Source organism: Heterocephalus glaber, unplaced genomic scaffold (genome assembly GCF_053883595.1).
Source record: "Heterocephalus glaber isolate CG9 unplaced genomic scaffold, H.glaber_assembly_v1.0 deba00001538, whole genome shotgun sequence".
In the NCBI taxonomy this organism is placed as follows: Eukaryota; Metazoa; Chordata; class Mammalia; order Rodentia; family Bathyergidae; genus Heterocephalus; species Heterocephalus glaber.
The window spans coordinates 35,138,377-35,382,169 of record NW_028258333.1 but is presented as its reverse complement, the minus strand read 5'-3'; the positions used below and the strand labels follow the sequence as shown (position 1 = coordinate 35,382,169).

Below are 243,793 nucleotides of genomic sequence, written 5' to 3'. Positions count from 1 at the left end.
GACTGTTTTTGATCTGCAAAAGTTGCAGTTTTGTGTGGTTCAACCCAATAATGTTGCCACTATTGAAAAGGTGATAGATACTTCTGAGGGACTGGAGCCATCTGTCCACTCACCCATCGATATTTGCTAAGGGTTAACTGTGCCAAACATTAGGTCAGTCCTAGAGGCACAAGCCATACACACCTGGATTTTGCTCCCAAGAAATTCTGTCTTCAGCTGGAAATAGGCAAGTATACAAATAATTACAATTAAAATAAAGTGAATGCAGTCCTGAACTTCAGTATAAAATGTCTTGGGATGTTGAGAAAAGGATATGCACATCAGCCTAGAGAGGGCAGGGGGTCTTCAAACAGAAAAGGAACACATGGCTGAGCTGGAGTGGGTGAGCTGAAGTCTGCCACTGAAAATGATATGAAACATATCCAATGGACACGGCTTTCAAAAGTGAAGAAGGACACTCTTTTAGTGTCAAAAGGTTTCCTCGAGGCAGTAGAGTAGATCAGGCAGATCTATAGACATATGTTGCTTAATGACAGGGATGATGAAAAACATGTCATTAGGCAGTTTTGTCGTTGTTGGAGTATCACAGAGTGCACTTACCTGATCAAGAGATGTCTGAGGCTGCTGCCAGTGTGTCATAACAGAGCAGTACAACCTTTTGCATAAGTAGAAGGAGTACACTCTAAAGTAACAATAAAAATATAGTACAGCAAAGACATAAATGAGTAACAGTTATTTATTATCAAGTATTACATGTTGTACATAACTGTGTGCTATACTTTTATACAATTGGCAGCACAGGTTTGTTTACATCAGTGTCACCACAAATGTGAGTTAACACATTGTACTATGACTTTGGGATGGCTGTGAAATTAGTGGGCAATAGGAATTTTTTAGTTCCACTTTAATTTTACATAGTATACGTGGTTTATCATTGACTGAAATGTTATTAGGTTGTGGAACTTGATTATATCACCTTTTGAATCTGGGCACACCTTATGTTGGTTTAGTGGCAGAGCACTTACCTAACATGTGCAAGTTCCTGGGCACAATCCTTAGTACAAAAAAAATTTTTTTAAATAAAAATAAATTTTAAAAGCTTATGTTTTGGGCTGGGGATTTAGCTCAGGGGTTTCGCAGCCTGCTGCACAAGCGCAAGGACCCGAGTTCGATCCCCGGTACCAAAAAAAAAGGCTTATGTTTTGAGACAAGTTATTTCTTTCAATGCTATCAACATTAATTTTCTATACATGTATAAGATGGAGATATTAATTACTAACTCATAGAATTATCATAAAGATCAATTACATCATGTGTACTAAAAGCTCAGCCAAGTACTTAATAAATGGGGGTTCTTTTATAATCATTGCTTTTTTTATTTATTTGTTAACCAGCACATCACTAGACCATTGTCAGGAAAGTGTCAGCTTTATTTCTCATGAAAGCCATTGTCCATATGGTTGGGGATGGGTGCAGGCTTTGCTTGGTAGAGGATACATAATCTTCAAGAACTTGTAGCTTCCCCTCAGCCATGATGTGGTACTAAGTCTGTGGTATCTGCTTTGCACCTTACAGGTGAGTGTGTGAGCTTCAAGAGCAAACTGATCAGCACACAAAAGTTTTCAGATGGTTTTTCAAGGACTTTTAAACTCTGAAGTCCTTGATTTAAATGTTCCCAAGAGATCTAAGAGCAGATTTCATCATGGCTGTGCCCATTTTGGTTAACTGTAGAGGGATTCATAGTAGGAATAACAACTTCACACCTGATATCATCGACTAAGCCATGATCAAGTGGCCTTAAATTCTGTGCAAACTGCTCAGGAGAGTCCTGGGAGAAAGTAGCCAGGTGTTGATCTGTGGTCAGCTCGAATAAAAGTTCTAATTCCAGAATCTTGCTGTGAAATGGCTGCCAGATCTTGTCTTGCTGCAATCATTGTTTTGATCCTGAGTAGTTTTATTAGCTTTACTCACAAGCTATAATGGATTTGAGATGGCACTTTAGGAGCTGCAAATACTGAAGTCCTGGGACACATGCTCACAGTGTGGTCAGCCAAAGTAAAACAAGGCTCCATGCAACATATCTCCCCAGGCTGGCTTCCTCCAGAGAACAGAGGCCAAAAGGAAGAGTATCTGCACCTCTACAGGGTGGGCCCTTAGGCTTGGGAAGGAAAGAAGGCACTGAGTCTTAAGTCCTGGGCACAACAAAAGTAGGCCTTAGCTACCAGAGACCCTTGTAAAAACAGCAGAGCCAAAAGCCTTAGTGTAGCCTCAGTTGGGGCATAAAACTGCTTTTGTTAATCTCATTTCAGCATTTTAAAAACACTCTGCAAGAGTCACATTACTTACATTGTTAAGAGTTAACTGCAGATTTGCTTTGCGTGTATGTAGGGTGTGTTTTAGTTGTTCCAAAGCCTCTTCCCCTTGTGGCTGGGTTCTGATATAACCTTAGTGCCATCCAAGGCAATAAATAGCAAAAAAGTTGGGGTAAATCCAGTGATTTTTTCCACAGCACCTTTCGTTGTAAGTATGTCAGATTTTTAAAAATGAGACTCCATAAACCACATCATCACAGAGTCCTGTTGCTGTCTCTGGGGGTTTTAGAGTTCCAAATGCTTGCCTTTTTGGATGTTGCATTGATGTGGCCCGGGGGAATGGGTTAGAGTGACTAAAAACACTCCTGGCACTGGATCACCTTGTGGCTGAGGTGAAATGGGGATCTTGTTTTGAAGAGGCTGGGGGAGAGGAACTCAGGGCAGAGGATGCAAGCAGGGGACACTCTCTGTCAGGACCTTGGGACAGATTGGCCCTTGACCTTCCCAGTCTGGGACTGCAGAAGCTCCTTGTTGGTCACACACATTCATATCCGTCTTGGCAGCCTGAATCCCCCATGTCCTTGGAAATTCCTAGAAGTGTAAAGACAAAATCAGTCCCAGGATGTTGGCAGGATTTAGTGTGTTACTAAAAATGGGGCTGAATTTTAAGTGAAAAGAGAAAAGAAAATTTATGTAATTATCAGTGACTCCAGTAACTTCAGTTGTTCTGAAATGGTTCATTACCCAAGATTGAAATAGGGTCACAGAAGTGCTACTTCGCAGTGAGGGAGAAGCTATCTCTCTGCAGCCCCTACTCCTCCCCTCCACCTTAGCCAAGAGTGGCACTTGGGAATATGTCAGGAAACTATTTGTGGGGATTTGGATGTACAAACTTCATAATGTTTTTCTTAATGCCACAACCCACCTTCACAACGATTCCAAGCTCCCTGTCTCCTAGCTAACTTTGAGTCCTTTCCCAAACACTAAATAATGGAACCAGAATAGAAGATAGTTTCTTTTCCAAAGTGCAGAGGCGGGAGGCTTGGATGACTGTGTTCCCTGAGCCTGGTCTGACTCCAGCCCCCTGGCTGATACCTATTGTGGGTCCGCGTGCGAAGGCAAAGGTCTGGATTGAACCAGGGCTGCAGGGAGCGGTTTTCGGTGACAGCTTCCTTTATTCATGGCTATCTTTCCCTTAGCCAAAACTGTATTTCCTGGTACCTCTCTTGGGTTGCAAATGAGGAGTGGTTGGATCATTTGATTAGCTTTTTCCCAGAACAGGGAGCCTCCCATCTCTGTTTACTTCCCAGTGATTGAAGGAGGCGGCTCAAATATGGGGCGCCTTCTGGGGCTGCTCCTGAAACACAAACTGTCCCAGAGTCAGCCTGGTTTTGCTAAGTGTGTCAATTTCCCCACATCAGTAGAGACCTGCTGACCCCCTGTGCCCTTTCTACTTCTGGAGAACATGACTTCCAGGTGGTCCTGCTCCAGCTCTTCCCACCAAAAAAAGGAAACTACTTGTTCCTTATAGATCACCTGTCTGGATTTTTGTTGTTGTTGTTGTTAAAAAATACATAACATAAAATTTACCATCTGAACCATTTTTAAGTGCATAGTTCAGTGGTGTCAACTGTGTTCACATTGCTGCACAATAGACCTCTAGATATTGCCATATTGCAAAACTGAATCCCTCTAGTGCTGGAGCCCAAGGTCTCACACATTCTGGGCAGGTGCTCTACCACTGAGCTATATCCCCACCAAGAACTGAAATTCTATGCATATTGAATAAAAACTGCCCATTTCCTCCATCTCCAGCCCCTGGAAGCCATCATTCTATTTTTATTTCTGTGAATTTGACTACTTTAGACACCTCATATAAATGAAACTGTGAGGTATTTATCCTTTTATGACTGGTTTATTTTGCTTAGTGTAATGTCCTCAATTTTATCCATACTGTAACATACAACAGGATTTCTTCTTTTTATGGCTGAATAATATTCCATTGGGTGTATGTAGCACATTTGATTCATTCCCCTTTTGATGGAGATTTGGATTGTTTCCACCTTTTAGATATTATGAACAATGCTGCAATGAACATGAATGTGCATCCTGCTTGTGATTATACAAGTGGAATTGCTGGATCATATGGCAATTCTACACTAAATTTTGGAAGAAACTTCATATTGTTTTGCACAATTTTACAATGTCTGGCGTATATTTGAAGTGCCATGGACATAGACTTTAGGCCTTGGATTCCTATCATTGAATTAACTCCCTATATTCTCTCTATCGAATGTAACTTTCCTTCAGGGTCAGTCTCACTGTACAAGGAACAAATAGAAGGTCTTTCCCTGGTGCAAAGTGAAAGTAAAACATGTACTCTGCATTTCTGTTCTCTGAAGCTACACTGATTCCTTGCTACCATCAGGCAAATGCAAGCACTCAGTTCAATCTCAGGTCCATCTCTCTGGACCTTTCTGGTGTCTGTAGCGCCTCCTCTCCTGTGAGATGAGGAACTGCTGGTCTCCAGTCAGTGCCATTCTCCTGGAACTGAGCACTTTGTGCCTAAGTTAAAAGAGGGCAGGCATCTCTGGGTCTCTTCCCTTCAGGGATGATGGTTTATAGAGTGCACTTTGGTCACCCTGGTAGATATTCTGGCAGTGAAGGAAAGACAAAGGTCTACTGGTCACCCACCAAGGCTAACAGTTCTGATCTTTTGCAAGAGGAACTTGTCTCTTATGCCACAGAAGAGGGAATTGAGACTTGCAGGGCAGTTGTAGGGCTGGCTCATTTTCCTGACTAGAAAACCTAGGAGATTATACTTTGTGAAGGTGTGTGTCTTCTCCTCCACCCCAACTTAGATACCCTTTTAGCCAGTCCTAATACAAACACACACACACACACACAGGGACCTCAAGAGTTCTCATCTACTTGAGCCTATGATTTGCTTTCCAATCATATCATTCTGGTTCCATTCCCAGTTGCTGACTTGAATTTGGGCCTTCAAAAAGAAAGTAAAAGGTAAAATTCCTTAAGATTGACTACTTTTTTAAAAAGTACTCTGAGGGCCGGGGATTTAGCTCAGCGGTTCTGGCGCCAGCCTCACAAGTGTACAGTTTCAAGTTCAATCCCCAGTACCAAAAAAAAGTACTCTGAATTTTGTCACCCTATTCTGTATTTACCTTATTTATCAAGTTGTTTTTTGTTTTTGTTTTTTTTGAGACAGGGTCTTGCTATGTAATCTGGACTAGACTTGAACTCGCTATGCAGCACAGATTGGCCTAAAACTTACAATCCTCATGTCTCAGCCTCCCAAGTATTGGAATTAAAGACATGCACCACCACAGCCAGCTTTACCTCAGACTTTATATGTAAGTAGAAAAGTTTTAAGAGCAATCAGACGCCCTCTAAACTGCTCTTTTGCCAATGTGCTCTGGAGCAAAAATTTCTTTGGTTTTTATTACCCTCTATAGACTTTAAACATGCAGATACACCTAATCGGAGTAAGAAATTTGTCACTAACACTTCACTGGATTGTTTATCAGGCTCTTTTCTCTTGGAGAAGAGGGTAAGTGAATGATAGAGGCCCAGATGGGAGAAATACACAGAAAGAAGAGTTGAGAAAACATTAACAAATTCCATTCATTTCCCAGCTTTTTTGAGGGTCAGCTCTGTATAAGTTTCAGCTAGAATTTCATGAATCTTTGTATTTCAGCGCTTGTCTACCTTAGGAAAAATTGAGTGAGCAAGTAGTCAAATTAGTCTTGACATCCCAATTTTACATGCTTGGTACCATGTTATGAAATATTATATGCGAAAGAGGTTTATCTGTTTGTCTCTTGTCCTAATTAAGTCCATGTGGATGCCATGTGACTTCTGGGTGTAAGAGCCATTTTTCCCCTTTTTAAGGGCATATTCCTTTAACGTGCTGCTTCAATTGGAAAAAGAACACATCAGTATTTGGACTTGTACATAAGATACAGTGAGAGAATTGTTTGGCCCATAAATTGTTGAGGGAATATCTGAGCTCTAAAATCATCAAAAAGATATTTCCTGGTATTATTGCAGACACTTTTGGATGAAAGATACAGAAATCAGTTTGAGCTAGCTCAAGCAAAATGTGGGAGTGTATAAGCATAGGGGTGTCTCATGGAGCCCAAGAGTGGGAATACTGTCCAACCTGAGGATCTAAGGCCTTGGGAGCTTGACAGGAAACCAGAAACAAATTCTGCCTTTGTTTCCATTGCTCTCAGCATATCTACTTCTCTTTTTCTCTCTCACTGAACTTTCTCTGTATCTCTAGTCACATTGCAGAATGTGCCCTAAGGTTCCTTCATCAAAATATATCTTCCCACCAACCTGAAGATAAACTTGCTATTAACTAGTCTGAATTTTTAGGAAGGAGTACCTGAGTGATCTACTTGGATGAAGGTTTGTAGGGTCCTTATGAGCTAAGGACAAGTGGCCAATGTGCCATTCTACAAGAGTGGCTGCTAGGGATTCACTATAGGCATCCAAGATACTTCCCCAGAGAAAGGAGTATGGTCCACACCATGAGCAGTGATCAGTGTCTGTTTCAGAAGAAAGCCAGAGTTTTCTGTTTTTTACTTTGTAATCTGTACATCCCTACGTCTCACCAGCTAGGAAAACAAATAAAGTCATGCCCACCGCACCAGAATGGTACAGGACCTCAAACTTTGCACAGGTGCCATCAAGGTTTTCCTGGAGTCTTCAGCTGATGGATGAATACTCCAGTCCAGCTGAGTCTATCACCCCTGGCCAGATGCTTAGTTCCTCACCAGGTTTTATGGCCTTGGTTGGTGTTCTGTTTGGCACACATCGTACACACCACATTAGGTCCTTCGCTAGAGAGGCTTGTTAATAGCACCCCCCTTTTATTCTCAGTAGTGTCCTGGTTATTATAAATTATGTGTTCTACCTATCCCTAAAGCACAAGTTTTACAGTGGTCCAAGGCAAAGAGATTTTTGTGACTCTGGTTAGAGAAGTTTCCAAATAGTGCAGTTTGTGTACCCACCTCAACATTTTATAGTGACATAGAAACCCACTTTTTAATTTGGAAACCTAAATTAACCAAAGGGAAGGGTATTGTTTATTGCGTGATATAAGGAAATAAGGGAAAGGACAGAAGGCAGAGCTTGCTTCAGCAGTCACTTGATCAGAATCTCAAACATTAGGGGGCTTACTCCTTCTCTGTGTTTTGTCTATTTTTTTCTCTGATATAACTTTATTCCCTTAGACTTGTTCCCATGAAGCTGGAAACTTGGACACTATCAGCAGTCTTGTGCCTAAGTCTTCAAAGCTGCACAACTAAAGAATTCAGAACTCTTGTTGGGAAGATGCTTGGGGAGAGCCTGTTGATTATTTTGGGGCAAATGCCCATCACTGGACCAATTACTGTGGACAGAGGATGAGTAATTTGGGTTAGCAGCCCCACCAGAATCCTGCTTTGACAGGTGAAAGGTGCTCTTCTATCAGGGACAAAATGGAAGACATGGATCATACAGAATGCTCCCAGTGTTTACTACCAGTCTATTTTCTCCAGAGCTGAGAAGTGAGGGCAGAGATAAAATAAATGTAAACATCCTAACATCCTTCCTTTTCTACAATTGAGATTTTCTGACTGAGGTAAACTCCTCCAAGTCTTTGTTCTCTTCACTCACCCTAGAGGGTCCAAAGTCCTTATGAGCATGAGTTTGGTCAAGCCACTAATGTTCACTGGGGAGCAGTGAACGTAACTTAGACATAAGACTGAGCGTATCATTACATATATTAGCAAAAACAAACAAAACTAGGAAAACATGTACATTGCATACCAGCTCAACCCTTACTAAATTCTACAAGTTTTATCAACCTCATAAACCTACAACTAGCATTCTGAAGATAACTCAGTGGGATTCATGGGAAAGAAGCCTCCCACCTATCTCTCTGTTTCTGTCTCTGTCTCTGTACCTTCCCTAATGTTTGAGATTCTGTCTGTCTATCTATCTATCTATCTATCTATCTATCTATCTATCTATCTAATCTATCATCTATCTATCTATATCTATATCTCTGTACATGTATGTCTGTTTCAGATATATCGAAGTGTTTATAAAACAGGACTTGAATTTACTGGCTTTGGGTCCAAATGTTATCTGCAGAAGAGAATAGCTGATTTCTGTCCTAGTAGAAACTTGAATGTTAATGGAAAATCCTACCTTTCTTTAGTATTGCTAGTTAATCTAGAGATGTTTTGTTTATTAATTTGTGGCAGTGCTTTGATTCTCAGTGAAGCCAGGCAGTTTCAGATCTGCTACAGAATTGGCTGTTGCCCATGTGGCTTTCCATATCTCTAATGGATCTACAACCAGTGTGTGGCACTGGCTGATCTTTAGGGTCCTTTTGGCCTTCTAGTTCTAACTTTAATGAGCACAGAATTGAAGCCAAATTATTTTGCCTGTGAGGTCTACCTAGTTTAAAATTCCTTTCATGTCCTTCTCAAGCACATTTGAGAAGATTAAAAAATGCACTTTAAGATAAAAAAAGATTCAGTTTTTGACAACTAAGCCATGAGATGGACTGCTGCGTGCCCAGACATTTTAGAGGCAACAGCGTCATAGGTCCATTATGTTTGGAAACTAGTGGCCTGCTTATGGCAGTAGCAAGCACCTACTCTTGAAGAGATTTGCATGTTCTTTACCTTTTTGAACCCTGGTCCTGGTTACCAATGCCAAGTCCAAAATGAGTCAGCAGACTGACCTGGTGCACCAGATGGCAAATCTGAGAACCACCCCTCTACTGAAAGATGTACACTAGGGCATGACTTGTCTAAGACTACACAACTTCTGCCAAAAAAAGCCACACAAAACAAAACAAAAGCCTATTTTGCCACAGCTTTTAAACATATGATACTGTGAAAAGTCCCTACTTAAAAGTTAAGTATTTTTGTTTAGAGGATAAAAGAAAAGAAAACAAAAACATAAGCTCTAAGGCAGGGCCTATGTATTACAATAGATCAGGAAGGTCCCGCTCCCCTCACTACATCACTGACCATTTATAACTGCATTAGTTAGCATAAAGGGGCTCCAGCGTGACTTACTAATGAAGACTCTACTTTTCTTGATGAATTATATAGAATAGCTTCGCAGCCTCCACTTTTCATCACCACTCATGGTACCAGCTTTCTACTTTCTTTTAGTTTTCATTTTTAGAGAGCCAAATTTTTGTGAAATTTATACCTATTGACTTTGAGGATACTTCTAGGAAATCATTTGAATATTTTAAAAACCCTATGCCTTGCTAATTTTCCAAAGAGAAGCCCAAGCCTGAGACAGAAACTCAACTCTAATTATATCTGTGGTGCCTGGGAGACATCCCCAGCTTAGATGAGTAAATGTGAAAAGAGAAAACAATCACAAGCAATTAGCTGGTTCTTGGCTAAACATCAGCAATGTATCCACTGTGAACCCCAAGCTCTCCCTGCTGTGGGTACCACTCTCCCTCCTCCTTTTTCTCCCCTCAGCCACATTTCCAGTCAGAAAAGCAGAGAGGGCCTCTGATTGGTATTGTTTCTCTGGAATTAGTCTCCACAGTCTTTTCCAGTGACTTATTAAAAGTCTGTCTCTTCTTCTGGTCATCATTGTATTTTCTCCCCACCCTCCCCCTTTTAAAACCATTTTACTGGAAAACTACTTGGCACCAGGCTTCTCTTCTTTCAGTTATAGCAGCTTCAAGTTCATATTAGCCCACACATAATGCTGCAGGCCTAGCACAAGTGAGTGCAAGGGGAAATGTATTTCTTTCTAAACATTCCACTGCATATAGGATCCAAAAGAACCCCCTCCTCCCATCACATCTGGTGGAATCACTGTGAGACTGGAGGGTGACCAATGGTGTTGGCCAGAGATCTCACAAGACCTCTAGCTTTGAAAAGAGTCCCATGTGGTGGTGAGAGCCTGATTGGGCAGTTGTTTCAGGCTGTTTCACTGCTGAATCTTGGAGGACCAATAAGAATGGGCAGACCTGACTCCTGCCTTCTAAGCATTCTGAGCAAGATCAACATCAGAGTCTTGTTTCTGCCATTCCCACCTTGGCCCTGCAGCAGGACATTTATTGGCCACATTGAGAAGATGACTTCCTGTTTCCTAGTCCTGCTTCTCTGGTGTGTTTGGGACAAAAAACTGGACAGGTGTGTCAAACCCCTTCCACTGCCCAAGAAGCCTCTTTGAGATGAGTTTTTTCTATTTTCCCAAACCTTCCAGGAACTGGACTGTGCCTTGGCAGAGGTGAGGCCTGCAGTGGGTGGGAAACACCAACTAGGTTTGTAAGTGTTCTTACCAGCCAACTAGGGTATCCACCTAGTTGTGCTGTCCAGCCCAGCTTTATCAGCAATGGAATGCACAATCTTGTCTCCAGTTCTGGACCTCCTTGTCTAGTCTCAGTTTCTCTCAGCTTAGGGCAGAAAAGAAGGATACCAGAGAACCCTTATGGGAATTTCCAGAGAAAACCACAAGGACATAAACAGATAATCAAGTAATAGGGGAAGGAAATTGATAAATAGCATGAAGACTGAGAAAAAGACTCAGAAGTATATAGGAATCTTACTGATCCTTGTATTTTTCTCCTAGGGTATTCCATCCAATGTACGAAGCAGGAAGACCTCGAAAATGTTTCTGTAGTACCAGGACCCCCTTCTGGAAGTTTTTAAGAATAGAATTTTTCCAGAATCAGTTTCATGTCAAAGATTGTGAAGGGGAATTATTTCTTGGTGCACTATGAAGTCAGTATTAGCGTTTCCTTAGAATATCTACCCAAGGGCTGCTAGAATTTCATTTACACAAGTGTTCTTGTGATCACTGAAGGAAGGTAGGCCCTTGAAGGAGAATTAGGAATTTAACTAAAGTCTTCCAGATGCAAAAGATTAGACCTGCAGGAAAGATAAGAAATTTTGGTAGGAGGAGGCACGGGGCACTTAGTGATTTTTTAAGATCTCATCTTATAGGCCAGTAGTTCTCTATATTAGAATCACCTAAGGATTTACCACATAATTCCAATACTGGAGTTCTTTCCAAATCATTCAAACCAGACACTATGGGAATGGGCCAGGGGCTTAGTATTGTCAGAATTGCCCAGGTGATCCTGGTGTGCAGCTGGGACTGAGAAACAGAGTCTTAAACTAAGAACCCATCAGTCATCTGTGCCTTGCCTTTGTGAGTAGCCACAGGTGGTGAGTGGGGGTTTACACACTCCTTTTTCCCTAATGAATCTAAAGCTTTGCTACTTAAAGGGTGGTTCCTGGACCAGCTGCATCAATGTCTCCTGGGATCTCATTCAAAAATGCACAATTTTGGGCACCCCCCAAAACCTATTGAATCAGAACTGTAGTGGGGAAATGTTTCTTAAATTTTAAAGTACATAGGAAGCACCTGGGATCTTGTTAAAATGCAGATTCTGTTTCAGTAGGTCTGGGGTGTAGTCCAAGATCCTGCATTTCTAACAAGCTCCCAAATGATTTCAGTGCTGCAAATCCATGGACTACACTTTGAGCAGCAGAAGACTTGGAGCAGCAACAAATAGAAAGCAGTGCTCCAGTTTTGAACTGCTCTGTCGGAACAGTGCTGAAAAAGTTGCATGGAATATCTTTAGGGGCATAAAGGACAAATGAAGATTTTACAGGAATGGCTGCTATTTCCAGAGCATCCAATAATAAGTATATAATCAGGAGATGCTGTTATTGGGAACTTCCAGGAACTTCCAATTGGACCTGGCACCAAACAAAACTACAAGGGGGTAATCAAGTTAACAAAGCTACTTAGTAAGTTGGAACCCTCTTTGCATCCCAGCCCAAGTCACACTTGAGAATAAAGAAATTAACCATTTTTATCACTTAGTATCCGGAAGAGAGGACCAGTCTCTCTAAGTACTTCATATTGAAATTTAAAAGCAATAATTTCTCATGTTCCTTTATGGGCTTATCTTTCCCTTTACTCTACAAATGATAATTGAGTGTTACTCTGCACTTTGCTAGGACTTAGATGTGAATGACTAGAAACTGAATAGGGCTCCAGCCAGCAGTAGAGTCCTAGAATTGCAACCCGATCCTCATTGGAGAGGATACTGTGACTTGAGAGAAGCTAGTTATACTGGCATGGTGCTCATAAACATCTTAGCTATTACATAAATCCCATGCCTAACATCAATTGATGTCAATTTCAAAAATAAGACTATATATGATTTATTTGGAATCAGGCACTGGAAAAGTCAATGCTATTACTGGAAGGAATTTGACACCACTGAGCTTCTCTAGGATAAAGGCTGAGTACACAATATTTTGGAATGAAATGGTAGCCATAGAGGATATTGTATGACTGGGGCTGTAACACCATAACCAATTTGAGAGTTTGGGAAAGGTTTGGTTGTGGGCAGGGAATGTAAGCAGGAGCTTGAGCCCTGGGTTGCAGCTTTGCCTGTGGCATTTGAAAGGTTCTTTTCAATTCCTCCCTTTGAATCAGTGTGTTCAGAAGAGTTAATGCTGGCCTCCAGAACTCTCAGACACCTTAAAAACAATGCTCCTTGCGACTTGTGTCAGGCTAGGGGGTTCCTATTTGAAGAGCTGTGCTCACCTGCTGTCAGGGAGAAAGACAACTCAGTCCACATACTCAGATGGCCCAGGTGCAGGAAAATGTGGAACAAACAAACAAATTCACCAATGAGGAGCTCTGAAACCTCAGCAGAGTTAGGAGCACAATATGAGCTTATTATTAGCAGTAGCAATCAAGAACTCTATGGGGGAAGCCATTATAATTTTCCCCTTGCAAAGATGTGTTAGAGTCCACAGCTCACTGACGTTAAATGACTTGTGTAAAGTTATAGGGTTGTAGATAGAAGTAGAGAACAGAAGTTTTCTGGCTTTGTGTACCAAAACTCTATCCAAAACCTTGTAGAATTGAAGTTAATGGGGAGGGAAATGAGAAGTGATTAAGAAACAGAGAAACTAGAGGGGGAAAAAAACCCTGTCATTATAGTTGGGGGTGTATGTGCAAAAGGAAACATGTAATCATCTCAATTTGAGGGGCCTCAATGTGTGGGCACACAAAACACACTGGGAGAATGGAAATGGAAGAGTGGGTTCCTCTGGTCAAAGAGTGTGCAGTGGAACTGTGGGAATAGGACATATATAATGGATGTACATAATAACACAAGTAACATAAGTACAAAATATATACCTAAGTGATGACAGCTGTATGAGCAGCCAGAAGGTATACAGGAGAGAAGAAGGGGGGTAATTGGAAAAGTGTGTGTGGGTAGAAAGACGATTAATAGAAAGCAGCAGTATTTGCGTGTACCTGGGAAAGGCAGTGGCTGCTGAGGCAGATTTAAGGCAGCTCCCTGGGGCCAGCATAGAAGCCTCCACAGGACTCCAAGTCTCTAGGACTGGAGAAAGTGGAGCATGAAATTCCCCCCCAGGCAGTCTGCTTGGAATGGGAAGTGGTGAAATAAGAGAAAACTCCTTTGTAATATATGAAAAGAAAAGACAGGCAAAAGGATGGTCTGAAACCACATGTACATTAGAGCACAGTTGTGAGAACATTGTAAAAAGAGTTCATTTCCTTAGTTCCACTTGTTGCCATTTTCCAAAGCATATTGTCCCATGTTGGACTGTACAGATGAAAGTTCAATTCCTACTAAATGTGCCGTCTAGCTAGTAACAACCAGTGGCATCTCTTTTAGCTTCCAACTTGAGAAAAATGTTTGTGAAGCTCCAAAAATTGTAAATGCACAGAAAAGATTCTTATTCAACAAACAAAACCCTACTGCTGGAAGCTGAGAGAGATTTTTTAATACAGTTGATGGATACAAATTAATGGGGAAAACAATCCAACAACATATCCACACTAGCTGTACTTCCTGTAACACGGGCCGTTCTACTTGCACCTGAGAGAGGGAGGAAGATCTTACACACTCTGCTCTACTTTCTTTTTCCTTTATGTTCTGTTACAAAGTGTATATGCCCTGCTAGGCATGGAACCTCTGTTCCTTCTATACACATGGCCCATCACATCAACACATGTTCATTCAGGTTAGGCCCTGCTAGGCAGACACTGATTTGGCATGGCTGATTGAAGTCCATGTGAGACATGGTAGACAGGGACAGAGACTAAAAGCTCTGGTAGCATGTTTGCAGCAGATCAGAATTTTAATATATTCAGTTGGTTTGGCATGTTAGAGATCAATGCCTTGGAAGGAGGGCAAAAAATTTACACCTGTCTCCAGCAGAGGCAATGTAATGGATGCCACGAGTGACAAGGAACTGAATTGTGTGCTATGCATATCCTCCTCACTCCTGGTCATAGACCTGAGGTGACAGAGCCTTACTCATATGGACCATGACCTGCTTGAATTCTGGAGCTTAACAGCATAGCCTGATGAAGTGGTACCAGGATGGACCAGAAATTGACCCCACACATTCCCAGATAATTCTGATCCCTTTAGAACTAATGACTTAGAGCAACTGCATAGGGATAGAGATAACTTACTGTAGGAATACATTTTTATAAAATCGTTAGCATCCTCAATAATATATACCTTAATGAAATAGGAACAAAAAGCCATAGACAGGAACATTCTGAAATGAAGGACTAACAATACAACCATGATATCCCATGTATCCTATGATACAACGTAAAATGGAAATGTTGAGAGGAAAAGACAGCTGGGAGCAATAAAATAGGACTGCAAGGAAATAATACTAGCGATGGCACAATTAAAATCTGCATGGGGCGTAAACAGTGGAACTGAGAGGGTAGAATTTAAATCAGTAACATAGAGAATAAGCCTAGAAATTCTCCCAGAAGATAGAGAAAAGGAGGGTGGGGGAAAAGATGTTTTAAAATGAGAGAAAAGATGGTGGATAAGAAAATATTGTTCAGAGAATAGAAAAAGAGCAACTGGGAACCACAGATTTCCTGTAAGAAAAAAAAACCATAATAGTTATTTATAATATAATAGTGATAATCCAAATCAAAATGAAAAAATTTTTTTGAAAGAAGAAAAATAATTACTGAATTTGCAGATGTAAAAGACTCTTGTTCAGGCAAAACATTCTAAAAACAATTCTAGCAAAATTTCAAATTACAAGGATAAGTGAATAAATTGGCATGTATCTGGCCAGAGAAAATATATCCACAAATGAGCAAAATCAGACAAGATTTCAACTTTTTTCCACAACTGTACATGCCAAAATATAACGATGCTGTGATTACAAGATTTTGAAGGGAAAATCTATAAACCAAGAATATTGTACTCATTGCTTTTCATCTGTTAAAGCAATAGAAGCACATTTTTACACAAAGTCAGCTTCCAAAAATGTACTTCCGATGCACAGAAATTCTCCTGAGGTATCACTTTCCATGGTACTTACCTAATGCCAGCACTTGGGAGGCTGAGGCAGGAGGATTAATAAGTTCAGGTCCTGCCTGAGCATAAGACCTTGTTCCAAAAAAAAGAGAATAAAATAAAAAAATTACGGGCTAGGGATGTAGTGTAAAGACCCTGAGTTCAAACTCTAGCATCAATAAACAAACAAAAAAGTAAACACAATTTTGTGTTTTTATCTTAGTTTTAATTTAAGAAAAACACCAGATTTTTCTAAAGTCACATTTTATCTTAGCTGCTTGTCTCCAATGAGTATGTGCCCCCAGGTAGATGAACAGGTTACCTGAGAACAAAACGTGGTTTCTATTACTTTATGTGCAGTTACTCTGTGAATAGGTTCTTCTGAATTCTCTGAGGAACAGGTACCAAGTTGGAATTTGGCAGCAAGGGATGAACTGAGGAAAGGACCATGAAAGGTAAAGGGGGACGGGACAACCGAAGGCAGAGAGAACCTGCAGACCGCACTGCAGTCTGACATCTGCGACGGGAGGGTAGGAAGGAAGGAGAGCTGAGGAGGAAGAATTCAAGACGACAGTGCCGTTCTGGGAAAGCCTTGGCTGGGCACACAGGGCTTCCCTGAACAGAGCTATAGAGGTTTCCCCTGGGGCAGGAAACAAACACTTCCACTCCAGTACCTCTGTTCTAGGTGCCGGTTGTCAGCAGCCCAGCAAGTCCACAGCTTCAGCACCAATGCCACGGCTGTGGCAGCTGCCATGAATTCAAGGCCAACCTGAACTACATAGCAGAAGCCTGGATCAAAAAACAAAAGCAAACAAACAAAAAGTCTAATTAATTGTTGTAAATATAAATGTATGTGTCAGCAATAATTCTTAACAATTCTAAAACCTTTAAAATGAACGCAGATACTACAATGGAGATAGATGGGAAATGTCAAAGAAACTCAACGTAAAACTCCAGGGGGCAGAAGCAAATGAAAATATAAGTTTTTAAGTGCTATGATTAATTTTCACAGAGAAATAATAGGAAATACTGTGTCTGTAATAGGGTATAATTTTAAAAAGAATAGGGAAAGCTCTTTGAAATTAAAAAAATAAAAAAAGAATTAAAAAGTCAATAGAAGGGTTGAATAGAGTTAATGAAATCTCCCAAAAAGTAGATTCAAAAGAAAAGATGGAAAGTAGTAGACATATGCATGTATTGAAAAGCTACAATGGGGTAGGGGATCTAGCTCAGTGGTTTCGCCACCTGCTGCACAAACGCAAGGACCGGAGTTCGATCCCCGGTACAAAAACAACAACAAAAAAAGCTACAATGAAGGCCAATATTCTGTATAATTGAAATACCCTAATAAAAATATATTTAGAGTAAAAAAGATAAAATAAAAAATAAAGATAATTGAGAAAATTCAATGTGTGACTAATAGGAATTCTAAAGCTAGAGAACGTAGAAAACATAGGGTTGAAATAGCCAAAGATGTAAGAAAAAAAAACCATTTCCAGAACTGCCAGATACCAATCTCTAGATTAAATTGCCCATGAAGGAAATGCAGAAAATATGGACACTCAGGCTATCACAGTGAAATTTCAGAACAGCAGAATGGAAGATATCCTGAGATCTTCCAAAAAGCAAAACCAGGCCACCTGGTAAGCTAAGATATCAGAACTAGAGTAAGAGTGGTATCAGAGTGTGCCAGAAAGAGTAACACTGGAGAAGGGGAAAAAATGAAACAAGTTCCTTTTAATGTGAAAAAAGCATAATTTTTACCCTATAATTCTCTGCCCAGTTCTTGTTTCCTTTCATTTCCTTCTTTGTCATTTTCTGTCCCTGGCTGTTGTACTGTGTTTCCGTCTAAGGGTTTAAGAAGTGTTAAGGGTTATTGCTGAAGTTTATGTCTTGATATACATTTAAAGCAATTATATACTTTACTCCATTTCACCATTTTCAATTCCGCTGCCACTCCTTTAGCTATGATTTACTTCTTTGTTGGTAGGATGAAAATAGACTAATGATATTTTCAAAGATGCCAAAACTCAAAAAATTTAGCCTCCTGCATCCTTTCTCAGGAAGCTTTCATAAGAGAATATGCTCTACTACAACAAAGAAATAAATTTGCATTTAATAGTGCTCCTAAAAACAAAACAAAACCCCAAACTGATCACCCAGTGACCTATGACTACGAATGATTGAAGCCAAACTTGGAAAATAGACCTTATTATTCCTAGCCTATTGCTGTTCCAGCTATTTTTGAGATAATAGAAATTGGTACCAGCATTAGTCCCTGCCTCCACCATCTGGCCATCCAGGCATCACTCTTGACTACAGAGGTAGTCATGGAATTCTTGGTCCAGTGCTCTGCTCTCCCCAGATTGCCACCCACCTATGAGTTGACATCTATTGGTCAGCTCCATTCACACAGTGCTGCTGCTGCCTTTCTGTGAATAGGTTGTGCTATACCTGTGGTATACTGAAGCATGCAAAATAGTCCTCCCTAATGTTTGTTTGTTGGTTGGTTGGTGCTGTTGGGGATTGAATGCAGGGCCTCACTCATGCTAGTCAAGCAATCTACCACTGAGCAACATCACCACCCCCAATCCCTAATTAATTTGACCTGTGAACTGGGAGAGACCAAGGGCCATGGCATGTTACTAGCCACCTTATCTCCAGGCTGCTGTCCTAGTTTGTGGTGACACTTAGTAAACATTTACTAGACATTTAAATTGTGGACATTCTTTTGATCACATACATTTATTTACTCATTATGTTTCCATTCACTTAAATTGTTTTTTAGCATGTAGGCTTATGAATTCTAATATTCTGACTAGAAGATGGAAGGTTTTGGTCAAGAAAATGAATGTAGATAATATTATAGAACTTTTAGTGGATGAGAGCAAACTCCTCAACTGAGCCATGTATTCGTGCCTTCTTTGTTTCCCCAAAGGACAGAGCCTGTCTTTCAAAGTACAAAAAGAAGAAATAGCAGGTTCTAGTTTCATTCCTATGAGGGTGGAGCTATGATGGGGAAGATGACCTGTCTCTAAACAGGGTAACTATCAAGCCTCTGGCTGCTTTGTAGCTTCTGAAGGGGTTTGGGGGATGGGCATACAGGGAGTGGATTCTGAGCTAGAATGGCCTAGAAGGTGGGATATTTCTCCCTTGTAGACTTTTTTTAAGTCTTCCTCAAACCACTTGTCCACAGACTTATATTCTTGGCAGTTTCCTTTAACTGTTTTGGGAAAATATCTAGAAAGGGAATAGCTGGGTTGATTGGAATTTCTATTTTTAGTTTTTTGAAAACCGATATTGATTTCTATAGTGGTTGTACTAGTTTATAATCCCACCAACATTGTAGAAGGGTTCCTTTTCCCCTGCAGCCTCACCAGCATTTGTGTTGTTCAGTTTATGGTGATAGCTATTCTTTCTAGAGTAATATGGAATCTCAGTGTTGTTTTAATTTCTTTAATGGCCACCAAAGTTAAACATTTTTGCATCTATTTATTGGCTATTTGTACTTCCCAGAAGAGTCTATTGATTTCTGTTGCCCTTATTTTCATTGGGTCTTTCAGAGGCATCTGATTTTTTTAGTTCTTTATGTATTCTAGATATTAGTCCTCTGTCCAAGGAGTAGGTAGCAAAATTTTACTCCCATTTTGTACGTTGTCTCTTCACTCTGTTGGCTGTTGCCTTTGCTGTGCAGAAGCTTTTAAATATGATAGTACCCCATTTGTTGATTCTTGATATTATTTCTTGTGCAATTGGGGTTTGTCCAGAAAATCCTTGCCTATATCTGTATCTTCAAAAGTTTTACCTATTTTATCTTCCAGCAGATTGTTTTCGTTTTATTATTTAGATCTTTGATCCATTAATTTGATTTTATTTTACTCCATGTGAGAGATAGGAGTCTAGATTCAATCTCCTGCATGTGTATAGCCAGTTTTTCTAGCACTATTGTTACAGAGGCTATCTTTTCTCTCATGTATGTTTTTTGCCCCCTTGTCAAAGATCAGATGGTTGAATATGCCTGGGATTGGGAAAGCACCACAAATTTAATATCTTCTCAATAGAGCTAAAATTCAACCTAGATACTGAAGTTTGGTACTGAGGATTAATACCACTTAGCCCAGTGTTCTCAGCCCTGGAGGCACATTAGAATAATCTGAGATTTAAACAAAATAAAACAAAAAACAATGCCTGGGCCCACCCCAAACCAATTAAATCAGAAGAATCTTGAAGCTAAAGTTTGATACTGAGGATTAATGTCACTTTGCACAATATTCTCAACCCTGGAGGCATATTACAATAATCTGGGACTTTGAAAAAAAAAAAAAAAAAAAGCTGAGCCCAGCCCAAACCAATTATATCAGAATCTTCAGGTCTGCAGACTGGGTATTGGAACACTCTCCAGCTGATTCTACTCTCCATTAATCTAATAGAGAGGAATGTGGAGTTACGTAGGGGATCTTGCTATAAAAGTGTGGTCCACAGATCAGCATCACCTGGAAGCTTGGTAGAACTATAGCTTCTGAAGCTCCACCGTAGACACACTGGATTAGAATCTGCTCTTTAGCAAGACACTCAGAGCATTTGAAGGCACTTTAAATTTTGAGGATCACTGATAAAAGGAAAAATTGTGCAAAATGTATCAGCTGTGACCTGCTAAAATGCCCCATGATAGTTGACTGTTGTGTCAATTTAAGAAATGCCTGACTGATTAGATTTGCATAGTTCTGGGTGTGGCTGAATGGATTTACTGGAGAGAAGATCTACCCTTGGTGTGAGTGCCACCAACCAATAGGGGTGTAGCCTGAAAGGAATAAAAAGGGGGAAGGACAAAGGAACTTTCTCTTTTGTTTCTTTGGAGGAGCTCCAGTTTTCATCTTCACCTTGGACATCTGTCTCCTGGCTTCCAGAACAGACTCTTCAGCTTCCTGATACAGACCTGCATGGGCCTCTATTGTGAGCTCCAGGCCTTCAACTTTTGACTGGATCCTTGGATCTCCAGTAGGCTGTCTGACCCTTTGCACTCTTCCACACCTGACTCTGCAAATGGCCATTGTAAGCCTACCATATGTATGAGAAAATCAGAAAACTAGAAGAGATCTTAGTTGCTTCATTCAGAGATACAAATCTCCCTACAAGAATCAGGTAGTACAGAGAAAGAGTCAGGCAGGCTTACCAGCCCAACAGATAACAAGGGCCTTAGACTCTAAAAGACATAGGAAAAAGCAAGGACTAGGAGGACTGAGGGAAGAGCACATAGACCCACTCTAGAGGGAATCTGAATTGGCTCCAGCTGCAATTCTGCTGTAGCTATGAATTGGCCCTGCCTGCTTTTGAAATTTCCTGTTTTTTAAACGCTGGCAACCAATACATGGTTGTCAATTTTTTCTATAGGTATGATGGCTGATCATCACCTTAACTGGTTTAAAGGATACCTAGATAACTGGTGAAGCATTATTTTTAGGTATGTCTGTGGAGGTGTTTTTAGAGGAGGTTCATTTGAATAAGTGGCCTCAGTAAGAACATCTGCTCTCGCTCAATATGAGCAGGCAACAGTCCATCTGTTGAGGACCTAGATAGAACAAAAAGGCAGTGACAAGGTGAATTTCCTCTCTCTGTGGGAGCTAGCACATCCATTTTCTCCTGTGCTTCATGCCGTTCAGACTGAGACTTGCATCCACAGTCCCATAGGGTCCCAGGCCTTCTGCCTCAGACTGAGGCTTACTTACACTGTTAGCTTTCTTCACTTTCAGGTCTTTGGACTCTGACTGAGTTATATCACCAACTTCTCTGTTTCTGCATCTCACAGATGGACTATGATGGGACTTTTCAGCCTCTACAAGCAGGTGAGTCGATTTACATGCCTTTTAGTTATCTATATGTATCCCGTTGGTTCTGTTTCTCTGGAAAACTTTGACTAATAGGCAAAACAACACAGTATAGAGCAGATTTTAGCTGCAAAAGACCACTCATCTGAAACAACCTTCATACTACCGAAAAAGATTTTGGTTTTCTTGACCTTGAGTCACAGGATAGAGTGCCTCCAGTTTAAGTAGCATTTTAATTTCCCGCTTTTACCTTAGGTAACAGGGCTTTGCTGTCAGAGAACTCTGGAGCTACCACAGGTGGAAGTGGCTGGGGGTTAGTGGCAGCTCAGGAAGTATTTCTCTGGAAATTGTTGGATTTGATGTCCAGATATGTTAAGTGTTTTGTAAGCCCTGTGTAATTTAACAGAAGGGAAAGCCAAACTCTTTCACTGGATATTTCCTTCAACAGAAGATTTGTTTTGGGAGTCCGGGCCAGGTGACAATGATGGCACTAAGCTTGTTTTCCCAATTGAAGTCAAAACATTTGCTGAGGAATCCCATAAATTGGCCAGATGAAAGTAACTAGGAAAGAGACATGAGAAAGGTGAGGTGACCATACAATTCTGAGAGATGGAGAAAAGCACACTGTAAAGGTGGGGGAGGCAGACAGGGTGCAGGAATGTTTTGGCCAGTCAGCATTCGGCACCCATTTGTTTTTCAGAGGAGACTTATTAGTCGCCTGCTATGTGGGAGGCGTAGTTCATAGTTCATAGTTCAGTACTGAGGATAAAAGAGTGAACAAGACTGGCCAAATTCCTGCCCTCATGGAGCTCACACCATTTTTCAAGTCACATATCCCACATCCCTTCTTCTTAATGTCACTTAGTGTCCCATCTTTATAACACAGCCAACATTCCTATTTTTGATCCATGTTTACATTTTCACATTAGCTATGGTGGGACTCTAGATTTTGGTCTCTTCAAAAGCCTGAAAAATTCAGAGACCCTAATATGATCATTATCATCACCAAGGTTCACAAGGTCTGTATGGTAGGGAGTATACTCTTCCATGAGCAATAGTATTTTAGGTTCTGTATACAGGAAAGTTAGAATGTATCAAGAAATTCATTGTCTTCCTTCACTATGAGTGGCGTTGTCAGGTGCTTCACACTAAATCTTCACACACTATGATTGCTAAATTTAACTAAGAAATCTTCTTGGAGTAGTAATCCTTTCCAGTCTTTGAGCTATGTCTGTACTGGAGGTCTTGTTTCATAGTATCCCAGTGAGGCCACATTCATATGGTAGGTGATAAGTTCATCTTAAATGCAGAAGCACTTTTGCCTGTTAGAAAGAACAATAGAATTTCCCTCAAGAATGGGTGTAATTATTAGTTTGTGTGATAGAATCTTTGTTCAGTTCATTTTCTTTATCAAGGAAGAACATGAACAGAAATGATAGTCTGTGACTGCTGAGAAGCTTCTGTAAATTTCCATTGTTTACATCTGTAGAGGTGAATTTCTCCAGACAGTGCTATTAATTATCATTTCATGGGTAAGTATCTGCAACCATAGGGGCGATAGTAAATTACTTAAATAATTCACCCACTGGGCAATAATAATAGATGTGGTTATTTTTTTCTGGGAATTCATTTTATTTTTCCCTTTAGTATTTCTACCTTATTCAAATTACTTTAAACTAGAGTGCCAATAACAAAATTCTACCCTGTCTGCTTAATCTAATATACCCACAAGGCCAAAATGTCAGCTAAATGAGGGCTCATGGTGTTGGCACATTTCTTTTTATAGGGGTTGAGGTCTTGAGGTTGTTTGGAATTCATTCTTTATGCATTGCCATTGCCTTACAAGAGAAACCAGTGCCAGCCTTTGCATTGCATGCCCCATTCCTGATCCTGGGCTTTCTCATACACAGCATTGCTCATTTCCTCCTGGAACTGTGCCCACTCCCCTCCAGCCCTGTACCCAGATTCTTTCTTGCCCTCCTTTAAGGGTTTCTTTTATAGATATTTTTCCAAAGAAATGCTACCAGTGCTTTACTGGAGAGCAGAGATTTGGGCCCAACTCATAGAAAAGAGCAGACAGTGATGGTTTACCAGTGCTGACAAGAAGAACCACAGACCCAGAGCCCTCTGGGCCCTGTTGACTAAGCAGGGGCAGGAAATTAAGGTACTATTTTTTGGCTTTATCTCTTTGCTAGTGATAGACTAGTCCTACTCATTGACTGGGCAGAGGGAAGCTCAAAATTTCTGGATAGTGTTGGATTCCTGGACTGGTTGGGTATAGCTCCCACAACAGATTCCCAAGCAAAGTCATGTGGTGGGATGAAGGCATAGTCTCTGCCTCTGTCTCCTTGCTATCCTGCTTGGCATAGTGTCTGCACATGGAGAGCCCTCACTGAGTATTTCCAAACCTTTTACTAGTTAAGGTTTTTTCCATGTCTCTTTTCTACCCCACACAGTCCTTGGGATTGCCAGAATCTGTCCATCCATTCAGTAAGAACACACATCTGTTAAGTCACCAACACTTTGATGTTTAAGAGGTTCTCTCTTCCTTTCTGGACCTTTTATTTTGTTGTGGTTTCAAAGAGAAAATAAAATTTTAAGCATACAAGAATGTCTGTTCTAAAAACAATGATCAAATAACTTTTACAGGGGCCAAACTCTTGAATTCTCTATCAATGCATCTTTCTTTGCAGGAAACATTGGTGGTATGGCACATATTTTTCATTATGTTGGGTACACAACAGCTATTTCCCCAGGTTTCTCTTTTTAATAGAATTCTCATACTTCCACATGTGACCCTGTATTTTAGGCAAGCTGGAGCCATACTCATGACCAAAAGGTGATTAGTCTTGAATAACTTAAATTGATCATGATGATTGTATTACCCTTACCAGTGATTAGCTTAAAAAAGGATATGGGAGAACAATTATGATCAATAGATATACATGAAATTTTTCTGAGAAGGGAGAGGCCTGGTTTACAAAGAAATGGCAATTTCATTATGGCATTCATATTTTGGTGTGTGAAGGTCTTATGGTTTGGGCTGTTGGTACCATCTTTTGACAATAAAGAGACAAACTGGGGGACAAAAGCCAACACTTTAAGAATAGCAAGGGCAGAACTATGAAAAGAATATTGTCCTTGATGATTTTCACCTCTAAATTAACTGACCCTGGACCTGCCCAATACCTCAGACTCCTCCTCCTTTGAGACATTATGCCCTTTATCTTAGCTTGAGTTAAGACTTTTGTTAAAGTAAAACAAACAAAAACAGACATTATAAAGCCAGCACTGACCAGAGATTACTGTGCAAAGTCTCAAAATGAGGCAAGGGTGTGTCAATTTAAAGTTTAAAATGGCAAACAGCCCACAGATGTCTGATGCATTCATTTTCCTGTAGAGACCAGATCAAGTCTTTCAGTGAGTTGCCCTTTTCCCTGAATTCTGTGAGGGTGAGTACTTCCAAATTTGAACTCTCTTTGGAAATTTAAGATTGTGTGCATGTGAAAATTTAAGCCCTGAGAACCAAGAGATTTCTCCCAGACTTCTAAAGTCACAATCTGTTGAGGATCTCTCTCCTCTGCCATGTCTGTACTGCCAAGAGGAGGGAGACATGGAAAGCTGAGGGAGAAGTTGCCATTTCTCTCTATCCCTCATCCCAATGGCCACCAAGGTGTCATCAGCCCTAGACTGTCAGCTTGTAGCCTTACTTGTTTTTTTGTTTTGTTTTGTTTTTGTTTTTGTTTTTTTGGTACCGGGGATTGAACTCAGGACCTTCAGCTTGCGAGGCAGGCGGCGGAACCACTGAGCTAAATCCTTGGCTGTGGCCTTACTTGTATGTCAACATGCAAGCCTTTCTTTGGGGAGAAATATTGTTCTCTTTGACAAATTTCCTCTAAAATGGTCTCACTGTGTTTGCAATTTTTATCACAACTGGAAAGAAAACTGATGGTTTCACACACTATTTGGACTTTACTATGTACCTTCTCCATATAAATTCTTTTCAGTGTCATTCATTAGTTGTAAGTGGGATAAGAGTAACTGTCCTTTCCTTCCCAGGTAAACCTTTGTTAAACACAAGAAAACCAGGACCTCAGGTGAAAGAGTAGGTTTATGAGCCTCCAGGTGGACTTGCCCTCCTGGAGCTGGAGAATGAAATCAGTGTATCTGGTATCAAATATCTGTAAAGGCATTCTAAAGAAAACAATCTCTAGTTAAGCAATCTGATGGGCTTTACCAAAGGGGATATTAGTTCTGGAAGAGGGTAATTCTGTAGTTCTAAGGAGCTATGCTGAGACACTGAGAAGTCATGGTTTTCTGAGCACTAATGATACCTTTTGATTTGTCCCTTACATAAATACAGTCCAGACCAAGAAACAATTGTTCAGCTCTGAGTTTCAAAATGGAGTTCTTAAGTTTGTAGAAGTACTGTAATCTAAAAGCCAAAGTGTTTTTCATTTTTTATTTACCAGAGTTGGGCTTTGTTGGAAGAGAATTACTGCTGGAATTCCAAAATCTATCCTTTTCTGTCAAGAGAACTTATTACACAGAGTTGTCACACTAAAGTCAAAGTTTAATGTGACCCAAGCATGAGAAAGCATGTTGACCTAAGTGCAGGTCTTTGGTTTATCTAAATATATAAAACCCTTCTCTGGGCAGATGAAGGAGTAGAAGTGGATGGGAAGAAGAATGAAAATTGAGGTGCTGCTGTTAAGCCTTGCTTCCTATCAACCACATAATCTAGCACACCCAGTGTGAAACTCTTAATGGTGAAACTAAAAACCATGTTAAATGGTCAATGCTAGATTCAGATGTTTAACAAATATTTATTGAGTGCCTTTGAAGTGACTGGCACTGTTCTAGGGATGTATCTGTGCTTGAGATGTATCAGTGAACAAAACAGAGATGCTGTTCTGCGGAGGAGCTTACAATCTAACTTGGGAGTACATAAGTAACCAATAAAGATAATAAAGTAGTCATTGGTGTGACCTGGTGAGAAAAAGTAAAAGTAGGAGGAAGTAAGGATGAGAAGCCAGATTAGAATTCAAATCCTGCACCCTTCACCACTTCACTGTTTGCTACTAGAGAGTTTTGTCCATGGGAAACCTACAACAAAGCTGTTTTCATTATAATAGGCAACTCAGGGCCTTCCTGAGTTGAGGGAGACTCACATGTGTGAAATGTCTTGATTGTAATGAGAATCACCCATGAAAATACTTAAAGATAGTAAATAGGCCTCAGTGGAGGCCACAACTCAGCAGTGTGTTCTGGAGCCTTAAGCTTCTGTTTTAAACTCTGCTTTTGGAAAAGGAAAAGACACTCACAAATTAAATCCAAAGCCCAACAAAATGGCCTGAAGGATGAGCAATGGCATGCATCTGATTTACATTCATGTCAGCTCCTCAAGGGGCTGACCCTCAGCTAAACCAGAGCACCAATCTGTGAGGTTTGGCCCCTTCCCATCAGTCTCTGCCTACCACTGCAGGGGTTTCCCAAAACATTCATTTGTGTTTTCTTGTTCTCTTTTCTAAACTCATGACGAGGAAAATATTCAGTAAGTAAAATTAGCCATGACATATAATTTTATCCACATTTCTCACAAAGGTTGTCTCCTCCAGACTTCAGCACTAGTCAAAGCCATTGGGAAGGGATTACTATTGTTATGAAATGTGTATAATTGATTATACAAGATTCTTATTACTGTTGGTATCTGGTAGGCTCCCTGTGTGTCTGAGGGTTTGTGCACACACACAAAGTGAGAGATAGGTGCCTCCCACAGAGCAGGTCACCAGCAAACACAAAATTGAATTGTAAAATACCTTTGCCTCATCATTCAGCCTGAAAAGCTAGCTCACCCTGGGAAAAAGAACAAATATGTGTAAATGTGCAACAAAGGTATTACTGGCTTGTGGATGGGTAGGTGCATGGGGAAGGGGTGGTCTCTCTTCTACTCACAGACAGGGCACATAGTTGAAGCCTCACCCATTGTTGTAATTCAGTGCCCCTGGCCATAGTGATTAGCTCAGAATGGACACAGGATCCTTTTTTTTATTTTATTGGTACATTTTAGGTATACATTTAGGTATACATTTTAGGTATACATTTTATTTTATTGGTACATTTTAGGTATATAATATGATACATTTATCATCCGGTGCTTGTACCTGTACATGGTGTATATTAGTTCTTATTTTTTTCCCCATTACCCGTGTGCCCTTCACCCCCTCCACCCTTCCCTATTTACATAGATTTTGTTTCCATTTTTTTCTCATAATTTTTCCTTTCCTTTCTTCCCTTTCCCCCTCCCTTCCCACCACCCCTACACCTTATGAATTATTCATTTTAATCCTTATTTACACTTTCAGTTTCTCACACTAGAGAAACTATTCGGTACTTACACATGTGTTGGACACAGGGTCTTAACAGGGCTAATGAGAATCTTCCCTGAAATTTTTGTTTGGAAAGAGATTTCCTCTCTTCTTGGGCTGTTACACTGGTGGAGTGTGAGCTTTGAGCTTTGACAATTTTGCCTCTTCATTCAGAAAGTCAGCCTGAGGATGAAGTCAGAAAAAGAATAAAACACAGTGCCTTGAGAGATCACCTATAGCTGCTCTTGAAGCTTGACAGTCCTAATAGTGATGTAAAGTAATACATTTCCTTCTTTACTTCAACTAGATTAACCTGAGATTCTGTTAATTGAAATGAAATCATTGCAAATACACATATGATCATAAAGACATATTACCATTTGTTGAGCATCTACCATATGCCAGGCATAGAGTTAGGTCCTCGCATACAGTATCTCACTGGCTCCTGAGAATAGTACTCTTAGTTGGGTATTGTTCTATTTCAGAACACAAAGTAAAATCAGAACAGTAAGATTAAGCACATGTAAAAAGTCTTGTAGTCGACAAGTAATCAAGCTGTCCAGTCTGGTTTTTCCCTCCTTGTCCTGTCACTATGCACAAGTTGTGGCATGGTGGCAATTGAACTTGGCTTCATAAGACTGAGGACCACTTGGTAGTAACTCTTTGAAATTCATTCACTTATGTGTAAGTGGGGATTAAGAATATTTCATGATACAAGAATATGAACAAGATTGACAGTCTATAAATCTATAACAATGATTCTTTTAAAAATAGTTTTATAAAGATATGATTCACATACAATACATCTACTTAAAGTGTATAAACTTCCATGTTCTCTTAGCATGCTTATGATGTGTGCAATCACAATTTCAGAACATGTTTATTGGCTCAAAATCTGTACCCTTTAGCCCTCATTATACACTTTTCTTATCCTCCCACCCCCAGCCTTTCCCTAAGCAACCACTAATCTACTTTCTGACTGTAGACTTCCCCATTCTGGATATGCATATGAATGGAAACATATATTATGTGATCTTTGTGACTAAGTTCTTTCACTCAGAATGATACTTTTAAGGTTCATCCTGTCACAGCACATATCAGTACTACCCTCTTTGTTGTTATTCCAATGTTCTTGGCCTCTTTAGGATTAAAGGGTTTTTTGAGAATCTGCTGAAAGCTAAGCATCTCACCTCCCTGAAAGTATACACATGTAGCAGTTTCCAAGTCTTTAGAACTCTTGAATCCCATCCACAGAAGTCAGTATAAATATAAGTCATTATCTCTAAAACTCAAATGTGACTTTGAATGGCAGTTCTTTTCCATGGGCTGTTCTCCCTGTGAATGTGTAACTCTCACCAAAAAGGACCTCACTAAGGCAGTGTCTGTAAGGAGACTGCTTGCTTGGGAACCTGCTCCAAGCTGGACCCTTGGGTACACACACCATCACTAACAACAGCTGCAAAGATTCTTTCAGGACTTTATGAAGATATAGAAGGATTAAAAGTGAATGGTGAAACATAGTGTGAAACCAGAACTGGCTATTGTTTACTATATAGTAAACTTAAACATGTACAGCATGTTTATGCAATAGGCTATAAATGATACACAGTGTGTTCTGGTAAGAGTTTCCAATTCCTCCTCACTAGTTGCTGGTGAAATCTTATCAGGTGTGAGTGAGAAAATAATCTCTTTTCTAGATCAGTTGAGAGTTCTGATGATCTTCAGTTTCCCCGCATTGTCCTTGGAAACCAATAGTCTGCGCTTGCAGTGTGGCTTCATCACATCAGAGTACCATGGCAAAGCATTCTTTTTTGATAGGATAAGGGCTATTCAGATCCTGAAAAACATTAAGAGGGGAATTACGTAAGGAAAAGATAGATAAACATACATATATACACACTTAATATTTAATTTTTACTTAGAACATACATAAGGTTCATGTAAGCATATGAATGTGCAAGTATTCAACTATTTCTGATATTTCAAATAGTGCTTATATGGGGTACAATATAAAATGTCTATTTATTTAATACAAGTCTCCTGATCAAGTACGCAAACCATTTTTCCTACATTGGCTATACCCACAATGTATCACAGCTTTTGTTTCATTGAAATGAACAAAAACCTAAGGCATTTGCTATAAAATACAAGTATAGCATATATTTCCAGGTATTTTTTCCTTCAATGCTGTATAATTGTCTTGGCCAGACCTAGTTTGACAGCAACTTTTTCTTTAGAGGCTTAACATTTTTAAGTCCTTGCAAGATTCCAATGTAAGTGCCATGGAAATGATTCTCATTTTGCTCTCATTTCACTTGTGTAATATCCAAGTAAGTTACATTATTTCAATAACAAGAACAACACAGCAACTTAATCTAAAATAAAAAAGACTCATAGTCTATAGCTCAAATGTTACACCCAGAGGGGTATTATAGAAAGAAGTCTACTAGCTGCTGATGTTAAGGCAAAGCATGCAATACATACACAATATGTAATACTATATATAATACTGTCATATTTAGGTCTCTGACTTTTATGCATATGTGTAGTTGCTCTATGGAGCTATGAAATGAATAGGTTTCTGAATGTAAATTAAAATTCACAAGTCATTTAGTATTTGGAACATATACAAGATCTCCCTTTAAAAGAAGCCTTTACAGAACTTTTTTCTACTCCTAGCATAACTGTTAAAAATCATGAAGTTAACAGGTTGTCTTCAGAGCATTTCTTCCTGACCACCCTCCTTACCTTCCTCTCCACTTCTAGTTGGCTGGATGTGCCAAGACTCACCTTCAAAAGATAGGTGCCACACTGATCTTGATTACCTCTACCCTATCTCTGGGTGCTGAGGGGTCTTTCCTGTAAATGTGCCTAGTGTCAGATCTATCTGCTTTTCTCTAATCTCACTGCCACTGCCATGGTCCAATCAACTATGCTTTCATACTCAGACTTCTGCAGTGCTTTCTTACCTGTTTCCTGGAATCCTTTCTGAGCCAATCCAACACAGCAGTCACAGTGGGTTTTTCTAAAGTACAGACCTGATCGTGTCACTCCTTTTAAAGTGGTGCCTTTCAGTGGCTTCCTATTTTCTCAAAATATAAGCTAAACTTCTTGACAGTACCTTCAAGGTCCTTTATGACACAGTCTTGCCCACCCTCTGCCTCCTTTAGACTACAATACTCTTTCTTTGCTCTCACCACTTTGCTTTCTCTCACTTCCCTGGGTGCTCTTGCTACAAATCTTCCCTCCCTCCCGGTCTCTGTTCCCTTCTGGAATATCATTAACAGTCGCACTCAGCTTTTATCAGGGTCCCTTTTCTGATCCCTAGCCTGAACTGCCACATTCTTTCCAAATATTCCTCAGACTTTCAGTTCCTAATCCAACATTTGACTCCAATAGACTAAGATCCGTGAGAAGAATCATGTTTATTGAGACCATTGGCATATCTGCATGTAGTATCTGCCATTCAGATGTGAGTAATTAATAAATGCATCCTTCTCAGATTCTTTTTCTTTGAATGGAGACTCAGTAAAACCCAGGACCCTAACCCTGAAAGTGCCAAAGTAGGTCAACTGGTGCAGGGGAGCCTTTTCATGTGCCTACTAGATTATGTCTCATTGAGGAACTGAGACCCTTACAGGCCATCAAGAACTCAGTTTTAATTCATTTCTTCCCAGTTCCATCTTTTATCACATTTTTGCCTCAGCATCACCAAACTCTCTTAAGTGTCTTGGATCCAGTCCCTTGAGGTCCTGGAGGATCCCATAATTTAATTTACTATTGTATTTGCTACCTGCAGAACACATCGAAAATAAAATGTCAGTGGCAAAAACATGGATATGGGGAAACCTCTTGAAGTTGGCCAGCAATTACAGCTGTAGAGTGACTTCAGTGTTTTCTTGTTTGGATCTCTGGGCTGTTCATGGTGTGAAAAGGTGTCTTAGAGAGAAGTTGAGGTTCAGAGACTCTAGTCAAGAACTTGAGACATAGAACTTGGATTTGTTGTCCATAGCTGCCTAAATTTTTCCTTCTCTCTTTTTTTAAACCTTAAAGAATGGAGGCATTATTTCATACCTCACATAGAAGTTTGAAAAGTGTCCACAGCCAAAAATGCCCAGGCAAGATGACCATTTCTGTCTGACAGTCTCTTCCATTTCAGCTGGTATATGAATTTCCTTCCTTTCCTTTACTTCTGGACATTGATAAAACCTGCACCAAATACCCTTCTGTACTTTGGCTAGCTATTGGCCCAGGCCCTGGGAACACTGGCACACTTGGGAAGAACATAGGCCTTCACCTTCTCTCTCCTCCCCCACCATGCAGACAGCCTTTGGTCTCCTACACCAGTCAGTTAGGTCTTATGCTTTGACACAATGTGAAGCTGTGTCTTTAGAAAAGAAACTCACAAAATAAGGTCTAATCTAGTTTTTGAGGTGACTATTGAAATGAGGTGGCCTTGGTATACTCATTTTCCCTTCCTTTTCCATTTTAGGGCCCATCAGTAACTACCTGTATCATCTTGTAAGCAGACATCTCCTTTCCAGAGAGGAGAAACTGGTAATTTAAAAATAGCCAGGTATCTGGTGATATTTCAAAGGCATAATAGAGACCTGTGACACACTGCTGTGATGTTGGGCTCTGTTTATGTCTTCTGTCTTCCTTCGGCAGACAGAAGAATTAGTCTGGTTTATGATGAGTTTTCTGTATGTTTACTGGAAAATGTTCTGCTTTAAAGAGAACTTTCACCTTAACCAAATGCACACTGCAGGAAGATGCTCAGTGTCGACCTGTGTATGCTTGTAACGCAGCAAGTTGCAAACATGGGAGGACATGGCTTTCTCCCATGTTTGAAAATACAGAGTTTCATCTGTTCCCAGATGCCAGGTGAAGGACAATTAATACATAGTCTGTTGGCTTCAGTCAACCCCAGCTATTCATCACCTGATGATGTTCTCAACTATGATTCTGGGTTTAAAGAATCACACAGTGGTGAAAGGGTTAGGGCAAATGATCTGAAATATACCAGTGGAAGCCTGATTCCAACTGGAACTACTATTTAGGTTTATGACAGGTTCCTCATAAACTGTTATATTTAGAGTTTAGTGAATATAAGGCCCAGCAGAGGCTTCTTGCCTATGAACAAACCAGACCATCAAACACACAGTTATCTCATTTTGGAACCACACACACAAAAAATCTCTATCTTTAAAATATAAGAACCCAACCTACTGTAAGATCCTCTGCAAATACTGTTGTTTTATTTATGCATTCTTTTTTGATGCTTAATATTTAACCTGAATGTCTTCTTTTATGTGTTCAATTTGATAAAACAGGATGTAGAAAGCACCAAGTGATTATAAATCTGTTTCTGGGTAGATATTTTGGGTATAAAACAATAGCTCAACCTTATTTGTTTGGGGAATGTATGCAGGTAAATTGGTGCATTGGGGGATTTTTCTCCTCCTCCTATAAGCACCATATCTGTGCTTATAGATCAGTGATGGTGAACCTTTTAGAGCTTTCAATGATGAAAACAACCCACTGTGGCTCACATGCCATTGGTTCGCCACTACTGTTATAGGTCTATATCTCAGCCATCAGATCACGTGGGCACCCATGAATTATAAAGAGTAGCGAGGCGGCCGTGTATTTCAAAAACAAAAAAATTGGTAAGCAAAGGAGAGTATAGATGGCAAGAGTTTGTACTGAGGGCATCAGGAGCAGCTTGGCCAGGGCAAGGCAGCAGCAGCATGGGCATGGTGAGAGCATACAGCATAGGATGGTTGTGTCTGCTGGGGGCACTCATTGTTTTGCTGTCAGAAAGTCCCTGGTGAAAGGCTTAAAGGAGAAATTCAATGCAGTTTCCTTTTATCTGCCTCTCCAATTGATGTCTGTACAGAGCAAGTAGGCCTCCCCAACCACGCCAGTCTGTTTCAGATACACAAGATTAAGTAGCTAGTGACATTCAAGACCAATTGGCCCACCCAGGAGGACTGAAACCAGCGGAAAAGCTGTCAGATTTCGCCTTTTCTCCATTAATCTTCAAGCTTTTCAGTGGTGCCAGGTCGCATCTCCATCAGAGTTGAGAAGAGTGTCCAGCCACTTTCCACACCCCCAGCCCCTACGCCCTAGAGTAACCCCTTCCGTGCTGAACTGGCCCCTTGGGATTTAGGGGTTTCTTTCAGGACCAGAAACAGATCCTCACTCACTCTGTCATCTTACAGCACGGGGAAACTGAAATTGGATGGCAGAGTCCTTCCCAAGCGCGTGGCCAGCCCACTCCCTGAGGCTGTGCTGCACACGTCAGAGACCAGCTACCTTCTAGAGGACGGAACTTTGGGGTGATGGAGGTCTAAGGAAACAGTGTTTCCTCAGTTGTCCAGGAGATTCCCTGACCAGACATAAAATGTATATTAGATAGAAATGGGAACCCAGAAGGAAAGATGAGACAAAGAAAGGAGAAGAGGTACCATTGAAGGGAAAGGAATCCTGGATTTATAACACTCCTTTTCCCCACACATCATTCTAAATCCCTTTGGAAGCAGGTGATGACCTGGGCAAGACCAGTATGGAGCAAAGGGACCTGTTTGCCATGCTTAAGCAGAAATGCCTGCTGAATCAGAATTTCCAAGAGGTCCTGCCTGAGGGTTCATGTGCAGAAGCCATGAGACAGGCAAGACTGAGAACTCAGGTAGGAAGTTGAGAAATTGGTCAGGAGTGGGAGATGCCTCTGGCTTCTGGAGACCCAGCTTTGTCTTTGAAGATGAAACTTGGAGAACTGCTGGCTAGAGAGGGCCAGGGTCTTTACCTTCTTTCTGTTTCTGCAGGGAGCCTTTTCTGTGGTGTTTATCTCACTGGCACCCTGCATCATCCCCTAGCAATAGGTATCTGAGAAAGCAGTAGAACCTTGTTTCTTCTGCTGGGGGTCATTTGTGCCAGCAGGTGTAGACTGATCCTCCTCAGAAATGAAACTCTGGTCTCCACTGAAATCTTCCAGAGCTCATAACACACACACAGTCTTAGTCACAATAAAACCATTTTTGAGAGGTGTGACTCACTCTCTGGGTGGGTTATCTTCTTCCCATCAGTAGGTGTGTGCCTCCCTCAGCACCAGGTCCACCCACAGGGCTGCTGGCACCCAGGGTGAGCCTTTTCCTGCATGCAGTGATTAGAACAGAGACCTCTGGATGACTTGCTTTTAGGGCCACTTTCTATGCAGTCCTTGACTTTATTTAGACAACTTTTTGTGACATCAAAGAAGTCACCCTCCACACCAGTCCTGGTGAACTAGGCCATCTCCCCGAGTTAAAAGCATCATTTAATTAGGTTAAAATATTAATGAGCATAGGGGCTGGTGATTTAGCTCAGTGGTTCCACCACTTGCCTTGAAAGCTCAAGGTCCTGAGTTCGATCCCCGGTCCCAAAATAATAATAATAATAATAATAAGCATAGAACTATGCAAATGTGGACTTCCGTTGTTACAAGTCACACCTAACCTGTAGAACAGATGTGCCCCTGTTGTGTGTATCATTATCCTCTCTCAAATCAATATGAACCTCCAAGGAAACAAATCATAGGCACGATTACATAAATACTGACTACTACCTTTGTCCATATCATACAAATATACTTCTTATAATTGGCCATTAATATTTACTTTGATAAAGAAATGCCCACTACAAAGAGGGTGCCTGGCATAGGAGAATGTGTGGAACTGATGCTCAACACTTTTTAACTTTAGTATGTGCATTTCTGACTAATGCATTCAGTATACAAAACACTGAGTTATTTGTATGGAATGCCAATTTCTAGCATCAGCATGACCCAACCTCTAATATTACATTTAAGAAAAGATAAGGAGTCCCACAAAGGGAACCTAAATCCCCGAGACCAGGTGTTTTGTCTAGGAATTTAACAAACAGGCTTTGTGTAATCAGGAAGGGCCGGCACTGAAGATTACAATCACCTTGGATGCTGGGGTCCAGCCTGGGTGGCTGGGCCAGCAAACCATGCTGTTTGACACCTTCCCCTTAGCACTTGCCAAACTCTGAGGACAGGGCATGTCCTGGATAGGTGGCTGGTAAAGAAATTGAATGAAATTCTGGTGAGGCAGCAGGTGGTCTGCAGCGTCAGTCCATTGGAGCAGTCTCCATTGCTTTTGGCTTCCTTAAAAGTGTCAGCACACCTGGAGAAGCTCAGCATTGGGCAAGTACCACCTCCTGTTAGGAGAAGAAAAGAATTACTCCTTGGTCTCTGGTATCTGGGGAAGATGAAGGGCCTGAAATTCGCCAAGCACAGACTGGCATAGCCCTTCCCTCTGCTGTTAAAAAAATTGTCTGCTAACTCTAGCGAGGGAAGAGAGAAAATGGGTAACTTTCTTCTTTAGTCTCCATGCCATCACAGGGCCAGCTGAAAGGTTTGGTTGCCAAGATACAGTAGCCCACTGTGAAGAGGTCAGTGTTCTCCTCTTCCAGGGTACAAAACTAGTTACCTGCCCCCTGCCACTGGCTCTGTGGACATTATCTACTAAGAATAAAACATTTTACTATGGAGTTTTACTGTCATGTGCTAAATAGCATTTTCTTTTTCTCCTCTGTCTTCTATTCAGGCTAATTAGGTCTAGGTAAAAATATACTGTGTTCATTTCACCAAAGGCAGATTTTCTTCTGCTATTGACAGATGGAAGCAATTCTAAATGCTGGACTCCAGCACCTCTTCCCTTCCTTTTCCCCAGAGTCTTCTGGAGCAAAACCACAAATGAGCATAAAAAGTGTGGTAAAGATTGGAAAATAAAGCCAGCATTGTGGCACATACTTGTACTCCCAGAACTTGGAAGACTTACACAGGAAGATCACATGAGTTCGAGGCCAGCTTGAACCATACAGTGAGACCCTGTCTCAAAAAACAAAAAATGATTGGAAAACAAATACTCCATAAAAGATATGCTATTTTATTTTTCCTTGATAACTTGGTGTAGAATTTTTATATTGTACAGAGACATGAATTTAAAATCAGTAAGACAGTGTTATAATTTTCTCAGTGAATCCCAATTACTTCATATTGTATCACATCCAAGCCAGGAGTTTTAACCGATGGCCAGGCTTCCAGAAAAAAGACTTGGCCAGCCTGGAGACCAGGGCCTGGGGTCCCTCTGTGAGGTGCTAATGTGTCACAGTAAACACAGCCTTTATAGTCCACACATCTGATATATACACCAACAGGTCTACAATAAACTCTAGTGTGGCCAGATATTTGTAAGATGCCTCAAATTTACGTTGTCTGCCAAAATGGCTTCTGTCGAAAGTTGGGATGAGACAAGGATATTCTTGAGGAATAGTTTAATGCAATGGAGGTTATTTTTAACATTTCAAAACGTATATTGGAAAATGAAACACTTGTTCATAATGAGGCACAAATAGTAAAATGCTTTAAAGTACATTTGTTGAAAAAAACCTTTCAAAATAATTGACTCAGTTTGATCTGGAGAAGTTAGTAAAAGGGGTCTTAAGTGGTGAGCATATCAAGAGGCCCAGTCTGAAGCACAGAGTAACTTCATGAGCCTACAAATACTATCCTTGCATTAAGAACATAGATCACCAAAAAACTTCATTTTTTAATTGTATTTCTCTGAACTCCCAGAGAATCACCGTTACAGAATCAGGCTTTAAAAGAACTTCAGATAATCTTTGAGGGAGAGGGAATGTGATAGAAGAAAGCCATCCCTCTATGTTTAGAATTGTACTATCTCATACATAGGTACAAGCTCAGGAACAAAAATTTTAATTTCTTAGTGGACAGCAAGAATTATATAACCCACTGAATTTCCTCCTAAATTAGAGCTGGCTAATATTCAAGGCCAGGGTCTGGGGCTGCATTTTTCTTATCTCTCTCCTGTTTTTTGTTTTTTTTTCTTTTGGAACTGGGAATTGAATTCAGGTTCTTGTGCTTGCCAGGCAGGCAAGCACCACTGAGCTACATCCCCAGCCTTCTTTATCTCTCGTCTGCCAGGGCTTCTTGATATGATTCTCCTCTCCCCTTTGTTCTTTGTCTTTTTGCTGTGTTTATTATTTTTGGTTTTATTGCACCTAAGTTTTATTTTAAGAATTCTCAAATCCTATTAAGAAGTAAGCAGTTAGAACCTCATATCACTTTAGTCCTGGGCTCCAAAGTCATGCAAAGATACTAGTGTGTCTGCTCCAATATGGTGCCCTTTCCATGAAGACTGCATGCTGTCTGTGGTACACACAGGATAAATGTGCTGGGGAGTGCTCGAATGTTATCGGGAATATTTTGCAGCTACTTCTTTTGCTTGAACCGCCCAAAAAGCATCTAAAGCCATGTGACCTCTCTCAGGTACTCCTGGGTGTGCTGGAGAACCTGAAGAATCTCCACAGGGGCCATACAGAGAAGCAGGCCTTTGCTGCTGTCAGTATATAACAGGCCTCAGCTTCTTTCCCAACTATATATTTGACTCACTGCCTAACCCAGACTTCCTTTCAGGAAGGAATCCTCTATTGCTAGTTGCTTCTCAACAGGCTGCTCTGCCTATTTGGCTGTTTAAAGATGTGGCACATTGTGATTTGTTGCATCTCAGGGCATTTTTGAGGCATATCTCCTGACCACCCTGCTTGCAGTTGCCTGCTTCCTCTCCCCTACAGCAGCTGTTCTGGTGTCATGCTGTTATCCACTCAGTGCCCAGCAGACAAGCAGTTTCTTCGCAGCTAGCATCCATCCTTTCAGTGTTGGTTTGGCTGGCTGCATTCCAGGACCTGCATAGACAGATACCAGCAAACAGGCTTGGAAACCAAATGTGGGGGGGGGGGGGGCTGCACAAATATAAAGCCCTTTGCTCATGATCATCAGTGAGTGGAAATAGAAGCATCTTCCCCCTCATATCATGATCTTGTAATTCTTGGTCTGCTTTGACATTCAGGGAACATCTGTGTGACAGTATGCTCTAAAGCTGCGTTCAAGGGCCTATTGTTTTCAGACAAATGTTTCTGCTATCCCTACTAAGCCTGTGGCTCTTGGCATCCTTTACCTGGGGGCTGTACTCTGTGAAAACAGACTTCAGAACCCAGTAAGCAAGGAAAATGATCTGATAACCACCAATTTCTAAGTTTGTATTAAACTTCAGAGTAGGGAATGTGGAAAGCTGAGAAGAAAGATGACAGCCTATGTCTTCTTAGATTCCTTGTCAGGATGACTTGAGAGAAATGTCATGTCTATCTTTTTAAAACTAGAACAAGAAAAGATTTGGAGCAGAAACTGGAAGCTGTGTCATAGGCCCTGGGCTGGGGAGCCATGCACCATGGCTGAAGAAGAAACTCAGAGCTTGGATTCCCAGGACATTATGCAGTGGGACTGGAGAGAGTATTGTGACAGTGCTTGTTTTCTGGGGACATAGATGAGCAGAACTGATATTTGTCTTTTTCTAGCTAGTACATGAACTACTTTTCTGTGTCTATGGAATTCACTTCCTTAACCACTCCCACACCTCCTTGTTGCTAGAGCTTGGCCATGTGACCGAAGTGGAGCCCTCAGATGTATCTTCCCAACCTTTGAGTAGGGAGCCTGAGGCACAAAGGAGAGAATAAGGACAGAAACCCTTCTCTGAGGGTAGTGGAGATAGCACCAACATCTAGGTCCCCGTATCTGTGGGGACTGGGGACTCTCTGGACTGGATCTGTGCTCTTGCCTGCTGTCTGTGCCCAGTGATCTTGAAGAGTTGGCGAGCTACCTCATGCACTGGAAGCAGTTCCTTTTCTACTTAAGACAAGCATAGTTGCTGTTGCTCACAAAGTGAGATGGAATTAGATGACACCGAAGGCCTCTCCCCCTTCTTACACCTTACATTCACCAATTTGAATCAAATCCAGATTCCCTGACGCAATGGACTCTGAGGGCTGGAGCTCTATACTGAGGATTGGGGGCTGCAGTCTGCTCTGTGTATAAAGGGGGACCAAATGAAGGTGGAAAGGGGTGAGGGAAAAGTGTGAGCAGCAGGGACATATGGTCCAGGTGGGGAATTACAGCAATTGGAAGCACTGCAGCAGAGACTTGAGAAGAGTCGGGGAGTAGGCAGGGAGGTGGGCATGGTTTACAATTGTCTGTCTGGTGTTGGGGGCCAGGGTTTTACCCTAGTTCTGCTTGTACAGGAAGACTGGACTGGCCAAGCAGGCCAACTTTAGGGTTACTAGAGATAAGCCTGCTGCTTTTCTAGATGAGGAAAACCATGTTGAAATTTCTCACATTGGCCATCCTAGTGGAGAAAGGCAGTATACTGTGAAAGACTATGTTCTCTTCTTCCTTACACTTTGGGACTAAGGGTGATATCCAGGGCCCAGTACATTAAAGTAGAAGTCATACAAACCCTTCCCTGCAATCTGTAGAATTCACCCAACTTCCCTGCAGTCCACAGCCACCTGTGCACATGCATACCTTGGGATCTAAACAATGTAATAGTGCCAGATGGATCCCCAGGAGGCAAATACTTAGACAGTTTCCCAAAAGTATTCCTATTAAAAGTTGAAAAAGCTCTTTATAGTAGTGAGGACAAAGGAAGCAACGTGTTGCTTGAATTAGAAATTGGCTGAAATTAAAGCACAGCCTACAGGCCAGGCAACATTCTGGAATTTCATTTTGGCCTAAGGGTAGGTGCTTGGCTGCCCCATAGCTGGAATCAATACACCAGTTACCTATTCTGCCCTTCATTATTTGGAATTGTGGCTTTGGCATTTGGGGAAACCATAGAGCGGATTTATGGCTTTTCTAGAAGTAGAGGAATCAATTCATTTCTTCATTCATCCATAAATTTATTCATTTAACAAGTATTCTGCAAATTGGTGGCAGTAGCACAAATATCCAGGTCCCTGGGTTTATGCATCAGGCACTGTTGCCAGGGTCTTTCTCACTGTGGTAATTGAGATAATTCTCTTTCCGCACAACCATGAGATAGGTCCATTTACTACCCATATTGTACAGATGGGAAAATAAAAGCAACTTGTCCAAATAGAGGCTATTAAGAGGCCCAGATGTGGCTAGTGCTCTCAGAGCACCTTTGTGGGGGATCTCAGTCCCACAGCAGGGAGAAGGACCAGTGGAAAAATAGACTTGCTGGCACACTTCCTCAGCAGTCAATGAGAGTCAGTCTTTTTCTTTTTCTTTTTTTTTTTGTGCTCCTGAAATCTCCCATAAAGTTCCAAAGGTGCAGTCTAACAAGTAAAGCAGTACATAGGGACTATATGGTGTGTATTTTATTTTTTTGGTACCGGGGATTGAACTTGGGTCCTTGAGCTTGCGAGGCAGACAGTAGAACCACTGAGCTAAATCCCCAGCCCTGGTGTTTATTTTTGAGTAGTGTTTGTCAAACAGTGGTAATATACCAGCTCATAGGATTTGCCCACTTAGTTCCAAATCTCTCTGAAAGCTCATCCCTCTCTTTCATCCATATAAATGGATGAAAACACACCAATGGATGGAACTCTTTTGATGTTCTTAAGTAAAATAAATAATCATATGGAACAGGAGATTAATGTACACTTTCTTATCCAGTGAAGAGTTCCAGAAATATTTTGCCTTCATTTAAAACAGTTATCTAAATGTGTGCTGGTGAAATTTTTTTCTAAACCAAATACCCTGCAGGATTTGAGTTGTCCCTCTCAACTTTCTTGCTCCTGGAAAATGGTGACTTCTGGATTGCTTTGATTCTCTGTTTGCTTGAGATTTTGCTTTTGCAGTAGCTTTTATTATGGTTCTGCTGGATTGTGTGGTCAGTGATAAGTGATGTTTTTATTAGGAGTAATATAAATTATGTCCCTAGAAGCAACAAAATCTACTCTTGTGTTTTCTCATGTACTTCTTCCTGTAGGAGAGAAAAGAATAGGAACCCCATATAGCCTGGAAATATAAGAGTTTCCTGATGTGGGAGCCAGCATGGAATCTGGGTCTGCAAGGGCCAGCCTAGAGCCTGAGATCATTGGTGGTGGCCTGGTGTGAGGGCTGGCTTGGAGCTTGAGGCCACAGGGGCTGGATTGAAGCCTGGCTCTACAGTGTGGGTGCTAGTCTGGAGACCAGGTCTATGAGGTTGCTCCGGGGCCATGAGGGCTAGCCTAAACCTATATTTACAAAGAACCTATATCTTGGGCCTGGATCTGTGAACACTGAGGCCTATGAGATAGGCTTAGAACCTGGGTCTCCTAGAAGTTGGGGCTGCTGGGGTCTAGAGGGTACTTCTCTGAGGATAGCATGATACATGGGCTGACAGCCTCTGTCCATAGGGCCTAGACTGTGCGCTAAGTCTGCAGGGGCCAGACTGATGTCTAAGACTATGAGGTCCAGTCTGGTACAGGCATGCTCATGAAGCCTGGGTCCATGAGGGACCTCCTGGTGGTGGGGCTGTCCAGAGTCTGGAACCAAAAGGGCAGGCTTGGCCCTGAGTTTGTGGGGGTTGATCTGGCACTAGGACAGGCTCAAGGTCACTCAGCCAGCTCATTCCTGTCTGGAGCCTGAAGCTGCTGGGGTGGGACTACAGGCTCAATCCATGGGTGCTGTCTTAGTTACTTTCTCATCTCTGAGACATGATACCTGATACCTACAACTCTAAAGAGGAAAAGTTTATTTTGGCTCAGTTTGTAGAGGTTTCAACCTATACAGTTAGCTGGATCCAAGACAGGGCTGTATGGCAGAAGAGAAACAGCTCATGGCATGGTGAAGAAAGCAGAGAGAGATCACGGGAAGATGAAGGAAGACAGACCCTTCCAGGCCACGCCTGCAGTGACACACCTCCTCCAACCCAGCTTTACCTCTCAACATTACATTTAGTTATAAACTCATCAGTGGACTAATCTACTGATGAGTATCATGTCTGAATGATTCAATCACCTCCCCAGTGCCCCACCTATGAGCACATGAGGCTTTGGGGGGACATCTAAATATAATCTATAATAAATATCAACCTGCAGTCTGAGGGGAAGGGTCTGAGTTTTACTGGCATGGTTTTCTAGCTCTGGGTTTTATTAAGATAGGCTGGGTGCTGGAATCTAAGGCAAACCCCGGTGCTCACTTGCTTCTCCCCAACGTGATGGGTTTCTCTTTCCACACTGTGACACTAAGGGTTAGGGAAAAGAACATGAGTAATTTATGGCTGTCCTTCTTACATTCTTCAATACTTCTTATTTCTGTACTGTATCTAAGTGCTATAATCTCTCACTTGTTTTCCTTAGCTCTTATGGAGGTATTTTCATGCATGGATAGTTGTTCAAATTGATGTTTCTATAAAGAACAAGTGTGAGGCCAGGGATTTAGCCCAGTGGCACCATGCCTGCCTGACATGGTGCCACTGGGCTAAAGTTTGATTTGCCTGAGTTTGATTCCTGGTACCAAAAACAAAAACAACTCCCCCGCAAAGAAAACCACCCCCCAAAACAAAACCCAAGTGTGAAGGGTCCTATTTTCTGGTGTCCGAACTCCTATTCTGTATAGTTTTTTAAAGTATTAATGTAGTTCAACTACTTTTTAACTTTTATTTGGGAGAATAAATATATATACACATATACATGTATAATGGATTGATTAATGAATTCATTAAGCTTTTCTTATTCTACCTTTTCTCTGTCTATTGGCTTATAAATTATTTTTATTCTTATAACTGGTCAATTTTTGAAATGCATATTTTTCTTAAAGGCTAAATTTAATCAGTATTTCTACCCACTTACTGAGAGTGAAATTCTCTTTACCAATCCCTATCTGCAAATTAACCAGAGCTCTCTGGTTGTTTGTTATTCTTTGTTGTTTCACAGGTTTAAATTTAAATTTATTTTTATTTATTCCATTCAAGACTTATGCTTCTTCAAATAAAGGATAAGTCTCTTTAATCATTCTGGAAAATTCTCAAACATAACCTTTTCAAATAATCATTCTTTTTACTCTTCAACTCTTATTACATAAATTCTGAGAATTTGAAGTCCATCTTCCATTTCTTTGAATATCATTTGCTATTTTTAATTCATCACTCTTCTTCATTTTGGGTAATTTTATCAGATTTATCAGCCAAGTCACCAATTCTCTCTTCAGTTTTTCTAATCTGCTATTTAATCTTTCTATAAATTTTGTTTTGAAGAGTTTTGCATTTATAGAAGTTACATTTGGTTCTTTTTCACGTCTTTCTATTCTCCTTCAGAGTTTCTCTTCCTTGTTTTTGTTTTAAATAAGCTTAATTTTAAACAAATGTATTTTATGTTTTCTATTCAGGAATTTTAAGGCTAATCCTTGTCTTTGTTACGTGTGCTTACACTTATGTGCCTCACAGTGAACCTGATGCTCATCTAGTTTAGTTTCTTTTCATAATCATCACATCTTTATCAGTGATCTGTGGGGTACATGTAGAAATTCAACATGCCTAAGTTACAGAAATATTTCTACAAAAAGAGTTCTAGTTGCGCAGGCTTTCTGTAAACCACAGTTTCTCATGGAAGTTCTCCCCAGAGCTTAGGCAGGTTTACCCAAGTGGAGTCCTTTTGGTTATTTTTTGAAGGAGGAGTTGATCTTTCCAGGGTTAAATGGTTTCAGTTTTAGATTTCCATAATCTACTGACCCATGGCTCCATTTATCCCTATGGGCATTAACACTCAGTCCCTTCTAGCCCTCTGTGTGAGCCTCTCAGCCACTGATGACAGATTGGACTGTAAGTTACTCCTGATTCCAGCTGGACACTTTCCTTTCTCTTTCAGGTTTGTAGTTAATATAGTTTGTAGAGCTTTTTTTTTTCAAATTTGTTTACACATTTGTAGATGAAGAGGGATCTCTATTACCTTAATTTATATTAAAAATAAAGTGGAAACTCCACAACTGCATTTGTATAAGTCTTACCTCTTCCTCATACTCATTATTCAAATGATTCCTGAAATGTGTACACTTCTGTGGTGCTTTCTAGATTGTTCAAATGAGAGACTGATAAATAGGTAACATTTAGTGAGCCCCATGTACTAACCTCTAGTCTAAGCATGCTGTATGCTGTGTAATGCTTACAGAATTGTGAGTTAATAATACTATCAACCTGTTTTTCGTATGAAGACACTGGGGCTCTGAGAGGACAAACTTTTTCAGGGCTGTGTGGCTATTGAGTGATGGGCTCTGGGGTTCAGATCCAGGTCTGTCTGAAGTCAGAGTCTCTGACCATAATCTTGGGACCATATTGCCTGGTAGCCTACTCATGCCTTACTAGATTGGCTGTAACTCCCCCACCCCTCTTTCTGCTGAGTCATCCTTGCTGTACCCCAAAAGTGACTCCATGATCTCTAAAGAGAAGAATACCAGAGAAAGATTCCTGTCTCAAGGATCACTGCCTCAGTGCCTCTCCCATTGGATTCAAGATCATCTTTAAGATTCTTTTTTTTTTCTTAAATTATTTTATTGGTACATTTTAGGTATACAATATGTTCACATTTATCATTGGGTGTTTGTACCTGTACATGATGTATCTTGGTTCTTATTTTTTCCCCATTCCTGTGCTCCCTTCAACCCCTCCACCCTTCCCTATTTACAAAGGTTTTGTTTCCCTTTTTTCCTTTTTCATAATTTTTCCTTCCCTTCTTTCTTTTCCCTTTCCCCTCCCACTTGCCCTACCCCTTTAGACCTTTTCATCCTATTTCAAATTATCAATTATTCATTTTAATCATTTTAATCCTTATTTACACTTTCAGTTTCTCACACTAGAGAAACTCTTCAGTCTTTACACATGTGTGTCCTATTTATTTCACTTAACAGACATTTCTCAGACAAAGAAGTAAAAGCAGTAAATAAACATATAAAAAAATGTTCAATATCACTGGTCATTTGAGAGGTGCAGATGAAAACAACACTGAGATTCCATCTCACTCCACAAAGAATGGCTGCTATCAAGAAATCAACCAATAACAAATGCTGGCAGGGGTGTGGGGAGAAAGGAACCCTTCTCCATTGTTGGTGGGAGTGCAGACTGGTGCAATCACTGTGGAAATCAGTATGGAAATACCTCAAAGAACTAGGACTAGAGGTCCTATTTGACCCAGCTAGTCCCCTGCTGGGTATCTTCCCAAAAGAATTAAAAGAATCATACCAAAGCAATATATGTGCACCCATGTTTATAGTGGCACAGTTTGTAATAGCTAAAGTTTGGAAACAGCCCAAGTGCCCATCAACTGGAAACTGGATAAAGAAAATGTGGTATTTTTTATAAAATGGAGTACTACTCAGCCATAAAGAATGAGAAACTAGAGACATTTATAGCTAAATGGTTGCATATTGAGGCCATACTCTTAAGTGAAATCGTTAAGATTCTTTCCAACTCCACTACTCTGTATTGTAATTTATTAGCCATCTAGTTCTCACTTAAAATTTTACCCACTATATCCTTATTACAATTAATCCTTTTTTTCTTTTTGAATTAGAATCTTTTAGAGTGCTGGAATAATGGCAGGAGAAATCATTGAGAAAGCACCCCGCATTCTTCAGAGCAGGATAACTGGGGCATTGCTGGGGAAAATACGGACTTCAACTTCTGTTTCATCTAATCTGTTATTAGCTCCTAAAGTTTCAAGCAAATTTGGATAATCTTTATGGATGGAGTTGGAGGTGTCAGTAGAAGAAATCTCAGAGAGCTAATGGCATTTTCTAAGCACTTATTCCCAGTAAGTGTTCAGCCACAATAGAGAGGCAGCTTAGAAACTCTTGGGACTTAATGGGTTTATGAGAAAAATAATTTGGAAATTTGTTTTTATGCGTTAACAATAATCATTGTACCCATCAGCTGGACCTAAATTCAAGTAAATCCTAATTTGGGCTTCATACGGGATATTTTAGGGAAATAAATGAAATATGTATAGCTAGCCACTTTGTGAGATCTAGTCAAATTAGCAGAGGGCACAGACAATAGAGAACAAGAAAACTTTATATGTCTATCAGTCTGCAGTCATGAGAACATAAAACAAATTAAATACTACAAAAAATGTTAGTATGGTATAGAGGGAATTAACATTATTCATTGTTTTCAACACCGTGGTTATTGTCCTTTTCTGCCACTAAGGAACTTTTTGTTTTCTTTTCCCTAGATACTATGCATAATTCTTCTTTACTTTAATCTATTTCTAAGACATTACAATTAAGATCAAGATTTAGTTTCATAAACGCATAATAGGCAAGACATTAAGCATAGACTAACTTCTGCTTTATGTTCTACAACTCAAACATTCTTTGATTACTATAGCTCTGTTAAGAACTGAATTGTGCCCCCCACACCCTTTATATGTCGAAGCGAAGCCCTAACTCCCAAAATGATGTGACTATATATGGATATAGGGCCTTTAAGCAGGTAATTAAGGTTAACTGAATTAATAAAGGTGAGATATTAGTGCAATCTTATAAGAAAAAAATAGAGGCATCACGAGTTTGTAGGGAGGGAAAAATGAAGGGAGAGAGAGACAGACACAGACAGACTGAGACCATACAATTCTATCTGCAAGCCAAGGAGAGAGACTTGACCAGAAACCAACCCTGTTGGCATGTTTGTTCATGGATTTCCAACATCCAGAACTAAAGGAAAATAAATTTCTATTGTAAAATTTTGTCTATGGTGTTTTGTTATGGTAGCTCTAGGGAACAAATGTAAGCTTCTTTCTTTTCCATCACAAATTTATTTGATCAATTATTGTGTGATATTTGATCTAAATAAGCAAAATGCAATTCAATCAAGTAAGCACTGAAAACAAACCCAGGCATCAATCAGCTTGAGCTATGCATACTGTGAAGAAATTTATTTTAATGGGATATTTACACAATTTTTTAAATTTATTATAGTAAAAGACAGATTGCCATTAAGTCGTCTCAAGATACTCCCCCCTTGCTTTAAACTCACTTATTCCAGTGTTCCTGCCACTTTCTGAAAAAGTCTTGGAAGTGCTTGGAATCTGACTTCTGGGCCGGGGGTTTAGGTCAGTGGCACCTCACCTGCCTTGAAAACACAAGGTCCTGAGTTCAATCCCCGGTACCAAAAAAAAGAATCTGACTTCTAACCAGCTGTAGTCTTAGTCATAAGGCTTAACATGGGTATAGACATTCATCTCACCACCCCCCCATGAGAATCATGGGATTCTGTCAATTCAATTTACCATTAAAGAATGTTTTTCATCATAGATCAACATTTGCATGTTCTCTGGAACAATGAGCCATTTCCCCATCCACCTCTAGTGTGATTTTGCTCTTCAACAAATATATCTAGGAGAGCCAGGTGTGGTGGCACTCTCCTGTAATCCCAGCACTCGGGAGGGTGAAACAGGGGGATCATTGCAAGTTTGAGGCCAACCTGGGCTATATAGTGAGTTCAAGGCCAGCCTGAACTACATAATGAGACCCTGCCTCAAAAGAAAAAAAAAAAATGGCTGGGGATTTAGCTCAGTGGTTTCACTGCCTGCTGCGCAAGCGCAAGGACCCAAGTTCGATCCCCAATACCAAAAAAAAAAAAAAGTATATCTTGGAGAATAGAAACTCTAGTTTCTTGGTTCTAGCACCAGAAGGGAGTTTGGATAGGATTTGAAGGCTGGTGATATTAATTGGAATGGAATACATGCCAATAGGTTGCATCATTACATTTTCTTGCTCCCACTCTTCTATGTTAGAAAATCTTTTTTACATAGCAAAATATTTTTCTTTTTGTCAATAAAGGGAAGATTCTGTCTTATTCAGGCATTATCTCAAGCATGAGCTTGAGTTTTCCCATTTGTTCTTTGGGCTGCCTGGTGTCCAGGTGCACAAACCTTGAGCCAACTCTAGCCAGGAGTGGCTGACTTTTGATTTCAGAAAATCCCTGTATTTGGCCTTGTGGTATATTTCCTATGAAGAAGAGAGCTTTGAACACAAGTCCTAAATAAACATACACAACTAATCCTATACAATAAGTAGAAACTGGATTTTTCATCAATACTTGTGAATGAGGTAGATATATTTAATGAATTAAAAAACCTACCGAAACAAATAATCCCTAAACACGCTGGCCCACCTTGCCCCAGTGCCTGAATTTCCATGCACTGTTACATTAGAGAATGGTTTGGTTGACCAGAAGCCAGGGTAGCTGGGGTGTTTTGGACAGTTAGATCTGGTCAGATGGTAGCTGGGCAGATGAATTTTTGCCCTCCTACTTCAGAAGGCGGGTTGGAGAGGAGTTGGTTTGGAGAGTAAGTTGGTAGGTAGGAAAGTGGTAAAAAGTAAAGGAAGACTAAAAAAGAGAAGATGAAAGGATGTTGAAGGGCTAAATAAAGATTTTTCAAAGGCTTAAAATAAGCACTGGAAATAGAAGTAAAAATATTTAACTGTAAAACACATAACATATGTATACTGAAATTAATATAGCTGTTTTCTACGTAACCTGATTGCAACATTCTGGATAAATTCATCAGAACTGAATGGTCTTTCCTTATTGTTGCTGTCTCTCCCTTGCTGACGTCTTAACCCCAAACTAGGTCAGCTTAGTGGCCACTCACAACTAGAACTGTGTTTGGGGGAGGACAGGGGTTGCTGAGGGCTACACAAGGCCTGCTCTGCACATCTCCAGAGGACCCTGTTGGAAAGAGGCTCTGATATGAATGGTTACCCTGAGTCACACAGCCTGGAGGCCCTGAGAGGTAGCTCAGATTGAGAATGATTGTGCTAAACAAAGGGGACTAGTTTCACTGCTGACTGAGATGTCTCTAAAACTCTACAGCCTTGGGGTATAGTAGTCAAGCTCAGTAGTCAAGTACTTGCTTAGTAGGCTCTCAGTTTGATCCCTATCACCACAGAAAAAGGAGAAAACAAAATTCAAACTTACAGATTTCAGAACTTTTTGAATTTTGGCATAGGATAAAGGATTCTCCTTAAGATAAAAAATTATGAATTGGTCTAGGTAACAGAGACATGGCAGGGGGTATCACAATCCCCAACCTGCAACTCTACTACAAAGCTACTGTGATTAAAAAAAAAAAAAGCATGGTACTGGCAAAGAAACAGACTTGAGGACCAGTGGAACAGATTAGAAGATGCAGAAACAACGCCAGACACACTCAGCCATCTCATCTTCGACAAAGGAGCCAAACACCCTCACTGGAGGAAAGATAGCCTCTTTAATAAATGGTGCTGGAAAAATTGGGCTTCAACTTGCCAAAGATTAAAACTAGACCTATATCTCTCACCATGCACTCAACTAAAATCAAAATGGATTAAAGATCTAAATATTAAAATAGAAACTCTGAACCAGTTGGAACAGAGGTTAGGTAGAACTCTTGAAGATATCGGTGTAGGAAAAGATTTTATGAACAAAACCTCAGTTGCCCGTGAACTAGCACAAACAATCAACAAGTGGGATCTCTTCTTATTAAAAAGCTTGTGCACAGCAAGAGAAACCACCAGCAGTGTGAAGAGACAACCCACAATGTGGGAAAAAATCTTCACCTGCTCTTCCTCAGACAAATGTCTACTATCTCAAATCTATAAAGAACTTAAAAAGATCAGACCTCCCAAATTTAAAGACCCAATCGAAAAATGGGCATCTGAAATGAACAGACATTTCAGATAAAGAAGTACAAATAACAAATAAATACATGAAAAAATGTTCAACATCACTGGTCATTAGAGATGCAAATGAAAACAACGCTGAGATTCCACTTCACTCCAGAAAGAATGGCTGCTATCATGAAATCAACTATTAACAAATGCTGGCAGGGCTGTGGGGAAAGAGGAACCCTGCTCCACTGCTGGTGGGAGTGTAGACTGGTGCAAGCACTGTGGAAATCAGTATGGAGATACCTCAAAAAACTAGGACTGGAAGTCCCATTTGACCCCACTATTCCACTGCTGAGAATCTTCCCCAAAGAATTAAAAGAATCATACCACAGTGATATATGTGCACCCATGTTCATAGCAGCGCAGTTTGTAATAGCTAAAACTTGGAAACTGCCCAAATGCCCATCAACTGGAGACTGGATAAAGAAAATGTGTTTTTTTTATAAAATGGAGTACTACTCAGCCATAAAGAATGAGAAACTAGAGACATTTATAGCTAAGTGGATGCACATCGAGGCAATACTCTTAAGTGAAATAAATAGGACACACATGTAAATATCGAATAGTTTCTCTGGTGTGAGAAACTGAAAGTGTAAATAAGGACTAAATGTATAATAGGTAATGTGAAATAAGAAGAAAAGGGGCAAAGGGGAAGGAAATGGGAGGGCTAGGGGAAAGAATAGAAGGGAATGGAATTAATATGAGAAAATGGAAAAATAGGAACAAAATCCTTGTAAATAGGGAGGAATGGAGGGGTTGAAGGGAGGGCTGGGCAAGGGTGAAAAATAAGAACCAAGAGAGACTATGTAAAGGTGCAAATTTCCAATGATGACTGTCATTATATTGTATATCTAAAATGTACCAATGATTAGAATGAATAATCGATAATGTAAAATAGGAAGAAAAGGTCCAAAGGGGTAGGGGTAGTGGGAGGGGCAGGGGAAAGGAAAGAAAGGAAAGGAAAAAATGCTGAGAAATGGAAAAAATGGAAATAAAGTCTTTGTAAATAGGGAAGGGTGGAGGGCATGAAGGGAGGGCTAGGAATGGGGAAAAAATAAGAACCAAGATGCATTATATAAAGGTACAATTCCCAATGAGAAATGTAATTGTGTTGTATACCTACAATGTACCAATAAAAGAATTTAATACAAAAAGAAAAATTATGAATTGGTATTGATGCCAACTCTTGTATCTTAGCTAAAATTCATTCTTTTGACCTAATATACATTTGTTAGAGAAGGAACTGCTAAATAATACAGGTAATAAGTGGGCTACAACATTGTGGTTAAGAGATCAGTACTTCACAAGCTACACCTTGCTGCTAATGAACTGGGACCTTGGTCAAATTAATGAACCACCCTGTGTCTCTCACTTCTCCCTTCGGGTTGCTGTGAAGATGAAATAATTTATTACATTTTAAGTACTTAGAACTCTCTTGGCGCATAGTGCTGAATGAGTGTAAGTTTTGATATTAGGAATCGTATTCACTTAAACATTTTATTTGCTTTTTTGTATGTTGGTGTAGGGCTGGTGAAAAGGAGAAGTCCTTTGACAGAGGTCACTGGTCAAACTTCTCATCCCAGGGTGTGTCCTTCAGTCTCACTTCAGGTGTAGTGTTTGGTAACTGCTCTTCCTTCCTGTCTCTGTACTTGAACTGCTCCACTGATAGAACTGAGAATGTCATCCTACTTACTGATATGATTATATACAGAAAAGCAGGCTGGATTTTCCAGAAAGAGTGGTCCTATTTTCCTGAAGGGTAAGCTATATTTCTGCCACTAATTTTACTAGGAAAAAATAAGCACAGTAGGGGCCTAGAGGACCTGCCTTGCAATTAAACCTCACGTCTATTCATTCATCTTCCTCAGGGGCTCAGTAAATTCTGGGTAGGATTTTGGAAGATGGCAAGCCAGATATTTGCTGTCCTCTTGATCCTAGAGTTTTTGTCTGATCTGTGGTCAATGAGGCAAATTACTGGTTCCAGAATCAGAACTCTGCAGAAGCAGAAAAACCCAGGTCTAAACTGGGACCTCTGGCTGGAGGCTGCAAGCTAAGTGAGTAATATATGTGGTTCATATACACCTCCTATACCTAGTCTGAAGGTAAGGTTATATGCTACTTTTAATGATTTTGTGCATGAAACAAAGTTTCATGGTATAGAATTTTCCACTTGTGCTACCATATCAGTGCTCACAAGGTTTCAGATTTTATGGTATTTTGGATTTTCAGATTAGGGATGCTTAGCCAGTATAGAAAAAGACCAAAACAAGAGTTTTTAGTAATTTATTTGCTTTCTCACCACTGCTAGACATGAGGAGACTTTCAAAATGGAAAAAATTCTTTCTGTGGTTTCAGATCAGCCATTTTTAACCCCCCTTTACTCTCTAGCTTAATTGGATTTTCCATGCAAAGAATGGCTCTAGGCAAAATATTTGCATGCCAAGTGTCAAGCTTGAGCATATTTTTACAGTGAAATGATTAACCTCTGAGAAATCTAATAAAATCTTAATTATATTGATGCTACTGGGAACTTCTACCATATAGTAGTCTGGTCTCTTTTTCTGTTTACCTCTGTGGTTGTGATTTACATTAACAAAGTCGTTAATTCAGAAACCAACCCACATGAAACTATGGTCAAGACATAGGTGAATCTCTTGCTCAAGGATTCTAAAACATTTTATAAATAAATAATGAACTGTTAACCTACAGCATTTCCTCAATTTACTCATCTATGGAAGATATTTCCTAACCAAAAAAGAAATCACCAAATCATCATTTTTAAATGGCAGGATAATGATGAAAGGCAATAGTAACTTTGATGTAAAAAACAATACTTACTTTTAAAAGTATTTTTTTAAGGACCACAGCTAAACAAACCTGCTGACAAAAATTCCTCTAAACAATTGCATGCCCCTAGTTAAGTCAATTAGCTTAGATCTTTATCAAGAGAGGAACTTCCAGTTCTATTCAATGACACTGGCACAATTGTTTTCTGTGTTTCCAACTCTAAGATTGGGCTGTACAGATCCTACAGAAGAAAAAAAGCAAGGCTGTATAAACCTATTTGTAATTAGAACTGTCACTAAATCTTTCAAGGAAGCTGGGCCTTTGGCCTTGTTTTATGCCTTTGTGATTACAGTACAACCATGATGTATTCTTACTAAAACTGTAGAGCCTGAATCTTATCAAACCCTAAAATACAACTTTCAACTTGTGGAAATAATAAGGATATGAGGAAGGAGGTAACACCATTTGAAAACAAGTAGAGAAATCTAGAATGTGTGACAATCTATTTGAAAACTGACTGGTCTCTTTGATAGTTCGTAATAGCTAAATTAACATACAAACTTTTTTGGATTCAAATTAAAAAAATAATTGTAGAAAAGCATTTGATGGTGGTGGTGAGAGCCATTGGGGAAATTTGAATATAAACTAGGTGTTAGAGTACTATAGAATAAAATGCTATGATTTTTAGAATTTGCTTTAAATAAGCAAAATGCCAGCAAATAAGACAAGATAGTAATACCAGTTAATAAAGCAAATGAGGGTTCACAATACTATACTTTTATGACTTTACAGTAAAAACAAAAATAGAAGTAAGGGATTTGGCTTAATGGTAGAGAAATTATCTCAACATATGCAAGGCCCTGGGTTCCATTTCCAGTATCATAAAATTTCTGTATGAAAGAAAATGCTACAACCTTCAAAGACATGTTTTAATTTCTTTATACTGCTTATAGTGAATGTATGCTTATATAAATAACCTAAAGCTCATGTTGAGTCTTACAAACAGTATTATAATTTGTATTCTTGAAACAAGTGAACCATGGATACCTGGGTTTCCCTGAAACCCTTTCAGAAAATCTATGAGGCTTGATTTCTTTTCTTTTTTTTTTTTTTGGTACTGGGGGATCGAACTCAGGACCTTATGCTTGCAATTGAACTCTTTTCTTTTCTTTTTTTTTTTTTGTTCTTTTATTGGTATATTTCAGGTATACAATTCATTTACATTTATCGTTGGGTGTTTGTACCTGTACATGATATATCTTGGTTCTTATATTTTTCCCCATTACTTATGCACACTTCACCCCCTCCACCCTTCCCTATTTACACAGATTTCATTTCCATTTTTTTTTTCTTTTCTCATAGTTTTTCCTTTCCCTCTTTTCCTTTAGCCTTCCCCTCCCACCATCCCTATACCTTTGGACCTTTTCTTCCTATTTCAAATTATCAATTATTCATTTTAATCAGTTTAACCTTTGTTTACAATATCAGTTTCTCACACTAGAGAAACTATTCGGTATTTACACATGTGTGTCCTATTTATTTCACCTAAGAGTATGGCCTCTATATACATCCATTTAGCTATAAATGACTAGTTTTTTGTTCTTTATGGCTGAGTAGTACTCCATTTTATTAAAAAAACCACATCTTCCTTATCCAGTTTCCAGTTGATGGGCACTTGGGCTGCTTCCAAGCTTTAGCTATTACAAACTGTACCACTATGAACATGGGTGCACATACATCACTGTGGTATGATACTTTTAATTCTTTTGGGAAGATACCCAGCAGGGGACTAGCTGGGTCAAATGGGACCTCTAGTCCTAGTTCTTTGAGGTATCTCCATACTGACTTCCACAGTGATTGCACCAGTCTACACTCCCACCAGCAATGGAGAAGGGTTCCTTTCTCCCCACACCCCTGCCAGCATTTGTTATTTGTTGATTGCTTGCTAGCACCCATTCTTTCTGGGGTGAAGTGGAATCTCAGTGTTGTTTTCATCTGCATCTCTCGAATGATGAATGATGTTGAACATTGTTTCATATATTTGTTTGCTGCTTTTACTTCCTTGTCTGAGAAATGTCTGTTCATTTCAGATGCCCATTTTTGAGTTGGGTCTTTGAATTTAGGGGGTCTGATTTTTTTCAATTCTTCCTGTCTGCAGCAGGCTCTCTAGATAGTAGTCCTTTGTCTGAGGTACAGCTGCTAAAATTTTTTTCCCATATTGTAGGTTGTCTGCTAGGTCTGTTGGTGGTTTCTTTTGCAGTGCAGAAGCTTTTTAATAAGATGATATCCCAGTTGTTGATTCTTTCTGCTAGTTCCCTTGCTGCTGAGGTTTTGTTCATGAAGTCTTTTCCTATGCCAGTGTCTTCAAGAGTTCTACCTAACTTATCTTCCAGCAAGTTTAGTGTTTCTGTCTTAATATTTATATCTTTAATCCACTTCGATCTTAGTTCAATGCATGGTGATAGGTATGGGTCTAGTTTTAATCTTTGGCAGGTTGAAATCCAGTTTTTCCAACACCATTTATTAAACAGGCTATCTTTCCTTCAATGATGGTCATTGGCTTCTTTGTCAAAGATGAGGTGGCTGAGCATGTCTGGAGTTGTTTCTGCATCTTCTAATCTATTCCACTGATCCTCAGGTCTGTTCCTTTGCCAGTACCATGCTGATTTTATCACAGTAGCTTTGTAGTATAATTTCAAGTTGGGGATTGTGATACCCCCAGCCATGTCTCTGTTGCCTAGAATTGCTTTAGCTATTCTAGGTCTCTTCTGGTTCCAAATGAATTTTTGGATTGTTTTCTCTAATTCTGTGAAGTATATTGTTGGAATTTCAAATGGCATTGCATTGAATCTATATAGTAGTTTTGGAAGTATGGCCATTTTCACTATATTGGTTCTTCCTACCCAGGAGCAAGGGATGTCTCTCCATTTTCTTGTATCCACTTCAATCTCTTTTTTTAGAGTGCTGCAGTTTTCAGTGTAGAGGTCTTTTGCTTCCTTTGTTAGATTGATTCCTAGATCTTTCATTTTTTTGGATGCTATTGTAAAAGGAATTGTTTCCCTCATTTCTCTCTCAGTGAGTCTGTTATTTATGTACAAGAAGGCTATTGTTTTTTGAGTGTTGACCTTGTATCCAGCTACTCTACTGAATCTGTCAATTAAGCCTAGAAGTCTTTTGGCTGAGTTTTTTGGGTCTTCTATGTAAAATATCATATTGTCAGCAAATAATGACAGTTTAACTTCTTCTTTTCCTATCTTTATTCCTTTTATTTCTCTTTTCTAATTGCTGTGCCTAATGTTTCCAGAACTATATTGAACAGGAGTGGTGATAGTGGGCATTCTTGTCTTGTTCCTGATTTTAGTGTGAAAGTTTTCAGGTTTTGATCATGTAGTATGATGTTGGCTGTTGGTTTTTCATAGATAGCCTTAATCAGGTTAAGATAAAGACCTTCTATTCCAATTTTCTGTAGGGTTTTTATCATGAATGGGTGCTGGATTTTGTCAAATGCTTTTTCTGCATCTATTGAGATGATCATATGGTTTTTGTCCTTGGCTCTCTTAATATGGTGTATTACGTTTATTGATTTACGTGTGTTGAACCATCCTTGCATCCCTGGGATAAATCTGACTTGGTCAGGGTGTATGATCTTCTTGATGACCCTTTGTAATCTGTTTGCCAGTATCTTGTTGAGGATTTTTGCATCTATGTTCATGAGGGAGATTGGCCTGTAGTTCTCTTTTTGGGTTGGGTCTTTCCCTGGTTTTGGAATCAAAGAAACACTTGCTTCCAGGAATGAATTTGGAAGTATTGCTTCCCTTTCAATTTCCTTGATGAGTTTAAAGAGTAATGGCATTAGTTCTTCTTTAAATGTCTTGTAAAATTCATCAGTGAAGCCATCCTGACCTGGGCCTTTCTTTGTTGGTAAATATTTTATTACATTTTCAATGTCACTCATTGTAATTGGGGTGTTTAGAATTTCTATATCTTCTTCATTTAACTTTGGCAATTCTTATGTATCTAGGAATCTGGCCATTTCTTCTGTGTTTTCCATTTTATTGGAGTAGAGGTTCTCGAAGTAGGTATTGATGATACTCTGGATTTCTGTTGGATCTGTTGTGACTTCACCTTTTTCATTCTTAATTGCATGTATTTGTGCCTTTTCTTTCCTTTTTTTGATAAGGTTGGCTAAAGGTTTATCTATTTTATTTATTCTTTCAGAAAACCAACTCTTGGCTTCATTGATTTTTTTGTATTGTTCTCTTAGTCTCCATTGCATTGATTTCTGCCCTTATCTTTATAATTTCCTCTCTTGTACAAGCTTTGTGATCATTATACTCTTCTTTTTCTAAGAGCTTGAGGTTCTGCATTAGGTTATTTATCTGCGTTTTCTCTGTTTTCCTAATATGGGCATTCACTGCTATGAATTCCCCACATAGAACTTGCTCTACTTGACTTGAGAGTTTGTGTTGAAAAGTCTGCTGTGATTCTGATGGACTTTCCTTTGTATGTGATTTGTTTCTCTTCTCTAACTGCTTGTAGGATTTTGTTCTGTTGGGTTTCTGGGATCTTGACTATTACATGTCTAGGTGTAGATTTTTTTGATCATGGGTAGTTGGAGTCCTATATGTCTCACTTATGTGTATTTCAAATTCTTTTCCTCTGGTTGGGAAGTTTTCTGCCATTCTGTGAACAGTTTTTTAAATGTCATTTGTACTTTCTCCTGAATTTTTGTGGACCCCTATCAGTCTTATGTTATTCTTTGCATCATCTAGCAGCTGCTGGGTTGATTTCTCATGGTCCCTTACTATTTTTAAGGAATCTGTCTCTTCATAGTCACTAATCAAAATCCTGTCTTCTATATCTGAAATTCTGTCCTCACATTGGCTCATTCTGCTGGGAATACTTTCAATGGAGCTTCTAATCTCCTGGATATCTGTTTGAATTATTTTATGGTTTCCATTTTTTCCTATGCTGGAGAAATATGGCTTCCATCATGGTCCTGAGCTCATCTCTTTTTTTTTTCATCTGTTTCTGTTCTAGAGTCTCTAATTATGTCTTTCATTCTGCTTACCATCTCTTTAGTTATCTGGGAAATGATTTCTGTTTTGAATTTTTCTAGAGCCTGGTTCATCTCTTTTGTTACTTCCTGTGCTATCAGTTCAGGGTTTCCAGGTGGTTGATTATCACATTTTTCCACTTTGTTGTCCCCAGAATTTGCCTGTGGTGAGCTGGAAGTCTGGGTTTGTGCCTTGCTTAGGTGTCTTCTCATTTCTACTTTTGTTGTTGGTGCTGTTTTTGGTTTAATTCCTGGGCTGATACTTCAGTATTGCATATTGTATCTTTATTGCCTGTATTTAGAACCCTTATGGCATGATTGCTTCTCAGAGGTGTCTTCCAGCTATAACTGGTCTTTAGGCTTTGAATTCCTAATGACTCTTAGGCAATCTCATTTTCAGTATACCAGGGAGGACAACTGATTAGATCAATCACAACACCTTAGCCAATCAGCATCAACAGTAACATCAAACACAGCTTAGAAAATGACAATTTGTGGTAGCTATTAATCTGTCACCTTTAACTGCATGAGCTAGATCAAAATTGCGGACCAGCCCAAAATATGTTTGTAGTAAATAAACCCTTCAATATAGCAAACTTACCCTTCAGGATGAGGACTTAGGATTTGGGGAGGGAGGGATAGAGAGATAAAAGGAGAGGAAAAGGTTAGAAGTGAGGCTAGAGGACACAAGGTGATCATGCAAATTTTGGGAAACTGTTGATGACAAGAGGAAAAGACAGAGTGAAGGAACAAAGAAAAGAACAGAACAAACTAACAGCAATAGGGAAGCTAGAAACTGTATTCACCTTCCTAGAAGAACAATGACAATTGAGAGAAGAAAGAAAAACAAATCTGAAATGGAACAGCAACAACGAGGGAGAGAAATGCAGAACAAGAAAGGAGAGAGAGAAAAAGAGAAAATATATATATATAAATTTAAGAAAAAGAAAAAAAAGGGCTGCCTTCAGGGTATGTCTCTGCTGACACTGTAGACAATGTGGCAGTAGTATACAGATCTAAGTTGATTCGTATCAGCAAGCCAGCTGTAGACCACTGAGATTCAGGCTGATTTCTGGCTGCAAGGCCCAAGCTGAGGTCCCTGACCTCCTATAGTATCGAAGGTTGCAAGATTCTACTGCAGGTTTCAGCTGCCCTTCCCCCGAAGCATGTCCCTGTGGGAGGTGCTAATCCCACCAATTTACCAACCATGGTGGTCCAATGTGCCTTTATTGCAGAGATTTTCTTCACTTTCCCAGTGGGCTTCAATTTTCATTGAGGAGCCTCAGAGAGGCCCTCTCTCTGTTGTTCACTTCTGCTCTATCTTCTGGAGCTCATAACCATGGCCTTTATTCCCACCCATGGCCTCCCCCTCCCCCTGCCTCTGCATGTGGATTCAGATACTATGATGCTCATGCTGCATGGTCTGGGGGTGGTACTGGCCTCTCCAAAAGACTGTTCTGGGGTGGTGGTGGGGTGTCTCTCATTGTGATTTTAATTTGGAATGCAGATGATTAATGGTGTTAAGTACCTTTCAAATGCTAGGTGGCCATTTGTGTATTTTCTTTGGAAAAATGCCTGTTCAGATTTTTTATGAATGTTTAAATCAGATTACTGGTTCTTTTGGTATTGAGTTGTACATTTTGGATATGAACTCCTTATGAGATATATAGTTTTCAAGTATTTTCTAGCATTCCACAGATCACTTTTTCATTTTCATTTGCTATACAGAAGCCTTTTAGTTGTATCAGTCCTACTTGTTTACTTTTGCTTTGGTTGCCTGTGCTTTTTATGTCTTATCCAAAAAATAATTGCCAAGACCAATATCAAAAAGCTTTTCCTCTGTTGTAGTCTGGCTCTGTGGTTTCAATTTTATATTCACATGTTTATTCCACTTTGAATTTACTTTGTGCATGGTACAGTGTCCAGTTTCATTCTGAATGTTGCCCTTCATTTTTCCCAACATCTATTTTTATTCTTTTTTTTTTTTGGTACCGGGGATCGAACTCGGGTCCTTGCGCTTGCGCAGCAGGCAGCGAAACCACTGAGCTAAATCCCCGGCCCTCCCAACATCTATTTTAAAGACTATTCTTCCTTTATTTGTATCTTTGGCACCCTAGTCAAAGATTAATTGGTTGTAAATGTATAGGTTTATTTTTGTGAGTTTATTCTGTTCCATTATTTATACATTTTTATACCCGTATATATTGTTTTTTTGGTTTTTTTGTTTTGTTTTTTTTGTTTTGTTTTTGGTACCCGGGCTCGAACTTGGGACCTTGTGCTTGCAAGGCAGGCGGTGGAACTACTGAGCTAAATCCCAGGCACTAGTATATATTGTTTTGATTACTATAGCTTTGTAATAAAGTTTGAAATCAGGAACTGTGATGCCGCTGAAATTGTTTTTCTTGCTTACGATTGTCTTGGCTGTAGATCTTTTGTGTTTGGCTCCATGTGAATTTTAGCATGTTCTTTCTAATGGTATGAGAAATGTCACAGAAATTTTGATAAAAATTACATGGACTCTATGGGTCACTTGGGTGGTAAGAATATTTTAATACTTATACCGTATTCTTTCAGTGGATGAATGTGGAATACATTTTCATTTATTTATGTTGCCTCCTTCTTCCTTTTCCCCTTATTCTTCTTCTCCTTTGTCCCTTTTTCTCCTTCCTTCCCTTTGTCCTCCCCTTCCTTTTCTCTTTTCTCTACTTCCTCCCTTTCTTTTTCCTTTTCCTCTTCCATTTCTTTCTCCTCTTCCTTTATTTATTGATCTTTTTCTCATTTTCACTCCCTCTTGTCTCTCTTATTTTCCTCCTTCTTAGCTGAACCTGCATCCTTCACACTGAACTACATCTCCAGCCATTTTTTTTAAGATGCTCACTGCCCACACTGGAGTCAGTGATACTCCTGCCTCAACTTCCCAGAGTATTGGGGTTACAGGTGTGCACCAGGATATGCAGCCATTTGTGTCTTTTAAAATTTATTTTGTCAGTGTTTTACAGTTATCAGTGGACAGAATTTTTACTCTCATGAAATTTTTTCCTTAGAATTATTTTAGATTATTGATGTTGCTATATGTGATATTATTTTCTTGATTTCTTTTTGGGTAGTCACTGCTAGTCTATAGAAATGCAACTAATTTCTGTATATTGATTTTGTGTCCTGCAACTTTACTGAATTTGTTGAGCAGTTTTTTTGGTGGAGTCTTTAGGATTCTTTATATTACATTATGTTATCTGCAAGAAAAACAATTATACTTCTTTTCTTAATTGGATGATTTTTCATTTTACAGTGGTACCTCGGTTCACAAATGCTTTTGTTTGTGAACAATTTGGGTTGCAAACAGAAGTGTATGGCAAAATTTTGTTTTTGTTTGTGAACTCTGCCTTGGGTAATGAACACAACTGTGGCCATCTTTGCTGCAGGAATACGAAGGTGTCCATCTTTTCCAGAACTGTGGAATGAATTAAGTTCATGAACCAAAGTGCCACTGTATTTTTATTAGTACATGTTTGCAGTAGAAGAATGATTATGTTCATCATGGGGATTGGTACATGCACAAAACACTTCTTATTCTTTTAAATCACATTTCCCTTTCCTCTCTTGCCCCTCCCTCTGTCTCTTAATCTACTTCCTATTTGCCAAAGATTTACTGTTTACTATTATCTATTTTTTATGTTGCTCTTTGTTTATACTTTGGGTTTCTCATATAAGAGAAACCATGTAATATTTAAGCTTCTGTGTCTGATATATTTTACTTAATATTATGGTTTCAAGGTGCATCAATTTTCCTACAAATGACACAAAAGTATCCTTCTTTATAGTAGAGTAGTAGAATTCTACATTTTCTTTATTCATTCATCTATTGATGGGTGTATGGGCCACTTCCACGATTTAGTTATTATTAGTTATGTTGCTATAAACATAGATATGCACTCTAATATAATATCTTTAACTCTTTTGGGAAGATACCTAGAAGGGGAATTGCTGGCTCAAATGGAGTTTCTAGTTTTCGTTTTTTGAGGACTCTCTATATTGAATTCTATTGTTGTTATTAGTTTATATTCTCACAATGTAGATGGGTTCCTTTTCCCCCTGAAGCCTTGTCAGCATTTGTTATTACTGGATTTCTTGATGGTATCTGGAGTAAGATCAAATCTGAGCATTTTAATTTTCATTTACCTTATGCCTAGAGATGTTGAACATTTTCTCATACATTTATTAGCTTTTTGTACTTCTTCATCTGAGGAGTGTCTGTTCATTTCAGCTGCCCAGTTTTTGATTGGGTCTTTTATTTGGGGGCATCTAATATTTTGAGTTCTTTATATATTCTAGATATTAGTCTGTGGCCAAGGAGTAGCTGGCAAAATTTTTTCCTCATTCTGTACATTGTCTCTTCACTCTGTTGGTTGTTTTCTTTGATGTACAGCTTTTTAATTTGATATCTCATTTGTTGATTCTTAGTGTTATTTCTTGTGTAACTGGGGTTCTGTTCAGAAGGTCATTGTCTATGTCTTCAAGAGTTTTACCTATTTTATCTTTCAGCAGGTTAAATATTTCTGATTTAATATCAAGGTCTTTGATCCACTTTGATTTTACTTTAGTACATGATGAGGGATATGGGTCTAGATTCAGTCTTCTGTATGCAGATAACCAGTTTCCCAGCACCATTTGTTAAAGAGGCTATCTTTTCTCCAGTGTATATTTTTGACCCCTTTGTCAAAGGTCAGATGGCTGAATGTGCTTAGGGTTGTTTGTATATCCTTTATTCTGTTCCACTGATCCACATGCCTGCTTTAGTAGCAAGGTCATGCTGTTTTGTGTTTATCTCACTGTTGCCTTGTAATATAACTTAAAGTTCAGCATAGTGATGTTTTCTGCCTTGCTCTTATTGCCCAGCATTGCTGTTGCTATTCTGGATCTCTTCTGATTCCATATGAATTGTAGGATTGTATCTTCTAATTCTGTGAAGAATGTTGTTGGTAACTGGATTGGGATTGCCTTAAATTTATATAGCAGTTTTTGTAACATGGCCATTTGACAATGTTTTTTCTACCAATCCAGAAACATGGACATCTTCCCATTTTCTGATGTCCTCTTTGATCTCCTTTTTTTTTTTTTTTGATACCGGGGATGGAACTCGGGACCTTGCACTTGGGAGGTAGGCACCTGAACCACTGAGCTAAATCTCCGGCCCCTCGATCTCCTTTTTTCAGAGTACTATCATTTTCACTGGAGAGGTCTTTTACTTCCTTCATAAGATTAATTCCTAAGTATTTAATGCGTCTTTAAGCTATTGTGAATGGTATTATTTTCCTAATCTTTTTCTCTATGGGTTCATTATTTTTGTACAGGAATACCATTGATTTTTTATGGCTTGCTTTGTAATCCTCCTACCTTGCTGAATTTGTTTATTCTAGGAGTCTTTTTGTGGAATTTTTTCTTCTAAGAAATGGATCTTGTCTATGAAAAGCATAGTAAGACTTCTTCCTTACTATACATATCCTTCTTATTGCATCTTTTGCCTGATTTCTCTGGCTAAATTTTTGAATAGTATATTGAACAGGAGTGGTGATGGTAGAGCAGAAAGGGAAGGAAGGAAAAGAAAGAAAGAAAGAAAGAAAGAAAGAAAGAAAGAAAGAAAGAAAGAAAGAAAGAAAGAAAGAAAGAAAGAAAGACAGACTCAAATCCCCCCAAACTAATGAGGAAAAAGTCCAACAAAACTCCTCCTTTTTTTGAATAAGTGGTTTTTTGTTTGTTTGGTTTTTTTGGTACCAGGGATCAGACTCGCATCCTTGTGCTTGCGGAGCAGCCAGCAGAACTACTGAGCTAAATCCCCAGCCCTGAATAAGGGGTTTCTTGCCAGGGTCTGCAGTATTAGAGTTCACCAGATATGAGGGAGACTTACTGTGTCACTCCTAAAACCTGCTTTCTTTGAATACTCATGCTTTTGTGTTTGCTAAAATCCTGCCTTTTCTACAGGGTATGGTTGCTCAGTGATTTACACTGTAGAGCTGTCTCACTCCAGCCACTCTGTTTTTGTGTTCCTCTGCATATCCCAGGTATGAATTTCTCTGCCTATCTATATGGCCTGTAGATTTGTGAAGTGTCCCCTACTCCTGCTCCACAGGCTTCTCTGTCCATATACCCTTTGCTGTGGCAATCATCTAAGCCAAGGCATATTCCTGGTAACTTTGCAAGATGAGGAAAGAAAGACCATAGAGCTCTATGTTAGATATAGTCAGTGAGGCAAGGCTTCAAGCAGTCTGCTGGACTTAATGCCAGCACTTTCAGATCCAGGCCCATAAGAAAACCACTCATGACTGGCCTGGCTTCTCAATTCAGAGTTGGAACCCTGTGTCCTTCCTGGTCTTAGCTTAACCTTCTCAGGGTGTCTGTGTCTAGGCTGCACCCTCTCTGTGACTCTCATGTGGCCATCTCTCCACCCACTCTCCACATTATGCTTGGTTTCTCCAGAATGCTGTGGTTTCTAGTTTTTCTGTGATTTCCCTCCTGATTCTTGGAAATCTACTTTTTTCCCACCAAGTTATTGTTTTTTAGGTGTCTTAATTCCACATCCCAGAAAGGCTGTATTTTACTACCAGTCTTATTCTACCTTTTGTTTGCTTCTCTTTGATGATTTTTGTTTCTTTATCTTGCCTAATTTCTCAAATTAGAACTTCCAGTACTATATTGAATAGAAGAAGCTAAGGTGAGCTTCCTTCTCATGTTCTTGGTAATAAAAGAGACTTTCAGCATTTCACTTTTGAGTATGTTAGCTGTGGTTTTGTCATATAGGGTCTTTACTATGTTGATGTACATTCCTTGTATTTGTCTAATTTGTTGAGAGCTTTTATTTTGAACAAATATTGAATCTTGTCAAGTGCCATTTGTCTCTATAAACATGATCATTTGATTTTTATCCTTTGTTCTGATAAAGTAGTATCTTATTTATATGTTCACAAATGTTGAGCCATCATTATATTCACAGAATAAATCCCCCTTGATTACAATTTATGATTATTTAATGTCCTGTTGAATTTAGTTTGCCAGTATTTTGTTGAGTATTTTTAAAAATTAATTTTATTGGTATATTTTAGGTATACAATTTAATGACATTCATCATTGGAAATTTGCACCTTTACCTAATCTCTCTTGGTTCTTATTTTTTTCCCCATTCCCCTGCCCTCCCTTCAACCCTTCCATCCCTCCCTATTTACAAAAACTTTGTTTCCATTTTTTCATTTTCCCATATTAATTCCATTCTTTTCTTTCCTTTCCCCTACCCCTCCTACTTCTCCTTCCCTGTTGATTATTTTGCATCGACATTCATTAGATATATTGGTCTTTAATTTTCTCATAGTGTCCTTGTCTTTCTTTGATATCAGAATAATGGTGGTATATGAAATGAGTTTAGAAATGTTTTCTTCTCAAGTTTGTGGGAAGAGTTTGTCTTAGTAATTTTTTTCTGATTGCTGAGACAAAATATCCAACACTCAAAGTTAAAGGAGGAAAGGTGTATTAAGCTCACACTTTGTAGAGGTTTCAGTTCACAACTGGCTGGCTTCAAGGTGGAGTGGCATTGCAAACAGATATTGTAGAAGAGAAACAGTTCATGGTGGGCAGAAGCAAGCATGAGCAAGCATAGCAAAGCAAGCAAGCAAGGGACCCAGACACAAGTAACTAGCAACAAACCTCTATCTATCTCTTAAATTGTATCCAGGCTAACCATCCCCCAGGATGGCTAGCACCCATACCCTTAGTCCTAGCCCCTTAATCCTAAAATTGTACCATGAATCAGTCACACACATTAGATCCAGCCACCTCAGAAAAAGCTTCACCTATTATTGCATGAGGCTTTGAGGGGACATTAAACACAAGCCATAAGAGAGTTTGAGGAAAAAAAATGGCATTTTTCTTTAAATGTTTGGTAGAATTCACCAGTAAAGCCATCTTTTTTTTTTTCTTTTTGGTCTTTGACTACTGATTGAATAACCTTTCTCATTATTGGTCTGTGCAGATTTATTGCTTTTTTAGGAATTTATCCTTTTCATCTATGTTGTCCAATCTGTTGACATTGAATTGTTCAAAATAGATTCTTATGATCCTCTATATTCCTATGAAATCAGTTGTAATGTTTCCTATTTGACTTATAATTTCATTTATTTATTTTGTTTTTGTTTTGAGACACAGTCTCCCTGTGTAGTTCAGGCTGGCATTGAACTCACTATGTAGCCCAGGCTGGCCGCAAACTCATGGTAATCCTCCTGCCTCAGCCTCCCAAGTCCTGGGATTATAGGTGTGCACCACCATTCCTGGCATGTAGTTTCATTTATTTAAGTCTTTTTCTGTCTATGTTTTTAGTGTAGCTGAGTGTTTGCTAGTTTTATCTTTTAAAAAAAAATTCTTTTGATTTTTAAAACTTCATTCCTAACACTCCTCATGTGTTTCCTTTTTTCCTTTCTTCCTGTTTGTCTGTCCATTAGTCTGTCCATGCATTCATACTAAGGATTGAGCCCAGGGAGCACTGAGATACATTCCTTGTTCTTTTAAATTTTTGAGACTCTCCCTAAGTTGTCCAGACTGAACTTGTGATTCTCCTGCCTCAGCTTCCTGAGGAGCTGAGATTACAGGTGTGTGCCACTGTGCCTGCCTTTTATTTCCTTTCTGTGGCTAACTTTGGGTTTTGTTTGTTCTTTCTTAGTTTCTTGAGATGTAAATTTAGATATATGGGGTCTTCCTTTTTTCTTAATGTAGGTACTTATCACTATATACTTTTCCTCTTTGTTTTTATTGGACCCCATCAATTTTGGTATGTTGTGCTTCTGTTCTTATTTATTTAAAGATGTATTTTTTATTTCCCTTTTGACTGATCAGTTTTCACATATTTGTGAATTTTATTCCTATCTTTTCTCTCCTTTATTTGCTGTCAATAACTTCTAGGTAAGCTTTGCTGTAAACTGTTCTTGGTTGGCACTTTTTAATATTTTGTATATATTATCCCACTCAGCTGGCCTGCAAGATTTCTGTTGAGAAAAACACTGCTACTACAATAGAGGATTTCCCTTAAATGTGATGAGTTAACTTTTTTTGGTACTGGGGATCAAACTTGGGACCTTGCACTTGCGAGGCAGGCACCAGAACCACTAAGCTAAATCCCTGGCCCTGTCATGGACTTTTGACAGTTGCTCTAAGTATGTCTTTGTGAAAACTTTTTTCAGTCTACTTGGAGTTCTTTGGGCTTTGTGGATCTAAATATTAATTTTCCTCCACATATGTGAGGATATTTTTGATCATTTTTTTTATATAATCTCTACCCTTTCCTCTTTCTCTGTTCCTTTTAAGAATATCATAATACATATATTGGTTCAATAAATGATGGTGTAAAATTCCCATAGGTTTTCTGCACTGTTTTTCATTCTTTTTTCTTTGGTTCCTCTGATTGGATAATTTCAAATCATCTATAGTTGAATTTGTTGATTCTTCTGCTTGACTGAGTTTGCTATTGGTACTCTACTGTAGTTTTTACTTCAGTCACTGTATCCTTTAACTCCAAAATTTGTTTGTTTGTTTTGTACTGGGGATTGAACTCAGGACCTTGCATTTGCGGGGCAGGTGGTGGCACCACTGAGCTAAATCTTCAGCCCCTTGTTTGGTTATTTTTAAGTTTCTTTCTCTGTTGAATTAATTCTTTTGTGCATGTATCGTTTTCCTAATTTAATTTAGTTGTGTGTCTACATTCTCTGGTAGCTCACTGAACTTCAAGACTGGCATTTTGAATTTCTTGTCAAGTAATTCACAGATTGTCATTTCTTTGGGGTAAATCACTGGAACTTTATTTGGTTATTTTGATGGTACCATGTTTATTCTTGTTTTTGGTGTTTCCTAAAGGTGACTTTATTGTGTTTGCATTTGAAGATATAGTCGTCTCTTCCAGTGTTTATACACTGGCTTTATAGAAAAAATGTTTCTTTTCACCAATCAGCCTATGTAGAGTTCCTACAAAGCTCTCAGACCTTTTATATGGATATGCTCACTTCACTCCTCTTTTGGAAATCTTTGAATTGTATGACTTTTCTCAATTCCACAAATTTAGTCTAGTGTGCTGAGAGCCTTTATTTCCCATAGTATAAAGTGCTAGGGTACTTAAGGTTTTCTGCCATCTTCTGACTCAGCTGATTTAGTTTGGCTGCTGTTACCCCTGTGCAGCGCACACTGGCTAAAGGGAGGGGAAAGGGTGCATAGTGTGGAAGGCATGTTGGCTAGTTGGAGGGGTTGTGGTTGCACAGTTAAAGCATCTAATGGCTTATAGGAAGAGCACTTAGTAGAGCCTATAAGCATGAACTTCAGTCTACATTGGTTGTTGAGATATGTATACTGTTTGGTGTGAACCCCTGCCCTTTATCCCTGCTCTTAACTATCTTCAAATTATTCTGTGTTTATTCCTTTTTTTTTTTTTTTTTTTTTTGTGGTACTAGGGATAGAACTTCGGACCTTGCATTTGTGAGGCAGGGATGGTGCCACTGAGCTAAATCCCTGGCCCTCTTCCCCTCTTTGTTCTTGGTGGGGCTGAGACAGAAGTAGGCCTCTTGCACAGTGTTCTATAAGGTTAGAGATGCTGAGGAAGTCACTCTTATGTTCACCCAAGGGAGAAATTGTGGGCCAAAGGGGCTTTCCTTGGAATTTTGGAATGACACCTGGAAGGTAGGGTGATGCAGGTAAAGTGACACTATTTTTATCCTCTTCAGTGCATATATTCTTAGATTTTTTTTTTCTCTATTGGACATAGAACCTCTCAGCCAGGAAGCACATTATGGAAGAGAGCACAGCTGCTCACTTCATGATGTGCATGTGGAAGAGTAAGGAGAGACGGGGGTCCCACAATCCCCTTAAAGACATGCTGCCAATGACCTCCCATTTCTCTACCTCTAAGGTACTACCACTTGCCAGTTACACTATTCTGAAAGACAAACTTTCAACATGTGGGCTTTTGAAGGACATCCCAGATCCAAACTCTCAAGCATTCCCACCACGTCAATAAAGGCTCATATATATCTCACAATGAAGAATGCATTTAGTCCTTCTAAGAGTTTCCAAAGTCTTAACTGCTAAAGAATTACTCAAAAGTCCAAGTCCAAACTCTCCTCTGACACTCAGGGCAAACTCAATTCTGAGTCTCTATTAAACAGTAAAAAAAAAGTAACTTTCACGATATAATGGTACAGGGTAAATATTTCCATTGCAAAAAGAATGAACAGGCAAATATCAAGGAGAAATCAGACCAAAACAAGACCAAAACCTAGTAGAGAAAACATTAAGTCCTAAGTTTCCATGTACCGTATCTGGAACACACTGTGGTAGAATGTGGGCTCCTAAGGGCTTAGGTGTCTCCCTCTTTGATTTTGTTGGCTGTAGCCCACACTGCCACTCTTTTGGACTGGCTTTGCACACTGCCTTCACCTTCCCTCAATAGGCCTACATTCTTAGCATATCTATCCTTGAGATCTCCACTACAGCTTTGGCTTCACACAGCACAGCACGGTGCATTGCCCTGTCAGGGACAAAGCAAGAATTTCAATCCTTCCATTTACTGCCTGGCCTCCTAGACTTTTCTTTGAAATCTTGGAGGAAGCTTCTATGACCCCATAACTCTTATATTCTGCATTCCTGCATAACTAACATGATGTGGACAACACTAAGGTCTGCCACTGGCATGAGCTATATTTGGAATTGCTTGAACCATGACTATAGTGGCCTTAGTACCTTGCTGGCTGAAACAGATCCCAGGGCCATGATTATCTAGGGGCTTTGGGATGCACTGGGAAGAGGGTTCACTTTTCAAAACATTTTGAGCTTAAAAGTATTTAAAACAAATTTGCATTTCTTTATCTCTGAGCCCAGGATGGCTATAGTCTGGCCAATTCCTAAGATTCTCTCTAGACATCTTTCTTGTTCTCCCAATGCAAATCACCTGGCTTCTTTTTAATGGTGCTAATCTCTGAAGCAACTTCATCTTCCTTGGCTGTACCACTGGATATGATCCCTTTCTAGCCCAACTGTAAGTTTCCCAAATCTTTCGGCTCTGTTTTTGTTTCCATTTTTCACTGTAAATTTTGCTAAAAGCAGCCAGTAATACCCACTCTTCTGCCTGAATGCTGAGCAATCTTGAAATTTCTTCTGCCAGAGGATTTCCTCTAGTCCATCGTATTTAAGCTCAACCTCCCACAAAATATTTAGGCATGGAAAAAATGCAAATAAACTCTTTACCATGATGTAACATGAAAAATCTCTAGTTTCCAACAAAGCCCTCATTTCCATTCATCAGCACAATCTTTACTATTCATATTTCTATAAGCATTTTTTTACATGTGGAGGAATGAACTCAGAGCACTCTACTGCTGAGCTATATCCCTGGCCCTTTTAATTTTTAAATTTTGAGATATGGTCTCACTAATTGCCCAAGCTAGGTTTGAACTTGCCATCTTCCTGCTTTATCCTCCTGAGTAGCTAGAATTATAGACATGTACCACTGTGCCTGGCTCAGTATTCTGGTCTTTGATCTTTCATTAGGACCACTCATTAAATTCTTAATTACAGCATTCTAAGTTTCCTTTATTTCTCATAATTTTTTCCAAATCTTTTCCATACATCACTTACAAAGTTTTCTCCTCATTGTTATAGTAACAGCAATGACCCTGGTTCTTGGTATTAGCTTTGTATTAGTATAACAAAATACCCAAGATAATCAACTTAAAAAGAGGAAGGATTTATTTTGGCTCAGTTTTGGAGGTTTCAGTCCATAGTCTGTTGGCTCTGTTGCTTTTTGGCCTGTGGTAAGGTAACATGTCTTAGCAAGCACATAATACACCAAAAAGCCACCTGCTTCATGGTAGGAAAAAGAAAGGAAAAGGAGGTTTCAGGGTTCTGATAACCCCTTCAAAGGTATATCCTGAATGACTAGAAGACCTGTTATTCTCCATGTCTTAAAGTTTCCACTACTCAGTAGCCCCAGGCTAGGGATTAAGACTTTTTTTCTTTTTTGGGGGGGGGGGTATCTGGGATTGAACTTAATACCTTGTGCTTGTGAGGCAGGCAGGGTGCCACTGAGCTAAATCTCCAGCCCGGGGTTAAGACTTTTAATGCATGAGCTGCTGGTGGACATTTATGACCTAAGCATAGACCAAGAGCTCACAGCAAAGTGTGTTGGAGTGATGCTGGAGTGTTTTTGCTCTTCTTTAGTGGCCCTGAACTGGCCATCCTCCTGCGTAGCTAGAATTATAGACATGCACCACTGTGCTTGGCTCAAAATTAGGAAACTCTGTACATGCAAATATACAAATATACAAACATAATGTATATATATTATAGATAAAAATTTACATATATATATGTAATATGTTATATATGTAGTATATTTATATATGTAATACATATATATTTATAAATAAAAATACCTATTTTAGAAATCATGAGTTTACATTAATACTTTCAACTCTAATTCATCCCACAAGTTCTTTCCTTTTGCCATACCATATTTTTATGTCCCTTCTTTCTTAAACTTTTATTCCCAAGAATATAAATACAATTATTCATTTGCTCAGCCTTACAATACATCCACATTTTTTCAGAATTTTATTGCTCATATCACTACAAAAAATAACCGTACTAAAAAAGAGAATGTAAGGATTTAACATTCTTTCTCACTGTGAAACTCCATCCAATACTAGGGTATGAAGTCAAATACTCTGTGTGATGGTTTGGGTCTAGCTGTCCCCCCAAAGCCTCATGTGGTCATAGGCTGGATCTAGTTAGTGTGTATGAAGCTGGAACTGATTCATGATGCATAGGCTCAAGGGCACGAGGATTAAGTGTGTGAATGCTATCTGCCCTAAGTAGTCTGAATAAGATAAAAGGGGCAGGGAGACACTGTTAAGTTTTTCTTGTTACCTTTGCTGCCTTGTGTGTGCCATGTTGTTTTTCCTCTGCATTGCTTGTTTACCATCCTAGCCTCTGAGCCAGCTGATTATGGACAGAAACCTCTATGAATTGCAAGCCAAATAAACCCCTTCCCTTTTAACATTGGATGTCAGGTATTTTGTCTCAGCAATGAGAGAAAAGTAATTGACACACTCTGAAGTAACTGAATAAATTTTTTCTCTTTCACTGTGGTTATGGTTTTCACTTAAAGTACTTATGCGATCATTTTCTTCAGTTTGCTTTACACTTTAGACTTTCTCATCTATTAAATTTTTAACAAATAGGATGTTAGTATGCTTTGAAGAGTCAAAACAATGCTAAAAATTATACTTGGAAAGGTATCATTCATTCTCATATTCCCTTTGCTTGGGTGACCACCCATCCATTGGAGGTCAAGAATTTCATATTTTCTTTGTTATACAAAAAGTAGAACTGTATGTGTATATATACGTGTACATACATATTTATACAGAGATGTGTATATATACTGTATGTGTATATATTTTTGAACAATATCTTCTGGAAATCACTCCACATCAATTCATGTAAAAGTCACTTCTTTATATCAATAGATAATATCCAGTTGTGTGGACATTCCACAGTTCATTCGTCCAAATTGTTTTTTAAAGTTTATTTTTAATTAACATAATTCTCCACATTTGTGGGGTACATTGTGCTGTTTTGATACATGTATGTATTGTGGAATCATTTAATTAGGCAAATTAACATGTCTACTATATCTGCCAAATTACATATCTACTTCGTATACTTAGCATTTTTTTGTTGGGGATGTGCAAAAGTTTTTCTCTTCTAGTTACTTTGAAATATTCAACACATAGGCCGGGGATTTAGCTCAATGGTTTCGCTGCCTGCTGCGCAAGCTCAAGGGCCCGAGTTTGATCCCTGGTACCAAAAAAATAAAAAATAAAATAAATATTCAGTACAATGTAATTAACTAGTTAATGTATTGTGTAGTAGATCACCAGAACTTACTCTTGCTAAGTGTAACTCTGTAACTGTTGAACAATTTCATATTTAGGTAGCTTCTGATATTTTTAAACATTTAAAAATATTTAATGCTGTGTTTAATCAGTTTGTAAATATAGTATGTATTTTTATAGGCGTTGAAGTTGTATCTTTAAGATAGACCCCTACTAGAAAGATTATTGGGTCAAAGAGTAAATATACAGTTTGCTAGACAATGCTAAGTTTCCCTTCTGAGGCCCTCTAGTATTTTGCATCTTGAATGTCCCCAGGGTAGAGCCATTAGGAGGTGGAGCTTATTGGGAGTTTTTCAGGACCTTAAGGGTGTGTCCCTGAGGGAGATAGTGAGATACTGGCCTCTTCCTCTCTTTTCTTCCTGATCATGAAGTGAGCAGTTTCCTCTATCATGGATGATTGCCACCCTGGCCATCTGGCACTCCATCAGAGGCCTAAAAGCAATAGGTCCTTTCAATCATTAATGAAAACTCTAAAACCATAAGTCACAATAACCCTTTTCTAAATTAATTACCTTTTGTTATAGTGATGGAAAGCTAACACAATAGGCATTATATCATTTAGCATTCCCACCACAATGCACAATAGTCCCTGATTCTCCTTAGCTCCAACAATAAAGTATACTGTTTACTTTTTGTACCTTAGTGTACTTTTAAATAGTATTTCTCATTATTTAAATTACATCTGTATAGACCACTTTTGTCTCTACCTGTGAACTGTCTGTTCATGACTCTTGCCTATTTTTATGTGGAATTTCTTTTCTTTTTTTCCCCTTCAACTAAAAAAATCCCTAGTTCAGCCAGATGTGATCGTGTATGCCTATAATCTCTGCTATTTAGTATGCAGGAGAATTGCAAGTTTCGGCAACTTACCAAGACCACTGTCTCAAAAGGGGAAGGGACTGGGGATGTAGCTGCGGATATAGAACTTTTAGTGTGCACAAGGCCCTGGGTTCAGTCCCCAGAACTGAGAAACCAAAAAATCCTTTACAGTTGGGATTAGACTTCTTAACTGTCATGTATCTGGCAAAATATTTTTTCCCAGTTTGCTTTTTAACTTTGCTTATGGCTTTTAATCTCAAAAATATATACAAATATATAATGTCTTTATATAAAATATACATTATAATTATATAAAATTATATTACATTTCTATAAAATATACATTTATATAAAATATACATTATATGTGTAAATATGTGTGTATGTATAGTGATACTTGAGATTGAATCCAAGGCCTTTACACCTAGTTGCATCTTCAGTCCTCTTTGTATGTTTTGAGACAAGATCTTGCTAAGTCACTAAATTTCCCAGGCAGGGCTCAAACTTGTGATCCTTCTGCTTCACCCGTCCAGAGTGCTGGGATTACAGGTGTGCACCACTGTGCTTGGCTCAAAGACTTGTATTTTTCTAAATTCAATTTTATCATTCAAAAGCTTTACATTATAGCTAAGAAGTCTGTCCCTACTGAGGCTATAGAGAAATCCCATGTTTTCTTCTAGAATTCACATAATCCCTCCTATCACTTTCTTGTTGTTAAATCTGATCCATTTGTAATTTATTCTTATGTGCAATATGATTAAATTTTTATCTTTTTACTTGCTCCCACACCACTTATTAAAAATTCTTTTCCCTCAAGTGTTATAAAATATTACCTTTATGAGATACTATGTTTTATATGTAGTTTTTTTTTCTAAATTTTCTCTTCTATTCCACTGGTCCATCTACCATGGATGGACCATTCCATTGGAACAGCTTGCTCCAGTAGCAAACTGTTTCAGTTAAGCTTTGTAGTATGTTTTAAGTATCTGGTGGAGATATGACCCCATCAGAATTGCTGGTTTTATTTGTGTTTTTAAAGCCATTATTATGTGTTTGTTTTTATATACACACACGTTAAAATCAAATAATCTAGATTTATAAAAAAGCTTACTGGAATTTTCACTGGGATCACATTATATTTATAAGTTAACTCAGGGAAAACTGACATCTTCATGATGTTGAGACCTCCTGACTAAAACAAAGGATATCTCATTGTTTCTAATCTGTTTCATTATAGACGTTCTGGACATTTCTTATGAAATCTAATGCTAAATATTTTATCTTCTTTATTGTTACTGTAAATGAAGCTCTCATTTATTGTATCCTGTAACTGGTCATTGTATATATGAAGGTAATCAAATTCTTTTTTGTGTTGAACATATAACATGACATTTATCATCTTATTTTTTAGTATACAGTTCAGTGTTAAGGATATCCATGTTGTTGTGATATACATCTCCAATCTTGCACATATTCCTGGTCTGTACCATGACAGCCTCACGTGGTTCTTGGAGGTATACTCAAGAAAATGCAGTGGCCCCTAAACTGGCCTTCAGAAAATCTCATTTATTCTCAAGCTAGTCCACACTCAGACTCTAGCAAGTTCTCAAAATTATCATGTAAGTGTTCCTGCCAGTTTATGGCACCACTGACTTTTCTAGGTAAACTGACTTTAGCTATGGCTCTCTGGATTTGCTTGTCTCTTCAGATTTCAGAGTGACAGTTTTCCTTGTGACTGAAATACTCCGATGTATCCAAGAAAAAATGATTTATTTGTCCACTTTTCTCTTGTAAAGATATAAATTTCAATATTCTGACATGTTGGAGCTAAGACAGTACTTTAAGTACTTTAAGATTTTTTAAAGTTTAAAGAGACCTTAAGACCAAAATGTTTGAGAACTACTGCTGTATGCTATTATTACATTTTCCTTTATAAGACCTTTTTCTTAAAAAAAAACACCAAAAAACTACGTTTAGAATTCCATTTTCTTTCCATTTATCCCTTTGAGAGCTATACCCTAAATCAAAGAGCAATATGGACTTGGTCCTTCTGAAGCTTAACTGAAGCAGTTCTTATAAGCTATTCTTTGTTTTATAAAATGACACATTAGGTACTCCTCAGGCTCTTCCATAGTGTTACACATGTACTCAATTCATACTATGATCTTCTATTGTGCTTCATCGCCTCAATTCTAGAAATTCTTTCTTTCTTGTGGAAAATTCAATTCTTTCCTGTCTTGCAAGTGTATAATTTATATTTCTCTAGATCATTGCCCTGTGTGCCCTAGGGGAATTGCCATTTGTAAACAATAATAATATGTGCCACTAATTACAGCACATATTATTTTAGACTGACATGGAAACCTTTTAGAATTATTTGATAGCTTTACATTTTAAAAAAATGTTTTCTTCCATTTAAGTATCATAAACAGGTATAGTATGTAAAGAATAATTTTTGTATTTGTAGGCTTTAGTTAAAATATTAATACTTTTAAATTGACTGGCTCATGTTTTGTCTATTATTCTCTTAATTTCATGCAAAGAATCTATTTAGAAGCATATAATACAGACTCTTGAATCAATAAGAGACTAAAGTACAACCATTTATGAATTCTATCACTGTTACAAAAAAGCAAAAAATAATGTTCACCAGTGAGTGGTAAAATTATAAAGATAGGGACGATAAAAAAGGAGAAAACAGAAGGAAAAAATGGAAGCAAAGCTTTTGTAAATAAGGAGGGGAAGGGGGGATGGGGAAAAAAGAAGCAAGATATATATGTACAGGTACAAATTTCCGATGATGACTGTTACCATTATGTATACCTAAAATGTACCAATAAAAGTTTTGCTTCAAAAAAAGTATAAAGATAAACTGGGTAAAGTGTAACATACCTGTCCCATCGAGTTGGGAGGCTGAGGCAGAATGACCACAAGTTCAAGGGCAGCCTGAATAATTTAGCAAGACCTTATCTCAAAGTTTAAAAAAGATTTGGGTATGTAGCTCAGTAGAACAGCACTTGCTTCACATGTGCAAGGCCCTCGGTTCAGTCCTCAGTACCACAGAGATACAGACAGACAGACTTTCATTCATACATACTTTAATATTTCAAGATTTATAAAATCTTCCAAGTTCAAATTCTTTTAGGACCAGAGTTACATATTAATATTAATGAGCAGATACTATATTGTTATTTTATTAAGATTTTATTCAAGAGTACGTTTGAATTATATACTATTAACTAAAATTATACCATATCACACATATATTTACACATTATTTCTAACTCATTGCTCACTCATAAAACAATTCAAGAATTTATAATAGGTTAGGTTCTAGGTTAAATCCTCTCTATTCTCAATTATAAACATAACTTTTAATATACCTTACATTTTTCTCATATGTATAGGCGTCCTACTTTAGCTCATATTAGGTAATGGTTTAAAAAAATGACAAACAAATCTTAGCATGTACACATAAATTTAGCCACATGGCAGACCACCAAATAACATTTAATAAATGATAAAGATTTTCTTTAGAAAGTTCTTTTCTGAAAAAATCAATGCCCCAAATCCCTAAGCACCTGCTAAGTACTTATTTATTCCATGTCATTTGATAAAGACACTAAGGATCAGAATTGGCAAGTGCAAGCGGCACATCTGAGACTTGACCTGAGGGCGGTTTCCTTTTGGGTAACATGCTTTGTTTCACCTCCAATGAAGACATTAACTCTCATACATTTACTTATTTTAGACTTTTCTTGATTTAGCAGGCCTCATTTTGTCAAATGAGGTAAAAATGAGCACATGATCATTCCAGAGATCTGACAGATGGACAACATGTAGCCTCATTTTGATAAAAAGATTGGCTTTGTGAATTTGCCCAAGTTACCCACTGTTATGTAACTTTAAATTAGATCTGCTATAACATTACATTTCTATTGTTGCTTTTTGGTGATACTGAAGACTGAACACAGGAACTTCATACTGTTGCATCCCCAGCCTTAAAAAAAATTTTTTTTTTTTTAAATTTTGAGACAAGGTCTTGCCAAATCAGTAAGTTGCCGAGCCTGGCATGGAACTTGCAGTCCTCCTGCCTCAGTCTACCAGAGTGCTGGGATTACAGGCATGGGCCACTACACCCAGTTTAAGTTACCTTTCAAGGCCCTTCCAAAAAATATTGATTCATTAAAATGCTGACAACTGTGACAGTAGTGAATAAACTTGATGAACAGACTGGCAATTTAAATAGTTCTTAATATTTTTCATTTTCTCCCTAAATTTGGATTTTCTGAGTGGATGCTATATGTAACTGCAAGTATTGTTATGAGAGGGAGAAAGTAACAAGAGTACTGAAAAATGGAAGAAAGGGCCACAGGCCAAGGAACACAGCTCTAGAAGCTGGAAAAAAGGAAATAGATTCTCCCTAGGAATTGGAGAAGTTCAGTCTTGAATACATTGTGAACTGTAGAATAAATGTCTTAACTCACTAAGTCTGTGGTATTTTGTTACAGAGGCAACAGGAAACTAAGACCAGACATATCTTATACTTATTAGAACTACATTGGTTTTGAGAAGCTGCATCTAATTTTATTCCATTTCTATGTCTGATGTTCTAGTAATCATGATCCTAAACACGGTAGGAGCAAAAAGGCAGTATCTTTTTCTTATCCATTGCACAGAGCATGCTGACAGCCCTGTAATAAGAGTCAGATTAATTTGAGAAGCATAAAATTTTACATAACACAGTATTATGTAACATGTGAACCTATAGAAATGAGGACTCAAATAATCCAGGGAAAACTGTCTTGTTTTTATACTAGGCCTGATGAAAGAAAAAGATACCTTTTGGAGAAACATGATTGGATAAGAAGGGTACAATCTAATTGTAATAAACTGGGAAACTTTAGCATGACTTCTTTGTTCAGATTCTTCTTGGCCTCTTGCAGTATTGATTTTCTCTCATAATAAGGCAGGATACCTATCACAAAAAGGTCTCATCTCATGACCTACTTTCAGTGGAGGTAGTTCAGAAAATAACCTTTCTAGGTTTCATGACTTGGTTTGGGGAAGAGTAGTTCTAGTTTCTATAGCCTCCTCTAGGGGAGAGGAATTCTATTGTCAATGACACACATACACTTAAGGAAAAAAGAGAAGGTGGCAAAAGGTCAGAGATGCTTCTGAGAGACTTCCAACCTCCTTCAGTGTGAAATACCAGCATGTCAAGATGTGATACATCCCAAAGTAAATGACAGCACCTAGCAAGCTACTGTATAAAGAAAAGTGTAGCCTTTGAATCTACAGAAACACTTCGTTTTAAAAATCCTTTATTGGCCTCCTCTATTCTTTACTACCTCGTCTTCATTTACCAGAAATATATTCCCTAAGGAACCATTCTTGACATCTCCTCTCCCTCTTAATCTTGCCCTTAATACTTTATTCACTACAACAGCTTTAATTATTACTGTATAGCCAATAAGCTTGGCTAGTTTACCAAACTCCATAACCATATCTCCTGTTGTCTGCTATGCATCAACAACTGGACAGCTCATTTGTGTATTCAGTATAACTAGAAATGAATTAATCTTCCCAAGCACAGATTTATAAACAGAAAATCAAATCACACCAAGAAACCCAATGCTTCATCAAATATGTTAAGAATTTTGTTTTACACAATAATGGAAAACTAAAAAAGTATCTTATTCCTTGGTTTTTGCAGATGTCAATTTTGAGTAATATTTTTTCCAACATTTCTTAACTTTGCCTTGTTCCACATGGACCAACTTAAGTCATTGTGCAAATAATTGGAGGACTAGAAATCCTGACTTAGATGGTTCTATATATCAATTCTAATAATATTTGCAATCAAGTAATCAATTCAGGTGACTTGGAACACACTTCTTTATCTCTTCGATAAATTTATTTCAGAAGACAACAATTGTGAAGAAGTCTTGAACTTAAGTAAATTCTACATAGTCCTATTTATTTTTTCTTATGTGGCTTCAGCTTTTAGTGTGATATGCAGACATTTTGCCAAAGCCCATCTTTAGCAGCTTTTCATCTATGTTCTATTGTATTTTCTGGTCTTACATTTAGGTTTGTTATCCATTAGTTGATTTTGGTCTATGTTGTAAAATAAGGGGCCCATTTCATTGTTTTGCATGTGGAAATCTAGTTTTCCCAGTTCCATTTGTTGAAAAGTCCATCTTTTCCCCATTGTGCCCTTTGGGTGCTTTGTCAAAAATTATTTTACTATTTGTAGTACTAGAGATTCAACCCAGGACCTTCACACTGAACTATATCTCTTGCTCTCTTTCTCTCTAGCTTTTTAAAAACCCTATTTTGAGACAGGATCTTACAAAGTGGCTAAGTTGCCCAGGCTGGGGTTGAACTTGAGATCTGTCCTGCCTCAGCCTCTCCAGGGTACTGGGATAAAAGGTGTGTGCCACCAGATTCAACTGTCAAAAATTATTTGACCACATAGATTTGAATTATTTCTGGGCTCTCTACTCTGTTCCACAGGTTTATGTATTTGTTTTAATCATAGTATACTGTTTTGATTATTATAGCTTGGTAATATTATTTTAAATCAAGAGGTATAGTGCCTCCAAGTTAGTTGTGAGGTCTGTCTTGCTTATGCAGGTCTTTTATGGTTCCTTATAAAATTTAAGGTTTTTTGTATTTCTATAATAAATACCATATGGATTTTGATAAAACTGTGTTGAAACCCTACAGTGTTTTGGGTAGTATGGAATAACATTATTTTTTCTGATCCATGAAACAGGATACCTTCCCTTTTATGTCTTCTTCAATTTCTGTCATCCATGGTGGATAGTTTTTGCTGTATTCTTTCAACTCCTTGATTAAATTTATTCCTAGGATTTCTTTGTGATTTCTTTTTTCTCCCTAACCAACTCTTGGTAGTGGGGATGGCCTTGTACTGTGCTACATCTCCAGTCTTTTTAAAAATTGTATTACAGGGTCTTGCTAAATTGCTTAAGCTCACTTGAAAGTTGTAATCCTCCTGCCTCACCCTCCCAAGTAGCTAGGACTATAAATATGCACCACTGTGCCTGGTTTCTTGTGATTTCTTTTTGTTACATTATTATTGGTGTATAAAATGTTACTAGTTTCTATGTTTATTTTGTATCCTGAAACTTTACTGAGTCACAACCACTTTTTGGTGGAATCTTTGATTGTTTTTACATATACAATGGTGTGATTAAAAAATGGTGAATGTTCACATTTAAAAAATTATTATAGTAAAAAACACATTGCTGTTAATCCTCCTCAAAATACTCTACCTTGACACTTTCTAAAGTAGTTCTAGATGTCCTCTTTTGTAAGTGTGTTTAATTGCACTGCTCTGGCTACCTTAATGTGCTGGATTGACTGAAAACATTTAGCTTTCACAGTGATTTTGACTTTGGGGCAGAACCAGAAGTTGCATGGTGCCAGACCCAGTGAATAAGATGAATGAGTACACACTGTATTATTTTTACAAGTCTGCCTTTCCAATAGATGGCACCTGGCAGCTCCATATTTTTTTTTAGCACATCTCCTAAAAACATTCATGAGGGGACTTCCAGAACTGCTTCAGAAAGAGCGAAGAACAGTGATATGTGTTTGAAGTGAGGGAGAGTATGTTGAGGGAAATTGTGTGCCTTCATGCAATTTTTAAAAACGTAAACATTCACTGCATATTTTGATCACACCTCATAAGATGTTATCTGCAAACATATAATTTTACTTACTCATTTGGAAGGATTTTCTTCTTGTTTAATTCCTCTTGCTAGTATTTACAGTGCTGTGTCGACCAAAAGCGGTAAGAATGGGTATCCTTGCCTCATACTGAATCTTAGTGGAAAAGCTTTTTCCCCATTGTTTATGTTAGTGTTGGGTTCTTCATAAATAGTCTTTACATTGAGGAGCTTTCCTTCTATACCTAAAATATTGAGCGTTTACTAAGATGTTACTTTGTTGAATAATATTTCTGCATCAAGTGAAATGATCATGTAGTTTTAAATTTCATTCTAATGTGAGGTATCACACTTACTGATTCACATAGCAGCTTTATATGGAAGGAATATATTCCACTTGGTCATGATGTATAGTCTTTTAGATGTGTTGCTAGATTCAGTATGCTAATATTTGAGGATTCCTGCATCAATGATCATTAAAGAAATAGGAGTTAACTTTTCTTGTGATATCTTTGTGTGGGTCAGGTGTCATGGAGATGCTGACCTTACAATGTATTTGAAGTATTCCCTCTAGCTTTATTTTTTGCAAGAGTTTAAAAAATACTGTTATTAAATTTCTGAATATCTGAAAAATTCAACTATGAAGCCATCAGGTCCTGGGTTTCAGTTAGAAGGCTTTTAATTACTTCTTCAATCTCTTTATCTGATATTGGCCTACTGAGCCTTTTAATTTCTTTTTAATGTATTCTGTATAAATACATAATGAATTAACTTCATTGTAGGTAGTTAATACGCATATATGACACATCTTGATTCATTGTGCTCCCTTACCCTCCATCTCCTGGCTTCCTTCGCATTTGTGAAAGATCTTCCGGTTTCCTATTACTTACTTTTATTTTACGTATCTTTATACTGTGTATTCCTTAACAACTTATTGCAGCTTTAGTTTTTACTTTTTTTCTTCCCCCAGTACTAGTGATTGAACTGGGGCTTCACATATGCTATGCAAATACCCACCAACTACAGAGCTAAATCCCTAGACCTTATTTTTATTTTGAGCCAGGGTCTCACTAAGATGCTCAAGCTGGCCTTGAACAGATCCTTGTGTCTCAGCCTCTGAATAGCTGGGATTATAGATGTGTATGTACTTGGAGCTTTAATTATTTTCGACCATTCTGACTTTTAACCTTCATATTATAGTTATATATAATTTACATACTATCATAAAAGAGTTAGGGTATTCTGGGTTAGATGACGTATTTACCTCTACCAGTAAGCCTTAATAATTTTATATTTGTTACACTATTGTCCTTGTTTCCACTTGAAACACTAAGCATTCATTCCCCCATTCCCCGTGAGGCCAGTGTAGTGGTAATGAATTCCTCTAGCTTTTTTTTGATACTGGGGATTGAACTCGGGACTTTGTGCTTATGAGGCAGGCAGAGGAACCACAGTGTTAAATCCCCGGCCCCTATTTCCTTTATCATTTGCTCTCTTGAATTGTCACACACAGTTCCCATAATGGTATCCCATAAGTCTGGTAGGCTGACTTTATTGTTTTTCTTATGGAGCTATTTTTAATAATTCTTTCCTGATCTTGTCTGTCTTGAAAGCTCTCAAATTATATTTTTTCACTGACTGAATTCTTCAGCATCAACATTTGCTTGGTTCTTTTATTAATGATAGCTATTTCTTTGCTGAATTTCTCATTCAGATCATGAAGTGATTTCACTGAATTGTCTATTGGTAGGCTTTTGCATTTTTCTCTTTTTGGTACTGGGGATCAAACTTGGGACCTTGCACTTGCGAAGCAGACTCTGGAACCACTGAGCTAAATCCCCAGCCCTTGTATCATAGTTTTAAGATCATTATTTTCAATTTCTTTTTGGGTAATTTATAAATTTCCATTTCTTTGGAATCAGTTATAGAAGAAATTAGCTCTTTTGGTATTTGGCTTTCCACATTTCTTATGTTTCTGTCTATATCTATATATCAAGTAATGCAGTCACTTCATCCAAACTTTAGAATGGCTAACGTGGGGAAGAATTTACCTACAGATGGGCCTGACATTATCAGCAAGGCAGGATGTGATGGCTCTGGCTCTATGTGGGTGCAGTGGTACAGTGTCTGCACTTCTTCCAATGTCATCAGCCATGACTGCACATGTCTCAGTGGTCTAGGGAGTTATATTAAGGATTCTCTTGTTCTAGTCTTCCTCACAGTACGGAATCTTGGCTGAAGGAATGTCTCTTTGTGCTGCATTTGATCATCTCATAAGTAACTATAGTGGCACTGGGATCCAGGACGCAAGTGTTTGGAGTGTCTGTGGAGTCAGGTTCCTGAGCTTACAGTATTGTGAAACTACTGTGGCATTGAAAGTTGGAGTCCTTTGAACCCCCAATAAGCCAGAGATCATTTCTCTGAGGTACGCTCCAGCAACTCAGGTCCAACGGTTTGGGATACATTCTTGGTTCTGACCTGAGTGGCAGGATACAACAATGGAGCTGCAAGAGAGCACAGGGGCAGCTTGGGTTCTGAGGGATGAGATACCCTAGTCAAGACTCTGCACCTTGGGATAGTGGGACACAGCAGCAGCTCAGGCTCTGTGAGAATAGGTAGAACAGCATCAAGGACCCAGAATTGGAAAGCTGCACCTTGGCATGGGATCTGGGGGTCAGGATACAGTACAGCAATGAGAGTGCTCCCCCAGGAGATGGGGTGCCTCAGAAACTCAGACTGCAGCATATTCTAGTTCTAAGAAGGCAGGGTGATGTGGGAGGCTGGCAGCATTCAAACAAGGCTCTGATCCCTTGGAGTGCTGAGGCATTGCTTCTGCATGGCTACATGGGTCAGTGAAATATATGGATCGCTGGGTAAAGGGGTGCTACATTTTTGCTGGAATGTGCAAATGCTCTTTTGTTGTGTCTCAGAGGCTTGGAGCTCCTGTGGGCTGGTTCACTTGTAAACGGGAAAGTTTCTGAACTATGCAGTAGCCTGTGGTCATTCCATCACTCTGGGGCTACAGGCATCATTAGGGGTACTGGCCTATAATTTTTTTTTCTTGTACATGTCCTTGTCTGGCTTTGATATCAGGGTAATGCTGGCTTTACAAAATGAGTTTTGAACTGTTGCCCTCTTCAATTTTTTGAAAGAGAAAAATTAGTATTTTCTTTTGCTTGTAAATTGTGTTTTAATTTCTGCAGATATAATACAGTGTGCATACAAGTACAAGCTTTCACTGTGCATCCAAAAAATAAAACACATCTGTATAGATATAGCCCCAAAGCTTATTTATTGAAAAAAACAGAAAAATTCAAATTTAATTAAAACCAGTTTACTTCAGTATAAAAACTTGGGAGCTATATGGTTCTTTAAGTTTGGTAGGACTGCAATGAAACCATTATGTCTGGGCTTTTTTTTTGATGAAAGACCTTCTATTACTGATTCAATCACCTTACTTGATATAGGTCTGTTTTTTCTCTGTTTATGTCTGCAGATTCTCTGTTTATTCGTGTTTCAGTCTTGGTAGGATGTATGTGTCTAGAAATTTATCCATTTCCTCTAGGTTATCTAATTTGTTATTGTATAATTGTATTAGTCTCATATAATCCTTTGTATTTCTGTAGTAACCATTCAAAGTCTCTTCTTTCATTTGTGGTTTAAGTTTGTTCTCCTTTTTCTTAATCTAAACGTTTGTACATTTTCCATGCAAAACAAAAACAATCAGTTTTGTTATCTTTCCTGTTTTTCTAGGGTCTATTTCATTTATTTCAGGTCTGATCTTTATTATTTCCTTCTACTAACTTCAAGCTTAGGCTATTCCTTGTCTAGTTCCTTGAAGTGCAATATAATTTAGTTTAGATGTTGAATTTTTGATGAGACATTTATTGCTATAACATTTCTCCTTTTAGAACAGGTCTTGATGTATCCCACAAGTTTTGTATAATGGGATTCCACTGTGCTACTCTCAAGATACAGTATTTTTTAAATTCCCTTTTAAATTTCTTCATCTACTGGTTGTTCAGGAGAATATTTTTTTCCCCTTAAATTCTTTTATTGGTACATTTTACATATACAATACATTTACATTTACCATTGGGAACTTGTACTTTTACATGATGTATCTTGGTTATTTTTTCCCCATTCCCTGCCTTCCCTTCACCCCCTCCACCCTTCTCTATTTACAAAGACTTTGTTTCCATTCTTTCCTTTTCTCATAATTTTTCCTTTCCCTTCATTCCTTTCCGTTATCTCTCCCACTTCCCCTACCACTCTGGACCTTTTCTTATTTCACATTATCTATTATACATTTTGATTCTTATTTTACATTTCAGTTTCTCACACCAGAGAAACTATTCAGTATTTACACAAGTGTATCCTAATTATTTCACATAAAGAGTATGGCCTCAATGTGCATCCATTTATAAATGTCTCTAGTTTCTTGTTCTTTATGGCTGAGTAGTACTCCATTTTATAAAAAAAAAAACAAAAAAAACCACATCTTTATCCAGTTTCAGGTTGATGGACATTTGGGCTGTTTCCAAGCTTTAGCTATTACAAACTGTGCCGCAATAAACATGAGTGGACATTTATCACTGTGGTATGATTCTTTTCTTTCGGGAACATATCCAGCAGGGGAATAGCTGGGTCAAATGGGACCTCTAATCCTAGTTCTTTGAGGAATCTCCATACTGATTTCCATAGTGGTTGCACAGGTCTGCACTCCCACCAATAATGGGGAAGGGTTCCTTTTTCCCCACAACACTGCCAACATTTGTTATTGGTTGATTTTTTTTGGTACCAGGGAATCAAACTCGGGACCTTGAGCTTGCGAGGCAGGCACCGGAACCAATGAGCTAAATCCCAGGCCCAATTGGTTGACTTCTTGATAGCAGCCATTCTTTCTGGGGTGAGGTAGAATCTCAGTGTTGTTTTCATCTAGATCTCTCGAATGACCAGTGAGGTTCAGCATTTTTAAAATATATTTGCTGCTTTTATTTCTTTGAGAAATGTCACATGTCCATTTTTGAATTGGGTCTTTAAATTTAGGGGGTCTGATTTATTTTCAGTTCTTTATTCTAGATAGTAGTCCTTTGTCTGAGGTACAGCTGATAAAATTTTTTCCCACATTTTAGGTTGTCTCTTAGCTCTGTTGGTGGTTTCTCTTGAAGTGCAGAAGCTTTTTAATAAGATGAGATCCCAATTGTTGATTCTTTGTGCTACTTCCAGTACACTACTGAGGTTTTGTTCATAAAGTCTTTTCCTATACCAATGTCTTCAAGAGTTCTACTTAACTTATCTTCCAGCAAGTTTAGTGTTTGTTTTAATATTTAGATCTTTAATTCACTTCAATCTTAGTTTAGTGCATGGTGATAGATATGGGTCTAGTTTTAATCTGTGGCAGGCTGAAATCCAGTTTTCCCAACACTATTTATTAAATAGGCTATCTTCCCTCCAGTGTTGATGGTTGGTTCCTTTGTCAAAGATGAGGTAGCTGAGTATGTCTGGAGTTGTTTCTGTATCTTCTAGTCTATTCCATTGATGCTTGGGTCTGTTTCTTTGCCAGTACCATGCTGTTTTTATCACAGTAGCTTTGTAGTATAGTTTCAAGTGGGGGATTGTGATACCCCCTGCCATGTCTCTGTTGCCTAGAATTGCTTTTGCTATTCTAGGTCTCTTCTGGTTCCAAATGAATTTTTGGATTATTTTCTCTAGTTCTGTGAAATATACTGTTGGGATTTCAATCAGCATTGCATTCAATCTATATAGCAGTTTTAGAAGTATGGCCATTTTCACTATGTTGATTCTTCCTACCCAGGAGCAAGGGATGTCTTTCCATTTTCTGATATCCTCTTCAATCTCTTTTTTCAGAGTACTGTAGTTTTCAAGGTAGAGGTCTTTTACTTCCTTCATTAGATTGTTTCCTAGATATTTCATTATTTTTAATGCTATTGTGAAAGGAATTGTTTCCCCAATTTCTCTCTCAGTCTGTTATTTGTGTAAAAGAAGGCTATTGATTTTTGTGTGTTGACCTTGCATCCAGCTACTCTACTGAATCTGTCAATTAAGTGGAGAAGTCTTTTGGTGGACTCTTTGGGTCTTCTATGTAGAGTATCATATCATCAGCAAATAATGAGTTTAACTTCTTCCTTTGCTATCTTTCATTTTATTTCTTTCTCTTATGTAACTGCTGTGGCTAATGTTTCCAGAACTATATTAAATAGAAGTGGTGATAGTGGACATTCTTGTCTTATTCCTGATTTTAGCGTGAAAGTTTTCAGTTTTTGACCATTTAGTGTGATGTTGGCTGTTGGTTTTTCGCAGATAACCTTAATCAGGTTGAGATAAAGACTTTGTGTTCCAATTTTCTGAAGGGTTTTTATCATAAATGGGTGTTGGATTTTGTCAAATTTTTTCTGCATCTATTGAGATGATCATATGGTTTTTGTCCTTGGCTCTGTTAATAATGTATTACATTTATTGATTTACATATGTTGAACCATCCTTGCACCCCTGGGATGAATTGCACTTGGTCAGGGTGTATGATCTTCTTGATGATCCTCTGTATTCTGTTTGCCAGTGTCTTACTGAGGATTTTTGCATCTATCTTCATTAGGGAGATTGGCCTGTAGTTCTCTTTTTTGGTTGAGTCTTCCCCTGGTTTTGGAATCAAAGAAACATTTGCTTCCAGGAATGAATTTGGAGTATTGCTTTCCTTTCAATTTCATTGAAGAGTTTAAAGAGTAATGGCAATAGTTCTTCTCTAAATGTCTTGTAGAATTCAGCATTGAAGCCATCAGGACCTGGGCTTTTCTTTTTTGGTAAATTTTTTATTACATTTTCAATTTCACTCATTGTAATTGGGGTGTTTAGAATTTCTATATCTTCTTCATTGAACTTTGGAAATTCGTGTGTGTCTAGGTACCTGTCCACTTCTTCTGTGTTTTCAATTTGATTGGAGTACAGGCTCTCAAAGTAGGTATTAATGATCCTCTGGATTTCTGCTGGATCTGTTGGGATTTCACCCTTTTCATACCTAATTGCATGGATTTGAGCCTTTTTTTTCTCCCCCTTTTTTTCTGATAAGGTTGGCTAAAGGTTTATCAATTTTATTTATTCTTTTGAAAAACCAACTCTTTGATTCATTGATATTTTTGTATCATTCTCTTTAGTCTCCATTGCATTGATTTCTGCTCTGATCTTTATAATTTCCTCTCTTGTAAGAGCTTTGGGTTTTGTCATACTCTTCTTTTTCTAGGAGCTTGAGGTTCAGCATTAGGTTATTTGAGCTCTGTTTTCCTAATATGGGCATTCACTGTTATGAATCTCCCTCGCAGAACCGCTTTCATTGTGTCCCACAGATTCCTGTATGTTGTACTGGCATTATCATTTACTGGTAGAAACTGTCTAATTTCTTAATTTCCTTTGTGACCTGCTGGTTGTTCAAGAGAGTGTTATTCAATTTCCATGTGTTTGTGGGGGTTTTGTGATTTCTAATGTACTGATCTCCAGTTTTATTGCACTATGGTCTGATAATACATAAAGGATAACTTCATTTCCTTTAACATGTCATATGAGCTAGCATATAGTCTATTTTGTGTACAGCCGAAAAGAATATGTATTCTCATTTTGTGGGGTGGAACATTCTGTAAACATCTATTAAGTCCATTTGTTCAAAAGCTTAGTTCAGTTCTAGAATTTCACTGTTGGTTTTTTGTCTAGATGATCTATTTGTGACAGTGGGGTAATGAGGTACCCCACTACAATGTATTAGTGCTTATTTGGTGTTTCATGTCCATTAACATTTGTTTTGTATAGTTGGGGGCGTTTGTATTTGGTGCATATATATTTAGGATTGTCATCTCTTCCTCTTGGATTGTTCCCTTCACAAGGATGTAGTGACCTTCTTTGTCTCTCTTAAATTAGTTTTGGTTTGAAATCTACTTTCTCTGCAAATAAGATTGCTACTCCTGCTTTTTTCTGGGTTCCTGTGGTGTGGACAACTGTTTTCCATTCTTTTACTTTCAGTCTATGAATTTTTTTGAATTAGGTATGTTTTTTTGTATACAGCATATTGTTAGATTTTGTTTCTTAATCCATTCTGCCATTCTATTTCTTTTGATTGGTGAATTGTGGCCATTAACATTGATGGTTATAATTGATATTGACTCATCCTTGTCATGATGTTTTGCTGTTGTTGGCTCTTTTATTTTTCCCCCTTTCCCCTTAGTTTCTTGTCTTCCCTGATGGTTTTCCTCTGTTGGGCCTCACGGAGTTGTGACCTTCGTTGTCTTTTTCCAGGATATTCTTTAGAATTGTTTGGAGTGCTGGTTTGGTGTTCATGAAATTTCTCAGGTGTTCTTTGTCATGGAAGTATCTAATTTCCCCATCAATTCTGAAAGATAATTTTGCAGGATACAAAAGTCTAGGTTGGAAGTTATTTTCTTTTAGGGCTTGAAATAACTTCACTTCCAGCCTCTCCTTGACTTGAGGGTTTGGTTGAGAAGTCTGCTGTGATTCTGATGGGCTTTCCTTTCTTTGTAGGTGATTTGTTTCTTTTCTCTAACTGCTTGTGTGATTTTGTTCTTCTGTTGGGTTTCTGGGATCTGGACTATTATATGACTAGGTGTAGATTTTTTTTTGGTCATGGCTAGTTGGAGTTTTATATGCCTCACTTATCTGTATGTCCAATTCTCTACCTCTGTCTGGGAAGTTTTCTACTATTACTTCTGAGAACAGTTTTTTTATGTCATTTGTACTTTCTTCTGCTTTTTGATGGACTCCTATCAGTCTTATGTTATTCTTCTTTGCATCATCTAGCAGCTGCTGGATTGATTTCTCATGGTCCCTTAGCATTTTTAAGAAATCTCTGTTTTCATGGTCACTAACCATAATCCTGCCTTCTGTATCTGATATTCTATCTTCACATTTGCTCAATCTGCTGTGAATACTTTGGAGTTTTTAATCTCCTGTATATCTGTTTAATCTGTTTCATGGATTTGCATTTCTTTCGTATGTTGGGTGTTCATGATTTTAATTTTTTTCTTTTGCTGGGCATTCATGGCTTCCAACATGGTCCTTAGTTCATCTATTTTTTTAATCTGTTTCTGTTCTAGAGTCTCTAATCATGTCTTCCACTCTGCTCATCATCTCTGTAGTTATCTGGGAAATTATTTGTTTTAAATATTTCTAGAGCCTCATTCATCTGTTTTGTTACTTCCCATGCTATCAGTTCAGGGTATTCAGGTGGTTGATTATCAGATTTTTCCAATTTGTTTCCTCCAGAATTTGCTTTTGGTGAGCTGGAAGTCTGGCTTTGTGTCCGGCCAAAGTGTCTTCTCATTTTTATTTCTAGTGTTGGTTCTGTTTTTTGCTTTAAGTCCTGGGCTGATACTTTGATATTTCTTATTGTGAGTATCTTTATTACTTGTGCTTAGAGCCCTTATCGAGTGACTGCTTTTCAGAGATATCTTCCAGGTATAGATGGACTTTTTAGGCTTTAAGTCTCTCTAATGACTCTTCCGAAATCTTGTTTTCAGTATACCAGGGAGAACACCTGATTAGATCAATCATGACACCTTAGCCCCAACTGACACAATCAGCATCAACAATAGCATCAAACACAGCTTAGAAAATGACAATTTGTGGTAGTAATTTGTCACATTTAACCACAAGAGCTAGATCAAAATCTAGGGCCAACCCAAAATATGCTTGTAGTAAGTAAACCCTTCAATATGGCAAATTTTCCTTTTGGGATAAGGATTTAGAAGGGGTTGGGGAGGGAGGGATAGAGAGATAAGAGGGAGAGGGAAAGGTTAGAGGACACAGGAAGATCACGCAAATTGTGGGAATCTGTTGAAGACAGGAGGAAAAGACAGCTAAAGAACAGAGACAATTACAGAGGAAACTGACAATAACAGGGAAGGAACGAATTGTATTCACCTTCCTATAGCAGTTGAGAGGACCAAAAGAGAGAATCAGTTCAAAATAGGACAGGAACAGGAACAAAGAGGGAGAGAAATATAGAGCCAGGAGGGAGAGAGAGAGAGAACAGGAAAAAACAAACAACAACTAACTATACACACACACACACACACACACACATACAAAACCAAACCAAAGAAAGTTCTCCCTCAGGATATGTCTCTTCTGTCCTGGAAGACAATGCGGGATGCAGTGTGCGGGTCTAAGTCAATTAGTTTCAGCAAGCCAGCTGTAGTCTACTGAGATTCAGGCTGATTTCTGACTGCAAGGTCCAAGTTGAGGTCCCTGACCTCCTGTAGATTAAACTCTACAAGGTCCTACTGTAGGTCAGAGCTGTCCTCCCCTCTAAGTGAGTCTGGACTTCTATGGGAGGTGATGATCCCATCAACTTACCAACCACAATGGTCCAGTGTGCTTTTATTGAAGAGATTTTCTTCACTTTCCCAGTGGGCTTCAGTTTTCATTAAGGAGCCTCAGAGAGGCCCTCTCTGTTGTTCACTGCTGCAGCTCATAACCACGGTCTTTATGTTCCCCCTGGTGCCTCTGCTGTATGGATTCAGATACTGCAGGGCCCTCGTAGCATGGTCTGGTGGGGCACGGCCCGGGAGGTGTGTTCCTGTGGGGCTGCTGGTGTTCGCAAGATGGGTTCCAAAGCGAGGAGAATATTTCTCAATTTCCACACATTTGTGAATTTCACAAAAACTATTAAACTTCTTACTGAGTTGCACTGTATTTCATCATCTCTCAAAGTTTACCTTCAAGAGACAGTCCTCAGAATGGAGATAAAATTTTGTCAGCAATTCTTTAGAGAAGTAGTATCTCAAACATAATAAAAAAAATTATCCTCAAATAAAAGACCCAATTTTTAAAAAATCAAATAACTTAAGATAGGCAACATGAATTAATTTCATTATAAATAACTATAATTATGCAAACAACAGATGTAATGTATTCAAGCAGTGTATTAAAGTTGAAATAACTTTACAGTGGCACACACTTAAATCCTGACTACTCAAGAGGCTAAGGCAGAAGGATTGCAAGTTCAAAGCCAACCTGCACAACTGAGCAAAACTTGTCTCAAAATAAAAAAAGGAGAGGTGGCTCAGTGGTAGAACACTTGCCTAGCATGCACTGAACCCCTTAAGGTTCAATGTCCATTACAGGGGAAATAAAGGGTGAAAGACCTACTGATTTCCTATAACGAATCATACCATTAAAAATCACTGTTTTAAGTTTCTTATATATCTTTCCTGAAATATTCTAGGAATATATAAGGTAGCATTTACTGCTTCACCTCACTCCCACATGTATGTGCCATCTATTATGTTCTTCTTCACTTAACAATATACCTTGAATAACATTTCTAAAAGCTTATATAGATACTTCTTATTCTTTTTAATAGCTATATAATACTCCAACTTGGTTCCTCTTTAATACATGTTTAGGTATGTGCTCTGCCACTGAGCCACACCCCCTCTTTAATACATGTTTAGACTGTTTCAACTTACTAGTTATTTTAGAAATAATTCTGCAATAAATATCTGTATAATTTGTTCATGTATATATTTTGTCCATGTATACCCCCGGTTATTTGTTTAGACTTTTTACAAAAAAAATTAAATGGAAAATACATTTAACATTTTGAAAGAGGACTGTCAATTTGCTCTCCAATACAACATTATACAGATTTATACTCTGATGCATTTTCTTGTTGAACTAGATCAATGTGTTGTTTGTATGAAATGAAATTCTGAGGCAAACTCAGAAACACCAAAGAGCATATTAACAACCCAACGAAAGCATCTGCCATTAATCAAGCCTTTTACTTTGTTAACTACTATAATTTAGACTATGGGCTTTGAAGACATACAGACATGGGCTCCAGCTTTGCCATGTAAGATTTGTGTGATCTTGAGCATGTTATTTAATCATTTTAAGCCTTGATGTGTTTTTTTCCCCTCAAAATGGGGAATATAATAGTGCCTGATAGTTTTTATGAGTTAGTATATCCATATAGGTTGAAGAGCCTGATAAGAGCATGTGCTTGACAATTCACACTGTATGACCTAAATGATCAACAAACAAAAACATGTACTTTCATTAAACCATTTGAAGTTGGGCATGGTGGTATTCAATTGTAATCCCAGCATTCTGGAAGTCTGAAGCAGAATGAGTGCAAGTCCAAACCCAGCCTGGGCTACTTAAGCAACTTTGCAAGACCCAGTCTCAAAATAAAAAGTAAAAAAAGGGATGTGGATGTAGCTCACTGCAAAAGCCCTGGGTTTAATCACCAGTACTACAAACAAAAGTAAACAGTATGAATACTGAAAATCCCCAACAATAAGCTAGTTTTTATTTTCTGAGTCAATTCCTAAGAATATAAAATCACTAGACTCCTTCACGACTGTGTATTAATGGGCAGAAATTAGTGTGGATTACCACTCAAATTTCACAGAACCTTAAAAAATACAAAGTGTGAATTCAATAATAAGGAGATTTAGCTTAAGTTTATCAGAATGGATGTTATCACGTACTTCTCTATAATCAAAGAAGTTCTAAGAACATTTTAATAATGGTTGGTCGATTATAAACGATTATTGGGAATGGCTACAAAAAGCAAGCACAATACTTCAAGCCTGCACCTGATTTCAAGCATTTCCTTAAATATATTCTAAGTGTCAAGATTTCCTAGAGGTATGGATCACCTCTAATCTCCTGTATATAAAGGAAACTAACATGTTCAATTTGAAACATCAAAAACATTTAAAATAGAAACTGCAAAATGTTACCTGAGGTTTAAAAGTCAAATTTATTAGACAGACATGCATACATAGACTATAAATACTGCAAAGATGACTTTATTCACAGTCAACACAGAGACATAGCCAATGCCAACCTATTTTGTGGATACTCTTGTTCTTTTGTTCCAAGAAAAGTTTGCACCATAAGACTTGGACTTAGGTTTTGGAACTCTCCTCTCCTCAATGTCATAGCTCCATCCTAGAGAGAAACACAAAAAACAGAAAGAGAATTAAAGAGGATACCTGAAGAAAGACAGCAAGGAGAAGCTAACTTTTATGATTTAATGTTCATTTATCATCAAGAGTAAATGCCAACATAACTAAAATATAAATTACCTAGAAACTGGTTTTTATACAGTAATCCTATGTGGCCAGAGGATCCAAGTGTTGCCTAAAGATGATTTATCCTATCTTACATTAAAGGTGTAACTGATCATTTCATTTCCCCTTGCTCAATATTCTTTGCTCAATTATGATGGTTATATATTAAGCTTTAGATTTCTCTATGTGGTTTAACAAGTGACTTCTTTAATAACTATGATGTGGAACACTGAACAATATATCTCATCTGTTTGAAATCTGGTGTCTTTACAACAGTTTGGAACTCATCCAAAATGACAGAAGAAAATGTGTGTGGGTGTGGGTGGATAGACTGATTGACAGATCAGTTTGACTGGACCATGAGAGATCACCTGGTTCAGCCCTCCTACTAAGTTTTCAACCTTTGTTTCAAGGGCTGTCTACATTAGTTAGAATCACATGGAATTACCTGATGACAATGCAGCTGCTTGGGCCTGACTACTGACCGAATGGATCAGAATCTCTGGTGGGGGCCTGAGAAGCTTTCCTTTATCTCTCAATTCTATGCAAAGAAAATTGAGAACCACTGGTCAAAACGGTCTATTCTTTTTGGAGAGTTTATCTCTTTTCTCCAAAGCCCTTTTCAGTGTTTTATCTCCTCCATGAAAATATAATTAAATTACCCTTGTGTTCTTCAGGCCAACCAACCCTGGTAATTTCCTTTTCTTTATAAGATTCATTTTCCCATCCCTATAATTTATCATTGTTCTCTCTCAGGTCTTTCTTCAAATAACTCATCTTAAAACATCTGATTCCTGGTATTCATGTCCAAAATGTATAAGCTGCATGTTAATACAATCTAAAGAAGTGAGCTTCTTGATCTTACAAGGTCTAAAACATTCTACTGACTCTCAGTGAGGAGAGTACTTGGTGCCACAAAGTTTGTCTCAATTATCCCTTAGCTGAAATTCAATTTTGCCACAAAAGACAGACCTAATGAAACTCAAGTCATTAAAGTATACTACTATGATTGTTCAATGAAGAAAAATAAGCCAGACATGGTGATGATCCCAACTACTCTGGAGGCTGAGGCAGGAGGATTGCCAAGTATGAGGATACTTTGGGAAACTTGGTGAGACCCTGTTTCAACAAACAGATTTTTTTTAAAAGGGCCAAAAAAAATAACTCAGTAGTGGATTGCCTGCCCTTACTAGGCAAAGCTCTGGGTTTAATAGCCAGTACCGCTAAAAAAGGGAAGATAGCATTTAACACAATACTTCAAACTAATCTTTTAAACTAATGTATTCAATATTGGACATTACATTCCCATTATCAGAACTCCTTTTATCTTCAAAGAAACTCCAACAGTTATAGGGAATGGGGAAGTAGGAAGGCAAATTAAATATCAGAATGTAAGAGAGAATATACAGATCGAATTCATTTGTTCAACATAACCTTGATTGCAGAGTAGAGAAAATGTTTTCGGTACATGCCTACTGATTAGCAAAAATTACAAAGTTACAGCTTATTTTAAGAGAACCTGAATTTACAAAACAAGTGCATTAACAGTTATTTGCATCTCAAAAATTTACTAAAGGGCATCAAATAGTACCTATTTATAAGTTTGTCATGAAGATTAAACAAATACATATATTTATAGAAAACAATTAGTACTTAATCATTTATTAAGTTCTTATGAAAAGGTACTTTTTCTAAAAGTCTCACATAAATTATCATCTTTGTATACATGAGTAAACCAAGGGTCAAAGAGGTTGACTAGTAAGTACAAGGTCATTCAGCCAGGGAGGGTCATAGGATTTCAACAGGCAGCCTGATTCTGGAGCTTATGCTGTAACAATTGTGGTATATTATCTATTATGGTCTGTAAACTGTTAAGGTATTCTCCCTAAAATTTGATCCATAACTTCCCAGCAACACATGTTATTCATAAATTTCCATCACAATGAAGTCCATTAAATTTGACTTTGCAGTGGATTGGGCGTCCTCCTGCCTCAGTCTCTCTGTAAGTGCTGGAATTACAAGTTTGCACCACCATGCCTGGCCCAAACTTCTCAAAGTGAAGAGAAATTACTAAGTGCACGATATACTAGGTGCCAATCTTGTAATAGTGTACAGTACTTAAAAATATATATGCTAATGAGTACCAAAGAAAAAACATTTTGGACAAGGTAGACAAGGAAACCCTTTGTCCCTGAGCAGGTAACATTTAAGATCTGGAGGAGGTCATCTTGGAAAAAAGCTTCCAGGCAGAGAAACCCAATTACAAAGGCCTTGATCAAGGCAAGAACATGCCTGGTGTATAGTGTTCTAGATTTTAGGCCCTGTATTTGCAACATATTTTTACGGAGGTATTTTTCTTTGAGTTTATAGACTAAGGTAGGCATTATATATACATAATTTTATATTTGATTATAAGGAACAATAAAGCATAGAGAAAAAAATGCACAGGGCTAAAAATGCCAAAGCTAGGCTGATTTTTAACACAGGCTGACTTCAAAGCTATGCACCTAACTACCTCATAATTAAAACTGAACTTCTTTAAAAATTTCTTATAATTACATTTTTTATTTCCCCATTTCCTTTCAATCTGTGTGACTGGTAACTCTTTTTCCCTTTTATTTTCAAAAAATATTTGGAAAAGATTCTTAAGTCCCCTACCTCCAATTGTGGCTATATTTGCTCAATGGTAAGTTACTCGAGATCTCCACAATATTTTCTTGCCAAATAAGGGGTAAGAGAACATATGTTCTCCCTCCTCCCATTGCCTCCCAATACACTTTCCAACTCAATAAAGGTATTATGAGAGAAACTACAGGAGAAATGAGAAAGTACTTGAAAATACTTAGGAAATAGCTACAAAAAATATATATATCTGACAGAAAATTTCTTTTTACTACATCAGAAAATTAATATTATAACTTATTCTGTTAATGGAGTTTCAAAGTGCTGTCAGACTCAGTGCAATGTGAGAGGACTAGTGTTTTATATACATAAAGGAACAACTATTTTGGGTTTTCTCCTGGGAATTATGAGCCAGATTATAGTTGTTGATGGTGATAACAACAATAGAGTACTATAATATGGATTACAAGGTGTGGACAAAGCACCCTATGAAAAACTAAAATACACATGGAAGAAACCTCTATTTCCTAAAACCTCCGTATTACTACTCTGCCACAACCACCCAGGATTATTAGGATGTTTTCTATGGAAAACAACTTTGTTCCCCAAGCTGAGCAAAAGCAACTGTGCTTTGCTTTAGTAAAATTAAAGAAGGGTATAAGGAAGTTTGGTGCTAATTCTCAGTACGGACCGAAACTAAAATAAGACTACATAACTCTCTTTGGATTTTCTATTCTTATTCAGAAAATGGATCTATTATTTTAGAACTGTTATTATAACAGCATTTGCTCCTTCTGGGGATACTGTTAAGAATCTGATCACATTTCTAAGCATTACAACTTACCTCCAAAGTGTTATTATCTTACAATGGTTGGAAGAACAAATTTACTCGTCTCATTATATTTGAATATAAAGGTAACTACAGTAAGCAGTGAACTTTAGCTAAAAATAGAAAATAACTAAAAAATAACAATAGTTGAAAAATACTAAATATGTACTTAATGCTAGGTAAGTTAAATGAATTACACTCATTATTTCTATGTCCCATCTGAAATTTGTTTCTAAATAACCCACCTTGTATTTCTGAGTATCATGGAAGTGAAAACCCTAGTACTCTCTGAAGAATGCTTATTATATAAAATGAAGGTGCAATCTATGACAATGGGTCCATGTATTGTCCTGTTAGGACACTCAAAACCAGCCCTGTTTTTCCCAGCTGTGCAACAGAAGATGAAAGCAACTGAGTCCAAGGCAGCTGGCCCAGGCCTGCCATCACTTCTGACTGAGGAGAGCAGCCATATGGCATGGATTAGTCACAAATCAAACCACCAGCACCTACCATCATGAGAAGCTGACTTCCTTTGCCATTTCACACACAGGAATGCTTTCAAAAAAATATTTTGAATTTTAAGCCCTAATGTAAGTATTGGGTAAATGATTCAGTAAAATGTGATGTTTAATATCCAATGCCCAATTTCTTTTTGAAGAAACATGCCAGTTTATTTTGTAGATCTCTACATTGTAGTTGGAATATTTATTTCCTAGGATATGACCAGTAGGTGCAATCTTTTCAAATGCCCCCCACTCAAAAAAAGTCCCTGAACAAAACCAGATCACAGTAACTTTTGAATTCCATGTATGAGAGAAAAAAAATGAATTCCATTCATTTTTATTTACAGAACCCTTTCATTTGTGATTTAGCAATACAAAAATAGAGAAAAATTAATCATTCTTTTATTGCTCGTGAAATGTCTAACCTTTAGTTACCCAATGAATCTCATCCTCTGAAAGTAGTCACTACTGTGTTTATGAAAAGTATTTCTCCTTTAATAATATAATCACAAACCTAGACATTAGTTCCAAAGGTTAACAGTTTAATAATTTTTGGCAAAACAAGCACTACCACACAATTTGGCACAAACTTACATAACTTGAACCCACTGCTAACCAACACATGGATTAGAATAGCAAAGTTTTGGGAGGCTAAAGGGTTATACATTGGTACCTGGAAAGTTTCTTGATTCCTTATTAAGATATATACTGACATTATACCCGACTGAAAGCAAAACATAAACTTAACATATAACTTCAAGTAGAAAAGGAAGAAAAGTAACTTTTCGGGAGCTTCACTTTAAAAGTTCCTCTACTTCGAAATTACCAAGAACCTAATATGAGGTTAGGGAAGAGAAGATTTGTAATTATTTAAAAGAATCTTAGATCTTCTTTTAGAAAATATTATAGAGGAGATTCAAAATTTTGGATACACTGGCAAAGCAATTCTTTTCATGAAAACTATTTTAACAAGCACATAAGATGCAAATGTGAGGCACCTGAAATATTAGATTATTAATGCCCTATAATACCTGCTACAGTTGTGACACCTCTTAAAAAAAAAAAAAACCCTTTGATGTGAGCCAATGGTCCCCTTAAATTTTCTTTTCAGGGCCAGGGATGTAGCTCAGTGGCATAGCACCTGCCTGGCAAGTGCGAGGTCCTGAGTTTAATTCCCAGTACTCCCCAATTTTTTTTTCTTTTCAAATAATATACTTGCTATAATAGTATTATTCTTATTTCCAGAGAAATGATTGGAACCACAGAATTCAAAATTTATCACAAAACAAATCATTGTCTTTGTACAGCTCTTATATTCCAAAAGTATACTTAAAGTCAATTGTAAGAAACAACACATTTTTCTGGAAAAAGAAACTATACATGGAAAGCTAAATATCACTCCCAGAGCTTCTGCAATTGGTCTGGGGCATGAACTATACACAAGGATTCCCAGTATCCTACTTAGCTCATAATAAATATACTAGGAACCAAACTAAGTCCCGATATATATCTCTACTACTATGAAGAAATTACTTTATTTTCTAACAGGAGACCTAAGGAATCACTGAGTCTAACTCACCCCTCTCCCCATTAGGGACTGGGAAGAAAGCTGGATCGGGGAAAAAAAACCCCACCTCTGTATGTAAAAATGTTTAATATTTGTGAATTTACCTACTCACTAAAATTTATAATCCCAAAAGTACTACTCATGGTGTTTCTGTGGTCATTTATGACATGATGAGAATGGCAAAAGTTTGAGTTGCCCAACACATGTTCCCAGCTGAGGTCAAGCAAGGTTTCAGCTCTCATACTATAAACACATGTGCTTTTCAAGGTCTATTTAGAGCCTCACTTTTTATATTTTTGTACTTCTGGTTGATTTCACAATTTAAAATGACCCCAAGCATGGTGCTTAAGTTCTGACTAGTGTTCCTAAGCACAAAAAGACTGATGTGCCAAATGGGTGTCAGATAAGCTTTGTTCATATATGAGTTACAGTGCTGTTGGCTGAGAGTTCAGTGTTGACGAACCAAAAGTAATATACATTAAATAAGGTGTCTTTAAATGGAAGTACATAAAACAGACTTAGTATGGATCAGCTAAAAGAATTTGACCAAAAGCCTACTGAACCCCACTGTATATTTCTTTAGCAGAAACTGTTCAGGTTCAGTGTTTGCTGATTTAGTGTTCTGAGTCACTTTCAGGACACAATCATTATGAATAAGGCAAATTGATATATAAGTTCTGTTCTATTTCTTTGTGATTTAATTGATCCTCCACTTACCTCAGGCCAGGGAAAACCAGTTTTGTCTTCCTTTGCACTTTATCTCAACATTTTTTTATCCTATAAAAATTTGTGTTGTCACTTGAACTGGTTATATAACATATGCCTGGCTCCCTTACATCACATTTCATTTTATATCTGTTAGTCATGATTGTATTTTTCTGAAAAATTTCTACCAGTAATTTTGGAGGTCTCACTGAGCTCCCCAATAGCTGGACCAACCAAAAGCAGGCAAACTTCTCCACCAAAGAAATGGTGTATCTATGCTTAAGACCATATACAGGACATCTTTCCTTGGCTCTAAGAGCAAAGATCCAAAACAAGATAACCTTGTTGACTTTTCTTTCTAATTTTAATTTGGTAATAAGTTTGGTGACTGGTTTTACAATCTGCCCATCTGATGATCCCCTGTAAACAGATCGATAATTTATAAATGCCTATTCTCTATTAAGAGGGAAAAGACAAAGAATCTGGTTGATTAGTCTTGCCTTTACTTCTCTTTATGTTTGTAAGTGACATTTTTCTACCTCCAAGTGGCTTTTTTATAATTTAACTTTTTAAATTATAAAATCTGTTTAAGGAGATAAATAAGTTGTTATATGAATTTCTAATACTTTAAATGTGCCAGATTTTAAAAGAAACATTTCAAGAATAAGTTAATATATGCAGGTAAACAAGACTAATAATTCTGATTTAATGAAAATAGCTATGTTTTCTCTGCCTTATCAGCATTAAATTTAATACACAGATTTTTATTCTTGTTAAATATGTTCTTCCTGAAGTTATATATACAAGTTTACTGATCAAGTAAACCATGATTGTTAAATGTCTACAGTTGTAAAAAATGTAAATTTGTGTTTTAACCAAATGGATTATTCTGGCAATCTTATTTTTAATTATGTTCTGTAGTATGTTATCTTAAAAATTAATTTTTCAGATTGGTAGGTAACAAAAAATATTAAGACGTTATCAGTTAGATATTTTCATTAGATACCTACACAATTTCTAAATAGCACAGAATAAGGTGTCTCTAAACAAAACTTGTGGGAAAACTGAATTCCCAGTAAGGGGCTAATGAGATATAATATTAGCGATATCCCACCCCTCAAAAAAACCGTGGATAGGGAAGAGGGAAAGAATCAAAAAAGATTATGTCTCAATGGAAAACTATGCACTAGTATACCCTTGCCCTTCAGCATTATTAGTTTTATTTCTGTTGCTTGTCTTCATCTATTGGCAACTCTTTTTAAGTTATACACAACTGATAAGCACATAAACTCTGTCCTGGGTCCTATGAGTTGTAATTGACACTCCTCTTCCCCAAGGAAAAAAACCCAATTTTGCAATTCACCTCAAAATTACTTTATTCTACATAAATCTGTGCTGTTAAACGTCTAGCTAGTTCTCATATCATGAACAAAATAAATTATTTTACTTTGCATCTTGTATCTGTATGACAGTAGTGATTCTTTTGTTTGGAAGTTGTTTTAAACAGCTATATGGAGTAAAGTTAAGACTTTCTTAAGAGGTTAAGGTAAACAAAGTCCATACCTTACTGGTCGTGTCCACCTCTGGGAGAAATCTAAGTCCTGAGCTGCATCTCCAATGAACACTTTGTTTTTGAGGACCTGTCTGCCTCTTCCCCTGCTTCTACCTTCTGTTCAGAGATGGGTTTTCCTTCCCAACAGAGTACTGCAAACACAATGCAGTTTCAGTTTGTCCTCAGCCCTTTCCTTTCCTTTCCTTTGAGAATTTCAAAGAGTTGTTTTTTTGTTTTTTTTAATAGCTAACAATGAGAAAAACACAGCGGGTAAAAAGACATACCACAGAAAAGTTGCAAAGTTTCAAGTCAGATCAAAGGGGAGGGGAGCCATTTCTGGTTTTCATTAGCAAGTAAATGGTAGTAGATCTTAGTCTTTTACCATCCACATTTTCCACAGCTGTCTTCCAACTCCTCTCTCCATGACACAGCTTCCTCTCCTCCCCATCCTTCACATAATACAAGGGAAGACAAAGACCATATGGATGAGAAGGTGGATCTTTTCAGAACACAAAGAACGAGTAAAGTTTATCTACATTTCAGAGTAAACCTCAGACAGTCTTCCCCCTTTTTACAAAGAAAGGTTATCTTCCAAGAATTCTTCTAGAATAGATGATGAGTTTAAAGGGCCATATTTAGGATAGACTTTGCATAAAGCCAAAAGACCCAAGGGTGTTTACATTTTGTTTTGAGCGTAGGCTGAGGGCAGGGAAGACTTGAGAAAGTAAAAGATGGGAGGAGCCACAGGAGGTATTCTGTTTTTCTTTCCCTCTCCCCAAGTTCAGAAAAATTAGCCTTCCAAAGGAAGTGAGATATGGTGAGAAAAGAAAGTTATGTAAAGACAGAAGCAGGAGGATAGTTGCAGGAATTATCAACAGCAAGAAGAAAACTTCTTTTATCAGACAATGAGGACTTTCTTATATAAAAAGATGGACCCAAAAATATAAATTTCTGGGATTTATTCCAGGTTTTTGAAGAATAGAACTGTATTTTCAAAGAAATATAAAATCTGAACTTTACCAAGTTGTTCTATTTTTTCACATACATTATAGTTTATATATAAATGAATTATTTAGAATATGTACATAATGTATATCCTGTACACTGCTGCATACTATATAGATCAGTGCTGTTCAATGGAACTATAATGTGAACCACACAATTTAAAATTTTCTAGTAGCTACATTAAATGAATTTTAAAAAGTAAAATTAACTTTAATCATGTCTTAGCCCAATATATCTAGATTATCATTTTAACATGAACTAAATGATTAATGATTTCATACTAAGTCTTTGAAATTTAGTGGGTATTTTACATTTATAACACATTTCAATACTAACTAGACACATTTCAAGGACTAAAGCCACATGTGGTTATCATACTGGACATTGTGGATCTAGATGATTTTTTTTTTTTTTTGGTGCCAGCATCAAACTCAGAACCTTGCACTTGAGAGGCTGGCGATGGAACCACTGAGCTAAATTCCCGGCCCTAGATGATTAATTTTTAAGCTCTATCAGCTTCATAGTACCACAGAATAAACACTGTACTTGGAATCTAAAAACTTCAGCCTATTAATAACTTCTCTAGATTTCCATATCCTTAACAAAAGGAAGAATTTAGAACAAGTAGTATAGAGTTCAGAAACAACTCTAATGTGAAAAGATCATATTCAGTATGCTGCAATATAATTTGGTGTGTAACACTTAAAAAACTCAAGATAAACTCTAAATTAATTTGACAGACAAATATTTATTGTCTGGTCCATTTTTCCTGGAGCTTTCTCGGAATTTCTCTTAATCAACTAAAAGGAGTTCCTAGAGCAGCATACAACTGTTATGAACTCCCTTTTTGTAATCCCATATACCACACGTTAATTAGTGACACAGGAAAAGCAGACTGAAAATAGATGCCACCTTGCTCAGAGAAACTCTGCCAAAGCATTTCACCTCTACTGAAGACTATTCTCTGAGCCTCCATCTTCATAAGACCACCTTGTTCACCATGCCTTTTCACTTCTCACCCCCCCCCACAATCTGTCATCACCTACCTACCCAAAACCCCAAGCTCTTACTCATTTCCTTAGCTCAGGATGGTACAATTTCAACCATTTAGCCTTTAAAAAAAATTTATATCTTTTTAGTCATACATGTTTGCATTACATAATGGTTACATTCCTCATGGGGAGTCAGTACATGTACATAAAACATCTTCTGGGCTGGAGATTTAGCTCAGTGGCACAGTGCCTGCCTGGCAAGCATGAGGTCCTGAGTTCCATCCCCGGTAACAACAACAACAACAACAATATCCCTTTCCTCTTCCCTCTCTCCTTACTCCTTTCCCTTTGTAAGAGATCTATTTCCCTATTTCTTATTATCTACCTTTTATTTTGCTCTTTATATTTGGGGCTTTATCCTTCATAGTAGAGTAGTACTCTGTTGTATATAAATACCACACTTTCTTTATCCATTAATCTGCTGATGGACATCCAGGCTACCTCCAAATGTTACTGTAAACTGTGCTGCTATAAATATGGGTATGCATGTACCACTGTAATATATCTTTAACTCTTTTGGCTAAGGAAACAACCAATAGAGTGAAGAAATACAGAATGGGAAAAAAAATCTTGCCAGCTATTCCTTGAATAAAGGACTAATATCTAGAATATATAAAGAATTTTAAATAATTAGACCTCCCAAAATAAAAGACCCAATCAAAACATGGGCAACTGAAATAAACTGACATTTCTCAGAAGAAATACAAATGGCTAATACATTAAAAAAAAGTTCAACATCTTTGGTCATTAGAGAACTGCAAATTAAAACAATACTGAGATTCCATTTTACTCCATAAAAAAAGGCTATCATCAACAAATCAAATAATAACAAATGCTGGAGAGGCTGTGGGAGAAAAGGAACCTTCTGCATTGTTGGTGGGAATGTAGAATAGTATAACCCATTATGAAAATCATCAATTAGTATGGAGACTCTTCAATAAACTAAAAATAAGACATTCTATTTGAAACTGGCTCTTCTTTTAGTCTTATATTTTATTGTCAGTTTATTTCATAGACCCAAATATCAAATCGTTGAGGGCAAAATGAAAATTCTTTTCCCTTACAAAAGAAATTGTTAAATTATTCTATTAATAATAGTTTTCTTTCTTCAGTTTTCTAGTTAGAGGGGATTAAAAGGTCCACTAAGAGACAGAAGCAGCAATTAAAGTGATTTATAGAAAAGTAAAACAATCTGGAAAGAAATGTACAGTTTACACTCACCAATATTTATTGAGCAGATGAAAAGATAAAGTCAAATGAGACTTGGTATTTCCCCTGGCAGGTGCTTATAATTTAGTAGGCAAGATAAAATCATACAGTTTAAGCATGAGGGTTATGCCTTACTGTGGATGTTGGAGAGCTCATGCCCCTAAGGGTGAGAGACGAGGTGGGGCAGAAGAATGACAAAACGGATCTAGGGATGCAGCTTAGTAGTACAATAGTTGCCTAGTATGTGCGAGGCCCTGGGTTCAATTTCCAGCACCACACCAAACAAAGAAAAAGGATCAGGAAAGGAGATCACGTATCAAGTTGGTTTTAAAGACAAAGTTGAATTTCACAGGTATGGATAAAGATGAGAGAGTGAATAGGTATGAGTGAGAATGGTAGAAAGGATAGTTGGGGTACACATTAGCATAGGTAGATTAGTGCTTACATTGTGAAGAACTTTATCAACTGAGTAATTTCCTCATTAAGCATAGATCCTTGAAAATGTCTGAATAAACCTCAGTTTCCTTGAACTATAAAATGAGGATCATAGGCCAGGGATTAAGCTCAGTGGTTCTGCTGCCTGCCTTGCAAGCACAAGGTCCCAAGTTTGATCCATGGTACCAAAAAAAAAAAAAAAAAAAAAATGAGGATAATAACTGTAGTCATATAGTCCTTGTGACCACTTAGAGATTAACCAGGGTTTTAATAGTTTAATTAGATTTCCTCTTATTAAACTCATGTTATAGACCACAAATGAGTAATTTTCAAGGTGTCAGACATTAAATATGGTAGGCAGAAAGGATAACATTAATAAAACCGTTTTTGATAACCATGTTACAGTTTAATTAAAATATTTAAAAAATATTTTGATGTTTTAAATCAAAATAACTTAGACTGACCATTTTGAAAACATTTATGCAATTAAGAAAGATAATAAACATTTATGCAATTAGAACTTGACAAAAAGGTTAATATGAAATTACACTTAAGTATTTTTTTTTAAGTCTACTATTAACTATTCTAAGCACTTGGCTTTTATTAACTCATTAATCCTCATAGGAATTTCCTATATGAGGAAATAGAAGTACAAAATCATAATCACCCTAGGTAGATGCAAACCCAGGTAGTTCTGTTTTAGGCTTTTTCTTTCTTTTTTTTGGTATGATGGTGAGGATCACAACTTGGGCTTTATGCATGTTAAACATAAGTTCTACCACTGTACTATATACCTATAACCCCTGGTTTTAATCATAAGCTGTATATTACAAAATGAGGAAGAAAAGCAAATAGTTCAGGTAATAGTAACATTTACAGTGCTTTCATATTGATATGTCAGATGTGTTAGATAAGGCTAATAACAGTTTACATTGATATAATGCCTTATGGTAACAATCTACTTTGACTATCTCATTCAAATAACTCAATTAGAGTTATATTCAATGTGACCAACTAGAACCTGACATCTTTTTCAATGCTAAATTCTGGAGATTTTCTAACATGTCGAACAGAATGCATCAGGTTCAGATGCACAGAAGTGCATCTGAACCTACAGGAGGAAAAAAAGAGAAATAGTAGGTGGAGGGAGGCAAGAGTCAGAATTAATCATTAACAAGTGTCCATGGATTGGCTACATATATTCCCATCTCATGAGCTAAATACCATTTCAAAGATGAAGAAACATATATCTATTATGAAAGTCATTCAAAATCATACAGCTTTAAAGTGGCATAATAAGAATGAGAATACAGACTGGTCTGACTCCATACCTCTTTTCACTACTCTTTTCTTTCTTAACAGCAGAAAATGAAGGAAAAAAAAACATTTTGCATTTTTGCTGATAGCAAGACCAACATAAATCAATGTTGTAACATGAGTGTCTCCAAAGCTATTATATTCTTAACCTGCATTAATATAATTGTACAGTTGAAATTAAAATTGCTATTAGGTCTACCATGTCTAGAAAATATAAATATTTAAGCTTAAAGAAAATTTTAAGAGTGAATATGATTAATAACCATTTTCAAGTAATTAAGAGTGATTAGATGGCGGAACAGGCAACAAATTTTGGCTCAAAGTAAGAAAGAACTATTTAATAGCAACATCAAAACTGAAACTGGTCACCTTATGATACATTCAATTAGCATTTACATAACCAAATTTTAATGATTATTCAGAGGGATTCAGAAACAAGGTATGTGTTAGACAAGTGCTCTTATTTGCTGTCCCTTCAAATTAGGGCATTTTGACTTTTACATGTGACACTGGGCATTGTATCTTAGATTTTTTTTTTTTTGAGGGGGTATTCCAATGCAATAAAAAAGTATAAAAAGCACCGATTTAGATTCATTGAAAGCTTTCTTTCAATTCACATCTATATTCCTAAATGGCTTTAAAGAACATAAAATCATATCTTGATTTTATATGTAAGAAAAAAGAAAAAAATAAACAGATCATACCATTTTTTTCTGCAAAGGCAACCGCATCTTCTTTGGTACTGAAGGTTAGAACCGTATTGGACAAGGGATCACCACTGTAAGAAAGAATTTTTTTTCGCAAGATTTAATATTAAGCTTAGGCTGAAAAACCCCAATATTTAACGTAAATCTTTAGAAAATAAGCAGTAACTATAATACCAAAGAGTTACTATTAATGCTACTCATAGAATATTTGTAACAATCTCTCAAAAATGTAATAATCTTTTCCATTAAATTTGAGATATTTTCTAATGTATATTGTCAAATAATAAAATTTATAGTTGCAAAGACATTCCTCTAGTCTTTAATAAAATCATTTTATTCAAAAAGAAAAAAATTAAGAGTTGAATTTAAAAACCCAAGAAGATCACTGATGAATACAGACGGTCCCTAGTTTATGATGGTTTAACTCAGGATTTTTTGATTTTACAATTATGCCAAAGTGATACACATTCTACTGGACTTCAAATTTTTAATTGTGATCTTTTCTTGGCCTAGTAACATGTGCTATGATCTTCTCAATACTGGGCAGCAGCAATAAACTGCAGTTCCCAATTATCTACCTAGAATACTGGGGTATAACTTTATAGTATACTATATTGCTATGACAGTGAGTAGGTTAGATGTACTATATTTATGATTTACGGTATTTTCAATTTACAGTGAGTTTATTGGAACACATTCTATTGTAAGTTGAGTCAATTTACAATGAGTTTACTGGAACATGTCCTATTGTAGTTCTCTAGTATGATCACTAAAACAAAAAATAGCAACAGCATTCACTCTTCTTAACAAACTTCCATCATTTAACATAAGGCCACTTGAAAAAATAAAGTACCAAGATTTGACATCCAACCAAGCTCTTCAACTCAGAATAGAGTTAATGCTTACAAATTCATACAGGCTTTTTAAAAAAATATCAAATGATTTAGTTCAGTGGTTCCACCACCTGCCTTCCAAGCTCAAGGACCCGAATTCGATCCCCGATACCAAAATATCAAATAATTTCAGAGGTGTCATTTTGTAAAAAGGCAAAACATTGTTTGCTACAAAGGTTTACTATAAAATCTCTTACACATGAAGATCAAATTCTGTAGAACCTCATATAGAAATTTGGAAGTAAATAAAGAAAGGAAGATTACAGAAGTAATTTGAGTAGTTAAAAGATATAAACAAGAAAACACAGGAAGTAGCTTTCACTGAGTAGAAGACCCTAAACTCCTGCTGAAGTTCTGGTCATACACTATGGCTGCTATTGTGGGATTCCTATGTGATCCCAATAATCCTATGTATTCCTACCAGAAAATCCTTTTCCTAAACCAAAGAACTTCAAATGGCTGGTTATATTAGTAATGATAACAAATGATAAGTTCATATTGGTGCTCTTTTTTTAAGTTCTGGGGACTGAAGAACTTTTGCACATAGCTATATCCCAGCCTTTTATTTTTATTATTTATTTTTATTTTGAGACAGGGTCTTACCAAGCCCCAAACTGTTTAGGAACCATGATCTCCCTGCCTCAGCTTCCCAGAGTGCTAAGATTAAGCATATTATAATTTCTCAGTTAACTGTTAAATAAACTAGTTATTCTGAGAACAAAAGTATAAACATAAATATGATCAAATAATTTATGAGTGTTGACAGGCACATTGACATGAGAATAAAAAACAGTAAAAGAGAATGTAGAATAAAGAGTAAAAATGAGAATGAAGAATGTTGATAGGCACACTGACATAAGAGAATAAGAAGTAACAGTAAAAGAAAATGTAGAAAAAACCTTAGGAACCTCAAGAACCAGAGAGAGCTGTATTTCCTACAAAGGTGGTATAGTAATATAGACTTTATACACTCACTTTATTTATGGGAAAAAAAAAACTAACATGTTCATGATGGGGCCATAATCTGTACGTCTTATTGCCAGGCAGCTGTGAACATGGACAGTCATGTGTATATCACCGGCAGTTCAAGCAGATGGGAATATGCTAAACATCAGCAACCTGTATCAATAAGCCACCATTCTTCCAGCTACTTGCCCTTCCATAGATGTGGAGAAAACATTTAATAAAATAAAATATCCATTCCTCATTTTTTTTCTTTTTTGAGACAGCAGTCTTACTATGTTGCCCAGATTGGTCTCAAGTGATCCTCCCCTTAGCCTCCCGGGTAGCTTGGAATACACTCGCCACTGTGCCCAACTAACCTATTCCGTTCTGTTCTTTTATGGTACTAGAAATTGTACCCATGGCCTTTTGCACTGAGCTTTTTTAAAATTATGTTTGGGGCCAGGGATTTAGCTCAGTGGTGCTGTGCCTGCCTCGCAGGTGCCCTGAGTTTGATCCCCAGTACCAAAAATAAAGTAAAATAAAATAAAATTGTGTTTGATTCTAAGACAGGGTGAGACCCTCAGTTAGACTGAGAGTGATACTGAGACACTCAGCAAGTTGCCCAGGTTGGGCTTCAACTTGAAATCCTCTTGCCTCAGCTTCCCAGGGTATTGGGATTACTGGTGTGTCCCACCACAGCCGGCTGATTTTTTTTTTTTTTTTTTTTTGGTACTGGAGATCGAACTCGGGTCCTTGTGCTTGCACAGCAGGCGGCTAAACCACTGAGCTAAATCCCCAGCCCTCGGCTGATTTTTTTAAAAAAAATTGTTGTCAAAATTAGAAAAAAACTTTTTTCCATTTTATTAAATAAAAAATATTTCCACTACAGAAGGAAAGAAGCAAAAAGGATATTAGATGTAATCGCTAATATTCAAAACTGTAGATTCTGGTCCGAGCAATACGGCAACAAAAAGAAATTAGGTATAAATTTAAGAAGTTGAGCATGGTGGCGCATGCCTATAGTTCCAGCACTCAGGACGCTGAGGCAGGAGGATCACCTTGAGTTTGAGGCCAGTCTGAACTACATAGTGAGACCCTGTCTCAAAAAAAAAAAAAAAAAGTTTAAGAAGAAACACTGCCACACGTTTTAGATTGAACAACTAATGAGATAAAGTGAATTTCTTGGAAAGTCATAAAAACTAATGGTACAGTAAAGAGAGTGGCTATATATAAAACTAAATATTGGCTATACTCAACTAGATAATGTATTTTTTAAAAACCTTATCCAAAATTAGCAATAAAAACTAACATATCTAGAAATAATTTTAATAAGAAATGTGAAAAACATTTTAAGAAAATCATCAGATTTTACCAAAAGACATTTAAAGTCACATATGTGCATGCAAAAGCACCGACAAAAATCTAGGATACATACTAACTTGTTGACAAGATTCACTTCTACAGAGGTAGAGAAGAAAGCGGTTTACAGGGCAGGGAGAGGAGCAACTCATAACTTCCATTGCTTACTCTACATGTATCTATATTATTTACATATATAGAGCAAATACACTCATTTACTTGTCTTAACAGTCGGTAAAAAGAAAAGTAGGTAGAATCCTTATTTAGTGAAGGATTTAAAAGCAATGATCAATTTAAATGAATATAACTGAAGGAAAACAGACAGCTCATATATAGGATTTTACCAAAATTAAAGTCCTGCCTATAGAAATAAATGAAAAGAATTTACCTAACAGATCTTCAAGAAATATGGCATTAATAACAGCAACTAGCTGTTAAGTGAGGATTAACACTATTAAGTGAGGATGAATCACCTATACCAATCTACGAGATCAAGAAAATTTAAACAGTTAAAACCCTGGGTCAAACTCAAGGGATGATTTTGCATCTTATGATATTTTTCATGTTTACATACAGATAAATCTTTTACCTTTGAGTTCTAACATTTAACAATTCAAGTAAGAACATAAGAAAACTACTTTGGATAAGAAAAGCAATGTAAATACAGTATTTAAAGATATGAATTTAAAAATCTAAAAACAAAGATCAAACACAGGTATCTTAAAATCCTCCATGAACAAACGTGGTCTTTCAAAATTAAAAAAAGTGTCAACAGGTCAATGAAATTTATTTATTTTTTAAAAAACAAAACCATGTTCATTAGTCATAAAGACCACTTTCACAACAACACCTCTCTTCTGCCCCCACTAAAAAGCATAGAGAAAAACATTTGAAACTTCAAACTTCTGTCACACAACTGGCACAGTAACTATAAAATAACATCTATTAGCACTGCCTCTATTATTCAAGGAAATGTGTCCTTTTTCTACCTGTATATTAGTAGTAAATCTGTGGGGAAGAAAAATCCCAAAGGCATCTCTAAGTGTTATATTTGTCATGTTTCTAATACTACATACTTCTCTCTGCAATACTCCTACATCATTATTGTTAAGTGTCTGTTAAATTCTCCATATCATTTTATCCATGTAGATTTCAGCCACAGGTAAATTACAGTATCAGAAGAAATGAATATACTTAAGCCTCAGATTCCCTACATTAGGAAACATGTCTTTGGAAACAAATATACTTTAGGTACGGGATGGAGTCATTACTCTTTTAGTATATTCAAGAATCATTTCTTTGACAAACAGCAAAAAATGATATTAAAATATTAACATTCTATTTTCCCATTAAATAAAGTACTTCTCATTAACAAGAAAGATTATAAATATACACAGACCTAAATGCCAGGTTTTAAAATTTTTTCTTTCTACTCTACATATTAAACATGTAATGATAAAATGAAATATAAGCAAACTGAACCCAAAATACAATCCAGCTATTTATATACAGTATCTGAGATGGAGATTTCGTAAATGATGACATTTAGATAAGAAAATTTCAGCTTGCAATGCCATTAGTTTTGTGAAAAGCTTTAAAATATGTCACAAATAGAAGTCAGAATTTAATATGTTCAAGCAACAATTATTATATACTATCTTTTTGTATTACTGAAATGTTAAAGATGGGCTGGGGAAGCAGCTCAGTGTTAGAGCCCTGGCCTAAGCAGGCACAAGACCCTGAGTTAGTAGTGGTGAACCTATGGCATGCGTGCTGCAGCAGGCTGCTCGTTTCATTGAAAGCTCTAAGGGGTTCGCCAACACTGGCCTAAGTTAAATCCCCAGTAGAACATACACAGAGAATGCTAAAGATGAAAAATAATCAAATATTTAAATTCTTATTAGATTTTTTTTTCATGTTGTTGTTTCTAAATATTAGAACGAAGAGTAAGTTCTTTTTTTTTAAATACTATTCAAAACAGTGCTTTAGACAAACCAACTGTAGAGAGATTCTATAATTTCAAAGATACCTTTTATTTTGGGAAAACTACATTTTGAAAAGAACTTTAGCTCCCCAAAATGGAGTTTAATTCATTTCAATCCATATGAAACTAAAGTGGCATTTCATTATTCATGCACAATAGTATAAATATGGCTAGTTTTGCTTCTAAGGCACTAGGGTATTAGAAAAATCAGTATTTCAAAATTTAATTGTGCTATTACTAGAAGCAATGCTATGATAAAGACTATGTGAATATTTGGGTAAGCATAGCAATGTGAAATTTATTTAAACTACCTATTAATACAATTCAGGACACACTACCCAAATTATGGCATTTTTGGTAGTCATGAAAATAGCAGAAGGAGGAAGGTCTCTCTGGCCTTGGTTCTTTTCCCCTGCAATAGACTATACCAGAATCTCTGACCTTCCTCTGAAATAGGTTATAAGATTCCTTATTCCAGAGATGCCCACCCTACATGAAGAGAAAAAGAATGTTTTATCTCTGAAGATACTAGGACACAGACAAGAATCTAAACAAATAGGCCTGACTAAGTTATCCCAGTTTATTACTATTAGATTATACCCTTTCGTCCAATCATACTTCTACATAACTGTCTAATCTTCATCACACCTAAGCATAAAAATACAAAGTTTTCCTGTTTCTTTGGGTTTTTGTTTGAAGGCTCCTATAAATGTAAGACTTACATTAAATGATTTTGTATGCTGTTCTCTTTCTAATCTATCTTGTTACAAGTACCTCAGCCACAAATTTTGTGTTGCAGTGAGCAAAAGATGTTATTTTTTAACTCTTAACAGTCAACTTTGTGCTCTTACATAAAGTGTTTTACTCAGTAATAATTTAGAGTATATAAAGTAAAACTACTCAGTTATTTTTTACTGAATGTTGCTGGAAATGCATTATTACAATGAGTCCTAGATATGAATGAATACATTATAATTTCATGTGACTCCAAGAATCATAGCATTTCAATCACTAGGTACAGTTTTTCCTTATAAGTTTCTTTAGTCTCTAAAAGCATGTGATTTATACAAGAACTCCATATATTACAAGAAACATAAAACTGAAAGGATATCAAAACATTATGCCTCTATATTATTTACCTAATGAAATATACTTCTATTTAAATTGTAACATAACAGATATTTTAAGAAAAATTCTCACAAGTGCAATCTGAGAAAAGATGTTCCTCAAGAATTTATTTCAATGTACCATAATTTATCACAAGATTTTAGAAACCTACAGGTTTCTTTCAAATTAGCTAATTTCTGAACTCAGTTCCCATCCCCCTACAAATGAAACATATATAAAGAAATTTACATTAATTTAAAAACAAAGTGGAACTAAATCATTACTATTCACTCAGTATCTTAAATGAATATACACAGGTTGAATATCACTAACAATGCTTATAATGTTCATCATTTTAACCAATAAATTGTATTTAGAACAGTATTTCTGTAGTTTATTTTACTAAGCTACAGTCATATGAATATGAATACAAAATATATATGGAGAACTACATCTTTGGTTATAGTGATTCCTAACAACATAAGAAAGTACTGTCATGGGGCTGGGGATTTAGCTCAGTGGTTTCGCGAGTTCGATCCCCAGCACCAAAAAAAAAAAAAAAAAAAAAAAAGTATTGTCATATGCATACTGTACATAGGAGTTTGAAAAGCAATATATTCTGAAGAAAAATCTACATAGAAAAAGAAAGCTAAAAACAATATTCACATTAAACCAAAGTACTCACGTTGATGCCCAACCCATCAAAGGATTTTCCCATCGCTCCCTGGTATCAAACTCCATTTTCCATTTCTTTGTGTTGTTTACACCAGATTGCATGTTATTGCGAGCAGGAACAAAGATCCTGACTTTTCTAGTTTTGATATGCTCTTCCGGAACACCAGTTAATGTAGTGATATCCTAAAAAAAAACAACACACACAAGCAAATAAAGATGTTTCAAACAGCCCACATACCTGCTAACATGTTTCTGTTGTTCCCTATATTCTTGCAGTTCTATCCAGGTTTGTTTATAAATTGGGTTAAAGTTTCTGGCTTATTCCACTACTTCTCTGATATTTTACTGTATAAACTGTTATGCCAGTTTCTATAAATGGTATATTTGAAAGGTGGTACTAGGGAACAATGGGAAAGGAGTCATAAAAACTTTTGAGGCCCCTTCTGTACAACAAAACTTTGGCAAAGCCCTCCCCCCCCACCACCAATCCCTTTCTATAATAGGGAGCAAACCCAAGGACTTTTACATACATGGGAAGTGCTCTACCACTAAGCTACACACATCCACAATCCCACACTGTAATTTCTGAACAGACTGCTGGTAGAACCAGTAGTCAATAGTCTCTAATCTGTGAGGAGATATAACTGGTCAAATGAGAAAAGGTGTAAGGGGACACAAAAAGTAAATTTCAAATAGAAAAAAAATCTATCATCAGTGGTTTCTGTAATGTTAAGTTTTATTCCTTATTAAAGGGTGTTGCCTTCAGAGGGAGGCCCAAGCCTTTTTGAAAACACTTAAAATAACTAATTAACATTTTATCTCCCTTTGGTGAAACCTACTGAAAGAATGATACAGCAAATCTACCTGCAAAGACAAAAATTTTGTATAATTTTTGCAGACATTTGAAATGAAAGTAAGTGTATCTCTTTTTCCATACTTTTATCCAATAACAAGGGCTCAACTGAGGAATGCACAGAATTTTGATGCCTCAGATGACATATACTTATGGCAGTCAAAATAAAAAATAATAGAAGTATGTCACAGCTTAAATCATGTCATTTTTATTAATAAAGCATTTAAAAATCATTAGGGTTTAGGAGTACAGCACAGTGGTAGAACATTTGCCTAGCGTGTGCAGGGCTCTGGGTCTAATCCCCAGCACAACATTAAAAATAAAGGGTTCCCTTACTAAAGTAAATTTGGAATAACTAGTTAAAACAAAGAGAATGAACATGATTACATTAAACTTGTAAAAATTAGAGAAGTTAATCTATTTTGTGACTTTTCATTAGCATATATCTCCTAATGAAGGCTGTTTATTTGCAGTCTGTCAATTCTATGAACCAAACAATTACCACCTAAGCTCATTTCTGAGTTGACTGGTTTCTCTACCTACAAGGTTAAAAAAATAAAGTTATTTCAGACACCAACCAATCCTCTGGTTAACAAAATACCTTTCCACCTGCATCAATTTGGTGTGGCTACTTTCTCACAGCCTGTTTAAAGAAATGATCAAAATGATCCATATAAATATCTATACAAATATGGACTTCTAATACAAATGTATAAATACATTTGTTAAAAATTTATGTCTAAGATAAAGTAAAAACAAGATAAGCACAAATGATACATAATTTAAAAAAATGCGAATATAAATTTTATTGGTAATTTTTATCAGATTCAATGCAGATTCAATGTCATGTAAATTTAATTTTAAACCATGTCTACAATCCCAAGGGGATTGGGAGGCTGAGGTAGGAGGACTGAGTCTGAAGCCAGTCTGTACTACGTAGTGAGACCTGTCTTGAAAAAAAACAAAAGATTTTTTTTTAAATATTGTTAGATTTTAATGACTTTCTAAAGCATAGTCCTCTACTTAAGAGCATGAAGTGACTCAGCCCTGGGAGGTCTTCAATACTTATTTCCCCCTTTGAATTCACTATATTTGCAGTTTACCATATTTAAGCTTATTATTTAATATTATATATTGTTAAATTAATGTCTTATTTCCTCAACAATAGTTGAAGCAAGGTATAACCAAATACTATAAACATTATAGAGTCATGGGGTTGGGCATCTTCTACAATCAGCAAGCCCTCCATTCTAAACTAAATTCCTAACAACTGAAAGTATACATTACTTGACTTCTTTAAATTAACTAGATGAGATATCGAACTAGGGTTAGAAGAGGCAAGTCTGGCTGCCTGGTCAACCCCAGCCAGACTGTCGACAACCTCTGGTAAGTGGCCCAGGATTCAAAGGAACCAGAACAGGTGAGGAAGCTGTTTATTGGTGGTCTGAGCTTTAAAGCTACAGGTAATAGTTTAAGAAATGGGGCAGGTTCACAGATGGTGTGGTAATGAGAGATCCTCAAACAAAACACTCGAGGGGCTTTGGTTCTGTGACTTATCTTGTGCTGAAGAGGTGGATACAGCAATGTGTGCTGGACCACACAAAGCTGATGGGCTGAGTAAAGCCTGGTGTCCATCTAACAGGGAAGAAAATTTTGGTTGGTGGTATTAAAGAAGATAGAGAAAAAATATAATTTGAGAGACTACGTTGAAATGTATGGCAAGATTAAAACCATAGGAGTTATGGAGGACAGGAAGAGTGGAAAAAAAGAGAGGATTTGCTTTTGTAATCTTTGATAATCACAAAACAGTTGACAAAATCGTTGTTCAGAAATACCTCACTATTCCGAGTTCGATCCCTGGTATCAAAAAAACAAAAAAACAAACAGAAATACCTCACTATTAATGGGCATAATTGTGAAGTGAAAAAGGCCCAGGGATGCAGTCTGCTGGATCAAAAAGAAGTCGTGCACAATGTTGATTTCCTAAAATGAGGGGAGACGTGTTCCTTTTTCTGCTTTGTTTGATATAATTTATCAGTTAAAATGTTTATGAGCCTGCTGTTGTCATATAGGTAGGTTTTCAAGCTAGGAATATACTTTCTTTAATAGGTGCTATTCAAATTTTATATTTCCTCCAGAGTTAGTTTCATTAATTTGTCTTCCAAGGTACTTTTCTCAGAAGCTGTCAAATTTATTTCAAAAAAGATTTTTGTAATATGCTTTCTATATCCTTTTAAATTCTGTAAAATCTGTGGTAATGTCTCCTAGATCTTGATATTGTAATTTAAAAAATGTATAACTGATATTGTGTAACAGGAAGAAAAGGTCTAAAAGAGCAGGGGAATTGGGAGGGGTAGGGGAAGGGAAAAAAGGGAAAGGAAAAAATATGAAAAGAGGAAAAAAAATGGAAACAAGGTCTTTGCAAATAGGGAAGGGTGGAGTGGATGGAGGGAGGGCAAGGGAAGGGGAAAAATAATAAGAACCAAGAAACTCATGTAAAGGTACACGATCCCAATGATGAATGTAACTGTATTTTATACTGAAAATGTACCAATAAACTTAATGGGAAAAATAAAAATAAAAAAAATAAAAAAAAGTTGTGCAGGTGGATCTGGCAACTTTATGGGTTGTGAAGGAAACTTTGGAAGTAGTGGAGGGAATTCTGGCCATAGTGTAAACTTTCGTGGAAGAGGAGGCTATGGTGGTGGAGAAGATGGCAGCAGAGGCAGTTACGGAGGAGGTGATGGTGGATATAATGGATTTGGAGCTGATGGTGGAAACTATGGCGGTACTCCTGGTTACAGAAGTAGAGGAGGCTATGGTGGTGGTGGACCAGGATATGGAAACCAAGGTGGTGGATATGGTGGTGATGGTGGAGAATATGATGATTACAGTGGAGGAAATTTTGATAGTAGTAACTATGGTGGTGGTGGGAACTATAATGACTTTGGAAATTGTAGTTTACAACAGCAATTAAATTACAGACCCATGAAGGGTGGCAGTTTTGGTGGAAGAGGCTCTGGCAATCCCTATAGAGGTGGAAGTGGTGGATATGGTACCAAAATGTTTTAAAAACAACCACAAAGGGCTGCAGTTCTTAGCAAAAGAAGAACAAGGAGTTGTCAGGAAAGCTCCAGGTTAGTTGTCCCAAATGCATTAGAGGGAACTATAAATATCTGCCACAGAAGGAACAACAATCCATAGTCAGAAAATTTACTGCAGCTTAAACAGGAAACCCTTCTGGTACAGGACTGTCATAGCCACAGTGCAAAAAGTGCAGCTACTGATTAATCCAATGTAATGTCAATTAGATGTACATTCCTGAGGTCTTTTGTTTTTTGGTACTGGGTATCGAACTTGGGACCTTGCGCTTGCAAGGCAGGTGGCGGAGCCACTGAGCTAAATCCCCAGCCCCTGAGGTCTTTTATCTGTTGTAGCTTTGTCTTTTTCTTTTCATTATGTAAGATATATTGCTCTGTGAATTGTGGTAGTGGTAACAGGAACAAAATATTAAGGGATTTTTTAACTTAAAAAAAATTAAAAATAGGGGCTGGGGATTTAGCTCAGTGGTGCTGCCTGCCTCACAAGCACAAGGTCCTGAGTTTGATCCTCAGTACCAAAAAATAAAAAGTAAAAATAAATGAACTATATGAAAAAGCAATTCTTAGCACTAGTTACCTCAGAGAAATGAGATCATAGATTTTTATTATATATGAAGTACAAAAGGTCAAAATGTATTTTAGGATATAAAATCTTATTTTGAAAAGTGGCTATCAAATGTTGCTTATCAGCTCTTCATATTTTGAATTCTAACTGCCCATCTTTCATGTCTTCTCAAGTTATGGCAGTAATTTATTGATATCTTTTCCTAATTTCAAGTTGGCCTTTTGAGTTTCTGAATTTTGAAGCCTAAGTCGTGCTAACAGAATCTCTGCTTTTGCCTCCAGAAGAAATGGAAGGTCCTACAGCCCAGCTGAGCTGCTGCCAAAGATAGAGAATAAAAAAGGCTTGGCATCTCTCACACACTTGACACCTAAAGGGCACAGAGGCTCTAAAATCCCTAGTCCCTGTAAATTCAGTCTAGACAAACTGATTTCTCACACTTTTAAAATGCACCACTACGCTCCATTGTTATCATTTCATCTATAGAGCTTCAGCTAGTGACAGAAGAACTTGTTTTTCAAATGACATTTCAATGGGCTAAAGCTCCCACTCCAAGATTCCATTAAAACAATGCAACACTTGAAAAGAATTATGAGGCACTATGTTGATCCTGTGTCTTCAGTGCTTTGCTTTCCAAGTTATCAGTGAGCTACCTGTGACTCCACTTTCAAACAATAAGTAAACAAATGAAATATCTGCTAACTGTTTAAACTACACTGGATCAGTGATATCTCTATAGATTTCTAATTCTGTATTATAATTTTTCTACAATTTTTCTAAAAGCCTATTTATAAAAGAAACATGTTGAAGATGTCAATATTGGCTCTTATTGATGTCTCATTTTATTGGTAAATAGATAAATGGCTTACAAATAATGATTCATAAATTTTTGTATAATAAAAAAGTTAAATCACATAAAGTATGAGAAGCCTTCAAATTGACACCTAAAGGACCTCAAGGCTCACCAGTTAATAATTATGTGTAAATTCTAATAAAGATAGGTGCCCTCTTATACATACATAGATTTACTGAATTTTAAAACTTTCAATTTTTAAACAGTTGAATTAAGCACGAGATTTGTATTTCTATAATTAAAGAATGTCATTATCTTAAGTGAATAAAGTTTCAAAAATACAATTTTATGTACAATATACTATTCTATGAAATGGTAATGAGTCAATCATAGTTTAGTTTAGACATTCTGATCAAAATCTGCTACTGAAAAGATATGTATCACAAGATCAATCTCTTCCAAAATCTGAAGAACTGATAGCTGTCCTTCCATTGTTGAAGTCAGTAGAGGAAGAATTTTAAAAATCACTAAGAAGGTATATGCCAGCATATGTATATAAACTATTCTTTCAAATACCAATTTCCATTATAAAATATTAGTTTTCCATATAAAAACTGCATTATTCGGTTATCAACTGTCTCCATTTATCTTGTGTGAATTCAACTTTTTTTTTTTTTTAACAAAGGAAGCACGGAACAAGCAATGGGAAGTTGGTGTCAAAATGCAGAAAAACCTCCCAGCAAGCTTCTTGCAACCACCCAGGATTTAGAGTCTTGCTGGCCGCTCTCTTTTCAATACCAGAATTTCACACATTTCAATGACTATTATGACTTCAAAGAATCAAATTTTCATCATTGTCCATCATCTGCCAGTTGATTTGTATAAAGGGGTTCTTCTGCATGCATTCCAAACAAAAGCTTCCTTACTTTTGTGGCTATATATCAAGTTTAAAAGTTTTGTTTGTGACAGTTGTGTCTTTGGTAAATTAGGGTAACACTGAAGGAGTGCAGCTGCTCTGCAGGAACCTCCTTTTTGGCACTATTTCACTTAAATAAAAACTGAATAATTAGCTTCTGCCTTTATTAAACCACAAAAATGCCACTGGCCTCAGTAATTACTTCCGATTGCCCCACCCACTTAACCTTAACAGTTTACACTTGTCATAAAGAGAAATAAAAGGTTTTGGCACTTTTGGATGGATTTTTGCTACATCTCAGTACATCTAGAAAAGCCAAAACTTTTACTAGTCCTTTTGGTAATAACTAAATTGCATTAGTATGGATCAATGTTGAGAAAGTTTAATGGGAGTACATATTGAAACATTATAACAAAAAGCAGTCCTTAAACTTGTTCTATTGTAGTTATTAGTTATTAATCATGTTTAAATTTATTTTAGAACCAAAACTGATCTAAATTTGATAATTATATTTATATTCTACTTAAATTACAGACCCATGAAGGTAATATCTTTTTATTAAAAGAAAAATAATTTTAGACCTGTAATAAAAATTTCCTCTCAAGCCACAAAGACTTAAGACACTCATTAAAGGCCTAATAACTAAGGACATTTTACAAAATGAATTTTACTGTTAAAAATACTGTACATAGTTTGCAGATAGCATAATCATATCTAACTTAATGTGGAAGAATTTCTAAAAAGTTAACAGCTTATAGGATTCCAATATAATAAAAATGTTAAATTTGAGTTGTGCCAGAAAAAACAATTTTTGTTTATTAAGCTCCCAAATCAGTGAGGTAGCCTGACCAGGTAATAAAGTGTTGGAATGTGACAACCATTATATTTTACATGCTGGGCAAAGCTATCACAGAACCAAAAGTGTACTTTTAAATGAAATATGTGGATAATACATATAGGAACGGCTGATACTGCTGATAAAGAGGAAAAAAATAAGAATTAGAGACATGTTTTTCAAAGTTAAAATATTTTTATTCTTCCTGGATCCTTCTGAGCAGGACAGAATAAGGCAATGGCTAAAAGGCTTTGTCAAAACTGGCTAGAATCCCAACTTCCAACTTTTAGCAAGCAAGTAGACCTGGCTTGTTTCATCTTCCATAAAATCAGTTTACTATGTAAAATGAAGATTAAAAGATAAGTGAAATGTTTACCTTGAGGAACAAAAAGACTCATTTATTCACTGTTTTTCAGCACCTATGTATTAGACGCTGAATGTTCAACATTACAGACATCACTCTGTTTTCAAGAAAATTAACTATTGGACATTTCTATAATGAGAGGCTGAACAATGGGAAGCTGGTGTCAAGATGCAGAAAAACAACATCCCATCTTCCCTGAAAACTACAGTATAAGTTAGTGAAGCTGGGCAAGGTGGTGCACGCATATAACCCAAGCAACTCAGGAGGCTCAGGCAAAAGATGGCAAGTTTGAGGCCAGCCAGCCTGGGCAACTTAGTAAAATCCTAGCTCAGGGTATGGCTCAGGGGTAGAGTGCTTGCCTAGCATGTGCGAGGCTCTTGGCTAGATTCTCAGTACCACCCTGCCACACATACACTCAAAAGAGTAATTTAAATCCTCAACGAAGTTTTCTAAGTAGAGTCAGTAAACTGCTTTCAGTCCGGAGAAGAGAAAAACCTGCCTTTTTACAAGGCCCAAGTACTCCACTTCTTGTGTATGTCAAAAACAAGGAATAATACATGTTAAGTAAATTTCCTTTATGCAGCCACATATGGCATCACCTATGACATTCATGAAAATGAAAAAATAAGGTACATTTGCTTGTTTCACTTCAAAGTCAAACTTCCTCCACCAAATAAGGAAACTCTATTGGGAAAGTTCTTTCCTTTTTATAAGGAAACACTTGAAACAATCTTTGTTTTCTACTAACTTTGGAACAAGTGAAAGTAAAGTTGTTATATCACGCTTAACAAAAAACAGTATCAATACTGCCTCAATGAAAACGAGTGTACTTGTCTAAGGTTTTAAATAGTATTAAACTAATGTATTTTTAATATTTACATTTAATAATGATCAATTTTTTATAAAATGGCTATTTCTTTGCTTTTTAACCCAATATTACAGAATTTCTTGGTTTTTATGCTTTTCTTCTATCTCTAAATGATATTCCCAGCCCGAATTTTGGCTTTTTAATTTTTTTTAAAATTTTTTTAAGAGACAGAGCTCTTGCTATGTTGCCAAGGCTAGCACAGAACTCATGATTTTCTTGCCTCAGTCTTGGGAGTTTCTGGGACTACAGGCTCATGTCAACACACCTTTTTCTTGGACTTTTAAATCAAGTCACATAGCTCTTTTAGGACAACTGGTAGCTTTTCAGAAGCTGTAATAAAAGGTAAAAAAAAAAAAAGTTTGATCACAAAGCACTTAGAACTTAAATAACATTACATTTTGAAAAGAACCACTCTATTGCTTAGTTTTACATACTGATCATCCCCTGGCAATAAACAGCAGAATTACAACACAACATTATACCAAGAATTATTAAAAAAAAAAAAAAAAAAAAAAAGCCATGGCTGTAGAGAACTAAGTGTGATATAATTGTTTTAAAAAACAGGCTAAAGGAATACAACATAAACTTCTGAAAATCCAGTGATGGTTTAATAAATGAAATTAATTAAACCTGACGAGGAAGTAGAACTAATAGAAAGAACTTAGTGGATCAAAAGCTAAGTGCTCTTGGTTTAATAAAATATTCCTGAGTCAAGCAGGACATGGCAGCATACTGCCTACAGTCTCAGCTATTCCTCTGGAGGCTGAAGCAAGAGGACCACTTGAGCCCAGGATTTCAAATGCTAGTCTGGGCAACACAGTGAGACCCTGTGCCTAAAAAAAAAAATTCATAAGGCAGTGGGATGCAAGTTAAACTAGACTGTAAGGAGGCACACTTAAAATGTGTAGGACAATTCCTTTTTTTTTTTTTTTTTTTTGGTACCAGGGATCGAACTTGGGACCTTGCACTTGTGAAACAGGCAGCGGAACCACTGAGCTAAATCCCCAGCCCAAATCCCTTTTTAATTTGGCATAACAATAAAAGTTAAATCTTGCAACTGAAGTCTCCTTTCTAGTGTTAGGAACTAGCTAGCATCTGGTCAGTTATTAGTGAAAACAGGGAATCATGAAGTAATACATGTACCTGTGCCCATGTCTACACATACACATACCTTAAATACTATAACACAAAAAACATATGCATTTTTTTAATCATCTCCTGATATACGCAATACTTTTTCTTTGGGGACAGTGATTAGAATCCCAAGTATTGTCTTTCACCATGAACTATCAACAAAAAACAACCTCTAAATAGTTTTGCTTTCTGAATGTGGAGAATATAAAATTTTTTAAACAATTTGAGTACCAACACTGTCTAGAATTTTACGATTTTCTTTTACATCACAATCTACAAATGCCTCAGCTGCACCTCTGTTATTATGGCTGGAAGAAAAATATTTTTTTCTCTACTCATGGTAATGGCCCTTATAAAAAAAAAAGGCAGATTATACACTGGGCATGGTGGTGCACACCTTAAATCCCAGCTCTCAGGAGGCTGAGGTTTTTTCCAGAGATAAGGATGGCATAGAGAAGGCATCTCTCACATGAAAGCCTTATGACTTGCTTTGGGGGTGGATGGGTTGAGCATTAGAAAATCCTCCACAAGTTTTATAACCTACTATAAGACAGAAGGCCTGGGGGAAGATGAGTGACTTTCCTGTTTCTACCATTTTCATAAAATATTCAATATGCCATAGTGCCATATTTTGGGGTTTCATGAGTTGAACTCCATCATTAGGATTCAACTTCACTGTCTTTTCAAAGTATTCAACAGAATTGTCATACACCATCAGAATATTCAATTAAATTATGTATTATAATATCAAGTATATTTGGCAGAGAAAGGTAGTGAAAATAAGCACAAATGAGTCCGCATAAAGCATATGACTCAATTACTGAGAGCTAGTCTGATGGAATACTAAAAGAAAAAAACACAAAACCTAAATTAAGCCACATATGTAATACATTTCATAAAGCTGAGAGTTTCAACTGTCAAAAGTTGGTTAAAAAAAAGCAAAAATTCTAGTGGACCACACCTATAATCCACCACTCTGGGAGGCAGAGGCAGGGGAATTCCAACTCTTGAGCCCAGCCTAGGCAACTTAGACCCTCAAAATAAAAAAAAGGGGGCTGAGGATTTAGCTCAGTGGTTCTGCCACCTGCCTCGCAAGCTCAAAGATCCAAGTTCAATCCCAGTTACCAAAAAAATAAAATAAAAATGGGACTGAATAGGTAGCTCAAAGGCCCTCGGTTTTATCTCTAGTACTGGGGGAGGGGGGAGATTCATTAATTAAACAATTACTAGCAGAGTGAAAGACATGATTAGAGGATCTAGTACAGAAACAGATAAAAAAAACTGATGAGCTCAGAAACATGTTGGAAGCCATGAATACCCAGCATAAGAAAGAAATGGAAACCATGATTGCCCAACAGAAGAAAGAAATGGAATCCAAGAAACAGATTCAAACAGATACTCAGGAAATCAAAAACTCCATTGAAAGTATCCACAGCAGATTAGGGGAATCTGAAGATAGACTATCAGATTAGAAGACAGGATTGCAGTTAGTGACCATGGAAAGAGAGATTTCTTAAAAATAGTAAGGGACCACGAGAAATCAATCCAGCAGCTGCTAGACGATGCAAAGAAGAATAACATAAGACTGATAGAAGTCCATGAAAAAACAGGAGAAAGCACAACTGACATAAAAAAACTATTCACAGAAGTAATAGTGGAAAACTTCCCAGACAGAGGTAGAGAATTGGACATACAGATAAGTAAGGCATATAGAACTCCAACTAGCCACGATCAAAAAAAACTCTACATCTAGACATATAATAGTCAAGATCCCAGAAACCCAACAGAAAAACAAAATCCTACAAGCAGTTAGAGAAAAGAAACAAATCACCTACAAAGGAAAGCCCATCAGAAATCACAGCAGACTTCTCAACACAAACCCTCAAATCAAGGAGAGCCTGGAGTGAAGTATTTCAAGCCCTAAAAGAAAAGAACTTCCAACCTAGACTGTTGTATCCTGCAAAATTATCTTTCAAAATCGATGGGGAAATTAGATACTTCCATGACAAAGAACAACAGAGAAATTTCATGAACACCAAACCAGCACTACAAGCAATTCTAAACAATATCCTAGGAAAAAAAGCAATGAAGGCAACAACTCCATGAGGCCCTAAGAGAGGAAAGCCACCAGGCAAGGTAAGACACTAAAGGGAAAGGGGGAAAAAATAAGAAATGAAAGAGCCAACAAAAGTAAAACATCATGACAAGGATAAATCAATATCTATCAATTATAACCCTCAATGTTAATGGCCTCAATTCACCAATCAAAAGATACAGACTGGCAGAATGGATTAAAAAGGAAAATGCAACAATATGCTGTATACAAGAAACACACCTAACAAAAAGAAACTCATAGACTGAAAGTAAAAGGATGGAAAACAGTTCTCCATGTGACAGGAACCCAGAAAAAAGCAGGTGTAGCAATCTTATTTGCACACAAAGTAGATTTCAAACCAAAACTAATTAAGAGAGACAAAGATGGTCACTTCATCCTTGTGAAAGGAACAATCCAAGAGGAAGAGATGACAATCCTAAATATATATGCACCAAATACGAATGCCCCCAACTATACAAAACAAATATTGATAGACATGAAAAACCAAATAAACACTAACACAACTGTAGTGGGGAACCTCAATACCCCACTATCACAAATAGACAGATCATCTGGACAAAAAGTTAACAAGGAAATTCTAGAACTGAACCAAGTTATTGAACAAATGGACTTAATAGATGTTTACAGAGTGTTCCACCCTACAAAATCAGAATATACATTCTTTTTGGCTCCACACAGGTCATTCTCCAGAATAGACCATGTGCTAGCTCATAGGACATGTCTAAGTAAATGTAAAAGAACTGAAGTTACCCCCTGTATATTATCAGTCCATAGTGCAATAAAATTGGAGATCAATAACATAAGAAACCACAAAACCCCAACAAACACATGGAAACTGAATAACACCCTCTTGAACAACCAATGGGTCACAGAAGTAATTAAAGAAGAAATTAAACAGTTTCTACAAGTAAATGAAAATGCCAGTACAACATACAGGAATCTATGGGACACAAACAAAGAAAGCAGTTCTATGCGGGAAATTCATAGCACTGAATGCCCATATTAGGAAAACAGAGAAAACTCAGATAAATAACCTAATGCAGAACCTCAAGCTCTTAGAAAAAGAAGAGTATAATGAATACAAAGCTTGTACAATAGAGGAAATTATAAAGATAAGGGCAGAAATCAATGCAATGGAGACTAAGAGAACAATACAAAAAATCAATGAAGCCAAGAGTTGGTTTTCTGAAAGAATAAATAAAATCGATAAACCTTTAGCCAACCTTATCAAAAAAAGGAAAGAAAAGGCACAAATACATGCAATTAAGAATGAAAAAGGTGAAGTCACAACAGATCCAACAGAAATCCAGAGTATCATCAATACCTACTTCGAGAACCTCTACTCCAATAAAATGGAAAACACAGAAGAAATGGCCAGATTCCTAGATACATAAGAATTGCCAAAGTTAAATGAAGAAGATATAGAAATTCTAAACACCCCAATTACAATGAGTGACATTGAAAATGTAATAAAATATTTACCAACAAAGAAAGGCCCAGGTCAGGATGGCTTCACTGATGAATTTTACAAGACATTTAAAGAAGAACTAATGCCATTACTCTTTAAACTCATCAAGGAAATTGAAAGGGAAGCAATACTTCCAAATTCATTCCTGGAAGCAAGTGTTTCTTTGATTCCAAAACCAGGGAAAGACCCAACCCAAAAAGAGAACTACAGGCCAATCTCCCTCATGAACATAGATGCAAAAATCCTCAACAAGATACTGGCAAACAGATTACAAAGGGTCATCAAGAAGATCATACACCCTGACCAAGTCGGATTTATCCCAGGGATGCAAGGATGGTTCAACACACATAAATCAATAAATGTAATACACCATATTAAGAGAGCCAAGGACAAAAACCGTATGATCATCTCAATAGATGCAGAAAAAGCATTTGACAAAATCCAGCACCCATTCATGATAAAAACCCTACAGAAAATTGGAACAGAAGGTCTTTATCTTAACCTGATTAAGGCTATCTATGAAAAACCAACAGCCAACATCATACTACATGGTCAAAACCTGAAAACTTTCACACTAAAATCAGGAACAAGACAAGATGCCCACTATCACCACTCCTGTTCAATATAGTTCTGGAAACATTAGGCACAGCAATTAGAAAAGAGAAATAAAAGGAATAAAGATAGGAAAAGAAGTTAAACTGTCATTATTTGCTGACGATATGATATTTTACATAGAAGACCCAAAAAACTCAGCCAAAAGACTTCTAGACTTAATTGACAGATTCAGTAGAGTAGCTGGATACAAGGTCAACACTCAAAAAACAATAGCCTTCTTGTACATAAATAACAGACTCAGAGAGAAATGAGGGAAACAATTCCTTTTACAATAGCATCCAAAAAAATGAAAGATCTAGGAATCAATCTAACAAAGGAAGCAAAAGACCTCTACACTGAAAACTGCAGCACTCTGAAAAAAGAGATCGAAGTGGATACAAGAAAATGGAAAGACATCCCTTGCTCCTCGGTAGAAAGAACCAATATAGTGAAAATGGCCATACTTCCAAAACTACTATATAGATTCAATGCAATGCCATTTGAAATTCCAACAATATACTTCACAGAATTAGAGAAAACAATCCAAAAATTCATTTGGAACCAGAAGAGACCTAGAATAGCTAAAGCAATTCTAGGCAACAGAGACATGGCTGGGGGTATCACAATCCCCAACTTGAAATTATACTACAAAGCTACTGTGATAAAATCAGCATGGTACTGGCAAAGGAACAGACCTGAGGATCAGTGGAATAGATTAGAAGATGCAGAAACAACTCCAGACATGCTCAGCCACCTCATCTTTGACAAAGAAGCCAATGACCATCATTGAAGGAAAAATAGCCTATTTAATAAATGGTGTTGGAAAAACTGGATTTCAACCTGCCAAAGATTAAAACTAGACCCATACCTATCACCATGCATTGAACTATGATCGAAGTGGATTAAAGATATAAATATTAAGACAGAAACACTAAACTTGCTGGAAGATAAGTTAGGTAGAACTCTTGAAGACACTGACATAGGAAAAGACTTCATGAACAAAACCTCAGCAGCAAGGGAACTAGCAGAAAGAATCCATAACTGGGATATCATCTTATTAAAAAGCTTTGGGGGCTGGGGATTTAGCTCAGTGGTTTCACTCCCTGCTGCGCAAGCTCAAGGACCTGAGTTCAATCCCCAGTACCAAAAAAAAATAAAAATAAAAAGCTTCTGCACTACAAAAGAAACCACCAACAAACCTAGCAGACAACCTACAATATGGGAAAAAAATGTTTAGCAGCTGTACCTCAGACAAAGGACTACTATCTAGAATATATAAAGAATTGAAAAAAATCAGACACCCCCAAATTCAAAGACCCAATTCAACAATGGGCATCTGAAATGAACAGACATTTCTCAAAGAAGTAAAAGCAGCAAACAAATATATGAAAAAATGTTCAACATCACTTGTCATTCGAGAGATGCAGATGAAAACAACACTGAGATTCCACCTCACCTCAGAAAGAATGGGTGCTAGCAAGAAATCAACAAATAACAAATGCTGGCAGGGGTGTGGGGAGAAAGGAACCCTTCTCCATTGCTGGTGAGAGTACAGACTGGTGCAACCGCTGTGGAAGTCAGTATGGAGATACCTCAAAGAACTAGGACTAGAGGTCCCATTTGACCCAGCTAGTCCCCTGCTGGGTATCTTCCCAAAAGAATTAAAAGTATCATACCACAGTGATATATGTGCACCCATGTTCACAGCGGTACAGTTTGTAATAGCTAAAGCTTGGAAGCAGCCCAAGTGCCTATCAACTGGAAACTGGATAAAGAAGATGTAGTTTTTTTATAAAATGGAGTACTACTCAGCCATAAAAAATGAAAAGAAAAACTAGAGTCATTTATAGCTAAATGGATGCATATCGAGGCCATACTCTGAAGTGAAATAAATAGGACACACATGTGTAAATACCGAATAGTTTCTCTAGTGTGAGAAACTGACAGTGTAAACAAGGGTTAAAATGATTAAAATGAATAACTGATAATTTGAAATAGGAAAAAAGGTCCAAAGACAAAGGAGTGAAGGGAGGGGAAGGGGAAAGGAAAAGAGGGAAAGGAAAAACTATGAGAGAAGGAAAAAAAAAAAAAGGAAATGAAATCTATATAAATAGGGAAGGGCGGAGAGAGTGAAGGGCCCACAGGTAATGGGGAAAAAATAAGAACCAAGGTATATCATGTACAGGTACAAACACCCAATGATAAGTGTAAATGAATTGTATACCTAAAATGTACCAATAAAAGAACTAAAAAAAAAAAAAAAAAAATTACTGAAGAAGAACTGCCATAATATATGACATGGAATTCTGCTTCCATTCCTAATGGAGTAATATGAGTCATACTACAGCTCTTACCATCTACAACTACAGTATGAGACATAGACTATTTTCAAATATTAGATAACTGGATAGAGTGGTGATCTTTGAAAGAAGGAAAACTCAAGCTGTAGCCCTATAATTGTCTTAACTTTGTTTGGAGGCACATTTCAGACTACAGTACAGAGAGGTGATGCCCAAGTGGAACACAGCAGCAAATCTGAGCATGAAACGGAGGGTCACTGGAGTTTAGATCTACTAAGAAAACTGACATTTGTAAGGGAAAGTTTGAAGAGTAGTTAAAGAAGGAGCTTGAAAAATCTGCATATGTTTGAGTAAAAGGTTCAAGATGGGCAATATGAAGTTCTAACAAGCCAGGTTAGAGACACATTGATGAATACGCCAGATCTTCAATTGAGATACAAGTAAAGTTAAATTTCAGAATTAGCGCAAGTATAAACCCACCAATACCATGCTTAATATCAATCACTAAAAGGACCTAGTTGAAAGTCAGCATTTGACTGCTGACTAAAACTAATGCTCTATCAATGAAAACAGTAAAGTATAAATTCACACACACACACAAAAATCAGCCCATATGTATTAGTAAAATATGCAGATAGGTGGGAAAATATGGCCTATAAATAGCAATTACAATAACATAATAGAAACTGACCCACGCAATACAGAGGCTGAAATTAGCTGCAAAAATGTTTAAAGCAGTGGTTTAAATATGCTTAAATATTTAAAGGAAAAGTACAAAATAAGTGAATAGTTGGGAAATTTCAAGAGAAAAATGCAAGTTACAGAAAAGAACCAAAAGAAATTCTAGAACCGAAAATATACCTAAAAAGGTACTGTATACAATTAACAAAAATTGGACACTACAGAAGAAAAGATCATAAACTTGAAGACAGGGCAATAGAAACTAAATACATTAAACCACATCGCAGAAAAAGATTGAGGAATTAAACATTAGGCTTCAGTGACCAGTTATATATATAACAAGCAGTATGAGTGTTACAGAGTTCCAGAACAAAAACAGAGAAACTTTTTTGAAGAAATAGCTAAAAAATTTCCAAATTTGATGAAAAATAACCAAAAATATTCAAGAGTCCTTTTGGGGGAGGGGTGTACTGGGGAATGAACCAAGGATCTCTCACATGTTAGGTTTGCACTCTATCACAGAGCTACACACCCCAGCCCTAAAATCCAAGAATCTTAACCCAAGCAAGATAAATGTAAAGAAAACCACACATAAATCAAGTGTGATCCAAACAGTTATGACCCAATTTCTAAAGTTTAAAGGTAAAAAGATAACTTTAAAAGCAGTCTTTGGAAAGACACCTTACATACACGGGAATGATGACGAAAGAAAATGAAAAAAGACTGAAAACTTCCCCTCTAAGCTGAGTAACAAAACAAGGGTGCCCACTTTTGTTGCTTCTACTCAATGTAGTAATGGAAGTTCTAACAGATAAATTAGGCAAGAAAAAGAGAAGTCCCTAAACTGGAGAAATACAATTATCTCTGTTCCCAGATAACATGATCTAATATGTAGAAAACCCTAAAACATCCCACAAAACAATAATAACAGCAACAACAACAATAACAAAAAGAAAATTTAAAAAACAACAAAAAACCTGTCCGAGCTAATAAATTTAGGAAACTGCAGGATTCAAAATGAACACACAGAAATGAGTTGTATCACATATGCTAATAATGAATAATCCTAAAAGAAAATTACATAAATAACTATAAGAATAGCAGTAATATGAATAAATTTTTTGTTGTTGTTTTTTGAGGCAGGGTCTCGCTAGGTAGTTCAGGCTGGCCTCAAACTCATGGTGATCTTCCTGCCTGAGTGCTGGGATTACAGGCATATGCCACCATGCCCAGCAGTAAGAATAGTTTTAATTGAGGTGAAACATTTATACAATGAAAACAGTAAACATTGTTGAAAGAAATTAAAAATTTAAAGTGATATCCCATGTTCATGGATTATAAATCTCAGTATTATTAAAATAAGAATTCTATTCAAAGTCACCTACAAATTCAATGCAATCCATACCAAAATCCCAATGACATTTTTCACAGAAATAGAGAAATTCATCCTAAAATTCATATGGAAGTTTAACTTCAGTGTTGATAAAGAAGAACAAAGTTGGAGGTCTCATCTTAATTTCAAAACTTACTACAAAGCTACAGTAATTAAAACAGTGTGGTGATGGCATAAGACAGACATACAGACTAATGGAATAGACAATATATAGTCAATTATTTTTTAAAAAGAATGCCAAGATAGTTTAATGGGGAAAGCATGAACAGTGCAGGACAACTGAATATCCACATGCTAAAGGATAAAGTTGTATAGTTAACTTACACTATTATTTATTAACTGAAATTCAAAATGCATCAAATACCTAAATGTAAGAGCTGAAACTATAAAACTCTTAGAAGAAAATACAGGGAAAATATTGGTAATACTGAATTTGAAAAGGACTTTTTAGATATGAAAACAAAAGTGTATGCAAACAAAAAGAAAAATACAAAAAGAAGAAAAATACCAATAAGTTAAGACTTAACAAAATTAAAATTTTGTATATTAAAAGGTACCTATCTGGTAGAGATTTTATATCTATAACTTTAAAAAGTTCTCTTAAAATTCAACAAAACAACCCAATTAAAAATGGACAAAGGACTTGAATAGAAATTTTCCCAAAAAAGGTACACAATAAGCACATGAAGGGGCTGGGGAATTAGCTCACTGGCGCCTGCCCAGCAAACACAAAGTCCTAAGTTCAATTCACGGTATTGGAAGAAAAAAAAAAAAAGCACATGAAAGGACAGACATTACTAGTCATTAAGAATATGCAAATAAAAAGCACAATGAGATACCACTTCATACCTGATAGGATGACTATTACCAAAAAATTGAAAATATAAACATTGGCAAGATAGAGAAAAACAGAAACCTTTATACACTGTTGTGCAGTTGTACTGACACTGTGAAAGATATTGATGGCAGTTCCTCAAAAAGTTAAACACAGAATAACCACATGATTCAATAATTTTGCTTTTGGAGCATCGACCTCCCTCCCCAAAATTGTAAGGAACTCAGATATCTGGACATACACATGCTCACAGCAGCATTATTTACACTACCCAAACATGGAAACAACCCAAATATCCTTTGGCGGATGAATGGATAAACATAATGTGACATATTACATGCAGTTGAATGTTATATTGCCTTTACAAGGATTAAAATTCTGACACATGCTATAACATGTATGAACCTTGAAAATATGCTAAGTGAAATAATCTAGTCACAAAAGGACAGGTGGTGTATGATTCTATTTGTACAAAGTACCTCAAATAGGCAAATTCATGAGACAAGAAGTATAACAAAGATTATCAAGGTCTGGGAGAAGATAATGGTGAGTCACTGTTTAATGGGTACAGAGTCTGTTGGGGATAATAAAAAATTTCTGGAAATAGTGGCCATGATTTTTGGAGTTTTTTTTGGTAATGGGGATCAAACTCAGGACCTTGCGCTTGCAAGGCAGGCAGTGGAACCACTGAGCTAAATCCCCAGCCCCATGATTTTTTCTTTTAAAAAAAACCTAGGAAAATGGGATGATATCTATAAAGTGCTAAAATAAAAACATTCACCTTAGAATTCTATACCCAATGAAAAGTTCTGTTATGGATTTAATGTTTGTGTCCTCCTTAAAATTACGTTGATGGCTGGGGATTTAGCTCAGTGGTTCTGCCACCTGCCCCGCAAGCGCAAGGACCCGGGTTCGATTTCCGGTATCAAAAAAAAAAAAAAAATTACGTTGAAACCTGAACCTCAAGTGTGATGATATTGGTAAATGGAGCCTTTGGAATGTTATGAGGGTTAGGTAGGATTATGAAGATGGGACTCTCAGGAGGCAATTAGTCCCTTTATAAGAAGAGATACCAGAGAACTTCCTCATTTTCTCTGACTTGTGTTTATGTAAGGACCAAGAAAGAAAGTGTGTTCTACAAGCCAAGACCAGAGTGCTCAACAGAAACTGAATGCTAGCCCCTGGATCTTGAACTTCTAACCTTCAGAACTATGAGAAAGCCTGCCTTGCAAGCACAAAGACCCGAGTTCGATCCCTGGTACCAAAAAAAAAAAACAAAACAGAACTATGAGAAAACATATTCCTATTGTTCAAGCCATCAGCCCATGGTATTTTGTTTTTGTGTTAGCCCAATCTAACACAAAGTCTTTTAAAAGTGAAGGCAAAATAAAGGCATTTCTTGATAAGTTTCATCCCAAGAGACCTATATTACAAGAAATATTAAATGAAGTTCTTCAGGCTGAAATTAAGGGATACAAGATGGAAATTCTATGTACAAGAAGTAACTGACAGTAACAGAAATGGCAAATCTGTGAGTAAATATAAAAGATTTATCTTCTCACTTTATAATTTCTTTAAAAGATGACTAGAGTAAAAATAATTAACTAGGATTTCTAACATGTGAAAGTATTAAGTACTGTTTTACTGTACATATAACTTGATATGTTAGTTCATAGCAGACTATAAAAAGTTAAAGTTGCATATTGTAATCCCTAAAACAACTGGTAAGAAAGAAAAAAAATCAGATGAGGTAAATATAAAACAACTAAATGGTAAACTTACACCCAATCGTGTTTTTGAATATTAAACATTAAAAGATGCTGTCAAACTATCCATATTTCCCAGAAAATAAGACCTAACTGGAAAATAAGGCCTAGCATAATTTTTAGGATGCTCATAATATAAGCTCTACCCTAAAAATAAACTACAGTTAAGATGGTCAGCCAGGCTGGGCTTGGTGGTGTACATCTGTGATCCCAGTATTTGCAAGGCTTAGGCAGGAGGATCACTGTAAGTTTAAGACCAGCCTGGTCTACATAGTGAGTTCAAGGCCAGCTTGAACTACACAGTGAGATCCTGTTTCAAAAAACAAACAAACAAGCCAGACGAAAGCATTTAATACATCCACTGTAACAAACGATGGATTATTAAATTACTAAATAATAATATATAATTAAATATAAATAAATAGTATTCACATTAATACTTAAAATATAGTATACATTTTAATTAAGTATTTGTAAATAGCCAAGCAGACACCTTTGGATGAGAGTTAAACATTTATGTAGAGAGATGAACTTGAGACTTACTGCTGAATGAGCAGAGTACAGACAAAATGCATGAACATGTGCACTTGATAAGGTGTAATTGTGTCTAACACAAATCTTCATAATTCAATATGTCATGTATTGCAACAGATGTACTTAATACACTTATGTGAAACAAAGAAATTTTTTCTGAATTTTGGTGCCTACAATTTTTGTTTTTGTGTGGACCGTCATTCTCAACCGTCATCATTTTTGTTGCCTCTCCTGTCCTGTAGATCTTCAGTTAACACTTGAATTAATGGTAAATTTAAAGGGAATAATATTTTGATCACCAGACATGATGAGTGCAAATATTTAAATGAGCTATTCCATTGAGTACAAGAAAGGAATTGTGAAGGATACCCCAAGGAGGAATCTTACGGCTTTCTGCAAAGAGAAGTTGGATCTCCAAATGGTTCAAAAATGGCGAGCAGAGTACAATAACCTCAATCAACAAGTGGATAAGGGAAATGTTAAGAAGTGCAAGTGTGGATCAGTTGGCAACCATTATTCCCTAAGCTGGAAGACATCATCTGTGACTGGATTGCTGACAGGAGAGCAAAGGCTTGGGTTGTGCTGAGATCAAGTATTTACCCTACAATGGCACCACAGTTAGAAATATCCCCAGAAGAACTCAAAGCATGAACACTGGCTGGATGGCTTCCTTCAGCAATATGACTTGTCTCTATGATCGACAACAATGCTCAAGCTAGAAAATACCGAAGTTATTAAATGTGCACTTGAATTCCAACATGATCGTTATGGATGAAACCGCAGTGTTACATGCCAAGGGTTTCAAAGGACAATTAATCAATCTACATTCCCTCCCCAGTTACGAAAAAGCACTATATTTTGACAGTTTGTGTGGATGGAAAGAAAACCCTACTTCTGATCATCACTAAGGGCAAGAAAGCTAAGATTGAACATGTTTCAGGCATTTGTGTTCAGAAACCAAAAAAGCCTGGTGTACATAAGCAGTTGTAAGGAAATGGGTTGACTGAACGCTGCCACTTGGTTTGCAAGGTGGCAGAAGAGGTCTGCTTCTCTGGGATTCAGCCAGCACTCACCACTCTAAAGACATGAAGAACTTAAGAAAAGAAAAGATCAAATGATTCCTACAGGAATCACTGCCTATCTCCAGACTCCTGATATTGCAAAAAAACAAGCCATTTAAGAATCATTTGTGCATGGAAATCAATGACTACACTGAAAACAGAATGGAGAGAAATCTTCGTGGAAACTTTGTAAAGCATTAGCCTGGCAAGAAGTTGCAACTTGGGTGAAGAATTCATGAGATAAAGTCACTGTCAGCTGTGTTGCCAATGCACTGCCAGCAGGCTAGATGGACAAACAGTGCTCATTTAAGGAGCATTATATTGCTGGACATGACAGACTAGGGACAATGGTTCTACAGGAAATGGAGTTGCAAGAAATTCAGGCTGGAATTAGGGGTTTGGAGAGTTACAACAATGTTCCAGAAGATGACATGATTATTTGAATAAATGTAGATTGTTGTACATGAAAAAATAAGACATCCTCTGAAAATAAGTCCTATTACATCTTTTGGAGTAAAAATTAGTATAAAACCCAGTCTAATTTTCAGGGAAATACAGTACAAAAAAAAATCAAGACCCCAAAATATTCACAATGATCAAACTTTAAATATAAACTCAGAACTAAGTTAAAAGGATGGAATAAAGTATACCACACAAGGGCTGGGGATTTAGCTTAGTGGTTCCGGCGCCTGCCTTGCAAGCGCAAGGTCCCGAGTTTGATCCCGGTACCAAAAAAAAACAAGTATACCACACAAAATTAAGAAGAAAACTGGAACAGTTATATTAATATCAAAGACTTCAGAACAAGGTAACACCAGAATAACTCATGAAGAACATGCAACAATTTTCAATGTTTATGCATCTAATAATAGAGCTTCAAAATAAGTGAAGCAAAAATGTGATCTAACTAATGACAGCAACAGATAAAATATAGTTTGAGTTGTTAACACTTCTCTTTTTGGAACTGAGGGAAAATGTAAACTAAAATACCAGTAAGAATATAGAAAATGTGAACAACACTATCAAATTAAAATTTCAGTGAAATTTATAGAATACTAAATTCAAAAACTGGAGAATGCAGGTTCTTTCCAAAGATCCATAAAATATTAATTAGGACATAGACCTGCGATTAGAGTTGTGGCTCAGTGGTGAAGCACCTACCTAGTATGTGTGAGGCCTTGGGTTTGATCCCCAGCACTGAAAAAACCAAAAACCCAAGACCCAATCCAAAAATGAGCATCTGAAATGAACAGACATTTCTCAGACAAAGAAGTAGAAATAGCAAATAAATACATGAAAAGATGTTCAACATCACTGGTCATTCGAGAGATGCAAATGAAAACAATGCTGAGATTCCACTTCACTCCAGAAAGAGCGGCTGCTGTCATGAAATCAACCAATAACAAATGCTGGCAGGGCTGTGGGGAAAGAGGAACCCTGCTCCACCGCTGGTGGGAGTGTAGACTGGTGCAACCACTGTGGAAATCAGTATGGAGATACCTCAAAGAACTAGGACTGGAAGTCCCATTTGACCCCGCTATTCCACTGCTGAGAATCTTCCCCAAAGAATTAAAAGAATCATACCATTGTGATATATGTGCACCCATGTTCATAGCAGCGCAGTTTGTAATAGCTAAAACTTGGAAACAGCCCAAATGCCCATCAACTGGAGACTGGATAAAGAAAATGTGTTTTTTTAATAAAATGGAGTACTACTCAGCCATAAAAAATGAGAAACTAGAGACATTTATAGCTAAATGGATGCACATTGAGGCGATACTCTTAAGTGAAATAAAGAGGACACACACGTATAAATACCAAATAGTTTCTCTGGTGTGAGAAACTGAAAGTGTAAATAAGGACTAAAATGTATAATAGGTAATGTGAAATAGGAAGAAAAGGGGCAAAGGGGAAGGAAGTGGGAGGGGTAAGGGAAAGGAAAGAAGGGAATGGAATTAATATGAGAAAATGGAAAACTAGGAACAAAATCTTTGTAAATAGGGAGGAATGGAGGGGTTGAAGGGAGGGCTGGGCAAGGGTGAAAAGTAAGAACCAAGAGAGATTATGTAAAGGTACACATTTCCAAGGATGAATGTCATTATATTGTATAGCTAAAATGTACCAATGATTAGAACGAATAATCGATAATGTAAAATAGGAAGAAAAGGTCCAAAGGGGTAGGGGTAGTGGGAGGGGCAGGGGAAAGGAAAGAAGGGAAAGGAAAAAATGATGAGAAATGGAAAAAATGGAAATAAAGTCTTTGTAAATAGGGAAGGGTGGAGGGCATGAAGGGAGGGCTAGGAATGGGGAAAACCTAAAAACCAAGATGCATCATATAAAGGTACAAGTTCCCAATGAGAAATGTAAATGTGTTGTATACCTAAAATGTACCAATAAAAGAATTTAAGTAAAAAAAAAACCAAAAACCCATATTCTAGATAATAAAAAAGTATCAAGAAATTTCAAATCTGAAATAATACAGAGTAGGTACTTCACTAAAATGAACAAAGAACATTAACATGTAAGATTTAGGAAGAAAGTTTCATTAATTTTCAGATACATTTTTTTATACAAACTGTTACAACACTGTTACAATGCATTATAAAACACTAATAGTCACAGTAATGTACTAGCAACAACTACAGTTAACACTCATGTAGCACAAGTTAGTATGCACTGGACTACTTTATATATCTCTGATAGAAATCTTACCAAATGGGGTATTATAAATTTATAGTACAATGATAACTAAGACCCTACTGTTGATCCTTGGCATGTACTAAGCTTTGAAGTATTTTCTAATTTAATGCTACATCATTTATGGATGTTTTCTAAATCTTAGACATATGGGATACATCTATTAGGTAGAATTTGCTATGCTCCATATATCAGAAACTGAACAACTTAGACTGAGCTGAATCATGGACTCTGTATACTAAAACTACAGGCTATGAAGAGTCATGTCTCCATAAATATTTAGCGTCGACTGGTAAAACTTCTCCAAAAATATTCTATACCAATTATCTTTAAATGTGAACAAATATTTAAAATGCCAATGCTAGATCCTTTATTGGGTAATCACAATTCAAAGACCTGATCCTAAAAGATGTAATAAAGTTAGACTTAAGTATAAAGCTGTTCATTATATCATTGTAAATAACTGAAAAAACCTGTAAATAACCTGCAGTGTAACAAGTGCACGTTGGCTGATGCATTATGGTAGTCATGAAATGGAAGATTATATATTCATTTATAATTGTGTTTTGAGTAATTCTAAAGACTGAAAGATTTATAACACTATGTAAATAAAGTTAAAAAAAGAATAAAATGATATATGTCATGTATAAACATGTTGTATGTTATTTAAATATTTACATAAAAAGGATGTAAATTGACAAAGACAGATTATAAGTCATTTAAATTTTCTTCTTTATATTTATCATTTCCAAAGTAATATTTCTACAATTGTACATATTTCTATTTTTTAATAGCTGTCTTTATTTTAATTGGCAAGAAAATTGTATATTTATGTCATACAATGTGTTTTTTCATATAGTCCTGAATGACAACATTTAATCAACAACAAGCTGTATATTGGATAGTGGTCCCATAATAACATTACAATGGAACTGAAAAATTCCTATCACCTAGTAACATTATAGCTATCACAGCATAACACATAATAACACAGAGTGATACGGTTTCAAATTTCTACCACTAAAAATAAATTACAAATGACTAAACAGATTTCTCAATGGAAGGATAATTATATATCAATATGTCTACCAAAGAACCACAAAATTGGTTGTTAAAAACTATGTATGACAGGTAGTAATATCATAGGCAATTTAGTAAAATACCACAGACTGTTAGGCAAGTTAAATGACAAAAATCATTACCAACTATATATACATACACATATACTAGTGAATATGTAAGACCAATACAATCAAGGCCAACATTTTGTTCCAAGATACTCTAGAAATCAATATCTAAATAGTACATGATTCAGAACAATGGTGTTCCCAATTCAGAATCAAGGATAAAAATTATAATTCAGGTTGCTTCTCTCACTAGACTAACTGCAAAGGGGGAGAGGAGAAGTACGGAAAAGAATTTTTAATGAGCGATGAACATAAATAAGCTATTATGTTTTCCTCCTGTTTAACATATTTAAATTAAATTTCAAAAGAAACCTAAAAAGGTATTAATTTCATTTAATAAGATGAGGACACTTGGGCTGGGGATTTAGCTCAGTGGTTCCGCTACCTTCCCCACAAGCACAAGGATCGGAGTTTGATCCCCAGTACCAAAAAAAAAAAAGAAAAAGATGAGGACACTTAAGTTAAATAACTGGCTTGTTGTACAGCTGAGAGAGGGGATTAAAGATCTAAGGCTGTGTCTATAAGTCCATGGTCTTTGCACTACCTCATGCTTTTCCATCAGGGTGAAAATTCCAAGTAAAATAATAATGTATAAATCATAGCATTTCTTTTCCCAGTTAGTAAATTTCTCTAAATAGGGGAAATGCAACAATGAAAGAAAAAAGGATAGGGCCATCTCTGTCTCTCCCCTCTAGTGCTGATGTAGCTACCTAGTCATTTTGGGAGATGGAGAGGAAGAAAGAAGTAAAAAGAGGGACCAGGGATTTAGCTCAGTGGTTTCGCTGACTGCTGCGCAAGCACAAGGACCCGAGTTCGATCCCTGGTACCAAAAAAAAAAAGTAAAAAGAGAAACAGAAATGTGAAAGAGCGAAAAGGAAGAACGAGGGCAGGAGAACATGGAGGTGGGGGGTGGAAAAAAGAGAAGAATGACAACAAGAAAGTATCAGAACAAACCAACAGGGAAAGGACACAGAGAAAAACACAAAAACAAAAACAGGAACAAACAAAAAACAAATGGGGGTAGCACAGGCAGCAAGAGAAGGAGAGAACTGTCAGTTATATAGTCAGCAAAAGAAGAACAGAGTGTCACAAAGATAAAGGGAGAGTACAAAACAAGTTGGACAGAGGCAAATTCCAAGAGACAGACAACTGGCTGAAGCATTAACCATATATTAGGTAGAGTTTAAATGTACAATATTTGAGGTCTGCCAGCATCTAAATGGTGCAGAGCAGCTCAACCAAAACATTTTGTTTTCTTGTCTCCTTTGACCATAAAAACAAACTGCTATAACTTTTCCTCCTTGTGATGGTGGCGATGGGGGACCAGAAGAGAGGAGGGAGAGAACAGAAGAGGATCATGGGAGTAGGATATTAGAAAGGGATGAATTTATTATTTCAAGTCCCCATATGACCTTGATCAAAAAGTAATGTCATGGGTTGGGGGGTGTACATCAGAGGTAGAGCACACTCTTAGTATAAAGGTAATCCTGGATTCAATAGCTAGCACTCCTTTCCCTTCAAAATGCAATTGAAATTCAAAAATTCTTTTAATAGAAAAATGTAAAGACAAAAAGTGTTTTTTTTTAAAAAGAATTCAATCACTTAATTATGCAAAAAGCTTTTGGAAAACCATAAAAATTTTTTCATGAACATCAAAAAGAACATCTGAGTAAATCAAAATGGAAACAAACCAATAACCACTTCCTTTGAGTTACTTTGAAATGACCAGCCGTAACAGCTATTCTCATTTTTCTAATCAGTAAAGCAGAACAAATCACTTTTTCAAACCCCATAAAGGGGTAAAATAAAGTAAAAGCAAAATAAAATTCAAACTTCGTACCATGAATCTAAAGAGCCTTCTTACCTGATCCAGCCCTGCCTAAATCTCCAATCTAATTATATCATTTGCTTCCTTTCTTATGTCATAGCTTTCCTTCACTTCTTTGACTACTATCAGCTAATTTACACTTTTGGTCATTAGCCTTTTCTTCGATCTGAAATGCTCTTACCTTGAGTCCTCACATAGCTTCTTTCCTATCATTCAGATCTTAATTCATGTACCTCATCAACTCAAAGTGGCTCTCACTGACTGCCCTATTTAAGTAACACTTACCCCAATGAACCTCCAGCTACTCTCTATATCATTTAGCTTTACTTTTTCTAAAACATTTATTAATTTATGAAATGAATGCTACTTATTTTTTTAAACTCCTAATATAACCCTCTTATATGGGTCTTTAGTGTATTTCTAGAGTTTAAAACATGGTATATAATAGGTGCTCAAAATATTGAATGAATGATAAAGTACAATGACATTTTAAAACAGATAAAAAAAATTTTTTTCTTGATCATGTATCTTCACAACTAGAGATTTTCTTAATTGAAGAATACTAGTCCTAGAGGACTTTTAATCTGAGTCAGAGGCCATAGCAGCCATATTTGAATGTTTAATATATTACAATGCTTATTAAACCAGGAACCTGGTTTTAATTCTTTCGATGTCAAATCTCGAACTACCCAATTAGGTTTAAATTTTTCACTGATAGATTTTAATTAAAAAATATATACATAGTAGCCACTGTAACAAATTAAATCAACACACTAATCAGATCCTCAGTTCTTCAGTTTAAATTAGAATTCTAAGTCAAACATTTTGGTATATCTCTGTTGCTTAGAAAAACTAAAATTGCTTTTATGTCTACTTTATTAGAAGCATTAAAATAAAAACCTTCCTTAACTAACACGCAATATACTGAAAGCTTTAGATGTATTAAACATGAAATAGCAACTGAACAAAAAACCCTACTTACACATTTCTAGAAAAGTATGCCTTATAAAGAGCCAGTTTTGTGGAGGCACAGTATATTGTACGCAGTAAAGTTTCCAGGTCACTGCCCTAATTTTTCAAACTTACCCATCTTGTAAAACATGCACACTTTCAAGCTTGCAGGTAGTTATTTTGAAGAGTAGAATCGAAGCAGAGACTAGGCCATGTAAAATTAAAAAGCCTGAACATAGAAACAAAATCAAAGTTTCCTAGCCTCAACAGTGAGGTCTGCATTTTCCTTTCCATTGCTCTATTTCTATTCACTAAGATACATTACATAAAAAGAATAAATAATTGTCATTAAGAGATGCTATTCCTATTTTTCTACCTTGACTCTTCACCACTACCTCCATCGAGAACTTAGTATAAATGAGCATGAAGTTTTAACAAGTTATTGGTGGGCATGTGGATGAACTTTTGAGTTCTGAAATTATTTGGCAAGTAGACCATTTAAAAAAGTCATACCTCTAAAACAAAATACTACCAAGGAAATCAGGATCAAAATAAAACAAAAACAAAAACAATGAAAACTTATGTTTAAATACAGTGCAAAATAAAACATCAGGTATCTATATACTCGAATATAAATTTAATAACTGAATTCAGTTAATCAAAAAAAAGACAAGCAATTGGCAAAAAAATAATATAAAGCTGATATACTTAAATTCACTAAAAAGTAACAGACTGATCATGTATTTTCACATATGAATTGTGTAATCTTTAAAATATGACTAAAAACTTTCATATAAAATCCAAACAAATATTATCAATTCTACTTTATTAAGAGCCAAGGCTTTTACATAATAACATGCAAGAATTTTAAATTCTTGAAAGCAAGTGTCAAGTACTGCACACAATTTCCATACACAGCAGGTAGTAAAGCAAGAAAAGAACTGACACAGTTACTTTTCTTAAAAGAGACATACAATGGAGAACTGTTATACAGCCCTAGCATACTACAGGTCTATGCATTAAAGATGTTGTGGCTATTAACAGTTTAAACCTTTACTGTATTTTGCTAATTGGTACATAGAACTTTAAAGCTTTTGAAAGATAAAACATTCCAGTCAGTTCAATTCTCCAGCATTGTTCAAGTATTCCAAGTAGGAACAAAGAAGAAAATAAATCTGCTTTAATTGCTGAAGAATCACAGATAATAGAGATGGCTGAATACTGTAGAGGAAAGATCTTTTGTTCTTTGAACAACTTAAATAATAGAAAGATAATTTTAAGTTTTAATGGTTCCTGTTTGCATATAAAAACTTATTTTTAACATTCACTTCTTTTCTAATATTTTAAAACTTTTACATAGCTTGATAATATGTAAAAATAACTTATTCTAATTGGGCATGTATTTTAGAAAACAAAAACAAAACTCTGTGTTTATCTATAAAATTTTATTTAAAACGGTTGTACACAATAAATTAACTTGTTTAATAACATCATTGTTACTTGTATTAAAACTTATGCCTTTATTGAAAGCAGAAACATTTGTAGTTTAAATGACCCAACAGTTCTACTTAAATAAAACTTCAATAATTTCAGAGCATGTTTTATCTGTAAGCATAAAAACTATTTTAATATTAGTTCCTATGCTTAGGTATATACAGTATATCTTGGGATAGGAATATGAAATGTAATTTAATAGTTTAAACATGTAATCAATCACGTATTACATGATTAATACTGTTGGTAGATATTTACTGATTAACCTTTGCAAAAAGTGCAGAAAGAACCTTTCCTTCAAGCTTTAATAAGTCTTAAAATTTGTTACTTGAGTATTAGAAATTTTTTCAAAATCAATCTTCCCTTCCCCCATATGTGATAGTACTAAAAAAAGGACAATTAAAAGAATCCCACTACAAAATTTAGCTTCCAAAATGAGTAGTCATTAGTTAGAATTTTAATTAGTAGTATGGCTCCAATCTTAAAGGCTATTCACCAATTTTCCTCAATAGCTTGGACAGCATAAAAACTGACACAAGGAATTACACTGTAAAACACTATAGTTGTTTTAAAATATTGCAACATTTACTTTTATTTATTCATTTAAAGCTTATTTTATAGTCTTACTCAGAAGAATATAAATATGCATTCATGTAGACTGAAAATTTTGAAGAAACATCCATATTTAGTGCAAGTCTTAAAGAAAAGACTCACGCTAAACTGCTAACATGGTAGGTTCTCAAAAGGCTGCTATTCTTTGATGTAAAATGAAATACTACTTAGTGAATAAAACATAAAAAAACTCCTGTCTACCCTTCAAAGAGACATATCCTTTGACCCAGTACTCCAGACTAAAGCCTTGAAATTTTTACACAAGAATGCTGCGTGAGTAAAGTCCAGACAAAACAGACACTTGAGATGCTAGAAGGCTGTATGACCCCAATCGCAGACACTGCTCTTTCTTATAATCTAGCAGATAGCACTTCCATACACCAAAAGAAAGTAATCTCACCAAAAGAAAACTAACCCCTTAAAAAAAAAAGCAAATAAAGTAAATGTAAGCCTTTAACTGAGTTTTTTCTATTTGTGCAGGTCACCTAATACCTAATTTCTAATTTAAATTTGCACATTTATAAAATACATTCATCTACAAACTTTTGGTATATTAGGAAGAAAAACATACTTAGCAAATTGTTTTATTTTTGAAGGCTTGCAAAAATCATTTGATTTTATAAATTTCTTAGAAGAAGTACAAGGCATGAAAAAATTTTAAAAACAGTGATAAAAATTTATACTAAATTTGCTTATACAGATTTCTAATACAGTGACATTAAAGCCTCAGTGATTGAGCTTGCTGTACCACGTATTAGTCAAATAGCATTTACTTCCTGCAAGCAATAAAGCTTTAACTGCTGTTTTATTGTTATTTGGAAGAAACTGTTAAATACTAAAGTACAACAAATTGACATCATTCAGAACATTGTTTTATATGAACACCTAATTTTTAAATAAAGATATTAAGACTATTAAAAATGTCCAAAATGTAAGGATTTTACATTAATAGCAGCGTACTATAATTTGCCAAGAAGCTTTAAAATGACAGCTGTCCTTCTCCACTGAACACCACCCCTTAAAAGAAGATTTAAGATTTATAAACTGCTAACTAAAAAGTTTCCTTTTTCACATGCATTTAAATTAAGGATAAATGTATAAATAAGCATAGTATTGTTGGTAAAAGTTAAAACAGGTGGTGGTTAAGTGTTTACACAGAATAACAAAGCACATAAATGACAATTTATAGGGCTGATATAAACATAGAAGCATAATGCATGGTACATATAAGTCCTCAGTAAGCATTTATTGAATAAATGAATAATGAAAAGATAACAGCCAACTTAACTTTTACAAAATATACTAATGTACCAACTATTAAAGGTGATTTTGTATTATTTTCATTAATAAACTGAAACTATACATTTTATTTTTGTATTCATATTTTAACTACACTAGTAAATAGTTGATAGAAGGGAACTGTGACAAGAAACCAGTATATAAAACACATGTACTAGAATACTTAAATCAAAAGCACTTATGTACGTTTAATTTGTGCTTTGGTTTTGGGGGTCTCATCTACTCAAAATCTTTAAAGACACTGCAAATTTAACTTCTGTCTTTTGTATAGTTGAAGTGAATGTAAAAAGACAACATGTTCATTGGACATGAGTATTCATCAAATATACTGAAAGGAGATTGGGGTGGGAGAGACATAAAGGGGAAAAAAGTTAATAAAGCACAAAGGCGGAGACATTCTTTACCCAGCCTCCACGGCACAACTGCTTCTGCAACAAAAACTAAGGGCCAAGCAAACAATCATTTGTAATCTTTCCTTATTATCTGTGGGAAGTATCACATATTTGAAAATATAGTGCAAAACACAAAAAGATTTTGTTTTCTTTCAATATTTAAACTCTTATTAGTTCCAAGAGTAAATGAAAAGATTAGTTGCCAGCTCATACACAAGAAAAGACTTTATTAAAAGTGACTGATTAAAAATTTACCATGTATTCTGATACAAGATTCTTTATTAATGGTAATCCAGAATTACTTCAATTTTATTCTCTGAGGATTTGTTCTCTAACAATGCCAATATTGTATATTAGTTCCACAATGTGAGAATGCATTCTTTACACTAGAAAAATGCTAGGCAGATTTTTCCCTTCTACATTCTATGTCTACAAAGAAAAGACTGGATACATACTGTCAATATACAGTTGATACTCAGAAGAAAACAATTTTTTCTTTGTACTTATATTGGTACTAACATACACAAAACACTATGAAAATTTCTTCATTATATTCTATTAAATTTTGTATGTAAGATATAACAATTTAAAAAATAAGCTTCACTTGGTAAAATGTCCTTTGAGTGAATCTGAGAATAACGATTAAAAATGATAAATAACATATGTTCAAGATTGGAGAAAATAAAAAAGACTTGATAACAGAACACATACAAAAAGGGTCTGAGGTTTTAGCTCTCCATAAAATCCACATAAGCAGCATGCGAGCCTAAAGTTTAAGTGGTCTTACTAGGACTGCTGTTATTAAAATGAATACTGGCAAAAATTCCCACCACACCCTGCAACATATCTGTAGTATCATGAGAAATCATGGTGACATAAAGAGATTCAGTGAAACTGGAAGGTAATCAAGATGATTAATTACCTGGAACTCAAGCGAAATAAATCAAACTCCTGGGATGTTTAATTCTGAAAAGAGAATACTTGGGAGAACATTATTTTTTGGCCTCAAGGCCTTCTTTTATATTCTTAAAGGGTCTCCAATAAGATTTTGTTTATATGAATCTATCCAGAGATATTTACCATATAATAATGTAAAAGAGAAGAAAAAATTTGAATAATTTAAAATAAGCCAATTTATACATTAATATAAACATTTTAATGAAAAATAAGTGATTTCAAAATCTAAAAACTCAAGTAAGAGTGACATTAATTTGCACTTTGAAAATCTCTTTAATGTCTAGCTTAAGAGTAGACAGCTGAATTGTAACATCTGTTCATGAGTTGAAACTGCTAAGTTGTTTTGATTATAATATATAAAGTTCATCATACAGATACGTAGTTAGAAAATGAAGCAATATTTTTAGTAGCTGTAATATTTTCATACTTGGGTTCATTAAAATCTTTCTTTTTCTATGTGTGTTCATTAAAAATCCACTTTTCTATCTTTGGCACTTTAAATGGAACTTTTACCCATTCATGACTTATAACACCATGCACTGGTCATACAGAAAATACTGGCTCACAGAGGTATGCACATCTTCCAAATATCAATATAGTACGTGATATTTCATTACATAACATAAAAAAACACATCTGTTAATGTCATCTCCATACTTAGAAGTTTTTAAGTACTACTAGGAAAGTGTCAAAATCAATCAGATCAGTGGTAGAATCAACTTCTACAAAAATTCTCACTTTCACTTGACTTTTACTATGGGCAACATTTCCTTGGAGTGATATGCTCATGTTCAAGAAAATATCTGCCATCAATATACTGAAGACTGAATAATCGGAGTTTGTCATTTAAAAGTTGTAATATGAAAAAAAGTGGCTAATTCAGTTTCCAACAGAAAGTAATACAAAGGTTTTTCCTTAAGACAGTCATTGTGCTGTATATAGCACAAGTGTTATCTGTACTTGTTTTGCTACATGAAACATAAAAAGATGTGTACACACGGTTGAGATTTTCTTAAATTAAAAATTTTCACTGCTTCACTAAGTAAAACTAGAAATGTTTTACTTTAAACTATGCATGGAGGTGAAGGATATAACTACTGGCACCACACTGCCTTTATTTATGCTAATATGCCAAGAGTTTTATCACAATTACTTTGTACCATCAGTGTAAATGTCAACAAAGTGATAAGGGCAAATAAAGACAGTATAATTATAAAAATAACTTTGTAGACCTCCTAAAAAAATCTTAGGCACCCTGAGAACTGAACCAGGTTACCAGAGAGGTGTTTCAAATGCTGTTACATAGAAAACAGCACACATGTGCTGTGAGGGTAGACCTTGAATCAATGGATAGAAATCATTAAAAAGTATACTGCCACCAAATCAAGCAATTATTTTTATCCCCTTTCATAAGGTGATGCAATTTAAAACAAAATTTGTCCTTTCTAGTGTGCAATTTTGTGGTTTTTCTTTTAGGAGTAGAAATACAGATTTTGACAAAAGAATCACCACTTCAATAATGCATCACTTTCACAATTTCCTCATGTTCCTTTATAGTTATCCCCTCCTGACCTACCTTCTAGTCCTGAAAAATCATTGATCAATTTCCTATTCCTAGAGTTTTGCCTCTTCTATAATGCCAAATAAATGAAATCATACAGTATATAGTCTTATGAAGCTGGCTTGTGTCATTTATATTTTCTGGGTATAATTTTTTGTCAAATATATTTTGCGAATACTTTCTCTCATCTGTAGCTTATCTTTTCATGCTCCTAGCAATGCCTTTCAAAGAGCAGAAGGTTTTGGTGTGAGAAAGTCTAATTTTATAATTTATTTAAAAAACAGATGTTTGGCAAAATACCTAAAAAAATACTGAACCAAAATAATAAAGATCTCTTACATTTTCTTCTAGAAATTTTAGATATTTTGGTTTGAAACTTAGAAACATAAGATTATACTTAAGACTTGAGAATTAAATTTTGTGTATGGCACAGATATAGATCAAAGTTCTTTTCTAAACTCTGCATATAAATATACATGTTTTCCATCATCATTTGTAGAAAAGACAACTGATTATTCACAAGAAAGAGCTTTTTAAAATTGTGGCTGAGTACCAGGTGCAGTGGCACATCCCTGTAAACTCCACCACTTGGGAGGCTGAGACAAGAGGGTCTGGAGCTCAAAGCCAGCCCAGCCTACAAACCAAGCTTCAAGGCCAGCCTGACTGGACTATAACAGCGTGACCCTGTCTCATAAAAGAACAAAAAACAAAACAAACAGCCAAATAAAATTATGGCTGATCAGTAATACAAAAAGCAACCTCACAAAAAAATTAAGTGGAAATTTAAAAACCAAAGTTAGAAAATCAGCTGTTCAATCTACTGAAAAATGGCAGAATATTAAACTATTCCAAGTCTCACTCCATGAAGTCTCCTCAGATGGCTACCTGGGGCTTAAAAGTCTTCCTTAATGTCCTGCCTCAGCTCTCACCACTCTAAGAGTTCAATTTTTATCTGTTACTTATTAGATTTCTACATATGATTTCTCTTGAACAAAAGGTTAAACTATTTTTAAAATTAAAAATAACTAGGGCCGGGGATTTAGCTCAGTGACACCATACCTGCCTCTCAAGCACAAGGTCCTGAGTTCAATTCCCCAGTACCAAAAACAAAACAAAAAAACTAGATTTGGTAACATGATTAGGTAACACCTAAAGTTACCTTCTAGTTTTAAATTTCTATGATCCATTTTCAGAAAAAAGAAATACACAGAAAACCATTAAAATTGATCCTTAACTAAGTCTAGCTCATATACTTAAGCCCTGAGCATTACCTATATCAATTTTTAAAATACATTATATATGAATATTCAACAGATATCATGATAATGTCTAATGCCCTTATTTCAATTAGGAGCCTAGCTTCCATCCAGTGTCAGGTTCAAATATCACAAATATCTACTTCTGGATAGTTAAGAAAAATAGTACACTAATCCAATACATTGGTTTATATTACATAATAGTAATATTAAAGTGCTATTTCTTTGCTGTGCAGAAACTTTTTATTTGATGTAGCCCCATTTGTTGTTCTTGCTATTATTTTTGGTGCTATTGGAGCCTATTCAAGAAGTCTTTGCCTGGGCCAACCTACAGAATAGAAAAAAATCTTGACAGATATTCTTCTGACAGAGGATTACTATTAGAAAATATAAAGAACTCACAAAGCTTAACATCAAAAATAAATAAGTAAAAATAGAAAAGCCCAATCAATAAATAAATGGGCAAAAGAACTGAACAGACACTTCTCAAGAAAAGCACTACAAATGGCCAAAATGTATATGAAAAAATGTTCAACATCTTTAGCCATTAGGGAAATGCAAATCAAAACTACACTGAGATTCTATCTTACCCCAGTCAGAAAGGCTGGTGAAGATGTGGGGGGAAAAGAACCCTCCCATGCTGCTAGTGGGAATGTAAATTAGTACAGCCACTATGAAAATCAATATGGAAGCTCCTCAAAAAACTAAAAATAGAACTACTATTTAATCCAGCTACCATCCTTAATATATACCTAAAAAGTCAGCATCCCATAGATATACCTGCATTCCCATGTTTACTGTAGCACAATATACAATAGTCAATCAAGATAGGGAACCAGCCTAGATGCCCAACAACAGATAAATGGATAAAGATTATATGTGTGTGTATATATATAATGGAGTGTATATATAATGGAGTATTACTCAGCCATAAAAAAAGAACATAATTTTATCATTTGCAGAAAAATGGATCTGAAGATCATCACATTGAACAAAATAAGCCAGACTCAGAAAGACAAGTATTGAATGTTCTCCCTATTCAATTCAATCTAAAAAGATGAAAAGAAAGTAGAAGGGAGACTGTTATTAGACAAGAGGAAGTAAAGAAGGGGGAGAGGGTACAAGAGTAGGTAAACGGGAGCATGAGTATGATCAAAATACATTACATACATTGAACACCCCCTCAAGAAAACCAAGTGAAACTGGGCGGGATGGTTGGAGGAAAATGATTCAAGTATGTTATGTACATGTATAAATCTGCCAAAATGAAATCCATTAATCTGTATAATCAATATGCTCTAATAAAAAATGTGGAAAAAAATAAGTTTTTAAAATGCTATTTCTATATTTAAAATACTTATGATTTACTTCACAGTTTGAAATGCAGTGCCATTACAAAGGGAGTAGTTAAGAGACACATACGTATATATCTGAAAATAGTGAACCATATATAAAATGAAAAGCATGCTTATAGTACTTATTTTTTTCTCATTTCTTTAAGAGTGTTGCAAATACTACAACCTTCATGCTATTGTAAAATAAAAGCATAAATATCAAATTATCTAAAGTGACAGAACATACTGAAAAATTTTGTAATGGTTGCCAAAATTCTATGTACTACAGATGAACAAAAGATTATTCATTACTACTTGTAATTTAACTCTGATGTGCACAAAGAAATGGTGTATTTGTGTAATGTACATAAACTTACATTTAATAAAGTTAACACTGATGGTTCCAGAAAAACTTAATAAACTTAAGTTTAGATAGTGCCAGTATGCATCTCATAACTTAGAAGTGTGACAGAGAAAATAAAAAACAATATTAATTAGAAAAAATTAATTAGGAAAAAAGTGTTCCAATTACTACTTACAAATATCACACAATGGAAGAAGCCTTTCCTAATTTTAATATTTGTAGCTGACAATATCTGTGTATAGTGCTTTACAAAATTATCTTTTGTGAAAACAGTTAAGATTTGCATATGTTCTAAGAAATTCAAACTCAAATCAATTTCCTAGAAGAATCCGAAACACCATACTGAATAATGCACAAAAATAACCCTGAAGGCAAAGTCACAGCAGCATGTAGCAGAAAATTCTTACCAATTTTTCATCAACTGTTATAAGTTGCCTGTCTCGAATTTGGTCCCATGCCAACCTCCATGTGGATGTGCTCAACAACCTGCAGTGCGAGACTTTCAGTTAAAAAATGATCCATGCAATGAGAAAAAGAGAAGCAGACAAATCTTACATAAACAAGCTACTTTAACAATATCTGTCTTATTAAAAATAAAAAAGAAAGAGAGAAAGAGAAGAGGGCACAAAAGTCCTTTTTCTCCCCAATTAGTTCTGTCTGCTGAGTTTTTGGCAGACACTCACTTGACAGTTAACAACAGGCAGCACTTTATGTCGGCCTACAAGCTCTCTGTCACAGAAAGGCCACCAGTGACAAGTACTGTACTGCTCTCTATGAGGGTACAGTGGCTGGTTTGTCATGACCAGCTAAAAAATGCAAAACTATATCAACTGTTCTGGAATGCTGATTCCTAAATGATGGCATCAGAAAGGGAGGAGGGGCTCGATCACAAGAAAAAGTTTCTTAACTCACCTCAAAGCAAAAGTAGTTTAAGTAGTAATGATTTATATGGTTATTTTAATAAATGTTACTAGCTTAGTCCTGTATCCTGTTCACAAAATCAGAGAAAGTCAGAATGATTAAAATAGAAATATTAAGTTTGAAATAAAGCACAGAATCTAGCTTCCTATATTAGAATCTTCTGATCTCACTATAAAGGAATTACTTAAAGCTAGCAGGCTATTTCATGTGTACTTTGTCATTTATACTAGCAAATGTCACAGTAATACCTGATTGTAATAATTTAACACTTTCCAAACTACTGAGGCAGCTTGTGTAGATCCCTCAAAAGTCATATGGTTCAAACTTTCAAACCAAATATATAGCATTCAGTCCATTCCTTTTTTTAAAACACAATATAGTCATTATCACTATCACAATTTGATGCAATATCATCTCCAACTTTATGTTAAAAGTTCAACTGTTAATAGCTACACATGTACATAGCTTTATTGAAAACCTACTAATAATTTAAAGATAAACTAATAACACACAAGGACTTAGCTTTAGAGACATTTGTTTTTTAAATCTGTCAATTCATTGCCAAATTTCAGATGTTATATCATTTTATCATTGTGGCTGTCCCACTGAAAAGCTTATCAACATAAAAGACATTTACATGAAAATAACTTATTTACACAATTAAAATACACTTTCCAGGTGTTAAAATATTAAAGTATAATTAAGTACCTTTTAAATATTTCATTCAAGAAGTCATTAAGATCAATAATATGACAAAAACATTTTAAATACCTTTAACTAAACCTATATCCTGCAAGAAAAACATTATAAAGTGATGAAAACTCATAAGAATTTTAAATATTAGAAAATACAGCTATTATTTTCTAAATAGTTTCTTTAGTAAAGAGACATCAAAATAGTACAAATTATTAGATTAAAACTAGAATCCTTGGGCTGTGTGATTTTAGGCTACACAGTGGGTTTAATTTAAGCAATTATCTTTTAAGTTGTATAATAAAATCTTAAAAGTATACATTAACTGTAGCCAACAGTAAATTTAATTTATAAAATTATATAATTTAATAATAGCTGTTTTAATAATTTTAGATAAATCTCTTAAGAATTAAGCTATATAAGATCTTTTGTAAATTGATGAAAAATTATACCTTATTTTTATACAGATAAAAAAATTATTTTTATGAAGCTGTATGTAAAAAGTCATACAATTTTACCAGAAAGCTCAAAATCAAAGCTAAAATCTTTTGTTAAGAAAAACTTACAATAGGCTAAACCTTACAGAGATAAGTAGGGCTTCTAATTTTTATCTAGAGAACAAGTACCTAAGAGCACATACAGTGTGCTCTTTGTGTACATTAGGCTAGCTCTTTTGCTAAGTAACTATCCCCTAAACGATAATTATAAAAACCAAATCTCAAATGTAGAGAAAAAACTTCCTCTAATTCTAGGTAAGTCTGTAAGAGAAGGCCAGAGTCAATTTTGAACACACTAGTAATCACACCTATGCTAGGTCTGGGTGTATAGCTCAATGGTAGGGTGCTTGTTTACATGTGAAATTTTGGGCTCAACCCTCAGTATTACAAAAAAAAATTTTACCTATGGTAAATTTTAGGTTAAGTATGAATTATATGTCAAATGTTTGCTGATTAGCTTATATAAAATATCACAGCAGTAAAGTAGTATAAGAAAATATTTTTATAATAGCAGAGTAAAATAACTTTATTAAATAAGAAAATACAAAAGCTAGAAAGAATGAAGGAAAAAATGAAGCTATTATATAAATCCCCAAACTCCTAAACCAAACATACTGCAAATGTAGTATAAGAGATGGGACAAGGAGAAAATATTTACAGTAGAGAATAGTAAGGGATCAATATCCAAAATAGGTAAAAGTTTCCACCAATCAGTAAGTATGGGTTAATTCTTAAGTTTTAAAAGATATATTCAAAAACAACAAATAACCCAAAGAACTCGATTAAAAATAGGAAAAGGACCTGTACTGATATCTAAAAAAATATATATATAAATAACATGGGGCCAGAGATTTAGCTCAATGGTTCCGCCTCCTGCCTCGCAGGCACAAGGTCCCAAGTTTGATCCCTGGTACCAATAAATAAATACATACATACATACATACATACATACATACATACATACGTACGATATATAACAAATAAGCACATGAAATGATGCTTACTATTACTAAGAACCAGGGAAATGCAAATCAAAACACAGTAAGATACTCTTTCATACCCTTTAGGATGGTTATGAAAAAGCAGAATATACATGTTGAGAGAAATGTAGAGATATTATAACCTTTGTGGAAATCCAAAGTGATACAGCCATGTGGAAAATAGTATGGCAGTTTCTCTAAAAATTAAACACAGGATTACCACACAGGCCAACCATTTTATTACTAGTGATATATCCTAAAGAAATTAAAGTAGGGACTTGGATACGTATACACCAATGTTCGTAACAGCATTGTTTAGAATAGTCAAAAGCAAAAATAGTCAATATATTAATAATCATTATTTTCACTAGGCAATATAACACTTAGTGTACATGTAGAAATAATGGTAATTATACTTTGCTACTTATTTTTTCCAAAAAATTTGCATTTGTATTGAACAGACTTTTTACTTGACGTTATTTCCTAAGCAATATACAACAAATACTTGTGTAGCATTTACGTTATATTAGGTATTCTTTTTTTTTTTTTTCTGGTACCAGAATCAAACTCAGGACCTTGTGCTTGCCAGGCAGGCACAGCACCACTGAGCTAAATCCCCGGCCCTGTATTAGGTATTCTATGTAGTCTAGAGATGACCTAGAGTATATGGGAGGATATGCATAGGTTATATTCAAATACTATGCTACTTTATATTAGGACCTGACCCTCCATGGGTTGTTTTATGATTATTTTTTAAAATTTCATTAGTACGTACATGTTGCAGCACATCCAGTTTACAATCACCTTGGGAAGTAGGTACGAGTACATAATACAGCTTGTTACTTTTTTCTTTAAATCCCCTTCCCTGCCCTCTCCCTCCCTCCTATTTCCCATTCCCATTTTCATTCTTGTTGATATTATTAATCTTAGCTCATGTTATGGCACATAATGGTTATATTCACTGACATTATTAGGTTCCTGTACATGGCTTATCCTTATTCTACTTATTTCTCCTTCCCTTCCTCCTCACCCTTTACACTTGTTTTCTTGGACCACTTCCTTACTGCAAGAGATCCAACTCCTTATTCCTTTCTAGCCATCTTTTATAATTTTCTTTCTTTGCCTCACTCAGGGATACCATATGTTATTTAAGCTTGTGTGTCTGGTTTATTTCACTGAACATTATATTTTCCAGGTGCATCCATTTTTCTACAAATGTCTCCAACTTGTCATTCTTTATAGCTGAGTGGTATTCCATTATATACAGGTACCATATTTTCTTTATCCAATCGTCTGTTGATGGGCATACAGGCTGCTTCTAGGACTTAGCTACTACCAATTGTGCTGCTATAAACATTAGTATGCATGTATTGCTGTAGAGTGATGTCTTAAGCTTTTGGGAGAAGATACCTACAGGGGTCATGTGGAATTTATTTCAGTTCTTTCAGAAATCTCCATACTGATTTCCATAATGGTTGTGCTAGTTTACATTCTCATCAACAACAAAGGGGTGTTCCTTTTTCACTACAGCTATGCCAGCATTTGTAATTGTTTGATTTCTTTTCTTTCTTGACAGCATTTGATATGGTTAAGGTTTGGGACCTCTAACAGGTATTTTAATTTGCAATTTTCTAATGATATATTATATTGAACACCCCTCCCCAGCCCCACCCCTTGCTGTGGTGCAAGAAATTGAACACAGGGCCTTGCAGGTGCTAGGTAAGTGCTCTACCACTGAGCTATATCCACTGCCTCTGTTTAGATCTTTTGTCTGCTTTTTTTTTTTTTGGTGACGGTGGTGGGGGTTGAATCCAGACCCTTGTGCATGCTGAGCACATCTTTTGCTCATTTTTCAATTGAGGGCTTTTAAGAATTTTGTATATTATAGAGGCAATCTTTTATTAGCTTTATACATTGCAAGTATTTTTTTCTCTATTATGTGGCCTGTCATTTCATTCTAAGGCTGGCCTAAAACTCCTGGGCTCAAGAAATTCTCTTGCCCAGCTTCATGAGTAGCTGGGACAACAGACGTGAACCACTGTGCCTGACTTGTAAATACTGTTTGACTTTATATTATTTCTACAATATTAGAAATTACACACTCTAGGCAAGTATTCTGCCATAGTTACATCACCAGCCCTATTTAAAAATTTTGAGACTTTATCTAAGTTGCCCAGGTTGGCCTTCAATTTAGAATCTTCCTGCCTTCAGCCTCCCCAAGTACTGGAATTACAGGTGTGTGCCACCACGTCTAGCATAGTTTTTAATAATCCAAAATGTACTGTTCAGAATGTTTTAAATGGTAAAAAGATTTTTAAAATTTTGTTTAAAAATAATATTTGAATAAGAACAGTACCAACACAATTCCCTTTTTGGAGCAAATTGAGTGTATCAACTAATAATTTTGTCTAAGTCCCATATCTCCTAAAACCATGGCTCCAAATTTCTTTGACACTCCTCCCTTCTACTAAAAGCTTGAGTCCTATGTCTGTTCCTCCTAGAATCTGAGCTCTGTGATATTTGATCAATATAAGATGGTAGAAATGAAGCTATCTGTATTTCTAAGGTCAGGACTTTTAAAAATTAGCAGTTGCCCCTTCTTATTTCTTAAAACACTGTTTCTTGGGATGTTCCACTCTTGACACCCAGCCATGATGCTGTGAAGACCAGGGTGTCCCATAAAGAGGCACATACGAAGAATACAAACAGACAGCCAATGCCACGTTACCAGCCATGTGAGTTACGTTAGGAATGGAACCTCTAGCTGGAGTTGAGTTATGCCAGCAGAACTACATCAGGCAACAAACTTCCCTGCCAAAACCTGGCCAAATTACAGATTTGTGAACAAAATAGACAGCTGAATACTGGGTGATTTGTACTGGAGTGGTAATATATTTTTCATTCCTTTTCATGTGGCATCAGCTGTGGATTTTAAAAATTCATACAAATAGTGGAAAAGGATTTACAGACATTGAAATTTAATAATTTCAAGGGTTCGAAACTGATCCATTAAGGGGCCAGGGATTTACCTCAGCAGAACCACACCTGCCTTGCAAGAGCAAGGTCCTCAGTTCAATCCCCGGTACTGGGAAAAAAAATAAGAATGTCTCATAATATATTTGGGCTGGAGATTTAGCTCAGTGGTATTGTGCCTGCCTCGCAAGCACAGTCCTGAGTTCAATCCCCGATATCAGGGAAAAAAACCCACAAAAAACTGATCTTTTGGACTTTTATATAAAATTCCTAATCCTATAAAAATCCTTAGGAAATTAATCTTTAATCTTTTGATTAAAACTATTATATCTGTTTTCAATACATTACAACTAAATGAACTTAAATTCACATTAAATCTGAAAGTGTTCTAACTGAAATGATAAAGTATATATTCTCCATGTCACATAGTCTCAAACTGGGAAACGTTACTCAGTCATCTTCAAGTCAATGATCTTGAAACTTCAAGATTTTTGAATCAACACAGAAAATTTTGTCTCCAGTATACTGTACTTTCTAGCAGAAGCAAGGGAGAACCAACTGTTCATAGGAAAATTAAAGTCAAGGGACCATTTTAATATTCTCAGAAAATATACAGAGTGAGCTGAACGTGCGTGGTGGCACACACCTATAATTTCAGCACTTGAGAGGGTGGAGACAAGAGGATCATTTTAAGTTCAGGGCTAGCCTGGACTATGGACTATACAGTGACTATACAGATTTTGGAAAGGAATTAAAAGGTATTGAGGAAGAGAATGTGGGCAAGGTATTGAAGGCTGGTAAAGAAATTGGAAGACAGGATAGAAAATGTAAAAGAGGAAGAGGGCTGGGGGGATATAGCTCAGTGTTAGAGCACCTGCCTATTACATTCAAAGCCCTGGGTTCAATCTCAAAAAAAACTAAAGAAACAAACATAGGGATTCGGGGCCAGGGATTTAGCTCAGTGGTTCCGGCCCCTGCCTCGCAAGTGCAAGGTCTTGAGTTCAATCCCTGGTACCAAAAACAAATCACAAAAAAAGAGGAAGAGGGGAGAAACAGATCTACACTTACAGCAGATACAGGTAATCTCAACAATATGCAAAGGTAAAATAAGAGGAATAAGAGATACAGATGTCATGATGAGAATATCTATATTACAAGACACAAAGAATATATTTAAAAGTTCATATTTAAGTAAGTGATACCATTAAATTACATGGCCACAAAAGAATACAGTACCTCTACTGGTTTAGAATGCCTCAAGGAAGTAACTGCATTGCTGTACTTTTGACATATCTTAAAAAAAGACCATCACATAAACACACACACACACACACAAACACACACACAATCACACACACAGCTGTAAGATGGAAAAAGACATACCATGCTCACACTTCAAATTTCACTGCAATAGCTGTATTTATTTCAGAACTTTAGAATTAAAGTTTATCAGGGATAAAGAGGGCTATTACATAATGGTGAAAGGGTTAGTTCTCTAACAAGATACAACAATCTTCAATGTGCGTGTATATAACAAAAAGTGCCAAAATATGATAGGCAAAACCTGACAGGACAGCGGGGAGAAATCCATTATTATAGCTGGAGATTTCAATATCCTCTTAATAGGAATTATTAGAGCCAGTTGACAGAGTAACAGTAAGGACACAGTTAAAACTAAGCAACACCATCATTTAACTGGATAAAATTGATAAGAATCAACTATTTCATTCAACAGCATAAGACACATTCTTCTCAAACTCAAGTAAAACATTCACTGAGACAGGCCACATTCTGGATCATAAAATAAACCTTAACAAATTTAAAAGAATAGAAGCAACACAATTAAGCCAGAAATCAGTAATGGAAAACTGGAAATTTCCCAATTATTTGAAGATCAAACAACATTTCTAAATAATTCATAGGTCAAAGAAGTCTCCAGAGAAATTCAAATTTTTATTTTACTATGTGAAAGTACAATTTTCAAAATTTGTGAGATACAGCAAAAGCAGTGCTTACAGGGAAATTTATAAAACTGAATGTATATATTAGAAAAGAAGGTATAAATTAAATAGTCTTAAGTTTCCACTATAGGAAGTGAGAAAGAAATGACAAATCTAAGGTGAAAAGAAAAAAATTAAATGTTATGGCAGATACCAGTGAAAATATAAATAGGAAATTGGTAAAGAAAAAGATCAAGAAAGCTACTAAAACTCTAACCAGGCTAATCAAGAAATACAAAAACGCAAATTACAGTACCAATATAATAAATGAAACAGTTGTCTTTGCCATTGATATCTTCAACATTAAAAAGATAAGAATATTAAGAACAACTCTATGCCCACAAATAAAAATACTCTAAATAAACATACTTATACAGATAATCAATAATCACCCCTACCCGCCCCCCCCCAAAAAACCAGGCCCATATGATTTTCTGGTAAATTCTATCAAACATTTTAGGAAGAAATAATACTAAATTTCTATAATATATTCCAGAAAATAGAAAAAAAGGAACACATCCTAATTCATTTTGTGAGAACAACATTACGCTAATATCAAAACTAGGTAAAGACATCAGGGTGTGGCATACACCTGTAATCCCAGGTATTTGGGAGGCTAAGGAAGGAGGATCACTAGTTGGAGGCCAGCCTGGGTAACTTAGCGAGACCCTGTCACAAAATGAAAAATAAAAGGGCTAGGGAATCTGATATCAAAAACACTACGTTCATTAGTATCAAAATAAATAAATACACACAAAAATGACATTTTGCTCAATAACAAACCACATATATAATGGTGGACCCATAAGATTACATCTAGTATCATCACAGCTTTATCAGTTTATGAAGTATGCTCTATGATGTTTGCACAATGATGAAATTACCTAATAGATTTCTCAGAATTTACCCCCACAATTAAGTGACACACACTGTAGATAAGCGTAAATTAATCAATACATATACAGGATCTTTAAAAGGAAAATTAGAGGGGCTGGGGATTTAGCTCAGTGGTTCCGGCGCTTGCCTCTCAAGCGCAAGGTCCCGAGTTCGATCCCCGGTACCAAAAAAAAAAAAAGGAAAATTAGAAAAATCTGATGAAGGAAATGATAGATCTAAATAATGAAGGGATATTCTATATTCACGTATAGAAATACTTAATATCATTAAAATGTCAATTCTCCCCAATTTATAGATTCAATATAATTGCTATCAAAACTCCAGAAAATTACTTTGTGGCTATCAGTAAGCTAATTTTAGAGTTCACATACACAGACAAAAGATCAAAGTTGCTAAAACTCTACTGAAGGAGAATTAACAATATTAGAAGACTGATATTACCTAACTGTAAGACTTACTACACAGCTACAGTAATAAAGACAGTGTGGTGGTATGGGTTAAACAACAGACAAACAGATCAATGGAACAGAAATAATAGTCCAGAAATATACTACTGAAATACAATTCACTGATTTTTGTGAAATGAGCAAAGGCAATCCAATTGCGCTGGAACAACATGGGCATCCTCATGAAAAAACTGATCTATACAGTGAAGTTTCACAAAAGTTAATGCAAAACAAATCACAGATCTAAATGTCAGAAGTAAAACTACAAGTTTCTAAAAAAGACAGGATATAGTACAAGAAAATTTCAGCAATCTTGGGTTTGGCACTAAGTTTTTAGATGTCAAAAGCATGAAGCATGGAAGAGAATATGGGTAAGTTATACCTCATTAAAAGTAAAAGTTTTTGCTCTGTAAAACATATTAAGGCAAGGAAAAGAGAATCCTCAGACTTAGAGAAAACATACAAAATATATCTGAGAAAGGACTGTATCTACAATATACAAAGAGCTCTTAAACTTGAATAAGAAAATACCCCAATTAAAAAATGGGCAAAAGTGTTTGCTTCAGCAGCACATATACCCCCCCGCAAAAAGAACAAAATATCTGAACTAGAAATAAAATATATATATGTAAAGTTGTTTAACATCTTACGCCATTTGGAAATTGCAAATTAAAATTAAAGCAGTAGTGAAGTACTACTGCACAACTATTAAAGTAGCTAAAATCCAAAACAATGTCCATACCAAATGCTGGCAAAGATGACACAAACGGGGAAGTTTCATTTATTGCCGATAGGGATGGAGAATAATAAAGTCACTTTGGAAGACACTCTGGCATTTTCTTACAAAGCTACATCATGGCCTTGACATATGATGAGCAACACTGCTTTTGAGTTTAAAAAAAAAAACATGTCTACTCAAAAACATGGACAAGAAATTTTAGGAAAATAAAAATGAATAAAAAAGTCTGTAAGATACTACTTCATATTTATTAAGAAGGCAATTTTTCCAAAATGAACAAAAAAGCAGAAGCAGTAATGACAAGGACATGGAAAAACTAGAACACTTGTTCCCTGATAGTGGCAATGCAAAATGGCGCAGCTACTATGCAAAACAGTGTATGATTTCTCAAAATAGTTAAAATAAAATTATCACTTTATCCAGCAACTCCATTAGAGTACATAGCCAAACAAATTGAACGCAGGGTCTCCCAATATTCATAGCCGACAAAACGTAGAACAACTCCAGTATCCACTGATAGATGAATGGATAAGCAAAATGTAGTACATACACACAATAAAGTATTATTTAGCCTTTAAAAGGAAGTAGATTCTGGATCATTCTACAACATAGATGAATCTTGAAGACACTACATTAAATGATAAGCCAAACAGAAGAAAAAGCAGCGATTCCATTTATAGGAGCTATCTAGAGTTAAGTCAAACTCATAGAAAACAAAATGGAGGTTGGGGATGAGAAAGAATGGAGAGTTATTGTTTCACTAGTTCAGTTTGGGATGATGAAAAAGTTCTGGAGATGAACAGTGGTGATGGTTTTGCACAACAATGTGAATGTACTCTGATATCAACAAATTATACTTAAATAATGGCTAACATGGTACTTCATGCTACATATTTTACCATAATTAAAAAATAAAGAGTATGCCTTGAGAAGAAATTGAACTCCGGTTTATACCACCAATAGAGAAATACACAAATATTGGTCAAAGCTGAAGATTTGTAACTTCACATATGTAGAAATATTATGTCCACTCTGAAAAAGGAGATCAAAGAGGACATTAAAAAATGGGAATACATCCTCTGTTCCTGGATAGGCGAACCAACACTGTCAAAATCACCATATTCCCCAAACTGGAAGATAAATTAAATGCAATCTCAATCAAAGTACCAACAACATTGCTCACAAAACTAGAGAAAACAATCTTAAATTTCATATGGAACCAGAAAAGACCCAGAACAGCAAAAGCAATCCTGTATAAAAAGAATAAAGCAAGAAGCATCACAGGCAGGGATTTAGCTCAGTGGTTCCACCACCTTGCAAGTGCAAGGTCCTGAGTTTGATCCCCAGTACCAAAAAAAAAAAAAAGCAGAATTACAATCCTACATTTGAAGTTATATCAAAAAGCTGCAGTGATAAAAATGGCATGATACTGGCACAAAAACAGACACGTGGATCAATGGAACAAAACAACCCTAGACACATTCAGCCACCTGATCTTTGACAAAGGGGCCAAAAACATATACTGGAAGACAGTCTCTTTAAGGAACGTTGCTGGGAAAGCTGGCTATACACATATATGCAGAAGATTAATTCTAGGCCCATATCTCTCAACATCTACTAAACTCAAAATGGATCCAAGATTTAAATATTAAAATGCAAACAACCTGCTGCAAGATAAAACAGGTGTCATAGTCATAGGCAAGGACTTTCTGAACACAACCTTGACTGTATAAGAAGTATCAAGAATCAACAAAAAAGCTTATGTCAAATTAAAAAGTGCCTGCCCATTAAAGGAACAACAGAGTGAAAAGACAACCTACAGAATGGGAAAAAAATTTGTTAGCTACACCTTGCACAGACAATTAACATCTAGAACATGTAAAGTATGGGAAACTCTGACCAGAGGGATGCTTTATATGAATGCTGGAGGAAAGGACCTTGGGGAACAACAGTTTCCAGGCTTCTGGAATGCATAGTTAAAGATTAGAACACATGGCAGGAAACAGTCAGAAGAATCAACAGGTTATTCGCAAGAGACGTTTGCTCTGGTCATTGTGTCCTCCTGGCCTCCAATAAGCTTCCTGTCTGGTAAGTTTGCTTAAACTAGATTAACATACATCAGGTAGCAGGCAATCCTTTCTTGGGCCTTTCCGCCTAACCAACACTCCTATACAATATGTTGCAATTGCTTTTCATCTATGTCTTTGTTCTTATGTTCTTGAGTTACAAAAAAATAATCATGGAGGTCTCAGTTGGTTGCTGTTTCCCTGAGGCTCTTTCATGCCTAAGAAGAAGACCCCCTGAGTTCTTGGTGATTTAATTAAATCATCTCTGAGTAATATATCTCATCCTCTGCGCAGCCATAGTCACACATTGCAACAGCAAAGAATTTTTTAAATTAGACTTCTAAAAGACCCAACTGAAAAATGGGCAACTGAAATGAATAGTACAAATGGTCTATGAATACATGAGAAAATGATCAATATTGCTGGCCATTATAAAAATGCAAATTAAAACAACACTGAGATTCCATCTTATTCCACAGAGAATGGCCATCATCAAGAAATCAAATAACAATAAATGCTGGTAAGGCTGCAGGGATAGGGTGAGGAGGAAGGAACCCTCCTAGATTGTTGGTGGGAATGTAAACTAGTACAACCACTATGGAAATCAGTATGGAGATTCCTCAAAAAACTAAAAGTAGAAATTCTATTCAACCCAGCTATTCCCTTTCTACATATCTTCCCAAGTTAAAGACATTTCAGTGATCCATGCATACCCATAACACAATTCATAACAGCTAGATCTTGAAAGGGGCCTATATGTCCATTATCAGATGACAAAGAAAATGTGGTATTTATACACAATGGAGTACTATCTTGCTATACAGAAGAATAAACTTCAGTCATGGGAAGATGGATACACCTCGAGACCATAATATTGAGTGAAACTGATCAGTCACACAAGCTTAGATATTACATGGTTTCTCTTATATAAGAAGCCCAAAGTATAAATAAACTAAAGAGCAAAATAAAAGATAAAAGGAAACAAGGAGATAGATCCTTTGCAAATAGGCAAAGGACCGAGACATGGAGGGAAGGTGGAGGAAAAAAGAGGGGATGGAGACATAAAAAGTATCAAGATGTATCATGTACATGGTAGCAACTACCCACAATGAATGTATTTATTATGTACCACATACATGTACTAATAATTTTTTAAAGAATTATATCTATATATATTAAGCACTCATCATAAAAATTTAGAAGTCCAGATTGAAGCTGAACTTCAAAATATTTATTTGTACTACTTCCAAATTTTCCAAAATTATACACTTCTAAAAAACTTCTAGTATGTGTCTATATAACATAAAATATGGTGATATTTTTTATTACCACATATTCTACCAATTAGCGCTTTTGTGATTTTTGAGACCTTTCATTGGTGTCACTGTTAAACATATTTTGGATAAATGATTTTTGAAACTTTCTCTTCTGAGGGGAGGGGCAGTACTGGATATTGAACCCAGGGCTTTTGCTCTGACCTATAGCCCTGGCTCCTATCCGACATCTCTTATTTTTATTTTGAGGCAGGTTCGTACTAAGTTGCTCCGGTTTAGGCTTGAACTTGCGATCCTCACCTAGGCCAACACATGAGAGTAAATCTTTTTTAACAATACTTACAAAAATGTAATGAACAAAACATAAAAGAAGTAGGCCCAAATTAACCAGCTGATACCTCTCATTTAATGCACTTAACATTGTCAGTTACTAGTTCTTCTTTCAGCATCAAAATCCTTAATCTAATCGAAACAGGATTTTTTTCAGAGATGCTTGACTTTAAAATAAATGACTGTACTAATCAACCATGAATAATTGTACATTGCCCTCTTAAAGTTCATGTGCTTGTCAGTAAGGTTACACATTAATTAATATTCATTCCAGTTCTCTTAAGCATATGGAAAGACTATAAATTCCTTGCCATCTCCAAAGTTAGGTGTAGGCATGTAACATACTTTATGGCAGAGGGACATAGCAGAGAAGTTGATTGTGTCATGGCAATAGGGAAGTAGAGAGTCAAGAGAAGAGCCAGGAAAGGAGATATAACCTTCCAGATCATGCCTAGTATGACCTGTCTCTTCCAACCAGGCCCCACTTTCTAACAGCAAGTCAGCTATAATACACCTATAATCCAATCACCCTCCAAAGGTCCCACCTATGATCACATGAGGTTTTACATGGACATCTAGTATAAACCATAACAGCAGGTGTTACTTACTCTTCAATTCAAAGATAAGCTCTATCAGAAAATGTGGCATTCTTGGACATTTTATTTGTCTAAGTATGATGATCACATGATTAAGAGTAACAAATATATTTAGAGAAAAAACATTAACATAATTTTTCCACTTCATGAGACAAACTGGAAAATAATCACGTAATGACTGACTTAAAAGTTAGTCCCATGTTAAATTTCTAGATCTGCCACTTTACAGCAATATGATCCTTAACAAACTACTTCACAACTCTGCACTTCAATTTCCTCATCTCCAAAAATAAAGATAATACTTTACAGAGTTACTGGAAAAATTAAATAACATGCTAAGTAACTGGCATGCAGTGCCAGGTATAAAGAGAAACAAATGCTCATTACTTTGCCTTATAATAAGCCAGACCAACACACTGAGTGGCAAGAAGAAAGATAATTCTATAAAAGATGAGCAAAGGGCCATGGATTTAGCTCAGTGGTTCCACCGCCTGCCTTGCAAGCTCAAGGACCCGAGTTCGATCCCTGATACCAAAAAAAAAAAGATGAGCCAAGACATCTTGTCTAGAATTTTTCTGAACAAATATAAACAGCTGACTTTATTTTTTTCATCCCATCAAACTACAAACTACTACCAAATCCACTGTTTTGTTTCTGTCTTCTTTTTCACCTGGGCTAATACAGGAACTTAATTGGCCTAACTGCCCCTAGTCTTATATTCTTCAAAAGCATTTTTTACCCAGTCAAATAGTAATTATAATCAATCACGCCATTCTTTGCTTAAGATTCTTCATTGAGGGCCAGGGGTTTAGCTCAGCGGTTCCGCTGCCTGCCTTGCAAGTGTAAGGTCCTGAGTTTGATCCCTGGTACCAAAAAAAAAAAAAAAGGTTCTTCATTGATTTGCTGGTAATTTACCTTATAAAATGGAAGTATTTAGGGATGGAGTGCCATGACATTTATAATTAAATGTCTTAGGTTAAAATGGCTTAGGTTAAAAAAATATATATATATGGGTACATGCATTTTGCTCATCTTACATATATGTGCAAAATAAGCAAAAGACTATAGCAAAATATTAAAAATGTTAAATTTAGGTGGAGTTTGTGATTCACTGTATTCAACTTTTCTGCATATGTGAAAATTTTAATAAAATGTACTAAAATCAAAAACAAAATGAAAATTATGATTAGTATGCTTCATCTATAGAAAATCAGAAGAAAAATAAAAATATACTTTCTTGAATATGTATAAAGAAACTACAAGCATAAGAAACTAGTAATGATTTGAGGGTTGAGGTAAAGAGGGCAGTGGTATATGAAGGATTGAGGACAGAGATGAGGAAATTACAAAGAATTTATTTTATATACAGAACCCGATCAGCTATTCAAAATATTATACTGAAAAATAATGATGACTTTTTTATAGTATATGGTTACAGTGAGGATTCAATGAACTAACACATAAAAGAGCCTTACTAAATGCTTGGCACTTTGTCAATAAATGTTCAGTTGTTGACGTAAAAAAAAAAACAAACTTCAGTATAATAGTACCATCTAATGTATAATTTTAAACTGCACCCTAATAATGGCTATTTATGCTCCCCAAGTGGCTATTTATGGGCATGAATTTCAAATGCCATTACTGAAATTCATATTAATGGGTTTACTGACTGGTATAAATCAAGATTGAAATTACCTTTCCTTGATGGAATGAGTGGTCTTTGAAATCTATATTGTTGACTAAAAAAAATCTACATGGTACTACTGAGCAAGGTTTTACAAGCTCAGCAGTGTAGCAACAACATTCAGTGTTTAGAGCTCCATTTGCCTTAGATATCCTACTTTGTGGAAGAGACTGTTTTTTGACCTGACTAGTCCTGCCATCAGAGTGCAGCTGTTATTCAGCTCTAGCTTTAATGAACCAAGATTTTCATCATAGGGCCTATGAACCATTTCTTCATGTAAGACACTACTGCTTGACTTTGACAGCACATATACTAAAATCAGAATATTTTTGTCCTATGTACCATTAGTATTATCTATTATACCTTTAGTGAACCAAAATATCACCTCACAAAACTATTGAGATTCAATATTAACAATTAATGTTAATCATTAGTAGTTCACATATTTCAACAAAATTATTAGCAATATTAGGCTTGAGAAACTAAAGTTAATTATAAATTAACAATGCCACTTACAAGTTTTAAAAGTTTTTATTAGTTTAACCCCTAAAATTCATGTCAATTCTAAGTCATGGATTCAACTATAAAAATTGTAGATTAAAATAACTCATTCTTTAAACTGCCACAATTAATGTTTGCTAACTATGGCCTTTTCTAAAGCAGTCATTTTTTTTTTCCTGGTTATTTTGTTTCTTTGTGTTTTATTTCCATTTATTTATTTATTTATTTATTTAGGTACCGGGGATGGAACTTGGGACCTTGTGCTTGTGAGACAGGCACCGGAACCACTGAGCTAAATCCCTGGCCCCAAGCAATCATTTTTTTAAAAACTTAGATTCATATCAAGACTTAGTAGCAGTAGTGAGTTATTAATAAAAGAAAAAATAAGCGAGGTATGGTGTTGCATGCTTGTAATCCTAGCTACCCAGAAGGCTGATGCAAGAAGATCCCAAGTCCTAGGCCAGCCTGGGCCATGTGGTGAGACCCTGTTTCAAAATAAATATATTTTAGGGGCCAGGGATGTAGCTCAGTGGTGCTGCGCCTGCCTGGCAAACACAAGGTCCTAGTTCAATTTCCAATACCAAAAAAAAATTTTTTTTAAATAATTTTAAAGGAGCCTAGGGATGTAGTTCAGTGGCAGATTGTTTGCCTAGGATACCAAGGCCCTGGGTCCAATTCTCAGTAACATAAGATAATAAAGAAACTAAAAATATTCTGTATTAGTGAGCAAATTAGTGCCATTTTGAAATTCAGTATACAGTATATATACATATTGATATATATATATTTTTTTTGGTACCAGGGATCAAATTCGGGTCCTTGCACTTGCGCAGCAGGAGGTGAAACCACTGAGCTAAATCCCTGGCCCAATATATATATATTTTTTAAATAACACATGTATGTAGGCTTGGTAAGCCTACTTATTTGTTTAAATTTAAAAGAAAATTCCAGTAGAATTTTAGAAAAAAAAGTAAAGACAATCTGGAGTATATTACCTCAGAAGTTTAACATAAAATATATATGCATAAAAACACTAAAAGCCATCTAAAAATAAATTACAACACATACACAACTTCACAGTGATTAGCTTAACAAAGAAAATAATCTGCTTGTTATTCAATCTATAGTTTTACAGGCCTTCCTAACCATTTAAGAAAAATTCAACAATCATTAGATTCATCCAAATCCAGTCAATAGAAATGCAGACTGATAAACCTGAACAGAATACAGTACTGTCATTAGAACTGCCAGTCATCTCCCTCAGCAAACTGCCTAAATGCCTAAGTCAACTTTTTAGCAAGTACTGTCATAGTTGTATAATGTAATCTCAATTTAATCAGAGAGCCAATCTAATCAACATGAAAACAACACATGAAAATAAGTATTTTCCACTAACTTTCCATAAAAACATTCCATTATCTATAAAACATTCACCTACAGAAGCTTTTTTTAATCTTTAAAAGTTTTAGTTATGTTAGCAAATATCTAAGTAATAAAATATAGTGGGACTAGGGATTTAACTCAATGGTAGAGCCCATGCTTAGCATATGCAAGGCCCTGCCTGGGTTCAATCTCCAACAAAAAGAAAAGGAGTAGGGGAAAGAAGGGAAGGAAAAAATATGAGAAAAGGAAAAAATGGAAACAAAGTCTTTGTAAATAGAGAGGAGTGGAGGGGTTGAAGGAACGGCAGGGCAAGGGGAAAAATAAGAACCAAGATACATCATGTAAAGGTACAAGCTCCCAATGATCAATGTAACTTTATTGTATACCTAAAATGTACCAATAAACTTAATGGGGGGAAAAAAAAGAAAAAGAGAGAAAAAAAAAATGACCAAAGAAAGAAAGTTTTAAAAAAAAAGAACACTCTGAAAAGGATTCTGAAAGACCTGGCAATGATTAATACTTATCAACTACGAATAATGCACCTATTTTTTTTTTAAATCCAGTTGAATTCTGAAGACATATATGTTCAGGAATATATACCAAGAGGTTCTTAGTCTCAATTCATCAAACATTGACTATGTCATGTGCACAATGCTAGATCCAATAGCTAGATTTCAAGATTTTATAGTTTACTAGAGGGTAAACATATAAACAAATCCATGTCATTGGTTTGAATGCTAATGGTAATTTCTTTGAGAAAAGTATTACGTGTTTTTCTATGCACACAGGAAAATAAAATCTGCACTGGAGAATGGAAGACGTGGTTCGTTGCAATAGGATTTTCAGGAAAAAGTTTAATAATACTTCTTGTTCTGTGCAGATACTTTTGTTTTCACTGCACATTCAATGCCTCAGGATTGAAAAAAGAATTTAAAAATGCTTCATATCATACTACTTTGAATCATTCACACATTTAGTGCCTATGAGTGGCACAGTCTTGGTAACTATGAACATAATTTATTTATAAATGTAAGTATAGTACCACATACCCAGTAGTCTGAATTTTCATTGAAAAGTCATAAATTCACCTTTCCAAATATTTCCACCAATGCCTCTTCTTTTATTGCTCCCCAATTCCCTTCCAGTAAATGATAAAATGTAACAATATCTACAATATTCAAATATGCTTAAATCTCATAGATTTCATTTTTGAATTGGTTTTATTTATAAGGCAAACACAGTTGAATACATTTACCTAAATAAAATTATGTGGCTTGGGCCAGGGATTTAGCTCAGTGGTTCCGCCGCCTGCCTCGCAAGTGCAAGGACCCAAGTTCGATACCCGGTACCAAAAAAAAAAAAAAAGAAAAAGAAAATTATGTGGTTTGTTTAATGTGATCTACTGCAACAACAGAATTTGTAAATTTTCTATTTCAAAGATCAGGGATTATTTTAAATATTGAGCAGTATGTCATTCCAAAATCTACAGCATAACAGCTATACAGCTGACTATTCACGATAGAAAAAAATGTTACTTTAATACTGGCAATTATTTAGATTTTCAATATATATTCATTCAAGAAAACCTTTAATGGTCTGATAAAAACCCAAGCACACAAAAAGTTCTTTCTGGGCCGGGAATTTAGCCAGCAGCACTGTGCCTGCCTTGCAAGCACAAGGTCCTGAGTTTGATCCCCAGTACCAAAAAAAAAAAGCTGTCTTTCAGACAGAACTCCATTTGCATATTTTAGTAACTATTTCCTTCAGACAAAGTCTGTAATACAATCATTCAATAGCATGGAAGAAGCAAGAAACATCATAAAAGTATAAAAGTCAATTTTTCAGTAAATTTTAATATTATTGCACATGATAGTTATATTTTAACCCCCAAGAGTGAATTCATAAGAAAAATAGAAATAATGGAAATGGGAAGAGGAATACGTGTTAGAGGGAGCAGGGACGGAGACAAAAAAAGGTGTGCTATATACATGTACAAACTCTCCATGATAACTGTAATCAGTATGTACTGATTTTTAAAAAGAGAGCGAATAGCTAAAATGCTCTCCTGCTTAGGGAGATACTACTGTGAAATACTAAGACCAAGACCCTCTTGGAAGTAGCTATGGTATTCCATGATTAGATGAGTTCACAGATGTATACTGAGTATCTATTATAGGCTAAGCACTGTTATTATGCTGTGAAAACACACAGGTGAAGAAAATACAGTTCCCGATCTTAAAGATTTTAAGGCTACAGGGAGACACAAACAAACAAGTAAATAGGCAATCACAATTAAGTATAGGAAGTACAGGCTGAGTACTCCTAACTCAATAATCTCAAATTTGAAATGTTTCAACATATACCTTTGTAAGCAAATGACAGCACAGGTAGAAAAATCACTGTAAAACTGTTTCACGCACAAAATTTCAGATAAGACACACTCAATCTGTACCCAGAAAGAGGTAAGAGGTAACAACAGGGGCCTCTAAGAGCACAGAGGATTAGTACCTAAACCTAAGTTTGAAGATCGATAGAAGTGATGTTTAAATTGCTACCTAAAAGATGAATAGGTCTTAAATGGGCAAACAGTGGTAAAGGCAGGGGCACAGAACACTCTGGGAAAGAGGGGAAAAAAAGGTCCGGGAAGACAGAACCCTAATTATAAAAGACAGAGAGCACATTCAAGAATTCCAAGTACAGTAGTTCAGAATGCACAGCTGGAGACTGGGCCAGAAGGAAACTGATAAAACTATGAATACAAAGGAACGAACAGAAGATGTACGCAAGGAATATAAAAAACTGTGGCATGCTCAGAAGTTTGGACTTTATCCTTAAAGGAACATGAATTGCAAACTGACAATGATCATGTGGACATGAGTTAGGAGGCAGGGGGACAGCAGCTATAATGGTAGGAAAGATGGAAAGTGAATAGGAGGAAAATAAATATTAAGATTTAATGATTAATTGATATGAGGCCTAAGAGGGGGAGGACATAAGAAATACATAGGGCTGGGGATTTAGATCAGTGGCGATGTGCCTACCTCACAAGCATACACAAGCATACAATCTTGAGGGAGGGAGGGAGGAGGAGGGGGAGGGAGAGAAGGAGAGAGAGAGAGGGAAAGAGAGGGAGAGAGAGGGGGGAGAGAGAGGGAGGGAGAGAGGGAGAGAGGGAGAGAAGGAGAGAGGGGGAGAGGGTGGGAGGGGGGAGAGGGAGAGAGGGAGAGGGGGAGAGGGGAGAGGGAGAGAGGGAGAGAGGGAGAGAGGGAGAGAGGGAGAGAGGGAGAGAGGGAGAGAGGGAGAGAGGGAGAGAGGGAGAGGGGGGGAAGGGGAGGGGTAGGGGGGAGTGGGGAGGGGGAGAGAGAGGGGGAGGGAGGGGTAGGGAGGGGGAGGGGGGAGAGGGGGAGAGGGGGGGAGGGGGGAGGGAGGGGGGAGGCAGGGGGAGAGCAGGGCGGGGAGAGAAGGGGAGAGAGGGAAAGAGAGAGAGAGGACAACTGGTTGAGTACTGGTCAAAGTAACTAACAAGGAAAACAAGTAGAGTGGTAGAGGAAATGATCATCAAATTATTTCAGATATGCTGAGAAGTCCAATGCAGAGTTGTCCTGATTAGATCTATGTGTCTAGAATTCAGAAGATACAGAATCACATTTTAAGTGGATAGCAGGTGCTAAAGTCAGTGTTAGACATGGACTAAAGTCAGAAAAAATTACAAATAGGAAACTCTTTAGGAAAGACACCCCCCAGTGGAGACCCACATATCCTGTTCAGTTGAGCAATTAAGTGATCACTTAATAGAATAATATGATTATTATCTTGCATTTTCAAATATTTTTAAAACATTCTCTATCCTTTTTTAGTTATCATGTAAGTACATTGAATTTTTTTGAGTAAAATATGTGGATGATGCAGAGTAGCTCTGGCTCCAAGGCCCTGGCTCCAATCCCCAGCACTGCAACAGAAAAAAAACTATGATACAACCATAAACAATTAGGCTTTAGAGTAAATAGATGGTAAATTGGATAATGATTTTATAAGAATTCATTTGCTATTTTGCTTCCTAACATACATATTACATATATTCATGTGCATATCAAATAAGAGCTATAAATCAAACACTAAGAAATACTGACAACTCAATGAATGAACAAAAGTATTCAAAGGTAATGGAGAAAGAGGAAAGCCAAAACAAAAGTTAAAGGAAGAATCAAAATGAGAAAGCTGGGCATGGTGATACACACCTATAATCCCAGTACTCTGGGAGACTGACATAGGAGGATTGCAAGTTTGTGCCTAACCTAGGCAATTTAGTAACACAGTGAGGCCCTGGTCTCAAAACAAAAAGGAGCTGGAGAGGTGGCTCGGTGTGAAGGCCCTGGGTTCAACCCTCAGTACTGGAAAAAAACTAAAAACTGAGAAAGTTATCTTTTTGGATTGCAAAGGTTATGTAAGATGGGGACTGAAAAGGGTATTCCATTTAGCAAAAGGGTCTCTGCTGACCTTGATGAAAGCTATTTGAGTAGAATGGTGGATTCCAAAGATAGATTGCTTTGGTTTGAGAAGTGCATGAGAGAGGTAACAATCTGGAAAAAGCCAGGTGCAAAAATTCTTTTATGTACTCATGAATAAAATACTCTGAAAAAATAAGACAAAATCCAGGATATTCTGATAATCTAGAAGTGGAGGTGGAAGCTGGGCACAGCTTTAAAAGAGGGGAGGGGAGGGAAGGTAGGGAAAAGAGAAAGGAAACAAAAAGGTAAAGAAAAATTACAAAAGAAAAAATAATGATCTTCAAGAGAAGGAAGGTCATGACAATGTTGTTACAACTTATTAAGCACTTAATATATAATAGGCACTATACTGTGTACTTATATACTTTACAAAACAAAGATTATTATGTCTGCTTTATGGAACAGGAAACAGGAACCAAGAAGGCACAAAGCTAAGAAGTATCAATGCTGGCACTCAAATCTAGGTAGAGCTGACTCCAAAACTTGTGCTCTAAATACTATGCTAGACTGATGTGATAAATCCAGGGAAGTAGCTCAAGTATGAGAACGCTAAGAATACAGCATGAAAGCACAGCTAAATCAACATTTACTAGAGCAACTGGAAGGAAGCTTCCCCGCCGCCATCCCAAGCTCCTAGGGCAGAGAAGCTGAGCCGGTCCCAGCACCCAGAAGGAAGCTCCCTGACCGCCATCCCAAGCTCCTAGGGCAGAGAAGGTGAGCCACGCAGGCGCCAGAAGCACACACCCCCTACCCTGTGGAAATGAGAAGACACGTAAATAAGCCTCAGAAACAGACTTCTGGATCACCTACAGCAACCCCAAAGGGAAATGAGATGGAACAATCTGATACTCAACTACCTGGACTCTCTGAACTAACAACAAAAGAGGATCTGGGAAAAATGAAATCAGAAATAATTACTCAGATAACAGCAAAGATTGTGTTCATGGTGCAAGACATGATTAATAAATCTAGAGAGGACACAGATAAAAAAGAATAGAGGATCTGAGGAACAGGATGGAATCCCAACATAGGAAACAAATGGAATCCATAAAACAGATGCAAACGGATTTCCAGATTAAAAACTCCATCGAAAGTCTGCACAGCAGAATGAACCAATGTGAGGATAGAATGTCACATACAGAAGATAAGATTGCAATTAGTGACCAGGAAAAGAAAAATTGCTTTAAAATTGTAAAGGAACACAAGAAATCAATCCAGCAGCTGCTAGACGATGCAAAGAAGAATAACATAAGACTGATTGGAGTCAATGAAGAAACAGGAGAGTGCGCAGATGACATAAAAAAACTGTTCACAGAAGTGATGGCAGAAAACTTCCCAAGCAGGGGAAAAGAACTTGACATACAGACAGGTGAGGCATATAGGACTCCAGCTAGCCTTGATCAAAAAAAATCTACACATAGGCATATACTTGTTAGGATTCCAGAAACCCAACAGAAGAACAAAGTTCTACAAGCAGTGGGAGAAAAGAAACAAATCACATACAAAGGAAAGCCCATCAGAATCACAGCAGACTTCTCGATGCAAACCCTCAAGGCAAGAAGAGCTTGGAGTGATGTATTTCAAGCCCTAAAGGAAAACAGCCTCCAACCCAGATTGATGTACCCTACAAAACTATCTTTCAAAATTGATGGAGAAGATACTTTCATGATAAAGAGCACCTCAGGAACTTCATGAATATCAAACTGACACTCCAAAAAATTTTAGACAATAGCCTAGGAAAAGACAATGAGGATCACGACCCCAGGAAACCCAGTAGAATGAATCCACTGGGCATGACAAATTAAACGCAATGGGGGAGAATACAACAAAAAGAAAAAGTCATGACAAGGCTTTTAAAACTTTTAACTTCATCTCCCTAATGAGTGTATAATTCAATCTTGTTATTGTACTGATTAGTATTTTTCTGAGTCTAGAGTTGCACACCTTTCCTTGTGCTGTACTGGCTATTTATCATCTTCTTATGTCTACTTTTTAATTGGGTTGTCTATTAATGAGCTGTAAGAATTCTTTATATATTCTGGTCATAGGTTATATGCATTGTAAATATGGTCTGTTTAAGGACCTTTCATTTTAATGATGTCATTTAAAGTTCTAAATTTTGATGGAATCTCATTTATCAATTTTTTCCTTTTATACATCATGTCTTTTATATACTAGGTAGATCTTGCCTACCCTGAATTCATAAATATTTTCCCTTATAATTTCTTCTTAAAGTTTTAGACTTTTAGGCTTTCATATTTAGGTTCATAGATCCCTTCAAGTTATTTTCATGTATGGAAATAAAGGATGAGGTTAATTTCTTTATATACGGATACCAGGTGTTCTAGTGCCATTTGCTGAAAACACTATCTCTTCCTCAGCTCTTGAACTGAGTTTATATTCTATAAAATGCTAATGTTAAATAATCTTTCAAAACTCAATGGACCATATATGTGTGGTTTTATTTCTAGATTCTCTGTTTTATTCAAATGATCTATATGTCTTTCCTTACACCAACACTGCCTTGATTACTGTAGCTTTAGAAGAAGTCTTAAAATTAGGTACTAAATGTCTTCCAACACTGTTTTTGTTTTTTATCTTTTCTAAGTCCTTTGTACTCCTACATAACTTTTAAATTTCAGTATCCAATTCTTCATTTATAGCAAGTATACAGAGGCCTCAATTTTTATATATACCTTGTGTTTCCTAATCCTGCTAAATTCAAATACAAGTTTTAAGGGCTCCTAGAGATTTCTTAGTATTTTCTCTGTAGATAATCATTTCATCTACATATAAATATTTTGCTTCTACCTTGCCAATCCTATCCTAATTGTGTCATTTTAGTGCCAGACTATTTTGGTGGGGCCTAGGTTTCAAAGTTTAATGGACAGATAAAGAGTAAGCATATCTGCCCTTGTTCCCCACCTTAAGGAGAAAGCATTGTATCTTCTCCATTCATATAAGGCGTTCTTGCTGGAAGTATGGAGTACATGTCTTTAACCTGTTGAGAAGGTTCTGTTCTACTTCTAGTCTCCTGATAGCTTTTACCATGAACAGTTGTAGAATTTAGTCCAATACTTTTTCTCCAACTAGTGACAGGATCATATGGCTTTTTCCTTTCCTCTGTTAAAAGGATGACTTTTGGAGGTGGATCCTCCAATGCTGAACCAACACTACCATCCCTATAACAAAATCACTTTCTACATCCTGCCAGATCTGACTTCCAATAGTTTGTTTTGTTAAACAAATTTCTATCTATGTTCATACTTTTTTCTTCTATTATCTTTATCCAGTTTTAGGATTAGCACAATGTTGAGTTCCTAAAATGAGGAGAGAAGTGTTCCTTCTTTTTTCTGCTTTAATTGTTTGATATAATTTATCAGTTAAAATGTATATGAGCCTGCTGTTGTCATACAGGTAGACTTTCAAGCTAGAAATATACTTTAATAGGTGAAATTCAAATTTTATATTTCCTCCAGAGTTAGTTTCATTAATTTGTCTTCCAAGGTACTTCCTAGAAGTTGTCAAATTTATTTCAAAACAGATTTTCTTTTTTTTCTGTTTTGGTACCGGGGATCAAACTTGGGTCCTTGCACTTGCGCAGCAGGCGGTGAAACCACTTAGCTAAATCCCCGGCCCTCAAAACAGATTTTTGAAATATGCTTTCTATATCCTTTTAAATTCTGTAAAATCTGTGGTAATGTCTCCTAGATCTTGATACTGTAATTTAAAAAATGTATAGTTGATATTGTGTAACAGGAAGAAAAAGTCTAAAGGTGCAGGGGAAGTGGGAGGGGTAGGGAAAAGGAAAAAAGGGAAAAGAAAAAATATGAGAAAAAGAAAAAAATGGAAACAAAGTCTTTGCAAATAGGGAAGGGTGGAGGGGGGTGAAGGGAGGGCAAGGGAAGGGGAAAAAATAAGAACCAAGATACTCATGTAATGGTACAAGATCCCAATGATGAATGTAATTGTATTTTATACCGAAAATGTACCAATAAACTTAATGGGGAAAAAAAATAAAAATGAAAAAATAAAAAAATCAACATTTACTAGAAAGGTCCTGAAAAGCAGTGTTTCCCCAAGCTAGAATCAAATATAATGGTATGAGATTATTAAGGGGGGTTGGTCACACTGATTTGAACTCAGAACCAAAAGACTAAATTTAGGTCTTATGAAGTCTAATGAAGTATCACTTACAAGCATTAACTAGGATGGACTTCATCAGCAACAGAACAACAATGTTTTAATTCTCAACCAAAGGAAGAGGAAACTGAAATTTTGAAATAACCTCAGATGCATGTTGTATCTATCCCAGTGCTAAGACATTAGGAAGACATGAGTAATAACTGAGGTAAGACTACCACCACATCAGTCAGAGATGAAAGTGGAACAGGATCAAGAGGCTAAAAGTTGTCAAAGATTCTCTTTACTCTTGAATCTTTTAAGTAGTATCAGTAAAGAGAAAATCCAGGAAATGTGATCTTCTAGGCTACTGGACACTAGATTTACCTACTATATTCTCAAATTCAAATAAAACTCTGTAGATTGCTCTGTTTACTGAGATGTTTAACTGTGCACAGTCCCTGGTCAACCCTGCCAATACAGCATAAGAAGATTTTGCTGTCAAAAATTCTTTAATCAGTACCAAAAAAAAAAAAATCTTTAATCAATGACATGTACAGGAAAACATTTCTTCCCTTGAGAACTTCTATAACTTGTAGTTGCGTAACCTCAATTTCTAGATCTGTTGTCATGTCCTACAGAATAGCTATAGAAAGCAAATTCTAGTAAACATGAATTATTTTATAACCCTGGGAATATATAAAACTATAATATAATTATCAACAGACCATCTAAAATGAGATCATTCACTTTAAAGAGATGAAATAACATATATAAAACAATTACTTTGGCGCCTAAGTAAATAATAAATGATAGCTATTAGAACCATTATTATTAGCACCCTCACAAAAAGGAGATTACAGAGCCTCCTAAGTTACAAAGTCTAACAGATACCATTGGTGCTGACATTACACTCCTTTGGGCCATTTGTCATTTCAGTCACAGCTGCAGGAGCACAGACTCCTGTCATTCTCTAGCATTCCACCTCAAGTGAACCATTATGCTTCAGGGTCTTCAGAAGCACAAGGTACAGAACAGTTGGCACTTTCAGCCAAAGGGAACAATAGCCTATACCTAAGTGTTCAAGCCTTCCATCTTTCAAATGGCCAATTCTGAGAAGCATTCTCTAAGCTTTTGCAGAGTGGAACTAATCCTTTCTGGCTCATAGCAATAACTGCTTTTTTCTTTCTCTGTCTCACTCCCAGACTCCTCACTCCTTCTTCCTAGGTCAGTTCTCAAATAAACCATCTACACCCATTTCTTGTCTCAGATTCTCCTTTAGAACTCAAACTAACACAGTCTTTCACAAGACCTCAAGAAATGATTTTCTTAGCCTTTGTTCAAATACTGCTAACCCTTAAAGCAGATATTCCTAGAACATACATACTAGTAAAGTCTATAAAAATGGAACCTTTTGAAAATAAAAACAAAATATTTGTTGAATGACAAACTTTAGTGAAGTCCCAGAGTTCATTATTTTAAAAAACAGGAAAAGGGCAGCCTACATATTATATATAGGCTTAATTTGTTCCCTAAAGATATTACTATATACAATATTTCTGTTCTTAATTTTTACTGGGGGGGGGCACAGAGCTTTCATTACATTTGACGGTAACCATTCCTATGACCTATATGTATATGATACAACAGTCAAAGTAGAAATATAAACATAGGGTATGAGTATACTATAGTAAACCCAGAGGCTACTTAATCTGAAGCTAATCAAATATTTTTCCTGAATCTTTTTTTTTGGGTGGGGGGTGGCACTGAGCATCAAACCCTGAGCTTCATGCATGCTAGGCAAGCACTCTATTACTGAGCTAAAGTCCTAACTCCTCCCCAGAATCAACCTTGGTATCAGAAAAAGATTTTTCAGTACTTCTCTGGTGTTATGAAATGTTAACCTAGAAAAAAAACCCATCAGTTGTGATATTTGCCATACATTAACTATCACTCAGAAAAAGACATGCACAAATTATTTTAAAAAGGACCTTGGAGGCTGGGGATTTAGCTGTGGTTCCACCACCTGCCTTGCAAGCACAAGGACCCGAGTTCAATTCCCAATACCAAAAAAATAAAAATAAAAAGGACCTGGGAGGGCCAGGGATTTAGCTCAGGGGCGCTGCGCCTGTCTGGGAAGCTCAAGGTCCTGAATTCCATCCCAGGTACCAAAAAAAGGGGGGGGCCCTGGGCTGGGCATGGTGGTATACACTTGTACCCCAGTACTCCGGAAGGCTGAGGCAGGAGGATGACAAGTTGGAGCCCAGCCTGGGCAACTTAGCAACTTAATGGGACCTTATCTCAAAACTTCAAAAGAAAAATTAAAGAGGTGGGGATGTAGCTCAGTGTGAAGCCCCTGGATACTGGAAGAGAGGAAAAGAGAGGGAAGGAAGGAGAGAGAAAGGCAAGGAAGAGGGAGAGAGACACACAGAGAGAGAGACAGAGACAGACAAACACAGAGACAGGCAGGCACAGGGACAGAGCTTTTGAAGGAATGAACGCACCTGGCTCTGGTCTCTTGAGACTAGCTGTTGTCCTTTCCATGCTTTGGTGATATAAACCAATTCCCTTTTCCTGCTTAAGTCAGTCATCTGAGTTCCTAGGTTTCTGTCACTTGTAAGTGAAAAACAATTTAACACAAGAGCTAGTATAAACCAAATACTGTGTAAGGTTTAATTGTACTTATGGAATGGCTACAAACCCTGGAACCTATAACCTATGAATTCTCTTGAGATATGACTTTCATTACACATGTATACATGTATTTCTAGAGAGAAGTCACCAAAACTTCCACTGGTTACTTACAATTGATGTCTGACCTTCACGCTCACGCAAAGAATTACTGATTAATTGGTCAAAACCAGTGGCTCGATGTATTTCTCTGCCTCTATACCACTTACAAACTTCTGTATTTCATTAAATGCCACAATTTTCAAATATTTTGAACACCTGTATTTTGAAAACCCTTTCTCTACCCCATTTCCAAGATTCTGGGCATGAATTCTTCCCTTTCTCCCATCAGAGTTAAAAATTAACTAGTTAAGAACCTGATCATATGAAGACCTTTTAAAAAATTATTTTCAATCTTTTGAATCCATTCACGTATGCTAAAGTACAAGAAATATTAAAATCTAGCTTTAAAAATAATTCATCATAGGATTGCTAGTCCTATGTAAGAAGTACTCTAAACACACTCAGCCCTGTCTCTCCGACCAAAGATAAAATCTGGTCAGGATGCATGGGGCAGCTATTTGGAAACTCTGAAAAGTAAATAGCAGGCAGATCATGGAATAGCAAGAGAATTCAAAGCATGACTGAACTAGCAGTGAATTTACTTTCTTTCCCCCTCAAGTATCTTCTGACTGAACTTAAGCCAGCTGGACACTCAATGTGAGCACTTCTACAGGAAAAACATTCTGCCCCAAGAAGCAAGAAAGGGAACCTATGAGTATGGAAATTACTCATTTATTTTCTCTTTTCCCTTTTTTGCCATATACCGTGTACCAGGCTTAGGTAATCCTATAACCACATAAAGTGGCAACAGTACAAATCTGCAAGAGTGAAAACTTTGAAAGAGGATTCTTTCCATTCATTGAAATTGTGGTTCTAAGAAGGTGGGGCCAACCCACACTTTTGTTTTGTTTTGTTTTGTCTTGTTTCCTTCCTTTCTGTCCTTCAGTGCCTTGGCCCTTGCTTCTGGAGGAACTGTGCTATACAGCAAGGTAAGGTAAGCTACCAGTTTCAGGATGGACACTGATACAAAGGGAATCCCCAGGAAACTGGGCTCTCAGAACATGATGGAACTACACTAGAAATTAGTAACAATGGGCCGGGGATTTAGCTCAGCGGTTTCACCACCTGCTGCACAAGTGCAAGGATTCCTGGTACCAAAAAAAAAAAAAGAAAGAAATTAGTAACAAGAGGAAAGCATCCAAGTACTTGGAAATTAAACAAAATACTTCTAAACAATTTATGATCAAAAGCAAGTCTCCAGGAAAGTAAGAAAATATTTGAAATCAAATAAAAATAAAATACAACATATCAAAATCTGTGGAATAAAACTAAAGCAAATCAAAAGAAAACTCTTTCTTTCTCATTTTGAGTCCAACATCATTCTGATATAAACAAAGACAATACAAAATAAGAACTACAGACTGTATCATTCATAAATATAGATGTAAAAATCCTCAATAAAAGTTTAACAAATCAGGCTGGTGGTGTACCCCTGTAATTTCAGCTACTCAGGAGGCTGAGGGAGGAGGACTACAAGACTTTCATTGCTTATTTAAAATACATGTCTGAGCTTCGCATTCACTCACAGAAGTTAAGTGGGCAATTTAGGGAGAGCCTGGCTCAAAATAAAATAAAAAGGTCAATAGCTCAGCACTCCCTGGTTTAATCTTCAGTAACCCATACATATATATACACATACATATACACACATGCACACAAAATTTTTAACAAATCAAATGAACAATGTATGAAAAGAACAATATGACCAAGTGGAGTATATTCTGAGAATGCAAAGCTAGTTCAACATGTGAAAATCAACCAATACAATCTATCATATTTAACACGAAAGAAAAAGGAAACATAATATACAAACTGATGCACAAAAAGCATTAGAAAAAATATTATATCTATTCAGGATAAAAATTAATAGCAAAACACAAGTAGCAGGGAACTTCCTCAATGTAATAAAGGGAATTTCTACAAAAAAAAAAGGGAAAACTTTAGCTAACATTAAACTTCATTGAGAAAAACTGAATGCTTTCCCTTAAAGACTAGTATGTGACAAGAATGTCTATTGTAGCCACATTATTTCACAGCCTCTCAGAAATAAAAAAAGAAATAAACACCCTAGAGATTGGAAAGAAATAATCTGTCCCTATTCACAAACTTCCAATTATCTACTTAGAAAAATGACAAAGAATATACAAAAAAATTATAAAGCAAGTGAATTCAGCATAATTATAGGTTACAAAGTCAACACATAAAGATACATCATGTAAAGGTACAAGTTCCCAATGATGAAAGTAAATCTACTGTATACCTACAATGTGCCAATAAAAGAATTTAAGATTCCGCCACCTGCCTCACAAGCGCAAGGTCCCAAGTTCGATCCCCGGTACCAAAAAAAAAAAAAAAGAATTTAAGAAAAAAAATTCCTATATACAGCAATACACAGTACAAGTTTAAATACTGCATAATTTCTCTTAAAATATAAAGAGCAAACTAAAAGACTGACAATAGGAAATAGCAAGATAGATCTTTAGTACATGGAAAGTGAACCAAGAGATGGAGGATGAGATAAAAAAGGGGGAATTGTGATGCATTGTGATAGGTACCAAGTTGCTACAAGAAACATGATAATTACATACTACAAACATATAAAAATATGAGAAAGGGTCCAAGAGATGAAGGCTGAGGGATGGGGGTAAAAAGTGAATTAAAATATGTTAGGTGCATACAACAACTCCCCACAATGAATGCGATCATTATTACTATAAACATGTACCAATTAAAAAAAAAACGAAATTTTTTGAAAATGCCATTTTACCATGGCTTTCAAAAATTAAATACTATAAACCTAACACTATATATGATCTTTATATTCAATATTATAAAACACTAATGAAAAAGATCAATAAATAAATGAAGAGACATACTTATGAACCGGAAGATTCAACACAGTAAAAATGTTCAACTTCCCTAAATTAATCTACAATTAAAAGCAATACTAATCAATATCTCAACAGGATTTTTCACAAACAAACTAATTCTATAGTTTAAATGAAAAGCAACTAGAATAGCTTTAAAAAAATTACGAAAAAGGATGAAGTTGGAAGAAACGTTAACTACTCAACTTCAAAATACATTTAGTATAAAACTGCAGTAATAAAAACTGTAGTACTGGGCCAGGAATTTAGCTCAGTGGTTTCGCCACCTGCTACGCAAGCGCAAGGACCTGAGTTCAATCCCTGGTACCAAAAAAAAAAAAATAGTTAGAACAGTGTACCTCTACATATAAAAAAATTATCCTAGCCAGGAATATTGCTCAGTGGTACCATGCCTGCCCCACAAGCTCAAGGTCCTGAGTTCAATCCCAGGTACTAAAAAAAAAAAATCCTTGACATAAACTTCACATTATTTGCCCTTTTAAATTTTTATTAGTAAATGTTTATGATACATAATGACTACTTTCATTGTGGCTATTTGGTACATGTACATAACACATCTTAATTATTTTTTATATCTCCTTTTCTTCCTCCCCATCCCCCTTTCCTCTATCTCTTGGTCTCCTTCCTATTTGGAAAAGATCTATCTCCCTATTTCCTTTTATCTACCTTTTATTTTCCTCTTTATTTATACTTTGGATTTCTCATCTTAGAGAAACAATACAGTATTTAAGCTTGTGTGTCTGATTATTTCACTTAAAATTATGTTTTCAAGGTGTATCCATTTTCCTACAAATGACTCAAATTTATCCTACTTAATGGCACAGTAGTAATGTATAACTACCACATTTTCTTTATCCATTCATCTGTTGGACAGACATATAGGCTGCTTTTAAGTTTTAGCTATTATGAATTGTGCTGCTATAAAACTGATATTCATGTATTGCTATAATATGATGTCCTTAACTCTTTCAATACTGTACCTAGTAGAGGAATAGTTGTACTGAATGGAATTTCTATTTTTAGTTTTTTGAAGAATCGCCACACTGATTTCCATAATGGTTGTATTGTACTAGTTTACATTCTCACTAACAATGCAGGAGGGTTCCTTTTTCAACACAGCCTCACCAGCATTAACTATTATTCCTTCTGGAGTAAAATACAATTTCAGTGTCATTTTAATTTGTCTTTCTCTAATGGCCAGATATGCTGAATAAACCTCATATTTTATACAAGAGTTTACTCAAAATGGATCAAAGATCTAACCTTCAAAATTTTGGGCCAGGGATTTAGCTCAGTGGTTCCGCCACCTGCCCTGCAAACACAAGGACCTGAGTTCAATCCCTGGTACCAAAAAAAAAAAAAAAAATTTCAAAAAGAAAATATAGGGAAAAAAAACCTTTAATGCTTGTACTTAGGCAAAGAGCTCATAGATACAGCAAAGCACAATTTATAAAAGGAAATAAGTGCTAAATTGTACATTATCAAAATAAATAACTTTCACTTTGTGAAAGACTGTTAAGGGCTGGGGATGCAGCTTAATAGCAGAGTAGCATGCCAGAGCCCTTGGGTTTGATCCTCAGCATTTAAAAACAAAAACAAAAACCAAAGAACTGTTAAGTGAATGAAGAGGTACAGATTCAAAGAAACTATCTGCAAACCACATGTCTGACACACTACCATAAAATATGCAAATTCATCATAGTGAAGAACAGAAGAAGCAGTGAGTTCTCTCTGATATCCTTCCCCTACTCCTTGTTCCTCAAAGCAAATTATAAAACCTAGGAAGGATTTTTCCAACCTTCTCTGAAGCAGGTCAGAAGATCCTCATGTGAGAGATGTTCTCCCTATACCTAGAGAACTGGAACATCCTGTTCTCTGAAGAGGAAGGGTTACACAGAAGAATCTAAACAAATAGGCCTTGCTAAATTTCTCCAAGTTTACCACCATTAGATCACACCTTTTTTGCCCTATCACTTCTCTCCCTGACTACTCACTACTCATTAAACCTAAGTATAAATATACTCAGGATTAACTGTTACTCTGGGTCTTCATTTCCTTATTAAAGTTCTCAAATCAGGTAAAACTTTATTAAACATATGTGAAGTTCTTTAGTTAGAAATCTGTCTTTTATCATATGGGCTTCAATCAATGAACCTAGGATAAGTAGAGAAAAAGAAAATTTTTCTTCCCTATGTGACAAAGTACTTTTATCCAGAATATTTTAAGAACTATCAAAGTTGAACAGTAAGAAAAGAAACAACTAAATTTTTAAATAGGCAAAGGCATGAACATACACTTCACTAAAGTTCACCATCATTTGCCATTAGGAAAATGCATATTAAAACCACAATGAATTAGGCATCTTGAAAATGCAAAGCCATAATGATATCACTTTACATTCAATCTGTTGGTTATAATTTTAAAAAGAAAGATAATAACAAGCATTAGGTTGCAAAAACACTGGAACCTTCATTCACTGCTATGAGACTATAAAACAGTGCAGCCACTCTAGAAAACAATCTGGCAGCTGCTCAAAATGGTAAACAGACAGTTACCACATTATTGTGCAATTCCACTCCTAGGTTTTTACCGAAAAGAATGAAAACATACATTCACACAAAAATTTGTAGATAGATGTTCACAGAATATTACTTGTTAATAGCCAATGAAACAACCCATGTCCATCAACTGATTTCATTAATAAAATGTGGTATGTTCAAATTATTCATCAATAAAATGAATTAAGGGCTGGAGATTTAGCTCAATTAAGGGCAGGGGATTTAGTTCCAGCGCCTGCCTTGCATGCACAAGGTCCTGAGTTCGATCCCCGTAACAAAACAAAACAAAAAAGAATAAAAAGAATTAAGTACCAATACATTCTATAACTTAGGATGAATCTTGAAAATATTATGCCAAGTGAAAGAAGCCAGGGCCAGGGATTTAGCTCAGTGGTTTCACTGCCTGCTGTGCAAGCGCAAGGACCCGAGTTCGATCCCTGGTACCAAAAAAAAAAAAAAAAAAGAAGCCAGCCACCCACAAAAGACCTTATGATTCAATTTGTATGAAATGTCTAGAATAGGCATACTGTAATTATTGAGACAGAAGTAGACTAGTGGTTACTCAGGAATGCTGGGAAGAGAAACGGGGAGTGACTGCTAATAGGAACGAGGTTTCTTTTGAGAGTGATGAAAATGTTCTGATTGTGGTTATGGCTGTACAACTCTACACTAAAAATTATCAAATTTTATACTTCATAAGACTAAGTATTATATGTGAATTATAGGTCAATAAATCTATTATAACATAAAAACCCCAGAATACCATCACACACCAAATAGAATGGCTAAAATAAAAAATACTACCAATGTTAGTGAGGATACAAAACTAAAATTTTTTTTTTTTTCCTTTGGTACCAGGGACCGAACTCGGGTCCTTGCGCTTAAGCAGCAGGTGGCGAAACCACTGAGCTAAATCCCCGGCCCAAAACTAAAATTTTTATACACTGGTAGTAGAAAGCAAAATGGTACAATCACTCAAAGGTGGTTTGACAGTTTCTTTTTTTTTTTGAGACAGGATCTCACTATGTAGTTCAGGCTGGCCTAGAACTCACAGCAATATTCCTGTATCAGCCTTCTCAGTGCTGGGACTACAGGCATGCACCACGACACCCAGCTGACTATTTCTTATGAAATTAAACATACTCACTTATGACCCAGGAATCTCCTCCCCAGGTATCTTCTCTAGAGAAACTAAACTATATTTACATATCACATAAAACTCTGCACATAACTGTTTATAAAATAATTCAGATGTCCTTCAATAGGTGAATGGATAAACATACATCCACATAATGACATACTACTTAGTAAAAAAGGAACGAACTATCAAAGTATACAATTTGGATGACTATCAAAGGTATTATGTTCAGTAAAGAAGCTAATCTCAAAAGGTTATATATTGTATGATTCCATTTATATTACAGCCTCAAAATTATAAAACTACACAGATAAAGAAAAAATGACTTTGGCCAGGGATTTTAGGAATCAAGGAGGGTTAATATGAGGGAGTCTTTTGGGTGTGATGAATGAAGTCTTTTAGTATTCTGTACTCATTATAGTGATGGTTACACAAACCCATACACTATATGTGTTAAAATTCTAAGAAGTGTATACCATAAAGGAAAAGGTGAACTCTTAATTTTTAAAATAAAAATTTCAAAAACCTATCATCAACTTTTCTTTAGTTCAAACGTAGCACATGAAACCATGACCTCTGAAAATCTGACTTAATTAAAAATATAGTATACAGTTCAAAGACACTAGCAATATGAAAAACATCCTAGGAATACCAAGAGGCAGTAAAGCATCAAGAAATACATTCATTAATAAAGAGTAAGCAAATTGAAGAGTAACATAGACTTGCAGGAAGAATGTGTGTCTCCAATTATGTGAGAGACACAGAGGGTTAGACTTGTGCATGATTTCAAAGAAAAATGTACTTTTCAATTAGTCTAAGAGCGTAGCATTTTCTACAGCTACTGGAAATTCACTATACTTACTCAACAGCTAGACAATCAAGAAGTGGAAAGTTCTAGAGATTCTTGCATTACAGGGTTAGACGACATGATCCTATAGTTCTCCTCCAACTAAAACATTATATAAATCTATTAACTATAATTTCTAGTATTAACCTATGAAGATAGACGGTACTGAACATACAAAAAGGTATTCTTTTCTACTAAAATATCACTTTTCATTGCATAGAAGTATTAAAAGATTTTATGTTTCATATTTTTTAAATGGTTGAATACAAGAGTCTAACAAAAGTCATATTGAGATGTATTTTATTTCTCCAATGAAAGGATATTGAAATTAAATTCAAATTACTAGTGTTTAAGACTAATTTCATTAGACTTAAAAACAAGCTATAAATTTCATGCAAATTTCTATAAGCATATTAAAAAAAATCTTTTCTAAAAGAAGTGCTCTTTACATTCAAAGAGTAGTAGTCCTCAGAAGACTCAAAACATCTGTATTCACTTTAAAGCTCATCAAGACAGACTGACATTTTTAGGAGAAGCATATGGTTTGCTGAACAGTCATCTAGAACAAGATCTTTTGTCTAGTAAGCCCTATTCAAGGACCCTTATTATGTATGGAGTGGCTGAATAAAGAAAAGAACATTTTTTGAGCCCTAGCAAATGCAAAGAAATAAACTCTTCATCTAGCTTTGTTAAGGATATAGCAAAACATACCACAAAAGCAGTCAGATCTTTATTCTCAAAGACTGTTCCTCAATATTTGAAACATTTCTAAGCAATTACTGAAACAACACTGGAGAAGCTAGCAACTTTCTTAAAGTATATCTAGTCAAAGGCCTCCATAAAAACCATTTCCTATTTATTTATTTATTTATTTACCACCATACCCAAGCCCGCCCGGCCCCCCCAACCAGGATCGAACTCAGCACTTCGCGATTTTGTGATTTCGAGGCAGGCATACAAGCCACAGAGCTAAATCTCCAGCCCCCATTTCCATTTTAAAGGATGAAACACTTAAAACTTTGAAGGGCAAAGTTCAACAGCTGTACTATATGAGCCCTTCCAAAAGGAAGAAGAGTCTCTAGTGCGGAGAAACATGGCCCACTTTCTCCAAAATTACCAAAATGCCTTCTTCTAAAAATTTTTCTCCTAGAAATAGCCTCTGTAAAGTACATAGATGAAAAGCCTTAATTTAGATTAGGAAAATATGCAAAATGGAAGTAATTTTGGTTTCTGTACATCTTCCCTCCCCCTCTCCCAAGGAAAAGTGTACAGTGTATTTTCAAGTCTTTATAGATAACACAAAAACTACTTTTTTTTTTTGGTATTGGGGATCGAACTCAGGTCCTTGTGCTTGCGAGGCAGGCGACGGAACCACTGGGCTAAATCCCCAGCCCCCCAAAAAACTACTTTTTTTAATCAGTAGTTTTTAGTTCTTGCTTCCCATTAGAATCACCAATCAGATCTTCTAATCAGAGCTAAGCCTCAAGCCAAACTTACAGAACCAATAGATTTGGGCCAAGACATCTGAATTTTGTATCATGTTACTGCACAGCAAACAGGTGGTTCTGATGTACAATAAACATTTAAACCACTAAACTGAAGAATTATGCCATGAAAGAAAAATTAAATCCAGTAAGATCACCTTTGAGCAACTATCTAAATAACCAAAGGTTATATTTACCTACTAAAATACTCAAAGACTAAAACAGAACTTGAGCCAGGTATAGCGGCACATGCTTGTAATACCAGTATTACAATCCTGGGAGGCTAAGTCAGGAGGATGGCAAGTTTGAGCCCAGACTAGGCAATTCAGAGATTGAACAAGATCTTGGCTCAAAATAAAACATTTAAAAAAGGTCTAAGGATCATACTCAGCCACCTTATCTTTGACAAAGGAGCCAACCACCATCACTGGAGGGAAGATAGCCTATTTAATAAATGGTGTTGGAAAAACTGGATTTCAACCTGCCAAAGATTAAAACTAGACCCATACCTATCACCATGCACTAAACTAAGATCGAAGTGGATTAAAGATCTAAATATTAAAACAGAAACACTAAACTTGCTGGAAGATAAGTTAGGTAGAACTCTTGAAGACATTGGCATAGGAAAGGACTTCATGAACAAAACTTCAGTAGCACGGGAACTAGCAGAAAGAATCAACAACTGGGATCTCATCTTATTAAAAAGTTTCTGCACTGCAAAAGAAACCACCAACAGAGCTAACAGCCAACCTATAATGCAGGAAAAAATTTTTAGCAGCTGTACCTCAGACAAAGGACTACTATCTAGAATACATAAAGTACTGAAAAAAATCAGATCCCCCAAATTCAAAGACCCAATTCAAAAATGGGCATCTGAAATGAACAAACATTTCTCAAAGAAGTAAAAGCAGCAATATATGAAAAAATGTTCAACTTCACTAGTCATTCGAGAGACACAGATGAAAACAACACTGAGATTCCACCTCACCCCAGAAAGAATGGCTATCAAGAAATCAACAAATAACAAATGCTGGCACGTGTGTGGCGAGACAGGAACCCTTCTCCATTGCTGGAGGGAGTGCAGGCTGGTGCAACCACTGTAGAAATCTGTATGGAGATACCTCAAAGAACTAGGAGTAGCGGTCCCATTTGATCCAGCTATTCCCCTGCTGGGTATCTTCCCAAAAGAATTAAAAGAATCATACCACAGCGATATATGTCCACTCATGTTTATTGCAGCACAGTTTGTAATAGCCAAAGCTTGGAAGCAGCCCAAGTGCCCATCAACTGGAAACTGGATAAAGAAGATGTGGATTTTTTTTATAAAATGGAGTACTACTCAGCCATAAAGAACAAGAAACTAGAGCCATTTATAGCTAAATGGATGCATATCGAGGCCACAGTCTTAAGGAAAATAAATAGGACACACATGTGCAAATACCGAATAGTTTCCCTAGTGTGAGAAACTGAAAGTGTAAATAAGGGTTAAAATGATTAAAATGAATAATTGATAATTTGAAATAGGAAAAAAGGTCCAAGGAGGTAGGGGTGAAGGGAGGGGTAGGGGAAAGGAAAGAAGGGAAAGGAAAAATTATGAGAAAAGAAAAAAAAAATGGAAATGACGTCTATGTAAATAGGGAAGGGTGGAGGGGGTGAAGGGCGCATAGGTAATGGGGAAAAAATAAGAACCAAGGTACATCATGTACAGGTACAAGCACCCAATAATAAATGTAAATGTATTGTATACCTAAAATGTACCGATAAAAGAACTTAAGAATTAAAAAAAAAAAAAGGTCTAAGGATATAGCTTAATGTGAAGATCCCCCCAGTTCAATCTCCAGTCCCACAAAAGTAAAATAAAAATAAAAGACTACAACTTGAAACAAGACTTCTGAATTGCTCTTGTTATTACTTATAGCAAAAATTATTTAGAATAATTTGCTAAAATACACAAATATTTATATGAAAGTGCTATAATGACTGTGGACACTGCATAATCCAAGTGCAATGAAGTTCCAGGTTTAGTTGAACTCTGCAAACTAAAAAAAGAAGTTATAAGCACTCAAGTATTAATTGTAATAATCTGTCAACCTTAAAAGAGCTCAAGATTTTAATCACAATAAACTCCAACCATCATCAGAGCTTCATTAAGCCTACATGATTTTATACATTTTAATAGATTTAGTTGCTTGATTTTCAAGCACATGAAAAATGAACGGGGTGGTGAAACTGCTAAAAGGAAGCAGGATGGTCAAAGAAGAATGTAAGAAGATTAAAAAGCATACACAAGATAAGGCACAGTAGTGCACGCCTGTAATTTCAACCATTCGGGAGGCTGAGTCAGCAGGATCTTAAATTTGAGCCCAGCCTAGTGAGACCCTGTCTCAAAATAGAAAATAGAAAAAGGGCTGGAGTGGTAACTCAGTTCAAAGTACCTCAAAGGATACAAAATGGCAGACACAAGAACTCAGAAGGCATAACAGATACTTGATAATTTTTAAAGGCAGTAGAATACAATAATTTTTTCCTAATGATTGCTAAAAAGAAAAAAGTATGTTCACTACACCTCATTTAATACATGCCTTATGTGTTTTTGTTTCAGAGTGTGAAAGATATAGTATAGTCATCTAAAAAAAGCTACCGAAAATTTAGGAAAACTATCCTTAGCTCAACCCCTTCCAAATATTAATTCCTCTCCCTGTATAGAATAATAAAGTAAAAGCTAAGTTTTTTGAATAAGGATATATATCTTGCTAAGAGGCAGAAAAAAAAAAAAACAAAGACACTAAGGTTTCTATTTACTATTATCAGAAATAATCCTCGGGCCGGGGATTTAGTCCAGTGGCTCCGTCGCCTGCCTCGCAAGCGCAAGGACCTGAGTTCGATCCCTGGTACCAAAAAAAAAAAAAAAGAAAAAGAAAAAGAAATAATACTCCTCATTGCAAAAGTCAATATATTCATTTAGATGATTAAATCTATTTTCTTTCTTTTTTTTTGGAACCGGAGATCGAACTCGGAATCTTGCACTTGGAAAGCAGGCGGCAGCTGAATCTATTTTCTAGCAATGTAAACTTAAAAGTCATTTCACTTTTGTCCTGTTTCCTCATCTGAAAAATGAAGATAGAAACTGTCAAGTTTATAGGGTTACTTAGGGAAATATATGTGATAATGTAAAGGAAATCTTTGGCACATTGAATGATATAGTGCTAAAAATAAATGTTCCTGCTATTACTAATTTGTGCTCAGAATACCATAAAAATGATATTCAATTTCTACCAATCACGATAAATTTTAGCAGCTTTTCCATTTGAAATGGTCTCTTTTGGTACAATTCTGTCTGAATTCTATATTTCATTCCCAAACTGACCTCTTCCAACAGGTGGTATACATAAACCAAGCTGATCTATGTTTTTCCATTACACCCCCACATTTATTAAAAACTTCAGGTGAACTTAAGTTACTCTAATTACAAAAGAGCTCTCATATTATAATGAACACCCCGAGGCCACCTTGCTTTTTAAAATCTGAATATCAAAGAATCAGGATATTTGTCAAAGTGTATGAGTATAAAATCTACTCATAAGACAACTTCAATGCAGAAACTAAGAGAGTTCAAGATGAACAGCCTAAACTCAGATTACAAATAGGAAAAAATATGTAGATATTTTTTATTCACACAGATGTGAGCTGGTGCCTATCTGATTTGCACTGATGAGCTACTATTACTGCCTCTGGTGTGTTGCTTTCCCTCAACCAATCATCTCTAATATGTATTCATTTATCTATGTGATAAGCATTTATTTGCTATGTGCAAACCATATGCTAGAAGCTATGTAACACACAAAAATAAAAATTTGTTCCTGCCTTCAAAGACTTGAGACCTCAATATTGATGTAACAGCCTGTGTTATAAAAACCTGCTCATTTGCAAATGTGTGTGTGTAAATAAAAAGTCAGTATATAGGTTGTTATACAGAAGTAACCAACAATCTTTGTGGCGTGCAACAAAGGTATCTCACTCAATTTATATTTCATATATTTATTCATAAAAGAATCAATTCCCATCTTGCACCATGTGGTCTTTATTTCCAGGATCTGAGATGAAAAAATCAGATACACCTGAGATATGACTGTCTCACAGCTAAGGGAAAAGGAACATGGCAAGGTATGGAACAGCTCTTAAAACTTCAGTCTAGTCACATGTCACTGGCCTACAATCAAGGACATATGTGTGGACCCTCAAGTTATGACCGGCCTGACATACAAACAACTTGGGTTAATTAGGTTAATGGAACATTCATCTGCCTCTTGTTATCTATAGTGTGCACCTAGGTAAACATCCAGATCTCAGCTGTACTGACTTACCATCTACTTGAGTTACACCCAGCCCTAGGGAACCAATCAAGTTCGTAAGTCAAGCATCCACTGTATGTGAAACACAGGAATTTTAGTTTCAAATCTAACACTTTTCAAGCCGAAACTCATAAGCTTGGATGTATAGTAATAATTATCATGAGAACTTCCAAAATCTAATATTGTCTTAATTTCAACTACTATAATTGCTGACAAAATGGTTATGCCTTAAACTTAGATATATACACATGTTGTAATTAATCATATAACAATAATGGTCCTCTCAAACTTATTTTCTGTTCTAAGGCTATTCTGAATACATTAGAATTTGTGAATGCAAAATTTATCCCCTGTAACAGAGATGGTGAACCTCTTAGAGATGAGCTCCCAAACTTCAACCCAAAATCCACTTATTTATTGCAAAGCCAAGCCTGCAATTAAACTTGAATATTGAAGTTTTAGTTTTGAAAAAACAACTCATACATTTGCATCTTTTGTCTTACAAGAAAAACAAATAACAGGTAAGCCATAGGTTCCCCACCCCACCCCCACTGCCCTATGTCTAAAGGAAAAGAAATGGTTTACTGCTATAACTGTTACTAAATTATAATAAGCCTTAACCAGTGCAGTAGTTTACCTGAGAGAGCTACTTTCTATTCCTTAAATTCCCTGTATGTGGAACATTTAAAATACATTCTTTACCTTTCCCCCAATCTGAGACTCTATTTTTCACTGACTCTACACGATGTAGTACACATATACAAGTACTATCCTTCTATCACCTTCAAATCTTTCATAAACCAGACCCTAAGACACCTTCTTCTTTCTAAAATAACACCTATTTAAAACCTTAATAAAATTTACCTCCAAAAGGTCTAATAACTCGTTTTAATTCTGTATTCCTTTTATATTAATTTAGTGTAACACAAAATAAGCATTCGAATAAATTCTTTTAAATTTTTCACCACTCACATTCCTCCCATGTTTCTCAACTCTCCATCCCACACTTCATCCCATCTTTCCATCATTATACTAATCATTTAGTGGTCTCCAGAGCATGAAGTAGACCCTAAATATAAGCCTCTGTTTTATATTAATGGGCTGTGAAAAGAGCGATGAAACATACTACTTCGCAAATAAAAACGCTAAGTGTATAGGGTATTAGTACTACAATAAATTCAGGAAAATTCGGAGAAATATGGAAATGAAGGGTTAGGCAATGCATTAAAAAATCACCATCACAAAAGTGCTTCAAGGCAATACAATGACAATCTCTGAATTACTGTGTCGCTTAAGTAAAATTGTGGATGGCTGGGAAATCTCTCGATATTAATACCAGCCTTTTAAAAATTATCTCCTGGGTTGGGATTGTAGTTCAGAGGTAGAGCTCATGCTTAAGCATGGGAGGTCCTAGATTCCATCCCCAGACAGGAAAAAAAATTACAATTTCAATATTAGTAGGAATAATATTTTACTAACACTGTATTCCTAAAAAGTTTTCATCCCATGCAGTCCGATGAATTAAACAACCTTTCTGAACAAAAACCCAATGAATACCACTTAAGCCATGGAGGAGATCCGGGGATTTGACCTTCCAGCAAGGACTGAAGTGGTGCCCAAACAGGTGATAACTGGAAGGGATGTGAAAAGTGGGGCGAGAAATTATCGAGACTCTTCCCTTTCACTGGGCGCTAAGGTTCGTCTCACAGCTGTAAGACAACCCCTTCCCCCAAAGAACCTCTCTCTCCGAACAGACCAAAAGTTTCCAAGAAATGTGAGGTCCCACCACCTTACATTCAAGCGCCTACCCGCCAGGCGGGCGCCCTGAACACAGCTAGTCCCAAATCCGCCGGCCCTTCCCGAGGAAAGGGTCAACAGTGGAGCCTTCCCCCAACCTTCCTCCGGTACTCGGCCAGCAGGGACCTCGCAAAAGTGGAAGGACTTGAGGACCCTGGAGAAGAAGGCTGACAATTCTGTTACCTGGTAGGAACCCTGGAAATGGAAATGGCAGCTGTAGCCACTGCCCTTCTCCCCAACAACGCTTGCCTCAGCGCCACTGACATTGAGACCGCCGCCATGTTGCTGCAGACAAACTGCCTGGTAGGACGGATCCCCACAAGGGACTAACTTCCTTCGTTCCCAAACCGGTACAAACGCAACATAATGGGTGGTATTTGTTTTCCTTTTAAAATTTGAGTTTACAAAAGAGTGACGAAAGAAATGCAAAAGTGCACTAAGTGTAAATAGTACACCAATAAAGAATATTCCTTGTTGGTTGGTAGGACTGGATTGATTACTCACAATGATAATGAAAAAACCAAAAGAAAGTACTTGAAAATTTGAACATCTGCAACTCATAATTTTTCAAAGAACTCAGACTTATCTGCGGCTAAACCCATTGGGAGAACCAGAGGGCTCTCTGAGTCCTTGAGAACCAAAGCAGTACTTTCCCAGTGCTGTAGGGTCTGTTTGCAAGCCCTCTGGATAGCGCTGTGTTCTGTTTGGTGTTTTGTAGTTGTAATGATCATATTTTTCCACATGAAAAATCTAGCCTGGCAAATAATTTTTTTGACATGTGGACTAACATGAAACTCAGTGGAACATAATACTTTTAAATGTTTAATGTACATAATTGTACATGTGATGTTCTCATACATGTATACATTGTGTATGAAACATAATACTTGATACTTCTATTTCCTCAGTAAATCTTGAATGTATAATTACAATTTATAGACACTGAAAACATTACTCTTATTGTTTTGGTGCTGAGGATTGACCCCAGGGCCTTGTTCATGCTACATATGCTTTACTACTGGGCTACACTCCCAGCCCCCCAAATATTATATGAATACTGTGTGCATATAAAACAAAATTATTGCCAGAGGCCGTGCTCACAAGTAACCCCAGCAACTAAGGAGGCAGAGGCAGAAAGATTGCGACTTCAAGGCCTATTTGGGCAACTTTGTGAGACCTTGTCTCAAAAATACAAAAAGGACTAGGACTGTATCTCAGTGGTAGAGTGCCACTAGGTTCCATCAGTAATACTACCAAAAAAGAAAATAAATATGTGTGTGTGTGTGTGTGTGTCTTCCAAGACTTTGGATTACATAAAATAAAAACCACATTAGTTTTTAGATTTTGTTTTTTAAAGAAATATATTTGAAAGAATTAAACTGTTTCTGCTTTTAAAATCAAGCACACGAAAACATAGCCTTGATTGAAAGAATAGGATTAATAAGAGTACAGGGAATTATACTTGACCAATTAAAAAGAATTCTCAACACATAAGGAAAAGGAGAAAAGAAAGAAAAATTCATTTCTGGAGAAAGAGGAAATACACAGGATAAAGGAAGGTGAGAGAGCAATGCCTCAGAGAGACTTTTCTTTCAGACATTTTATTTTGAAATAATGGTAGGTTCATAGGAAATTGCAGAGATAATACAGACAGGTCTTGTGTACCTGTCACCAAGTAGCCCCTCCATTGATTCCATGTTATATCACTAGTACAGTAACAAAGCCAATAAATGGACACTGATATAAAGTGTTTGTTTAATGAAATGTCTTTCTATCATTTATATGTTTGTCCAAGCACCAGGAAAATACAGAACTATTCCACAGCAAAGATCTCCCTGCTGATGCTGCTTCATAATAATACCCACTTTCTTAACACCTTCCCCCCGCAACTGCTACTGTTTCCATTTTTATAATTTTGCCATTGTGAGAATGTTATCCAAATACACTTAGGCATGTGCTCGCTTCTGCAGCACATATACCAAATACACTTAGGTAGTTTTTTATCTTTTGAGGTTGGCTTCTTTCTCTCAGCATAATGCCATGTTTTTGTTTGTATAAGTAGTTCATTCCTTTTTTACTGATGAGTAGTATTCCATGGTACAAATGAATCACAATTTGTTCGATCATTGATCCACTGCAGAACATAATTGCAAATAGCTGCTACCAGTATCAGAAATTTTATGGAGGCTTTTATGTGAATGTAAGTTTTCATTTCTCTGAGATAGATGCCCCAAAATACCATTGCTAAGCCATGTGGTACATGTATGTTTAGTTTCTTTTAAGAAACTGTTGAACTGGCCTGTAGGTGTAGCTCAGAGTTAGAACCTAGCATGTGCAAGGCTCTGGGCTCAAAACAAAACAAAAATAAACAAAAAACTTGCCAGACTATTTTCCACGGTAACGATAGCATTTTACATTCTCACTAGCTATATATGAAAGATCCAGTTTCTCCATCTATCCACCAACATTGTTACTATTTTTTATTTTTGCTGAGCTAAAATAATAAGTATAATGATAGCTCATCGTAGTCTTAATTTGTATTCCCTTAACAGCTAATTATGTTGAGTATCTTTTCATATTCTTATTTTCTAATTGCATAATCTATTAAAATAAAGATCTCCTGTCTTCTACTCATTTTCTATTCGCACTTTTTTCGTTTTACATTCTAGAGTTCTTTATGTTTTCCAGATATGGGTCTTTTATCGGATATATGACTCACAAATACTTACTCTGATTTGTAGCTTGTCTTTTTGTTGTAGTCTTTCTGAACATGGTCTTTACAGAACAAATGTTTTTAGTTTTGAAGAAATCCAGTTTTTCCACTTTTTGCATTTAAGGTTTGTGCTTTTCTTGTCTTTTTTTTTTTTTTTTTTTTTGTACCAGGGATTGAGCTCAGGACCTTTCGCTTTCAAGGCAGGTACGGTGCCACTGAGCTAAATCCCCAGCCCTCTAAAGGTTTGGGGTTTTTTTAACCTTTACCTTTTCTTTATAAGTCTATGAGTCATTTGGAGTTAATTTTTGTGAGTTAAATTTTTAATTAATAAGGTGTGAGGGTTAGAACAAAGTCCAGGTTTTTGCTTCCTGGCTGTCCAATTGCTTCAGCACTATTTATTGAAAGGACTCTTTCTTCCATGGAATTGCTTTTGCATCTTTGTTTAAAAGGCTCTTGGCTATAATTCTGCTTGGTTATTGCTAGGTTCTCTGTTTCAGAGGGAATTTCAAGCCCCACAGTGGTTTTGATGTTCGGGTTAAATTTTAATAAAGAATTTCCATATTAAAGAGTAACTTATGTCTCAATTTTTAGCAGGTTAACTTACCCTGTTACTAGCCTCAGTGACCCACACCCAACCTCTCTACCTACTACTGTTCTGTTTTCCTCCTTCTAAAAGATTTGGAATCCCTAGGAAAGCCCCTACTCTCTGGTCTTTTTGCCTACCACATAGCCTATGATCCAAGAAAAGCACTACCACAATACACTTCAAAAGAGTCACTGGTTCTCTTTACCTTCTACTAGATTCCTTCAGCCACCTGTATCTGAGGTTCTTCCTGACCTTAAATACAGAATATAGGCCCAAGAGTGAAACAGAAATAGCTTGGGTGTGCATTTGTTTGTGTATTCTTGCAATTTCATCCAATTTATAACATCACAATATGATTTTATCATTTCAGTAAGAGTATTAAAATGTGAATTGGCAACAGGACATGGTGAAACATGCCTGTATTCCCAGAGACTTGGAAGGCAAAGGAAAGAGAATCACATGTTCAAGGCCAGCCTGGGCAATTTAACAAAGCTCTGTCTCATAATAAAAAGGGAAAAAGTCTGGGGATATAGCTCAGTGGTAGAGTTATCCTGGGTTCAATCCCCAGTTAAAAAAAAAAAAAAAAAAAAAAAAAAAAGGACCAAGGGAGGGATTGGCTTTACTTTTTGCTTGCATTTCATGCATGATGACCAGAATCTTCCTCTTGAGCTATTCATCATTGATAAACAAAATAGCAACCGAAGACACTAGTTTTACCTTATGGAGTACTACCTAACCTTATCTAGTTCCTGAATAGTTTTACATAGCTTTGCTTATTTATTTATTTATTTATTTTCCAGTACTAGAGATTGAACCTAGCATGTACTCTACCATTGAGCTGTAGCTAACTCCCTTATATTTTTTATAAAACATAGTGTCTTGGGCTGGGGATTTAGCTCAGTGGTTCTGCTGCCTGCCTCCCAAGTGCAAGGACCTGAGTTCGATCTCTGGTACCATAAATAATAATAATAATAAAAAAGACATAGGGTCTTGCTACATTAGCCAGACTGATCTCCAACTTGGAAACCTTCAGCTTCAATTACTTGAATACTGAGATAACTTTATTTTGTTTTGTTTGAGACAGGGTCTCTCTATGTAGTTCAAGCTGACCTTGAACTCACTATGAAGCCTAGGCTAGTCTTGAACTTGAAGCAATCCTGAGGTTCTTCCTAGCCACACTGTCTACAATTTCAATCACACCTTAGCAATTTCTATAATCTCCCTTGCTTTATTTTTTCTACTTAGCATTTTTTTTTTTTGGTACCAGGGATCGAACTCAGGTCCTTCTGCTTGCGAGGCAGGCAGTGGAACCACTGAGCTAAATCCCCGGCCCCTACTTAGCATTTTTTAACCTTGAGTACTTTATGAAATTTCTATGATAAATGTAAATTATAAAATAAGAGTGAAAATCCTGTGATAAATAAGGTCAGTCTCCTCCAGCTATGGACTTGTACCTTTATGGTAATGTTTTTAGGAACACTTTTCTAACTCTGCAATAAATATTGATCAAATGAAGAATTTCTTACAATAATTAGTAAACTAGAGTCTGCCAGGGCCCGGGATTTAGCTCAGTGGTTCCACTGCCTGCCTTGCAAGCTAAGGACCCAAGTTCCATCCCCGGTACCAAAAAAAAAAAACCAAACAAACTAGAGTCTGCCAAAAAATGTATACACACTTTAACAGTTTACCATACTAACAAATGTCTGAAGGCTAATGGCGATCACTTTAAGCAGCTCTTGTAATTGTAGAGGCCAAAGGTAGCTTGTATAATCTGATGATGCCTCAATAAATTTAGTATTATATTATGTATAGAAGCTTTTTGTTTCCCAATCTATACTTTTTAAAAAATTGTATATCCTTTTATTGGTACATTTTAGGTGTACAATATAATGACATTCATCATTGGAGATATGCACCTTTACATACTCTCTTGATTCTTACTTTTTCCCCCTTCCCCTGCCCTCCCTTCAATCCCTCCATCCCTCTCTATTTACAAAGACTTTGTTTCCTTTTTTTCATTTTCTCATATTAATTCCATTCCCTTCTTTACATTCCCCTACCCCTCCCACTTCCCCTTCCCCTTTACCACTTTTCTTCCTATTTCACATTATCTATTATACCTTTTAGTCTATATTTGCACTTTCAGTTGCCCACCGAATAGAGAAACTATTCTGTATTTACACATGTGTGTCCTATTTATTTCACTTAAGAGTATCACCTCAATGTGCATCCACTTAGCTATAAATGTCTCTAATTTCTCATTTTTTATGGCTGAGTAGTACTCCATTTTATTAAAAAATATTTTTTCTTGATCCAGTCTCCAGTTGATGGGCATTCGGGATGTATCCAAGTTTTAGCTATTACAAACTGTGCTGCTATGAACATGAGTGCACATATATCACTGTGGTATGATTCTTTTAATTCTTTGGGGAAGATACCCAGCAGGAGAACACCTAGGTCAAATGGGACTTCTAGTCCTAGTTCTTTGAGGTATCTCCATACTGATTTCCACAGTGCTTGCACCAGTCTACACTCCCACCAGCAGTGGAGCAGGGTTCCTCTTTCCCCACAGCCCCACCAGCATTTGTTATTGGTTGATTTCATGATGGCAGACATTCTTTTTGGAGTGAAGTGGAATCTCAGTGTTGTTTTCATTTGCATCTCTCGAATGACCAGTGATGTTGAACATTTTTTCATATGTTTATTTGCCATTTCCACTTCTTTGTGTAAGAAATTTCTGTTCATTTCAGATACCCATTTTTGGATTGGGTCTTTAAATTTGGGAGGTCTGACTTTTTTTAAGTTCTTTATAGATTCGAGATAGTAGACCTTTATCTGAGGGACTGCTGGTGAAAATTTTTTCCCATATTGTGGGTTGTCTCTTCACACTGCTGGTGGTTTCTCTTGCTGTGCAGAAGCATTTTAGTAAGAAGAGATCCCACTTGTTGACTGTTTGTGCTAGTTCATGGGCAACTGAGGTTTTGTTCACAAAATCTTTTCCTACACCAATGTCTTCAAGAGTTCTACCTAACCTCTGTTCCAGTCGGTTCAGCGTTTCTGTTTCAATATTTAGATCTTTAATCTATTCAGATTTTAGTTTAGTGCATGGTGAGAGATACAGGTCTAGTTTTAGTCTTTGGCAAGTTGAAACCCAGTTTCCCCAACATTATTTATTAAAGAGGCTATCTTTCTTCCAGTAAGAGTATTTGGCTCCTTTGTCAAAGATGAGATGGCTGAGTGTCTCTGTAGTTGTTTCTGCATCTTCTAATCTGTTCCACTGGTCCTCAGGTCTGTTTCTTTGCCAGTACCATGCTGTTTTTATCACAGTAGCTTTGTAGTATAGTTTCAAGTTGGAGGTTGTAATACCCCCTGCCATGTCTCTGTTACCTAGAATTGCTTTTGCTATTCTGGGTCTCTTCTTGTTCCAAATGAATTTTTGGATTGTTTTCTCAAGGTCCATGAAGTATGCTGCTAGGATTTCAATTGGGATTGCATTGAATGTATATAGCAATTTTGGAAGTATGGCCATTTTCAGTCTGTTGATCGTTCCTACCCAGGAGCAAGGGATGTCTTTCCATTTTCTGATATCATCTTCAATCTCTTTTTTCAAAGTGCTATAGTTTTCAGAGAAGAGGTCTTTGATTTCTTTCACTAGGTTGATTCCTAGGTATTTCAGTTTTTTGGATGCTATTGTGAAAGGAATTGATTGTCGCATTTCTCTCTCAGTGAGTCTATTTTCATGTAGGGGAAAGCTATTGGTTTTTGTGTGGTGACCTTGTATCCAGCTACCTTACTGAATTTGGATATTAAGCCTAGAATACTTCTGGTGTTGTTCTTGGGGTCTTCTATATAGAGTATCACGTCATCTGCAAATAATGACAATTTGACTTCTTCATTTCCTATCTTTATTCCTTTTATTTCTTTCTCTTGTCTAATTGCTGTGGCTAATGTTTCCAAAACTATATTGAACAGGAGTGGTGATAGTGGACATCCTTGTCTTGTTCCTGATTTTAGTGGAAGGATTTCAGTTTTTGACCATTTAGTATGATATTGGCTGCTGGGTTTTCAAAGATGGCTTTTATCAGATTGAGGTAGAGACCATCTATTCCTATTTTTTTGTAGGGTTTTTATCATAAATGTGTGTTGGATTTTGTCAAATGCTTTTTCTGCATCTATTGAGATGATCATATGGTTTTCGTCCTTGGTTCTATTGATATAATGTATTACATTGATTGATTTGCATATATTGAATCATCCCTGCATCCCTGGGATGAATCCCACTTGGTCAGGTTGTATGATCTTCTTGATGATCTTCTGCATTCTATTTGTCAGTATCTTATTAAGGATTTTTGCATCTATGTTCATTAGTAAGATTGGCCTATAGTTCTCTTTTTCAGTTGGGTCTTTCTCTGCTTTGAGGATCAAGGTGGTGCTTGCTTCCAGGAATGAATTTGGGAGTATTGGTTCCCTTTCAATTTCATTGAAGAGTTTACACAGTAGTGGCAGTAGTTCCTCTCTAAATGTCTTGTACAATTCAGCAGTGAAGCCATCAGTACCTGGGCTTTTCTTGGTTGGTAAGTTTTTAATTAGGTTTTCAATTTCATTGGTTGATATTGGGTTGTTTAGAAATTTAGGTCTTCTTCATTCAACTTTGGTAATTCATATGTGTCTAGGAATCTGTCCATTTCTTCTGTGTTTTCCGTCTTATTGGCATATAGGTTCTTGAAGTAGGTATTGATGATCCTCTGGATTTCTGCTGGGTCTGTTGTAATTTCACCCTTTTCATTCCTAATTGCATGGATTTGGGCCTTTTCTTTCCTTTTTCTGATAAGGTTGGCTAATGGTTTGTCAACTTTGTTTATTCTTCAAAGAACCAACTCTTGGCTTCATTGATTTTTTTTTTTTTTTTTTTTTTTTTTTTTTTTTTTTTTTTTGGGTACTCAGGATTGAACTCGGGACCTTCCGCTTGCAAGACAGGTGACGAAACCACTGAGCTAAATCCCCAGCCCCGATTTTTTAAATAGTTTTCTTAGTCTCCATTGTATTGATTTCTCCCCTGATCTTTATACTTTCCTCCTTTCTATGGGCTTTGGGTTTGTCCTACTTTTCTTTTTCTATAAGCTTGAGGTGCAACATCATGTTGTTTAATTGGGCTCACTCTGTTTTCCTAATATGAGTATTCACTGCTATGAATTTCCCTCGTAAAATTGCTTTTATTGTGTCCCATAGATTCTGATATGTTGTATTGTCATTGTCATTTAATTGAAGGAACTGTCTGGTTTCTTAATTTTCTCTGTGACCCATTGGTTATTCAGTGTGTTGTTCAATTTCCATGTGTTTATGAAGTTTTTGCAGTTTCTTTTACTATTGATCTCCAATTTCATCACACTATGGTCTGATAATATACAGGGGATAACTTCAGTTCCTTTGCACTTACCTAAATATGTTCTATGAGTGAGTATATGGTCTATTTTGGAGAACTGCCCGTGTGCAGCTGAAAAGAATGTGTATTCTGATTTTGTGGGTGGAACACTCTGTAAACATCTGTTAAGTTCATTTGTTCAAGAGTTTGATTGAGTTCTAGTATTTTGCTGCTTGTTTTTCATCTAGTTGATCTATTTGCGATAATGGGGTATTGAGGTCCCCCTCTATTATTGTATTAGTGCTTATATGGTTTTTGATGTCCATTTGTATTTTTTTGGATAGTTGGGTGCACTAGTGTTTGGTGCATAGATATTTATGATTGTCATCTCTTCCTCTTGGATTGTTCCCTTTACAAGGATATAGTGACCTTCTTTGTCTCTCTTAATCAGTGTGGGTTTGAAATCTACTTGATCTGCAAAGAGGATAGGTACTCCTGCTTTTTTTTCAGGTTCCCATCACATGGAGTATTGTTTTCCACCCTTTAACTTTCAGTCTATGAGTTTCTTTTTGAATTAAGTGTGTTTCTTGTATTTAGCATATCGTTAGATTTTGCTTCTTGACCCATTCTGCCAGTCTATTTCTTTTGATTGGTGAGTTGAGACCATTAACATTGATGATTATAACTGATATGCATTTATCATTGTCCAAACTTTTTCGTTTGTTAGATTCTCCCCCTTTTCTTTTAATTTCTTGTTGTACCCGGTGGATTCATTCTGCTGGGCTTCCTGGGGTTGTGATCCTTGTTGTCTTTTCCTAGGATTTTGTCTAAAATTTTTTGGAGTGCTGGTTTGGTATTCATGAAGTTCCTAAGGTGCTCTTTGTTGTGAAAGTATCTTATTTCTCCATCAATTTTGAAAGATAATTTTGCAGGGTACATCAATCTGGGTTGGAGCTTTTTTTCCTTTAGGGCTTGAAATATGTCACTCTAAGTTCTTCTTGCCTTGAGGGTGTGTGTTGAGAAGTCTGCTGTGATTCTGATGGGCTTTCCTTTGTATGTGATTTGTTTCTTTTCTCTAAGTGCTTGTAGAATTTTGTTCTTCTGTTTAGTTTCTGGAATCTTAATAATTATATGGCTATGTGTAGATTTTTTTTGATCAAGGCTAGTTGGAGTCTTATATGCCTCGCTTATGTGTATGTCAAGTTGTTTTCCCCTGCTTGGGAAGTTTTCTGCCATCACTTCTGTGAACAGCTTTTTTATGTCATCTGCACTCTCTCCTGTTTCTTCATTGACTCTGATCAGTCTTATGTTATTCTTCTTTGCATTGTCTAGCAGCTGCTGGATTGATTTCTTGTCGTCCCTTTCAATTTTAAAGAAATTTTTCTTTTCCTGGTCACTAATTCCAATCTTATCTTCTATATCTGAAATTCTGTCTTCACATTGGCTCATTCTGCTGCAGAGACTTTCAGTGGAGTTTATAATCTCCTGGAAATCTGATTGCATCTGTTTTATGGATTCCATTTGTTTCCTATGTTGGGATTCCATCATGTTCCTCAGCTCCTCTATTTTTTATCTGTGCCCTCTCTAGATTTATTAATCATGTCTTGCACTATGGGCACAATCTCTGCTGTAATGTGAGAAATTATTTCTGATTTCATTTTTTTCCAGATCCTCTTTCCTTGCTAGTTTAGGGAGTCCAGGTGGTTGAGTATTAGTATTTCATCTCATTTCCCTTTGGGGTTGCTGTAGGTGATCTGGATGTCTGGTTCTGAGGCTTGTTTACATGTCTTCTCATTTCGATGGGGGTGGGGGGTGGTGAGAAGGGGGGTGGGTGTTACTGACAACCATGTGGCTCACCTCCTCTGTGCTGGTAGCTGTGGCATGCCTACCTGGAAGCCTCCTTTATACTGGGAGCTGTGTCCCAATGTATACTTTTATTGGTGGACTCTGTATATAATTTTATTCTCACTTCTACCTAGGGACATCTTGGTCCCAACTGGGTTACCATATTTGTTCTGGCCTCCAATTTATATAATATCACTTCTATAAATCCTGCCAATTGCTTACTTACCCACAGGATCAAGACAAATATATGATCTTGTCTCACATGTTCTTTTTTTTTTTTTTTTTGGTACCACAGATCGAACTCAGGACCTTGGACTTGCAAGGCAGGTGGCAGAACCACTGAGCTAAATCCCTGGCCCCTTGTCTCACATGTTCTTGTCTTCATCTTTCTCTCCAGCCTACCTCACAACATGCCCACTGTCTTTCTGTCCTTTACCCCAGCCTCTTGTAGGCTGTTGCTAATTGGAGGGCTCTTCTTTGCTTCTTTTGTAGTCATTTCCTTGCTCTTCAGATCACAGCTGTGAGTTACTTTCTTTAGAGTCACCACATGTGATAGGAACTATATCTTGCAGACTTTTCTTATCTTCCTATCTTCCCTTGTTGACAGAGCCTGTCTGCTAGTAAAGAGACTAAAATTACTGTAAACATATTTTTCCAGGAGCTTTTGCAGCTTGTACTCAGCATGTCCAATGGCGGTATGATCTGGAATCTTCTCTGTAAAACACAGGCTTCTGAAAAAGAAACACACAAGGAGAAATATCTCATGCCCTGCCTGTAAGTCGAGTTATATGAGGACATAACACCTAGAGTTGTAGCATCTTCTAGCTTTTTTTTTCGTATTGGAGATCGAACTTGGGTCCTTGTGCTTGTGCAGCAGGCGGTGAAACCACTGAGCTAAATCCCCAGCCCTGTAGCATCTTCTGAGCAGGACGAGACAGGAGAATGTAGCCAACATCATAGAATTGAGGAGAAAAGATATGAGAAGATCCTATGGCTTAATGCCACCATTGAGTCAACCCTGACCTGACTTCTAAACCAACCCTATCAAAATACCTACAAATTTTCTGTTATATGAGATAACAAATATCTTAATTGTTTAAATCTCCAGTTTTTAGACATTCTGTAACCAAAAACATTTTTCTGAAGCTCTGATACAAAAATAGAAACTTCTTACTTCCATGACCAAGCCAACTATATTATATATTGCCGAAGCACCCTTTTTTTTCCCCTTTCTAGTACCTCCCTTGTCTCAATTTTAAGGCAAAGTAGTTGTCTCTTTCTTGGAAATGTAAGTAAGTTATCTGAGGACAAGGATCAAATCTGTTTTTGCTGATAATTTTCCTGGCATCTGTACTATTTCTTAACACATAATAGGCCCTGAAGGATGTGTATAAAAAATGAATGAATGAAGATAACTAAAAGTATTAAATGTCAAAAATAAGAAGAAAGTGCCCTCTTTTTGTTATTTTTTTACTTAGAAAAAGCTTGTACAAATTATGTTTAATATTATTGTTCTCTTGGGTCTATGATCTTACTGTTTTCTAAAATTTCATCTTTGATCATGTGCCATTTCCTGAAGACCTTAATGGGATATTGTGGGTAAGTGATCCGTGGTGCTGGCAAGAAACCTGAAAGTATAAATCGACTTTTTACAAGGATTGCATTAAAAAATTAATAACTCCTTTAATTTCCTTATTTCTCACATTTCAAATACTGAACAGTAACTTGAGAGTAGAACAGAAATTGGCTATGTGCATTTATCATCTTACAATTTCATCCAAACTATAGATTATACCAATAGCTTAATGGAATGTTTAAGTCCACATACTATTTTATTGTTTCAAATAAGAATATTAAAATGTGAATTGACTTTGCTTTTTGCTTACAATTCATGCATGGTGGCCAAAAGGAACATTTGGCTTAGTCTTTCTGATGGCATCTGAAATTTACAATGGATCTGAAGTTGTCTGTTTTTAATTTTTCCTCTTGCACATGGCTCTTTAATAAAGAATCCAGAAAAAATAAATTAAAATCAGACATTTCTATCAGAAGTTTCACGTACAATCACTATAGACATGACAAAATTATACCATTACATATTGGCTAAAAACTAATTTTTAAAATCACATCTTATTTTTCATTGCTAATTTAATTAAAAACCTTAAATTAATACCTTATTATCTTATACAATTATTGTGACATCTGGCAGGGCTCTTGAGACTTTGGCAACCATGAAATAATTTCTACCTATAGTAAAGAACTGCCACTTGAAATCATTTTTAGAAAACAAAGAGTATAAACAATCACCATTTGTAAGGACTTAATATAATTTTCCCATATAAATTTGATTGCATACCCCTTTACATTCTTGAATTCTAGCCCTAAATTTTCAACTGCACATGTATAATTCTCTTTTTGTTGCCTTTTTTTTTTTTTTTTTTTGGTACCAGGGATCGAGCTCGGGATCTTGCACTTGAGAGGCAGGCACCGGAACCACTGAGCTAAAGCCCTGGTCCCTGAATTCTCTATTCTTGATCCACACCCACTCACCTGAATATGACTGTAGAAAGGCATTGAACCATAATTCATTTTTCTCATTTGACCACAAACCTCATGTTGGCCCTAATGTTACTCAGCAATGATATTAAACTTGCCTATGTTCTTGGTCCATTCATTTTCTCACTTACGTAGCTGAATCTCTCACACCTTCTTTACTATCCTCAAACCTCTATTACTGTTTCTCCTATCCTCATTTCTTGCTGATGCCTTTATATTTCACTGGGAAAATAGAAGGCAATCCAAACCCACTACCTTATCATTTACCAACAGCTGCATTCACATACACCACTTTCCCTCCTGTTACCATAGATGAACTATCCACGCCCCTATCAAAAGCTGATCCTTCCATTTATGCACAAGATTCAATCCCATCCTGAGCCACCAACCTAAGATATGACTCCTTTTCTTTTACCCATAAAGAGTTCATTTTTCGGAATATTTTCTGGTTGTCAGCATGCTGTTATTCTCCCATTTAAAAAGAAAAATGTGCTTTGACCCAATTTATCCCAGCAGCTCTTGGTCCATCTCTTTGCAGCAACACTCTCTAATGAGGAATATATGTACATTACCTCCGACGCTTTTCCACCTATTCTTTATTCAACTTACTTCAGCTATGCTTTCCCTCCCACCACTCCACTGAAACCTCTCCTCCAAGGTCACTAGTGTTTTCCACATAGCTAAAACTGAGAATCTGTTCTCAGATTCTGTATCATTTGACCTATCATTTAGTATAATTGACTGCTCAGTCCTCACTCAGTTCACTTGCTTTATTTGGGTCCTAGAACATCACATTGTGCCGATTTTCCTATTGCTTTCTTTGGATGTTCCTTTTTAGACTCAGTGCTTGTTGCCCCGTCTCTCCTCAATCCATTAATTTTAGGAGTATCCAGGATTTAATCCTTGGTCTTCTTTTATTCTCCCTTAATAACATCATCCAGTCTTGTGGCTTTTATAAATTTTACTCATATAAGAAGAGCTTCCAAATACTTATCTCCTTTTTCATCCTTTGCAGAATTGTATTTTCACCTGTTTATTTCCTTATCTGGATATTTAGTCAATGTTACAAAACTGAAATGCCCAAAACTTAATTCTTAAATTCCCTAAAATCTGTTCAACTCACAGCCTGCCCTATTTTAACTCATGGCAACTTTATCCTTTCAGTTGTTAAGCTAAAAATCCTAAAGTTTTCCTAAACTTTTCCCTTTCTCTTTGGGATACTTACTCTGAAATATGTTAGAATGTTTCTGAAAAATGATGCCATGCTACAGAGTAGCCAAAAGTCCCTATGCATGAGATTTGACAATAGCCAAAGACACAAAAACAGTTTCCAGAAACTGTTTTAATGACTTTTGACCATTAACATTCAAAGATATCCAGAAGAACATAAGGAAAAAAAAACCTGTGTGCCAATATTAGAAGAGCACAGTGATATTTGCAACATCATTAAAATCCTTCTTAATTGCTTCTTTCTTACCCCAATAAATTTCTTTGGCTCTACCCTCAAAGAACAAGTACAATATGACCATGTCTCAGCAACTCTGTTGCTAACACACGGATCCAATCTAGCATCACCTCTTGCCAGATTGTTGCAAATCTTTTAAAATGTCTCCTTTCTTCCATCTTTCTCTGCTACAGCATGTTTTCAATACAGTTGCCACAGTGGTTTTCTCAAAATATAAGGCAATTCACATCAGTCCCTTGCTCAAACTCCTTCAATGGGTCCTTGCATTGAGATTGATACCTGTTCCATTATCATTCTTGCTTCATTTGATATTACTCTTTCCTTCTTCACTCTGACTATTTTCTTAACTATACCAGGTGACTTCTTATGTTAGGGCTTCTGCATTGATTTTTCCCTCTGCCTGGAACATACTTGCCCCACATATTAACCTGGCTAACTCCTTGTACTTTTATTTGTTTTGTTTTGTTTTGGTACTGGGGATCAAACTAGGGTCGTTGCACTTGCCCAGCAGGCAGTGAAACCACTGAGCTAAATCCCCGGCCCCAACTCCTTATACTCTTAAGTCTTCGATCAACTGTCACCTTTTTTAGTGAGTCTTTCCTTGACATATGTATCACTCTATGTCCTGTCAGGAAAACAAACTACTTTAGATATTTCAGAGGACATGTTATGGTTTGAATGGAGAATGTTCCCTCAAAGATTCATGCACTCCTAGGTGGGCTTTTGGAAAGTGATAGGAGCATGGGGGCGCTATAGCTGACTTGCTATGAGAAGGAAGGTTCTGAGGTGGGTCACTGGGGGCATGACCTGGAAGGGTATATCTCTTCTTCTTCTCTTTTTTTTTGGTATGGGGGATTGAACTCGGGTCCTGCGCTTGCACGGCAGGCGGCGAAACCACTGAGCTAAATCCCCAGCCCTGGAAGGGTATATCTCTGTCTACAGCAACTCCCTTCACTTTCTGCTTCCTGGCTGCCATTACATAAGCAGTTTTCCTCCACCCAGACTCTTCAACTGTGCCATTTCTGCCCTGGAGCCAGCCAGCCATGGATTGAAAATATGAGGCAAAATAAATGTCTCCTCCTTTAAATTGTGGGTATTGGGTATTGTGTCCCTGTAGAGAGAAAATGACTAAGACAGGACATTTAATTCAGAAGAATTGAATTGCTGGAAGGCAAACCAGAAAGCATGTGTCAACTCATACATTAGAGTCATCAGGATGTGCTATCACCCCTAGAGCTAAAACACCAAAGGGAATAAATGGCTGGAATATCCAATAGGATCTGAAACCACAGCAAGAGCTTTTCAGCAGGAGCTAGGATCAGACAGGGAGAGGAAATCCAATAGTAATTAAAATCAAGGAAAAAACGCAGGCACTGCCAACAATAAACCCATCCTCAAATTGTGGGATAGGGTGGGGTGGAGGAGAGGGTAAGGGGATAAATATACCTAACTTGTCCTTTGATCATTTGCTAAGCCTACCTAGAGGCCAGAAGTCAAGAGCAGGGAAAGAATCTAACAGCAATCTGGTAAAAGTCTAGCATACCACTGCATCCAAAATTGCAAGATCCCAACCCTGACACCTTTGACTTGCTACCATTTCCTTGTACCTTGCTCTACTTTCTTGTCTATCCCTATCCCTAGTTGTAAGTGACAGGAACTTACTGTGGCTATAGAAAAAGAAGATACTGAAAGCATGTTGATTAGGAAAAAGAATCCTGGGAGGTCTGAAGAACTCAGCTAAATTTAAGTAGGGCAGTAATTATGGGAATCTAGGCAGAAAACAGGACCAAATCATGCAACAAAAACTAGTCCAGGAATAGAGATATGGTTTAATGGTAAAATGTTTGTCTAGCATACACAGGCCCTAGGTTCAATCCCCAGCACTGCAAAACAACAATAACAATCAAAAATGGTCCAGTGAGGACTTTAATACTGCACTAAATGTAGGCTGCACACTGCCTAGATCTCACTCCTGGAACCAGGGCCACTGGTGTCTGTGAAAATTATACCCACTGCTACCACTACTGCTGCCCTGGTCCTTGGGTATCAATAGCTCCCTGTCCATAATTCAGGGCCAATGTGTCTGAATGCCCGAGTCTGAGCACACTAGTGTTACAGGAAATAATACCAGAGATGAAATATGAAAATTATATCTCTCAACCTGTTAACTGTACGATACACCAAGTTCTTATATTCTAGAAACCAAAGAATGAGTCCTAGGAACAACAGAGGTTAAGAATAGGAAGATATTTATTGATAGGAAAGCTCCTGAGGGATAGGAGGGGTCCTGAGTGTGTAGCCCGGGACCCCACTTTATAGAGGAGTTTTATAGGGTGAAACCCACATGGTTACAACATGGGCCACAGCCATGAACATCCAATAAGGTTACAAGTTAGGTAATGGTGGTCCAATTGGGAAACAAGTCACATAACAAGCATGGATGGAATGAACAAAGATTCTCCTAGGAAGTGGTGGGTCCAGAGGTCTCTGGTCACTGAGCAGGGTGGTTGCTGTCTATCTAAACTTCATTAAGCCCAGTGTTTGTCCTTTGAAGAAGTATGTAGGTCTGATCATCTTGTTTTTATCTTTTTTTTGGTAGGTACCAGGGATTGAACTCGGGTCTTTCTGCTTGCTAGGCAGGCAGCGGAACCACTGAGCTAAATCCCTGGCCCTATCTTGTCTTTATCTTGAGGCCTGGTTTTCAGCTGATGTGTTTCTGGTGCAGCTGTGATGTATTTCACCTTTGTCCTGACCCTCTCAAGGATCTAGCCCTAACTGACTGCCTATAATATTTCAACTCATCTATCTATAACACTAGTCTTTTGTTATAGCTTGCTAAAAGCACTCTTAACTTTTTCCAGCCATTTTCACTAGTGTTACAGGTTCAGTTGCTCAATGGTCTCCCTTCAGGTTCTTCTTAGAGATAGTTTTTTCATGGTTCACTATCTTTTCAGCTTCTGATATCAATTTCCTCATTTTTTTGATGCCCAACCACTAAGGTAATGTTGCCAAATTTCTTATCTTCAGCAGTACTTCACTTCCAATATGAAATATATAATGGTTCAAAATAATTTATTTGTCACTCATATAACATCCAATGTAGGTATTCCTGATTGTGATTCTCCTATAAAATGTTTCTGGAATCAAGACTTACTCTGGCTTGTGCACTCAGCCTTCTTCATCATGTTTTCAGTCTCCATACTCTGAGATAATATGGATAAAGAGCATAACAAATCATCTGTGAGACACTTTTTATAAGTCAGGACTGGCAGTGAAGCATATCCTATTAGCTAAATATATCCTATTAACTGAAACTCAGTCACAGAATTACACCTAATTTCAAGGGAGTCAGGTAAGTGTGGTCTAGTTGTGAGCTCAAATTAAAAAAGAAAAAGAAAAAGAAAGAGTAAAAATAAATTTTTTGAAAAACCAGTCAGTTTATGCTATCCTAGGTGAAAGAAGTGAAAAGATTTGCTTGGTTCTCAACTATTCACTAATTTTTGGAAAATATAAATGTCAGTAATCCAAATACCATTGTACATTGAACTCTGGGCGGCGGGGGCTTATTTTCTTTCTGCATTTCAATATGCATATGGTTGATATTCTTGGAATATCCTTCTACCCAAATAACATGCCCTATGTAGATTTTTTTTTTTGGTACCGGGCATCAAGCTTGGGTCCTTGTGCTTGCAAGGCAGGCAGCGGAACCACTGAGCTAAGCCCCTGGCCTGCTCTATATAGATCTTATTCCTGCAGGCCAAGGAACTGGTCAGTTTTGCCATCTAGGCTCCCTTAGAATCATCAGCAAAGTGTATCACCTTTCAAATCCTTGAAGCTAAGTGTGCTATTTCAACAAACATTGATTTTCAGATTAAGTGTAGATTAAGTATATAACATAATGAAATAAATAATGTGTCAGTCATAAGAAATCATCTGATCCTTTTTTAATTTTTGACTGTTTTGTGCTATTCCATTGTATTATAGGTGCTGGCAGTTAAAAAGCATGAAAAGAATATTTTTAAGAAATGAAAAAGAAACAGTGGTGGGTATTAAAAAGCTGACTATACAAAAAGCACAATATTTTCATAGTTAATTCGATTTCGAAAAATTGCTTTCAAAGACAAATTGTCACTAGTTTTTTTAAAATGAAGAACATGATACAAGCTGTCAACAACTTCAAACAGGTTAGTCTTTTTTAAGGTCTTAAAATCTAATTATGAGAGAAGCTAGCAACTTTGCTGAATCTTCTCCTTCCTTGAGGCTCTGGAGTACCACCTTTAAAGAAATTAAGCAAGAGGAGTCACTAGATTATATTACAGAAGGAATAATAATTTCTGGAAGAGATCAAGATTCTGAAGCTTGCCTTGAAATCATCAGTTAATCACGTGGCCCAATTGCAACAATTGAGGAAAGCAGGATGGAGCTATCCCATGCCACAAAAAGGCTTAGCATACTAATGGCCCTTTGACACTACCAGCCATTCAGAAATCAGACTTTGTCATTCTAAAGAATAGACCACTCACCCCCAACAGGAAGCACTGGGGAGGCAAACGTGACAGTAATTCCCTGTCAGATAAAACTAAGGTATTGTTTTGGATTCCATCATATGTGAAAAGAATTACCCAGTCATAAATTTAAAATATTCTTTCTTTACCTGTTTGTCACTCCATGTTAGAGTTAAGTATTTGTGACAGATTAACATTAAATTCTAGGTGTTTTTGAATAGGTCACAGGAATTGGAATAATGCCACTTGCTATATTTTGGTGTTCGAAGTTTGCTAAAGTTTACAAATACAGCTATGGAAAAGAAAAACTAATATGATTCAAATACTCTCTACTTTTTATTAGCTAGGGGCAGAACGCAGAACATAGTATGAGAAAATAAAAGCATGGTAATGAACAATCTGCTTCAAGGTTACTTTTCTCTGTAAGTATTTACACACTTCTAAATGATTTGTATTAATGTGCAACAAAACACTGGAAACAATTCAGTGCAAAACCAGCTTAGAAATCCAGTAACAGTCCAGGGAAACTGAGGGAGGTGGAGGGACTACACATTAACACATCAAAACTAATTTGAAGAGGATTTAATTGATCTGTGGGTTGTCAAAGGAAGAATTCAGCTTGTAAAGTACAAGCGATTGTCTGCTCATTACCTTTTTTCTTTTGAAAATAGAGAGATATAATCTTAGTGTTTTATCTGTTTGTATTTATTTATTTATTTATTATTTCCCACTTTATGTATATAATGCCTCATTTTACCCAATTATCTTTTGTTTGAATCATGTTTCAAAAGGGGAAATATTTATTTCAGGGTGATTATCTCTTGTTCTGTGAAAGAGCAAAAATCAGAGAGATTTCATCAAAGAGACTTGTAATCCTTATTATGTCTGTGTATTCTCATCAGTTTAGAGAATGTGATAAATATCTCATTGAATCAAGCATGGCACTTAATTGTTCAGGCTCTGACAATTTAAATGTGGTGCAGAAATAGGATACTGATATACAGTAATCTGTTTACTACATTGAGTTGCTTTTAAAATCACTTGCAGTTCTTTTTAAATGCCCCTTTGGCTAGAACTAGGTTTAATTTTTTCTTATATTTTAATTTTTATTGCACTGTGCTTTTTTCGGGACAAAGAAAATAAGATAAATTTTTTGTGACTCAACATATTTTACTGAACCCAAGATATGAATATTGCAAAAGAAAAAGAAGCTTTTAAAAGTTTCATTTAGCACTAAAAACATTCCTCACACTCTCAGCTCCAGCTACATTTTCTTGCAAAAGCAAATATTAGAGTTTTTAGCACACAGATTTATAACAATGTAGCTTTTATTTTTCTTGATTACTCAGTTACCTCAAATTCAAAAAGATTAACTTTTATATTTTAATTTTGTCTTGCCAAGTTTCCACGTGGTTTTAATTTAATGTTCATCAATTGAACATCTCCCTTTTCTTGAGATATATTAGGTAATTATTTTTTCCCTTTTGAATCAAGAAGAGTGACCAAAGTTATGAGAAGATTGTGAATTAATTGTGAATTAAATATTTTATTAGTTTTCTTTCTTTTGTTTTAAATTTTTTTGGTTTTAACATTGAGGATTGTGAGAACAGTTGTCTTAAGAGAGAAAAAGTGTATATATTAAAGGATAACATTTATCCTTCACAAAATGTTATCCTTTAATATATACATTTATACATATACTATGTATATATATTGCTTTCTTGTCCTGGAAGAAGGAGAATCACCTTATTTTAAAGTTAAATTTGATCCTGTGGGTGATTTTTGGATATCTGGAGCTTCATTCATTTGATAGTATCTATAAATATCTTAAACTTTACAAAAATCTATAGTAAAAATATTGACAGAATGCCAATAAGATCATCATCACATGAAGTCTTTTAATAAAAAATTGTTTCTGATGTACACAAATCAAAATGCTTAATGAGTACTTAGCGACAATGTTTTACTTACCTTACCAGTCCTTATTTTTCTATATTTTTTTTTAATTTTAAGGACTTGGTTGTTGAAAAAAACTAGTGAAACAAACAATACTTTTCAAAGTAACTAAGTATAGGAGAATGCTTTCTAGGACATTCTCGTCATGTGCTTTCCTTCCCTGTTCCGTAATTTCCCTCAGGTGCCGAAAAACCTTGGGCTAAGTTGGAGGCTCATTTCACAGGAGCAGCTGGTTTGTTCTCGTGGATGCAGCTTTACATTCTGCACTTTCCAGACAGACATGCTTCTTGAGGGGAGTGAGCAGGCCATCCTCATTCAGTCTAGCAGGAGTCCAAATTTGCAAGATAGATAAGGCCAGATCTTCTTGAAACATCAGTTTTACTCCACAATAAGTAATTTTAAACTTCATTTTGCTTTGAAAATAAAGATGTACTGTGGAATACAATGAAAAATTATCATAATTGTTTAGATCAAACATAAGACTTTAAAGAAATTTTGAGATCACAGACCTTCTCCAGACACCTTCTGCAGATCATCCTTTGCTACTTTTACAGTGCCCACCTAGAAATATGTGAGAAACCCTGAATTAAAACACAGGGACATGGAATTATTTTTTTCTTTTTAACTTTACAGCAGTTCATATATGCATCATTATATTCAATGAATTTTCCTAATCCAAATTCTTCAATTTCTGAAACTTGGGCTTTTGAACAAGAGAAATTTAAGAACAACAGCATGAATTCAACTAAAATACAAGTTGAGCCATTTGTATTACTGTGGCACATGTTAGGAAGTAATAACAATATTTTGTGGTGCACTTTCTTTCTTCTTTTAAAAAAATGGTTAAAAAAATACTTCTCCCATTATGCAACAGAAAAATCTTTACATACACACACGTAAACAAATGTTACTTATATAGGAACACACCATACATGCTGTTTTTTTGTTTTTGTTTTTGGTTTTTGGTACCGGGGGTGGAACTTGAGTCCTTGCGCTTGCACAACAGGCGGTGAAACCACTGAGTTAAATCCCCAGCCCTACACGCTGTTTATTATTATTATTTTGATACTGGGTATTGACCTCAGGTAGGCTCTACCACTGAGCTGCATCCCCAGCCTTTTAAAAAAACTTTTTGAGAAAGGGTCTTGCTATTTATAGGCATGCATCACCAAACCTGGCTACTTGCTTTTTTCTAAGTAAAAAAAGTCAAAGACAACAAATACATGTTTATATTATCATTTTTGATAGTTGTCTAGTATTCTTTTATGCAGTTCTAGGCTACTTTATGTCCCCATTGTTGTTATGGGATTTCTTAATTTTTTAATGATGGCACTGATATGAGGAAATCAGTGTTATGAGGCTGAAGCCTTCTCAGGTTTACTCCAAAAATAAGTTTTTCTAACCTGTCCTAAATTTTCAAATAAAGAATGCAAAATGCAGTCCTTGCACATATTTATGAGTTTATGTATCTGTATATGTATACATGTGTATGTTTGAAATGTATACATTTATTTTTGCCATATTTATGTTTAGATGCCACTTGCCATTTAAAATGAATCTTCCTGAAAGAGGAACCCTGCTCCACTGCTGGTGGAAGTATAGATTGGTGCAACCACTGTGGAAATCAGTATGGAGATACCTCAAAGAAATAGGGCTGGAAGTCCCATTTGACCCAGCTATTCCTCTGCTGGGTATCTTTCCAAAAGAATTAAAAGAATCATACCATAGTGATATATGTGCACCCATGTTCATAGCAGCACAGTTTGTAAAAGCTAAAACTTGGAAACAACCCAAATGCCCATCAACTGGAGACTGGATCAAGAAAATGTGGGGTTTTTTAATAAAATGGAGTACTACTCAGGCATCAAAAATGAGAAATTAGAGACATTTATTGCTAAATGGATGCACATTGAGATGATACTCTTAAGTGAAATAAACAGGACACACATGTGTAAATACCGAATAGTTTCTCTAGTTGAGAAACTGAAAGTGTAAATAAGGACTAAAAGGTATAATAGATAATGTGAAATAGGAAGAACAGGGGCAAAGGGGAGGGGGAAGCAGGAGGGGTAGGGGAAAGGAAAGAGGGGAATGGAGTTAATATGAGAAAATGAAAAAATGGAAGCCAAGTCTTTGTAAATAGGGAGGGATGGAGGGGTTGAAAGGAGGGTAGGGGAAAGGGGAAAAATAAGAACCAAGAGAGTATGTAAAGGTGCATATCTCCAATGATGAATGTCATTATGTTGTACACCTAAAATGCACCAATGAAAGGATATATAAAATGAATCTCTCCCACAGATTATGAAAAGAACACCCAAATATCTTTACTAGTTCCACCAAGTGCTAGGTTATTTTGTAATCAAGCCTACATATGCTTACAGCATAATCACTACCTCTGAAAGATCCCTTTCAGAACTGTAACCAATGTTTTGAGGATAAATACACCTAACTGGATCTTAATTTGCATCATGAGTGCACAACTTCAGCATACCTTCCTTGGTTATTCTTGTCCCTTTCTTTGTGCTTCATCATCTCATGGAGTTAGTCACCCAAACTGAATTTCCTCTGGGGAAACTGTATGCAGTTTTGCTGCAAATCTCTTGAGGTTAAAGGCTTTGAGGATCTTTGTACATAATGGAAAAGGAGAGTCCTTTGACTGCAATTGTCTTAATCCTTAAGATGTTTTGTGTCTCATGAATGAGGAAGTCATCATTTCTTCTAAGGCATCCTGAGACAGAATCTGAAAGATGTTTGCTTCTCAGTGATTTTATTGAGAAATGTATTAAATAGGTGAAGTTAATAATTCCTAAATAAGTTCATGCTAAATAAATCCCCTGTAACTATATTTTAAAGTTATTTCGTGTGTGTGTGTGTGTGTGTGTGTGTGTGTATGTGTGTGTTTTTGTATCGGAGATCAAACTCGGGGCCTTGCGCTTGCAAGGCAGGCACCAGAACCACCGAGCCAAATCCCTGGCCCTTAAAGTTATTTTGTACCCTCAGGTTATATCTAACTTTACATGTTAGCATTTTCCAAGGAAGAAGGCATTTGTTTTGTTGAATTGAGTTACTTTTTAAGTTGATATTGTGCTCGCTTCAGCAGCACATATACTTTTTAAGTTGATACTGAGAATTAAACACATTACTCCTAGCTGAATTTGGCACATTAACCCTTTACCTAGAGATAGCCTTTTGTTTAAAAGTTATTTTCTTATCAACATCAATATTTTAAGTCAGAGTTTTTAAGAGTCTATTATAAGTAGAAATACTGTTGTACTATTTGTAGCTAGATTTAATATAGAATTAAAAGAACAGTGTTCCCTTTACTTCTTAAATTGTTCCCAAAAGAAAATTAGACTCACATACATCTCTCCTCCAGTTACTTAACCTGTAAAAAGTTGTCAAATATAATTGATATATATTTAAGAACATGGAAACCCAATGGAGATATTGAATTTCTCTTTTTAAAATTCTTTTAAAAATTACTAAACTTTCTGCAGAATGCTTGGTTTTAGGTAATAAAATGAATGAGATGAATTCTTTGAGGTCCCCTTTATCTCATAATGGGGTGGTCCTAGCAGGACATAACACCTTTACTTATCTCACTCTTATTTTCTTATTTTGAATTTTCTCTAGAGATAGGTAAACTGTGGCATTTTTAGCAGTTTAATGGAATTCCCAGAAATTTGATTTCCAAAATTTATTTTTTTAAATTCTGTTTTGCTTTGGCCCCCCTTTTTTTTTTTTGGTACCGGGGATCAAACTTGGGACCTTGTGCTTGCGAAGCAGGCAGCAGAACCACTGAGCTAAATCCCCGGCCCGAGAGTATGAAATTTTATTTTTATTTTTTTAGCCATATTAGGATCACCTAGGGCTTTGCACATGTTAGGTGTTCTACCACTGAGCTACATTCCCAGGTCAAAAATATAATTTTTTTTTATTCATTAAGTTTATTGGTACATTTTAGGTATACATTATGATCACATACATTATTGGGAATTTTTACCTGTACATGATATATCTTGATTCTTATTTTTTCCCATTCCCCTTCCCTCCCTATTTACATAAGCTTTGTTTCCATTTTTTCCCTTTTTTTCATTTTTTTCTTTCCCACTCCCCCAGTTCCCCTTCACCTTTAAACATTTTCTTCCTATTTAGCAAGATCTATTATACATTTTGTTCCTTATTTACATTTTCAAGTTTCTCACACCAGAGGAACTATTTGATATTTACACATGTGTGTCCTATTTCACTTAAGTGTATTGCCTCAAGGTGCATCCATTTAGCTATAAATGTCTCTGGTTTGTCTTTCTTGATGGCTGAGTAGTACTCCATTTTATTTAATAAAAACCCCCCACATCTTCTTTATCCAATCACCAGTTGATGGGCCTTTGGGCTGGCTCCAAGATTTAGCTATTACAAACTGTGCTGCTATGAACATTGGTGCACATATATTGCTGTGGTATGATGCTTTTCTTTTTCTTTTTAAAAATTTTTTTGTACCAGGGATCGAACCTAGGTCCTTGTGCTTGCGCAGCAGGTGGCAAAACCACTGAGCTAAATCTCCAGCCCAATGCTTTTAATTCTTTTGGAAAGATACCCATCAGGGGAATAGCTGGGTTAAATGGAACCTCTAATCCTAGTTTTTGAGGAATCTCCACATTGATTCCACAGTGGTCGCACCAGTCTGCACTCCCACCAACCGTAGAGAAGAGTTCCTTTTTACCCACAGCCCTGCCAGCATTTGTTATTGGTTGATTTCTTGACAGCAGCCATTTTTTCTGGAGTGGTATGGAATCTCAATATTGTTTTCATTTGCATCTCTTGAATAACCAGTGATGTTGAACATTTTTTCATATGTTTCTTTGCTATTTCCACTTCTTTATCTGAGAAATATCTGTTCATTTCAGACGCCCATTTTTGGATTGGGTCTTTAAATTTGGGGGGTCTGATTTTTTAAGTTCTTTATATATTCTAGATACTAGTCCTTTGTCTGAAGAACAGCTGGTAAAAGTTTATTCCTGCATTGTGAGTTGTCTTTTTACTCTGTTGGTGGCTTCTCTTGCTGTGAAAAAACTTTTTAATAAGATGAGATCCCAGTTGTTGATTCTTTGTGCCAGTTTCCATGTGACAGGTTTTGTTCAAAGCCTTTTCCTATGCCAATGTCTCCAACAGTTCTACCTAACCTATCTTCCAGCTGGTTTAGTGTCTTTGTTTTAATATTTAGATCTTAACCCCTTTATAGTTTAGTGCATGGTGAAAGATCTGGGTCTAGTTTTAATCTTTGACAAGTTGAAACCCAATTTTTCCAGCATCATTTATTAAAGAGGCTATCTTTCCTCTAGTGAGGGCGTTTGGCTTCTTCGTCAAAGAGGTGGCTGAGTATGTCTGGAGTTTTTTCTGCATCTTCTAGTCTGTTCGATTGATTGAATATTTTTAATAGTCTTGATTCATGTTGCCACATTGCTTTGAAAAGAGTTATAGTAGTTTATATCCTTCCCGACTGTGTATGTATGAATGTATGTACGTATGTATGTACATTATATCCTCATTTAATTTAAAGCTCTACTAATTTGATTGGAGTAGCAGACTGAATGGTATCCTTTAACCCCAGAAGACATGTCCACATCCTAATCCTGGAAATCTGTGAATATTACCTCATATAGCATAAGGGTGAATATTGGTTTATGTGGCAAAAGATCTTGAGAGGAGGATTTATCTTGGAATATTCTGGTAAGTCCTAAATAAAATCATATATTCTTTTATCCCCCCCCCCCCCCGCCCCTGTACTGGGATCAAACTCAGGACCTTGCACTTGAGAGGCAGGCATGGTGCCACTGAGCTAAATCCCCAGCCCTGAAATCTCATACATCCTTATAAGAGAGAATTAAAGCAAGTTTTGAGACAGATACATGGAGGAAAATGTGAAGTGAAGAAAGAAGCAGAGATTGGAGTCTTGTCTCCATAAGCTTGGGGATGCCATGCTAGAAATCCCCAGAAGGTGGAAAAAGTAAGAAATGGATTTTCTCCAGAGCCCCCAGAGGGAGCCAACACCTTAATTTCCAACTTCTGTTGTGAGAGAATATGATTCTATTGTTTGAAGCCATCAAGTTGTAATGATTTGTTATTTCAGCCACAGGAAATAAATACAATTGGTAAAATTATATTTTACTGTTGCTTTAATCTGCATTTCCTTTACCTGAGACATTGTTATCTTAAATTTTATTTATTGTATTAATAATGAGGTTGAATGAAGATGGAATACAAAGCAGAAAGGAGGGAAATTAATTTGGAGCTTGAAATATTTTAGAAGAGAAGAATAGCATGGCTTGAAATAATATAAAGCAGAGGATGAAAACAGACGGGGATTGTTGATGGTTAAAAAGACAACTTAGTGATTGGCTGCAAAGAGGGAGGATGTGGGTAGATACCATGCCATTTACAGAGATAGAAAATACTTGAGGGGGAAAAGTACTTTTGGAGAGAAAATAAAGAGTTCCGGAGCCTGGGAATGTAGCTCAGTAGAAGAAAGCTTGCCTAGCACGTGCAAGGACCTGGGTTTGATCCCCAGCACTGCAAAAAAAGAAAAAAATTAGGTAAGATTATCTAGAGGGCCTTTGAGACATGCAAATGAAGATGCCCAGTAATAGTACTGTAGATAGGTAAGTTAATTAGATATCTTGTAGCCAGTTAGACAGGGCCACCCTCAAGGAGCCAACACAGGGAGGAGCCAACATGGAGAACAACTGAGGCACTTTCACTGGTTAGCATTATAAAAAAAGAAAAGAGGGCTGGAGATTTAGCTCAGTGGTTTCACCAGCTGCTGTGCAAGCACAAGGACCCGAGCTGATCCCCGTACCAAAAACAAAAACAAAGAAAAGAGCTACTTCCTCTAGAGATAAATAGCAGTGATTGATATTCTAAGTGGGGAAATTCCTTTTACATGACTTGTTTTCCCATTTGATCCCCATTTAATCAATATTACCTGGGTGACTGTACTTGGAATCTTGTTGGTTGGTCATGGTTTTGCCCCACCTCATGCCCACCTTGTAATTTTCCAGAGTCTTATAGTCCTTACATATCCTAGGCAAGTAATCTACCACTGAGCTATATATATATATACCTCATCCAAAATTCCTACTTTTAGACTCTTATAAACTTAAAGATAAATCAAAGATTTACATGTAAGTCAACATGAAGAAAGTATGTCTATGTATTTATGTTTCATTATTTGGAAATTGTATTACAAAAACTATAAATACATCACAGTTTAAAAAAATCCTCATGACAAAGAATACTATACACAAACTGAATAACAAAAGTTACAAAAAATTCATAACACATGTCAAAGGGTTCAGAATCATATACAAATTAATAAAACTAGGAAAAAGGAATAGAAAAAATCGGTGATAGGCTTTAACAAGTGTGATATATGAAGAAACACAATTGAAAATAAATATAAAAATATATTCAATTTTATTGATAATCAGACCTGTAACTAAAAGCTGTAAAACAATGGGTCATTTATTGTAGAAGATGAAGGAAAGCAGACCTTCTTATTCATTGTGCAGATATAAATAAATATAATCTTTCCAGAAGGTAATTTTTTAACAATGTGAAATAAATGGTTTATTAAAGAAATTGTTTTCAAAGAAGTACAATGGAGCCGGGGATTTAGCTCAGTGGTTCCACCGCCTGCCTCAGAAGCGCAAGGTCTTGAGAGTTTGATCCCTGGTACCAAAAAACCCCAAAAAAACCCAACAAAAAACCCCACAAACTTTTAAAATAAGAACCAAGATAGAGTATGTAAAGGTGCAAATTCCTAATGATGAATGTCATTATATTGTATACCTAAAATGTACTAATAAAATTAACAATACAAAAAAGTACAATGGATGCTTATGGAAAAATACATGAAATTTGTAATTATTTCCAAAGCTATGAAAGTAAATATGCCAAAGATTTTGTACAATGTCATTTATACAAAAAAGAAAAGTGTATTTCTCTGAGAATTTTTGCTTTTTATTTTCCTCTTGATGTGGCAAAATTTGCAACGTTGCCTTATTTTCTTATATTTCCCAAACTGTAATATCTTAGAAGACAATCTGACATACTGTGTCAAAATGAAAAATGTCTATAACCCCTGACTTACTATCTCACCTCTAGGAACTTATTCAAAAGGACTCATTGTACAGATGCAAAATGATATATGTATTGAGACATCTATTTTGATTATATCTTGCCACCCTATCCTTAATCTATTAACATGGGACTTAACAGGAAAATTAGGCTACAATCTTAGAGTTAAATACTATGGTTTATTATAATTATTATAAGGTTCTATATTAATTCAAAGGAAAACACATCCACAAGATTCTATCAGTGAAAAAGAAATCAAGTATAGAAAGATCACATTTATTTAAAATTGAGGGCTGAGGATTTAGCTCAGTGGTTCCGCCACCTGCCTCGCAAATGCAAGGTCCCAAGTTCGATCCCCGGTACCAAAAAAATAAATAAATAAATAAAAAATTGAATCCTAAGCATAGTAATCTGGAATAATAATAATATCTAGAGAGATAATTTAAAAAATCATTAGCAGCAATTATTATCAGGTGTTGGTGTTGGTATTTGGGTGCTTTTTCTTATTTTGCCTTTTGTGTAGTTTCAGTTTTTCAAAGCACTATGTGAAATTTTATAAAACATGTATAGCCCAAATTATATTTATCATAGTATAAAGAAAGGGATTAATTTGTTTATGTGAAGACTAGGTTAAATGGAAAGTCATGCCTTTACTATGCTACTCATGTTAGTGATGATATGATATTCTCCAGTAGAGCTCAGTGGCTCTATATTTTATGTTCTAAAAGCTCTCCTTTGAATATTGAGAAGCAAGTCCTATGAATTCAGGTTTATGGAGTTTTACCATAATAGAAATTGTCCATCAGACAGAAAAGAAAGAAAAAAGTTTATATGATTGGAGAAGAGATAGATTAGGAAGGGATGCAAGAAGAGAGAAGACAAGCTTTAACTGAATCCTTAAATGAGGATTTGCCAAGCCATCATTTTGGGCCTTGGGCAAAGGAAAAATATGGTAAGATGATAGTAATTCCAGATAGCTTGATTGGGAATCTGAACACCTCCAGGCTTGTACTCTACTTCTCTGATGTGTCATCATATTTCTGGAATGTCAGATCAGCAAAAGGAGAAGGAAGATTATAGAGAAATAGGCCTGGAATATTATCCACAGCCTATGACCTTCATGTACTATTTAATGGTGGGAGGCAGAGATACTACAAGGACTGGCAGATTAAAGTGGCTTGAGTTGGGCAAAGAGAGCCGGAGTTGGTGGAAAACTTATAGCTGAAAAAAAACCCCCCAAAAACAAAAAAGAAAACTTATAGCTGGAGGCATGGTGAGAATGGTGGTCCTCAACAACAGTGATCATGAAGGACCAGACACTCCTCAGCAGTTGCCAGTGCCCACTGCTGAGAAAACATATAGACTACCTGTGCTACATGGAGATAGATGACCCAGAGTAGTACTGTTCAGATGAAATATAATGTAAGCTACACATATAATTTAAAACTGTCTAGTAGCCATGTTTAATTTTAATACTTAACATATATTATTTAACACAATATATGAGAAAATTTTCATTTTAATCCATAATCAATATAAAATATTAATAAAATATATGTGTTCCATGAAGTATATATCCATATCCATATCCATATCCCTCTTCCTGGTCTCTTTTGCTATTGTGCTTTTCTCTATGGTGTGCCACTGTGGAGTAATCTGATTGACCAGTGAAGCATTTTATATTCTTTATTTTGTACTGAGTCTTTGAAATTCAGTGTGTATCTTATATTGACAGTCCATTTAAATTTGGACCAATATTTCAAGTGCTCAACGACATATGTAATTAGTACTATATCATTATTTATTGACTAGTATAAACGCCTACCAAAGCAGTATCCTGTGTGATTAATGCATACACATGCATGTTCACATACAACCGAGTTTTAATATAAAAGGCACACACACACAAAAGTTTATATGATTGGAGAAGAAATAGATTAGGAACGGACACAAGAAGAGAGAAGACAAGCTCTAATTGAATCCTTAAATAAGGATTTGCCAAGCCATCATTTTGGGCCTTGGGCAAAGGAAAAATATGGTAATAATGGCAATGTGTCTTTTATTGTAATAAATTTTAAAAAATTTAAACATTCACCATATTTTTCAATCACACCATGTAAATACCTAGCAGGTTCCTTACTCAAACAATCTTGGCAAGAGAGAGGGAGAGGAGATCCTTCTAGCAGTAAGGGTCTTTAAATAATATCTTTAAAAGAGAGTTGAAAATATGAATAAAAAGACAGGATAGGGGCAGGGATTTAGCTCAGTGGTTTTGCCGCCTGCTGCGCAAGCACAAGGACCCAAGTTCGATCCCTGGTACCCCCCCAAAAAAGACTTAGGATAATTTAACTAGATACTAAGGTTTTATTTACAAGGGTATTCAAGGACAAAATGAAATCATTAAAAATAATGGTGAAATTCTTGCATTTCTAAATAGTACAGAATACATTTCAACTCATACTACAAGAGTTTGGAGAACTGTTTTCACTGTGATAGAATCAAGCAATTGTTAAACATATTGATTAAATAAGTCAACAGCCTTATACTGCTGGGCTTGAGGTTAATCCCCAGAAAACACTTATGCTTGAAATGAATCAATTAAGCAGCCTGTGATGATTCAATTAAAAATTAAAGAGGCCAAATGCAACCGCTTTAATGTAATCATAGCTGTTAGCATAGGGATGCAGTTATAGAAAGCAGAGTGCTAACTGCAAATAGAAAACTGTATGGAATTGCATTCTGGACATTGTTCTGATGGTTTTGATTTCATCTTCTTCAAATATCTGGAGGACAAGAAATATTTCTTACCTTATGTTCTTCATAAAACTGTTAGTCATTTCTTCATAGCTGTAGTGAGGCCAAAGGATGCTCACTATCCCTAACTGGTTCTATTTGCCATTTTTTCCCACAAGTTCCTAGAAGGTGTTCATTGTCAAGCACTCTAAAATTAATAATGATTTCGTGTTTGGCTTTTCTGGAGCACCTCCAGCTTTAAAACATCCACAAGCTTTATCCATGATTATGGGCTTGAAACTGTTCATCAAAATATGAAATAAAAGCCCACACTCACTTTTTTTAACCTTTACCTTTACCATGCTGAAGAAGTGGCATGTCCACACAAACACACACACACACACACACACACACACAAAACAGCAGAGCTATTCAAAGCCGTTTTCAAGCAAGCACACTTCTATTACTCCCAGAGGGTCTTTTTAGTCCTTCTGGCACATTGTAAGACAATAAAGATGTCTAAGGTGATAGGCTTGGTTTTGATTTTGGATGATTTTATGAAACCTTGAGCTTATCATTTGTTTTTAATCATAGCTCTTTAATATTTGCCATGCACATGACTTTTTCTGCCGTCTTTCTTTCTAGAGAATTTTAATCTTGTTATTTTGCTATTTAAATTATCTTTGTGATCTGAAAGTATACCTCAATAGTACAGCACTTATCTAGCAAGTGTGAGGCCCTGGGTTCAATCTCCAGTACTGCAGAAATAAAACAAAAATATATAAATTATCTTCATGGTCTTCATTGTTTTATATGTGCTGAAATAATAATTCTTTGATCAGAAAGACTTTTGTTAAGTAATTCATTTAAAAGAGGTTTTTAAAAATTAATTTTATTGATACATTTTAGGTATACAATATGATGAAATTCATCATTGTTGGAAATTTGCACCTTTACATAATCTGTCTTGGTTCTTATTTTTCCCCTTCCCCTGACCTCCCCTCAGCCCCTCCATCCCTCCCTATTTACAAAGACTTTGTTTCCATTTTTTCTTTTTCTCATATTAATTCCATTCCCTTCTTTCCTTTCCCCTATCCCTCCCACTTCCCCTTTAGACCTTTAAAAGAGTTTTTAACTTTTTCATTGAAACTAATTTAGTAATTGTGATTTCTATAGACAAACAGATCTAAGATAGGACTTCTTAGCGGCTTTAAAAAATGATTTAATCTGAATAATTTCCTTATATGTGGGTCCAGTGATGGGGAAATAGTTTGAATTAGTTGATTAGGCAAAAATAGAATCATTTTTAAAAGTGAAGAATTATATACAAAAATCTACCTAAGGATGGGTTATGTTAAAACTGAGTATTGTTATTCATTACACTAATATCTTTTGAGAGTTTGCTAAGTGTCAAACACTATCTTAGGTGGTGCGTGAACTGTAATGAAAAACATTGACCTTGTTCATGGATTTAGTAATTTAGAAACCAGCAAATAGCAATATATTGATAATAGAAAGGATAAGATAAATGTGTTCTTATAACAGGCAAACAGAGGTTTGCTGATGCAAGCCAATGTTCCTTAGAGTGATAGCAAAGAAAACATTGATTTGATTTCCTTTTTCATATTCCATATTAAAAGAAAGTCAGATTTTACATCCCATTATATTTCATTACACACAAAGGAAGCATAAAACCTCAAATACTTTACTGGTTTAGGCATTTAAAGTGCAGACTGTTGGCTTGAAGTTTTGTTTGATTTTCTTTTTGGCTTAAATAACATTTATAATGGATGCATTTTTTTTTTATAAAAAGCTGTCAAAATTAGGCTTTGAAAGAGTGTATACTCATTCTTGTAGCTCATCCTTCACACACTTCCAGAGACATTGGACAAACTTTTAAAAAGTGAGAAAATATGAGCTTTTAGAAAAAAACTTAGTTCTTTGGCTGATACCCTAATAGAACTTGAATATTAAAACTAGGGTCAAGCCAGGTGTGGTAGTGTAGCCTTTTAAAACCTGGCAGGCAGTTGAGGCAGGAAGATCAAAAAGTTCAAACATAGCTTGGACAACTTAGTGGCTTTAGTGAAACTCTGTCTCAAAAAAAATAAATAAATAAATAAAATAAAACAAGGACTGGGGATGTGTTCTGGGCAAAGGCCTTGGATTCAGTTCCCAATTCTGCAAAACAAGACAAAACAAAACAAACTAGGGTCAATTATGAGGTTGAAGGAGCATGTTATGCCCATGTAGTGAATAGATAACAAGAATCTGGTAAAAGTGTTGCAAGTTTTATAAACATTCATGGTTTAGATAAAAGTCTGAGGATATAACCTTGATTTGAATCTGAAGCATGTTCCAAATCAGCATAGATAAAGGAAACCTGAATAAATGTAAACATTTATAATTTTAAAAATAAAATTCTTATTTGCAAAAAGCCATCGCTTTGAAGTTTTCTTCTTTTTCCTTTTTCTTTTCTTCTTCATCTCCTTCCCCTCCTCCACCTCCTCCTCCTTCTCCTTTTCCTCTTCCTCACTCCCTGTCCCCTTTTCCCATCCCTTCCTCCTCCTCTCTCTTCTCCCTCCCCCTTCCCGTTCTCCTTCCTCTCCTCCTCCTCCACTTTCTCCTCCTCCTGTTTCTTCTTCCTCTTCTTTTTTTGGTAGTACTGGAGATGGGTCCCAGGGCCTTTGTATTGAACTATGTCTGCAGCCTCTTGAGACAGGGTCCTGCTAAATCTCTAAGTTGCCCAGGCTGGATTGAAATTGTGATCCTCCTGGCTCATGCTCCAGAAAGGTGGGACTAAAGGTGTATGACATCATACCAGCTAAAGGTTTTTTTTTAAATTGTGACTCTAGTAAAATTAAATCTTGAAAACTACAGAAGAAGCCAAATAGAAAGAATATCAGTAAGTGTATAATAAAAAATAAGTGGCAGGGAAGATGGATAATTAGGAAGACCAGGAAGCTAACTCCACACATAGACAACACTTGCACTGACAGAATCTGTTGGATGTAAATATTTTAAACTATGGAATCAATTGAAGGCTTGCAAATTCAAAGGGAAAACTTGGACAATAGATTATGTAGTATGTAGCACATGTTCATCTCTATCTTCAGCTGGAGTCAGGCTGCTGTGGTTATGTTCTGGAAGCAACCTGATCATAACTTGTAGGAGCCAGGGTGGGGAAATACTAGGGATCTGTGCTGACTACTGATTGCTGTTTCTGACATAGATGGAGATATGATAGGCAGTTATTGATGTTGTACCACCCCTGCAGCTGCAATCCCTCCATCTCCCACATGAAGTTATTTTAAGGAGATTTAAAGGGAGTATAACTCATTGACCGCCCTTAGATTTTCTCTTTTTTCACTTTTGAGAGCCATACATTAAAGATTAGGACATTTTGAGCTGGGGATTTAGCTCAGTGTTTCCGCTGCCTGCCTTGCAAGCACAAGATCACGAGTTCAACCCCCATTACCAAAAAAAAAAAAAAAAAAAAGATTAGGACATTTGAAAGCAACTACATACATAGGGAGGATTAGAAAGTGACTGCATGCCCAAGGAAAGGCTCAGACTCAGAAAACACCTGACCAGACTTTCAGTTTGTGCCTTAAGCTGATCCTTGCCACAGAGATGGCATACAGTAATAAATACAACCAAAATAAAAACAATAAGCAAATACAACAACAACAACAAAAGAAGCCAACCTTGAAAAGAGGGAAAACCTGCTTCCAGAGTTATTACATTAAAATATCATTTTTAATTTAAAAAAAATCACAAGATGGGCCAGGGATTTAGCTCAGTGGTGCTGCTGCCTGCCTCAAAAGCTCGAAGTCCTGAGTTCGATCCCTGGTACCAAAAAAAAAAAAAAAAAAAAAAAAAAAATCACAAGACATACAAAGAAACAAGAAAATGTGGTTCATTCAAAGGGAAAAATCAACAGAAATTATCTGTGGAAAAGAGCTGACAAAAGATGTATTACGGAAAGATTTAAAAACTACTCTCTTGGGCCAGGATTTAGCTCAGTGGTTTTGCCACCTGCTGTGCAAGCGCAAGGACCCAAGTTTGATCTCTGGTACCAAAAAATAAATAAATAAATTAATTAATTAATTAAAAATTTTAAAAAAAGGCTACTCTCTTGAAGATGCTCAAGGAACTAAAAGAAGATGTAGAGAAAGTCAGGAAAGCAATGTGCAAACAAAATATAAATATCAATAAAGACATATAAAACCTAAAAAGAAACCAAAAAGAGATTCTGGAGCTGAAAAATAAAATAATGGAAATGAACAGTACACTGGAGAGATTCAAAGGCAAAGTTGAGTAAGCAGTGAACTTGAATAATGGAAATGATTGAGTCTGAGGGAAAGAAAGAAAAGAGACTGAAGAAAAGTGAACAAAGCCTAAGAGACTTGAGGAATATCATCAATTAAACCAAGATATGCATTATGAGAATTCAGACAGACAGACAGACAGACAGAGAATATGAAGAAGCAATGGCTGAAAATTCCCCAAATTTTAATGAAACACATGAATATAAACATCCAAGAACTCAATGAACTCCAATTAAGATGAACTCAAACAAGGCTTACAATCAGATACATTATAATCAAGATAAGAAAGGAAGAAGCGAAGGAAGGAAGGAAGGAAGGAAGGAGACTCAACCAACTGGATATAACAGACTACACAGAACATTCACATTCTTTCCTTTTTAGACAGGCCATTTGCTAGGCCACAAGTTAAGTCTCAAATTTAAAATGAAAGATAGAATATAAAGTATTTTATTTTTTACATAAGGATAAAGTTAGAAATCAACTGAAACAAATCCAGAAAATTCAAAATGGTAAGTAACCAATGACATCACAAAGGAAATTGGAAAATATTTAGATTCAAATAAAAATGAGAGCATAATACACCAAAATTTATGAAATGCAGTGAAAAGCAGTGCTAAGGGGAATTGTAGAGCCATGGTGGATTACATTTGAAAGTAAGTAAGATCTCAGATCAACAGCCCAACTTTGGAATGTAAAGAAGTAGAAAAAAGAACTAACCCAATGCTAGCAGAAAGAAGGAAATAATAGAGATTAGAGCAGAAATAAAGGGAATAGAGAATAGAAAGACAGTAGAGGAAAATCAATGAAACCAAATGGTTCTTTGAAAAGATCAATACAGGTGACAAACTTTTAGCTAGATGTATTAAAAAAGAGAGAAAAGTCTTTAATTGCTAACATCAGAAATCAAAGTGTTGACATTACTATTGATTCTACAGAAATGAAGAGGAATAGAAGAGAATAATATAGGGCAACATTGAACAAATTAGATCATCTAGATGAAATGGACAATTTCATAGAAGTATAACTTCTACCATGGTTAAATCACAAACAAATAAAACATTGAATAGACCTAAAGTAACTAGTAAGAAAAAAAAAAGTAAAGAAACTGAATCAGTAACAAAAAAATCTCCTGACAAAGAAAAATCCTGAAGCCACTGACAAAGAAAAATCCTGAAGTTTTCTTTGTTAGTGGCTTCACTGGTAAATTCTAGAAAACATTAAAAGAACTAATGCCAACTCTACTCATGCTTTTCCAAAAGTAGGAGGGAATATTTCTTAACTCATTCTGTGAAGCCATCATTACCCTGATATTAAAGCCAAAGACACTACAAAAAGTACAGACTAATATCCCTATGAACAATGATGCAAAAACTCCCGGCAAAATATTAGCAAACTGAATTCAGCATCAAATTAAAAGGATTATCCACTAGACCAAGTGGTATTTATTGCTGGGATGCAAAGATAATTCAGTCTAAAAAATCAATCAATGTGATACAACACATTAAGAAAATGAAACAAAATTCCATGTGATTTTCTCAATTGTTGCAGAAGTAATCAGCAGCATTCAACATTCTTTTTATTTTTTTTTTCAGTACTGGGGATTGAACTCAGGATTTTGTGCTTGCGAGGCAGGCATGGTGCCACTGAGCTAAATCCTTGGCTCAACATTCATTTTTGTCATAAAATGATAAAACCACACAACAAATTAGAAATAGAAGAACTCACAACAAATCAGGAAGAGAAGGACACTATTTCAAAGTGATAAAAGCTATATGTGAAAATCCACAACACATATACTCAATAGTGAGAGACTGAAAGCTTTTCTGTTAAGATCAAGAGCAAGGCAAGTATGCATGTTTTCACTTCTGTTCAGCATTGTACTGGATGTTCTAGCCAGACAATTTGGCAAGGAAAACAGGTATGTAAATTGGAAAGGATAAACTAAAATGATTTTTTTTACTAAAGATACAATATTATATTTAAGAAACCCTTAAAATTCCCCCAGACAGCGGTTAGAATTAATAAATGAATTCAGCAAAGTAGCAGGATACCAAATCAACACAAAAAGCTGCATTTGTATGGCCAATCAGCAATCTGAAGAAAAAGTCATGAAAATCACTGTTTACAATAGCATGAAAAACAATAAAAGTTATTAAAGTATGCAAAAAATTGTACAATATAAATAATAAAACATTGTGAAAAGAAAACATAAATGTAAACACATATTCTTTTTTGTTTTTAAATTATTTTTATTTTAATGCAATACAAGTAGATATTAATAAAGAAAATATAAAAACTGTTCTATGAAAAAATAATTTTTCAGAACAAACATAATTAGAGAATAACAATGGTAAATTCACTGTGTATCATGATCTTAAAAGAATATATTTTCATTTGCTAATCTCTCAACTCATTTCTTAATAATACTATAACTTTTTGCATAAAGCATTTTAATTATTATTTTATTTTATTTTATTTTTGTACCAGGGATCAACTCAGGACCTTGCACTTGCGAGGCAGGTGGCAGAACCACTGAGCTAAATCCCTGGCCCCAAGCATTTTAATTATTAACAAAGTATCTCACATTCAGTATAATTTTGAACAATTTCTTCTTATTTCACAATATCTATTATACATTTTGGTCCTTATTTACACTTTCAGTTTCTCACAGCAGAGAGAAAAGACAATATTTACACATGTAGTAAAAAACGTATTCTGTTAATATACTGGAAAGCTGAATATTGTTAAGAGGTCCATACTTCTCAAAGGGCTACACAGACTTGATGTAGTCCCTATCAAAAACCCAATATTTTTTTTTGCAGAAGTAGAACCCATCCTAAAAATTCATGTGAAGTATTAAAGGACCTGAAATAGGTGAAGCAAACTTAAAAATGAACAACAAAGCTGAAAAAAAACCCACTTCCAGATTTCAAATATTATTACAAATCTACAGTATTAAAACCATGGGATATGTAGAAGGACAGGCATATAGATCAATGGAATGAGTAGAGAGCTCAGAAATAAACCCTAATGTGTGTGTTCAAATGATTTCTTTTTTTGTTGTTGTTCAAACGATTTTTGACAAAGATACCAAGGACTTTTCTAAACAAATGCTTCTGAGAATGTTAAATATCCACATGCAAAAGCATAAAGTTGGACCTTTACCTAACGTCATATATAAAACTAACCCAAACTGGATTAAAGATTTTAATGTAAGGCCTAAAACTATTTTTAAATTTTAGAAGAAAAAACTTAATGATATCAAATTTAACCATAATTTCTTAGATAAGACACTAAAGGTACAGATAACAAAAGAAAAAATAAAGAAGTTGGAATTCTTGAAAATGAAAAAAATTCATTTATCTAAATATAATAGAGTTTAAAAAGACAACCCAGAGATTGTAATAAAATATTTGAAAGTCACACACATGATAAGGGATTAATAGCCATAATATATAAAAACAACCTCTAACTCTTAGAAACAACAAAATAAACAATCTGATCAAAAATGAACACTCTTTTCCTGAGAAGATGTATAAAAGGCTAATAAGCAAATAAAAAGATGTGCAGTATCACTAATCATGAGGTAAGTTAAAATCAACACTGCAATCTCCATTGTCTCATACTCATTAAGATAGCTAATATAGGGCTGGGGATTAGCTCGGTGATTCTGCAGCCTGCCTCGCAAGTGCAAGGTCCTGAGTTCGATCCCAGGTACCAAAAAAAAGATAGCTAACATAATATAAAGAGAGACAGAGAGAGAGAGAGAGAGAGAGAGAGAGAGAGAGAGAGAGAGAGAGAGAGAGAGAGAGGAAAATAAGTGCCAGCAAAGATGTGGAGAAATTTGGACACTTGTGCAAATATGCCAAGAGAATTGAAAGGGACTAGAGTATATAGTGGTATACTCATGTTCACAGCAGCATTATTCACAATATCTAAAATGTGGAAGCAATCCAACATTGGTGTTGATGGGTGGATAGAAAAGCAAATGTGGCATATGTGTGTATAGAAACACTCTCTCTCTCTCTCTCTCTCTCTCTCTCTCTCTCTGAAATATTCAGCCTTAAAAGGGACAACATTCTGGCATATGCTGCAATATAGAAAAAATTTGAGGATGTTATGCTAAGTGAAATAAACTAGTCACAAAAGGATAAATACTGTACAATGCCACTTACATGAGATAGTAGCAGTAATAAAAAATTATAAAAACCTAGAATAAAGGTTGCCAGAGGCTGGAAGGAAAAGAGAAGGGGGAGTTATTATTTAATATATACAGATTCCAGTTCTAAACAATGAAAAGAGTTATGGAGATGGATGGTAGTGATGGTTGCAAATACATTTGATTAAATACATCTTGAATGTATGTGATGTGATGGAAGAAACACATGGTGAATGTCTGAATTAGGAAGAAAGCTAATTTACAGTAAAAGACCTATCACCATTAATCCCCCTCAAAATACTCTCCTCCCCTTGGTTCAAATCCACTTATCCCATCATTCTTGCCACATTCTGAAGCAGTTCTAGAATCCTCTTTCATGAGTGTCTATAGTTGCACTGCTATGGTTGCCTCACTGTCCTGATTCAATTAAAAATGTTTATTTTCATGGTCATTTTGACTCTGAGGAGGAACCAGAAGTTAAAGTTACACAGTGCCAGATCTGGTTAATAAGGTGGATGAGGACACATCATAATGTTTGTGCAAGCCTGTATTTCCATTGGTTGACGCTTGGCAGAAGCATTCACTGTAATTTTTTTTTTGGTACCGGGGATCGAACTTGGGACCTTGGGCTTGCATGGCAGGTGGCAGAACCACTAAGCTAAATCCCCAGCCACTCATTCACCATATTTTTGATCACATTTAAAAAAACAATTTCATTGGTACATTTTAGGTATACAATATAATGACATTCATCATTGGAAATTTGCACCTTTACATAATCACTCTTGGTTCTTATTTTTTCCCCATCCCCCTTCCCTCCCTTCAACCCCTTCACGTCTTGTAAGACACACATGAAAGAAGACTTCCAGAACTGCTTCAGAAAGTGGCAAGAACAATGGGATAAGTATGTTCAAAGTAAGGGGGAGTATTTTGATGGGGATTAATGGCAATGTGTCTTTTACTGTAATAAATTATTTGTATTTAAACAATCACTGTATTTTTTGATGACCCTTTGTATTTAATACTACTGAATTTTACATTGAAAAATGATTAAGATGGTTGCTATGGTTTGGGAGTCCCCCAGAATCTATGTGTTGAAACAGTATTCATGGTGTTGGTATTAAGAGATGAGGTTTTTAAAGTAGTGATTAAGTCGCGAGAAGTCTATCCTCATGAATGGGTTACTCCTTTACAAAAAGTCTTGAGCCAACTAACTTACACCTTATTACTGTCTGGCCCTTCTGTCATGTGAGAACACAACATCTGTCCCCTTTGGAAGACACAGTAACAAGACATCATCTTGGATGTAGAGAGAAGCCCTCACCAGACACCAAACCTGCCAGTGCTTTGATGTAGGTATTCAATTATGAGAAGAAAATTTTATATTGTAAAATACCCAGTCTCTAGTATTTTGTTATAGTAGCAGGAACAGACTGGAAAATAGTAAGTTTTATGTTATCTATATTCTACAACATTTAAAAAGCTGGGGAAAAAACCCTGAACAAGTCAAGGGGATCTGAGTCTAGCACACAATATGCTTTAGTCAAAGAATGGAAGGGTAAAAGCTACAGATGGCATGTTTTGGACTGACTCTTGGAGGCAAGAAAACTCAAACGAGAAGGGTGAGAATTTACAAAAGGAAGATTTCAATCCTTGCTATATTTATCTTATTTCCATTTTCTAAAAAGAGAACAGAGAAGTTCCTTGAGCTTCTTAAGCATAACCAGCATCAGGAGAAGCAATGTCTTCATAAAGAGAACACATGGAGGTTGCAAGGTTTCCAGAAATAACCAAAAGCATAGTCAGCAATGGTGACTGACACCAACACATGGAATCCACCTCCCTAGGATACATCACTTTCACTTTTACCTGGGATTACAACAATGGTCCTCCAGCAGGCCATGTTCTTCCTCTTTTCTCTTTCTCAGTCAATGTGCTACACAGAAGACAGATCTTTTAACATTAAAATCTGATAATAGTCTTGTCCTGCTTGAACTCTACATGCCTTCCAATTGTGCTTCAGATAAAATTTCAAATTTTTCATTTTTTTGCATGATGTGGGCTGTTTGCCTCTCCAGCTTCATTGTCTTTCTCTTTCTCCCTCACCCAGTTTCAAGTTCAAAAGTCTTGCCGTTAAGGGCCAGGGATTTAGCTCAGTGGTTTCACTGCCTGCTGCAAAAGCACAAAGACCTGAGTTTGATCCCTGGTACCAAAAAACCAATACAAAAGTCTTGCTGTTTCTCAAGTAAACCAAGCTCTTTTATCCCCAAGAATATTAGTAGAAGTTGTCCCTGTCTGCCTAGAACAACATTCATCACAACCTCCAAACCCGATCTACTACTACTTGACAAATTTTTCTCAACCTTCAAGTCTGAGCTTCAGTGGCTCTCCAATCTAGATTAGGCTACATATTCTTATAACATTTTATCATTACACATGTTACTCATGTAAGTAAAGTTACTTAAACTAATACTAAATTTTTTTTCCCAGTACTGGGGATTGAACTTAGGACCCTGTGCTTGCCAGGCAGGCACAGTGCCCCTGAGCTACTTCCCTGGCCCTAAACCAATACTAATTTTAATAGAAATATTGTTCTTATACTTCTTCTTCTTATTATTATTATTATGAAGATTGAACCCAGGGGTACCCTTGTGACTGAGCTACATTCACAGCCCTTTTTATATTTTCTTTTGAGACAGGGTCTCACTAAGTTGCTGAGGCTGGCTTGGAACTTGTGATCCTTCTGCCTCAGCCTCCCAAGTAGGTGGGATTTCAAGTATCCACCATCACACCTGGCTTTATTATCTATTTTTATTAAATTTCAAAGTACTATTAGGGCAGGGATTATATTTATTCTATTTCTGAATTCTACTTTTATTGTCCATGACTCATAGTTGGTTCTTAGTAATTTTAGCTGTGACAGGGTCAACAGGAAATCTTGTCATTGCCTCCATGTTTAATTTGAACTAGGACTCAGCTTTTTGCCACACCTACCAAACTTTCAATCTAAATTTAAGAAAGAACAAATTCTGTAGATTTTACTGAATACTTTTTGGGGAGAGGAAAAAGAATTACATGACATATCACACAGTAAAGATGAATTAAAAAATCCCTAATGTGCATTTCTGTCCTTCTCAAGTTCCTTTTGGCTTGTCGGGTTCCTCTTGACTTTCCTAGCAGCCTCTACAGCTTCACAGATCTTAGCCATCACCACTCTGATTTCATCAAGCCAACAAAGATTCTCTTCATTCATTCATTCATCCTCTTTGTATTAGTTTCTGGGACTGCTATAACAAAGTGTCACAAACAGTGACAAATAAAAATAGAATTTTAGGTATGGGAATGAAGTTCAGTGGCAGACTGTTTGCTTCTCAGCACTGCAAAAATATTTTAAAAAATTGTTTTGTAGTTTTGGAGACTAGAAGTCCATGATCAAGGTTAGAGCTCGTTTGATTTGAGAACTACGACTTTTCTGTGTTTCTTGTCTAGCCTCTGGTAGTTTCCTGGCAACCTTTGGTGTTCTTTTCTTGTTTCTGATCTCTAGGTTTATTTTCATGTGGCTTTTCCCCTGTGTCCAAATCAACCCCCACCCCCACCACCGTTGCTGAGGATCCAAACCAGAGCTTCACTCATACTAGACAAATGTTTTACCTCAGCCCCCAAATTTATCTTTTTTTGAGGGATGGTATCAGGAATCAAACTCAGGGCCTCACACTTGCCAGGTAGGCACTGTGCCCCTGAGCTACATGCCCAGCCTCTCAAATTTCTCTTTCTTCTTTTTGGAACCGGGGATCAGGCTTGGGACCTTGCTCTTGTGAGGCGGGCGCCGGAACCACTGAGCTAAATCCCGGGCCCAAATTTCTCTTTTTTATAAGCATATAAACTATATTGTTTTAAAGTCCATCCTAAATGACTTTATCTCAGTTTAGCTAATTATATTTCCCATTGCTCTATTTTTAAATAAGATCACATTCTGAGGTACTGGAAGGTGGGACTTCAACTTAGATTTTTCAGGGGACAGTTTGTTATAGTTTATATCTAGATGTTCCCCTAAGACTACATGAATTCATAGGTGGGGATTTTGGGAGGTGATTGGATCATGGAGGCATGATTATCATCATTGGATTAGTCCACTGATGAGTTTATAGCTGACTTTGCTGTTAGGAGGTGGGATCTGATCAGAAGAGGAGGGTCACTGGCCTGGAAAGGTTTATCTTCCTGCTCCTCATTTTTCTCTCTTTGCTTCCCATGATCATACGAGCTGCTTCTCTGCCATTCCCCTCTGGCATGCTGCCCTGCCTTGGAGCCACTCGATGGTGGACTGAAATCTCTACAAATTTTGCGCCAAAATAAACCTTTCTTCCTTTAAATTGTGGGTGTCATGTATTCTGTCTCAGTGAGGAGAAAGTAACTAAGACACAGTTCAGCCCACAATAATCCTCCTGTTTCTCATTCTTTTCCATAAAAAGAAAAATTTGTTTTAGACTTCGCTTACCTACCAAAATTGCTGCAGGGAATTGTTGGTGAGAGGGATAGTGAATACATTTTATCTGTCTACAGACATAGGAAATAAATGTTTATATGTTAGTAAACATATTACAATATTTGGTGGGTACATCTATTTACAAATCTATGTACAGACTTAGTAGCTTACACATTGCAAACATTTAGGAAACAGACCTCTTTGATTTTGGTTTTCTAATTGAGTGAAGAAAAGTTGGAAAATATAAAATATAATAAATTCTTTTTCTTCTTTTTAAAAAATGTGGTACTGAGGATAAAATCCAGGGCATTCTTCATGCTACACAGGCACTCTACCTCTGCAGTACAACTCCAGCCTTCTTAAAAATTTTAATTTAAGGCACAGTGGTTTCATGGCCTGCTGCGCAAGCTCAAGGACCCGATTTCGATCCCTGGTACCACACACACACACACACAAAAGTGGAGTCTCATTAAATTTTCCAGATTGGCCTCAAACATGTAACCTTCCTGCCTCAGACTCCTGAGTAGCTAGGATTACAGATGTGTTATCATACCTGGATGATAAATTCTTTTTCAAAATACTCTGTCTTGACTTCATTCATTCATTTTTTTTAGTATCTGGTATTAGGTATTAGAGATACAGGAATGTATAGTCACTGTTTTCACAGAGCTCACATTCTGTAAGAGAGACAATAATTAAACAACTAAATAAATGTGGATATAAATATATATTATAAGACTGTGACAAATAATATGGAGGGAAAGAAAATGGTGTTGTTGGAATTACCCTTTTATTTAGGGGGCTCATAGGTGGCATCATTGTGAAGGTGCCATTTTTGCAGAATCCTAAAGGAAATGAAAGAAAACATGGGTGTTTTTTGGAAATAGGATTCCAGATAGAAGAAGCAACAAAGTTAAAGGCCCTGAGTAGGTGCTATTCTTTGCATATTCAAGGAATAGCTGGAAGGCCAGTGAGGCTGGAAGAGAGTGAGGAACAGAGCAAATTGTTAATAGAAA

The 243,793-nt window shown here is 36.4% G+C and overlaps 1 protein-coding gene and 2 long non-coding RNA genes across 5 annotated transcripts; 1 reads left to right on the top strand and 2 right to left on the bottom strand.

The window, feature by feature from the left end:
- Positions 1-5,361: 5,361 nt before the first annotated feature.
- Positions 5,362-102,852, top strand: LOC110350089 (uncharacterized). Of its 2 annotated transcripts, XR_015442273.1 has the most exons (4): positions 5,362-5,683; positions 20,567-20,760; positions 21,459-21,551; positions 98,750-102,852. It is a non-coding gene; the product is annotated as an uncharacterized LOC110350089 (long non-coding RNA). The 2 variants fall into 2 exon arrangements; XR_002396389.2 differs by lacking the exon at positions 5,362-5,683 and having other exon boundaries at positions 20,313-20,760.
- LOC147824558 (uncharacterized) lies at positions 27,573-29,808 on the bottom strand. Its single transcript, XR_015442272.1, has 2 exons — positions 29,092-29,808; positions 27,573-28,084 (listed from the first exon to the last, which is right to left on the bottom strand). It is a non-coding gene; the product is annotated as an uncharacterized LOC147824558 (long non-coding RNA).
- Ndufs4 (NADH:ubiquinone oxidoreductase subunit S4) lies at positions 94,580-198,301 on the bottom strand. Of its 2 annotated transcripts, XM_021261428.2 has the most exons (6): positions 198,134-198,301; positions 153,891-153,969; positions 115,388-115,560; positions 108,412-108,485; positions 103,072-103,138; positions 94,580-94,789 (listed from the first exon to the last, which is right to left on the bottom strand). In XM_021261428.2, the coding sequence occupies exons 1-6, from the start codon at positions 198,229-198,231 to the stop codon at positions 94,777-94,779; spliced, it is 504 nt and encodes a 167-aa protein (XP_021117087.1). In that variant the 5' UTR covers positions 198,232-198,301; the 3' UTR covers positions 94,580-94,776. The 2 variants fall into 2 exon arrangements, with proteins under 2 accessions (XP_021117087.1, XP_004848585.1); XM_004848528.4 differs by lacking the exon at positions 103,072-103,138 and having other exon boundaries at positions 198,134-198,300.
- Positions 198,302-243,793: the final 45,492 nt, after the last annotated feature.

What these genes read in the sequence shown, in the direction of transcription:
- Ndufs4 (XM_004848528.4), bottom strand. Translation starts at nt 198,231, where the DNA reads ATGGCGGCGGTCTCAATGTCAGTGGCGCTGAGGCAAGCGTTGTTGGGG. An exon ending in ATTTCCAGGGTTCCTACCAG is followed by an intron (nt 153,970 to 198,133) that starts GTAACAGAATTG and finishes CTCGCACTGCAG; the next exon opens with GTTGTTGAGCACATCCACAT. An exon ending in TGCCTTTGCAGAAAAAAATG is followed by an intron (nt 94,790 to 108,411) that starts GTATGATCTGTT and finishes GTTTCTCTCTAG; the next exon opens with GATGGAGCTATGACATTGAG.